At 44.1% G+C, this 288,358-nt stretch overlaps 3 protein-coding genes across 8 annotated transcripts; 2 read left to right on the forward strand and 1 right to left on the reverse strand.

The window, feature by feature from the left end:
• Window positions 1-101,717: 101,717 nt before the first annotated feature.
• On the reverse strand, window positions 101,718-189,971 carry Mettl8 (methyltransferase 8, tRNA N3-cytidine). Its single transcript, XM_059260667.1, has 10 exons — window positions 189,933-189,971; window positions 152,090-152,244; window positions 129,670-129,761; window positions 117,909-118,252; window positions 116,361-116,410; window positions 111,592-111,655; window positions 108,055-108,194; window positions 103,405-103,511; window positions 103,002-103,067; window positions 101,718-102,226 (listed from the first exon to the last, which is right to left on the reverse strand). The coding sequence occupies exons 1-10, from the start codon at window positions 189,933-189,935 to the stop codon at window positions 102,069-102,071; spliced, it is 1,179 nt and encodes a 392-aa protein (XP_059116650.1). The 5' UTR covers window positions 189,936-189,971; the 3' UTR covers window positions 101,718-102,068.
• Window positions 189,972-191,545: 1,574 nt separating this feature from the next.
• On the forward strand, window positions 191,546-221,446 carry Dcaf17 (DDB1 and CUL4 associated factor 17). Its single transcript, XM_059260668.1, has 14 exons — window positions 191,546-192,007; window positions 192,371-192,474; window positions 196,534-196,624; window positions 199,952-200,088; window positions 201,422-201,500; window positions 204,410-204,499; window positions 207,180-207,284; window positions 207,580-207,685; window positions 210,391-210,533; window positions 213,850-213,959; window positions 216,441-216,528; window positions 217,227-217,310; window positions 218,253-218,408; window positions 220,072-221,446. Exons 1-14 carry the CDS (start codon window positions 191,882-191,884, stop codon window positions 220,243-220,245), a joined length of 1,593 nt encoding a protein of 530 aa, XP_059116651.1. The 5' UTR covers window positions 191,546-191,881; the 3' UTR covers window positions 220,246-221,446.
• Window positions 221,447-238,670: 17,224 nt separating this feature from the next.
• Window positions 238,671-262,456, forward strand: LOC131909222 (plasma membrane ascorbate-dependent reductase CYBRD1). 6 transcript variants are annotated; one of them, XM_059260670.1, is made up of 5 exons: window positions 251,513-251,611; window positions 251,703-251,865; window positions 258,696-258,896; window positions 261,168-261,322; window positions 261,968-262,456. In XM_059260670.1, the coding sequence occupies exons 3-5, from the start codon at window positions 258,849-258,851 to the stop codon at window positions 262,266-262,268; spliced, it is 504 nt and encodes a 167-aa protein (XP_059116653.1). In that variant the 5' UTR covers window positions 251,513-251,611; window positions 251,703-251,865; window positions 258,696-258,848; the 3' UTR covers window positions 262,269-262,456. The 6 variants fall into 6 exon arrangements, with proteins under 6 accessions (XP_059116657.1, XP_059116652.1, XP_059116655.1 ...); XM_059260669.1 differs by lacking the exons at window positions 251,703-251,865; window positions 258,696-258,896 and adding an exon at window positions 249,848-250,072 and having other exon boundaries at window positions 251,403-251,611; XM_059260672.1 differs by lacking the exon at window positions 251,703-251,865 and having other exon boundaries at window positions 251,497-251,611.
• The last annotated feature ends 25,902 nt before the right edge of the window (window positions 262,457-288,358 follow it).

Here is a 288,358-nt window from a genome sequence, read left to right on the forward strand (position 1 = left end):
TATTTTAACATCTCTGAAACTGAGGCACAGCTTCTACAGGGATGGCCGTCAGTTTGCTGGTTTGTTTTTGAGACAAAGTCTGTGTTCCCCAGGCTTGGAGTCCTGGGTTCAATCATTCTCCCTTATCCTCCCAAGGAGCTGAGACTACACGTGTGTGAGCCTCTGTGCCCAGCCTGAGGGTTTCTTCACTGCAGTTGGTAGGGAGCTGACTTTTCATACTTGTTAGGCGGCTGACGGTCATCTTCCCATCTTAAGCTGAGGGATGTGCCTCGTTGGTATTTTCCAAGCTGAGTTTAACCCCGATTTGAAATGCCAAGGGAAATGCAGTATTGCATATACAGACAGGCAACAACACAGAACAGAGGATATGTAGATGGTATTAATGAAGCAAATCATTATCTTCAGAGGAATGTCAATGTATTTCCATAGTTTCTTTCAATGAAGCAACCAAGTGCCTCATGGGATCTGAGGACGTAGTGAGGGGCTTGTTACTGAGATGTGCATGAAAGGACTCTTATTCTACAATAAGCAACACAGCTGAAGGCAGAGAAAATGACCAAATCCATCACAATAGATAAAGCCTCTCAGCACACCGAGGCTGGGGTGGCTGGTTCTGTCGCAGCTTAAGTTGGGCTTAAGAGGGACACAAAATAACAAAGCAGATAATAGCCAATAGGATCTTATGCTGGATGGGCTATGACATGTAATTTCCTACATTTGATTAAGAAAGGAAAGTCATAGTCATATTGAAATGAAAAAAGTAAGTCTCCTGGGGACAATGGAAAGATGATGGTTTGACCAAATGCTCTAAGGCTGGCAGTACCATCTCTGTCTTTTGTCACCATGGAGATGAGACTTTAACAGCCTGTTGCTTCTAGAGCCTCATGCTGCTTATATAAATCCCCAAAGCGCAAGAACACTAGGCAGTATTTACCAGGAACATGAGACTGCTTTATGTAATGCTGAGCAATCAAACTCAAAAGAACACATTGTTTCAGGAAAAGAGATCGGTTCCCAAGAAACTAAAATCTATGTAACAGTGTGGTTGGTATAGCCCACCTGAACTCACCAAAGGTGTACCAGCGGAAATAAACATGAAAAGACGTTCAGTACCTCATTACATGACTGCAAATTAAACCAACAAACACGCCATGACACACTTACTAGGATGGCCACAGCTCAAAATACTGACAGCATTCAGTGTTGATAAGGGCATGGAGCAACTGGAAATTCGTTCACTGATGCAGAGGAGAGCAAAGGCAAGTCAGTAAGTGCTTGCCTTTTAGTTTGAAAATCTGAGTTTGTGCCTCCAGAACTGTGGCACACACTTGTAATCCTATCACTAACAGAGACAGGTGGAACTTACTGGCCAGCCAGCCTAGCCTACTTGGTGAGTTCTAGTGTAGAATATTATTTCAAGACATGTTACATTTGTTTATGCTGTGGAACATTTGTTTTAATGATGCAAAGATGTGTTGCATTATTTTATGTTGTATTTGTTTAACTCTGTGAAGCTGTGTTGCTTTGCCTGTCTAAAACACCTGATGGTCTAATAAAGAGCTGATCGGCCAATAGGGAGGCAGGAGAAAGGATTGGCAGGGCTGGCAGGCAGAGAGAATAAATAGAAGGAGAAATCTGGGAGAAAAAGAAAGAAGGAATGAGAGAGAACAAGGAGAGGAGGATGCTAGGAGCCAGCCACCCAGCCACCCAGCCAGACATGGAGTAAGAGTGAAAGTAAGATTTACAGAAGTAAGAAAGGGAAAAAGCCCAAAGGCAAAAGGTAGATGGGATAATTTAAAGTTAAGGAAAGCTGGCCAAGAAACAAGCCAAGCTAAGGCCAGGCATTTATAATTAAGAATAAGCCTCCATGTGTGATTTATTTGGGAGCTAGGTAGCAGGCCCCCCAAAAGAGCAAAAAGAACCAACAACATTCTAGGTCATCAAAAAAGAAGATGGACTGTGTCTGCCCATCACCTGGGGTTGAACTCTGGCCTCTATGTGCACGCGCACACACATGCATGTACACATGTGTAAATGGACACAGATACATACATACATACACAAGGTAGTTTGGCAGTTTCTCACAAAATTAAGCATACTCTTATTATAAAATTTTGCAATTACATTCTTTAGCATATATCCAAATGAACTGAAATTCATGCTCAAAACTCTCCACATGGATGTTTTGGGCAAGTTTATTCAGAATTATAAAAACTTGAAAACATGGGGCTGGAGAGATAGCTAAACTCTTTTTTTCTTTTCTTCTTCTTCTTCTTCTTCTTCTTCTTCTTCTTCTTCTTCTTCTTCTTCTTCTTCTTCTTCTTCTTCTTCTTCTTCTTCTTCTTCTTCTTGGTTTTTTGAGACAGGGCTTCTCTGTGTAGTTTTGGTGCCTGTCCTGTGTCTTACTCTGTAGACCAGGCTGGCCTTGAACTCACAGAGATCCGCCTGGCTCTGCCTCCCGAGTGCTGGGATTAAAGGCGTGCACCACCACCACCTGGCTTGAGATGGCTAAACCCTTAAGAGCACTGGCTGCTCTTTAGAGCACAGGGCTTCAATTTCCAGCACCCACCTGGCGCTCACAGCTATCTGTAGCTCCAGGGCCAGGGCGTCCAGTGCCCTCTTCTGGCCTCCATCAGCACTGCAGGCACACGGTGCACAGATACACACACAGGAATAACACACACACACACACACACACACACACACACACACACACAATTCAAAAAACCAAAATCAACAACAAAACTAAAGACAAAAAAACTCATCACAGCCAGACAATGCAATCGGATGCAGTGTTAAAAACAAAGGAACTGTCAAGTGTAGCTGTTTCTATACTCTTCCTGGGCTCGTCATCCAGCTCCCAAATAGATCACAGAGGCTTATTCTTACTTATTGTGGCTTGTTTCCAGCCAGCTTTTCTAACTTAAATTATCCCGTTTCTCTTTAACTATGTTTCACCTCTGGACTTTTTACCTTTTTTTATTCTATATGTCTTTTTTTCTTCTTCCTCCGTGGCTGGCTGTGTCTGGCTTGTGGCTGCATGCCTGGCATTCTCCTCTCCTTCCCCTTTTCTTGCTCCTTTCTTTTTGAGCCTAGATTTCTCTGCCTGTTTATTCTCTCTGCCTGCCAGCCCTGCCTATTTCCCTCTCTGACCTGGCTGTTGGCTGTTCATCTCTTTATTAGACCAGTTAGGTGTTTTAGGCAGGCAAAGTAACACAGCTTTACAGAGTTAAACAAATGCAACATAAAAGAATGCAGCATATCTTTGCAGCATTAAACAAATATTCCACAGTATAAATGAATGTCACATATCTTAAACTAATATTCCACAACAGTCAAGTCACGAGAAAGCATGGAGAAAACAGTCCAATGGAAAAAGACTTTATATTGAAAAAGATTCTAGCTATCTGACAACCCAGGAACAGCAAAACTATGGAAAGAGACAAGAAAAAAAAAAATCAGACTGTAGCTAGAGTTTCCTGGTCCTGCCTGGCCCATGGTCAGGACAAATTTCTCTCACCCGCCAGTCCCGCAGCCATTCAGACCCAACCAGGTGAACACACAGAGACTTATATTTCTTATAAACTGTGTGACCATGGCAGGCTTCTTGCTCACTGTTCTTATATCTTAAATCAACCCATTTCTATTAATCTATAAGTTGCCACGCGTGCCTTACCGGTATCTTAACATGTTGCTTCTCATTGTGGCGGCTGGCAGTGTCTCCTGACTCAGCCTTCCTGTTCCCAGAATTCTCTTCTCTTCTTGTCCTGCCTATACTTCCTGCCTGGCTACTGGACGATCAGCATTTTATTTACTAACCAATCAGAGCAACACATTTAACATACAGAACATCCCACAGCATCAGACCATTCAGTAAGAAGTAACGAATAGGTAAACACAGAAGGCTGCGGGGAGGGGTCTGTGGCTGAAAATGGTCTGATGCCTTAATGAACCTGGATGATATAAATAGCAGAAGCCACCCCTGATGTAGACTGTGGCTGAACATGACTTGGCAAAAATCAAGTGTGACAAGCATTCCGCTCTGGTGGCGAGCTACCAGGGGAGGTTGGGCGTATGTGGATGTGGGAGGGGCGATGCTGTAACCTCTGCTCAGTTCTTTGTGCATCCAAAATGACTCTAGAAAAGAAAGGCTATTTAAAAAGGGGCTGGGGCTGGGGAGAGCCAAGTCTGAAGGCAGACGAGGTAGGCTTGAGTTGCTATCAAAGATGTAAGTATAACTTTTGGTACTGGTAAAATTACTAAAATTCTGGGAGGTAAAGAAATTAGTATTCTTAGAACTTTTAGAGATAAAGAATGAGTATAGAGAGAATGTTTTGCCATAAGCTGAACTCATGCTGTTGTGACTTTTAGGTAGTATGTATAAATTTTATCATCGCTGCTGTGATTAAGGCATTTGAAACAGCCCTTCATTTTAAATGCACAATTCAAGGCCTGGAGAGATGGCTCAATGGTTAAGAGAGTTTGATGCTCTTGCGAAGGGCCTACGTTTGGTCCCCAGCACCCACACAGGGTGACTCATAACTCCCTGTAACTCCAGCTCCAAGGGTTTATGATGCCTCTGGACTTAGCAGGCCCCTGTACTCGTGTGTACACACACATACACGTAACTAAACATAATAGACAGAAATCTTTAAATTTACAAATAAATGCTGTTATTGAAGCGATTTTAATTACGTTTAGAATCCGATTCTCCAAGTTTTCTTAGCCCCTGAACTGCAGCATTAGTTCATGACAGAGCATGTCTCCCCATGCTCAAAGGCCAACATGTCAAAAAACTTCCCACCAGTAGAAATGACCACTTGTAAAGACACATGTATTTCTACAACAACACAATCAACTGAGAACTTTATAAAGGAAATTATTGAAATATGAACAAAGTTTAGCTAGAAGGACATTATCTTGATGTTGCTAACTGTAGTAGAAATAAAAACTACCTAAATGTTCAAACCCCAGACATCTAGTACCTACCTACAAATATCCCACCACTGACAACTTTGTGTGTGTGCACGTGTGTGTGTGTGTGTGTGTGTGTGTGTGTGTGTGTGTGTGTGTGTGTGTAGGTCAGCCTTTCTGCACCTGGAGACTGTTAGTTCAGCTCGGTTTGCTGTCTAGCAGACTCCAGGGATCCGTTGGTCTCTGCCTTCCCAGCACTGGGCTTATAAGCATGTGCCACTATGCCAACTTTTATATAGGTGCTGGGGATCCAAACTCGGGTACCCATGCTTGTGTGGCGCACGCTTTACCAACTGAGCCACCTCTCCAGCCCTTGACAAATCCCTCTGTGGGGGAGGCTGTGAAGCATTAGTAACCCTTGCGGCCAGCGGAACTGCAAAATGGCAGGACCCCTCCTCAGGGAAACCTGAGAGCGTCTATCAAAACTACAAAGGCAGTTTGACTCAGCAATCCTACTTCTTGGAATTTATCTTAGCAAAACGCCTGCAGAGGAGGAAATGACATATGCAAGTTCATTCTCTGCCCCTCAGTCTGTAAAAGCAGAAGATTAGAAAAACCTCGCGGGGGACGCGGGCTGGAATGAAAACTAGCCAGCAGACACACACGCAGCTGTATGTTTGATGGTGCGGGGAGAGGATGGGGACGCTCTCACAACCCCGACAATGCAGAAGCTGCAGAAACACACTCAGGTTTTTAAAATGGAAGGTGCTGAGCAGGGAAAATGGCAGCTTCCTTTTTGTGTAAGAAAGTGGGGAAATAAGAGTGTATATTTGCATTTGCTTTTATTTGCATAAGAAAATGCTGGAAAGATACACAAGAAACTAATAAAAGAGGTTAGTTCTGAAGACAGGGAAGGAGTTTGAAGCTTTGAAAGGTTTACCTTTCATGCTGTTTTAATTTTGAAACTGACAAATGCCTTTCCTATTCAGAAAGTGGAATTTAAAAAAAAGATAATTGTTAAGGGAATGCTTATGTATTTGTATGGTCAAACTGTCAAAAATGGAGATGTTTGTGTTTTAATCTATAGAAATATATTAAACAGCTATAATAAGCAAGAAAAGTATGTTATCATTTGAAAAATTCTTTTTATTTCTTTTTCCTATTTTTGATTTTTTTTTTTTTTTTTTTGAGCCAGGGTGTAACAGCCCTGGTTGTCCTGGAACTAGCTGGCCTCGAACTCACTGAGATCCTCCTGCCTCTGCCTCCTGAGTGCTGGGATTAAAGGCGTGCGCCACCACCTCCAGCAGTAGTAAAGTTTCTTAAAAGTGTACTAATTCACTAAGGTGTCCTTCTGTACTTCAGTCTGTTGGAGTCCTAACCTCTGGGCTCTCATAACACGACTACAATCTGAGATGAGGTCTTTAAAGAGGCAGCTCCATTGAAATGAGGTCAGAACATGGGCCCTAATCCCATGTGACAAACGCTTTTAAGGAGGGGACATTCAGACACAGGCGCCCAGCGGGAAGAGCACATGAAGACACAGGGAAAGAGGGCCACACTCAAGCAGAGGAGCCTTGTCTCTGAAGAGAACAATCCTGCTACCACCTTCCTTTCAGCTGTGAAGCCTCCAGAACTGTGATAAGAGAGATTCCTGTTGTTGAAACCATTCAGTTTGCTGGACCACTGTCTGCGCCCGATCCATACACACTCTCCAAATCCCCAGGAGTTTGGACTCACTGGAGATGTATGGGAATGCTCACTTCATTCCTTCTGCTAGCTATTATAACTAAGAGAGTCAAAATCAGGTACCACGTCTTCATTTGCATCTATTCATGTTTTCCTTATGTTAAGAGCTTATATTACTGTGTTGAATCTGAATGTCATTATGCTGCCATTAATCAGTAAACCCAACGATTCTTCTGAGTTGAATAAAGCTGTGCTGGAAAGTGGCCAGTGAGGTATGCGTTCTAGTGCCCCCCCCACCCTCCACCCCCCAAGGAGCAACAGAGTCTTAATGCCACCCACACCGTCATGATCAGTGCTGTTCCCTTTCTAGGTGACAGCCCTGACTGGATAAGCTTCCGATCCCTCCCCCAAACCCGAGGCCTGACTCTTATTGTTTTGGACTTCCAGTTTATTCTCCCTGAGACCATGCTTAGGTGATATTTTAGAATTGTCCTAAAAACAATCTCCGTCTTCAGAATGGACAACAGACCAAGCACTGTAGTTAAGAAAATAAGTCCCACTGGACAGTGGCAGCGCACGCCTTTAATCCCAGTGCCCCTGAAACAGGGGCAGGCAGATCTCTGTGAGTTCGAGGCCAGCCTGGTCTACAGAGAGAGTTCCAGGAGAGCCAAGGCTGTTACACAGAGAAACCCTGTCTCGAAAAACAAAACAAAACAAACAAACAAAAACCAAACAAGTCCCCTGTGCAAACAACCAAAGGCAAACCATACACACAGCCTAGGGAGAAGCACTCTGTAGCCTTTTCCGAGTTGCGTTTTATCTTTGCGTCTGTTCCATCTAGAAACTTTAAACTGGAATGCTTTACAGGGCAGAACTTGATGGCTGTTTAGTTGGAGCAAGGTCAGCTCACTGGGAATGCCCTGAAATGTCAAGAGGGAAGCACAGAACTGCAGAGGGGAAAGACAGTTGCCTCAGAGGCTGGGAGAGCAGTAACTGCTCCAGCAGGTAGGAGAGCAGCCACCAGCAGCCAGCCCAGAAGGCACGTCTTCACATGCAGATACATCGTCACCTAGGAGTTTTGCTGTGACACCCTCTTGGCGCACAGAAACCTCCCGTCAGGTTGATTTCTCTCCTTCTTGTCCCACGTCACATTCTTGGACACTGAAAAGTTCCCTGAAAGACAGCTCTACAGTTCCGAGAATTTGAAGTCTACCAGGCCGTCAGTGTCTATATGTCAGTTTACGTACCTGGAGCCGTTCGTGGCAGAAAGAGTTGTAGCTGTCGCTTTAACACAAGGGATATATTGATGCTTGGTTTCACTGGTTCACTTTTTGGAACAGGTTTTAGCTGTAGGAAGGCTTTGAGCTTCCACTACGAGCTATTTCAAATATTTTGTCAGGGTCGGTCTACCCCTCTTCCTTTTCCTGCATAACTAAGACCATCTAGACACAGCAGTGTGGTGTCCCTATATTTCCATGTACCAGAAATATAATAAACAAAGGATTCAGAGGTGTGCACCCCATGAATTTTTTCAATGCTGCTTTCTATGGACCACCCTCAGTAGTCTACATCATGAATCCACACAACTATACCCAGTTATACAGATGTTCGGTCTTCCTTTCCTCCCTGATTGAAAGGTCGACAAGCCTTGCCAGGATGGAACTCCAGAATTCAGTTAGTCTCTTATTCACTGAAGCAGCCCCTCAAAAGGCTGTGCCTAGAGTAAAAAGTCTTCACGACTGACTGAATGATGAAAAGAATTCAATAACTGTGAGCAACTGGAATCACGGCACGTTTATCTCGGGCTATTTTCAGCCCCTAAAATAGCCATTGGTTTTCTACTTTTGGGTTTGACCTAGTGTGTTTGTGACTACTGGGTAACTACTTTGGGAATGCAGAAACTGAACCCTAGCTCTACCAGCTCAGAGCCCAAGCATGTCCTCAGATGGCCCCGAGGCCTAGATCAGATGTCTTTGCTTTGCGCTAACCCCTCTGCCTGTTTCTACAGATGTATTTAAAAAGTGCCTTGATTTATAACTTCCTTTGTTCTGTTACTATAACCATTATCAGTTTAGAACATGGTTTGGGGGATGACCTAAATTTGTGTTCCTGGCTATGGATGCCCATATTTGGCTCCAGTAGAAACAATCAATTGAGGAGAGAGCCGTGTGTGTGTGTGTGTGTGTGTGTGTGTGTGTGTGTGTGTACATGTGTGGACCGGGAAGAGGTATTCCTGTCTCTCTGCCTCCAATCTCTACTCTGGCTTTCACTGCCTTTGTGACTTCTGAACTTGACACCCCCCAAATTCCCAACCTCTCTTCTGTTGATGTTATCGTCTTACTGGATATAAGTCCTTCATGTTTAGTCTCACTGTATCTATGTCACCTGGGTAAATAATAAACATTTTCTCCCCAAAGCCAGGAAGAGCTATCCTGCTACCCCTCCTGTATCACGGTCAGAGTAGTGTGAGGGAGACAGATCGAAAAGCCAGAGATTTCCATTCCAGCACCAGCTTCCTGTATGACTGGCTGTTGTGTCCTTGGAAAAGCAATTTCAGTCCTTTCTAGCTCAGCCTGTGGTTTCCTAACTGTAAGAAATATCATAAATCCATTTCGTCCTCATCATTTCTTACCATCAAAGAACATTTATCAAATGGCTTCCTGGTGACAGCAGCTTGCAGGGCAGGGTAGAAGGCAGAGGATCCTGTTCATCGGGGACCTCACATAGGACACTGAGCCTCGTGCAATTATTCACAGAGTGCTGCTGCTCTGTGGGAAAAACCAGAGGAAGAAGCTTTAGGAGAAAAACTCGATTTATTAAATATTTTTTTAAACCTAACCTTTATCCTAATGGTATAGCTAATATACTTTCTTTTGGTGTAAAAACGTCATTTGTTTTATGAAAGTATGGCTCCAGCAGATGTTATTTTATAAAAATTATACTTTTACCAAAACAAAAAATTTTGCTCTTTTAAAACATTTTTTTCTAAAAGCTTTTGCTAGTTGGGGCTGGAGAGATGGTCCAGTCTGGGAAATGCTTGCCATGCAGACATAAGAGAATGAGTTTGGATTCCCAAATTGCAGGTAAAAAACCAGGCATGTTGGTGTGTGCTTAAAATCCCAGTCCTGGTGATGTAGACACAGGGGAATGTTGGGAGCTTTTTGGCCAACTCGTCTTACTGAGTCGGTGAACTTCAGGCTTAGTGAGAGATCCTGCCTTGAAAAATAAGGTGGAGAGCTCTGGAGGAAGACATCTACACTGACCTCAGTAAGCAGTCTTTTTCCATGGATCCTGTATCAGTTCCTGCCTCCAGGTTCCTGCCATTAGTTCCTGCCCTGCCTTCCTTCAAGGATGAACTGTGAAGTGAAAGTTGCTTTTGGTCATGGTGTTTTATCCCAGCAGTAGACGTCCTAACTAAGACACACACATACATGCATGTGTACACACACACACACACACACACACACACACACACCCCACAGGGACTGCACAGAGCACATCTCACAGAGCCCACACAAAGGCTTGGCTAATGGGCTAACCCCAAATCCAAGCTTGAAGACACTACTGAGATATTTCTCTGTCTTTCGGAAGAGGTTTGAATCTCCCCTCTAGAGGCCATCCATCTTCCTTTTGGGCCTCTGCAGTAAGTAGTTTTAGAAAATTCTGAGCTGGTGGTCTCTAGACAAGGAAGGACCATACATCTGCCCTGCCTGCTACTGTCCATATGCTTTGGACTAGTCACTCAAACCCTCTGGACCTCATCTTCCTTATCTGTAGAATGCATTTGGATACTGTCACTAATTATTCACCTTTTCTCCTAATGGGATCCCTAAGAATGACGTGTACTCTTGAGTGGTCCTCTGCGTCCCCCTTCTGTTCTCCAGGTGCTGGTTGCATACAGCTTCACAGCCCTGTCACTCTCCCCCAGTGAACCCAGTGAAGTCCATCTGAAAGCCATCTGGCATGAACAGCAGCTATGTCTACAGTGGTGAAGAGCCCAGGCAGCTGCCCCTCACACACAGGTGCAGGCACACGGTGGAGCAAGCATTCTCTAGCCACTTCCAAGTGATGGGAACTGATAGCAAGAATGTTCAGCTCACCACATGCTGAGTTCCATGTATAGTGAGACTGTGCCTCAAAACAAGAATAATCACTTTATGTGTATTGGATTAGAATACTCCAGAGAGACAGAGCCAATGGACTCTGGATACGGACACTGGGAGGTACTTATCAGAGAAATTGGGTGACAAAATTTGAGTAGCTGAGGAGTCCTAAGGCAGGTGATCTGCAGACTGGAGATCCCAGGATGCCCATAGCAGGCTCAACACGAGTCTTAGAACCAGGGAAGCCAATGGGTAACTCACAACTCAAGACTGAATGCCCAAGAACCCTGGGGAAAGGGTAGTGTCATAAATCCTGAGTCCAAAAGGCCAGCAAACCTGGGGGTCTGATTTACAAGGCAAGAGATCATCCTAGCCTTAAGGCAAGGGGAGGGTTTGTAGAGAGTGGATGGCAATCTGCCATCTGTATTTATTCTCCACCTCTTGTGGGCTGGAGGATGAAATGGTGCCTGCCCACTTTGAGGGCTAGTCATCTCTACCTAGTCCTCTCAGATACACATAATCACCCGCCTTGGAAACACTCTTACAGACTTCTTGGTTCTTTATTCAGGTCTCTAGATGATCCTAATCTAGTTAATTTGATGCCCGAAGCTAACCACCACAGGTATTCCCTTTTTGTAGAGTTAGCTGATGTGTTCAAGGGCCTTTCCTGTTATTAATCCTGTCACTTTTACCACAGTCTCACAAGCAGTAGTAGCATCCCCATTTCACAAACGAAGAAATGGAGACATAAAAACTAATAACTTCCTCAAGGCCATTCCAATCAGTAACAAGAGATGAAAGAGGACTTAGGTCAATTCCAGTCCCAGAATTGTACACTAACCATGACATCCCACCACCAATACGACTAAGAGCTCCCTAGATTAATTAGATAAAGAATTCAAACGGCTCATTGAACCACTTAAAAATTAGAATCTATTATGGGATAAATTGTGTGCCTTTTCATCCCCTGTGAAAGCTATGTTGAAGTTCGAATCCCCAGCACCTCAGAATGCTATCTTATCTAGAAATAGGGCCTTTGAAGACATAATTCATTAGTATGAGGTCATATTGGGGTACTGGGGCCCCCAATTTGATACGACTATTGCTCATATACAACGGCCATGTGTGCTTGGTGTGGTGTATTATACCTGTAATCTTATCACTGAGGAGTCTGAAGCAGGATTGCCACAGGTTCGAGGCCAGCCTATACTACATAGTGATTTTCAGGCTAGCCTGAACTAGAGTGAAACCTTCTCTCACAATGAAAAAAATAAATGAATAAAGATGGAATTTTAGTCACTTGTCTCATTGCTATGACAAAATATACCTGACAGAAACAGCTTAAGCACAGAAGTGTTGTTTTGGGGGTTTGTTGGCTCATAGTTTGAGGGTTCAGTCTGTCATGGCAGGGAAGTTGGCCTCCGGAGTGTGAGGCAGCCGGACATTGCACCCACAGTCAAGACACAAAAAGAGATGAGTGCTGGTGTTCAGTCTGAGATCCCAGGCCATGGCATGGCACCATGCACATCGGGATTTGTCTTCCCATTTCATTTAACCTAGTCTAGACAATCTCTCACAGACATGCCTAGATGACTGTCTCCCAGGTGAACCTATAGCCTGTCAAGTTGACAACCAATCATCATTTATGGTGATGTAAAGAAAAAACAAAGGCTTTCTGTACGTTGTGCCAGCTCATAGTGGCAAGTCTGATCACAGTTAGGGCACACCCACAATCCGGGATGATGTTCCTGTTTCGGTATCCTTTATCTAATGACATCTGCAGAGATTATTTTCTTATATACATTTTCCCACAATATCACAGAGAATTAGGGCTTTCTATCTCAGAGATGGTGTTCTTTAGCGTGTCATAGACACAAGCATCCCTAATATATAGAGAAAGGCAAGATGGGCCCCAGGGAGTCACTTGCCCATAATGAGGCCTACATGTTACTAATGCAATATGGCAAAAGAAATGGCGTGTGAGTTCCCTGAGTGGTAGAGTGGGGTATGTGTTCTGCCTTGTTGACTAACCTTTCTCTGAGGGAGGTCGGCCATGACGAAGCTACTCTAGCAGCCCCATGTGGCACTAACTTGTCAGTCATGTCAGCCTGGCACTTTGTGAGTGGAACCTCAGGACTCCAGGACTACAGACACAGAACTGGTCCACAAGCCATCCATGCTTCCTCCCTACAAAACAGTGAAGACTGTGGTTTGAAGTTCTTAAGTTGGGAGGGCGATTCACGACAGTGGCATGGAATTTTGTTACCTGGAAGAAATACATGATTTTTTTTTTTTAAAGAGAATGGGTTTATTTTGGTACCTGGTTTCAGGTTTCAGGCCACGGCTAGCTGGCTCTGTTGCCCCTGGGCTGTGGCGAAACAGCACATCAGGATGGACGTTTATAGCCGAGTAAAGCTGCCATAAGTGCACGATGGCCACCAATTCATGAAGTCATCATTGGGTTAACCCACTGATGAGTCATGAACCTTCATGACCCAATAACCCCTCAATGGTTAGACCCACCATCTGGCGACCAAGCTTTCAATGAGTCTTTTGGGGAATCACTTCGCCTCCAATGGATGTCATGGTCGGAACTAGGGGAGCATAATTGTGAAGCCTGAGGACCCATTGCTTACCACTTCACTATTCAAGTGGCTGGAACATCCCCGTGACGCCACCGGGCTCCTCTCCTGAACACTCTGTAGGAAAGAGGACAGCAAATTGTTGTAGAGTTCTCTTTGAAGTACTTGTACCTCAGGGCTGGAGTGCTTGTGTAGCATGAGCAAGACCTTGGTTCAATTTCTAGCACTGCAAGCTGTTTAAAAAAAAAAAAAAAGTCCAGTGCACCATTGCCTAACAATTGAACGGATTAATTCAGTGCACTCCATAATCCAGCCCAATCTAACTCTCTAGTGTCCTTGTGCCCTTTTGGTGGTGGCTGAGACACTGTGTCACTGGACTCTGGCTGTGAAGGAGGGTACAGACCACTGGGAGGCTGGCAGCAGACGTTTGTGCTCTCCCAGTTCCAGGAGCTGGTACTGCAGCATCAACACACTGCGTGCAGACAGCTGTCTTCCCGTGTGTCTTCACGTGGCCTTTCCTCTGTGGATGGGGGGAGAAATGGAGATTATTGATCTCTGCCCCTTTTCTTCCCCCAAGGACACTCGTTCTGCCAGACTAGGGCTCCATGATAACCAGACCATTTGCCTCTAGCTACCTCTTCAAAGGCCTTAACCTTGCAGTGAGGGTTAGGGCCTCAATATAGAGTTTTGAACAGACACAGTTCAGTCTCCAGCAAACATTTGCCCCTTGCCAAATGTCCATGTACTCCATCTGACACTTCCCAGACTCCTTAGAGCCCAGCAGGATTATGGGTTCTAAGGAATATCTCTGGTTATCTTGGACCACATGGCTGTTAGCAAAAGATTTACATGACCCTTTGGCATGAACTCTGTAAAAGCTGGTGACTGACACTTCAGTTCTATTTTCCTTTCTCTTCCTGACCTACAAGCTGTGTAGATGACTCAGCAGTAAGACAACGTAGCCTCCATTAGCCTGACCCCTTGAGTGGCTATGTTGGAATGCAGCCTGGTTCATTCACACTGAACACACACCACAGATAAACCTTTCAGATTTTAGGGTAAATTTCTACCGTTTTCTTTCCTTTAAAAAAAAACTCATTTATTCATTTTATTTTTATGTGTATAAGTGTTTGGCCTGAACATATATAAGTGCAAGACATTTGTGCCTAGTGCCCGTGGAGGTCAGAGGAGGCACTGACCCCTTGGAACTGAAGTTATGGATGGTTGTGAGTCACCATGTGGGTGCTGGGGTTCAAACCCAGGTCTCTGCAAGAATAAGGAGTTCTCTTAAACCACTGAGCCATATCGCCAGCCCCTCTACAATTCTTTAAGTAACCATTAAACCTATCTTTTAATACTAGTGAACTACTAAAAAAGAAAACTCTCTCTCACCCTCTTGGAGTTGTGTTCTTAACATTGTTAATGTGGTAATGTTCTCCCACGTTGATGTATAACTACAATAAGATTCTTATTAAAGTTTCAGCTTTTCTTTTTCTTCTTTCAGAATTTGACAAAATAAACGTAAAATGTATGTGGAAATGCAAGAGATACGGAACAACCAACGTGATCTTGAGCAAATAAAGCAGCAAGATTAAGACTCCCCACTTCTCAATTTCAAAATACACTCCAAAGCTACAGTAACCAAGAGAGCATGGCACTTGACTCATTACTAGACATTTATGTTGATGGAACAGAATTGAGAATCCAGAAATAAATTTTCCCATCTACAGCCAATTGATTATCAATACTGCTTCTAGAAAATTCAATGAAGGAAAAAAATAGCCCGTGTAGTAAAAGATTCTAGAACAACTGGATGTCCACATAACAAAGAATGGCTCTTCAGCCTGTACCTCACAGCACTAAACAAATAAATAAACAAACAATGTTTTAAATTTACTCAAAATGAGCCGGGTGGTAGTGGCGCATGCCTTTGATCCCAGCACATGGGAGGCAGAGCCAGGTGGATCTCTGTGAGTTCGAGGCCAGCCTGGTCTACAGAGCAAGATCCAGGACAGGCACCAAAACTACACAGAGAAACTCTGTCTTGGAAAAAACAAAAACAAAAACAAACAAACAAACAAACAAACAAACAAAAAAACACCCTCAAAACGAGCCAGGCAAAGTGACTCATCCCTCCAATTCTAGCTTCTGGGACGGTGAGGTAGAAGGTGACTGTGAATTTGAAGCCAGCATGAGCTACAAGAGAGACTCTGCCTCAACAGACAGACAGACAAACGATTCACTCATAATGAATCAAAGTCCCAAATGTAACCCTTGGTGCAATCCATGAAAGAATAAGCAACAAAAGAAAAATAAATGAGGCATCAGGACATTAAAAACTTTTATGTTTCAACGAACACCTCTAACCACATGGAAAGCACATCTTAAGGCCAGCCTGAGCAAGTTCCAGGAAAGGCGCAAAGCTACACAGAGAAACCCTGTCTCGAAAAACAAACAAACAAACAGACAAACAAAAAAGGATCAGCAGTAGTTAAGAGTACTGGCTGCTCTTCCAGAGGACCCAAGTTCAATTCCCAGTGCCCACATAGTGGTTCATCAACATCTGTAACTCCACGTCCAGGGAATCTAATGATCTCTTCTGGCCTCTGCCAGCACAGCACACATGTGCTGCAGACATACATACTCACAAGCACACACTCATAAAATAAACAGGGGCTGGAGAGATGGCTCAGCAGTTAAGAGCCCTGGCTGCTCTTCCAGAGGACCCAAGCTTGATTCCCAGCACCCACATGGCAACTCACAACTGTCTGTAACTCCAGTTCCAGAGGATCCAACACCTTCTTCTGGCCTCTGAAGCTGCACGCAGGTGATACACAGACATACGTGCAGACAAAACACCCATATACATAAAATGAAATAATATTGAGAAATTAAAAAATCTTAAAAAAATAAGGTGGAAAGCAATAGAGAAGTCATCGGATCTCATACACACACACACACACACACACACACACACACACACACACACAGGCAAGTACATCCACAGACATTCACATACACACACACACACACAAATTAAAAAAAAGCACACTAAAATGCACAATCTCACTAATCATTAGGAAATACGAAAATAAAACCCACAGTGAGACATGACCTTATACCCATTGGGACATCTAAAAGAGAAAAAGGGGAAATGACAGGTGTTGGGGAAGGTGTGGGAAAATTGGAACCTTCCCATCCAGCTGGTAGAAACAGAAAATGGTGTTGCAGTTTAGAAAGCAGTCAGGCAACTCCCTTAAAACTCAAACATAAAGTTCACAGGACCCAGACTTCCATGCCACGGTACATAGCAAAGAGAATCGGAAACAGATATCTACCAAAAAAATTACATATGAGCATTCATATATCATTATTTATAATAGACAGAAAGTAGGAAACCCCCAGAGACCCACTGATTTAGTGAGCGGATGCACCTGTTCTTTTCCGTTCCTTACGGGGTCTCTATTCTGTGGAACAATCTTTCCACAGCCCAAGCCTAGGGACCACTATTTCTCGAGGAGCCGTTTACTATTTTATCATTGCTGAATGGAATTTAGAAACCAAGATCTAGGCGCTGGGTGTGCTCACTGCAACTGAACATTATCAGTGCGCACAACTCTATTTTCTGGTATTAGTTTAAATTGTAAAAAGAATTTTAACTCATAAAACTTACAAAACACTCACCTACCATTTCCTTAATACTCCATATTTGTGGATTATCCTTGGTAGAGCTCCAAATCCTACAGCCCCAAGGCAGCAAATTGCATGTAACTCATGGAAAGTACTGGAACACACAGTAAGATGATGTGTTACAACCACATGACCCGACCTAGTCTTGCTGTCACAGCCCGAAGCATGGGGCTGCGTACAAATAGTGGCTTTAATATAAACAGCAGGAAGTATTTGGTTATTATAAACCAGTAAGGCATCAAAAGAGCAGAAGACCAATCAGAAATTTCAAACTGGCGGAGTTTCCTAAATGGCATCTGGTTCTCAATTCTGACTTAACAAGGGGCAGTCTCTATATAACAGATACCAAAAACCCCATGAGAAACAGGGTAACAAGGGCCATGTTTTCCGTATAAAAATCACTTCATGAGAATATGAGGACTCCGTGTCGCTGTACAGATTTATGAAGGAAACAGAATTCTTAATAGCGCTTCGGGCATCTGCTCCTATCATGGAGGGTAAGCGCGTCCAAAAGCAAGAAGACAACATTTGCCTAGAATCTGCTATTATTACTCTCTGTGCATATGGCAGCTAGAAGCTCATTAGTTTTATAATTCTGGCTGAAGTTGGCAAAGCCACCTCCAGAAATATTTCCTACAAGTGAAGTGACAGATGGCATTTTCCTTTGTTATAGGATGAACTGCTCAGGGTAGTGGTCACACACACACACACACACACACATCATCATCATCATCATCATCATCATCATCCAAACGGCATGTGGCTACTCTTATGTAAGGTAATTAATTTGTTAATCTTCATGTAACTGGCCTCCTTTTCATCATCTAAGAATACATTCTTGGTCAGACTTACATAATTTCTTTCAAATAGAGTTAGAAGGCAGACATGGTGAACAACACATTTATCCCAGGACGTGAGAGTCTGAGACAAGAGGAATGTGAGGAGTCTAGGGACAGTTGGGCTATGTAGTAAAACTATGTCTCAAAACAAAACAAAACAAACAAACAAACACTTGATTTGAAACTCTATATCCAGCGGAATTAGAAATACGTTGCAGCAGCCCCTACAAAGTGGGCTCAGTCACCCCTGGATACCCATGCGAGATTGGTTCCAGAACCTTCCACTCCTCTCCACCCCATGGGAATACCAAAATATGAACGCGCAAGTCCTTTAGATGAAACTTAGCATTTGCACACAACATGTGTACATCCTTTTATGTGATGCATTTTTCTATTTTTAATTTTTGCTATGCCGGGGTTCAAATTAGCATCCTCACTAATGCCAGGCAAGCAAACTACCTCTGAGCCACACCTATCCCCTAACTTATGTTTTAAATCACATCTAGGTTATTTATAATACCTACTCAATGTGAATGCAAATATTTTCCATACTGAGTTGTTCAGGGGACAATGACAAGAAAGCTGTGCCTGTTCAGTACAGAAATAGTCATCACAAGCTACATCATCAACGCCATCATCCAAGAACAAGACTCACGTTGAGTACTGAGTGTCTGGGACAAGGCAGGAGGCTACGGCAGGGTATGTCTATATCCCTCTGCATTCACAGGGGTTCAGCTTGGTAAGTAGTAAGTACAGGGTTTGCTTCTAACAACTCTTTAAAGTCAGGTTCTTGCTACGCTGCTCAGGCTGGCCTGGAACTCCCTATATAGCTCAGGTTGGCCTCCGATTTCTATGTAATCTTCCCATCTCAGCAACATAATCGCTGGATTGCAAGTACAGGTTTATGTGGCTGGCACTTTCTAGAACTTTCCTGACTTTTTCCCAAATATTTTCCATCCACAGTTGGTGGAATCCTTAAATGCAGAACCTTATAAGGACCCCGAGGGGGTGACTGTACACTATCATTTTATAGACAAAAACCAAACCAAACCACTAGAGGGTTGAGCTGATGAGATGGCTCGGTAATTAAGGGTATTTTTCACCAAGCCTGACGATCTGAGTCCCACATGGTAGAAGGGACTCCTCAAAGATGTTGTCTGATCTCCACGTGCACTCCACGTCATGTGCATACACACCGGCATATAAGACACAAGTAACTAAATGAATAAACGTAAGACCAGCCGACCCGCGGGTAGTCTCTGTTTTAGTTTTTCTCCCACAACTTCGGGTCCTTCAGGAGGGGTTGTTGCCTTGGTATGCCTTTCTAGCCTATCACAGCCCGTCTTCCCAGAGTTCATCCCCAGCCCAGCCTCCTGCACGGCTCGTAAACCCGAAATAACTGGTTAATTAGAAAAACCTCCTCTCTTGTCCTTCATGATTGGTTGAGAGATACTCATGTGACCCATCTTGGACCAATAAAGAGTCCTCTTGTCTTGTATGAAGGCTGTCAAGCATACAAGCTCTCTAGCCAATGGATAGAAGAATGTGGAGTTCCTTCTGGAATCTTTGCTACTGCTGGAGGAAAGCATGTCTGGCTGATGTAGCCTTAAGGGGAAGGCAGGACCAAGACACGCCCATCTTCCCCACAGGAACCTGGACCCAAATCATTACGAAGCCACCAACCCCTGGGCCTTTTCAATTATACGAGTCAATACTTTTTTTTTTTTTTTCCTAGCTGATTTTCTTTTCCCTGTAGCTGTGAGATCTCTGACTAATGCAGTCTCTATTTCAGGCTAGCCAAACAACTAGAAAAATACTGCACTCCTCTCTGGTCTCATCTCTACCACTTAGTCATTGAAGCAGGAACAGAACAAATAAAATCGCTTCCAAATATAGTACAGATTCCCAAAGAATCTCTAAGCATTTGTAAACCTCAGAGAATTCGATCCTGGATTACACGAGGCCTCTTGGAAGGATACTATTGACACTTACGTAGTTTGAAATATTTACAGTTTGCAAGAATAGGCTCCACGATAGGAACCTTTCGGGGTGTTTTACTGACACCACCTTCCTTGACAGCCACAAGTCTCTCACTAAGAATTATGCCCCCTGTATAGGTGTGGGAGTTGAGGCTTAGAGACATTAACTTTTCTAAGATGACTCAGCTCCTGTGTGAATATTGCTCTGGCATTCTGGCATTCAAGTTCATGTCTTCCTTTCTCCAGAGTCTGGCTATTCTGGCCATGTTACTTCTCTCATCTGTAAACGTTAGTCTTTGAGTACAGGTCTTTGAGTCCATGAAGGGAGACTTTTTTTTTTTTTTTTTTTTTTTAGGTCCTCATTGCCTGGAAACAGAAATTGACCTGGTGGAGCTGATGACATTTACACACTTGGGAATTGGGAATTTCTACCCCGTAGTTCCTCCTCCTCCTCCTCCTCCTCCTTCCTCCTCGTCAACACCATGTGTATTAGGTAGGTAAGTGTGGGTGTGCAAAGCTCACAGTCCATTGCAGAGTGTAGAGGACAGCCTTTGTGGAGTTGGTTCTCTTTTTCCACATCTATGTGAGTTCTGAGGACTGAAATCAGGGTCCTAGGCAAGTGTCTTTACTAGCTGAGCTATCTTCCCAGACCCTAGTCCTCAGCTCTTGGCTTGAAAGGACACTTGTGACCAGAAACAATATGTCCTGATATCTTTTGTTTTTCCAATAGTTAGCTTGAGTTACCACATTTCCCCTGACAGTTCCTCTTGTGAGAATGTCCATTGAGTTTCCCGAGACTCTGGGGGTGGGGTTTCTTACAGAGGACTGACCACACCCACACTCAAAGGAAGCTGGAAATCCGAGGCACTCATTGTAGCACTATGGTGCTACTGGTCTGATCCCACTACAAGCCATGCATACGGTTCAATGCCAGACTCATGCAGGTTGACGGAGGCTAGCCCATATTCCGTAGCCCTGAGTTTAATGCTTGCTCCCATGATCTAGAGCTTTCCTGATTTTCATTCGCTTATTCTACACAATTTAGAAGAGTAGGGAGTCACCGGGAATCCAGCTGATGGAACTCTTTGTTTACTCCAGGTCACCAGTTCAAACTCCCCCTTCACTCTGGGTGCCTCTCTTCCAGAAACTGTGGTGTTTGGCCTGCACCATCTGGGGTCATCGGCCCCTGTAGTTTTGAGGTCCTTTGTTCAGTTTTCCTTTGGTTTTTAAACAGGCTCTCACTGGCCTGGAACTGCTGTGAGAACCTGGTTGGCCTTGTGATCTGCTTGCCTCTGCTGAGATTAAATGCATGCATCACCACAGCTGACTCCCTTGTTTTTTTTTTTTCTTGAGACAGGGTTTCTCTGTGTACCTTTGTGCCTTTCCTGGAAGTCACTTCGGATGCCAGGCTGGCCTCGAACTCACAGAGATTCACTTACCTCTGCCTCCCGAGTGCTGGGATTAAAGGCATGCACCACCACTGCCTGGCTGTTTTTTTTTTTAAATACAGGTAATATCTATATGTGTTTAAAAGTTCCCTGTAAGCTGAATTTGGTGGCACACAACTGTAGGAAGCTGAAACATGAGAATTGTGAGTTTGAGGCAAATGTAGGCTATATCATGAGACCAGCTAAAAGGACGTAGCCTCCAAGGTGGATGTGGTAGTAGGTTCCTTTAATCCCAGCAATTCCAAGGCAGAGGCAGGAGCATCACCATGAGTTGGATACTTTGGATACATTTGTCTTTGGGCTGCCGGCTCACCAAAAAATGACAAGAAGATTTATTATTAATTATGAAAGCTCAGCCTTAGTTTAGGCTTGTTTTTAACTAGCTCTTATAACTTAACCCATTTCTATTAATGTACAGGCTGTCACGTGGCTCATGGCTTTTACCTCTCCTCCTGCATGTCCTGCTTCCTCTGCATCAGACAACCCCGCCTTTCTTTACTTCAGAACTCTCTCCATGCAGATGTTCTGTCTAACTGCTTCTTGCCCAGCTATTGGCCATTCAGCTCTTTATTAAACCAATCAAACCAATCAGAGAGCGCCTTGGCAAAGACACATCTTCACAGTGTACAAAAAGATTATTCCACAGCAGGATATCAGCTTGGTCTGCGTAGGGAGTTCCAGGCCAGCCAGGGCTACTTAGAGAGACCTTGTCTCAAAACAAGCCAACAAACCATCAAACAAACTTAGGCTCCTACTCAAATAGTTCAATAAATATCATCCTGTAATTGTTTTCTATTTTCTCTCTTGTAGGGCATTAGTATTTGTAATTCTATGATTATACATATAGCTCATATTTATTTTGATTATGATATTAATAACTCAATTTATCAGTTCCTTCTATTGAAAAGCATTTAATCATTTTGTGCTTTGGATTCATGATAGTATCAGGATCAGCTCAATGTCCTCATATACAGTGGGAAAATTTCTTGGTTCCTCTAAGTGGAACCAACAGTTTATTTTCTCTAGTTTTACTTTCTGGAAGAGAGCAATATGGTGTAATGTTTTTCTTTCCTTTCCCTTCCCTTTCCTCCCCCTCCACTTTCCCTCTCCTCCCCTCCCCTCCCCTTCCCTTCCCTTCCTCTTGCCTCTCCCTTGCCTTCCCTTATCTCCACATCTCTGCTCTCTTTGACACAGTATCTCATGTAACCAAGGCTGGTCTCAGACTCACTATGTAGGTGAGGATGGCCTTGAACTCATGATTCCCCTGCCTCTACCATCCAAGAGCTGGAATTACAGCTATGACCTAGCACACTGTGTCTCGCCTGGCCCCCTTGGTCCAGACAAATCTCTCTCTCCCAAAGCTGCTCTGACCCAAGCAAACACACAGAGGCTTATATTATTTACAAACTGTATCTAAAGGCCGAATGGCTCAGGCTTTTCACTAGCTAGCTCTTATAGTTTAAACTAACCCATTTCTATTCATCTATGCCTTGCCACGTGTTCTGTGGCTTACCGGTCTGCTGGCATGCTGTTCCTTGGGCGGCAGGCTGGCATCTCTCCTCTCCGCTGTTCTTCTTCCTGTCTCTCTTCAATTTTTCCGCCTAGCTATAATCTGACTTGTCATAGGCCAAAATGGCTTTATTTATCAACCAATCAGAGCAACACATATTCACAGCATACGGAAAGATGTCCCACCGCATTCAGCACACAAGCTGTTGTTTTTCAAAGGCTTGCTAACCCCAGAATATAAAACAAGCCGTATACTGGTTGGGAGATGGATTTACCCATTTGTTTTTTTACTGTAATTGAATTTCTTCATTGTTTATAAGGACATCAACATTTTAAAATCGCCTCTCTAGTTAATGCTTGTCATTTCTATTCATCTGGAAAGTCACCCACTTTAGGTTCTCATGTGTTCAGAGGATCATTTGATCATGTGATCATCACATCTCAGTTTGGTAAGGTCAAAGGGTCGAATGTCCGCAGGTTCAGATGACTCAGTGGCTTCTATGACTTTATATTTTCTTCCTATCTGCTATTACAAGCCTCTTAATATCATTATTTGTGCTTCCTGTGTATCTTGGTTTGTCACCAACATATCTCTATTTTATTAGACCTTCAAAACAGAAGATTCACCTCCATTACTTCCTTGTTAAATTTTCATTCATTTCTACTCAGAGATCCACTTCTTGCTTACATCTTTAAGATGACTCTCACTCAGGATCTCACTTTCTATACTGAACACTGGGTTCCAGGGTTTCTAATGTTAAGTGGACAAATTTAATAACTGTGTCAACATTTTAATAGGTAGTATTCTCACTGTCATTTAGCTCTACATTTTTCTGTTTCTTTCTGTCTTAATTTCTTTGAAAAGGAAATTGTCCAGGATATGATTTGTTAGTTTCTATAGTAGGCTTTATTGACATCTTTTCAGGGGCTGTATTTGGGGAACCCAGGCTTTCTAGTATGCTAGACAAGCATACTATCTCCAGGCTATACTCCTGTGGTGATATATTGTGTATCCCAATAAAAGTTACCTTGAGGATCAGAGGACAGAGTCAGGCACTAGATTAGACACGGAGGCCAGACAGTGGTGGCACACACCTTTAATCCTATCACTCGGAGGCAGAGATCTATCTGGATCTCTGTGAGTTCAAGGCCCCACTGGGCTACAGGAGAGAAACAGAGCCAGGCAGTGGTGGCACACGCCTTTAATCCCAGCACTTGAGATCTCATGCCTTTGCTTGGGAAACACACATTCCTTTAATCCTAGGAAGTGATGTCAGGGCAGAGAAAGGTATATAAGGGGTGAGGAAACAGGAACTCACTCTCTTGAGACTGAGGATTTCCTAGAGGTAAGAGCTTGTGGCTGGCTTGTTCTGCTTCTCTGATCTATCAGCTTTAACCCCAATATTTGGCTTCAGGTTTTTTTAAAATTATAAGATCTTTTAAGATTTGTGTTACACACTCCAACCCACAACTCTTTTAATCGTTTATATTAAATTTTATTATATTTTGTCCAGAGAAAATATATCATTTAAAAAGTTTTGTAAAAAAAAAAAAAGTTTTGTTTTATTTTATGAACTGATATCTGACTTGGTTTTTAAATACTTTATGTCTGTTTAAAAAGAACAAGTTGCCGGGCGGTGGTGGCACACACCTTTAATCCCAGCACTTGGGAGGCAGAGTCAGGCGGATCTCTGTGAGTTCGAGGCCAGCCTGGTCTCCAAAGCAAGTTCTAGGAAAGGCGCAAAGCTACACAGAGAAACCCTGTCTCGAAAAACAAAAAACAAACAAACAAACAAAAAGAACGTGTGTGTGTGTGTGTGTGTGTTGTGTGTGTGTGTGTGTGTGTGTGTGTGTGTGTAATCTTTCCAAGGCTGTCTGTCCTTGCAAAGAGATGAGGTACACATCTGTCTTGTGTGGATTAGATCTAAATCTGTACAGATATCAGAATATGTGTGGCAGCAGACCCGATGATATTGGTAACTTGGAGGTCAGAGGTGTTCCCGTTGATTGTATTGCCCCTAATGGTCTGAATTGTTATTTGTTTATGAGACAAATAGGCTCCATTTTCCTTCTAACTGTGCTGCTTCCTGATGTGACAGTGATGATAAATGGGGTCCCGGGAGTCAGGCCTTGCCGCAGGGGCTGTGGATGGTTACCTCACTGGTTGGCAGAGGCCACTGGGATGGCACACTAGTGGCAGCGTTTGCTTTGGATGCTCCCTCTCCTTGTTCCTTCTCTCCCTTTCAGGAAACGGTAACGCCTCCTGACTGACTGTCCAGCTCCTGCTGTCCGAAGTCTGTGCCTCACCAGTTTCCCTTCTGTCAGGAACAGTTCACTTTAGTAACCAAGCTCCAATCATTCACTCAATTAACTTCCTCCTTCATCACTTCTAATCAGCTCAAGTGACTTCTCTCCTGAACCCCGCCGGTTTACAATCTGCCCTGGCCAACATGCATCTTCAAAGAGATTTTTTTTTTCTTTTCTTTTTAGATCAAAACCCTTTAAATGCTTCTTAACAGAACAGAGCCATTAAAGGTAAGTTGTACTGTGGTAAAGGTATTGGTTTAGTGTTCCATACGCATCAATTGATTTATATTCTCAAATATGGTATTATCAACGAAGGTGATGTGAGTTGAATTCAATTTTCCCCCTTTGACGCTGTAGGAAGGAGATGTAGCATTTGACTAAAGGCCTAAGACCCATGATTTAATAAATGTGAGGTGCTCATTACAGTTTAACAAGGGAGAAGCTGAAAGAAACTAAAAAGAAAATCATCCAGAGAATCCCACCTCCTAAATTACAAGTACAGAACAGCATCTTCCCTCTCCAGCCAATATCATATGTGTAATGCTGAGCAGTGTGTAGTTTTCAAAAGCATGCAATTTTATCAGCAGTTCATATGTAACCTCAATATAACAAAATATTACATATATTACATGTAACCTCAATATAACAATTTATTGCATTCATATGTGTTACATTCCTAAGTAACCTCAATGCAACAATATATTAAAAGCCCACGGGAAATCTCTCAATAGTCATCATAATGTCTTCTTGCTGGCTTGGTTTTGTAGGAAAGTCAAAATGTCCCATCATCCTTCTAATGAACCTTAGACACTGAATATATTTTTTACAGGGATTTTGACAAAGATTTGGTAAAACTTGTGGTTGGTTTTTAGGTATATGGTTCATGGGAGTTTTGCTACACTGTTCAACTTCTTTATTTTATAAGCCAGATTTATGGTCTTGAATTATAATATAATGAACATATGTGTTTGCTTTTTCTGAACTTAGAATTGCCTAAGTGACTAGAATGTCTTTTGTACTTCCTAAGAGTCCCTTTCAACATCCAGAATTGCTGTTACACAGGGTGACTCTGGTGGAAGTCTCCAGGTAGAGTCAGGATTGGGCCCAGTCACCAGAAAGCCCAAACACATGATTAGAAGATTGAAATGTCAGCCTTAATTGAGGAGAGGGAGGCTGGAGAGGGAAGCCAATCACCAGCGGCCAAATGGTGATTGATCCTGCACATGTAATGGAACTTTGGTATCAGCCCTTTGGCTGGGAGATTTCGGGAGTTTCTAGGATGGTGACACGGGCATCCTGGGTCGGTGATACCCCTAAAGATGGCACAGAAGCTCTGCACTCACCTTGCCCTGTGAAACTCCTGAATTTAGCTGTTCCTAGCTGGCGTTTTATAAACCTAGAATAAAATACAATCTCAATTAAAGTATTTTCTGAAGCTTTTTAATGTCTTCTAGAAAATCTAGCAAAAACAAGAGGAACTCATTGGAACTCTTGAATCTGCAGCCAAGTAGTACACAGGTATGAGCAGCATGGAGACCTAGGATATTTCTATGATTGACATCTGAAGTGGGGAAGGTCTTGTGGGGCTGAGTCCTTAACCTGTGGGGTCTCTGCTAATTCTGGGCAGACAGTGTCAGAACCAAATAGAATTATGGGATACCCAGTTGGTATGAAACAATTAACAATTAGTTTTGGAAAAAGGCATTTGTTGTTGGGAAAGATACCATACACGTGGGGTCAGACAAAACTACACATGGATACATAACACCTAAGGTTGGGATCCAGCTGCCCTCAGTTGCCCAGATGATGCCGCATTAAAGCCTATGTCATGCCTATGTTGAACTGATTGGTTGTGTGTCTGTGAGTCTGAGCATGGGAGTGTGAGATGATTCTTAACGTGTGTACATTCACTTTCTAGGGTAGATCTACATTCTCTAGACCTGAAACAGGAAGAAAGAGGAGACTGACCCTCCCTCTCTTCCTCCCTCCTGCCCTCCATCCCTCCCTCCTTTCCTCCCTTCCTTCCTCCCTCTCTCCCTCCCTTCTTTCCTTCCTGTTTGTTCAAGGGCCCATTAAGCAAAGTTTATTGAGAAATAAAGAACTAGCTCCCCCATAGCCAGGAGAGGACCTTAAAAATGAGTTGCCTGAGAAGAAATTTAAACACACACACACACACACACACACAAAATGAGGTATGAAGAAATCACAACAAATTACACATAAAGAACCCCCGAATACTACAGAGCCTATGGCCTGACATGTCTCTATATAATTTTTTCTTTGTGTACTTCTACACTTTGATTATGTCCCTCCTAAGAGAAAAGTCTGTCCAATCCGTTTCTGTACTGAGTACACATCACTGACTCGGCACATTGAAGGATGGATAGTGCTGGGGTGGCCAGCACTCCCTCCAGTATTGACAGAAATAACTGCACCCATACAAACTTATCCCACTCAGCTCACAATAAATGTTCCTGCTCAGATTCTCTTAGATAAATGTCCCTGCTCAGATTCTCTTAGATAAACTCCCAATGGCCATGGGGTCTCTAACACCAGCTGAGCCGTGTGAGAACTGTGAATGGGGAAATGTCTGAGTGGAAAGAGATAATAGTTACAACTACAGTTAAAATATTTTTTCTTTTCAAATTTTGCAAAAGCATAGGATAGCTTGAGCATGTGACTAGATAGAAGTGCATAAAATTGAAGGTCCTTGAAGATCAAACCTTACAGACTGTCTTAGTTAGGGTTTCTATTGCTGTGAAGAGACACCATGACCATGGCAACTCTTATAAGGGAAAACATTTAGTTGGGGCTTGCTTACAGGTCTGTTATTGTCATGGTGAGAAGCATGGTGGCATGCAGGCAGACATGATGCTGGAGACGTAGCTGAGAGTTCTACTTCTGGATTGGCAGGCAGCAGGAAGAGAGAGTGACATTGGGTCTGGCCTGAGCATCTGAAACCTCAAAGCCTGCCCCCAGTGATACACTGCCTCCAACAAGGCCACACCCCCTCCAACAAAGCCACGCCTCCCAGTAGCGCCAGTCCCTATGAGCCTAGGGAGGGGAGCCATTTTCATTCCAACCACCACATAAACATCCCACTGTAGTTTCCTCTGCCAAGTACAGGGCCAAGGGCAAAACAGGTTCTTAGAAGCTTGAAACTGTACAAAGACTAATTCAGCTGTGTGAAACTGGGGAGTAGGGCAGTAATGTTGAAGGGACTGGGAAGGAGTGGATGTGTTGAATCAATGATTACAAGTCAGGGATTGTCTATGTGCTTTCATTATAACGTGTGTTCTGGGAGGGAAATAATAGACTCCTCCAGTTAGAAACAGTTGAGTGACTAAATCTTAACAGCTCTGAAAATAGCTTTTACAGCACATACCTCATCGTCTCTCCTTGCTGCCTGGAAGCAAGGCGAGGGCTTGCAAATCCCATGGGCACTAAGGGGGACTTCCTCCTGCCTTCTGGTCTCATTTGGGAAATCCTCACAGACACTTAGTGTCAGGGCCCGGATGAGTGTCATCGTCATTGGAGACACTCTTTAACAACTCGGGTATGATGAGGCCTTTCTCATCTCCAGATCAGGCCTGAAGTTCTTAGGCTCATCAAATAAAGATGTGAGAAGGAGCTTTAAAAATGTAATTGGCACTCACACGCACCATCGGGAGGACGCCTGCACAGACTGTTTGGGGAGAACTGATACCAAAAGGGATTGACATTTCCAGAACTGGAGAGAAGAACCTTATACTGCACGTGGAGACACATTCTGTCCCAGTAGTTTGATAGCCTACCTGGAAAAGAAAAAAGAAAAAAGCCGGGCGGTGGTGGCGCACGCCTTTAATCCCAGCACTCGGGAGGCAGAGCCAGGCGGATCTCTGTGAGTTCGAGGCCAGCCTGGGCTACCAAGTGAGTTCCAGGAAAGGCGCAAAGCTACACAGAGAAACCCTGTCTCGAAAAACCAAAAAAAAAAAAAAAAGAAAAAAAAAAAAAGAAAAAAGAAAAAAAAAGCTGTTTGTTTTATCTCTTCTCTTCTGGCGTAGACGGAAGATGGGATGGCCCCAGCTGGCTAAGGGAAAAGATGTAGTTAGGTTGAGAGTTAGAAGTAGGTGTCAGGCTTGGCTAATAAGCAAGCCTAAAGGTTTAGAAACTAAAGCTAATAAAAAGATACACGAAAGATAAGGAGTCATGAGTAGGAGCACTAGAAACTTGCCCAAGACAGAGGACAATTGTTTAGAGTGTACTTTGTAGTTTCTTCAAAATTAGGTAGCTCTTCCCAATCATTTCAAAGTCCCACATGAGAAGTATTTATTCTCTCTCCCCCCACCCCCTCTTTCTCTTTCTCTCTTTCTTTCTCTACTCTCTCCTACACACACACACACACACACACACACACACACACACACTACATATATGAGACAAGGATTCACATAGCCCAGGGTATCCTTAACCTTTCTACGTAGCTGACCTTGAATTCAGGTTCCTCCTGTCTCCACCTCTGAAGTGTCGGGATCACAGGTGTACACCACCATTCTGAGTTTTCTGAGGTGCTGGAGTTCGGACCCAGGGTCTTTAGAAAGCAGCCTACCAATTGAGCAACACCCACAGCTGCAAGACAGCTGTTGCTGGATGTCTTAGCTTCTGAACTCCCTTCTTGTGCTTGGAGGCTCCTGTTTTCTGTCTTTCTGGAAACAGGGTCCTCTATTTAAAATGCCACTTTAGAAGCAGACAATGCCATATCTTCACTTCCTGGCTCTTCTGCTGGAAGCTGGTAAGTTCTATAACACGGGCAAAACCCCTTAGGAATACTTCCTGTGACTCGGACATAGCTACTGTGGAGGACACCCCCCTCCACACACACACACCAGCCACAGTTAGCCAGTTCGTTTCTGTAGTAGGAAACTCGTGACCAAATTGTAGCTTCCAATACGATGGTCACAAGTAAAAGTCTATTTTGGGGGGCTTGAAGGGCATTGAGAAATTTATGGAGTTCTCGCAAGTATTTAAATATGAATTTGTGCTCCATGTTTTTGCTTTAAAACAACATTGGCACCTGTTTTGATCATTGATCCTCAAAATAGCCTAAAACGACTGGGGATCGTATCCTACTTCACAGCACAGGACACCGAGGCCCAGAGCCTAAGTGCTCTGCTTAAGCAGCAAAACCCGTTCAGAGGCAGCGGTGGCAAAGAGGAGCTGCAGCCCTGGGACGTCCCCTTCATACATGATCATAGTGCAGACATAAGAAGCACACAGAGGAAGCCAGCTCACCAGAATGTCATCTCCAAAAGGACCAGAAAGGCACATCCAGCATGAACGCCATCTAAGGCACCCGCTGTGTCAAGGAAGCCACCAAACTCCAAGACAGGACCAGGACTTGGGAGTCCGCCAGCTTTATTGCCTGCAGCCAAGCCAAGACATCCCTCTTTCTACAAGCCAGCTTAGACTGTAAGCAACTGTGAAGGCAGCCACAAGACAAATACTTAGTGACTTTCCCCTAAGAATGGAAGCCCTCTTGCGGGATGGGAAGACTGTAATCAAAACATTTTGTATGAAAAAACAATTTTTGTTTTTGGTTTTAGTTTTTTGAGACAGGTTTCTCTGTGTATAGCCCTGGCTGTTCTGGGACTCACTCTGTAGACCAGGCTGGTTTCAAACTCAGAGATCTGTCTGCCTCTGCCTCCTGAGTGCTGGGACTAAAGGCATGTACCACCATCACCCAGCTCATATGAAAAAATCTTCAAAAAAAAAAATGCATTTTAAAAGAGTGGTCCCTGGTTGTAATCTCAGCACTATGGAGACTGAGGCGTGAGGGTTGCCAATAGTTGGAAGCTATCTTAGGATACGTGAGTTCCAGGCTAGCCTGGGTTACAGAGTGGGACCCTATCTCAAACACAAACAAACAAACAAACAAACAAACCATAAAAGACTTATGGCTTGTCGTGGCACTGGTACCAGTATTCAGGAAGCTGAGACAGGAGGATTATGGGTTTGAGGTTCGCCTGGGTTTTATACTTGGACCCCCCCGTCAAGAAAGAAAGAGCTGGGCATAGTGGCACACACCTTTAATCCTAGCACTCTGAGGCAGGCTAAAGCACAGGAGTAATAATCAGAGAAGCTTTCTGGTAAACCCCCCCAGGACATGTCCATACCAAATAACATACTCAAGACAAATGTACTCTGCAGAATCCACTCTTGCTTCCACAGAAGGCTACAGCTTCAGGTACAGACGCAGCTCTGCAGAGCAGAGTCACTGGAACAGTCATAGCTCCCAGGATATCAGCCACAAAACAGTAATGTGCATTTAATGAGAATTTCAAGGAATGTTCCTTCATTTGGAAGAGGTGTGTCTGTAGGCAGTGACTGCAGTTACTGCAGACAAACACCGAGAGTTCAGCTGTTGTGTTAAAAATAAAAGGTCGGCTTCCGTCTCAGAGCTTCTCAGAGATAGATCACACTCACAGCGACACATAACACATGCTTGGGGAGCTATCCCTCTGGGTAGACTATTCAAGTTCAGGGTTTTTTTTTTCTTTTTTTAAATCTAGATTCAGATTTTGTTATTATTTGTTTTGTTTCGTTTCATGAGACAGGATATCACTATATAGCCCAGGCTGGCTTGGAACTAAATAGTCCAAGGCAGCCTTGAATTTGAGGTCCTCCTGCCTCAACCTGCTGAGTGCTGGGATTACAGGCATGAGCTATCACGCGGGGGCTTTGATTCAGCTTACATGTCTGGCTGATAGTTTTTGTGCTGTGTTCTTCAGGACTCAGGTAATACACTTCAGACTGAGCTCAGAGCAGAAGGTAAACACTGGTTGTGGTGGACTGCCCAAGGCCGAGGACAAAGCTCAGTAAAAGGGATAGTTCATTTTCTTCTTTACAACAGACTTAAAAATCAGATTTAGACTCACAGAATTACCACGAGGTTTTCAGGGGGCTCCCATGATGCCTAACATCTTAAGTTACCTCAGGACATTTGCTGAATTAATGACAGGCATCCATCTGTTACTCACTGGGGTGAAATTCAGGTTTCCTCTTTTGTCCCTTCTCTGCTGTGGGAGCCCCCATTACGTTGAACTGTCACAGGCTTCTCCTGGTGCGACAGCTCTCTGTCATTATTTAGGATGCGCTTCTGAGGAGGAATGTTCCTCCAGTGGGAAATGCTTGATGTCTTCCACATGATTCAGCTGGGGTTGTGGGCAAGGGGCAGGAGGACCCCGGAGACAAAGCACCATTCTCTTCCAACTGTATCAAGGGCACACGGGGTAGTATAGCAGTGCAACTCACTACTATACACATTTGGGAAAGTCACTTTTCCCCTCAAATCTTAGGTATGGTCTTCCAGCCATCCATATGATCTCGATTTGCTTTCTTTTTCAATGAGCTATTATATTTTTCAAAGTGAAATTGGAGATCATATATCCAGAAGAGGACAGAGTCTTTAATGCAAGTGGGACTTCCGGTCCAGAATTCCTTCTCCTGTAAGCCCATTGCCTTCTCCTTGCTCCCCCGACAAATCGAATCCCCTCCCCCTTGTGAGACTCTTCTCATGCTGGAATACAAACCAGGTGACTACTATCAGTAAGAGACAAGAAGAATCACCAATTGTGTCAATCATATTGTCCAGTCCCTGTTTTAGAGAGCTTTAGTTTGGCTAAACGTAGTGGTAATCCGTTTCTGTTGTTAAGCACTGCATTTGGATTAGGGAAGGTACTGGGTTTGAAAATGCAGAGTCTGGGCCTCATAGCGAAGTGCTTGGATGAAAAGACTCCGAGATGTCCTCGGTCTGAGCTCAGAAAGGTGTGGTGCACTTTCCCGAGTCCCCTTTTTCAGTGAACCAATGGAGGGACCTGCTCTATCACTGTCCCGGTGTCTTGTGCCCACGTCGTTTCTGTCAGCCACAGCAGAGCTGAGCTATGACTGTGACTGCTCAGCTGTGTCTGTCTACAGTCGTGTGACGAGGAAACACACGGCTCACTCAGATGAGCAAGGCAATCTGCAGGAGAGAGACGCAAAGAATTAGACAGACCCCTTCTCTGTGAGGAGGACACTGCAGCCCTAAATCAGACAGCTTTCTGGAGGCTCTGCTTGCTGGAAGTCGTGGAAGGTAATACAGGCAAGTTTATGTAGAAAATTCTTCTCTGGCAGTTGAGGGAAAGCAGATTGGCTGTCTCGTCTCTCTGAAGATTATGGGTATGTGTCTTATGAAACAGGCCTGGGCTAACCATACCAGTCAGGCTTCTTATTTCCCAATAAGACACCAAAAAAATGGGTCACTTAGACAGAAAAGCCGTATGTATATAGAAATTGGATAGAGGGACCCACCATTTATTAGTGTGTGGCCCACAGCTAAGCATAGTTTTTAAGTAGCTGGACATTTTTGAGATGTCTATGCAATCCACATTGTAGGGCACATAATAAAATGTAGGTGCACAGCCAGACCCATTAGTGTGCATTCTGCTTGCAGTGTGTTCACGCTACTGTGGCAGAACAGAGTAGTTACAGCAAAGCCTAAGATGCTAATCAGTGTCTCATTTGGTTCAATACCATAGCCTGGGTGGCATAAGAAACAAAAACAGGCCGGGCGGTGGTGGCGCACGCCTTTAATCCCAGCACTCGGGAGGCAGAGCCAGGCGGATCTCTGTGAGTTCGAGGCCAGCCTGGACTACCAAGTGAGTTCCAGGAAAGGCGCAAAGCTACACAGAGAAACCCTGTCTCGAAAAACCAAAAAACCAAAAAAAAAAAAAAGAAACAAAAACACAGCCGGGTGGCGGTGATGCACGCCTTTAATCCCAGCACTCGGGAGGCAGAGCCAGGCGGATCTCTGTGAGTTCGAGGCCAGCCTGGTCTACAGAGCGAGATCCAGGACTGGCACCAAAAGAGCATAGAGAAACTCTGTATCGAAAAAAAAAAACACAAAAAAAAGGAAAGAAAAAAGAAACAAAAATGTGTTTTCTCACAGTTCTGAAAACAGAAAGCCCCAGATCCATGTGCATGGTTGACTTCTCCTGAGAGTTCTTTCTTTGGTTTTTTTCCTGCTGTGTTCTAATGGAGTGGAAGGACACAGCTAATTCTCTGATACCCCATAACTCATAAGGGCTCTAACTCCATCATGAGGACCCAACTTACTGACTTCATCTAACCAAGCGCCTCCCCAAAGGGTCCACCTCCAACGACCATCTCCTTGAAGGCTATGATGTTGACTTGTTAAGTTTGGAGGAGGAGGGCACACAATTTAGTTCATAGTGCTTACTACACCATTACAGAAAAGGATGGCCAGTCTTTGTTTACAAAGAGACACAAGGACTCTCTAAGACAGCGGTTCTCAACCTGTGGGTCACAATCCCTTTGTGCGACAAATAACCCTTTCACAGGAATCACCTAAGACCACTGGAAAACACAAATATTTACACTATAATTCATAACAGTAATAAATTACAGTTATGAAGTAGCAACGAAAATAATTTTATGGTTGGGGATCACCACAACATGAGGAACTGGATTAAAGGGTCACAGCGTTAGGAAGGTTGAGAATCACTGCTCTAAGAGGATAGTGTCTTGTTGCTTGGTCCCACTGAACAAACTAAAAACAAGATGCAAAATGTTCAGTATTTTCTAGTTATATAACTACGTTCTAGAACAAGGCTGAATATGGTGTATTGTCATATGAAAATATCCAGAACCCAATGGCTTAAAAATAAAAACCTACAAAAATAAATCAGTTGAAGCTGTTAAAACACACAAACACAAATACACACACACACACACACACACACACATACACACACACACACACACACAGGTACAGGTATTACTGATAAGGATACTATCGTTATTATGTCCAAGATACTTAAAAAGTTAGACATAAAAATATGTTAAATCAAATTTCTAAAGATTAAGAACTTTTAAAATCCGAGAAGATAATTACAGCAATGGGATTGATTCATGGAAAAGATTTGTGAACTTGAAGACAAGGTAATAGACGACACCTAAAAGCAAAGCCCAGAAAGAAACACTTTCCAAACAAGAAGAAAGCATACTCGTGAACTGGGTGGCGACCTCAGAGACTAGTACATATGCCACCAATGTCCTACAGGTGTGGGGAAGGACACACAAACTATTTGAAGAAAGTAAAAGTTTTAAGCTTTGTTGAGAACCATAAACAAACAGATAGAAGAAACCCAATGAATCCCAAGCACAAAAATTTCATGAAGGAAGCCCCACAAAATCATATCCCAACTAAATAGCTCAAAAATCAGTGATGAAGATAAAATATTTAAAAGCAGCCAGTAAAAACAGACAGATGTGCAGAAGAGCAAAGACAGGGATGGCCGTAGATTCTCCCAAGAAACAGCACAAGGCTAAGACAGTGGAGTGACATCTTTAAACTCTGGAAAGAACAATTCTGTCGTCTAGAGACTTAGCCCAGTGAAAACATCTCCCAAGGAGGAAGGTGAGTCAAAGGCAGTTTCTGATATAGAAAAGCTGAAAGAATACATCACTAACAGACCTAACATGCAAGAAACCTAAAGGAAAAAAAATTTCAGGCAGAAGGGAAATAACACCAGATGGAAATACAGATATAGACAAAAATGGAGACTGGCAAAAGGGGGAACTGTGGGAAAAATATGTAAGGTTGTTTTTCTTAAAATATGAATATCTTTATAACTTTAAAAGATAATTGATGGTTTAAACAAAAATAACAATGTTTTGTGGGTATCATGGTAAACGCACAAGTAAAACATTGAAACCAATAGCATTCATGCCAGGAGGAAGAAATGGAGGACATCCTTACCAGAATCTTGCACTATGTGACTAGCTGTATCCTAGGTGAATATAAATTTTATATTTATATATGAAGATACATAATTATAATTTTATATATATTATAAGCCCTCAAACACCCACTTACATAGTAGCATTCTAGGTAGTGAGTTGATAAAGGAAGTAAAATAGACTCAAAACATACATTCATACAATTAAAAAGTGACATTGGTAAGCTGTGAAAGAAAATAAAATAAAGGAAATCAGGAATATATAGGTCAAATGGAATCTGAGCATAGTGGGTTATATCTATAATCCTAGCATTTGGGAGACTGAGGCAGGAGGATTAGCACAAGTGTGAGGCCAATCTGTGCTACATAATGAGTTCCAAGATGTCCTAGTCTGTGATATAAAACCCTGTTTAAAACAAAGCACAAGGGATCAACAGGTTTATAGAAAACAAACAGCAAGATGGCTAATTAGGACCTAACCATATGAAATGTAAATGGACTAAACATTATGATTAAAAGACAGATCAGCTGGTCATGGTGGTGCATGCCTGTAATCTCAGCACTCAGAATGCTTGTGCAGCAAGATTGTGAGTTCAAGGCCAGTTTGGAGTATACACTGGTAGGTTTTAGCAGTCAACGTGACACAACCTAGATTTACTGAGGGAAAGAGGTTTTTTTTTTTTAATGGTTTTTTTGAGACAGGGTTTCTCTGTGTAGATTTAGAGCCTATCCTGGAACTCACTCTGTAGCCCAGGCTGGCCTCGAACTCATAGAGATCCGCCTGCCTCTGCCTCCCGAGTGCTGGGATTAAAGGCGTGCGCCACCACTGCCCAATGGGGAAAGAGTCTTAATGAGGCATTGTCTTGATGAGATCACCTGTGGGCCTGTCTATGGGGGATTATGTTGATGGTTATCTGAAGTGGGAAGACTGGGCCCGGAACTGTGTAAGAGTGAAGAAAGCTAGCTTAGTCCGGGTAGCAACAGGCAAGCCACATAGATGCTTTACTTTCTCTGTACGCTTTTTTAAAATTTATTTATTTTTATTAAGAATTTTTTAAAATTCATTTTACATACCAATCAAAGATCCCCCTCTTCCCTCCCCCGACCCCTCCAGCCTCGTCCCCACCATTCCCTCCTACAAGAAGATAAGGCCTCCTATGGGGAGTCAGCAGAGCCTGGTACATTCAGTAGAGGCAGGTCTAAGCCCTCCTCCTGCCTCAAGGCTGTGTAAGGTGTCCCACCATAGGTAATGGGCTCCAAAAAGCCAGCTCATGCACCAGGGATGGATTCTGATCCTATTGCCAGGGGGCCCCCGTAAGCAAATCGAGCTACACAATTGTCTCACTTATATAGAGGGCCTAGTCCAGTCCGTAGATGTTCGTCTAAATTTCATGAGTTCCTATTAGTTTGGTTTGGTTGTCTCTGTAGGTTTCCCCATCATGATCTTGATGCCCCTTACTCATAGAATCCCTCTTCTCTCTTCAACTGGACTCCTGGAGCTCAGCCCGGTGTTTGGCTATGAATATCTGCATCAGCTTCCATCAGATACTGGAGAAAGGCTCTATGATGACAGGGTATTCATCAATCTGATTACTGGGGTAAGCCAATTCAGGCACCCTCTCCACTATTGCTAGTAGTCTAAGCTGGGGTCGTCCTTGGGGATTCCTAGGAACTTCCCTAGCACCCAGTTTCTCCCTATCCTCATGATGTCTCCCTCTATCATGATATCTCTTTCATTGCTCTCCCACTCCATCCCTGTTCCAGTTCAACCACCCCGTTCCCTTATGTTCTCATCCCCACCCCCTTCTCTGTACTCTTGAATGTGGATATGGTATGACCAGCTGTCTTAGACTCCTTCTGCTGTGATGTTGCTGCAGTTATGGACTATAACCTGGAATTCTAAGCCAAATAAACTCCTTCTACTGCTAAATTGCATTTAGTTGGGGTGTTTTATTACAGTACCAGAAATTAAAGCAGAACAGACTGTCTAACAAGACTCTGTGTCTAAACAAGCAAAAATAAAATATAAAATAAAATAAAATAAAATATAAAAAATAAAATAAAATGAAATAAAAAGTATTCATGAACACATACACACACACACACACACACACCAGAGAGAGAGAGAGAGAGAGAGAGAGAGAGAGAGAGAGAGAGAGAGATTAAATAAAAATAAAACCCAAAGTAAACAGAGAAAAGAAATGATAGAGATCAGACAGAAGATCTGTAAATAGAAAACAGAAAACCAGGAGGAAAAAAATCCAAAATCCAACTAATTATTTCTGTTTTGGAAGAAGGTTTTTAGGAAGACATATGATAATGAGCTTGCATCACATATATATAATATTTAAATGAGCAAGTTCCAAAGAGGTATTTAAGATAAATAAGCACACAAAGCAACTAAGAAGATGCTTGATGCTGTTAGTCATTTGAAAAATCAAAACCAAAATCACACCTAATGGACAGTTAAAGCTAAAAAGACTGACCATGCTGGAGATGTAGCTCCATGGTGGAGTACTTGCATAGCATATGCGAGGCCCTGAATTTAACCCACACAGTAGAAAAAAACCAACCAACACTGACCATCCCAGGTGCTAGAAAGAAGGTAGAAGATCATGAATACCTAGGTTCTGCTGGTTGGAAGGGTGCAAAGATTTTGGAAAGTAATTTGTTAGATTCTTTAAAAGTGACACATTCCATTGCATTAATCAGCCATTCACTTTTAGGTATTTACCCAAGAGAACAGAAAGCACACATTTTTTACAGACTTGGACATGAATGTGTCTAATCTCTTCTTTTGTAACAGCTTCAAATTAGAAACGACCCAAATGCCCATTGATAGGCATACAAACTTATATATCCACCAGTAGATGTTTATGGGTCTCCTCACCCTTCATGGAGTTCCAGCCTGCACTCCCAGCCTACAGCAGGGTTAAAGAGAGAGCAGATTTATTTAGATGGTTTTACTTAACAATCATTCAGAAATGAAAACCCAAAGGCCCAGGGAAAGCTGCCATAAAAAGGAGCCAATTAAGCTTGGTGTGGTGGTACACACTTGTAATACCAGCACTTGGGAAGTGGAGGCAGGAGGGTCATAATTTCAAGGCCAGCCTGGGCTACATGGCTACATAGCAAGACCTTGTTGTCCCCACAACTCCCTTAAAGAAAAAAGAAAGAAAGAAAGAAAGGAAAACAAGAACAAGAGTATGTATAGTAGGAGTTCATTTATACTACAGTCTAGAAAGTGAAAATTAATCTGTAGTGACAGAAAATACATTCGTGGCTTCTGGTAGATTGGAGATGGGGAGATACAGTGGGGGGAAAATTACAAAGGAGGAGGAGGAGGAAACTGTGGGGGGTGGATGTTTCCACTCTCCTGATTGAGGTGACGATGTTATAATTACATTCTCATGTCAAAACAGATCAAACGATACATTTCAAGTATATATTATTTATTGTGTATCAATTACACAATAATAAAGATGTCAATCATGGCTATTGTTCCAAAGAATCTAGCATACCTCCACTGAGTCCTCTGGTCTTCGGGGTCTTTTCCATCTGATAATCTTTAGTCCCGAGAATGGTTTGGCTAACAAACTGGTAGGGGTGTTTTCTACTTGTTTGTTTATTTGTTTATTTTTGTAGTTTGGGAGAAGATAAAGGCCTGCTCTCTTACGGGTCTTTGCAAGAATGCAAGATGATGAGGTTCCAGGAGTCAGGGTGTTCAGTGTTCACACGTTCTCCCAGGCCTCGGGGGTTTTTCAACTTGAGCCAATCTGGGGCAGGTTTCTTCATTTTCCTTTATAGAAACATCAAGGGTGAGAGCAGGATTTCTAAACCAAGTGGGGCACTTGCAGACACTCCTGTCTCTTGGCACACGTGTCTTCTGAGAAAGGACAAAGAGATTATGTGCCTCGCTTAAGAACAATAGGCCCTGTCACCGCCTGTTAATTCCACAGCTTCCCAAGAGAAGAAAGAATTTTTACAACGAGATGTCAGAGGGTCTCCCCATGACAACCCTCCTCTGTATTTAAGCCAGTGTGCTCCACCTCCTAGGGTACCATGCCTTATCTCTAACTGTGGGATGGAAGGTTTTGTCTTATTAAAAGAATCTCAGGCATGGCAAGAATGAAAAGTATTTTGGTTGGGTGGGGTGGGGGTGGAGTGAAGTCACATGATTGCATACTTCAGTTGTGTAGGGAGGAAACTTAGAGTTATCCTAACTACTGCCAGCCAGTATGTACCAGAAGCTATTAGCTTTCCAGTGGCATTTGGTGTCTAGTGCAAGTAAACTGTAGGCAGACTACCTAAGGACCTCCAACAGCCGGTGGGTTCAGCTTTAATGGCCTTTTTCTGTGTCCGTGCATTTACAGTTTTGTGTGCTTATATTTGCATAACAAGCAGTTTCTCTATTTCCCTGTCTCCATGGTAGAAGTTCAGCTGCATCCCCCAGCTCCAAAGCCTCCCTCCCAACCGGCCACATAGAGGCTGGACCGTAATGTGATACGTGAGTTCCCACTCAACAAACTTCCCTGCTTTTTCATCAAATCTGGCCAGTGTATTGAGTGATTTTTCTCCTCAGTGTGGCAAAAATACCCGACAGAAAAAACCTAAGGGGGGGGGGGACTTCTTTTTAGTTCATTCTGTACCTCATGGTACAAAAGGAAGGCTGGAGTGACTGTGCCATCCGCAGTGGTGGGATGTGACAGCAGAAGAGGAAGCAGAGAAAACACGGACCGGAACTGGAAGTGGGTCTAACCTTCAAAGCCCTGTCTGTAGGGACCTACGTCCATCAGATAGGTCCCATGTCCCAAAGGTTTCACAGCCTATCAAGACAGCACCACCAGTTAGAAACTTGATTTTCAAACATGTGGGTCTGTGGGAGACATTTCTGACTCAAACAGGAAAGCTGTCTTTCTGGTCTTCTGCACATACGGAAGGAGGAAGTCCCCTCCATGGAGTTGTCCAGGACGGCAGTCCACATTGCTGGCCTGAAACCTGCGAGGAAAATAGCCTTTGGTCTCAGTCCTCCGGAGACCTGGGAGAACCTAGACAGTGGATGGAAGTAAAAAACGTCCTCTAGTAAGGTTGTCTTTCCTCAGAAAGGACACCGTGGAGAAGATTTCCAAGATCTGAAGAGCATGAACGTGCTACTTTTATGTCCATTACTTGGTGGCAATTGTGTTGGCTCTGGTTACCTGTTGACTTGACTGTGGTGGTTTGAATGAGAATGACATGCCCCCCCCCATAGGCTCATGTTTGAATGCTTGATTCCCAATTAATAAAATTGTTTGAGAAAGATTTGGAGGTGTGGCCTTGTTGGAAGAGGTGTGTCACTGGGGGTGGGTTTGGAGTTTCAAAAGCTCATGTCATGCCCAGTCTCTCTCTCTATCAATCTATCTATCTACACATATATGTATATATATGTATGTATTGATGGGGCAATGTTTTTCTCTATGCTGCAAATATGTGTTGCTCTGATTGGTTGATTAATCTACCCTTTCATCCTACCCTATCTATATTCTACATATATATAAAATCTGTCTTTCACTTCATCTCTATCTGTGCCTGCTGTCTGCAGACCAGGATGTAAAGCTCTCAGCTACTGCTCCAGCACCATGTCCGTCTGCTTCCCACCATGATGATCATGGACTCACCCTCTGAAACTATAAGCAAGGCACCAATTAAATACTTTCCCTTATAAGAGTTGCCATGGTCATGGTGTCTCTTCACAGCAGTAGAGGAACACTGCCTACTGTGTGACAGTGACACAATGTAGAATCTCTTGGGAACAGAGTCTCAATAAACAATGGCTTGGGTTGAGTTGGCCTGTGCATATACCCATAAGTGATCTTCTTCACTGTGTTGACTGAAGTGGAAAGACTCACCCTGAATGTGGGTGGCACCATTTCATGGGCTGGGCCCTGAACCTGATGGAAAGGAGAGAGCCGGTTAAGTGCCAGTAAGCATGCGGGCAAGCATCGGTCTCCGGCCCTGATTGTGGATGTGGCCAGCTGCTTTGACATCCCTGCAGTGATGGACTGTCACCCAGACTTTCGAGACGAACGAACTCTTTCCGTGAAAGTTGCTTTCGTCAGGATATTTTCTCAGCAACAGGAAATGGAGCCAAGACGATAACATTTGGGGCTGGAGAGATGGCTCAGTGGTTAAAAGCACTGGCTGCTTTTTCAGAGGACCCAGGTTCAATTCCCAGCACCCACATGGTAGCTAAATAATCTCCGTAACTCCAGTTCCAGAGGACCTGGCATTCTCCTCTGGCCTCCACAGGTGCTGCACGCATGAGGTGCACAGACACACGTGCAGGCAAATCACCCACACACATACAATGAACATAACTTTAAAGCCTTTTTTTGAAAGACAGCAACACTAGGCTAGTTTATTCTTTATGGCAGACCACCAGCTCCGGAAATCCTCCCAATACAAGGAAACATCAGATGTCAGTGTAGGGATGGATGGTACAGGCCCTTTTCTTATCCATCGCAAGGGACACAATCCTGCGACAAGACAGATTAACAAGGGAAAACCGAATAGACTCACTTAGCCAAAGTTTTATGTAGCACATGAACCTTCAGAAATGAAGGCCCAGGCCGGCCTGGTGGCACATTCACTCAGGAGAGCGGGCCAGGAAGGTGGTGTCAAGTCCAAGGTCAGCCTGGACTTCAGAGGCAGACCCTGTCTCAACAACAAACACAACCAAAGCCCACACCCCAACTACAGCTGTCTACGGTTGTGCTGTCTGATGAAGACGGGCTGGAGAGACGGGCACTAGGGAGGAGTGTGACCGTCCACCCCGGACCGGTGGCAGCTGAGCGCCTCACCCCCTCCTGCGAGGACTGCCCCTTCAGAGTCTTCCTGGATTTTCTGTGGAGTTTTTCATCTGCCTGGGTTCGGGGCAGGAATCTTCCGGGACGCGCCTTTTCAAAAGAGGAGAGAAGAGGGAGAGAGAGCACTCCAGGCTTTAATAGCTTCTTAGAGGAGAGGAGCTCTAGTTCTAAGACTCACCTTGGGGAGAGTAAATCTGGTTTCTTTCTTTCTTTTTAATTTTTTTTTTTTTTTTTTTTTTTTTTTTGGTTTTTCGAGACAGAGTTTCTCTGTGTAGCTTTGCGCCTTTCCTGGAACTCACTCGGTAGTCCAGGCTGGCCTCGAACTCACAGAGATCCGCCTGCCTCTGCCTCCCGAGTGCTGGGATTAAAGGCGTGCGCCGCCACCACCGCCCGGCTCTTTTTTTTTTTTTTTTTTTTTTTTTTTTAACTTTAGCTGGGCAGTGGTGGCATACTCCTGCTGTGGGATGTTCTATATGTTAAATGTGTTGCTCTGATTGGTTAATAAATAAAACACTGATTGGCCAGTAGCTAGGCAGGAAGTATAGGCGGGACAAGGAGAAAGGAGAATTCTGGGAAGTGGAAGCCTGAGTCAGAGAGACACTGCCATGACAAGCATCATGTAAAAGGTCGGAAGGCCACGAGCCCCGTGGCAACTTATAGACTAATAAAAATGGGTTAATTTAAGATAGAAGAACTAGATAACAAGAAGCTTGCCATGGACATACAGTTTATAAGTAATATAAGTCTCTGTGTTTACTCAGTTGGGTCTGAGCAGCTGCGGGACTGGCGGATGAGAGAGATTTGTCCCGACTGTGGGCCAGGCAGTACTGGAACACTCTAGCTACATACTCCTTTGATCCTAGCACTTGAAAGGCAGAGACAGGCAGATCTCGGTGAGTTCGAGGCCAGCCTGGTCTACACAGCGAGTTCCAGGACAGGCTCCAAAGCTACACAGAGAAACCCTGTCTTGAAAAACAAACAACAAACAAACAAAATGTGTATGAGTATTTTGCCTGCATGTATGTCTGTGTACCACTTGCACACCTGGTCCCCTTGGAGGCTAGAAGAGGGAGTCTGATGTCCCCGCAACTGGAGTCACAGACAGTTGTGAGCTGCCGTGTGGGTGCTGGGAATTGAACCTGGGTCCTCTAGAAGAGCAGCCAGTGCTCTTACCAGGGAGCCATCTCTCCAGCCGTCTCATGCTCCCATGTGTTTCTGATTTCATTCGCTAAGTTCAGAGGAGGCAGTGGTTTATGTCCGTGAATAAGTTACCTGTCAGTCTGTGCCTTAGGGTTTGTCTGGACAGACCGCTGCCATTCGGCCTCAATGTGTGTGCTCAAAATGGAGCACATTGTTGCTTTATAAAATGGAGGCGTTAAGGGATAGACTTAGCCTGGAAGCCAATGTTTTCTGCACGATGAAGCAACACTGAGCAAGAGCCAGCCTGAAAACTACTGTTCTGTTCCACACGGTGTATCGAATGGCAGAGCGGGTCCTGATCTCCATGCTGCGTCCGGAGCCTTGATGTTATAGAGTTGAAAAATAAGCCATATTGCTGATGCAATGCCATACAAATACAGCCCTGGCTGGCTGCCTGAGGACAGAGGCAGGAGAATCCTGACTGAGAAAACAGTGGGACCCTGCCTGAACAAAATAAAAGGCTGGGGATGCAGCTCAGTGGTAGAATTCTTGCCTAGCATGCATGAGGACCTGGGTTTGATCCCTAGTACTGTAAAAACAGAAATAAAAGATTAAAAATAATTAAACAAACTAAACCTTATAGACTAACCATAAGTGAACCCTCAGGCTTAAATTTTAACCATTCTCAAAAAAACTGCCTAGGGAATTTTTTTGAGCAAAAACTAAATCAAAATTTTGAGAATTGAATACATAAGCATGAAAATAACAGTAAAGAAAGAGGGATACAATCAAAGCACTTCCATGTCTATTCTCTGTCTCCCAGTCTCCTCCAGGAAGCAGTGTTAACAGTTCCTTAAATATTCATGCCATATACATAGCAAATACTTTAGATGGAAATATGTATAGCATACATATGTATCACGTATCCTTTTTATTATTATGGATTTCTTTGTACATACAAAGGACTATGTTGTGTAAGTGATGAACAAAGATTATGACTAATATGAATACTGCTGCATTCATCAGGGTCCTGGCAACAGATGGCATGCTGAAACTGTGAAATTGGGATAGTTTTAATAAAACAACTGTTTGCAAAGTTACAGGCAGATTCAGGGAAACCAATAAAGGAGAGTGTAGCACTCAGTAGCTTATCCAGGGTTTGTGGTATTTAAAACATACTCGATTTTGAGAATGCTATTCAAAAAAAAAGGATACAAATTGCTGATGGTAAAGTAGATACAAAAATGAATTCATCAAGAGGAAGAAAGAAAGCATAACAGATCTAAACTTATAAAACTAATATTTAAAAACATCACAAGATCTAAATGTAACTACCATATAACTACCAGGTGCGTCTCTACTGACTCCTTTCCTGCTTTGTATGAATGTGGGGTATTCCTGTGTGTGAGTGTGGGGTATGCATACGTATGAGTATGGGGCGTGCATGTGTGTGAGTATGGAGTATGCATTCATGTGAGTGGGGAGCATGTATGTGAGTTTGTGCACAGGGAGGGCAGAGGAGAGACATCAGATAGTCCGCTCTATCACTTCGCCATATATTTTTGGGACAAAGTCTCTCACTGACCCTGGAGCTAGGCTGGCACCAGGAAGTCCCAGAGAAGAATCCTCCTGTCTGTCTCCCACAGGGCTTGGCCACACTCAGGTTATCCATTGGGTGCTAGGATCCAAACTCAGACCCATGTGCTTGTTCAGAAAGTGCTCTGACCCATCCAACCGTCTCACCGGCCCACTCTTTTGTTTGTTTGCTTGATACTACTTCGCATGAGAGTGACCTTATTTTCTGTAGGAAGAAGGGAAGCTAAATTTTTCTTCTCTGTGTAGAAAAAGCTGACATCATTCCTTTTAGGGGTGCACAACTTGGACATTTCAACATGACGTTATCAACCATAAAGTTCATGCTCAAACACCGTGCAGCTGAATTACAAAAATAAATTGGAAAATAAATCACAACGTTTCAGGTAAGTTTAAGGTTTTGTGTTTGGGGCATGTTCATGGGAAATGCCTCCTGGACACTCTGTTTCAGGGTGTGTATTCTATTCAATGGGTCTATGAGTGTCTCCCAACAAGAGAAGGGCGCTGTAGTAGTGCAACTGGAAACATAGCACAGCATCTTTTTTTTTTTTTTTTTTTGTCTTTCAAAGATCAATGTATTCCACAAAGCTAAGAAAACGCCTGACTCATCTTTCATGTAGAGGACTAGTTTCATCACATCCTTATCAGCAAGCACTCAGTTTCCTGCTCACTTCAGGACAAAATTGAACCTCCTTTCTCCACAGCAAGTGAGCTTCTTCAGCCCCATCCCATCTCATCTTCTGGATTCATCCCTCATCACCTCCCACACGGGTTCTTCACAGGTTACAATGGAGTAATACCCATGTGCTGTCCTTAGTCCCCAGGCTTCACACGAGTCTCTCTCTGCTTGGAATACTCTCCCCAGATTGTCCACCTGGGAAACTGGCCTCCTGCCTTGAGTGGCAGACAAAGTCCTACCCCACTCCCCACCCCCCGCAAAGTCTTTCTCAACGGAGTGTTCAGACGTTCTTCTCTGTCACAGTCTTCTCTGATGCAATTGCTCAGCCTGCAGAGTTTCTGAAAACCATGAACTAGGACTTCTAACCCTTACACGCTGTCACCCCTGCACAGGGCCTGGCACACAAGTAGCCACGCTGTAAGTGTGTGGTTTTGTTTTGTTTAAACAAGTTCTCGCTACATAGCCCAGAATTGCCTAGAATAATGATACTCTTGACTCAGCCTCCCAAGTGCTGGAATTACAGGGATGTTCTACCACACCTGGCCAATAAAATGGGCTTTAAAGACGAGCATAAAGCAACTGCTATATGCCTAAGCTTGGACCAAAATCGTGTCTCGTTTTGTGCTGATAGCAATCAATGAAGTAGTATTATTATCCCTATCTATCTATCTACTATCTATCCATCCATCCATCCATCCATCTATTTGAGACAGAGTTTCTCTGCGTAGCTCTGGCTGTCCTGGAACTCACTAGGTAGACCAGGCTGGCCTCCAACTCAGAGATTCACCTGCCTCTGCCCCCAAGTGCTGGGACTAAAGCCATGCGTCACCACGCCAAGCCTATTACACTTACTCTGTGTGTGTGTGGGGCGGGGGTTGGTGTGGCCGTAAGTGTGTGTGTGTGTGCAGGTGCACATGTGTGGAGGATAGAGTACAACCCGAGATGCTGTTCCTCAGAAACTGCGCACCTTGTTTTTTGTATTTTGTTTGTCTGTTTGAGGCAGGGTTTCTCTGGGTAGCCCTGGCTGTCCTGGAGCTCTGAGACAGGGTCTTTCACCAGCCTGCAGTTGGCCGTAGGCTGGGCTGGCTGGCCAGTGAACCCCAAGGATCTTCATGTCTCCACCTCCCTAGCTCTGGGATTACAAGCGTGTCTCTAGTCACGGTCACATCATTCTGTAAAGCTCCCCTCATTCCAGTTAAACAATGACAGCTCCCCAAACTAAAGATATTTCATTTCCAGGACTGAAGTGACTTGTTTTTCTGCATTTGTGCCCACTTTTCTCTCCTGGCCCTCCATGATAGTGATACCATCTACAAGAGAAGTCTATGAGTGTCCTGTTGTCCCTCAGTCTATATCGCCAGCCCTGTTTCCCTAGCCACACCTCCTCAGGCCCAAAATGGCTACCCACTACAGGACACATTTCCGTCCCCTCTCTCCCTTTCTGCTCTATTACGTCCCCCCTCTAAGAGGCTCCGACTCTTGGGCTGGGGACCCCTCTGCAGATTTTTCTTGAGTAAAGCCAGTACTGTTGTTCATTTGTTTGTCTTTCCCACTCCCTGGCTTTATAGCATGCACTCATGATTATTATTTTTTTTTACGTGGTTTCTGGGGGATCAAACTCACGTCTACATACAAGGAAAGCACTTAACCAACTCTCCATCCCCAGACTGCTAATGTCCTGATCCTGGTAGAGGATTAGAATATGCTATCCCAAAATACATCACTTCAACATATGGCTTACTTTAACTTCAAAACAATGGAGAAACAACAGAGGCAAAAAGTCCCTGTGCCCTCCTCCCCATTTTCCTAAAAGCAGGACATGGATTTCCATTTGTGATTCCGTGTCCCCTGACAACCCCAAGGTAACTTCAGAATCACCAAGAGGAATCAATTTAACAAACTTCACTAAAATAGCCCTTATTTTCCTCTAGTCTCCAGCTCCCCGTGTACTTACCTCCCACAGTTTGGCCCCCCTGAAAGCCCTCTACAAATTCACTGCCTTTTGTTAATGCTGTAAAAGAGCCTCCATTCTAACCACCCCTCCCTCTAGTTACTGTCTCTGAGTTTCTCTTCTAAGCCAAGGGTACCTCGAATTTGCAAAGTCTGCCTTTTGTAAGTCAATTTCCAGCCCCCCCGCTGCAGAATCGGGGGAGAAAGGGGGTTTTTTGTTTTAAACTCCCCTACAGTTTGTAGATAAGAAACTCAATACATTTAAATAGTTTGACCACAGCTGTTTCAACCCAGTTCTGTCTGATATCAAAACTGTGTGCTGGAGCTGGGTGGTGGTGGAGGTGGCGCACACCTTTAATCCCAGCACTCGGGAGACAGAGGCAGGCAGATCTCTGAGTTTGAAGGCAGTCTGGTCTACAGATGGAGTTCCAAGACAGCCAGGGCTACACAGAGAAACCCTGTCTAAAAAAAACAAAAAACAAAACAACAACAACAACAAAAAACCAGAACAAAACCAAAAAACCGTGTGCTGTTTACTCAGCCCAGGCTCCTTTGTTCCTCTACGCAGACAAACTAGGACTTCAGCAGTGGTTAGCAGCTGCCTAAGGAAGGGTTGACCCAACTACTGAAGTAATAGAAATAACAGACGACTCCAGCTTCTCTGAGAGACCACAGCCCCTATTAAGCTTCTGTCCCAAGCACCCCCACTGACATTGCTCCTTTCAAGGTCACGGGTGCTCAGTTCTGTCAAAGCAAATGATTACTTTTATTGTGTATCGTTTTTTAACTCTCAATGGAGTCTTTTGTCGCCTCCCCTCCCCTTCCGTGCTAGCCCTGCTTTTTTTCTATCTCTAAATCCCGAACTTCCTCAGAGAAGACCTTGAGCCAGCCTCTCAGTCCACCTCTCGCCCTGGATGATCTCTCTCAGTCCTGTGAAGTTAACACACGTGCTGTTTACGGCGGCTCCCTCCGGCCTCCATGTCTGCCAACTCAGCCGCCTAAGTGACTCCATGTGGCTACTCCTTCCGGAAGTGTGTCCTCCAATTTCACGGCAACTCCTTGTTTCTTCCCCGAGAGATGTTCTTCTCCCACGGCGTCAGTTACCTCTGCTGCGTGACAACCTATTTCAAATATTAATGGTCCTGAAATCCAGACAGGGCATCAGGGGACTGACTTATTTGGACTCACATTTCAGACCTCAGCCAGGGAGAAGCTGTGGTTTGGGAGGGAAACCAGCTCCATTGGTGCATGGGACCTCTAACCTCCAGCTAGTGGTGTTTTAGAAGGCCAGAGAACCTTTGGGTGGCCGAGCCTCACTGGAAGAAGTGGGTCACTAAGGGTAGGCCTCAAGGTTTGAAAGTCTGGCTCAACTTCCTGGTTTATGCTTCCTACCCACGCATGCTCACGGTGTGACCGGTGTGACCGGCGGTCTCATGTCCCTAACGCCATGCTTTTCCCCTGCCACGACGGCCTGTAAGTCAACACAAAGCTTTCCACTCTCAAGTTGCTTCTTGTCATGTGTTCGACAGAGTTGCTAACCGGGGGGTGGGTGTGGGGTGGAGGGGTGGGGAAGTGGGGCGTGTGTGACTCCTGCAGAAGACTCGGAGATGAGGGTGACTGAACAGGGGGAGCTGGAATCACCCGGAAGGCAACTTCACCCATACACCTAGTAGTTGAAGCTGACTGCCCACCGGACCTTAGCCGGGGCTATTGACTGGAACATCTGCACGTGGTCACATGACACAGCCCAGGCTCCTTCCAAGGTGGGCATCCTCAAGGAATGTATTTCTCAGGTCAATCAAGCGAGGACTGAGCACAAAAAGTAGAGTTTGCGTGGCTTTGTATAGTCTAATTTTGGAAGACCCCGGGTCATTTCCACATTACCCTAGTGGTTGGACCGTTGTTGGAAGGTCTTAGGTCTAAGGGAGGGACAATACAGCACACCGAGGGAATAGAGGGTATAGTAAGATCTAGAGAGTCTTGCATAAAGGCTGCAAAATTAGCACAGGAAAGAAACTAGTTTCAAAGAAGAAAGACCCACACTCCCTCTACCGCCAGCTAAATACAGCCATTGGCATAGGCACAGAGACCATCCTGGGTGTCTGAAGGTGACCTATGGTTCATTATAATACTATAACGCACACCCCTAGGTGGAGATTAAATACTAATGAAACCAAAATGCATAAAGTTGTATGTAGAACTATATGTAACAGATCATGTGTGAGAAAGCCCGAGAATGACCGCCGACTCTTTACACAGCATCGCTGTTGGGATTCTAAACTTTTTTTTTCTTCTCTGGCATACATCCTCCCTTCCCCGCCTCTGACACTACCTCCTGTCTCTAATCCCCGGGTCCGGGACATAACCTCAAAGTCCTCCAGACATGCCCACTGAATCCCCAAATCAGCCAACAGCACCCCCTCCCCGGGTGGCATAAATAGTACAAGCTACTATCACTTCATATCACTTACTGGTCTCATTGCTTCCATATTTATCTCTTTCTAACACATTTTGCGTACAGCAGTCAAAAGTGATCTTGCTAAAATGAGGCTCGTCATTTTCTCTCAGGCGGCCATTTTCAGCCAGGACTTACTCTCATCTTTAAAAGCCCCCAGTAATGTCTTGGTGCTCTCGGAATTAAAGGTCGCTTTCTTGCTCCTCCACCCTCACCGAGCATCTGTTTTCCCCGGACTCAACCACACCTCACCTATGTCAGAGCATGCCTCAATTTCTGCTCCATGGCTTTGCCCGTTACCAGCTGTATCTTTCTACTGTTACTCATGGATCCCACCCCCACCCCCACCCCCACCCCCGTTCCCCAACCCAGCTTTCTCTTTTGTCTGGATGTGGCTCTGTGAGACCTGAGCACCCACTAAGATGACTCGTACATATTTTATCCACTTCCACATCGTCCCATTTATTTTCTCCAGAGTTCATTTTACCATCTAAGATATTTCTTTATATATGCACTTTCTTATGTTGGACTCTTATTAGAATGTAAACTCCAGGAGGGTCCTATTTGACGGCTTCATCCATAGCATCTATCACAGTGCCTGGCACGCAGGTGCTGAGAAAATACTTGTTTCATACAACAAAAGCAGGTAGGTGGATAAGTAAATAATCTATTTTCCCAGTGGCAGAAAAGAGGAGCCATTTCCTTCTGAGTGGCTCCTCAGACAACAAGGAGGAAATCCCTTGAGAGGTCACTGCCTTGAGAGCCAGGGGCCAGCTGCAGCCTTTCTGAGGTCCTGAACACCTCATCCATGCCGTGAAGAGACCTGGCATCTTGAATCACAGGCTGTCCCTGAAGGAGGCAAGCCTTCCAAAGCATCAGAACAAGTAAGTCACCTGCACTCCGTTAGTGACTGACTTAATCAAACCAGGCTGGCTTTGGAAGCTTGGGGAGGTCTTCCACAGGTTTCCCATGAGCCCCATCTTCTTTCAGGCAGTCATTTGCAACTGGGCCTGACCGTTGCTTTTGGATAATCATCTCTGCAATCATCCCGCAATTCCAAACATTCCAAGTCACCCACATGACGGTTTCCAAACTCTCTGGACTCATTACAACACCACACTTAGGCTTTTTAATCCCCTACCCCCATCTGTGAGCCAGAGACATCTATCCAATGATTCTAAAGAGAATCATAATGAAAATCGTAAATGAAGAGTCATAATAAAGTGACTCTGAAAGCATCCCGAGGCTTCTGCCAGCCTCTTTCGGCTTGTAAATAGCCTTAGGCATCAAAAGACCAGCCAGCCCTCTTAGTCAGCCACCTAAGGCCCCGCGACAGTCTCATTAGACTGAAGTACGCTGGCTTTACAGGCTCATTTGGCCTCATCAAGATGTTCCCTTCCTTCTTTTTTATTCACACCGTGTCTTCTGACAAGGGAATGTACCCCAGCTTCCCTCCAAGGAAGGTTCTGCACTCACTGTGTTTTACGGGACTTCGTTTTTGTATTTTACTTCTTACCGTGGGCTAGCATGCCATACTTCCTCTCCGTTTTATTCTTGAGAAGGTGTTTAGGTCCCTTATAACCTGACATCTTAATTGATATAAAAATGGAAGCTTATTTATCTCTTATCTTTTGAAACTCAAGAAGGGTTTGTCATTTATAAAAACAAAAACACAACAAGCAAGCTGTATCTACTTGGCAAAGATCCCTGTTGAGTTTGAGACACTCCCTCCCAGTGTTTTTATTTTTATTTTTTCTGAGAGTGTCAGCTTTTTGGTCCATTTCACTGGCGGCAGCGTCATATGCTTGAGGTCATAGCTCATCTTAATGGCTTGGTAGCAAGTGTGCTGTATGAGAGTCGGAGAGACCTGAGGAGTAGCTCAGAGCCCTCCACCCCAGCAGAGGCCAGCTCCCTCGTTACACCTGTTGCAACATCGGGGTGGGGTGGCTTTCTCACGAGGTTCTGGGAATAGCATGGCTTTTGAATGTGGGATCTGCTCAGCTCTCCCCATCCCCTGGGTTGCTCAGACTTTTAAATTTAACTTTTCTGATATCTAAAGAATGGTTTCATGGTTAAGAAAAAAGGGAATAAATGTTAATGAGGAACATTTTTATCCGTTCTCTAAGCCCAATTCAGATTGGAAATCCTTAGGATCCATGCCTAATAGAGCAACCTGCAGAACAATGTAACGTGGCTGTTTTTATCATCCCGAGTTCCTTCAAAGAAAGGCAAATATTTACTCCATCAGATACTCTGTCTCCAGTCAACTGAGTTTTGTAAAGACAGGTCTCTTGAGGGCTTTGTTTTCTCCTAAGCACTTTGTCAAGTTCCTGTTCTGCAGTGTTCTCCTTGCTGCTCCATCTGTTCCGGGTTTCCAGAGATTTTTTTTTTTTTTAATCTCCTCAGGAAATTCAATGGAAAAAGGTAAAGCCTGACTGCCAGTGGATTTTTGTTTCTCCTCTTTCTGGGAAAGAGCCAGTGTGTGTTTAAAAATAGACCAGAGAAATATCTACGGCTTGAGATTCATTCAATTCTCTATTTGCTGTAAAATAAAAAGCAGGATTGGTACATCTGAACTAAAATAACCCTGCAGTTTCCACCTTTTGGAGCAAACAGATCACCATTGCAGTCTTCTGGCGATGCCAGCTCCACCATAATAACCACATATTCTCATTTTTTATTTAGTCTGGCAAAGGAAAAGAGGCGATTTAGATTATTTCAACTGTTCCAGGAGAAATACTTGCCAATTGAAATATATATATGTATATATATTTCCAATAGCAGTTATTATGATCCTAACATCAGATATCCAGGGAAATAAAAATATATAGACAATTAAAAAAAAAAGAATGACTTACCTTTAAAGTGACCTTAGGGAGAAAAAGAAACCCAACATTATTGAGGTATGATTGACATATAACGAAATGTATAAAGGCTAAGTGTACAATCAGAGGATTCAGAGTAGTTGATAAACCCAAAAGTGTTTTTAAGGTTGTCTTCAGACACCCCAGAGGGCCTCTGTTAAAAACCCAATGAACCATTGGGATGGGCATGATGCTTGAATTTCTAGTGGCAAATGCTGTGGTTTGAAAGAAAATGGCTCCCATAGGGAGTGGCACTATTAAGAGGTGTGGTTTTTTTGGAGTAGGTGTGGCCTTATTGGAGGAAGTGTGTCATTGTAGGGGTGGGCTTAGAGTTATCCTATGCTCAAGCTATACCTAGTGTGGAGCACAGAGACTCCTACCTCCTGCAGATCAAGATGCAGAACTCTCAGCTCCTTCTCCAGCACCGTGTCTGCCTGCACACCTCCCTGTCCTGCCATGATGATAATGGACTAAATCTATGAAACTGTAAGCTAGCTCCAATTATATATTTTCCCTTATAAGAGTTATCATGGTCATGGTGTCTCTTCACAGCAATAGAAACTCTAACTAAGACATAAGTTAGTACCAGGAGTGGGGTATTGCTGTGATAGCCTGACCATGTTTCTCGGACTTTGGGTTAGGAAAGCAGTGGAATGCTTCAAGAGCTACTTAATGGGTCATCCTCGTAGAAGCATGGAAGATGGTGCTGAGGGTGATTTGAAATGTGTGTGGGGGGTCTGACTTAAGAGGTTTAAGAGAAGAATTTTAGTGTATTACCTAGAGATCGTTCTTGTGATATTTTAGTGAAGAATGTGGCTGCTTTTGCCCTTGTCCGAAGAGTCTGCCTAAAGCTAAAGTGAAGAGATTTGGATTAATTCCATTGGCAGAAGAAATCTCAAAACAGCCTAGTATAGACTCTTTCATGTGATTATTAGTGTTATAGTGAAAAGGAGTGAGCTGAGCAAGTAGAAATACAATTTGAGGAGAAAAGGAACACCAGGAAGTGGAATGGAGCTAAGTCTTGTGGTCAAGGAGATAAACAGATTAAGAAATGGAATAAAGGGAGTGGTGATCTCAGGGCAAGATCCCACCCAGCTAAACTTCCAACTTGTGGAAAGGAATTAAAGAAAAGCTTAGAGCTGGGTGTGGTGATACATGCTTTTAATCCCAGCACTCTGGAAGATAGAGGCAGGCAGATCTCTTAGTTTGAGGCCAGCCTGATCTACAGAGCAAGTTCCAGAACAGCCAAGCTTAAGCAGTGAAGGAAACCATCAAAACCAGAAAGCTGGTAAAGATGTAACTGAATGAGGGGACCACATTCCAGCCCCAGCAAGCAGCAGAACTTGGCAGCTTCAGCCACATGGTTCTGGCTGAAGGATAGAAGAAAGGGATTATGGAATCTTCCTCCTTGACTAAGGACAGCCGCTGATGCCAGGCATGTGTAGGGGTGTCCCTGCATGGAGGCCTAGAAAAGCCATTGTGTGAAGCTGTAAAGGTGAAGCCTGGATTGCCTTGAAGACCCCAAGATGTTGGAGATGCCAGAATCATGGGACATCTGCTGAGGTGCGCTGCTAACAGGGAGTGGAACCAGCCCAAGAGAAAGAAGTGTGTTGCAGTCAACAGAGCTGAAAGGATTTTTGACATCAGACATGAAGATGCAGAGTTTGGAGTTTGCCCAGCTGGATTCTGGTCTTGCTTTGGTCCAGTATTTCCTCACTATGCTCCCTTCCCTGCATTTTGAAATGGTAATGTATATCTTGTGCTATTATATGTTGGAAGTAGGTAATCTGCTTTTTGATTTTGATTTTACAGGGGATTACAATTAAGAGATTTTAGAATTTTAAATAAGTTTGAGACTCTATAGATTATGGGGGCTTCTGAAGTTGGACTGAATGCGTTTTTGCATTATGATATAGCTCCAAAAGCCTATGGTGGCCAGGAAGTGGAATGTGGTGGTTCAAAATAAAATGGCCCCCATAGGAATTGGCTCTATTAGGGGTTATGACTTTGCTGGAGTAGGTATCGCCTTGTTGGAGGAGTGCGTCACTGTGGGGGTGGGCTTAGAGGTATCTTATGCTCAAGCTATGCCTAGTGTGCCACTCACAGATTCCTTCTGCTGCCTGCAGATCAAGATGCAGAACTTTCAGCTCCTTCTCCAGCACCATTTCTGCCTGCACACCTCCATGTCCTGCCATGATGATAATGGACTAAGCCTCTGAACTGTAAGCAAGCCCCAATTAAATGCTTTCCTTTATAAGAGTTGCCATGGTCATGGTGTCTCTTCACAGCAATAGAAACCCTAACTAAGACAACAAATTAAAGAAGGTGATTCTCGTACATTTGTATTTTGATGTACTTTCAGGGTCATTGCCCAAGTCCTCTGAACCAGGATATCAGGATGCTTCCCTAGAGACACCATTCATCTGTGCTTCCCTAACTGACTCTGATGAACTCCCTGCCCAGAACAGTGATGGTTTTTCCTCCTAGAAAGACCTACTATCGCCGGCCGGGTGGTGGTGGCACACACCTTTAATCTCAGCACTTGGGAAGCAGAGGCAGGCAGATCTCTGTGAGTTTGAGGACAGCCTGGTCTACAGAGTGAGTTCTCTGTGTAGCTCCAAAGCTACACAGAGAAACCCTATCTCAAAAAAATAAAATAAAATAAAAAAGACCTACTATGCACAAAAGTAAGGTGAGCTTTGGGAAGAGCAGTTGATGAGGGACACTTAGAAGTACCCTCTGGTTCTGTCTCACTCACCTTTTTAAATAGCTTTCTTTTCCCTTTGTTACTTTTGATATAATTTCAAACTCAGAGAAAAATTGCCAGAATACAAGGAAGTCTGTATGTCTCCCCAAGTTCATAGAATTTTACATTCTGCCCTCATTTACATACATTTCACGCTTAAGGCTTTTTGTTTCATTTTTCTTTGTTTTCATTTCAGAAAAAAACTAGGGGCTGGAGAAGTGGCTCAGTGGAAAAAGCCACACTAGTATTAGGATTGAAGTTTGGCTTCCAAGAACCCACATAAATGCAAGTGGGTGTGGCAGCCTGCTTGTAATCCCAGCCCTCATGTAGAGGTGGAGACAGGGGATTCCAGGAGCAAGCAGGCTGGCTAGACTAGTCAAATTAGTGAGCTATGAGTTTAAGTGAGAGACCCTGCCTCATTTTTTTTTTTTTTTCCGAGACAGGGTTTCTCTGTGTAGCTTTGTGTCCTTCCTGGAACTCGCTTTGTAGACTAGGCTGGCCTTGAACTCACAAAGGTCCACCTGCCTCTGCCCCCCAAGTGCTGGGATTAAAGGCGTGCGCCACCACCGCCCGGCTCCCTGCCTCAATATTTAAGTTGGAGAAAAATGGAAGATATCCAACGTCAACATCTGATGTCAACATACACACACTTGTGGACATGTATTTGAATAAATACATTCACTCACACACATGTAAATATGTATATAAGCATGTATGCCACAAACAATGCAAATTCATTAATTGATTAATTTCTTTTGTTTTATTTTGTTTATTTGTTTGTTTGTTTGTTTGTTTGTTTTTGTTCAAGACAGGGTCTCTCTGTGTAGCCCTGGCTGTCCTGGAACTTGCTCTGTAGACCAGGCTGGCCTTGTTGTTTTTTTTGGTTTTTTTTTGTTTTTGTTTGTTTTTTTTTTTGAGACAGGGTTTCTCTGTGTAGCCCTGGCTGTGCTGAAACTTACTCTTTAGACCAGGCTAGTCTCAAACTCAGAGATTTGCCTGACTCTGCCTCCCAAGTGCTGGGATTAAAGGCATGTGCCACCATGCCTGGATAATTGGTTAATTACAAATTAGAAAGAATGAAAAATTTGATCTGATACATTCATTCCTTTATTCAATGCTTGAAATTGAATCCAGAGCCTCACATTAAGTAAGCAGCCTACTACTGAACTATTATACTCTAGCCTCTTTTTAAATTTCCTATTTCCATTTATCTCCACGTTATTGGTAGAAAAGTAGCAATTAACTTGCTGTGTTTTCCTATGCCTGTCCAGCCTACATGGAAGGAAAACAGAGTCATAGAACAGTCTGGCCAGAGCTCTGTGGCCCGACACTGCCTTTGGCCAACTTAATGAAAGATTGAATCTTCAGGTTTCGTTAGAAGTTAAGTGACCACGTGCCAGAAAGATGGCTCAGTGGTTAAGAACACTAGTTGTCCTTGCAGGGGACCCAGGTTCAAAACTCAGCACTTTCAGGGAAGCTCACAACTGTCTATAACTCCACTTCCAGGGGATCTGATGCCCACTTCTGGCCTCTGTGGGCACATGGTGCACATACATCTATGTAGGCAAAATACTCATACTAATAAAGTAAATCTAACAAAACAAGAAATTTTTTAAAGTTAAGTGTACAACCATAGAGGAAGATTCCTGATGTCCTTTGCCCTCTACATGCACACACACACACACACACACACACACACACACACACACTCCACACACACACAAGAAAGGAGGGAGGGAGGGAGAGGAGGAAAAATGCTTTCTAATGAAAGATAAAATATTTCCGTTTGTAAAATGATCAGATTATTTCCTTGTTATCACATATGCCCTTCCTTGCAAGCACCACTTTGGGCCAGTTTCCTATAAAGTCATTTGCATTTGCCCCAAGAATCTGCAGCCCTTCCCCAGGCAGAAAGCAGACTCTGGTGGACGGGCCGCTGCCACCTTGCAGTTCGTGGTAGAGGGAAAAAACAAAGGCTGAAAAGATGAGTCCAGAGTGGTTTGGGCAGAGATCAGCTACTGAGTGGAAGGATGACCTACATTTATTAACAGGAGAATGCCCAGGGTGTGTTGTTGATCCAAAAGCAAAGCCAAGATAGCGTGCATTGGGGACCATGAGGACCAAGCTGTGGGAGTCAGGTTTCTGTTTTGTCTCTTCTTCCTCCTCCTCCTTCTTTGTTTGAGGAGATAGGGTCTCACGGTGTACCTATTCTGACTGTGAACTCCCTTTGGCCTCAGTTTCCCCACTGCTGGGACTTCTGGGTGTGTGCCACCACATCTGACTTGTTTATTCTGTTTTCTTCTGGTATATTTTTATGTAGATATGTGTGTGGCATGTTCGAGTGTGTGTGTGTGTTTGTGTGCTTATGTGCTTGAGAACTCGAGCATGGTGCACACGTTTATGGTGCATGTGGGCCATCTCCCCAGCTCTTTGCACATTTTTATTTTGTGCTTTTTTTTGTAAGATACATGTCATGTTTATAAAGCTAAGGAAAATTATGCAATTAAAAAAAACAAACCCAAATGGGATTCTGAAATTTCATTGGGAATCTGGACACTCAAACTTTTCAAAATTCTCACCTCTCTTCCATGGCCAAGGATGTTCCTACATAAGGGAGAGATGTAGATTGGCTGCCCTAGAAACATCATGGGCTGGCTTCTGAGGGAGCCCAGCTAAAGAACTCTCCAGGATCCCCACACAAGCCCCAGGAATGTTGGCAACAACCTAATGGTCCAGTGTTATGGGATTTTTTAGAATAAATTATGCTACCTCTAAATAACTAGAATATTTGCAGGCATTGAAATCTCTGGTTTTAAGAATATTTAGTAACATGGGGAAATGCTTAAATCATAGCATTAATTTTTAAAAGTCACATGTGGTGTTATGTGGCTTGGAAAGGGAATTATACATGCAATTTAACTTCTCTAAGGAAACAGACACAAATGTTAATAAACATTATCACCAGATGATAAAATTACAAATAATTTTGACTTCTTTACTCCTTCCTCTATTTAAAAAAATCCCAACCATGACTTAGTTTTATAATTAGAACACCAAACATTATTGTTATAAGGGTTTTAAAAGGACGTGGCCTATGGAATGGAGACTGGCTCATGGCGTAAGTGCTGAGTACACATTCTAGGTGAAGAATTGGCTCCGACCCCCTGACAAGCCACTTGCCTCTGTGCCTCAGAGGGGGAGCAGTTGCTCAGCGGCCCGGGGTTCAGTGCTCAGCACTGCAAACTGATCACAGGATCATTGTAAGAGTAAACAAGCCAGGGTGCTGGAGAGGTGGCTCAGTGGCTTCCAGAAGACCTGAGCTCAATTCCCAGCACCCATGTCACGTGGCTCACAACTACCTGTGACGCCAGCTTCATAGGTAGTTCAGTTCTCCTCAGGCACATACATGTATGGCATATATTCACACACACACACACACACACACACACAATTAAAAACAGAATAAATCTTTTTTTAAAAGAGTAAATAATTTAATTAATACAGTTCTTAGCATATAAAAACACCCTTAGTTAAGACTATTATTATTGCAGGTTCAGAACTCTTGCTTCCTACCTGTTTATAAGCTCAGCTCCTTCAGAAAAGGGGTGTTTTCTGAATACAATCCCAGACCTCTAGAACGCAGGGGAGCCTGCGTATGACGTTTACTGTGAGCAGCTCCTGCAGCTTCCCAGTCACAGGTGTTCTTGTTGAATTCGGCAGTGGAGGTAAACACGACCACGGAGAGCCAACTTGGGTTGGTCTCAATGCTGGGGTGTGGGGAGGGTGTGACCAGTGAGTGGCCCCTGTTTACTCGGTGAATAGAAGTGTTAAAAATGCCTGACTTTTCCTTAGTAGGCTCCAAACTTAGAGTGGTATCCCGCATTTTACAGCTGGGTTCAATCCAGGATTCAAACTGGAGTGAAGAGTCTATGCAAAACCACCAGCTAGTAACGGAGAGGCGGGGGTGGGGGTGGGGGTGGGGGATGGCTGGGAGGGATGGGGAGGGGAAGGGATGGACAGACACCGCGGACCTGAGATGTGAACCTATGATTATTCGGCACCACAAATTCCTATCTGTGTTATTTTGTGTCGTTGTAATGAAAACAGTCAGATAAATGACCTGATGGGGTGAACTCAGGGAGGAAGGATTCCGTTTGGCTCACAGATTTGGAGGAATGTCAGCCTGTTACGGGAGAAGGCGATGTGGGCAGAGACACTGAGGGGCAGCTCTCCCGTGGCAGAAGCATGTGGCAGAGACACCTCACAAGCCCCAGAGCAGGGGGCTGGCCCCAGACCAAGAGCAGAAGCAGCTATAACCTTCAGAGGCCTGTCCCTCGTGACCTGTTCAGCCAGTCCTCCCCCCTCCAAAGACTCTATAGCCTCTAAAACAGCGCTTTCCACAAGCCAGGGACCGAGCATTCAGAACTCAAGTGTAGGGCCACAATTTAGACTCAAAGTTTAACCCCATTTAACCAACATCCTCTCCTGAGTCCTTCCAGCTGAAAGAACCAAGTACTTGAAGATGGCTTTACATCACCTCCAGAACTGAGACATGGGAAGAATCCACGTGTAGCTGTGTGTCCCTGCTGAGTCCCATCCATGTAAAACAAGCCAAGTTTCAGTGTGGATCCGGGTAAAGACTAACCACTAACCCAACAGACTGCAGAGCAGAATGGAAACTCTTCCTTCATAAAGGAAGTATGATCAGGCCCGAGCGCACTGTGACTAAACATCTTGAGTCCTGTGTGCCCTTACCATAGGGGGAAATCAGGGTTCTCAGTCAGGATGAGAGAGCCTTAGAGGTTTGCCAGCTCCTGCAGTCCTTAGAATCTGTACCATCAATCCCTAGCACCCGTACTCCTACCTGTCTGGTGGCAACCTCTTTTACATCTTTCTTCTTAAATACTAGGATGCCCCCATCTCTGGGAAGCCTGCTGCCACTCTCTGGGGACAGCTATCCACCCCCCAACCTCACTCCCACCCCCACCTCATCCCCCATGATAGGATTGCCACCCTTGGGGCTGACCCTCATGACACTGATTCTCTGTGTGTATAATAGTCCTTTGAGCGTCACACCTGAGTGATCAAAGACCTCCCCTTTACTTTAGTAATGGAAAAATAACTCAAGATGACGTAAGTACAGTGATCAACAGTGACTGGTATACAATAGGTGCTCAATAGATGTCTCCCACTGTCATGATTCTCTCAACCAGTAAATCCAGCCTCAGGGAAACTGCTAAAAGTTCCTGGTTCCTAAGCAGATTTTCATTGAGCAAGCAAATGAGCACACCCTGCCTCTGCCTTGCACACTGCCTCTGCCTTGCACACTCTGCCTCTGCCTTGTACACTCTGCCTCTGCCTTGCACACCCCGTCTCTGCCTTGCACACCCCGTCTCTGCCTTGCACACCCCGTCTCTGCCTTGCACATCCCGCCCCTACCTTGGACACCTCACCTCTGCCTTGCACACCCCACCTCTGCCTTGCACACCCACCTCTGCCTTGCACACCCTGCCCCTGCCTTGCACACCCCGCCTCTGCCTTGCACACCCCGCCTCTGCCTTGCACACCCCGCCTCTGCCTTGCACACCCCACCTCTGCCTTGCACACCCCGCCTCTGCCTTGCACACCCTGCCTCTGCCTTGCACACTCTGCCTCTGCCTTGGAAGAAGGTGTGGTATCCTATAGTGACTTGTGTCTCCTGGAATACTTTCTTATTTTTATTTATATCCTCTAAAATAGCTGTGACAACTGGTCACATGACTGGGTAGAGTAAATAACCTGGCTGATTTTTCTCTGCTTGCAAATGAGATTGATAGATTGAAATTTTACCTCTGGGGCAGCCACAGGAAACAGGTGTCCTGCCATCTGTTTCCTCTTGAGTAGTCTGAGGCTGCCAAGGGGCTGTACACTGAGCTATATAGAGGTCTCCAGGAGGACTTCACTTGACCCACTTGCCAAGTGCAGGGCTTCTTTCTTTTCTTGCTTGTTTTTTCCCCCCTTTGAGTGTCAACGATCAGCGTCAACCCTAAAAGAATCAGCCCCCAAAGGTAAGGATCCCGTGAAGTACAGTCTCTTGCTTTTCCGATTCTCAGCAAAGCCTGGAAGGTCTCATTTATCCCCACCCAGTCAGGGCCAACCTAGCAGCGAATGCAGACTAGGTGCTCAGAAAGTATTTCTTTGATGAATGAAGTTGCTTTTAAGGAAATGAGGAGAAAGAAATGTCTAAATTCTAAACCCTGTAACTTTGTGATGTCCATGGCTTCAAAGTCACACTGCAGAGGACAGATGAAAAAGAATTCACATATCTAGGTAAAATTATACAACTGAAAGAGTACTTTGCCCCATAGTATCGTAGGTATGCCCCATAGTGGTATTTGCATTTTAGTTAATTAATTAATTAGCATTACTTGAACCCTTATTGGAAAATAGGTGCTTTAAAGGCTATTGTCCAATTTTTTTTTTTAATCCCTTGAGATAGGGCTCATGTAGCCCAGGCTGGTCTTAAGCCTCCAATCCTGAGTGCTATGATTAAAGGTCTAATCTTTTATAAAAAAAAAAAAATTACTGTGTATTCATTGTACAAACTAACGGGCTACATTGTGACGTCATGAATACATAGCATGTTTTCATTATGCTCATTCACATTCTTCCCTTGCTCATCTTGTTTCTCCTTCCTGGTCCTTTTCTTACTCTCAGATAGTCCCCCTTCTCCCAGCATGTCTTGATTTTCTTAATCCAAACGTAAGAGAGAACATGTAATGTCTGCTATCCTGAGTCTGGCTTGTTTCATTTAACATGATGATTTCCAGTTCCATCTGTTTCCCTGCAAATTACATAGTGCTGTACTTCTTCACGGATAAAAATATTTCATTGTGTATATGTGTATATCGCACATGCCCTATCCATTTACTGGTTGATGGATACCTAGGTTGATTTGATAACTTGGCTACTGTGAACAGAGCCACAATAATAACAATGAGCAGAGAGCTCTGTTGTATGATGTGTTGTGGTCAGTCTTAACATCAAATCTTGAGATGCTACTATGATAATATTTTTTAATCCATCCTACAGATGGATAAAAGCAAGCTTAGAGGGGCTAAGTGATTTTCTTAAAGCCACAGACTAATTGTACTGGAACACACACACACACACACACACACACACACACACACAAACAAGCACGCACGTGAGCTTCAAAGACAGTTTCTCTGGCACCAAAAATAGTGTTTGGCGTACAGCAATGCTAAATAAATATTTGTTGAAGAATGAGCCAGAACTATCTGACTCCAAACCATTTCCATGACGTCACCTGCTACTCTGTAAAATGGCTTTGTAAAGTATCAGAGAAAGCAACACACCCGAGGGGCTGACACTTGGGAAGGAGCATTGGTCTACAGCTAGCAACAGTGGCCGCACCAAAACTAACACTCAAGGTTCCGGGGCCCTTGTGGTATTTTCTGTAGAGTGTGAGGCCCACTTCCTCTCCCCAGGAAAGCCGGGGCACTGGAGAGAAATAGTTAAGAAAGAGTTAAGTTCAAGACTTCTCACCTAAAACTCAAAGCAGTCAACTGGCTAGTAGAGGAGTTAAGTCCTTTGGAAGGCTAGACAATGCATGGTGACTTTCTTACTCACAGAACAGAGTCTGACGCTGAGGCAGGATTCCAGAGGGGAGGGGAGCCAGGCATCTGAAGCCTGATTGGAATTACTGCATTATGCCTTGTGTTTCTCTAGATCCTGTCATCTAAAATGACCAGGGGCCTTGAACTGTGTGTGCCTGTATGTACTTCTCTCTCTTAATCCTCCTGCGTGCGTGTGTGTGTGTGTGTGTGTGTGTGTGTGTGTGTGTGTGTGTGTGTAAAGCTGAGTACTGAACCCCAGGACCTTGCACATACTGAACACACGTTCTACACCACTGAGTCATATTCCCAGGATGACCTTGAATTTGTGAATGAAACCATCTGTGTGTTATCTAGATAGCACATATGGTTTTTGCCCAGTAGATAGATACATAGAAAGAAAGAGATAGGACCTTGTGACATATACCAGGATGCCTTTAAACTCACTGTGTGGCCCATACTGACCTGAACTTAGTGATCCTCTGGCCTTGGCCCTCAAAGTGGTGGCACATACCACCACTCCTAGCTGCATTTTATTTCTAGTATCAAAGACAATATCTATGCATATCCTACTGTTAGTAAAATGAGAACCTAGGCAACTCATATCTATTTGTTAAGTATCCAACTGGGTGTGTTTCTATGCCAGGTATATTGTAAAATGAGTAAATATATACATATGAGTATATATTGAGTACAATATTTATTCAGCATTAAGAGACCATGTAGAAATGACCAAGCACATCTCAAGCCCACAGACAACCAAAGAGGCTTACTGTCTAAAATAAGGAATAATGGTATTCTTACAGTGCCACAGACCAAGGCTCTAGACTGTTCCAAGGGCCCATCCTTCTTTTTCCATTAAAAGAAGAAAGAAGAAGAACAAAAATGAGGAGGAGGAGGAGGAGGAGGAGGAGGAGGAGGAGGAGGAGGAGGAGATGAAGAAAATCGGGGCATGGTGGTACACATCTTTAGTCTCAGCCACCAGAAAACAGAGGCAGAATCTCTGAGTTTGAGGCCAGCCTGATCTATAGAGCCAATTCCAGAACAGCCACGGCCACACAGAGAAATCCTGTCTCAAAAAACAAAACAAAAACAAACAAAAAAACAATGACAAAAACTAGGAAAAAAAAAAAAAGTGTTCTGCCCACTAATTTTTTCAAAGCATCCTTCTCGGAGTGATGATAAACCAGATGCTGTTGGGAGACATTCGGTGTAGGAACCACCAATCCTAAACTTCCAGATACAGCAGAAAAATCATATAAACCACTCCTCATCCGGAAAGAAGTCACTGACCTCATCCGAACCTCACGTGCCGACGAAGCCCCAACAAAGGAGAGTCTACAGGGCCATTGGAGGCAGGTGCATGGGCTTTTCCTGGCTGACACAACGGTCTGTCATTGCCTGGATTCCTGTGCTGTGTCCATGTTTTCCTTGGTCCTGGTGCATCATGTCAAGTCCACAGTGACTCCACTTTCCAAGGAAGAAGAGCAATCGAACCTGGGTGCCTGGGACTGCTCCTGTCACGAACAGGGTCTGTGGTTGTTTCTTGCCCATCTCTCCTCAGCACACTCCTGCTTTTCTCTAAATTTTCCATCTTGTACGTCTCGTATTGTTTTCTAAATATAGATGTTCTCAACCTCAGTGAAAAGACCATCTATAAAGAGCAGAGCGAGAGCAGGTAATGCACCCAGCAGGCATAGCACAAAACAAACAGAGGGTGTACTCGGCTCTTCTTGTTCTGCGGCATAAAAAAAACCAGAGAAGGCTCCTGGAAATATGGGTTAAGTACCAAGTCCTTTTCCTGGTACACAGCAGCTCGGCTTTGGTGATGACTGACTCCGCTCGGTAGTCACACACCGGCCCAAAAGAGGGAAAAGGGGACAAGGAGAAGGGGTCTAACTTCGACCTGCTTGTCCTTCTTCTGCACCTGCCACCACTCGAGAGCAGAATATCACGTCCCAGACGGCCACTTGTGCTGAATTCTGAGACCCCAAGGCACCCATCGCCCTTGGAATTAAAGAATTACAAATGGAATTTTTGCACCTGCAAATTGGGAAGAAAGAAAAAAATAATAATGCAAGAATTTGGAAGGGATCCCTTGAAACGTTTCCATCACCCTTGTCAGGCTGTGCTGTCTGTCCCTGGTGAAAGCCAGCCATGCTTATGAGGAAGGGCTCTTGAGGACCATTTAGCTTTTGCGCTGAAATTAATTTTGGTTCGACAGATTAACCATAAAGATGGTTACCAGCTGTAGGTGTGCCAAAGCCAGCGTTAGGAGAAAATCTAGAAAAATTTTACAGGGATGGTTAATGGCTCCTGCAAAATTAATTTAAATTGAAATAGGATAAGAACATATGGAAAGAATCAATCATTCCCCATTTTGAGTGAATATTATTTTAGCATGCATAGATTTCTGATATAATTTTCTTCCTTTCCCTCAAGGGTTGGGATGCACTAGCACACTACGTCTTTCTGCACAAAGGAGGGTTCCCTCCTGCCAAGAAAGAGGAGAAATGTGTTGTTTAAATCCTTTTCCTTCTAGTGCCTGAGATGTACATCTAGGGCTCCACACACTGATAAAAGCCCTCCCAGAAAAATACAGTTCTGCTCATGGGATAATTATGCTTTCCTGGAGTCTGGTCACTGGCTCTGGCTTCCATTTAGCATAAGATCTGGGGCCACTTATTATGCACGTCCACATGAACTGGACGGTTTATAGAATTTAAATGTACAATGAGAAGAAAACGGAACAGCAACAGGATGGAATTATAATTGTATTTTCCTAAGCGTTTGGAAAGAAATGGACTATAGTATAACAGAAACCCCACAGCCACATGTTCACACCCCTGAACTCCCATTCTGTGTGCCGAGCCTCCCCACCCCCACCACTGAGAATGGACCAGGCAGGTGTACTCATCTGAAGAGATGGGCATCGTTGAGAGGAGTGACATTAATGTGGTTTCTTCTCTAAGAAATTTTCCTGGTAATATTTATAGTTTATTCACTTACGTTCATTTATGCCTCGTCTCAGAAAAAAATTTTTTAAAGATGTTTTTATTTTGTTTTATATGTTGTGAGTGCTGTCTTGCATGTGTACAAGTTCACTACGTGCAAGCAGTGTCCACAGAGGTCAGAAAAGGGTGTCAGAATCCCAGGAACGGGAGTCACAGATGGTTGTGAGTCACAGTGTGGGTGAACCCAGGTCCTCTGTAAGAGCAGCCAGTGCTCTTAACTACTGAGCCATCTTTCCAGCCCTCTCAGAAAATATTTCAGATAACAGTGCTGGTGGAAATGCTCTTCCAGAGCTGGCGAGATGGTTCAGCATGCAAAGTGACTGCGATGAAGCCTGGTGACCTGAGTTCCAGCCCGGGAACCTGTATAAAGGAGAGCGCCAATTCCACAAAGCTGTCCTGTGATCTCCACACATACATGACGGCATGCACATGCCCCGAGCCCCATCATACACACAGTAGCAGTAACATTCTCAAGTCCTCCTCCATCTCATTCAGAGACTGACTGAGCACCTTGTAATTATTCATTTGCTATTTGACAGATGGAGATTAAGGTTTTGTTCTATGGTAGCACTGTTTTAGGCATGGACTAAGGGATGATGACCCTGCGGTGTGGGGAGAAATGGGTACATGAACCCCGACATGTAATACAATCATGTGACTTGTGCAAAAACAGTCTAGTGCTCTTTCCTCCTTTCGAAAGTATGCTTTATTATTTTCTTTTTCACATATTAGTATTTTCTTTTGAGATGGAATATCCATTAGCCCAGATCGACTTCGAACTCTCTCTCTCTCTATGAAGCCTTGACCTCTTTTTGCTTCTGTCTCCCAAGCACTGGAGCTACAGGTATGCACTACCACGCCACGCTGGGCATTGAACCCAGGACCTGGTGCGTGCTAGGCCAGCAACCTACTAGCTAAGCTCCATCCCCCGCCCCTGCCCCTCTCTTCTCACCTGAGCTTGTTGTAACATGCATTCACACCTACGATGTGTCAGGCATCAGTCTAAGAATTGCTAATACGAGTCTGGATACAAAAATCCAAAGAAGAATTTCAAAACAACATTCCACAACTCTAGGGACAACAGGAATGAAGCCGGAAGACATCTATTTGTAGTATTGGGACCAGTGGAGATGTAGCAAAGTAGTGAGAAAATTGAAAGAAGAAAAAAGCATTCCTATGTGGCTGGGAAGACACGCTAAGTTTTGTGGAGAGCAGAGGAACCAGGGTTGGGGTGTTAGTCAGTGCCGGGATGCTTTGACCTCCCTCAGGCTAAGGCTGCAATGCCCCCCCGTATCCCCAGTGCATACTGTCTGGGGAGCAAGGGCCTGCCCAGGGTGGGGGTAGGGGGTTAATTCCAGATTCCAGTCAACAGGGTTCAAACATTGACTACAAAATCTGCAAAACTGACGATGTGGAAATGGCCACGCAGGTAAGGAAAGCGGTGTAAGTGAGTCAGAAAGAAGGGTGAGTCTCTGAGAGGAGAGGAGAGCTGGAGGACACAGGGTACAAGACAGCATCAGGCAGTGCCAGGCCAGACGGGCAACGTTTTGGTCTTGCTGGCCAGAATCTCGATTATGTCCTCGGCCAATTTCTGTAACCATTAGTCTGCCTGTTCCATGGCCAAGCTAATTCCTACCAGGCTGTGGCTGTCTTCAAAGCTCTGCCCCACCCAGAACTGGACTCCAGTTAAGAATGGCTTGCATAGCTGTTAGTGAACTTAGGGAGGTAGGGACAGAAAGAAGACAAACAGCTGTGGTCTCCAAGTGTATGAGGCTTCATCTAGATCCTCCCAGTTTTCGTCGTCGCTCATCACAAAACATTTCCACATTTCTTTTTTTTTTTTTTTTTTTTTTTTTTTTTTTTTTTTTTGGTTTTTCAAGACAGGGTTTCTCTGTGTAGCTTTGTGCCTTTCCTGGAACTCACTTGGTAGCCCAGGCTGGCCTCGAACTCACAGAGATCCGCCTGTCTCTGCCTCCCGAGTGCTGGGATTAAAGGCGTGCGCCACCACCGCCCGGCCACATTTCTTTTTTGATTTCTCCTTTGACCTGCTGTTCAACTGGGAGTGTGCTGCTTAATGTCCCCAATATTTGCATTTCCTTCCCAGATTTCCCACAGAGAAAGGACAATGTTAAAATGTCTCCATTTGGGAGGCCCAAAATGAACCCGGGTTGGAGAGGACAGCAGGACACGGGGTTAGGGGAAGCCGCTTCCCAGCGAGTGCTCAGAAGGAAGTCTGTGAGGCCTTCCGCAAGCCCCTCAGAGGACAGGGGTGATTCTTCCTGTTTGTGGGAAGCCTACACATGGTCTCAGACCCGGGAAAGTGTGACATGTCGCAGAAGCAGGATTCTCCTAGGTAAAAAGCTCGATCTACATCATCATTCTGCCTTTTTTTGGGGGGCGTGGGGGGGGGGGGCTGGGAGCTCTTCAGACAGTTTCTTAATTCCCTAGGTCTCAGTCCTCACTTATAAGGATGACAGCCGCGCCTGCTGCTGTAAGAACACTGATAATTCCTAGCAGACACAGCATCACAGAAAGATTCATTTTGAGACAGGGTCTGTATTCAAGACTTCCTTCTTGTTCTGATGAGACACTTGACTAAAGTGACGTAAGCAAGGAAGGGTTTGGTGTGACTCAGTTTGACGATTCAGTCCACAGGGTGTGGGGTGTGGTAGCAGCAGCTGCCTGCTCTGGCTGTAGCAGCGAGAGCATAAGGCAGCTGGTCCCTTTGCATCTACCAAAGCAGAGAGATGGGAATGCGTGTCCTCAACTCACGGTCTCTTTATGGAGCCTGGGACCCCAGCCTATGGGATGATGCCGCCCACAGTCAGGGTGAGTCTTCTCAGCTATACCTCTCTGGAAACACTCTTATAGACAGGCCAGAAGTTGGTCTCCGAGGTGATTCTAAATCTTGTTGGCCATCAAAACGAACCTTTACCAAGTCTCACGAGGTAGCTCAGGCTGGCCTTGAACTTGTGATTATCTTGCTTCAACCCTTGAGTGCTGGGTTAGTGTGGGAAGATTTTAATAAATGTCAGCCAGGGGCCTAGGATCTGAGGCTTTTAATATCAACTTTGCTACAAACCCCCACTACTTCCTGGGTTTGAACGCTGACTCTCCCCTGGAATAATCTGGTGGCTTTGACTGCTCCCTTAATCTCTGCACATCTCTGTGCCTGCGTCTCAATGTCTTTGTCTCTCCAAGGAGAGTGAGGGCTGACGTGAGTGGATGAACTCACATAAAACTCTTCCAAATAGCCAAGTGACGCTGGTGCATGCCTTTAATCCCAGCACTCGGGAGGTAGAGCCAGGCAGATCTCTGTGAGTTCGAGGCCAGCCTGGTCTACAGAGCAAGATCCAGGACAGGCACCAAAAAACACTCTTCCAAATAGTCACATGTTCCTGCTACACTCACGAAAGATAAATTCTTGTTAGCTTTGGAGAGACGAAAACCAATAAAAAAAACAATTTATCAAAAACAGTTGTAAGTTGTGATCAATGCTAGGAAGGCAAGAAAACAAAGCTAAGGAGAACCTGGGCAAAGGTGGCTCATTCAGGAACGAGCGGGTGAAGCCTTTCCTGAGAAAGAGACGTCTGAGCTGAGGCTAAAGGGTTACAAAGAACTGAGATACACTCTGTTTTCAACTTGGGCAAAGACTGAAGGGAAAGCCTTCCTGGCGGAGGGAACAGCAGATACAACTGGCCAGAAGCGATTTCAGACAGAATTCCTCACAATACCAGCAGCAGCAGACCATGAAGGTACCATGTTTGCATGGGCATGATACAAGATGGTGAGGCACAGTGCACGTGCTAAATGCACATACCTGGACTGGCAGATGCTAGGCCAATGCTTTCCCACTGAGCTCTACGATAGGCCAGACAGAAAGAGTCTAACAGAACAGACTGATTTGGGCGTATGGTTTCAGAGGTCTCACTCAGTAGAGGTCACTTGGCTGCATTGTTTCAGGTCCTCCAGGGACACAAAGCACCTTGGTGGAGGGACATAGTGGGCATGCTGCTTGTCACATGGGAGACAGGAAGCAGAGAGAGCTGGAGTTCTTGGGGACATGACACAGCTTTCCAGGGAGTGCCCCCAGTGAACTATTTCCTTCAACTAGACCCCACCTCCTGCTTTCCATCATCCCACAACGCCATCATATTGTGAATCTATCCATTAATTGGTCAGTTGATTATATATATATATACATATATATATCTCCAATTATTTAAAACATATATATAAATTATATGTTTAAATAAATATATATTTAAATATATATATAAATTGTATGTATCTGATTATTTAAAACACAACATGTACACTCATATATGTTACATATCAAAATGTTTAAAACATGGAAACAAGCTGTACATCAACTTGTGTTGCAGGCAAATCTGGCTTTATTCGAGTGTCAAAATAGGAGTGAGTGCCGGCTGCCTCTTCTGGGCTTTGATTTTAATATCTTAAGCATGTCATTTATTAAGAAGCCTTAGGTCTGATCAATATTTTAAAAAGATCCAAGTCTATAAGTGTCTACTAACATGAATCGTAGGTATTGTGAATATTAAACAACTATAGCACACAATCAGGAGCCCTCAGGACACAACTACTTAGCAAGGATTGGGTCTACCAGCTGAGGACAGCCTTTTGGGGGGAACTTTCATTTCCAAACTATAACATTGGCATTTAGTTAACCTGGGATTCTTTTCCCTAAAGACTCACAGATAAAAAGATTGTCTTGGCTGGGCGGTGGTGGCGCACGCCTTTAATCCCAGCACTTGGGAGGCAGAGCCAGGCGGATCTCTGTGAGTTCGAGGCCAGCCTGGACTACCAAGTGAGTTCCAGGAAAGGCGCAAAGCTACACAGAGAAACCCTGTCTCGAAAAACCAAAAAAATAATAATAATAATAATAAAAAAAATAAAAAAATAAAAATAAAAAGATTGTCTTGAGTCTCAGAAGAGACTTTGGACTTTGGACTTTTGAATAATGTTAGAACTGTTAAGATTTTGGGAACTCTAAAAGCATTTTGCATTATGAGATGGATATGGGCATTTGAGGACCAGGGGTAGGCTGTTATGGTTAAAAGGAACATGGTTGGGTGTCAAGCTGACAAGGAATGGACTTGTAATGTTTATTCTTCATCGCTAATTTGATTTGGAATCACTTAGGAGACCCACCTCCAGGTGTTCTTCACACTGGGAGAATGTTTCCAGGGAGGTTTAACTGGACAGGGAAAACACACCCTGAACGTGCGTGGCACCATCCCACGGACTAAGGCCCCAGGCGTATGAAAATGGAAAAAGCAGATGACCACCGCATAGGTCTCTCTCTTCCTGGCTGCAGACACAATGTGACAAGCTCTGGCTTGCACCCTTGTTGCCTCTGTGCTCTCAAAGTGTGAGCCAAAATACGCCCTTCTTTTCCTCAGTTGCTTTCATCAGGCATTTTGTCCTAGCAACAAGAAAAGTAACTATTCCGTCTAAGATACTACCATTTTCACATGTGCTAATTATCCTCGTGTAGTCCTAATTGTCAACACGATATAGCCTGGAGTCATCTGAAAGGAAAAGCCTCAGTTGAGGAATTTCCTAGATCAGGTTGGTCTGTGGGAATGTCTATGAGAGAGGATCTTGATCATTAATTGATGTAGGAGAGTCCTGTCCACTCTGGGCAGCGCCATCCCTCAGGCTGTGGTCCTGGGCTATATAAAAAAAGCTTTTCTTCCATGGTTTCTGCTTCAAGCTCCTGCCTTGAGTTCCTGCCCTGATTTCCATCGATGTTAGAGTGTGACCTGGAAGTGTAAGCCCAAATACACCCTTTCCTCCCCGAGTCACTTTTGGTCATTATCACAGCAACAGAAATCAAACTAAAACCACCATAAAAAAAATCTATTGAGCTGGTTGGTGGCTCTTGCAGTGGCCTATGCAGGTCTATATGCTGTATTAAGGGCTAGAGATATGGTGATGGAAGGTACTATTCATACCACCATGGAGTTGGTGATCCAGCAAGAAAGAGAGGCAAGCAATCCATCACAAAACAATACAGTTGCAGTTTCAACGTGAAGTGTCCTCCATCCCGCGGATGGAGCTGTTTGGGGAGTTACGGAACCTTTAGGAGGTGGAACCTTGCTGGAAGAAGTGGGTCGCTAGGGGTGGGCCTTGAGATTTAATAGGCTGGCATGACTTCCCGGTCACCCCCTGCTTCCTGACAGAGGATAGCACGTGACCAGCTTTCCGCCCCCGTCGGTTGCCGTGCCTCCCCCGTCATGATGACTGCGTCTCCTCGAACTAAACCAAAAGAAACCTTGCTCCTTTCGGTTGGGTCTTGTAAGAAGGCATTTGCTCATTGCAAGGAGAAAAGTAACTAACATTGCGCTATGCACAAGATGTTACAGAAAGAGAGCATCTCCTGTTGATGGAGTTGAGAGCTCGTTTTCCTGATGGAACCTAACAGTGACCACTGGTTGGCTTGGTTGGCGCAGATTCCTGGTCACGGAAGTCCAGCCTTGTTTTCCTCGCCACATCCATTTTCTTTGTGTTGTTTCTGGCTAGCTACTAAAGCTTGCTGTTTTCTTTGGTGACACTCTTTGCTGTTTGTCATTTCTCTCAGACGAGTCCCATTTTTGTGTGTGTGTGTGTGTGTGTGTGTGTGTGTGTGTGTGTGTGTAATCTTGGGGATGTAAGAAACAGCATCAATGTCCCTACAGTTTGGCTCCATCCTAGGAAAATCCCACTATTCCTAGTTGGTTACGTCTATTTCTCATTTCAAAACTCAGAGTGCTTTGGAGGTAGAGGCTGAGGATCAGAAGTTCAAGGTCAGCCTTGGCTACCCAGTGAGTTTGAGGCCACCTTAGGTTTTGTGAGATCCTGTCTCCAAAGATCAAACCAACTGACCGTAAAAACAAAACAAAACAAACCAACAAACCAACCCCAAAACAACAGGAAGCCCCTACAAGATAGCTTGATACATTCTTGTTTCTGTGTCCGGAGGGCGGGTTGCTGGCTCTGTGCTTGAAGGGAAGCTATGACTTAGGTGACCCCGAACAAAGAATGAACACCTCTTTCCTGCCTCACTTAGCTTCTCTGGATACTTTCTCTCGTATTTTTGGAAGAGTTACTTGTGTCCTCAAATCCTCCAAATTTTACCTTTTTAACATAAAATGGTAACACAGGGCTTCCCAGCCTTCAGGTTGAAGGCTGTCTGCAAGGTTCCCCTAATCCACTTAGGAAGAAGTAAAGGTCCCTGCAAATCGCTTTGGGTGAGTCCCTGGCACTTAATGACTGATAGTTTGGAGTTTTTCCTTGTTTGTTTGTCTGTTTGTTGAGACAGGGTTTCTCTGTGTAGCCTTGGAACTTACTCTGTAGACCAGGCTGGCCTTGAACTCAGAGATCCACCTGCCTCTTCCTCCTGAGCGCTGGGATTAAAGGTGTGCGCCACCACCTCTGGTTACTACTGGTGGGGGTTTTTAAGGCTACACAAGCAGTGAGAGGAGAGGAAGGCAGGTAACTATTCTTAGAAGCCAGAGAAGAAGCATGGACTTAATTCAGACAAGCATTCTGGCACCCTTCTGTAAGTGGAGAATTCTGGATTTCCAGAAGGCTGGAGATCTGTGGCTCGCTGTTTCCATCCTTTGTCTACAGCCATCAGATGCTACACCCTGTAGTTGTATTTTCCTTGTCTCCTTCTTAAATCAGCCATAAATCATTTTCAGGGCTGAGATTTCCACAGAAATTCCCTGTGGTTTCTCTTCGTCTGGCACTCCAACTCTCACGTTGCGATTCCCATTGGCAATAACGTCGGCATCTGCTCTCTCTGCCCGCACTGTTTGCAAATGCTTTGAGACCAAGTCCTTGATCACTACTCCAAAGTTCAACTTCTGTTCTCTCGGAGCCAAAACACACACTGCATTATCCAGTTTAAATAGTTTCCGATCCTCATCTGGGTGGCAGGCTTCATCAGCTCCCCCTTATTGGAATTATTCTTCTCCACTGCTCCTAATCCTTTCCGTTCACTCACTGGAGGGGAGATTAACTCTGGTCTTGAACCACGCTAACAGCCATTCCGTGCCTCATTCCCTTGCAGCCACAATATTGGGCACTTAGTTTGCACACTCTCGAAGGCAAGTTATTGGAGCTCGTCTGTTTGGTTTTCCATCCTTGGACTAAGATGTGTACAAAAACCTGCCATGAAAGAGCATTTTCTGTAGGTTGGTTTCTTCCTTCTGGCTTGAAGCATGCATGGCTTTTGGTGGTTTGCATGTTTGTAATGTGCCTGTGGTTTGGTGTTAGTTTGAGATTTCTATGTGCAAGTATGCATGCCTTTGGGTTCGCTTGGTTTTGTTTATATACTCTCCTGAACCACTTAGCTGGACGCTTCCACAGTAGAGTTGGGTATGCCGTTCTGAGCACTGTCAGGCAGTGACTTTTTTTTTTTTTTTGAGACAAGGTTTCTCTCTGTAGCTTTGTGCCTTTTCCTGGAACTCGCTTTGGAGACCAGGCTGGCCTCGAACTCACAGAGATCCACCTGGCTCTGCCTCCCGAGTGCTGGGACTAAAGGCGTGCGCCACCACCGCCCAGCTGCAGTGACATTTTTACAAGTGGTCCTTTGGGCATAGACACTGTTTCTGGTCTTGTGAGAAATACATGCCCATATGCTCATATGTACATGTCAGTACACATATGAAAGACTAGTACAGAAATTAAAACCACACATAGAGAAAGATGCCTAGTCAAACCCAACAGCCCACAGGAATGTCACCTACACTGGCTGAAAAGCTCTCCTCAGGTTTTCAAAGATACATTCGCATTTGTGTGAGCAACAGAGGAAATCATAAATTCAAATGAAACTCATTAATATTCTCGTGCTACAAGTAGCAACATTTTGAAGGCGCTCCTGTATCCTTTGCTAGCCTGTTTCGAGGCAGGACTATCCTCATCCTGTTGACAGAAGAGTGCACCAGTGGTTCACTCAGGGTGTCACGTCAGATTAGGGGAAGGACCAGCGCGGGTCATATGACGACAGCGCCCAAGTCCATTTCTTCCCATTTGGGTTTTGTTGTTTTCCACATGTTTCGAGATCAAGAGTAGGAACAAAATGGAAGACACTCTTCCTGCCTTCTGGTAATGCATAATTTCTTTGATAAGTCAAAGGATCTTTGGGCTTTTGTATGTATTTGTTTTGTTTTTAATTTTACGTGTGTGGGTATTTTGTCTGAGTGCAGTGCCCTTGGAAGCTAACAGAAGACACTGGATCCCCAGGGCCTGGAGTTACAGAAGGCTGTGGGCCACTAAGTGGGTGTTGGGAATCGAACCCAAGTCTTCTGGAAGAACAGCCAGTGCAGCCACAGCCAACTCTTCAGCCCCCACCCCTCACCCCTGTCCCCAAAATCTTTGGGAGCTGGAAGAGATTTTCCTAAGTGGTACGGCTTCCTGGTTGTACAATAAACACTGAGGCAGGAAAAGATTGAGCTGCTCCAGGCACATATCAGTCAGAACTTCCAACTCCAAACGACTCCCAGTACCAGGGTGCTTTTCTTGCAGGGGACTTAGGTCCTTTGGTCCCTTTCTTGAAATGTTTCTTGTTAGTGAAAAGTGACTCTTAGGCCGATTGTACTTCCTTCTCTGCAGTAGTCACCCCCTCCCCCACCTGAAGGAAACTCTGAGCTAAAACAAGAGTCCTGCCTTACTCATATCTAGCAGTACACATTGTATTTTTGGCACTTCCAAAAATGTCAAAATATTTATAAGGAAGATGAATATTTCAATAACAATGGGAAAGCCGCTCGTCATGTTCTAGTGATGACAACAGTGGGAATTCAATTAAGACTTGATAAATCAATTGAATTTCACCTTCAAATATTTAGGAAGCTTTCTCACACTGACTACCAAAACCCTCTAAACTTCATAAAAGAAAAAACTAGTTTCTGGAATAGAAATGAGGAATATGAGCAGATATGGGAATGTTTACACAGCCGCGCAGAGGGGCTCTCCCCTTATCTGTGACCACACAGAAGAAAACCCTCACGTGCAATCCCAGGCCTGGGGAAGTTGGGGTAGGCATGAGTTCAAGGCCAGCCTGGACTGAATGACAAAGCTCAGCCCCAAAGTCACAAAGCCATAAAAAAGGATGTCCCCGGGTGGCTTCTGAGCCGTTCTACTTTGTGTGTGTATATGTGTGAGCATGCGTGGGTGCTTGGGCATCTTCTAACCATTCTCTACCTTGTTTTTGGAGATCGGGTCTTTCACTGCACCCAGAGCTCACAGGCTGGAGCGGCTGGCCAGTGAGACCCAGAATCCTCTTGTCTCTGCCTTCCCAGCACTGGATTGCTGGTGTGCTCCCCAAACTCATGTTCGCAGGCTTTCATGCCAAGCACTTTACAGACTGTAGAGGAGAAATTAGTAGAATCATTGTATCTCAGGTAAACTTGCAAATGAAATAGTTGTTTTCACTGTATCTAGGATAAACTTCAGAATGAATAGTTGTTTTCTAGAAGTATTTTGACCTTGAAGAAATCATTGTGGAAAACAATGATTATTTTCTGTGACTTACAGAGTTGTTTTTCTGAAGGAGCTTTACAGCCTTTAACATGTCTTTGGTCACAAGATGGTCCTGGCACACCTGGAGCATCTTGACTTATTGGGTACTGCAAACAGTACATAAAAAGGACTAAAGTTGTAAGGGGTGTAATGTTTTCCTTCAAAAAACATATAGATTAGATCAGGGGCTTTGGTATGAAGAACTTGTTTTACCCAAAAAACAAGTTTTGTGTAATGATCAAATATGTCTGCACACAGTTCACAGAAACTGTTCTCCCAGCTGTGAAGGAGCCCGAATTGCATCTTGTAGTGGCCCTCTTTCCCATGTCCCACGAAACACAGAACACCCGACAACAGGCTGAGCCATCTCCCCAGCCCCCAGGCTCTCTGCCCTTACCCTTCCTTTAGATTACAATAGATTCCCAGTGGGCTCCCGGACAGATGGGGAAATGCTGAAGAGCTGGACAGGGCAAACTGGTGGGTACTCCAAAGTTGCTCAGTTGAGAAGCAGGACATGAAGTCAACAAAGCTGATTAGCAGGAACTATGTAAAAGAACTCGGTGCTGAGATCACAACATTCCTAAGTGGGTGGCTTTAGCACTGTGAGTACAAGGGGACTTCCATAAAACAGCCACAGCAAAGAGCACCTTAGCTACAGCCGTGCCCAGGGGCTCTCTGCACTTCACCGTTAGCAGAGTAGGAAGCCACACCAGGTATGAGCGCTGGAGCAGGAGCCCTGCAGTCTCACGGAGTCTGGTGGGAAGCCCAGGAACACCAGTGAATAGAGGTTCAGGGAACTGCTGAGGAAACTGAAACTGAGAAAAACAAACAACAAGAGAGGACCCTTTTTATGAGATCTCACTTCTCCATGCAAACTTGTAGAGTCGTGTCGTTCTGTGTTGAGGATAAAAACTACTCACATTCCATCATTTCAGATCCCACCTTTTAAAGGGTTCCTATGAGGAGGAGAGAGGAATAAGAAACTTTTTAGATAGAAAGATAGCAGAGAGGAGACAGACAGAAACACAGGACAGCTTCGGGAGGATCTGGATCAAAACCCACTGGCCCCTTCTGTCGATTCAAAAGGGCTTTTTATAACAATGCCAATTGGTGGGGCAAAAGACCTCCCCCTTGCTAGATCAAAGCATACCGCACAGCTAAGTGCAGACCCTTCCAAATACCCAACAACCAGGTCCGTAGCCCAATCATTCCCCTATGCATCCCTGCTGGGTAAAGCAAGTTCAGATCTCACTAGGAAACCTCTGTGGGTCTCCACACATCACCCTCTGCCTTTCCCAACTCTAAGCCAGTTTATAATCCATGGAATTCTGTGATATTTTAAGTTACAATTCAGTGGCTTTTAACTCTAACTATATATCAGAAGCTCCCACATAATAACCATTGCCTAGGCTCTTCTGAATGAGTGCCTAGAATCGGCATCTAATGGTAGACCCAAGTCAGGAATGTGTTTGTAACTTCCTAGACCGTTGTATGAACAGGCGGACAAGCGAGGAGATCCAGTGTCCCACAGCAGTGAGAAGTCTTCTAAGATTCTCATTTTAATGTGTGTACAGTTACCCGGGGATCTTGTTAAAGTGCAGATATTGGTTTGGTTGTTCCCTGGGGACCCAGGTGCTGAACAGCTAACAACCTCTCCTGGTGATGCCGATGTTGCCATGTGCAAACTGCTTCTGAGTCTACAAAGACAGCAGAAAAACGAAGCTGAATAAGAAATTCTCGAGTAGAGTGGACAGAAATGAGAACAAAATAATGAATTTTTCTTCTGTCACCATAGGGGTTCACCCAGCAACTGATGGAAAAACAGATTCGGAGACTCACAGCCAAACATTAAGGCGGACCTCAGGGAATCCTGTGGAAGAGGAGGAGTAAAGATTGTAGGACCCAGTGGTGTCAAGGGCACCCCAAGAAAACCCACAGAACCAAATAACCTGGCCTAGTAGGCGCTCACAGAGACTGACCGACAACCAGGGAGCCTGCATGGGACTGACCTAGGCCCTCTGCACGTATGTGACAGTTGTGTAGCTTGGTCTTCCTGTGAGACTCCGAACAGTGGGAACAGGGACTATCTCTGACTGTGTTGCCTGCTTTTGGGACCCATTCCTCCTACTGGATTTCCTCATCCAGACTTAACAGGAGAGGAGGTGCCTAGTCTCACTGCAACTTGATATACCAAGGCTGGCTGACATCCATGGGAGGCTTACCTGTATCTGAAGAGAAACAGTGGAGGAGGAGGGGATGGGGAGAGAGGGAGCTGGGGAGAGGGGGAGCTGGAAAGAGGGGAAACTTTGATTGTGATGTAAAATTAAAAAATAAATAAATAAGCAAACAAAAAAGTTTACGACAAAAGAAGAAATAAGAACAAAATTATGAAATTTTCAATGAAAAGCACAAAACAGAAAATGTATATGGCTTTTTCTTATTAAACCTATGATCTTAGCTAGAAGGTTGAAAAGTAATGGCCTCTTTTTTTATGTGATTGAAAAAAAATCAGTGTGGGATTGCTGTGGTTTGAATGGTTGTGTACTACATACACCTCACCCACCAAAATACATACATACATACACATATATGTATGTATATATATGCTATGGTCTTTCTGCATGTGCCCAGCATCATGTGTGTGGAGTAAGGGGGATCAAATACAATACCTTGGGTTCAGGCCCTCTGTACCTGTTCGCCACCCTGACCTCGAAGGCCGTTGGAAGGGCTGAGCTGTTCCAGGTTTGCTTACTGAAGGGCCATGCTGATCCCAGAGCACGCCTGGGGTGGAGGCCTAGCTGTACTGTGGTGGTGGCAGCCTGAGCTCCTTGGTGACCCTTACTTTTCTCTCGCCGTGATAAAACACCATGACCAAAAGCAACTTGGGGAGGAAAGGGTTTATTGCAGCCTCCAATTCTCAGGTCATGCCTCATTATTGAGGGAAGTCAGGGCAGGAACTCAAGGCAGAAACTGGAAGGCAGGAGCTGAAGCAGAGGCCATGGAGGAGTGCTGCTTACAAGCTTGCTTCCCATGGCTTGCTTAACCTGCTTTCTCATACCATCCAGGACCACCAGCCTAGGGGTGGTACCACCCACAGTGGGCTGAACCCTTCCACAGCAATCATTAATCAAGAAAACATTCCACAGACTTGCTTACAGGCCAAGGTGACGGGGGCATTGTCTCGATTCTCTCTCCCCAGATATGTCTAGGTTTGTGTCAAGTTGACAGAACCAACCAGTACAGCGACAAGACTTTACACCAAGTGCCAGGCACAGTCCATGTGGGTTAGGCGGAGTGAGGAATAGTGGGAAAGAGCACTGAGGATGCAACGTGGGGAGAAAGGGCAGGAAGTTAGGTAGAAAGCACCAAGAACATGGTTGTGGAAGGCCGGGCAGAGCATGGGGGTCGGTGTGGTTTTTAATGTCAGGTCCACATTAGCATAATATCGCCCACCTTAGCTGTTCTGCAGTGTGCAGCTCAGTGGCATTCTGCGCATTCCACGGCTGTGTCATGGTTACTGTCCATCTGTAGAACTGCTCCATCTTGCAAAATAAAAACTCTGCAGTAGCCCACTTTCCATCTCATGTAAATGGAGCAATTATATATATGTGTGTGGAGGTGTGGAGTAAGGGGAATCATATATATATATATATATATATATATATATATATAAAATTTGTTTATTTTATACATCTTTAAGGTTCACCTATCTACCTTGAGTTGGATTTTTTTTTCTCTCCTCTTTCTCTCTTTCTAATGACGAGATCTCATGTAGCCTAGGCAGCCTTCCAACTTACTAGGCAGCCTAGTGTGGCCTTGAACTCTTGATTCTCTGCCTCTGCCTTTCAGTGCTGGAACTGCAGGTGTCTAATCCTTCAAGGCTGAACAATGTCTCATTGCAGCAGATGCCATCTATTATTTACTTACCTGTCTGCTGACAGTCAGTTGAGGTATTCCCACTTTGGGGCTATTATGAATAATGATACGACGAGCATGGATGTACAAGGAGCTCTTCAGAACTTTTTAAATTTTTCTTTTGAAAAATAGAGCAGAAATAGGATTGCTGGAAAGTCTATTTTTAATCTCTACAGGTACCACTGCACCATTTTCCACTCACACCAATGGTGAAAGACTTTCTAGTTTCTCCACGTCCCCCGTAACACTTCTTTCTTTCCCTCCCCCACCTCCTCTTCTCCTCCCCACTTCTTCCTCTTCCCTCTACAGGGACCTGAAGCCACGGCCACAGACCAGACAATTACTCTACCATTGGGTCATTTTCCCCTTTTAAATTATGTGTCTGTGTGTGCGTGAATCCTGTTGAGTATTCATGCCCCAGGAGGCTAGACGGCGTTGGATTCCCCTGGAGCTGGAATTGGAGAAGTGCTGAGCCAACTGTTGGAGGTGCTAGGAACCGAACTCAGGTCTGCTGTGAGAGCAGTACTTGCTCTAGACTGAACAACTGAGCCAGCTCTCTAGCCCCATTTCCCCTCCTTTTTTGTTGGTAGTCATCCTAACGGGTGTAAGGTATTATCTCATAGTGGCTTTGAATTTTATTTTCTAATAATGAGAACCCTTAACAATTTCACGTCATTGGCCAGTATTTGTACATGCCTTTTGAATACATGTTCATTCAAGTCCTTTGTCCAATTTAAATTCTTTTTCATTTCTTTTTGGAGACAGCGTCTCACTATGTAGCCCACGCTGGCTTCAAACTCAATCCTCTTGATCAGACTCCTGAGAGCGTAGATTACAGGATGTATACCATCCTGCCTGGTGCCTTTTGCTTCTTTTCCAGTCAGGTGATTTCTATTGTTGAAATGTAAGGGGTTTTTGTTTGTTTGTTTCTTATTTTTTTTTTAACATAGGGAAATTCTAGCTTCTAAACCCTTTTCGAATACATAATTTGCAAATATTTTCTTCTATTCCATGGTATAAACCACTTGAGGCACATCAGTGGCCCGGCCCCTCCCTTGAAAACCTCCAACTGCCTAGTTACAGCCACAGAACACTCTAACTGCCCAATGGCTGGACCCAGCCCACCCCCTCACCCCCTTCACCCCCCCACCCTCCCACCCCGCTCTATGTAAAACGCCCAAGCTCTGAACTTGAAATCCCACCAATCCCCACCCTGGAAAGCATCACCCTGAAAAGCTAAATCTCTTTCCCCAAAAAAACTACATAAACTCTGTCTCCTGTTCAGGCCTCTGCTGTTTCTCACCCGAGCGGAGGCGGCCACCCTTCTGGTTTTTTCCTCCCAATAAATCTCTTTTTTTTTTTTTTTTTTGGTTTTTCAAGACAGGGTTTCTCTGTGTAGCTTTGCGCCTTTCCTGGAACTCGCTTTGGAGACCAGGCTGGCCTCGAACTCACAGAAATCCGCCTGGCTCTGCCTCCTGAGTGCTGGGATTAAAGGCGTGCGCCACCACCGCCCGGCCCAATAAATCTCTTGTGTGAGGTTCGTTTTGCGGTGTGACTTTGTGGTTTTCCTTGGCTCCCAACTGCTAGGATACCTTTCCATCTGAGCTGTACCGCTTACATGTGGGGCACCTTTTACATTGCTAACTCAAGCCTGCACTGTAGTGTTGTACTCTCAAATGTGCAGATTTTAATTGTGATGTGACCCAAACTGTCTCATTTTTCTTTTGTTGTGTGCTTTTGGCCTTATTCATAAAATCATTGCCAAGCCTAACATCATATAATTTTCCTCCACTTTTTATTCTAGTCATTTTTATAGTTTTAGGTTTCAATTTACATTTTAATCTCCCTTAATATTTGCCTCTGGTATATAAGAAAGACTTAACCCCGGTGTTTTGCATGCAGATATCCGATCTTCCCAACATGATGTTGAAAAGACTGTCATTCCTTATTGAATGGGTTTTGGTCCCCTTGTCAAATTGTGTGATTCTATGTGTGCAGTCTTATTTCCGGACTTCACAAAGGCTAGTGTTTGAGTTTATTTGGGGATCAGGTGATAACTGAGAGGTCAAGGTGCACACTGGCATGAGCACCTCAGGTGAATGGCCCATGGGGTGGCGCTCTGCTGCAATCCTTCACCTACTGAGAGGGATCTCTTGCAGATCTCTTCCAAGTAGCTCAGATTCCACCTGTGACTGTTCGGATGGATGGTGAGGATGCTGAACGGGGCGGAGGTTCTGTGAGCAGAGCCCTTACATGTAGCGAGAGGTGATTCATGTGAAGCTATGGGAGGCACTACGGGAAGGCCCTTGGGTGCTAGACAGTAGGTTCTCTAGAAACGATGTTGTCAGGCTTTGGCTGGGTAGCACACGATGACATTTCTTGTGAGGCCCCCAAAAGGGTCTTAAAATAAATATAATAGTGATGGCTTAAATGATGTGCTCAAAGGCTGGTGACCACTGGAGCCAAAACTTTGAGTACGAGTCGCTAAACCCACCGGAGCCAATGGGCATCCATTCTGAGCTGTCAGTCAGCATCTAACCCACCTGAGCCAATGGGCATCCATTCTGAGCTGTCAGTCAGCATCTAACCCACCTGAGCCAATGGGCATCCATTCTGAGCTGTCAGTCAGCATCTAACCCACCTGAGCCAATGGGCATCCATTCTGAGCTGTCAGTCAGCATCTAACCCACCTGAGCCAATGGGCATCCATTCTGAGCTGTCAGCATCTAACCCACCTGAGCCAATGGGCATCCATTCTGAGCTGTCAGTCAGCATCTAACCCACCTGAGCCAATGGGCATCCATTCTGAACTGTCAGCATCTAAGAACAGGGTCTATGCATGCTCATTGCAGTATCCTCTGTGTCCAGCACAGTTTCTCACAAATAGATGCTTAATAAATATTTGTTGAGTTGACCATAAAGCAAGGAAACAGAAATGACCTTATCAACTAAGAAAGCCCCCTTTCACTGCTAGAGAAGGTTTCTTGGAATTAATAAAATATTAACAACAATAATAATTTATTATTTCAATAATTTTAATATTTAAAATAATTAATAATTATAATTAGACTATTAATTACTAATATAATTATTAACATGATAATTATTAATTATAAATAATCAATGATTTAATTTTAAATTAATAATGATTTAAAATTATTATTATTACTGTTATTCTAGTTCTTGGAATCAAACCCAGGGCCTCAAGTGTGGTATACAAGTACTGCATCACTAAACTACATTCTCACATTTTCAGCCCTAATTTATACTGTAAGATTTCATTTCTCTTCTCAAAGTAGACAAAAATCTTAATCACCATCTGTATTAGTCATGCTTCACCAGAGGCAGAACCAATATCACACACACACACACACACACACACACACACACACACACACACACACCAAATAGTAGCACACACCATGAAGGGATTCAGGATTCATCAGAGGAGTTGGCTCATGTGATTATGAAGGCAGAACACTCCCACAGCAAGCAGCCTGCAAGGTGGAGCCCCAGGGGAATGGATGACGGAACTTTCGGTCCAAGGTTGATGGCCTGAGAACTGAGGAGCTGCAGACACAAGTCCCAGAGTCCCAGTCTAGACATTCTAGAATTCTGATGGAAGAGTTCTCTCTAGAAGAAGGAGCTGGCCTTTCCTCTGCCTGTTTAATTCTGTCTGGGCCCCCAGCTGATGGAGCCTTCCCACACTGAGGGCCAATCTTCCCTATTCAGTCCACTGAGTCATGCACCAACCTCCTTCAGAAACACCCTCACCCCTACACTGAGAGACAAGGATTTGCCAGCTATCTAAATATTCCTTAGTCTAGTCGAGTTAAAACCTAGAATTAACCCTCACACCATTCTCCGTAAAAACAAAAACTCTATTCAGTCATGTAAGCCATTATATGAGCAGTTATTAAGAACTGGTCACCTCCTGGATCGTGTGTTTCGTCCTTATCCTAGTGTGCAGGCAGGCAGTGTCTTCGTGTACAGCCTCATTGACATTGCGGTCTGGAGATACTGTGTGTCTTGCTTAAGGTCACACACAGCGGCCGTGAAGCCGGGATTTCTACCTCCTGGGGCCCCACGCTTCTTCTGAGAACTCTTTTTTCTTCTTTCTACCTCAGAGTTGCCCCTTTCCCCAGCATGCTTTCCTTTTAGGGTAAATAAGCACATTTTCTCTAGTCTTTAATCATGACTCTTATAAACAAACCATTAATAATAATCTTGTATCTGTCTCTAGCTTTCCTCCCAGTTCTACAAGTTTGGCACTAACCAGCATTTAAAATATCATCTAGTGAAACACACACACATACACACACACACACACACACACACACACACACTCACATGCACACACATACATACACAAATACACACATATATGTACATGCATATACACACATACATATACACACATACACCCTCCACATACACACACTGTTGTTTTGAGACAGGCAGGTCTTGAACTCGTGATCTTCCTGCCCCAGACTGGTCTCTTAGCTCAGATAATTTGGAAAGCCCTGGTCTAGAGCCGGTCATTTGTACAGAGCTGACAGGCAAGGCAGCGCAGCCTGCTGGGGCCCTCGGCCTTTCGCTTGTCATCTTAGCAAAGGTTGTCGCACAGCGGAGTTCCCAGAATGAGCCCCTGGTTATGACTTTGGAGACCATTTTGTTTGCCGTTCTGTATTCTAACAGCCTGAGGAGTCCTCCCATCTCTAAGACACAGGGTGACAGCTGAGTGGTGACTTAGAAGTCAATGCTGCAGAGCATGGTGGTGCATCTCCCTGAGCAGACTCCTCAGCAAAAGTAAGAAGGAGGAAGAGGGGGGATGGGGTGGAGGAGAAGGAAAGGGGGAGAGGGAGAGGAGGGGGAGGGGAGAGATTAAAGGGGCGGGCTGGGAAAGGCAGAGCGAGAGCATTCTGAACTCCTCAGTGTGTGGGGGGTTGCTGGTACTTGGCATGGGGAGGGAGACTGACAGGCTGGGGTCCTGTCCTCTTCACTCCGAGGGGAGGAGGGACGCCTCGTCTAACGTGAGAACATGGGACTTGAGTCTCCCCCTCTCTTTCTCATGGAACAGTGTGCTCTGTAATTGGCTTCATATGAGTCCAGTCCTGTGACTGGCTAGCCAGGGGTCCTGATTCTGGGGTTGAGTGTTAGGAAGTATGAGCAACTGTTACCATGTATCCTAAGTAATTATTAGCAATAGCTCCGATGTTCTAGCTTGCTTTCTGTTGCTGTGGGAGAACACTGACCAAACCAACTTGGAGGAGAAAAGGGTTTTGGCTTACGTTTCTGCATCACGCTCCATCACTGAGGGAAGTCAGGGCAAGAGTTCAAGTGGGACCCTGGAGGCAGGAACTGAAGCAGAGGGAGGACGCTGCTGACAGGCTTGCTCAGCCTGCTTTCTTATCCAACCCAGGACCACCAGCCCAGGGGTGGCACCACCCACAGTGGTCTTGATCTTTCCTCATCAATCATTAATCAAGGAAATGCCCTACAGACATGCCTCAGGCCAATCTGATGGAGGCGATTCTGCAGCTGAGGTTCTTTCACTTGCATCAAGTTGACAGAAACTGACCAGCACAATCAGAAGGTGAGTCTTAGTAGGTCTCTGTGATGCGAAAAGTAGGCAGGAAACACAGACGCTAATTTCCGCTCCTCTCTGAAGACTCACCAGATGATGGGGGACCACCAAGTGGTCTTGACTATGGGTTATTCTGGGCTATTCACTTACCCTCCATTGACTTCCTTACAGAGGGATAGAAGATTTTGAGTCACTTGGCTGTTTAATTATCTCTGATTCCTAACCCATTTCCCAGGAAACAGCAACCCGGCTTTTCTCCTTCACTGGGCCTGAGGATTTTCTGGCTTGGCCAACGACTTCTTCCCATACCTCTGAATATATCTGATCTATGTCTTCCTAGACTCAGGAATCAATGACTCATGACCTTGACGTGTCATGGTGGAAAACAAACCAACCACACAAGTCTAAGAACTCTGGGATGGTAAGCTTCAGATAAAGGGAAGCCTCTATCCTATACATTACCAAGATCAAAACACCCTACTCACCATTTCTGTAGAATCATAAAATCCAGGGAAACAGAAGAAAGTGTATGCCCCTGCATGCTTCCTAACTCTGGCTCAGTTACATCTCTTTTGGTCTTTTTCAAGCTCAGGCAGGGGCATTTAAGGACAAAGTTCAGTTCCAGGAAACTCAGTTAGGAGACACGCTTGCTACAATCAATCATCCCTGACCTTGCATTTCCCTTTGGGTTACTGGAGCAACATTTAGCTGATCTGTGACCACGCCTTCTTCCCCCCCTTCCCCCCTCCCCCCACCGCTGGCATGGGCCACTTGCTTCTGCTGGTAGCTATAGTGACCTCCTTATCACTCTACTAATAGGGCATGCTTTTTCACCTAGACTTTGCCTATGCCGTAAGCTTTGCCTTTGGCTGAACTTCCCTGAATATGGTACTTATTTGCCATATACTATATACTGTAGAGCAAATCCTTAAGAAAGATACTGCCCACCATCGACAGAGTTGAGCCCTCTGATTTGCTGCTTGGTTTTCTACTTCCACCCCACTCATCACTCAACTTTCCCATCCCAAACATCTAATGTAAAAAAAAGCCTAAGTGTTAATCCGTGACTACAGGCTTCAGCACATCTCTTTGGAAAGTTACCAACACAATAACTGTTAATACATCTCCTCAAGTAGGCTGAACCAACCTTTTCTTCCTTCCTTCCTTCCTTCCTTCCTTCCTTCCTTCCTTCCTTCCTTCCTACCTTTCCTTCTTTTTTTCCTTTCTTTCTAATTATTTTTACTCCTTTTAGATTTATTTATTTTATTTTATGTGAGTGTTTCGCTTGTGTTTTTGTCTGGGCACCACATGTGCGCAAGGGGGTCAGAAGAGGAGGTCTGATCACCTGAAGCTGGAGTTAGTGGTGCTTGTGAGCCACCATGTGGGTGCTGGGAATCAAACCTGGGTCGTCTGCAAGGACAAGTGCTCTTCACCACTACGGGCCACCCCTGCCCCGAGTACTTTCTCTTCACAAGTGAACACAATTACAGAATGTCGTATGACAGGAATAAAACTCAATATAAATGGGCCACAGCGAAGGAGGTACAGATGGTTTAAAAACTTACATGAAGGAAGAAAATGTTCAGCCACACAATCAACTAGGTTTCATGACCTCAGGGACTTGGACCATGAGGCCACCCCAGTCATAGATCTTTGGTGTTCCACTTCCCACCCCAGGCCAGGCCACGGGCAGGAGCTGGAGCAGGGGTGACCCCTGTATGTGTTGGGCCAGAAGACTGCAAAGAGGTCCTGCTTTGTTCTTGGGACCCTCCTTGTGTGTATGACCAGCTTCTCACCCCCTGGCGGACAAACAGCTGTACCAAATGTGTTCTAAGGAGCTGAAGTCAGGGCAGGAAGAGCAGCATAGACACAGCACATGCTGAGTGTGCTGAAATCCGCAGCCCAAGTAGATGCCAATAATATGTTGTTACTCTGTGTCAATTAGAAATACAAATGTATACTTTTTTAAAGTCAAAACTAAATGTCTATACATCTAAACTTGGAAGAATGAGGAAAAACAAAACAAAACCCCCACAAAACAATGAGGGGAGGCTAGCTTGTTTACCCAGGGGATGCACAGAACCTAATTCTCACTTGGACACAGGGCTGCTGGGCACCGGCTCCTGGCTCTGGAGGTGGCAAACAGGTCCCCGCTGAACCACTGGAAAGGCCAGCGAGGAATGAGCAGCAGCTGGAATGAAAGTCTGTCTCCGTGGCTGGTTCTTCTCCCTCTGAAAGAGAAGATGTGCGAAGCATTTCCTTGCACTGTCTGGCAGGGTGAGCGGCACCTGGGGGGTGAGTTAGGATGAGAAGGCAGACCACAACTGGAGGGAAACAAAGCCGCTTCTAATGAAGCTTTGTCTCTTAATCTCTAGAGCCCGAGCATTCTATTAGGAAAGGTAGCTGCAGATGAGGAGAGTGGGTGATTAAGGGCACACCCATGTGAGGACGAGGAGACACACACCTTCCCGGATTCCCGAATCTTACCTTTCATTTAGACTAAGGAAGAGGAAAAAAAAAACACCTATCTTTTTGAAATTCAAAGTGGATTGTATGTATTAAAATAAATGAGGACCGTGGGAGAAGAGCTAGGAGGAACGAGGAAAGCAATTATTCTGGGAGGCAGAAATGCTTCTCCTGCCTCAGTGCTAGGCTGGCAATTTCAGCCATTTTCTCTCAGGTAATTTTCAGTACAGAGCTGCCAGTGCTGCCCAGGGAGGCTGCGGTCTGGCTCACCTGCAGGAGCTACACGCAGCTAAAGAGGGATGGAGAGGGACCATTCTGTCCGGCAGAACGGGCCTCAGGAGGGAGACACATTACTCCGAGGAGGCAGAAATCAGAGAAACGAGGCAGCAGTTGCATGGTGCTGCTTGTGCTAAGTACAGAACACTAAAAAAAAAAAAAAAATTAAAACCCACTAATACAATCAACTCAACAGCATCTCATCATTAATCCTAGGAAGTCACAGTTTAGCAGATTTCCCCAGGGAAAAAGCCTTACAAGCCTGGAGGGTGGGTGAGTACACCCTCTCACTGTGGTTTTTTTAAACAACCATACTTGATATATAAAGATTAACTGAGGAAAAATTAATTTCTTTTTTTTTTTCTTTGCAATGAACAAGGAAGTGTCCCCAAAAGGAATAGAAGGTTGAGAACATTGCCAAAAAAAAAAATTTTTTTTTTTTCAAGACAGGGTTCCTGATGTAGCCCTGGCTATCCTGGATCTCGCTCTGTAGACCAGGCTGGCCTCGAACTCAAGAGATCCATCTGTCTCTGCCTCCTGAGTGCTGGGATTAAAGGCATGTGCCACCACCGCCTGCAGCAGGGAATTTTTATAAGTATGACACAATTCACATTTTTCCTGGTGCCAGTCACATCAGCCCACATAGAAGAAAGGAGATTGGGGCTTGTTAGGGGGTGTCAAAAGCTTGTTTTCACTGGGCGGTGGTGGCACACGCCTTTAATCCTGGCACTCGGGAGGCAGAGCCATGTGGATCTCTGTGAGTTCGAGGCCAGCCTGGGCTACAGAGGGAGATCCAGGACAGCCAGGACTGTTATACAGAGAAATCCTGTCTCGAAAAACCAAAAAAATTCTTGTAACATCTGAGAGGAAAGCATTGTCCGTCCGTCTATCCGTCGTCCCCGCCCCCACTCCCCAATCCTTGCTCTGCTTAGTGGCTGCCTACTAGAGAAAATAAAAGTTAAGACACAGAACCCTGAGATACCAAGCTCAGGGACACCGCGACTGCGTCCAGTCCGGTATGGACTCCCCACCTCTTTATATAATGCTCGCGTGCCTCTAACTCAGTGAATCTCAACCTTCCCTGCGCTGCAGCCCTTTAATCCAGCTCCTCATGCTGTGCTGACCCCCAACCATGAAATTATTTTTGTTGCTACTTCATAACTGTCATTTTGCTACTGTGATGAATCATAATGTAAAGAGCTGTGTTTCCGATGGTCTTAGGTGATCGCTGTGAAAAAGGTCGGCCGTCTTCCCCAGGGGTCGCGACTCACAGGTTGAGAACCGCTGGCCTGGCTCTTCCTTGCTGGAGGTTAAGTGGTTGTGAAACCGCAGGCAACAGGGAATCAAAGGCTGTTGTTTTAAGCTCTTGGCCAAGTCGCGGCCCCCGTCGCCTGCCTCCGACAGCTCCAGCGGCAGCTGAGGGTCGGCTGCCTTTGGCCATCTGGAGGTTTTAACGTGTTCCATCCATCTCATGCCAATCTGCTTTGCCAGAGTCCCGGTCACTGCGCTGCTCGAGGCCTCTGACGTGGTGTGCGGGGAGCTGTGCTCTGTGGCCTCCCGCTTCCATCCTCCTTTGCAGGTGCACTTACGCCTTTTCCGGCGGATGCTATTTTTCTTGCCCTCTGCAGGCTCTCACCTGCAGAGCTATTATTACTTGCTTGTTGCCGCATGTTGCTGATTCATACTCATAGGAAAAGTAATTTTGTCTCCAACACCTCTTCCCTGTCATTTAAGGCATATGTTAATGAAAGGCAGATTTTGGCATCTACTCTCCTCCATAGCTGAGGCCACACTATAGATTCATTAAAAATGAAGATGCAAGTGTTATTTCACTTCTATTTATATCTGTAACCATACCGAAGCCAGCTTGCAGGATACCTTTGTGCCTTTCAAACCCCAGACCATATTCCACGAAAGGATCCACATTTCGTGTTTGAATTGGCATTAATGTGGCATTCATGTACATACAATGTTTTCAATAAAGATGTTTCAGGCATGTTTTATTACTGGCACCTCCTGATTTCACAGATTTTTAGGTTACAGTACAGCCGAATCCCTCTGAAGATGTTTTAAGGGCTTTCCCCTTCCTTGAAGCATGGAATATTTTATTTTATTTTTGTTCCTTTTAACTTAAAACTGAGGAGTATGCAAGTGATGTGCGCTCTGCTAGGAGGACTGCCAAGTGGGAGGCCCAGCCGAGCCTGCGGGGTGGGGTGGGGTGGGGGCGGGGTGGTGGGGTGGGGTTGGGGTTGGGGGCAGAGCTGAGCGGATTCAGAGAAGTAAAGAGAACCGATTGAGGCCCTTTTGCTTTGCCATTCCTCACGGGTCGTTTCCCTTCCTTCCTTTCCATTTTATAACTGCGGACAAGTGCGACCTACTTATTTCACAGAGCGACTGGATCTCCAAAGAGAAGGAACCTGGAGGGTCCTCTGAGCCAAACTCCCACCAGCCCTGCAGCGGATTCAGAAGGCCTCTTCTCCAGCATCTTTCCCAGCAGCCCGCGAGCCCACAAACGAGGTGGTTTTAGGAGTCAGGCCATTCCAGGTCTACATTCTGACTCTGCCACTCAACACCTCTCGTATTCTGGGCAAGTCCGTCACCTAGATGAGCCCCAGTCTCATCTGCTAAATGGCCCTGACAACAGCTAATTCATAGGCTCTTGGGAACCAAATAAGTACCTGCTGTATACATAATCAGCACTCAGAGCTGAATGGAGAGAAGCGGAGTGGTTCAATGGGACCTGGAACCCAAGCTTTTCTAGGAGACACTTTCCCACAGCATTGTACTGTCTTTCTCTCACAATGTCTCAAAAACCACCGAAAAGGTATCTGTTGAATGCTGCGCACGCTACCTTGTAGACTGTAAACGATGTTATTAATAACAATACCTCACACATTCAGTGCTCTGGAATTTACAGTATGCTTTCACAAGGGAGGAAAGTACCCCCGCCAACGTGTAGTCTCCTGATGACTAACGGGCAGGCGGGCGGGAGGAGGAGAGGCTTTGAAAGAGGTCTATTAGCGATGCAAATGTGAAGTCATCTGCCCTTGTGAGGAGCATAATAAACATCAGAATCAATTAGCTAACGAAGCTGATATATTCAGGTCCCCAGGAGCTGGAAAACCACAGACATGGAGGAAGCAGTTCTGGGAGAGAAGGGAACCATCGGGATGGCTCGGATGACTGTGGGTTTTGTCCCCAGGAAAGCAGTTATTTGCATATGGGTGAATTTTCACATAGCAACTAAAGTGCAGCAATGATTTACAAGCACTTCATGGTAGGAATCCGGATGTGTGCACAGTTTGGAACCCAAACAAGTGGTTAGCAGAAGTCAATGGCAACTGAGGATTTCGATGTTATAACAACAGAAACCCCAACTCGACTTCCTCTCCACCTTCCCGAGCGGAGCCTCATGGGAGAGTGTTCCCAGGCAGACAGTGTTCCAAAGTGACTTTCAGAATTGGAGAAAACAGAGCGTGCTCTTTTAATCTATTTCATTGTTTCCCTCGTGTAAGAAGACTAAGGAATACACCTTTTTCTGTTAGAGGGAAAATGGACTCTCTGAAATGCGGCTCCCTCAGAAACGGATTTTTAAATATCAGCCTCTGTTAACCACGGTCCTAGCTTTATGAATGTGAGGGGAATTAGAATTCCACGCAGTTATCAGCTATTTTAAGCTAATACTCAAACAGATACATTTGTGACACCTCATGATTTCTCGGTATCTGCAGGCCAAACTCCCCACAGCCCCTTCCTTCCCTTGGCTGTCTCTGCCTCTATCTGCTTTTCTGTCTGGCAGCAAGCCTGAAGAAGGACGCTCACGCAGGTAGGCTGAGTGGAAAAAGGACTGATCAGAACACAGAAGATGGTGGGGTGGGGCTCCTGTGGGGATGTTCACAGACGAGGAGATCTATGCTGGAGGGAGCCCAAGAAAGCCCAGTTTGTGTCTTAGAGTCCAAATTTGGTTGATGTATTTTTGAAGCTTTTAAAGGTTAACTCACATGCTGTAATACATTATAGAAAGATATGAAGCTGAATTTTACTGTGCCAGTCAAGAGGCTGGCTTGAATCTGCTATTTAGAACTGAGAGAGACAGTACAATTTACATGTGTGAGAATGTGCGAATAATTTTACCTTCTGTTGTTTTTAAAAACCACCTTGGGCCATGGTTTTTAAATGGAGACATGAGAAGATCTGTTGGGGTTCCCATAGCAACATTAACTTATCTAAACTGCCCCGTTGTATATAATACTTTCATGACTGTTTTGGCTTTTAAATGTAGACTTTAACTATGAAATACAAGCGAGTTAAGAGTCTTGGGCAAATTCTGACTCTTCCATTTACTGATGTGTGCCCATTTCAACAGAAACCTTGACAGCTGTACTTCTGAGAACTTGCCACCAAAGGCAAATGTATTCCAAAATCGGCCTGTGGTTTTCCTCACCACTGATCATTGACCTCCCCATTTTACATGCCATAGACAAGTCTTCAACAAATCTCTCTGAACATGCTTGTGAAACACCATGGCTGGAAGGAACCAGCTTGGATGGCTCCTGTCTGGAGACTAGACGCCTCATCCTCACAGCGCTGGTCTGTTCACAAGCTGCCTTGCTCCAGCTCCCAGCGCCATTCCTCATTAGTGTCCTAGACAGGCTGATCCCATTCGAACACTTTGAGAACAGAGTTAAAGATGAGCTAAGGCCCAGCTCCTCCCAGAGGCTCCATTCCTCACCCCCCCCCCTCCGCCCCCCAGATATCTCTCCTTAGAAGGGTGACCCTGCCACCTGCACTGTGTGGGATGACGATGATGATGATGACTGAGCGTTCGTGCTCAAGCCCGTTCCTTGAGGCACTTGGCCTGACTCCATGCGTTCTGGGGATACCATCAATTAAGCTCTTCTGCCACAGTCTGCTACGAGGTCAACCTGTTATCAAACTTGGGGCTACAATCTGTGCTCCAAGTTAGGTCTGGCCATCCGTCCTGGATAAGTCAATTAAAAGAGCCAAACTTACTGGGTGTGGTGGTGGCGCACGCCTTTAATCCTATCTCTAGGGAGGCAGAGGCAGGTAGATCTCTGTGAGTGTGAGGTCAGTCTGGTCTACAGAGGGAGGGCTACAGAGTATGACCCTGTCTCAAAACAAAACAAAACAAAACAAACAATCAGAAAGAAAAAAAAAAAAAAAGCCAAACTAAGGAGGAAACCGGAAAAAGATTTACTCGATATGGTCACAGCAGATGAGGGGCAGAGACACTAAGAAAGCCCATGTTGGTCTAAATCTTGCAGAATGAGACTGAAGTTTAAATACAGACCCTAGGACAGGCACATCTAAGCAGTCTCATCAAGGTGTGAGCCGCTGACACACCCTTGTCTGGACTTCAGTCTTGTCCTGTAGGGCGCTGTGATGAGTTGTTAGAACTGTGTGGAATCCCCTTCTGGCAGGTAAGTCCCCCCCTGTGGCTGATGCCTGCTGGGGGATGGTCTTTCTGTATGCTGTGAATATGTGTTGCTACCATTGGTTAATAAATAAGCTGCTTTGGTCTACGGCAAGGCAGCTTAGAGGCAGGTGGGAAATCCAAGCAGAGATACAGGGTCAGAGGAGAAGCTGAGCACTGCCGGGAGAGCAAGATGTAATGGAACACAGGTAATCATGTGGCAAAACACAGATTAACAGAAATGGGTTGAATTAAGTTGTGATAGCTAGGCAGCAATAAGCCTGAGGCCACAGACCAAACAGTTTGTAATTAATATAAGCTTCTGTGTGTTTACTTGGGACGAAGCAGCTGTGGGACACAGGAAAACTTCCTGCTACAGATGCCCTTTCCTTCAGCCCAGCATGAGATTCCTGGGGTGAGTTCCACTTCTTCAGGGTCCACTGTTTCAATGGTCTGATAGTCAGATTGAAAGACCCAAGTGCATCTTTGGAATATCTTCATTTCTGTCAGGTTACAAACCCACAATCCCAAATGGGCTCATTACATTCCTCTAGGAAACCAACTTCTAAGGGATTTCTAAAGTCTCACACCTGGAAATCTGAGCACCCTGGAGGCCAGGGCAGCAGGATCATGGCCTGTGTTGAGGCTAGCCTGGGCTACGAGTCAGATTGTTTCAAACAAGCAAACAAATAAGTAAAGAAAAACTTTTGGACCTGGAATTTTTCCAGACCACTGCTTTCAGAACTGTGCATCTCCTCTGGGTAAGTCCCTTATCTGCTCATTGTCTGGATCCGAGTTTACAGAGACCAGCCCTTGAGTGGCACAAGTACATCCTCAGCACTCTATTTAAACTTTGATCTCACTTCAGAACCCAAAGACTGGACTTGGAGAGGTCCCCTGGTTCCCTCTGTCCCTCTTCCCAATGTGTCCACATTGAGTAAGTCTCCTTTTTCTGCTTTCTACTTTACTTTGATTCTTTTGACTGGCTTCTTGAAGATGGGTAACCAGATCTGAGTTGTGGTACAAGTTGTGGCTCCAAAGTTTGATAATACAGAATGGAAACATTCAGTAAACACTGCATAATGAGGGGCTTGTTTTAGGAACTCTGTTTTTACAAAGGGCAAACAGCAAGCCAACATACTTTCTTTCTGAAGCAAGGGAACAAATACATTTCTAATTGTTAGAAGAATTTTCTTGAATATATGCCTTAGTTTCTGTGATAAAATACCCTGACCGTGGGCCTAGGGAGATGGCTCAGGGTTTAAGATCACTGGTTGCTCTTCCAGAAGATTCCCAATGGCCATATGACAGCTCTGTCATATAGTAGTTTCCTTCCAGATTGAAACATTCACATCTCAGAGTTAAGACATAGACAACTCAAGATAGCTTCAGGAAGTCCCTAAAACTGACTAGATTCACTAGGCCCCTCCCTCCCAAGAGTAAATAGTAAAGAGGAGCCAAGGTGCAAAGAAGCAAAGACCAGTGGAGCTGCCTAGAAGAGATTTCGGACAAGTGAGGCACTCTCCAATCTCAACAGCCTGCAGACTGTGCAGTGTGCTTCAGGTCCAGCTTTGTGAGCTGCTACTCATGCTGGGTGGGCTTTGGTGAACAGGTGTCCTTGAATCATTTTTACTCCTGTAAGCAACCTCTCACCCATCTTCCTATAAGTGACCCTAATAAAACTCATAGGTTCACTAAGTTGGACTTTGGTGGTATCCGTACTTTGTTCTGTCATAGGCTCCTTATCTGGGGTGAATAGACAAGTGTGTGCTGCCTCTGTCCAGAAAAAGTCTGTCATACAACAGGCTTACAACCATCTATAACTCTAGGTGCAAAGGATCCAATGCCTGTAGTGAGTCTTTCTCTGTCCTACCAGGCAGCTCCCGAATCACAACATGGAGACTTACTATTAATTATGAAAGCTTGGCCTTAGCTTAGGCTTATTCCTAACTAGTTCTATAACTTAAATTAATCCATGCCTTTTTTTTTTCTCAAGATAGGGTTTCTCTGTGTAGTTTTAGTGGCTGTCCTGGATCTCGCTCTGTAGACCAGGCTGGCCTCGAACTCACAGAGACCTGCCTGGCTCTGCCTCCCAAGAGTGCTGGGATTAAAGGCATGTGCCACCACCGCCCGGCTAACCCATGCCTTTTAATCTATGTTCTTTTATGTGGCTTGGTGTACTCTCCATCCTGCTTCCTCTCCATCTGACTGGTGACCCTGCTGTTCTTCTTCCCAGCATCCTGTATGCCTGAAAATCCTGCCTAGCTATTGGCTGTTCGGCTTTTTATTAAACCAACCAGAGTGAAACATCTTCACAGTGTACAAAAAGATTATTCCACAATATTTCCCCCCCTTTTTTGGTCTAAATAAAAAGGAAAGGGTTTAACTCTAACACAGTAAAGCTATATATAGTAACAATTATCAGGTAAGAATTACATTCACGGGCTGGAGAGATGGCTCAGAGGTTAAGAGCACTGCTTGCTCTTCCAAAGGTCCTGAGTTCAATTCCCAGCAACCACATGGTGGCTCACAACCATCTGTAATGAGATCTGGCGCCCTCTTCTGGCCTGCAGGGATATGTGCAGACAGAACACTGTATACAAAATAAATAAATAAAATCTTTAAAAAAAAAAAAAAAAAAAAAAAAAGAATTACATTCACAAAATTTCATCCATTTGTATTTGGCAATTTTGGAGAAAATATTATTTATCTTATCTTGGTAAGTTCAAAGTTCTGTACCTAATTAATCTTCTATCATAACTAAGAAAAACTATGACTATCTAGTCTTCAGCTCCATCAAAGACCTCAGGATATAATAGTACCTGAGTAAACACAAAGTGCAGAGCAAGCAACTTCCAATACTACAGAAATGACAGAGACATCTGGCTGCCTGGACAGTCACCCAAGGTTCCTCTGTAACATTGGGGCATCCATCTGCAGCTACAGGCCTAGAATATCTGACAGACTTTTCTGTGAAGCAGGAATTTTGAAGGACGTTCTACCCTGTCTTGGCATTTTGGCAGTTACTTTTCTTTGTGTCCTGCTGGTCTAGTTTGGACAGCATACTGTCAGCAGTTGAGACAAGGGCAGTTTCTTGCCCAAATGGCTAACTTTTCCCATAAAGAAAGCAAAATCCTTATGGAGGTTCTTTGATGCCTATCATCCTTTTTTTTTGAAGTAAATTGGTACTGCCAGGAGCAGACGTGTCTCACTGTCATTAAAAGCCCTATGTTAACAAAGCACTTTAAATGTCATGTTTTTGTAGGTCTTTGAAGTGTTTGAAGATCACCTTTTTATCTAAAATACATCTCTGTATGATCTTGAAAACACACCTAACATGACTCTGTTTGATAGTTATAGATGACTAGCTATTAACCTGAATTTATTATCCTAAATGGTTTTCAAAGACTAAAACTTTACATAACCGTTTAAAATGAGCTGCATAGGTACAATACCTTAAACAAAAATAGAAACATATATACATTATAACAAAAATAACATTAATTTGTATTAATATACATAAATCCACACCAATGGAAAATAGTTGAGACTAGCAGTTGTTTAAAAGTAGATTCAACAATCCACCCCTTTCTCTCATCATTTCTATACTATACCTCCCTTTTTTCCTTCAGAAAGATATTCTTGAATCTAACTTCTTTGTTTAGCTTTTTTCCTGACCAAGACCAATAACAACTTGTAACCAACCCTCCTAGATGATGACAAACATCTATAACCAATTAAATGACCCAAAGCCATCCACCCCACCTCTTGGGAATGTGGGTGTTATATTCTCTAGACTGCTTCCTATTGTCTGGGAGCACTGGCATGTTTAGGAGGCCCTAGGGAAACTGGGATAGTAGTGAAGTCCTGGGAGAGCTAGATGTATTATTTGTTGTCCAGTCTCTGTGCAACTGGAAAGTGCAAGGCTTATCTGAAGTCTAGACTGGAGTAGTCTGTGAGGCTGGACCATCTCGGCCATCAGCCTTGAAGCTGATCTGGATGCAGAACTCTGAGGAAACTGCAACAGAGGCACTCTGAGAGGCTGGATCACCTGGGCCATCTGTTTTCATTGGTATCTGGTTTTCTTGTTCTGAAAACACATAAACTTTCAAAGGTAACATACATATCTGCATTAACACAAGAATGGAATGTACAGTGTGCATAAGTCAGTTAAAGATGACTTTTTGTTTTATGTTTGAGCAAGTAAAAGGCATCTGTCAACTTTCTAAGTCCATTTGGACTGTATAATCAAATTGTAATATAAATCTCTACCCATGCCATATGAAAGGATGGCATGTAAAAATAAGTCATGAGGACTCTGTAGCCAACAAGATTTATCATGTCTCATCTCATCTCAGAGCTGTTCCCATGTCAAGGGATCAGCTTACACACACCACCTGTCCTGTAGTCTTTTTGGTTTCCTCCCCCATGTCTGTAGCCAAGATACTCGGGAGGTCTGCCCCAGTCAAATCTGATCTCTGTTAATCTGGAAGGAATCCACAGATTTTCGTTTCCTCTGGAAACAAAAGCATAACATCTCCTCCAATGCAACACATTGTCAGATTTCCATTTTGAAGTTAAGACATTCTTAAAAATATATAGGTTGGTTTAATTTAGCAGTTTTCAAGTCCAATGTCTCTCTGCAGCTATAGTTTGTTTTATCAGCAATGAGAAAAAAAAATTGAAAGACAACACAATAACATACAGGATCCAGACTCCCATCTCTATGTGGCTTATTCTTTATTTTTTAATTACTTTACTCTTTAAATACTTTATTATACTTATTTAGTTACGTATTTTTATGACTGTCTATTGTGGTGGTATTGTGTTCCCCAAAATATTGTGTACCTTAATAAACTTATCTGGGGTCAGAGAACAGAAAAGCCACAAGATACTTAGGCTAGAAAATGTTAGCACACACCTTTAATCCTAGCATTCCAGAGGTAGAAATCCCTCTGGATCTCTGTGAGTTCAAGGCCACATTGGAAACAGCCAGGCATGGTGACTCACGCCTTTAATCCCAGAAAGCAGCCTTTAATCCCAGGGAGTAGTGGTAGAAAGCAGAAAGGTTTATAAGGCGTGAGGACCAGAAACTAGCAGCATTTGGCTGGTTAAGCATTTGGCTGGTTAAGCTTTCAGGCTTTCTAGCAGCAGTTCAGCTGAGAGCCATTTGGATATGAGGACACAGAAGCTTCCAGTCTGAGGAAACAAGACCAGCAGAGAAGTTGGCCAGGTGAGGTTAGCTGTGGTTTGTTCAGTCTCTCTGACCTTCCAGTGTTCACCCCAATACCTGGCTCAGGTTTTATTTTATTAGTAAGACTCTCTAAGATTTCTGCTATAGTCTATATCCTTTTTCTTTTCTTTTTCTTAAGCCTACACACATTGTTAAACACACTGTAACCTGTTTAGACATTTTTTTCAGTTTGAACCTGCTTTACTGAGTATCGGTAACCTTTTCTGTCTGCATGAGCAAAATTTTAAACCACTGTGCAGCTTAGCTCATGGCTCACTGGCAGCTCAAGCATGTTGGCAAGTCTCTGTACCATGGCCAGCATGAGAGACAGAAGACTAGGACACTGCCTTGGCTCCATTCTTGTGTGTTTAGAACCTTTTTTTTTTTTTTTTTAAAGCTTTCCCAGGTCTTATGTGGATATACGTGATACCATGTTGGATGCCATTTGTAGTAAGTCTTTCTCTGTCTTGTCAGCCAGCTCCCAAATCATAACACAGAGACTTATTATTTATTATAAAAGCTTGGCCTTAGCTTAGGCTTGTTCCTAACTAGTTCTATAACTTAAATTAACCCGTATCTTTTAATCTACATTCTTTTATGTGGCTCAGTTACCTTTACTCTGTACTCCTCATCCTGCTTCCTCTCCTTCTGGCTGATGACTCACCCCTTTCTCTTCCCAGCCTTCTGTGTGCCTGAAAATCCTGCGTAGCTATTGGCCATTCAGATTTTTATTAAGCCAATCAGAATGACACATCTTCACAGTGTACAAAAAGATTATTCCACAATAGACATCTTTGGCAGGCAGAGATACTGATGGCCTCTGCAGGCACTGGGCATGCACATGGTATACAGACATACATTCAGGCAAAACCCATGCATATAAAATAAAAAAAAAAATATTCCAACAAAAGCCATTTAGGGGAGAATGGGTTTATTTTAGCTCACAAATCCAGATTACAGTCCACCAGGTTACAGCAGGGAAGTCAGGAACGTGAAGCAGCTGGTCACATCCACAGTCAAGACCAGAGAAGAAAGAACACAAGTATGCCAGGGCTCAGCTCATTTTGTCCATTTTTACTCGGTTCAGGATCCAAAACCCAGGGAATGGTACTGTCCACAGTAGGCAGGTCTTCCCACATCAATTAACACAGTTAAGACAAACTCACAGGCAACTGACACTCTGGAGGCTCTTCCCAGGAGAGTCCAGACTGTGTCACGATGGCAATGAAAACTAACCACCACAGCATGACTGTCTCAGCGGTGACCTGCACATCTAAGAACAGCCGGAGAATGAGTTAACAAGGGCCACACTTCCTCATTTTTGGAAAGGAAGAGAAATTAAAATTGTATTTCAGACATTAGTATGGGGAGGGGATAAAAAGGGGGGTTGGAGAAAATATAATAGAATGAAACAAAAACAATAAACCTTCATCCTGGGCTTGTAAGTTCCCCTAAAAACAAGGCACGCTGCGCCTCTGCTACTGATTGACAATGAGGGCGGTTTGACTGTTTGGGAATGCTTCACCACACCCAATAATGAAGAAGATTATCATCTCTTCCACTTCTAAAAAGCGGACAGGTTGCATTTCTCAAAACTATATGCCTTATATCAGTAATTTAACTCAAAGTCATAAGATTCAAGGGAACATGGTTAGACAAAACCAAACCAAACAAACATACATTTCAAGTTCTGAAAACAGAGGTTGGGACATTCTTTCAAGTCACTCCGTGTACTTAAACTGTCCCAAGAGCTCAGACGACAGAGCAGCAGGGCCACAGATGCTCTTCTCACTGTCTATGGACAGCAGCCTTTGAACAACATCACACCCTGGTTTCATACCTTACCGTGACATGTAGCTCAGTCAAAAAGGAGCAGAAATGCTCCTTTCAGCCCCTTTGAGTCCAGTGCAGTGGTTTCTGGAATTTTCCTTGAACCCACACTCGGTGCATCACCACCTGTTTTTTCCTGTTCACTTGCAAGCGATGATCAACCAGATTTTGCTTCTCATGTAATCCAGCCTCGCAGAACATACGGTGGACTTCCCCTTTGAGGCAAAGGTGGCAGTCAAAGACACAGCATGTGACGGGGACAGGGGAGGAAGGACCAATGGGGCGCCATGCAGGACTGTTCATCTGAGTTTCGTTTACACCAGGAAGCACTGTACAGCTAGGTGAAGGAAACCCACAAAACCAAGTGCGGCAATCTTATCTCCCCCGTTTGCGAGTGGAAACAGGTTGACAGGACAGGGCCAGCAGGACCAGGGTAGATTATCGTGAGCCAGCTATGACTAGGGCTTTCAATAGTTTGAACTGTGCCTCCTTCACGGCTCTCTGTTTTACAACTCAAGACTACATGTTATAAAAGGCTCTATTAAGTTTGGGGAGGCCCTTGGATGCAGGATTCACTTGGTATTGTCAGAAGCACTTGTTTAAGACAAGAAATTGACTAGTGAGAACTAATTTTCTTTAGACTTATAAAAATAAAATTCTTTCCTGTGGCTGTGGCATACTATCAATTTTTTTTTCATATCAAGGCTAACAGTATCTCCAAAATTACACCCTGAACCTTTACTCTAATATAAGAGTGAAACAAGTGACTCTTTCTTTAAAAGTAATTCTAACTGGAAGACGATGAAAAGGCAAAGGCTGTTTGCACACTTTTATGTGGAAGTGTTGTGAGCACCAGGGCATAAGACATCATCCGGGGCCGAATCACCACTGAGGCCTGGTGCTCACAGCGTCTGAGTGTCTCCCTGCAAATAATTACCTGAGAAGAGTTTTCACAGCTCATTATTTACCTTGGGTAATAGATCAGCATACCTTTTGTAAAGAAATAGGCTCTGGTACCATCTCCTCGGACATAAAAATTTTCAGATAAACAACGCCCTAAAAAATAAAAAAGAAAAACTTGATAGTTCCTTCATAAACAAGATAAATCAAAATAATTTGACATGAAATATTTTTATAGTCCAAAAACACATTAAAATAACTTAGAACTCAATATACTATTACCTTTTAAAAATTGTATCTTTATTTTAAATTACTTATATATGTGTCTGTATATAGGTACATGCACATGTGTGTGGGCAGACACCAGAGAGGGCATGGGATCCCCTGGAGCTGGAGCTACAGGAGGTTGTGAGCTTCCTGGTGTGGGTGCTGTAACCAAACTCCCATCTTCTTTAGAGCACTTAACCAGTAAGCCACCCTTTCAGCCCGTTACCTTTTTTAAAACGAAGCTGAGCATTATCGTATCGTCCATGATCCCGAAATAATAGCATTCCCCCAGGCTTCAGCAACCTGGAGAGTCGGTGGACAACAGCTTGCATCCTTGGAAAACAAAGTAAGCCAAAGAAATCATACATGTAACAAAAAACAAAACAACAACAAAAACACAGGAAAAAAAAAAGCATTTTGGATCCGAAGGAACCAAATTCGAAAGCTCAAGTGCAAACCACAAATCTGCAATCCCAGACCCTGAGGCAGGAGGATCGTGGATTCCAGACCAGCCTTAGTCACGTAGTGAGACCCTGTCTCACACAAACCAAACCGACAACTCACCCACCCGTCCACTTATGTTTCTTCCATTAAATACGGTAGGAAATAAAGGTAAAGGTGTGCCATTTTCTGCAGAATAAGACATGCCAGAGCCACCCCAAATTCACACAGCAAAATGGGTCATCTTTCCTCCACGTTAGTTCTTCTCCTAGCCTGCCTGCCTGCCTGCCTTTTGCGTGTGTATGTCTAGTACTCTCGAGTATGCACATACATGTTCACATACGTGTGTAAGCCCAGCTTACAGCTGACATCATGCAGGGTCTCTTGCGGAACCCAGGTTCAGCGAGTCTAACTGGCCACCTTGCTCCTGGCTCCTGTCTCTGCCTCCTGGACACAGGATTGTAGGCTGCATCCACGCTGTCTGGATTTCCCCGGGGTTCTGGGAGTCTGAATTGGGGTCCTCAATTGTGTACAGCAAGCACTTGAGCTGCGGAGTCATCTCCTCAACCCCCGACTTCTTCCTCTCAGGATGCAGGGCTCATTCTTCTTTTCTTTCACTATCCTATCCATGTGCTCAATTTTCCTCCTCCTCCTCCTCCCCCTCCCCCTCCTCCTCCTCCTCCCCCTCCTGCTCCTCCCCCTTCCCTTTGCTGTTTCCTGTAGCTAGAGTTTTCCTGCCTGGCCCACAGTCAGGACAAATCTCTGTCACCTGCCAGTCCCACAGCCGCTCAGACCCGACCAAGTAAACACAGAGACTTATATTGGTTACAAACTGTATGGCCGTGGCAGGCTTCTTGCTAGCTGTTCTTACAGCTTAAATTAATCCATTTCCATTAATCTATACCTTGCCACATGGCTCGTGGCTTACCGGCATCTTCACATGCTGTTTCTCATTGTGGCGGCTGGCAGTGTCTCTCTGACTCAGCCTTCCACTTCCCAGCTTTATTCTCCTCCTTGTCCCACCTACACTTCCTGCCTAGCCAATGGCCAATCAGTGTTTTATTTATTGACTAATTAGCAACACATTTGCCATACAGAACATCCCACAGCAGTTTCCTGTTTCCCTTGGCAGTTCCTTGGGACAGACAGTTACCTCTCCAAGCCCAGAAACAGAATCACTTCCCAATACACTACATGTCCTTCTTGTTAATTCTCTGTGGATGTTAGCAATGAGTTGTCTGACATCAAACAATGGTCCTAGAAAATCACCTCATTGTCAAAAGAATTTCATGATTTTAATCTGGAGGGCCAAGTTTTCTTTCTTACAGGGTTCTGAGGATGAATTCTTCCAATGGCGTTTCTACTGCTCTGACCAAAGCTTCTCTCCTAACCAAACACAATGGCACGATGGGCTCCGTGGCCTGTGCAGGCCTTTGTGTATATGACTTCCTCTCAAAGACAAAGCTCCTTTTTCCTTATTCTTGGCCTCTTTCGACTGTAGTCACATCTCAATTCCAGCTCAATACCAGGAGGCTTTACTCTTGTTAATTCCTTATCCTGCTTCTAGAGCATGCAATCAAATAGGACTCTTAAAGTAAATCTTGATGTGGTATTTTGGGTTCTGTGTTCATGGTCTCTGTTTTGTGGACCAGAAAGATGCAGGTCTTCTATTGATGGTGAGTGACAGGCACTGGCTGCCCACAGCGCCAATGGAGAGGGCTCATGGAGCCCACAGGGAATGACAGTCAGGGTACAGAGCTATGGCCACTGCCCGCTGTGGGAGGGAGGAGAAATGGCAGCCTACAGGGTAAGTCTTTGCGGTCTCTTTTTTGTTTGTTTATTTGATTTTGTGTTGTAAGACAGGATCTTACACCATAGCCCAAGGTGGTCTGGAACTCATTATGTAGCCCAGACTGGCCTCGAACTTGGATCAGTCCTCCTGTCTCAGTTTCCTGAGTGCTAGAGTTACATACGTAAGCCACCACACCCAGCTCGGCCTCTGCTTTACCTAAGCCACTTAAAGTTGCTGAGGCTTTCTCATTTTGAAAAGATGAGGTTAGCTCAGGTGGTTTATAAATTCCTTTCATTTAAAACAACATTCATGGCTGTCAAGATAGCTCAGCAGGTAAAAGCACTGCCACAAAAGCCTGGCAGCTTGAGCTGGAGCTCTGGAACCCATGTAAGTATGAAAGACAGACACCCACCCCTACACACACACACACACTCTCACACATGCATAATTTTAAAAAAATTTTAAAAATTACATTTAGTAGAATAGTGGGGTGAAATCCAGCTTCTGCCAAATTATAAAAAAAGCAGCCAGGCAAGTGGTGGCACACTCCTTTAATCCCAGCACTCGGGAGGCAGGGGCAGGTGGATCTCTGAGTTCGAGGCCAGCCTAGCCTGGTCAGAGCATCCAGGACAGCCAGGCCTACACAGAGAAACCCTATCTCAGGAAAACAAACAAATAAACAAACAAAAATTAAAATAAAAAAAGAGATTAAGACAGAGAAACAACAAGAACTCTCCAGTTTGCCGACTCCCCACTCTGCTTTTATTTAGTGTGTATCTTACATTTTCTTTCAATGACCAGAAAGACAGTTAGCTCCTCCTGTAGCCTCTCAGGATTATTTCCATTTAAACTGCTCTCCTCAGACTCAGGATCTAGCTGAATTACTGGCTATTTCCTTGTTTCTGCTGCCAATGAGTTACTTTTCTAGGATTTTCTTGGATGCGCATTCACAGTTACAGTCCTAAATGATCCTAAAGACACTGCTAAACTGTCTCTTTTGATCGCCTCTCTTCTATTGGCTCACCTCACCTTTATTTAGTTAAAATGACTCAAGTGGGGTTTCATTGTGCTGTCCAGGTTGGTCTCGAACACCCAGGCTCCAGAGACACTGTGTCTTAATCACCCAAGTAGCTGGGACCATGGGTGTGCACCACCACACCCAGATCATTCACCTCATTTTTAGATCATTTCCATATAGGCAAAAAAGTTGTATTGACACAAGATATTTGAATTTATTTTATAATATACAGAGTGAATATTATAAAGGTAATCATCGTAAGATATCTGTTTCCCCATTTTACTAATATTCAATTCAAATCACAATAAAATACATGATCAGAACCAATCTCAAATAGTCTTTCTGCAGTCTTATTTAGAATCTATGCATTTCCTCTTTTAAGTACGAAATAGGAAATCTTGCTCTTTATCACCTACGTCATCCTTTTAACTATCCATATACAGAAGCAAAGCCCAGAGCTGACGTTTTGACTCTTCTGCAGTAGTGCCAACAGATGAGCATATTATCAGAAAAGAAATACATTGTGGAAGTGGTGAAGGGAAAGTGGCTTAGTGGAACCTAAACTATGCATCAGGTATAACTATAACTCTCTTTTTGATTAATCTGGGAATCAAATTTTTCCCTTACTAAGTAGTAAAGTGCTCAACTTTGAATGGGAACTAAAAAGCCAGCAAAGGTCCTCGTGTGCAGGACTCACGTTTCTGTGGGAAGGGATTACACTATCAGCAAAAGGAATCTGATGCAGACCTGTTCCTCTTGTCGGGGGCTGTGAGATCTCATGAAAGCACAAGCCCTATGAGTGGGCATGGTGGTGCATGCCTGTCATCTCAGCAGTGGGGAAGTTGAGGCAAGAGGGTCACTGGGAGTTTGAGGTCAGCCTGGGCTGGATAGAGAGTTCAAGGTCAGAACAGGCTATTCAGTGAGACTCTTTCTCAAAAAAATCAAAAATGAAAACCAATATCATGTAAGCATAAAAACGTAAGTCATACTTAAGGGGTGAGGGACACTCCACAGAAGAACACATGCCGGGCATGTGCAAGATCCTAAGGTTAATTCCCAGTTACACACACACACACACACACACACACACACAATCAATCATGGCTCTCGATCCACCTTAGCCCCTATAGGTCCAAGCACGCCCACTTTGTCAAATCACTATAGCCACGACTCCTCAGCAGGCTTTTTTAAAACACAAGCCCCTCACTGGACCCGCGTGAAACCTCGCAGACTGCAGCCCACCTTTCCCCAGACACTTAAGATGAGGCTAAATCAAAGATGTTTGTTTCTGATCACCTAGTACAATCTCCCTCCTGGGAGTCTATTAGGCTGTTCTGCATGTGTAATTTCCTTGAAGCGCTGTCACTTTTAATAGGTATGTGTCTTGCCAGAATATACTCGCTTCATTCTGACAGTGACAGAAAGCTCGCTAATGAAGCATTTGACCAGTTCCTTTCTTCGAGTGTGAGGAAAGGGGAAGCCGCACTTAAAAGGCTGCATGTTAAACACAACGGAGCTCACGAGATAATCAAGTCGGGGACTGTCCCTTTTGCTTTGATAGCTCTGAGAACCACGGCTGCTAAAGGAGCTTCACACATTAGCTGCGCCCTTTAGTCTTCGTTTACCTGCCAGGGTGAATGGAGGAGAGCACAAAGACGAGGAGAATGGCGTCCAGGACCCCATCCGGAAAAGGGTAGGCGAGGCCGTCATCGCACACATCGTGAACAAAGGCAGAGCAGCGGGCCTCAGTGTAGGACGCATGTGACTGTCACGGGGAAGGAATACAGAGGGGTTAGCAGACTTCCAGGGGGGTTGTTTTCCTTATATTTTATACCTTTTTTTTTTTTTTTAAATAAAGGTCATTTTTATAAAATCCTTTCTTGGATCACTGAGATGGCCTTGGGGGAAAGGTGCTTGCTCTCTGGACCCTCATGGTAGAAGACGAGAACCGACTCCCCCAGATTGTCCTCTCATCTCCACATGAGCCCCCTGGCATGTCTATTCCCTCCCCACAAAATAAATAAATGCAATAAAAATTAGCATTTTTCTCCCAAGCGTCTTTCGTCTGTGAACTTAATAAACTTCATTTCTAGCTCAGTACTCTGTTACTGTACTTCAAGCTGTCCTAAAATAACAAAAACAAAGCCAGCAGTGGCATGTGCCTTTAATCCCAGCACTTGGGAGGCAGAGGCAGGTGGCTCTCGAGTACGAGGCCAGCCTGGTCTACAGAGTGAGTTCCAGGACAGCCAGGGCTACACCGAGAAACCCTGTCTTGAAAAACAAAAAACAACAATAACAACAACAACAACAACAACCCCCCTCCCAAACCAAACCAAACCAAACCAAACCAAACCAAACCAAAAACCAACCAACAAAAAGAAAACAGAAACTACGCCGGAAGCACTTGGACTTGAGAGCAAGCACTTCCCACTGTCTGTCAGTTTGGAAATGGAGTGCAGTGGGCTCTGGGTCTGCTGGGACTGCTGCTCAAGGCCAGCCCCGTGTTCTTTGAGAAGTGCCAAGATGGTCCTCAAGAGTACCACTGCTCTGTGTTCCATGTTTCCTTCTCCTTAAAATACAAAACATCTTCCGCTACATAGCCAAAATTAGGTAACAGTGATGGCCACACAGCTCTACTACTAAAATTCATTCTCTTGTCCACCTGAATGGGATGCAGTTCAGTAAGGCTATTTTGTCTGCGGAATCAACAGTGGAAGGAAAGATATCAAACCACCATGTCATCCTGGGAAATGTGATGACTGGAATACTTGCCTTCTTCAATATGCGGAAGTTCCTTTATTTTAGGAACTGTCTGTAACAAATACTACTATTGTCAAAAATTAACTTTCAGTATTAACTTGTTTTTCTTTTTCGAGACAGGGTTTCTCTGTGTAGCCCTGGCCGTCCTGTAACTTGCTCTGTAGACCAGGCTGGCCTCAAACTAGAGATCCACCTGCTTCTGCCTCCCAAGTACTGGGATTAAAGGTGTATGCCACCCTTGGCCCAGCCAGTGTTAACTTTTAAAAGCCTTTTTAACGTCTATGTTTAACACACCATTTTTTGGTTTGTTTGTAGTTACGTGTTTGTGTGCACAGGAACACATGCATGTGCAAGTGGACACGTGTGTACGGAGGCTGCAGAACCACCTCAGCTGTCTTTCCTCAAGTTTAGGTCATCTTAGTTTGGAGACAGGGTCTCTTCCTGGCCTGGGACTTGTCTAATAGGCTAGGGTGGCTGGCCGTGAACTCCAGGGATCCATCTGCCTCTGCCAGCCCAGGGCTGGGATCACAAGCACACATCATTATACCCAGCTTTCCCATCCAGGTTCTGAGGATCTGAATTCAGGTCCTCACGCTTGCGAGGCACGTCCTTTACTGATGGAGCCCTACACTCTTTGTTAACAGAATGCCTCTCCACTTTCCATTTGCTGTGACCATCTCTTCATTCTAACTGGCTAACTGGCATTCATGGGTTCGTACAGGATTCGTACCCCGGTTCCGGCTGCTTTCCTTACAGTTTCTTAGATTTTCTTACTTCAAAAAATTCAATTTAACGAGTGCCTACTATGTGCTAGATTGTGTGTGAGGTGTTATAGACAGACATGAATGATGGCTTCTTGTAGTTTGACTAAAACATTAAGTTTGGGGTAGGTAGTTGTTAAAATCTCGACTAATGTTATTGGTATCCTTTGGACTTCATTCATGAACATGTGTACAGTCTGAATTTGAAAAGGTTGTTATTTTTAATTGTGTATATATGTATGTGGGTTTGTGCACGAGGTGAGAAGGTGTTGGATCCCAGGAGCTAGAGGTAGAGGTGGTTGTGAGTCTATGCAAGAGTGTGCTGGGAACCAAACTCCGACCTTCTGCAGGAGCAGTGTGCTCTTAACCACTGAGCCATCCATCCAGCTGTGACACTCTCTTAAGTTCAAAACAACTTCTACTGTTTTAGGTTAAAAGCAGACATCCTGTACAGGTAATATACTTGGACATCGTTTGAAATAACTTCCAGAAATTGCAAAAACTCAGCTAAATATCATCATAGGTGCACCTGATATAGAAACATTTCAGAAGAATCAATCACTTCAAAAGCAAACAGATCATTCAAAAAACAAGATCTTTTGAAAAATTGTTTTAATTTATTTTTATGTGTATAAGCATTTTCCCTGCATGCACGTCTGTGCCTGGTGCCTTCAGAGGCCAGAACAGGATATGAGATCCTCTGAGAATGGAGTTACAGATGGCTGTAAGCCACCAGGTAGGAGCTGGGGATTGAACTTGGGTCCTCTGGAAGAGCAGCAAGTGCTCTTAAGCACTGAGAGCCATCTCTCCAGCCCCCAAATTAGACCTTTTAAATTTATCTTTTTATTCTGTGTGTATGGGTGTTTCGCCCGTGTATATGTTAATGCATCATGTGCCTGCCTGATGCTCAACTGAGTTGAGAAGCCAGTGCTAGACCCCATGGAACTGGAGTAAGAGACAGTTGTGAGCCCCATATGGGTGCTGGGGATTGAATCCAGGTCCTCTGGGAGAAAACCAGTGTTCTCAACTGCTAAGCCAATCTCTTCAGGCTTCTCAAATCAGGACTTTCAAAGCCTCTATTTATTTATTCATTTATTTAGTTTTTGGGTTTGTTTTGTTTTGTTTTAAGACAGGGTCTCACTATATAGCCCTGGCTATCCTTGAACTCACTCTGTAGACCAGGCTGGCCTAGAACTCACAGAAATCCACCTGCCTCTGACTCCCAAGTGCTGGGATTAAAGGTGTGTGCCACCACCACCTGGCTCTCTCTTTATTTTTAATTTATGTGTGTATACATGCTTGTGTATGCATGTGTGTGTTTGAGTGTTTGTGGACGTGTGTGTGTGTGTGTGTGTGTGTGTGTGTGTGTGTGTATGTGTGTGTGTGTAGGTCAGCGGTCAATACCGGCTATCCTTTTCAATTGCCCTCTACCTTGTGTTTTGAGGCAGAGTCTCTCATTGAACTTGAGCTCAGTGATTTGTCTAGGTTGGCTTTGCCTGGCTGGAATTACAGGCTCACACTGCCATGGCAACTTCTTAACAAGGGTGCTAGGGGTCTGAACTCAGGTCTTCTTGCTTGCCTGACAAGTACTTCACTGATGGTCATCTCCTCAGCCCACACCTCTCTTTATATAAGGCATACCTTTACAAGCTGCACGGCTTCAGAGGCAAAATCACAGCAATAAAGAAAGGATCCTGGAAAGTTCCTATGCAAATGGAAAAGACATTTAAATCCAGAGTCAGACATGTTCAAATCAGAGAAGGTGTGACAAGCACTTATCACTACAGTGTAACGTGGAAACTCTTGTCCTGTGTTGAAGGAGCACCTGCCTATGTCTTACCCTCCCTCCACGTGGAAATTTCTAAGCCCATCCTCCCACCTTGTTCCTCGCTCACCCCTATGCCCAGCATGCCCAGCTCTGCCTTCTCCACGCCCCTCAGAACCCTGCGCCTCTCATTCTTACATACTTGTGACTTGTTTGGCTTTGAACCTTTCCAGACAGGTGCTCTAAGGCTCCGGCAGGGCAGAAGCACATATAATTTTATCATGGCATAAACACCATTTCTAAAAGAGAAACGAACTCTAATACTCAAATTCTTGGATATCTTTTCACGTTATTGTCAAGCATTTATTGAACCTAATATATATACCAAGCATGAGAATATGAAGTTGGGAATGAAGTTACCTAATTCAAATACTGAGATTGTGGGTTTAGGAGCCAAGCGGCTTTGTTTAGGAATCCTGGATTTGCCACTTATGAATCTGATTTAACTTTTCTGAAAATCAGTTTCCTTATTTACAGTATGTTAATAAAAGAAAAAAGTTTTTTACAGAGGAATGTTTACCCCTATGAAAATCTGGACTAATTTTAATTGGCCTTCAAACTTAAACATTCTGTTTGGCCTTTATTTGAAATGCAGAAATGATGGCTGGACTCTCCATTGTTCATGGGCAGGCAGATACTACAAATTCTGTGGGCCAGTGCCCTTGGTGATCGCTCTCTATATGCCTGCATCAAACCATCTTCGTGTCATGCTGCTTAGAAAAGGTCTGAATGGCTGAAAACAGGTGAGTGTGTCACTACACAGTGACTGTAGGTACAACTACGGGTCTGGCTCTTGTGGATTTTAAATTTTGGGGTGTAGCTGGTTAGTTTCATACAACTTTTGAAGGAGCGAGAGGACCATCACCCCAAAGAGTCTAAGTATTGGAAGTTTTACAGGGACAAATTGGCATTGCTAACTGAGAATCAGCATGGCATAAGGGTTTAAGGGTAGGAATCATGCCAGTAATAAGAAGTACACCGATCTAAAGAGTCCAAACTGGCACATGGCAGGATGTTAAGGGAGGTCCGAAGCACAAACGAAGCCTCTTATTTGATTCAAGACACATTTCAGGCAAGGTGGACATCTAAGTCAATAAGGAATACAAGCAAAACTACAAATTTAGCAGCCTAGACTTAGGCTATGCTCTTAAAGGCTACTTGCTGATAAATACTATAATTCACGTATAATTCATCTATTCTGCAGCACCAGGGTTTACATTCGACTTAAGATCTGTCCAAACAAGTAGAAGTATCACAAACAGGACTTGACTGTGAAGAGTTAACCAGCACTAAATCAAAGATTGCAGCGCTTGATTTGGTTTGGCTTTTCATTTGTCTCCTATAAAAATGATGCTTTGCTGGGCATGGGAGCACATGACTCTCTACTCCAAGTACGTGGGAGGCTGAGGCAAGAAGATTCAATGTTCAAGGCCAGTTTGGGCCACAGAGTGAGCCTCTGTCTCAAAAAAAGAAAGGAAGAAATAAGTAAGTACATCTTAGTACTTTATTCTAGCATATACTTTGTAATCTTCCATGAAACCCATGTAACTGTGACCTGTAAGCTACTGAGTGCTGTGTGCCTATGAAATGTGCTCAGTTCACACTCAGACGCACGTGTGATCTGCGGCTAACGGAAGGCCTCTGGAACCAGGCTGCCCTAGGCCTGACACTTGGCTCAACCGTTACTAAGTGATGTGTCTGGAGGATGGTTTTTTAATCTGTGACTCTGTGTCTTCATCTTTAGAGATAAGTGTGATGTTTAAGGTAGTTGTGAGGGCTGAATGGATCCACATGGGAAGGTCTCTAAAAGACTCGTGGCTCAGAAAAACAAGCATTCAACAGATGTCAGCCATTATTATAGCTGTTGCTATTATTTATTTGTTTATTTATTTACGGAAATCTGCTTCTGCCTCCCAGGAACTTAAAACTTAGATGACCCTCCAAAAGTGTCTATATAATTCAGAATGTCTTTCTGGACTCTAGTCCAGCTAATGCCTATGAAAGGCCTGCTATCTACCTTTGAATAGTTACAGAACACCTACTGGACCCAGAACAGTCCAGCAGCTCAAGGAACGCATGTACCATGTGTCCTATCAAGGTGACAGCCTGACCTCTGAGATGGAATTCTGACTGCCTCAGCATCCCAAGCTGCAGCCTTGTGACCACCCAGTGACCTTCCAGAGCTTTTCCGTAAAGTCAGCTGACTGCCTTGGCTCTTCTCCCAGAAACTGTGTGCACGTCACTACTACCCCCACAACAGCAGACACTGTCCGGTGGAGGTTTAAGGAAGAAATGATCCTTGGAGAATGATCTGACCCCTCAAAATTCCAATAGTCGAATTATGGTGAAACATTCTGAAAGTGTAACACATTAATTCTCCCTTTGGAAGGCTGGTCACTGCTGGGCTTCTAAAGAGGAATTATTTCCCCAGGTTATTAAGCACACTTGTAATCCCAGTAATGGGAGACGAAGACAGAAAAATGTTGTTTGAGGCCAGCCTGATGTATGTAGCAAGACCTTGTTGGATGAGGAGGGGGGAAAAAGGAATTAAGAAGTGTGTGGGGGGGGCTGAAGGGAAGGGGTGCAGAAGAGGTAGGAACTTAGAACATTCCACTATGAGTTAACTGAAGAGAGGTAAGATTAGGCATGGTGGCACACGCCTTTAATCCCAGCACTCAGGAGGCAGAGGCAGGCCTGGTCTACAGCGTGAGGACAGCCAGGGCTATGCAGAGAGACCTTGTCTCAAAAAACAGAAAAACATAAAAAGAAAGGAAGGAAGGAAGGAAGAGAAAAGAGAAGGGAAAGTACAACTAACTAATACAAAACTAATAATCAATACCTATTGAGCTCTTACTATATCATACTGTTAGGCTACCTGGAATACACAAAATAGAGAATCAAGAAATTTAAAAATGGCATGCTTAGTAAAACCTTGAGAACAGTCACAGAGTAACAAGCACTCGCCAGTGGGGGGTCACCAGGGTGGAGGGACCTGGTCATGTGATCCAGGTGAACAAAAAATTGCATCTTAGACGCTGGGCAAGGGGAGACAAGAGAATAAACACAAAGGGTAAGAGCGTCGCCATTCGCCAGCACCCCCACTCCCAGCCACGGCAACTGCCAGTAGACAACACCAGGGAAGCCCTGTCCGTCACTGTCTGTGACGGTAGGTGTCCAAGAGCATCAACGAACAGCCTGAGCTTTGGGAGATGCTTCCTGAATCCAGAAGCTGCATGATGTTTGGCATTATGTTAATAATTGTTGAATCACGGTGGTGGGTGGGCTCATGGAAATTCATTGTACCGCTCTTTGCTTTCCAAAATGCTTTTACATAGTTGTAATTGAAAGTTAAAAAGAGGGGCAGGTTAAAAAAAAAAAAAAAAGCCGGGCGGTGGTGGTGCACGCCTTTAATCCCAGCACTCGGGAGGCAGAGGCAGGTGGATCTCTGTGAGTTTGAGGCCAGCCTGGGCTACCAAGTGAGTTCCAGGAAAGGCACAAAGCTACACAGAGAAACCCTGTCTCGAAAAAAAAAAAAAAAAAAAAAAAAGAGGGGCTGGAGAGATGGCTCAGTGGTTAAGAGCAACACTGACTGCTCTTGCAGAGGTCCTGAGTTCAATTCCCAGCACCCACATGGTGGCTCACAACCACCTGTAATGAGATCTGGTGCCCTCTTCTGGCCTGCAAGGACACATGCAGACAGAACACTGTATGCTTAATAAATAAAAATAAATCTTAAAAAGAAAAAAGCTCTTTAAAAAAAAAGTAAGTTAAAAAGATCATACTGTTAAGTTAAAAAATATGTATGCAGAATGGAAATTGCTGTGTTAGAGTGATGGGGATCCCTCACCTCCTCCTGATGGAAGCTCTGAAATGTGCTTACACTGAATTTAGTGGGGGAAATGATAGGAAAGTTATTGTGCAAACCTAAAGAAAGATTGGAGAGACCCGAGGAGGTAAAAGCTATAGAGAGTTTTGTAGGGGTGGCCTCATCACAGAAACACTGGAACACCAAGGCGAGACTGGTAGTGACCTCGAAGGGCAGGGAAGGAGGACGTCTGCGTTGTGCTCATCTAGTTCTACTTCCCTGTTTGCGGTCAGCACCATCACTCCGGATGACTCTGAGTCCAGGCACAACGATCTGCTGGGCAAAGGTTGTGTGGGGGGCGGGGGGGCGGGGGCGTTGCTCCGGCGACGCTGATGCCGTAAGATGAGGAGTGAGGTGTGTGCTGCAAACCTAGCTCTCTGTGTGAGGTGCCATCTGGTACCCAGGAAGAGCACACCATGTCTGACGCTAAGCAAAGCACAGCTTGGTGGAAGGATGGAATCTCTTGCTCTTTTCTCACTCTGCCTTCTACGTAAACACAAGTTGAAAAACTCCTTCAAACCCATGGCTGCGGAATGCTTTTTCGGAACGCTCCCGGGTTCATGTGATGTTAGTCACTAAAATCGTGTCCTTTGAAACTTGCTTTAGTCATGGTTTATATGGGAATTCAGAATTCTTGGCATAGGCATGACAAGGTATTTCCAGAATTTTTCAACACCCATAAATATGTAGATTTTGTAGGGGAAAATACTTAGAACTCACTGCAAGGTGTTCAGGATTGGAAAGACACTATTTCCAGCACCACAGCCAACCTGAAATCGAGAATAAACAAATGTGAACGCATTACATTTCACTCACAATATTGGATTTTCTCTTTAAAAAACAAACTATTACTAGAGTTCTGGGGATGGCGGAACCTGTGAAACTCAAAGGCCAGAAGAAACAGGTCCCAGGAGTAACAAGCGAAGTTTGGCTGTGGAAACCCTACAATTTGGAGTCCACCAAAGTGCCTCCCGCCTGGATTACTAAGAGCACAATGCACTGCGACAGCACAGTGGCAATGGGGTGTCTGCAGGAGCCGTAACCAAGGGCAGGACTCCTAAAGTAGACACACAAAGGGAGGGAAGGGTCAGGGCACAAATAACATGCGGGTCTCAGTGTCTGGAGAGCCAGGAGGCATACTGAGTGGTGAAAAATACAAACTACAGCCGGTAAGAGGCTCTGGAACTCCAGACCTGCAATTCTGGAAGCTCAGGAGGCCAAGGCAAGAAGACTGGGCTATAGAGTGAGTCCAAAACCAGCCTGGGCAACTTAGGGCGACCCTGTCTCAAAATGGGCTGGGTCGTAGAACTCTTGTCCACCGTGTCCAAGGCCTTTGGTTCAAACCCTTGTGCGAGTGAGCAAGAGAGAAGGCTGGTCTCGAACATGTATGATATTCTTGTTTCTGTCTCCTGAGTGCTGGGACTGTGGGCACATGTCCCCACGTCTGGTTCTATTAGTATAGCTTCTTAGAAAGCTGTTTGGAAGTCTGCTTTAAGAGCTCTAAAAGTTTCCAAATATTATAAACTAGTAAATCTAACCCAAGATGGGAAAAGGAAACGGAGGTAAACTGTACACCCAAAGACACTTGCTGAGAAAACAATGGCAGCAGTCTGACCCCAGGGAAGTAAAATTATGGTATCTCACTTGCAAAATACTGTGCAGCCATGAAAACGTTTTTAGAGAACGTGAAAGGCAGACAAGTGCCTATGACTGGATGTTAACTAGTCTCCAAGCTCACGCACAGCCTAAACCAAAGCAGAACAAGTGGTTAAATAACTTGTCCGTTATTTAACCTGTCACTGTATCTCTCTTATGTGCTCTTGCAAATTCTCTGTCTTCAACAACTATTACCTGTAGAATCAGGAAGACGGCCTTTAGGTTCAAAAATGGAAAACCACTATCTACACTATATTACAGCAAACTAAACATCTTGCTTATTTTTATTTCACCCCCAAAAAGGGTTTAAAAAAAAAAAAAAGAGCAACTATTAAGACCAAAAGTTTATCAGGACTTAAAAACTGCCTCCAAATTAGAAATTACAGCAAATTAAAAGGGAAAAAAAGGTAAACAAACGAAATTAAAGCCACAAAGTTAAAACTTGACTGATGAGAGATGCGAGTCCCCTGAGTACTGCTTATCCGTGTAAGCACTCTGAGTGTTTGATTAGGTCTGGTCTTCTACTCGGGTAATCTGGACCATTCATAAAATAGTATGGGGTGTACACTTTCACACTCCATCACCTCCTGCCCTGTCCCTCGGACACAGTACCTCCAGTATTCGGAAAGTGGCATTGCTACCAGGGAAGTGCCCCGTCTTCCCAGGCCCGTCGCTGTGTACTTCCAAGTCTGGGTTGGGAAAGTCAGGTCTTCCTTTGTTCCCAGGGGCTGGGGAGACACAGCTCTCTCCACAATGGGTTTCTGTTCCCTGCATTCTTGAGAAGTTGCTTCTGATTTGATCCCAGGATGATTCTTCCACTTTCTCTTTAGCGTTTTGATCAACTGGAAGAATTTCAGGAAATTCCCTCAACAGCCAGTTACGATTCTTGAAAAACTTATTCTTATGAGTCTGGTAAAATGTGTCCCAGTATTTGTTAGCATCACTTTCAAACTTAGCTAAAACAGAAAGGGGGAAAAATCCACTTTACTATGAATTGCATTTACTATTGGCTGCTTTTTTGGTAACTAAATACCTTTAATAATTAAATATTTAAGCCGAGTGTGGTGGTCACACCTTTAATTCCAGCACTTGGGAGGCTGAGGCAGGCAGATCTTTGAGTTTGAGGCCAGTCTGATCTACAGAGTGAGTTTCAGGACAGCCAGGGCTACATAGGGAAACCTGTCTAGAATAACCTAAAATAAAATAAAATAAAAAATATCCAGTAAAAATACTGTAAATGTATCACATATTGTAGTTTAAAAGAAACTGGCACCATAGGCTCATAGGGAGCGGCATTATTTGAAAGGATTAGGAGGTGTGGCCTTCTTGGAGTAGGTGTGGCCTTATTGAAGTGTGTCACTAGGGGTGGGCTTTGAGATTTCAGCAGCCCAAGCCAGGCCCAGTGGCTCACTCTTTCTGCTGCCTGATGATCCAGATATAGAACTCAGCTACCTCTCCAGACTGACTGCATGCTGCCATAAGAATGGACTAAACCTCTGAACTGTAAGCCAGCCCCAATGAAATGTTTTCCTTTATGAGAGTTGCCATGGTCATGGTGTCTCTTCACTCTTGCCTCAAATAAATCATGGTAGCACATATTTTTAAGCTTAGCACTTGTGATGAGGAAGGAGGTTCACAAGTTCAAACAAAAACCAAATAAATGAATGAGTAAGTTAATTAAATAAAATAACTTGCTCACTCTATCTCTTACTGAACAACAATCTCTTGACTCCGATTATGTAACAAGGTTAATCCTTAGGTTTAATCCACAGATGAAGAATTCCTTTTACCCTAGTAGACAGACTCATGACATTCTAAAAGTGCTTTCAAAGTCTGCAAAGCTTCCTAATGGGTATGTAACAATTTCCAAGGTTTAGTGTTGGAGAAAAGTAAGGCACGGGGCAGTATGCATATTATGCCATCACTAGAAGGAAGGAGGAGGAAGAAGAACACTGCATGTGTACACAAACACAGGGGCACACGCACTCACATACTTACTAGTATAGATAAAAACAGCACCGGACATGATAGCCCATGCCTGTAATCCCAGTACTGGGGAGGCCGAAGCAGAGGACTGCCATGAGTTCAAGTCCAGCCTGGCTATACTGCAACACTGCCACAAAGAAACAAACAACAAAACCAAACAAGCACATTTTAAAAACTTGTGGTTTAACTGAGGATTTTTGTTTAGTTTTGATTCATGTGAATTTACTATGGATTCCCAAATTACGCTAACCCACAAATACAGATAATGGACTACTTTCATTTGTAATTCCAAAGACACTCAACCTATGAATCATGTAGCTGCCTGTAGCCGGTCTCCTTCACTTCACGACTGTCCTGAATCCCTCACAGTTTTCCTTCATTTTTGTCCATATGGCCTTGTCCCATAGGCCTTCATGCATCCAGGCACATGCTTCCTGAGTCCGCTCTGGCAGCAGACGTAAAGACAGGCATCCCATTTGCATTTAAGGTCTGAGAAATGGCAGTGGGCCCTATAACTAAAAGGAATTGTGTGCTTTTAAGTCTAAACCATCATCTCATCTGCATTAACCAAAGGAAGCCTATTTATGGTTAGTCCAAAAGTGCATATTTATCTTGAAAATAGTTCTGTGTTCACTTTTAACAATCAAAGTGCACCTGTGTACTGTGCAAGAAAACAAAACAATGTTCTGAAAATTAGACTCAGGAGGAAATAGAAAACTTCCAGATTTCCCAAGGGTTTTCTTACGACTTCTTGTCTTCCTTTGTTTTAAGAACTCTCTTTGTAACTCACTCTGCTCAGGATAGATTTTATACCTAAGGAAAAGCAGCCCAAAGACCTACATTTAAGGCTAACAAGACCTCATTTAGTCAAATCTATAGGATTTGGTTTTCCCATATGAAGCTACTTATGAAGTGAATTTGAGATGAATCACCATTAACTAAAATTTAATACTACACCATGGCTAATCTCAAGATGAATTCCCCTAACAATTAACCAGGGTAGAGTAGGGAATTCGGGAGAGAAATGTGACAAAAATATGTGCAAAGAGTTCTATTTATTACAGGAAAGAAGTGATAACTAACTCAAAGTGCAGTCTGCAAATGAGCAAGCGAACTATGCAGGCCAAACCTGGGCAGACACATGCAGCACCTGAAACATACAGGATACAAAGAAGAAAAGCACTCATACAACAGCTAAGACATTGGTGGCAACTCTGACATCTTATTTATTTATTTGTTTGTTTGTTTGTTTGTTTGTTTGTTTTTTTCGAGACAGGGTTTCTCTGTATAGTTTTGGAATCTGTCCTGGAACTCGCTCTGTAGACCAGGCTGTCCTCGAACTCACAGAGATCCATCTGGCTCTGCCTCCTGAGTGCTGGGATTAAAGGTATGTGCCACCACCGCCCGGCCCTGACATTTATTTTATATTCACTCATAGTGGATGAAAGTTCTGAATAGGGCAGTATAACAATTATTAGCTAGCTCTATCGTTTGCAAAGCTGTTGGCAAAGATAAAGAACGGTAAGGGGGCGCTGGGGAGACGCTCTGCAAACACGAGGCCCTGAGGGCAAATCCCCAGCACCCACAGGGAAAACCTTGCACAGGTGTGCATCTCTGTAACATCAGCACGGGGGGGGGGGGGGGGGGGGTGGAAACAGGTAGATCCCAAGAACTCACCGGCTAGTGAACCAGCCTACCCAAAAAACCACAACCAACCAACCAACCAACCAAACAAGCAGGAAACAGTGGACTTCTGGTTTACTGACAATAAGGCTAAGTGTGCTAGAGGAAGACATCTAACCTCTTGCTGTAGCTTCTACATGCCCACATATGTGCATATGCATTTGCACATTTACATGCATGTAATACATACACATACACACACAATCTCATATGAATTAGTCCATTCATCTTGCTAACTTCTTTTAATGAGAATTAGCATATTTGTACAGCCTGTTTAAGCCTCCCCATATATATATGTGTGTGTATAAATATACATATATATGAATTTATGGAAAACAAGCATCACCAGTTATTAATCTGTAATGATGTGACTGTAATAAGTTACATTCAAATAAAAACACAATTGGGCACCTATATTCAACCCTAGCTAGGCATAGTGGTGCACCCCTTTAATCCCAGGCCTCAAGAGACAGAGGCAGGGGCAGTCAGGCACACCTCTGTGAGTTCCAGGCCAGGAAGGGCTTCATAGTAAGGCCCTGTTTCAAAAACCAAACCAAACCAAACCAAAAATGAAACAAACAAAAAACTCCAACAGTGACACCCAGTTTCAAGCTCTACATCAAATGCTTTTCTTAAGTGTTTCCCATTTACTCCTAACAGTATTGTTACCTAGTGTTCTGCTTACTGGCCTGGCCGAATTCCCACCTTGTCCTAATCTTGTTTATCTTTGGGAACAGGATGTCTTAAGGCCAGAAGTTCCTCTTCAGGTGGGTTAGCCAAAACCAACTGGCACTAAGATTGCTGACTGTGATTTCTGGAGGCCTGTTCTTAGAGATCTAATTTATATACTAAGTGACACCCTACAGGCTGCCTTGGGAAGAATCACCATACTCTAGAAGATGTGACAGTGCCTGGGAACTGCCATTCCCAGACACAACATAGCTATTCCTCCCTACATTGACCTATTCTTCCCATTAACTAAATGCATAAACACTGGGTTCCATTGTGACATTTTCATACATGTATATAAAGCTCTTTAATCATAGTCACCCATTAATCTTCCTTATCTTCCTCCTCCTCCTCCTTGCTCCTCTTCTTCTCCCCTTCATTTCACTTATCCCAAATCCAGGGCTTCCCTACCCACCATGGAGTGAGATCTGAGAGACCCAAACTCCCGCTTGTCTGTGTTTTGGACATTGAACAAACTTGGGTTCTTCCCATGAAGCTTCATTTTTACCTTCTGGCTTTGCCACACCAAATGAAGAAAGGAAGGAAAGAAGAGAAAAGGGAGAGGCGGGGGAGGGAGGCAGGGAGGAAGAATGGGGGGGGGAGAAGGGGGGGAAATGAATGAGAATGAGCCGACCATGGGGGAAGCCAACAATTTGGGGTTAACAATATCTTTCATATAGACAGTGTTATTCCAATTTATAGACAAGAAATTCAATGTCAAAAGGCATGAGATTTCCCCCCTCCAAGGTCACCTGGCCAGGAAGTGTCAGGACCTGGATTAAGTCAGTCAGACTCCAGAACCTGTGGTTCTTGGCCATCACACAGCACCATCTCCCTACACAAAGTTAGTATGTGCTCCCTCCAAAACATCCCTAAAGACAGTTTGTTTTTCTGACTCTTATTTTCCTCCCAATTACAAAGCACCGAGTTGAAATTAAAACCTCAGTGCAAGCTATAATAAGTGAATTGTAAAAGCAATGCTGGAGTTAGCCTTCAGGGAGAGATGAGTACAGATGATCAAGCCCAGTTCTCTGACTGAGATAGAATACAAGCTGGATGAAGTTACAGGACGAAGTCGTGATTAGCAGCGGAACCACACACTGGTCTATGGGCACAGGTTGGTTGGTCGGGCAGACACAAAGCTGGATGTCTTCCACCAATGCTGGCAAGTCCGTGGTTCCCGGGACTTCACAGAAGCACAATCAACTTCATCACAATTACAGACCTGAGACAATAAACACCTCCAGTGTCTGACTGAATTTCAGGAACTGAAAGTGTGCCTGTAATGACATGGAATAACAGGTGCCGTTCTCTAACCATGACAGGAAAACTTCAGGCTCACCCGTAACTGCCACCAGTTCAGGCCAGGACCCACAAAGAGTCTATACACTGTGGGAAAGCTGAGCTGCCCTGACATTTAACAGGTGTAGGATGACAAATTTTCCTTGGAGGAACATCTTTTTCTTTTGTTGTCCTAGGTTGCTAGCTGTCCAGAATAAACTGTTCTATGCCAATGACAACAAAAGGGTTATGATGATCTGTTTGGGCATAGCCAGATGAGGGAAGTTCTCAAGTCTTCATTTACTAAGTTCCATACGGCTGAGCAGAACAAGGGATACAGCACACTAACCACACTTACAGGTTCACCAGTCATCTGAATCGCCCTGAACATCATAACTGAAAAACCAAATTAAACCACTTATGTATCTGGCATATATGATGTGATTAATATGAATTATGAAAATTTATTCTAAGTTGCTATGTAACAAAAAGTAATTTAAAGTTATTTTTGCACATCAATTACGCAAATACCTGAACTCTCAAAGTTGGAAATTTCCACATGTCACTGAAGGAAATTCACTGTCTAATAAAAGAAAACTCTTAAAATTATAAAAATAAAAATGTAATTCTAAGGGCACTGCATGGAACTTTCAGCAGCCAACGTCTTCTTAGAGGCAGGCATACTACATTTATCAGCAGTGTGTAGAATGATTCTGGCTTTTTTTTTTCCTTCATCTAGAACATTCTCTTCAGTGGTAACACATTCACAGCACCAAAGTGTAGACTCTTGTTATCTGCCAGGTGTAGACAACTTTCCCTAGGTATGACTTTATTTACAAAGACATTTTAAAGTTGAGATGGTAGCTGCTGTTGTTATTGAGTTTTAAAAACCCATTACACATGCTATATGATCAGCTGACATACAGCACACTGGAGATCTTTTTAAGGGAATTATAAAATATAATCCTGTTAACTCAAAAAATGCTGATTATATCTTTTTTATTTCTCTGGGTTAACCCAGTTTTAAAAGAAATATGAGCTATAATAACATTGAAAAGTAATTAGGAAAAGAAAACGTGGAATTAAAAATCATTAATCTGGGCAATCTAATTGAAAGAAATATTGCTACCTAGAGCCTGGATGCTATACATTTTCATTATACAAATGAGTCCACAGCCATTCGGCAGCAAAAGGCGATCATCTGTCATGCCGAAGATCTTATTTTCAGATTGCGAGGCTGTTTTCTAACTTCTGTTTTCACCAAGGGCTCTGACAATAGGTGAGAAACGGAAGAAGAGGGAGGGACATACAGAAATCAAAAGAAATGCGACAGGGTTGGCTAGCTTGGAAGAACAGCCAGTATTTCCTGCCAGTGGCATTAATAAAGGAGATAAAATCAATAAACAGTGCGCCTCCTCTACAATACTCTGCAGATGGAACCCTTTGTGATGGCAGAGAATTGGCTCTTTCAGACACTTGGGGACTCTCTCAGATAGGAAAAGATGGCGGCTAGGTCAAAGCTTCTTTAGGGCTCTCACTAAAGGGCAGAGCCGAGGAATCTATTCCTTTGACCCACAGTCACCAGAGGCAGGCAATCACGAACAAGAAGCCTTGCCCAAGCCTTCTACGGGGTCCACAACCCCTCCAAGATTCTGCTGGGTGGCTGTCACTGGAATAGCCTGTTACTCACTGTGGTTTCCCCAGAACACAGTTTTCCTTCCTGGCCACCTTCCTGGCAGTCTTAGCTACATCTTGCTTTAAATATAAGATAGCCCCCCAAAGCATGTTTTCCTGCAGTGTGGTCCCCCAACACTCGGGGCCCAGAGCACTGAGCAGAGGCATGCAGAGGAGACTCAGAACAAATCTCTACTTCTCTGAGTTATTTTGAAATGGAATCTTTAGTTCTATATCTTTACAGTAGCCAGGAAAATACTTAGAAGACTGTCATAGTAAAAGCAAATCAAATGTCTCAAAGTGGTACCGCAGGCCTTCGAGTCCGTCTTTCCTCTTCTACAGAGAGGCCAGTCATCACCTTTCTATTTTGGTCACACTATGGTTCTGTAGGAACTGTCGTTTTCCTTTACTGCGGTTTCTGAGGCACTAAAATAACCTCATTAGCTTCACTCAAGTTCATTGTTAACACAAATAGGACAAAGTAGGCGGCCACAGAGAACTTTAACATTATCAGCCCTGCTCTATTTAAGTTCTGAACAAAATATTCAAAAGGAAGTTAAGAAAAAAATTCCTGGTTTTTCATATTATAAGGATAATGTGCAAATAGTACTATGGGTAAGTTTTAATTTCCTGGAAATGAATTAAAACAACTGATAATGTTGATCTTAGTTCAGGCTGGAGACTCTGCCACATCCAGGTGGCCACTAGCAGAAGCTTGAGTAATGTGGAAAATATGTCTGCGCTGCTGCTGGCAAAGAAGTGAGGTTATACTTCCTCAGAACAGTGACAGAGTTCCTGTGAAGGAATGTGAGGCTGGCTGACTTCAGGCAACACTGCCCTGGTATACACTCTCAAGTCCAATCCCAACACTCCTTGGCAGTCTTCCACTCCAGACTGCCCAGTTAGAGCTCATAAAAATAGAATAATTCCACTGGGGTCAGAGGCTCGTCTTTCCTGTCCAGCTAGGATCCACTGATGCTGAGGGAGAGGGCCTGGAACTAAGGAGTAAAAAGCAGTGCCAGAGGATATGATAGGTCACCAACTACTCCAGAGCAAGGGAGGCTGGCACCTTCCTTTGCCAGCTGAAGGCTGAGGGCTGTCTCATTATCTTAGTCTCTCCAGGTACCTTTGCTTCAGATTTCAGCAACCGCAGGCTAACATCATTTCAACTGTGTTTCTCTTGATTTGCACTACGTGCCTTACAAGGAAGACTGCAAACATTTTTCCCTGGGAAGTTTCTGGATAGCTGGTCAACCTAGGTCTGGAATTCCAGTGTTGGAAGAGCCGTTCTATAAAGTGTCAGATAGGTATTTAGTCTTTATGTGACATTTACAGTCTCTTTGAACCAAACAGTTCAAAAGCAACCACAGACAGTATGTCAACAAGTGGGAATGCCTGTGTTCTAATGAAACTTTATTGATAAAAACATGCTGCAGGTCGGGGAGAAGGCTCAATGGAGAAAATGCCTATGCAAGAGTTCAACTCCTCAGACCAGAGTTCAGATCTTTAGAACTCACGTAAAAGGTGTGGTAGCTGGTTGTAATCCCAACACCAGAGAGGCAGAGCATGGAGGTCCCTGGGCAAGCTTGCTAGCTAGACTAGCCAGAATCTGCAAGTTCCAACTTTAGCAAGAGACTTTTCTAATAAATAAATAAAGAAGAGAGCTACTGAGGAAGACACACAGATCAATTTCAGACCTACACACACCTGTGAGCATGCACGCGCACACAAACAAAACCTCAGTAAGCTGGGTTTGGTGCACAGGCACCACCACCACCGCCTGCTGACCCCAGTCTGCTCTGAAACGTGGATATCACCACAGGAGTGATCAAGAAAGTGCAATGAGTAGCACTCAAACAAAGCTGGCGCGGTGGGGGGAGCAGCATCTCTGAGAGGTCTGAGGGGATAGAGTAGTACAAGGAAGCGGCTATGTCCTGGTGACCTGTCTCTCCATGTCAGTGCTAACAGTGATATGAAAATCTGCAAATGATGTGAAAACTCTTGTGAATTACATAAATTTCTGTATATGTTTGTTACTTCAATAAATTATTTCTTTTTGACTTTTGAGATGGGATTTTACCAGGTAGCTCAAGCTAGCCCCAAATTCACTATGTAGCTCAGGCTTGCCTCAAGTTCATAGCAATCCTCCTATCTTGGTCTCCTAAGTGCTCAGATCACAGATGTGCACCACCATGCTTGGCTCTAATGGACTATTATTTTAAGAAAGAAAGAAATCCAGGCATCCTAAGCACTCGGAAGGCAGAGGCAGGAGGATCACTGCAAACTGGAGGCTGCTTTGGTTTACATTTTGAGTTTAGGCTAGCCAGTGCCGCACAGTGCTGAGTTAGTTCAGCTGGTAAAGGGCTGGCCCTGTAAGGAGCTCGTCCCCCTTACTCGTGGGGGACAAGCATCACTGAGCACAGTGGCAGGAGCCTGTAACTCGGTACCAGGCATGCAGGGACAGATCCTGGGAGCTGGTTTAGCAGTGACATGCTTGCTTCTCCAGCACGAGGACCTGAGCTGACCTGCAGAACCTACATAAAAATGAACAAACAATCACAACAAAGCCTGGCATGGGAGCACACATGTGTAACCCCAGCAGTGAGGAGCAGGGGTAGGTGGGGCCCTGGGGCTCCCTGGCTGCCAGCCCAGCCTCCTTGATGAAGCCTGGGCAAGTGAGAAACCCTGCCTGATCCCCTCCCCCGCAAAGGGGACCAGCACTCTAGGCGGCCCTCTGGTCTCCACATGCACATGCTCACACATGTGCACCCGTGCACATGAACATACTTACACACATATACATGCAAACACCAAAGGAGGGGAGGAAGGAGAGGTTTCAAAGAGGAAATCATTTTAAGAAAAATAAGGTAGAAGATGGTATACAGCAGTCAGGTAGAGTGACTAGGGACCCCATCATGTAGTTCCATGGACACTGACCATTTTCTTCTAAACATTGTCAGTGTGCTAATTTGGAAGGGGGGATGTTTCAAACAGGGTTTCTCCATGTAACAGCTCTAGCTATCCTGGAACTTACTTTGTAGAACCAGGTTGGCCTCGAACTCACAGAGATTCACCTGCCTCTGCCTCAATGCTAGGATTAAAGGCGTGCGCCACCACTGCCTGGCCTCAGTGTGCTATTTTTAAAAATTGTGGCTCAAGCCGGGCGGTGGTGGCGCACGCCTTTAATCCCAGCACTCGGGAGGCAGAGCCAGGCGGATCTCTGTGAGTTCGAGGCCAGCCTGGTCTCCAAAGCGAGTTCCAGGAAAGGCGCAAAGCTACACAGAGAAACCCTGTCTCGAAAAACCAAAAAAAAAAAAAAAAAAAAAAAAAAAAAAAAAAAAAAAATTGTGGCTCAAAACACATAAAATGGAGCATCTTAGCTATTCTTAAATGCATGGTCTCATAGTGTTAGGTGTGTTGACACTGTTGTGAAACAGACATCTGGAATCTATCCTAAATGCCAACTCTAACACCATTACATAGCTCCTCCTTTCCACCTACCCAGTCTTTGGCCTCACCACCATGTAGCATGTTTTATTACCTGTTTATCTGCAGTAGCCCCAGCCACCTCTGGAAAATGGCTGCTGAATCCTTGTCCCCAGAATATCTGGACATTGTTACATTATTACCCAGATATTAGCATGGCACTGTTCTTTCCTCTAAGGCTAAACTTACTTTTCATTAACTTATGAACAGGATGTTCTTTAATAGTACTGCTTGTTTTGAACACTTGTGTTTTGATTGTGTTTCTCTTTTGCTTATCATGAAGACTGCTGCCGTGAACATGCAATGCATGTATCTCTTTGAGTGTGTCCTTTGAATCTTTTGGGATATATTCTAAAAGTGAACTGATGATAGGGGAGTACTATTTTAAATCGTTAAAAAAGTTTTATTTTATTTGTGTGAGTGTTTGCCTGAGTATATGTAAGTGCTCCACATACATGCCGGGTGCCCATGGAGGTCAGAAGAAGAGAGTGTTAGTCTCCTGGAACTGGAGTTAGGCAGTCGTTAGCAGCACGTGGGTGCTGGGAACTGAACCAGGGTCCTCTGCAAGGGCAGCCAGTACAGCACTCACTCTTAACTGCTGAAGCACCTCTCCAACCTCTTTAAGTTTTGAGGAGTCTCACAACCGTTTCCACGGTGGCTGTACCATTCACATCACATGTACACAAGGGCTCCTGTTTCTCTGCATCATTTTCAACACCTGTCATTTTCTAGGAGTTTAAGAGTAGCCCACACCAAACTTCAGAAGGGATTTATGAAGTTGTCAGGGCCTTCCCTGAGTTAAACTCTGAACACAAACCCTCTCAGTGTACTTGCTTTTGATCCCCACTAAGACCTTCTCCTGGGCTGGGGAGCTGGTTCAGTCGGGGCAAGAGCTTGCTGCACAGGCAGGAAGACCCGTTAGGAAGCCAGGTGTGGTGGCATGCTTCTGTGACCTCAGAGCTGGGACTGGGGGTGGGGTGGAGACAGAGCTCACTGTCCAGCAGTCTACCCGACATAGGGAGCTCTAGGGTCAGTGACAGACCTTGTCTCAAAAAAATAGGGTGGAGAGTGAAAGAGGAAGACACTTGAAATTGACCTCTGACCCCCACCCCACACACACGAGTGAGTGCCCCCCCATGCATTCTCTCACTTTCTCTCTCCCTTATCCCAAAAGGCCACCAATATTTTGATATGATTTTTTTCTTTTTACTTCAAGTTTATGAATTTGTTAGAAGTTTCTAGCAAGTGAAATGCACAAAAAACACACTGAAGTGGCATGGCTAGAAGGAGATTTTAAAGTCATATTTTCATATCTTGCTTAAAATGCCACCCATATGTATATCTCCCACAAAAAGCAATATGACTACCAAAAGACCAATTACAGGGTGAATACATAATTTATTTCATTAATTTTGGTCCCACTCCAAGGGAAGAACTGGAGTCCCACCAGAGGGAGTAAGTGGGTCGACTGGCTGGGGTGTCAGCTGAGAACTCTCCAATGCACAGACTTGATGGGGAAGGAGCCCAGCTTTACCTTGTTCTTCTGGAGCAACTCGTGGGGCTGAGTTTTCCTCTACTTTTTTTCTGGCTTCTTCTTCTTCTTCTTTAGACCACTGCATGTGATCCCTATTAAGGGGAAAAAGACAGCAAAACACGGTTGGCAAGTAGGAAGGCAGAGCCCACGTGGCTGGGCACTCCGTCTCACATCCTAGATCAAGTCGTACAGAGTGACTCCATGTGCTAAGTGCCACCCTGCAACTCCCACAGGTTTCTGTTTAAATCTGGCTGTGGGATAAGCCAGCCACCTTTGGGAAATGACTGTGCTAGTCATGTCCTCAGAACATTCCAGTACATGACTGTCTGCAGGCTGATATGGTACGACATGTTCTTCTGAGGAGAAACCTACTGCCTTCTGTTAACTTCAGAACAGGGCAACATTCTGATACTCTACTGCCAGAAATGTGTGCAAGCATGTGAGTGCACACCTGTGTATGTATGTTTTTTTATGTGGACAAGTCAATATCAGCTGTCTCCCTCTATCACTCTATTCTGTTTTGTTTTGTTTTCTGTTTTTTTAAGATTTATTTATTTATTTTATGTAGATGATTGCTCTAGCTGCATGTATGCCTTTAAGCCAGAAGCGGGCATCAGATCCTACTATAGATGGTTGTGAGCCACCATACCATCGCTGGGAATTGAACTCAGGACCTCTGGAAGAGGAGCATGCTCTTAACCAGCCCCTCCATCCATCACTCTAGACTTTATATTTTGAGATAGAGTATCTCACTAAACCTGGCACTCATCAATTTGGCTAGAATGATTGTCTAGTCAGCCTGTCCCCGCAATATCCCCAGCTCTGAGGCTACAGATATGTCCTACCACACCCTTTCAACGTGGGCTCCAGGGACCCAAACTCAGGTCCCTATGCTGCATGACAAGCACCTTACCCACTGAGCCATTTCCTCAGCCCCAAGATACAAGTTTTAAAACATTTAGTTCTCTTCTAAATTTTTAAAGTAATTTAAGTTTCATTTTTTTATAAGCTATTTCAATTTCTGGGATAGATTAACTTATATTTAAATAAAAAGATACTTTTTGTTATTGCTGTTTTATTTGAGACAGATCTCACTGTGTAAGCCAGGCTGACCTCACACTCATGATGACTCTGCTTAAGCCTACCAACTGCTGGGATTATAAGTGTGTGCCACCATGGAGCCAAATGACGAAAGCTTGATATGGGATGTAAAAGACTCATTTTTCTTAAATCTCTCACCTGATGCATTTTACTCTCTTTGTATGAGAACATAGTATTTTGTGCTATAAAAATGTTTCTTGCTGCATACCATATATGAGGTCCTGGGTTCAAAATAAAGGAGGAGGAGGGGTGGAGGAGGAGGGAATGAGGATAGGTTTCCTGAAATGAGGCCTTTTTCTAAACAACCAAACATCCTCTAGTCAAGTTCCCCATAGCTTACTGATACTGCCTTGGTTAGGGTTTCTGTTGCTGCGATGAAACACCATGAGTAAGGCAACCTGGTGAGGGAAGAGTTTGTTTGGCTCACACTTCCAGGTGACAGTCCATCACTGAAGGAAGTCAGGAACTCAAACAGGGCAGGAACCTGGAGGCAGAGCTGATGCTGAAGCTATGGAGGGGTGCTGCTTACTGGCTTGCTCCTTGTGGCTTGCTAGGTCTGCTTTCTTATGGAACCAGAACTCTCTGTCTGGGGATGGCCCCACCCACAATGGGCTGGGCCCTCCATCAACCACTAATTAGAAAGTGCCTTACAGGCTTGCCTATAACCGGGATCTTATGGAGGCATTGTTTTTTTACATAATTTCTTTATTGATTCTTTGGGAATTTCACATCACACACGCTAATTCTGCTTACCTCCTGCCCCCCCCATATTCTCCCCCACCCCTGCAGTGCCTCCCTAAAAGAAAATTAAAACAAAACAAAGCAAGCAAACAAATAAACAACAACCATAAAACTCTCCTCATTTCTCCTTCTTTCCCCCCTCTCCAGCACTTCTTCATCCATCCTGGTGGCACTGGGAGTGGTGTGTCACACAGCATACCCTTTTGTCCAATCTACTCCTTCTATGGAGGCATTTTCTTAACTGACTGTCAGATGACTTTAACTTGTGTCAAGCTGACATAAGACTAGCACAGACAGCCACACGGAGCAGTGGGGCAGGGTGGAGGCTGAGACAGCCAGACCCCTGAGCTCGCTGGCCAGCCAGTGTAACCGAGTGAGGAGACTTCTGTCCCATAAAACAGAGTGGACAGCAACTAAAAAAGACATCCAGTGCTGAGTCCCGCCTCCATACACATACACATGTACACAGGCACCTATGAACATACATGCAAGCACAGAGACTCAGATCCTGTGATCATACCATAGTTGTAATCATCTGAACAATGAAAAGGGATAAATAAAATTCTTGGTGGCTCATGATGACCAACAAACATTAGCTGAGCCATTGGCGTGATCATAATCACCATAGAATCACTGCCACTTATTATTTATTACGTCAGACATCACACAAAACACATTTCACATATTTGTCTTATTTGATCTTTTCAAAACTTCTGTGAAAAGGTTATAATCCTGCTCATTTTATATGAGGGAATAGAAATATAGCCAGGTAGAAACTGAATTCAAACCCAGATTTGGGTCATGTACAGTTAGAATTTTCTTTGGGCTACCAACCAGCTCCCAAATAGTCACGGAGACTTATTATTAATTATGAATGCTTAGCTTAGGCTCTTTTAATTTAATTTAACCTGTTTCTCTTCATCTACATTTTGCCTCAGGGCTTTTTACCTTTCTTTCATTCTGTATGTCCTATTTTTCTGCTTCCTCTGTGGCTGGCTGCCCCTCACCCCCACCTTGGGATCTCCTTGGTGTCTCTTTTTCTTTCTTTTCATGCCTAAATTCCTCCTCCTCCTTACTCTCCTATACCTCCTCCCTCGATACTGGCTGTTCAGCTTTTTATTAGATCAATTAGGTGCCTTAGGCAGGCCAGGTAAAATAGCAACACATCTTTACATAATTAAACAAATGCAACACATCTTTGCATAGTTACACAAATATTCCGCAACAGTTATGTGTAAGACGAATTGCTAAACCATCTTATTCATAAAAAAACCTGGAGTCAGATATTGGGGTGAAAATATTGAAAGATCAGAGGAATAGGACAAGCCACAGCCAACTCTACCTTACCAACTCCTCAGCCTCCAGACAGAGCTACTTCCTGTATACTCACTCCCATATGCCTTTCTGCTCTGCCATCTCACTTCCTTTCTCTGCCCAGCTACATCACTTCCTGTCTGTCTGTACAGACCTCCAGACCTCTATAGTTAGTGCTGGGAATTAAAGGCGTGTGCCACCACAACTGGCTCTGTTCCTGCTGTGGCCTTGAACTCACAGGGATCTGGATGGATCTCTGCCTCCTGAATATTAGTATTAAGAGTGTGTGCTACCACTGCCTGACCTCTATGTTTAATATAGTGGCTGGCTTTTTCCTCTGACCCCCAGATAAGCTTTATTGGTGTGCACAAATAAAGTATCACCACAGTCATGTCAAAGTCCAGTTTCCCCCCTTAGTTCATTAGTTTCTATCGAGGTAGCTGGGGGTACTGGGGGTTTTATGGACTCCTTGTCCATCGAGGGCATGGATTTTCTTACTGCACAGAGAAAAGGGAATGATGCAGTGGTATCAGAGGGTCAGCACTGATGGGTAGAAATGGGAGCGCAGCCAGTCAACACTATCTGGGAAAACAGGAAGAACAGAAAGGTAGGTTTGAGTTTGGGTTGGAGGAAAGGTGGGGGTGGGAATGGGGTGGGGGGATGGGGGTGGGGGGGTAACTACTCTTCCCAGCAAGAGGCTGGCAGTACAGACAGGGCATGTAGAGAGCAGTGAGAAATGTCCACTTTGACTGCTTCTCTTCGGCAGCTGCAGGTGAAGTTGGGAGCTGGGTAAAGGGGATTTCAGTGAGTACCATGCAAGGCCATGAGTGGGAGGAGCTGCAGGGAGGTCAGTTAGACTCCTTGGTCCAGGGGTGATGAACCCTATACCAAGGTGGGGAAATGGGAAACCAGAGGAAAGAGCACAGGAAGACACTGAGAAATCTGTTGTCGTGACCTAGACACGAACTACACACCCGGGAAGAGTCGGCCATGACTGTAAAGACATAACCATGAATGTCTAGGAAAGCAGGGTGAAATGACAGAATAAGGAGTCACCTTGGGTGGCATGGTGAGAAGCCTGGTTCTATTCTAAGTGGTGTTTATGCAATCAGATATGTGAGCACATTCCGGTGACCTAGTTACCTAGCTATAAACACCCCCATTGAAAGGTGAGAAACTGGTTCATTCTTTCCTCTCCCCTCCCCCCCACTACCTTTAAAAAAAAAAGAAGGTAAAGAAAAACACAGTATCTTGCTTTGAAGCCCAGGCAGGCTCTAACTTGTAGTAATCCTCCAGCCTCAGTCTCCAGAATGTTGGGATTACAGAATCAAACCACCAACTCTGTTCTTTTAAAAAAAGATGGTGGGGTCTGTAGGAAAAGTAACTGAAAATATAAAAGGATTTCACACAAGAAATTTAACCACAAGTATTTTTTAAAAACCCAGTCACAACCCAAACTATCACTAAGCATCTTCGTCATTTGTTTCAAAGAATGAAATCTGAATAGACTTTTGTTTTTACTTACTATAGAAAGGTGATCACAAGCTGGGCAGTGGTGGCGCACGCCTTTAATCCCAGCACTCAGGAGGCAGAGCCAGGCGGATCTCTGTGAGTTCGAGGCCAGCCTGGGCTACCAAGTGAGTTCCAGGAAAGGCGCAAAGCTACACAGAGAAACCCTGTCTCGAAAAACCAAAAAAAAAAAAAAAAGAAAACAAGAAAGGTGATCACATATAAACTAAGGCTTCCAACTGTACTTTATGTACTATTTCTATGCTCATATATATAACTTTTGATATGACAGATATAACACTAAAATCAACAAGTCAGTCTCTTAAAAATTATTATTACTAAGGCTAGGGATGAGTTATCTACAAATTATCTACAAATTTTTACAACATATACAAAAGAAAATAGAACAATTGTGATAGAATGGTGCCAGTAGCCCCATTCAGAAGACTGACATGGGAGAATTACTTGAGTCCAGGAGCCAGTCAACAGCCTGGTGAGATCCCATGACCTAAAGAGCAACATCACAGCAATAAAAAGACAGGAGGGCCAGAACTTCAAGGCCAGCCTCAGCTACATAGTGAGTCTGAGGCCAACTTGGGCTACATCGAGAGAGCCTGTTTCCAAAAACAAACCTTCATTTACAGAATCAAGTCCTGAAACAATGAGAGCATGTGTGGTCTTTAAAACACTTGTCTTAGACTCGAGTTTCACTTCCTACTTCTTGAGTAGTTAATAGATTTGGTTATTTATTCAATTGATCTTAACTTCCTAACACTGTTCTTTCTGTTGCTTCATTTTCTTAAAACTGTGAAGTGAGGAGAGGACCACACACTGTGCTCTGAGGAACAGACTCCCCACTGTCCAGCTCCCCACAGCAACTACAGATGTCCCTGCTGTACTTACAGGGACTCTCTGCAGCTCCTGCTAGCAGAAATTGGACTCCTCTGCAGGAAAACCCAATGGCCAGCAGTAAGGATTATTCAAGTTTTATAAGTAACAAACACAACCATAGAATTCAGGCCAGTGACGAACTAGCAAACCAAAGCACGAGGCATTTAACAACCAATGGGAAAGTAGTTTCCACCCATTGCTCATAAATTGCACACCTTGAAATTGATTATAATAAAGTATCTCAAAAGAACAGTGAATTTTTGTGCAGGAAAATATCTGTACAAAGATGTTTAGGGAACACTAATTATAACAGCAAGAACATGGAGGGATCTTAGTGGTTAAGTTCAAGTTAAGTTCAAAGTCTCAAAGAAAGACACTGCCATCCCAATTAACGTGTCTCCAGAAACTGTGCATCTGATCAGAAGGGTGTGCTGCTTGACTGAGTCTTTTCCTATTGGCTGAGATCCCACCTCACAGCCTTCTTCAAATGGCTAGTTCTGAGAATGCAGCAAGACTTTATGTTAACAAAACTTTTACCTGGTGGGAGGGATGAAACATTGTATAATAGTTTTGCAAGGTGAGGGATATAAAAATTTTGAGTACAAAATTTTATTTAACAGAAAACACTATATTTAATTATAGGAGAATCAACATTTATGGTAGCTCAAAGGGATATTATGCAAACACTTAAAATACTTAACCAGTAGGCAATTGTTTATTTATTTATTTGTTTGTTTATTTTAGGCAAATTCTTACTATGTAGCCCTAGTGGGCCTCCAACTCACAGAATTCTGCCTCTCACATGCTGGGATTGAAGACATGGGTGCTCCCATACCTGGTCAAGCATGTCTGTATATAAGTAAAGTTTTAAAAAATTTATCTCATGTTGAAGCAGTTTTACAATATTAAAGAAAATTTAAAAGTTTCCTAACCCTGTATTCTAACATAATTATTATTCCACAATTCAGAATCTTTATTCAATGTGTATACAATAGTTTACACTAACATAATTATTCCATAATTTAGAATCTTTAATGTGTATAATAATTTTAAAAAGATGTAATTATAAGCACATAATTTTAGAAACTTTTTTTTTTCTTTTTGGCTGGATGTGGCAGCACATATATTTAATCCTACCATTAGGGAAGGAGAGAGGAGAGACAGGCAGAGCTCTGTGAGTTCAATGACAGCCTGGTCTACACAGTAAGGTTCAGTCCAGCCAGGACTGCATAGTGAGACCCTGTCTAAAAGCATATAAATAAATCTGCTTTTTAACCTCATATTATTTAATAACTCTTTCATATTCTTTCTGAATACTGGGATTATAGGTGTGTGCGATCATGTCCACATACAATTTAACAAATGTATAAGGTGATTAGAAAGTTAAAAAAAAATCTTATGGTTAAAGAAGGAAATAGTTTACTAGTTTCAGCCTAAAACTATTTCAATAATTCTTAATTTCACAACAAGGTTATTTTCTATATGGCTACAAGACTTTCATTATAAATATAAATTAAATTAGCTGTATAAGACTTGATTTTGTCTACAATATAGAGTCTCCTGCTATAAAAAATGACTATGCTGGACAAATATCTGAAGTAAATGTTTTTAGGCACTGGACTATATAGTGTAGGACTACAACCCTTAAGGGATGAGAAATACAAGAGGTAAGTCCTCATGGTCACCCAGGCGTCCCATCTGAAGAAACATTTCTCTGCAGTGGGGTAGAGGTGGGGCCCAAGCAGAGTAGCTAGGTCTCACCGAACAGCAAGAGATCAGAGCTGCTGAGCAGGGAAAGGCTTGTGCAGCAGAATACTCAAGAAGCTGCTGGGTAGAGGCCAGGACACCTACAGCCTGCAGAAAGCTTTTCCAGGTCTCTGTGCTAGTTTTGTGTGCTGGGCCACAGGGGGAAGCTCCAGAGACGCTAGCAGGAAGAGAGGGTTCTGGGGGGAGGGTGGAGGAAAGAGGACTGAGCAGAGAAAGGTGGTAGCACTGGTGTGTGCAGACACTGGAGCTCCAGCGTGGAGCAGGCTCAGCACCTCAGGTAGCTGGTTAAGGCCACGTACTAGAGACGGAATGAAGAACTGAACTAGACAGCAGAGAGCGTGAAGACAGCTCACCTAACAACACTTAAAAGAAAGGCTTAGGGCCTGGGGATGCATGCCTGTGATTTTAGCACTTCAAACACTGAGGCAGGAGAATTCCATGTTTGAGGCAGCCTGAGTTACTTAGCAAGAAAACAATGCAAAAATAAAAACAAAACAACTTGAACCTGACCCAAGCAGCATCTGGTGGGAACTTGGCAAACAATAACTCATCTTTGAAGGAGATAACACTATCCAGACTCCATGCAGGATATCACTCATGATAGCCATCCCACAATAAAACATGGTTAGACATGTCAATAAAGTTACAAAGCAGACAATAAATAAAGACAGGGAAAATCTGTTATCAGAATAGGAACGTGTATACAGTGACTTTAAAACAGCTTTAAAATGTGAAAACTTACAGAATGTTCCAGCACTGTCTTGTGAGAAACCCTAACCCATTCCACAGTACTCTCTCTTTCTCTCTTAATGCCTGTGCTTAATTCTAATTAAAACTTTAAAAAAATCCAACTTTGCTATATTGAAAAAGCAAAACCAAACAACAGCCAAGCAAGGAGCCAGGAATATAGCTCAGCTGGTAAACAGTGTACCTACCGTGCAGGAAACTCTGGGTTTGACCCCTAAGGGCGGCATAAGCCAGGCATGGCAGTGCATGCCTGTAATCTTGGTGCTCAGGAGGTAAGGCAGGAGGATCAGCAGCTCAAGGGGACTTGTGGCTGCACAGTGAGTGCTAGGCCCGCCTGAGTTACCGAGGCCACCTGGGCAAACAGATTTAAAGAAAAAGACCGTCAAAATGAATGGGCAGGGAAATTTCCACCAAGAAATGGAAGCAATTCTTTTGAAAAGGGGAGTCTATAATAAACCCACACATGATAACTGAAATTTAAAATTCACCAATATACTTGAAAGATGATGAATGCTGTAGAAGAGTGCAGAAGTTAGTTCAAGAGAGGAACACGTAAAAGACTGAAACAGGAATGTTTGGGATGATACTGCTATGGTACGAGTGTAGTTTGTCTCCCAAGGGTTCATGTGTTGGAGGCTTGCCCTCCATCTGGAGATGTTGGGGGTGGTGACTTTTAAAAAGGTGAGGTCTATGGGGAGGTTCACAGGCCCTCAGGAGGGAGTAAGGTGGGACCTAGGAGCTCAGTGGTGACTTGCTTGTCCAATGTGCACAAAGCCTAGGTTTGATCTCCAGATATACAAATGTAAATTTTATTTTACTTGTATTATTCATTTACTTATTTATTTAGCTGAGACAGAGTTTCTCTGTGTATCCCTGGCTGTCTGAGAACTCACTACATAGATCAGGCTGTCTTGAACTCACAGAGATCCACCTGCTTCTGTCTCGAGTCCTGAGATTAAAGGTGTATACCACCACGTCTGGCCCAATAAATACATTTTAAAATAAAATCATTGACCCTCGGAAACATTTTTTCATATTTGATGTCACAAAGAAGGCCTCATATACAGACCGTTCCTCACACTGCTGTGTGATGACCTGAGGAAGTGCTGGAGTGCTCACAATGCACAGGGGTACTGTAGTGTGTGCTCACACTGCAGAGGGGAAGTGCTGGAGTGTGTGTGCTCACACTGCAGAGGGGTACTGTAGTGTGTGCTCACACTGCAGAGAGGAAGTGCTGTGTGTGTGCTCACACTGCAGAGGGGAAGTGCTGTGTGTGTGCTCACACTGCAGAGGGGAAGTGCTGGAGTGTGTGTGCTCACACTGCAGAGGGGTACTGTAGTGTGTGCTCACACTGCAGAAGGGAAGTGCTAGTGTGTGCTCACACTGCAGAGGGGAAGTGCTGGTGTGTGCTCACACTGCAGAGGGGAAGTGCTGGTGTGAGTGTGCTCACACTGCAGAGGGGAAGTGCTGGTGTGAGTGTGCTCACACTGCAGAGGGGAAGTGCTGGAGTGTGTGCTCACACTGCAGAGGGGAAGTGCTGGAGTGTGTGTGCTCACACTGTAGAGGGGTACTATAGTGTGTGCTCACACTGCAGAGGGGAAGTGCTGGAGTGTGTGTGCTCACACTCCACAAGGGAAGTGCTGGAGTGTGCTCACACGGCAGAGGGAAGTGCTGGTGTGCGCTGTACAGATCCAGCTGCTTTCCTGTGTGTCTGAGTGCTGAGGCAGACTTAACTTTTTTATAGGATGCTATTTTTACTTGAAAGAACAACTACAAATAAAACTATAGTTATCTGGGTATTTGGAATATGTTTTCTCAAAGGAAAATAAAAATGAGGCTATCACTTCAAGAAAACAAATGCCAGCATTTGTTGCCAACAATAAATCTGGAGCTTCGAGTAAAAATTAGAATTTTTGAAAATTTGTGTCTACCACCATGATTCTGATAGCTTCCCAATACAGAGTTTTCTGATGAGACTGGTGGTGATATTCATGAGTGTGACTTTTAAATATTGTACAATGAAGTGTGTTAACATTTGGGAATTTTACATAATGCAGAAAACCAATCTCATTCAATTCATCCACGCTCCATGTTATGAAATGACGAACAGGTAAAGACTCCATCCAAAGTCCACAGTGCACCAACAGGTTCTAACATCACAGAACATCATATAGCTTACAACCCATACTATAACTAAGAAACTGCCACTGATATCCAGCAGAATACCAAGAAGAAATCTGAGTGGGCCCGGTGGCACAGGCCTGTGGTCCTCGGTAGCTGGGAAGCTGAGGAGGGCAATTTCAAGCCTTCCTTTGGCTAAAGACCAATTCAAGGCCAGCCTGGGCAGCTCGAAATACAAAGTATAAGAAGGGCTGTAGGGTAGCTCAGTAGCAGAGTATTGTCTGGCATAGTCAAGGCCCAACCCCTATTACCAAAGTAAATAAATTAACAAATACAAATTGTTCTGAAAAGGCTATCAAGTATATCCTACTTTTAAGTACACGTCGGTGTGAGGACAAATTTCCTTCAATACAATTCAACCTAAACAACATGTTACAAAATTTGAATGCAGGAGCAGATGTAGGACTCCATCTTCCTTGGCTAAACAAGATGCTAAGAGACATGCAAAATCTTAGGGCAGCAACAATCTTTGCACTATATTTCTGAGAATTTATAGATATTTTCTTTAACACATGTAATTTTAATTAATATATAATGGTTTCATTATTGTTTTGAAATGAACAAACACATATATACATGCACACACACATGTAACATATATAGAAACATACACACATATTATTTGGGGGAGTTGGTTTTTAGTTTTTGAGACAGAGTCTCCTATGTAGCTCTGGCTAGCCTGGAACTCACTATGTAGACCAGGCTAGACTCACAGAGATCCACTTGCCTCTGCCTCCTAAGTTCTGTAATTAAAGGTATGCATCCCTAGCTTGAACATTTTAATGTCCCTTTTAATTTCTACTATGAAAAATATCAACATACATAATTCACATAAATAAAATGTCTTTATGGTCCTCTGGTTCAACTTTCTATATCCACTGCCCATTTATCCATGTATCAAAGGATTTTATTGCTTTTCTAACAGGGTAACAAATACTCTGTATATAAATCCTGATGTATGTGTCTCTCTGCTTTATATTAATCAGGGAAGACTAATACTTCTCAAAACAGTATTCAAATTAAGTACCTGAAATTATAATTATTCTATTTCATCAAACTAAGATGCTATTATTTTCTGTACCTGTAAGAAAAAAAGCATTCTCCAATTACAACTGTAAGATGTCATCGGCTGTAAGAAGTGTCATGATTTCAGAGACGCTAATTAGTTCAGGAGTGTGATTCCCAGAATGGATGAGCTGCAACTGTTACAGGTGTATCAGCTAATAAGTGAACTAGTTTCAATTAAATCTTCTTTTCCACTATTTATGCTAATTTATATTACTGACTCCCGGATGCCCAATTCTCTTTTTAGCCATATAAATATCCTAGTTGATTACTGTTATTAGTAAGTCAGTTTCTTACTTAGGACTCAATGACTCACAGACATAACATGGAAAAAACTGAAGCCTCCAAATTCAACGGGATGCGAGGCAGCTTGAGGTAGCCAGCAGTCTTGACCTCTCTAATTAAATATTTATTTGGAATCCTATTACATATTAGATTGTGACCTGTGAATCATTAATGAAGATGATGGGGTAAAACCCAAAATTGTTGAGGGGTTCTAATCTGTACTAAAGCATATATAATGGACCAGGCAGATAAGGAAGTGCCAATAGGCAAGAGGCAGTCTTTCCTTAAAATTAAAATTCAACTAATGCTATACATATAAAATGTAACTTGTGCACGCTACCATCTCTAGAATGGGGGGAATGACGTAGAAGTGAGAGTTTGAGGCCAGCCTGGGCTACATAATGAGATCATATCTCAAATAAATACAACCTGAAAAACAAAGCAAAATTCCTCCGTCTGCCTCCCTCCCCTCTCACCAGGTCACTCCACCCTCAACAGCACTCACTGATCTGCCATGTATCTCTACAAACTCATTTCTGCTTCCTAGAATAGTACTCCGCACTTCAGGGAACAAAATTCAAACACACAGGTTTGAATTGCAACTAACCACACATAACTAAAACCGGATGGGGGGAGACTACCACATTCTCCATCCATAAAGCCTTTTACTCATTACAGGAATTTAAAGTTCATACATGTTGTGTCTATCTTTTTATTTTTAAAGATTTTTATTCATGTGTATGTATGTTTGCCACATGTGTGCAAATACCTATGGAGGCAGAAGAGGGTGTCGTATCCTCTGGGGCTGGAGTTACATATGGTTATGAGCTGTTCGGTATGGTGCTGGGAACTGAACTCAGGTTCTCTAGAGAGCAGCAAATGCTCTTGGCCCTGCGCCATGTCCCCAGCCTCATGTCTGTGTATCAACAGCAGGTACACATTTAACTCTTCAAGAAACTGCCATGCTATATTCCAAAGTGGCTGTGTCACCTTATATAAGCGTCAGCAGTGTGGCAGGTTCGAGTCCACCACAGTCTCACCGACACTTGGGATGGCTGGTATTTTGAGCTTTGACTATTCTAACGAGCATGAAGCTGTACTTCATTGTGACTCTCGTTTGCATTTCTCTAATGAGTAGTTAGACTGAGCATCTTTCCATGAGCGTATTTCCTGTCAGGGTATCTTCTTTGGTAAAGTGATAACATCTTTGTTTATTTTTATTGGCTTGATTTTTATTATTAAACTTCAAAAACTTTAAAAATTTCTGACTATGAGATCATCAATAAAAAGGAACAAACTATTGATACGTTGAACAACGTGGAGCAACTTCCAAACAGTCATGCTGAGGAAGGCCAGGCGTGTATGACTCCTTAGAGAAAACACTAGAAGGTGTAAATACCCCACAAGGCATTTTGCTTTCTTCTCTCTCCTCTTTTCCTCGTTCTGAAGGTAAAATTTCCTAGACACTGTACTTTTTCCAAAGACCTTCTCATCCCTCCTTATAGGCTCCATTTAGAGGCTAGGCACTGAGGCTTTTCTCCCTGTTCTGTGGCCTGAGGAGGAGTGAGGAGTGGGTTGGGGAGGACTTCCGGCCGACGTCACTGAGCAGCAGCAGGGCTCTTTCGGGGCTGCAGTCTGCTTTCTTCCTTGTTTGGTCAAGTGGTCTTTATTGAAGTGCTTTCCTCTGGAGCTCAGCAGCTGAGCATTCCAGTGCAGCACCCTTGATGTCATCCATGAGGTCATGAGGCAGCAACACTGAACTCTGCAGCCCGACAACGGGCAATCCCTAGGATGTCTTTAACAGTTCCAGGGCGTTCTCTAGATAAAATCTGTCGGGCAAGGCCGACAATCTCATTAAAAGTGCTTTCCCCACTCTGCTCAACAATTTTTTTTTTCTGTTTTCATTGCCTCTGAGTAGTTTTTTTGAGGGCTTTGGTGATCAGGGCAGAGGCAGAAGGTGCCACCTCAATCCGGGACTGCCTGTCCTAAATGGTCACCTCCACTCTGATGCTTAGACTTCTCTGCTTGTTAGCCATCTTTGTGATGCTATCATCAACTTGTGTGTGTGTGTGTGTGTGTGTGTGTGTGTGTGTGTGTGTGTGTGGTGTGTGTGTGGGGGAGGTGTGTGTGTGTGTGTGTGTGTGTGTGTGTGTGTGAGGTGTGGGGGGGGGAGGTGTGTGTGTGTGTGTGTGTGTGTGTGTGTGTGTGTGTGAGGTGTGGCAACACCTGGAGCCTGAGCAGAGGAGGCAACGCCTTCCACTGGTACATCTCCACCACCCACTTTGACATCTTTGGGGGTGACTTGGACGGCACAGCAAAGGCAGCCGGTGTAAGACACCCCTGTCAGTGTAACACACGAGGAGAACTGCATCTTGGCCTTCTCCACTCTGAAATCTGAACAGCCATCGTGCTGTTAGTTTTTAAAGGTCATGCAGGTCCTGTGCTATGCTTCCTTACCTGGTCAGGGTATATGATATGATCCATTTCTGAAGAAGCATCTTCTGAGCTTTGGACCACTCAGTTCAGCACAGAGCCCTGAAAATGATGGGCTTTGCTGAGGCCACGAATTCCCCTTCAATAAGTTTAAGAGCATTTCTTTTCAAGGATTTATCCAACCTCTGCCATTGCCTGCTGAGTATCAGGAAAAAGTCTTATAGTCTGTCAGTTGACTGTCCTACCCAGGACAGCTTCTCAGGGGTGTAGGTGGGTCAGAAGCCACTGAGTCACAGAAGAATTGATTATTTATAACTTCCTCAGCCACTAGTCTTCCGTGTGTATGGCCTCTGTGGATTGCTGGTGTACAGTTCTGCTTGATTTTCACTACTTCTCACTGTGTTTGTTGAAGAAGGCAGCCTTTATTTTTCTTTCACATCATCTTCTTTACCTGGAAGGCCCTTGTGTATCTGTGAAATAGACTAGCACAGTGAGTATATCCTCTTGGCTGTTCCTAGTCCAGAGTTGAGCACAGATCCGGACACAAACAATGGTCAGGATAAAGTATATCCCCTGTGTCACAATGGTTAACTCTTAAATACCTGAAAAAGAGCCAAAGTAATTTTCCTAACTATTTCCTCCTCTTCTTTCCTATGTTGCTGGGGATTGAATCCAGGCACCAAGTTTACTAGGAGGCAGGATTCAACCAGAGTCACTCAATACTTCTTTCATTACATCATCCTGCTCAGTGTATAAAACCTCTCATCCAACTAAGAGGTCTATTTGAGTGCTTCAGAGAATGGTCTAGGGGGCTGGCGAGATGTCTCAGTGGTTAAGAAACACTGGTAGCTCCTCCAGAGGACCTGAGTTCAGTTCCCAGCACCTACATGAGGGCTCACAAACATCTGTTAACTCCAGTTCCTGAAGATCCAACATCCTCTTCTAGCATCCATGGACATCAGACATGTGGTATATAGATATACACAAAGGCAAACACTCATACACATAAAATAAAACTAAATCTTAAAAAAAAAAAAAAAAAAAAAGAAAGGGAAAAAAGAAAGAAATGTCTACATAAACATATCCAGACACTCCTCATCCTTCAAGGTCAGGCCAAAGTCTACCTGCTCATATAGTTGCGGGTCTCCAAGGTGTTAGTCACCATGGTAGTGCACATTCCTCTGTGTTGTTTAGTAATAAGTGTGCATCTCAATTTTCCACCTGACAGTGATAAGAAGAACGCCTTTAGTGAGCTCTAAGCTGAGCTTGAATGATTTCCCTTAAATAGAGGAGTCCCATGAATGAACCTGTTCGTGTAGCTGGAGAGCCATATACGCCTGGTATGAATTAAGATCTCCTAGACTCTGAAGCCCGTTTGATAGGGATGGACATGGCATGGAAATTTAGATCTCTTGGACTCTGAAGCCTACCTTCAGCCACTATATTAAGTTTTAGCCTGGTTATAAACTTCTGGTAGACAGGAACTGGATCTTCCAATTTTACACCAATTTACTACTAAGACATAGCTATTGGGCAGCATTACATAGGGATTACAACTATAAAACAGAGCTGCCTAAGTTCACTGTAAAATCATGCAGGCTAATAATGACCATGGAAACAGTTGTATAAATAAAGTGTACCGGGCTGGAGAGATGGATCAGCCATTAAAGGCTAATATCATAACCAAAAATATATGTAAAATGTCCATAGATTATAATACTAATAAGATAGCTAATTCTTAGGTGGTATATTGCTTATTTGCTATATACATATATTTTACATTATATATAATCATTTAATTCTTACAATACCTGGTAGGTAGTTATTACTATTTGGTAAGTTTTGAATCCCTGGTTATTGGATATCATCTGCTACCTATGTAATAAGCCAGTCAAACTGAATTGACAAATCCAGGTTTAATGAACAAAGCAAATTAACTCCTAAGTCAAGAGGACAGGAGAGGAATCATGTGGCAAATATGGCTACCAGGTCTTATACAGCCTGTAGGTGAGGTCTTGAGCAGCCCCAGGGAGGGCTGACTTTTGGTGGGCTTTCTCAGGGGCGGGGTTTAGAATGGGAGGGGTGAGATCAGAGCATGGAATGGGGCCCCTAGCTGGAGATCCCCAACCATATTATTATTCCATCTCACAGTTGAAGAAACTGAGCCTTGGATAGATAAAGCGGCTTCTAAAAGTTAGGTAACTATTGAGTCTGTGCACTCATGTCTAGACAGTGTCTTTTGTGGTACGTCATGCTAAAGGAAGCTAAAGGAAATATTTATTGATTAACCGTATTAAAGATCTAAGGCTACACCAGGGTATGGACTCAGAGAGTAAATACAATGATTCCATAAGGAAGATTACGTAATGAAGAACTCCTGCCATCTGTACCTCTTCTGATCCTGGAAATGGTCCATTATTTCCATGATTTATGTAACAGGTCATGTTGCAACATCCAGGTCTTACCTTGAGTCTCCAGAGAATGGTTTAGCTTGGTGTTTTCTTAACTAAAAAGGTCATAACCCTCTGGGGAGTCATGAAATCAATTCTGCTAGTCTGAATAACATTTAGAAATAGAAACAAGAAAAAGAAAAACAGAAAACATGGGTGCACAGCTCACATGGTAAAACTAACCATTCGACTTTCAGTCTATTTTTATATGCGCATATAATGTCTATACATGCTGATCCATGCAGCAAACTGCACTTTTCTAGAAACATCTTTTTAAAAATCAAACATGTCAAAACAAGAAACACATTCTTAAAGAAGACAAGGAGGAAAATGAGAGATTTTGGATAGAACTGTGGACTTGGAGGAAAAAGAGGATAAACTTACAAATCTTCTGAAAAGCCAAAACCAAGCTGAGTGTGCTGGTGCTAATCAGTCTGTAATTCAGCACTCAGGATGCTGAAGCAGAAGGTGAGCACTTGAAGCCAGGCTGTGCTACACAGTGAGACCTTGTCTCAAAAGGGCCAAAATAACAGTAACAATAATAAACATTGAAAGTCGTGTGTGTGTGTGTGTGTGTGTGTGTGTGTGTGTGTGTGTGTGTGTGTGATGAGTGGTATAAAGCAGTCGGAGGACGGCCTGCAGAAGTCGGTTCTCTCCTTCTACCATATGGGGCTCGGTAATCAATCAACTTAGGTTCCCAGGCTTGGTGGAACGTGTCTTCACCCACTGAGTCATCTTACTGGCCCAATAATGAATTTTAAAAATAAAAGGGGAACGGGAGCTGGAGAGATGGTTCAGCTATTAAGAGCATTGGCAGCTCTTCCAGAGGTCCTGAGTTCAATTCCCAACAACCACATGGTGGCTCACATCCTTCTATGATGGGACTGGATACCCTCTTTGATACATACAGGTGTACAAGTTCTAGGTCTCTGCTTGGTTCAAAGTGGGCCTGCTATTACATCTATCCATCCACTCATTCACCTTGGTGTTTTTGAGATAAGGTTTTGCTACATAGCCCAGGCTGGCATTTAACTCACAGCAACCCACCTGCCTCGGCTTCCCATGCACTGGGATTATGGGTGTGCACCACCATGCCTGTGTCTTCATCTTTGAAATACTGAGATTTCATGTTAAAATATCACTTGAATAAGGTATTCTTACTGGAGGAAAGTCTTCTAGCCATGGTTTCATGGCTCTACCTGAGAGAAACAGTAACTCTCCTGTCCCGCAAAGCCACGAGCCCTCCAGGACCAAAGGCTGCCGGATTCTCAAGGGTCCATGACGAGACAGAATGTAAAAGTCAGCAAGCAAGGGTCCCAGGCTACATGGACAGCGGCAGCAGGTGGAGAAGAGGCAGATGCTTAGAGAATGGTTGGAAACTTAGGAAAACCACGTGCTCGTTGGCAGGAGTCCCTCCGGAGCTCTCTCTCATTGCCTGGGAAAGCACCATGTTCTCTCACAGCCTACAATATCAGACACTGGGAATGACAGTCAGGGTGGTTTAACGTGCCTTTTGTAAACTGTAAAGAAATGTAACATGAGCCACACATAGAATTTCAAGTTTTCTACTTAACTTTTTTCTTTTTAAGGCATGTGTATGGCTCAGACCTATAATCTTGTTACTCAGAAGGCTCATGTGAGTTTGAGGCCAGCCTGGGCTACTAGTAAGTTCTAGGACAGCCTGAGCTATGATTTGAGATCCTGATAATGTGAAAACCTATCACAATCTCCTCAATAAAGTTAACAAACAACAAACAATTGCAAGTGAGAAGAAGCCTCTAACTCCAGCTCTGGGAAGGCTGAGGCAGAGGGATTGGGAGTTTGAGGCCAACGGGAGTCACATAATGGGACCCTGTCTTAGAAAAACAGAGCAAACCAAAATAAAACAGGTAAAAAGTTTATTTCATAAACCTTTTCATTTAACTCAAAAAACCCAACATGTCAGTCATTTTAACACGAAATTCAATATAAAATTTGAGATAATTTACTTTTCATTTTGTGCTAACTTTTCAAACTCTTACAACACATCTGTGTGTGTGTGTGTGTGTGTGTGTGTGTGTGTGTGTGTGTACATGCACATGTGGAGGCCCAGGACAAACTCAGCTGTCACTTCTAAGAGGTCATTCATCTTGCTTTTGAGACAGGGTCCCTCAGCAACTGGAGAACCCTGGGGCTCATCGATTCAGCTATGCTGGTTGGCCAGTGAGCCAGGAACCTGCCTGTCTCTGCCTCTTCAGCTCTGGGATTACAAGCATGTGACACCAGGTCCAATTTTGTTTGGTTTTTCCCAGGTGTATCCTGGGGATGGAACTCAGGTCCTCAGGGCGTGGAGTAGACTTTACGAACTCAGTCATCTTCCCAGGCCTTCCAGCACGTCTAAACTTGGACTAGCCAATGTCAAGTGCTCTGAAACCACAGTGGTCAGTGGCTATCACAATTGCCCAACACAGAACTAATCAACAAACGCTTGTATTCCTAAGACCCCCAAACTGTTTTTCCATCTCTACAGACCCTGCTCCTTAGGCTAGGCCTAAGGAAAAAGAAAAAGAGGGCAAAGAAAGACTTTGTAGGACGGAGCAGGAGAGCCTCTCACCCTGGGACCTGGCTTAAGTCTCTTGAGCAGAACTTCCAAACCACCTGCAAAGGACTATAATCTCTTTTCTAAAAAAATCTTCTAAGCAAAATTATGAACCGTATTTATAGTAAAAACATATGCCTTTATCTGCTGTGGATTATGGATAAGAAGAATGCTTTCAACCTTTAAAAACGTTACTATGTTTGCAAAGTTATTTTTAAGTTGTGCTTTGCACTCTCACGTGTGTGCAGTGCATGTGAGGAGGTCAAAGGACAACTGTGACAGTCAGCTCTCTCTGCCCACCATGTGGGTCCCAGGACTGAACTCAGGTCGCAGGCTTGGCACAGCCCCTTCGCCAACCCATCTCTCCAGCCTCCTATGTTTCCCAATGTACCTCATAAAGCACCTTAAAATCTCATTTACTAAAGAAAAGTTCCTTAGGTAAGTAAGTGTAACAAAAAATAACTTAAAAAGAAGCAACAGAAAAAGTAAGTGTAACAAAACAAGATGGTTTAATCTTCAAACCCCCTGAACAATGTAACTCTAAAGGCCATCAAAACCATGTGTGTATGTAATGTATGTTATATGTATGTATGTTATATATATGTATGTATGTATGTTGTATGTATGTATGTATGTATGTACGTATGTCTTGTCACTTCGGGTTTGTACAACCACCTCTTCTTGAGGCTGGGGCATTCTTTCAAACCTCTTCCTGTTCTCTCCCTCTAAATCACTTAAATTTCAACATGTATTTTATTTATTTTGAGATCGAGTCTTGATATGTAGCTCAGGCTGGCCTCAAACTCACAGAGACCTGGCTGCCTCTGCTTGTTAAGTTCTAGGATGAAAGGCTTGTGCCACTATACCCACCCCTAGCATGTACTATTTTTGTTCTTCATAAATCTCATCCTTTACTTAATAAACACTGACTTTGCTTCATACTAACTGGTCCTGAAATTATTTCCTGTAATGTGAGTCAGGCCCAGGAGCTCCCCTCAGCAGGGCTCTCTAAAGAGAACTCAGCTGTGCAGCAGGCAGTACTAGTGAGCTGAGCCTCCCTTGGCAGCCTCTTTGGATACTCCTCGGCCCTGTCACACACTTCTTCTTCCCAGCAGTGGGATCTGTATCCAGGCATTTTGGTCACTTCTCAGCTCTTGGCTGTGATCCAGCATGGTATTTGGACATTTGAAGCTGAATGTCTTCTCAAAGCTTATCTAAACTATCTACATAATCTTCTTCCCAAAATAAACTATGAGTCTACCTATTTTTATCAGTGACCTAAGTTCAAAACCCCCAAATCAAATTCTTCCATTTCCTTTATTCTGCCAGTTCCTCTTTATTCCTCCTCCACAGTCTTCCTCACTGGCTGTTTCCTGCTGCTCATCTGTCCAGCATACTATCAGCAAATATAGGATCTAGTGTCGTCCCTCCCCAGTGACTCCGTGAATGTCAGCCTGAATGTCAGCTCTGAATCCAGCACCACAGGCAACCTTGCTCCTACTCCACCTCTGTCCTACTTCATTCAACCTTATTGGAGATAAGAATCTGGGGGTCAGATTCATTGATCTCCTGGAAGAGCCTTAAAAAAAAAAGAAAAGCAGCCGGGCGGTGGTGGCGCACGCCTTTAATCCCAGCACTCGGGAGGCAGAGCCAGGCGGATCTCTGTGAGTTCGAGGCCAGCCTGGGCTACCAAGTGAGTTCCAGGAAAGGCGCAAAGCTACACAGAGAAACCCTGTCTCGAAAAACCAAAAAAAAAGAAAAAAAAAAGAAAAAAAAAAGAAAAGCAGACAATCTTATTTAGCATCTCCTGAAAATGCCCTATGCATCCTCATCTGTGTTTTATATTTCTACCCAGCCAGGATGCCCTTACTCCAGCTATACCATATATATCAAAAACTACTTTGGGGTGTGTGTGGAAATAGTCTCATTCCATAGCTCTAGATGGCCTGCTACTTGCTAAATAGATACTTGCCTCAGAGATCCGCCTGCCTCTACCCCCTCAGTGCTGGGATTAAAGACCTGCACCACAACATTCAGCTCTCAACAAATACTTTTGTGTTAGGCACTGCCCCAAGTACTGAATAATACTAGTAAATAATCCTAATTTCAAGTTTTCCCAATTTGAGAAATCTTCCTAGCTGGGCATGGTAGCTTACCCTGTAATCCCAACACTTGGGAGGTGGGAGCAAGAAAGTCAAGGGGTCAAAGTCACATCCTCCTCTGCATTAGAGTGAGCCCAGGGCCTGCCTGAGATATATGAAACTATCTCAAAACAATAAAAAAAAAAAGTCCCTTTCCTATGTCCATACAGAAGCAGTTTCTCATTACTAAGTTGTTTCTTTTTTTACAGTTTGATTAATTTACTTATTTTACATCCAGACTGCAGTTTCCTCTCCCCCTCTTCTCCCATCCCCTTCCCTCAAGCTGTTTCCTACAAGGCAGTCTATAACACTCAGTGCTTAGAACCTGAAGCATTGTGGTGCAATTATAGCCTTTTCATAAACACCCATCTTCCCAAACAACACGGTTTTCTTCAAAGCATGAAGCAGGGTCATGCTGAGAAGCAAAGGGTCCTGAATGTGCACTTGACAAGTACCTGTGAAGAGGGAACTATGTAAAGAGGGAAGGGCCTATGGGACACCAGGAGCTCTGACCCAGTGGCTGAGGCCTATAATATAAGCCACTACAGAGGCTGAGGGAGAAGGGCGGTAAGTTCAGCCACCGGGGCCACAGAGAAGAGGGTCCCACTTAGAAAAGGGCCTCTTCCCCTGGCCCCATCAGCAGACTGGCCAGGCAGGGTCAGAGGTCTGCAAGGATGCTAAGGCTGCTGGATGTACTAGGGAACTTCCATGGTCCATTTGCAAAGAAGTTCAGAATCAGCAACATGTGACCCAGGCTTTTGGATTTCTACAACCTACATTAGATTATCAACTTAAAAAAAAATCCTTCCTCGACGAGTGTGGTGATGCATGCCTGTAGTCTAAGCTCTCAGAAGGCAGAGGCAGGTGGATCTCTGAGTTTGAGGCCAGCATGATCTACATAGAGAGTTCCAGGGCTACAAAGAGGGACTCCAACTCAGAAAACAAAAAACATACAATAAAATCCTTCCTTTGTCATAATGAGAAAAATACATCTAACAAACATATACAGTATCAAATTTAAAAGTAAAAATTGGGCCAGCGATAAGGTTCAGTGGGTGGAGGTTCTTGCCGCTAAGCCTGATCCGAGTTGGATCCTCAGAACCTACATGGTGGATGAGGAGAAAGGATCCCTGAAAGTTGTCCTCTGGCCTCCATCTGTACTCTACGGCGCACATGCTTCCCAAATAAATAAATAAATGTTGGGGAAAAAAACTCACCACATGTTGTGCTCAAAAACTTTGGCTGGATCAGTTAAAATCCTTGACCCCAGGGGGGCCACTGGGTGGGCACCACTCTGGCATCTGTGTGGCACCTTCCCTTGCCTCAGATGACAAACATAATTTCTCCAAATCATATTCATCCTAAACAGGACCTGCAAAGTGACAAGCAGTTAACTAATTAGTCAACAGGATTAAAACAGTTTGCCAAACCAAGCAAAGACATAACAGAAAAAGAAAGCTACAGATGAACAGATGAACTTCTTTGACGGACAGAGATGTAAAAATTCTCAACAAAATAGTTGCAAACCAAATTTAGGGAAGCAATAAGAAGATTATACATCAAGACCAAGTGGGCTTCATCCCAAAAAGGCAAATTTGGTTCAACATATGTAAAACAATAAATGTAATACAGCATATAAATAAACTTAAGGACAGAAACCACATAATTCTTCCAATTGATGCTGAAAAGGCAATTGACAAATTCCAACATGTGCTCATGAGAAAAATTCTGGAGATTTCAGGAATAGAAGAACATGACCAAAGTAATAAAGGCTCTCTATAGCCAACATTAGGGTAAATGGAGACAAGCTGAGAGCATTTCCTCCAAAGTCAGGGACAGGACAAGGGTGACCACTCTCCCCCTCTAATTTGATAGAGTGCTTGAAGTCTTTCTTAGCTGTAGCAATTCCACAAGACAAAGGCATACAACAGATAAAAACAGGAAAGGAAGAAGTCAAACTACCCCTATTAGCAGACAACATGGTTCTTTACTTAAAAGACCCTATTGAGTCCCCTAGAAAACTTCTAGACCTAATAAACACCTTCAATAAAGTTACAGGATACAAAAATCAATATTTTTAAAAAAAAAATAGATTTGACATATCACAAAAATGTACTCAGAGAAAGAAACTAGGAAAATATCCCATTAAAAATTCCCCCCAGATTAAGTATATATCTAACTCAAAAAAGAAAAGATCTGCTGCAGATCTACTTCTGAAAAAGAAAGTCACAGAGATACTATATGACAGAAGAACCTCCCATGCTCCTCTATCGGCAGCTAATACGTGTCTACTTTTAAGAATGGTCAATAATACTGTTGCAAATACATTTCCCCATACAACACACGTGTTTCAATTCTAGCTCAAGAGATGAATCATTAGTTGAAGCTGATGTTGATAATTTAAGTTTTAAAGGCTATGCCATCGCACGTATATTCTGGTGAGCACGTCACTCTCACGTTTATAGAAAAGTGTTCAAAAGACACCTCAGTGCACAGTGTGCACAGTGTTTGACAGTTCAGCTGCTCCTCACAGCACTCAGCCTACTGCTGTGACCAGTCCATAGAAACAGCACTAGGTAACATGTATGTAACAGGAACCAAGGCGATCAGAGGTGCCATTAGACATAAAACCACAATGCAGTGAACACCCTCTCTACCCTGCTGAAAATGAACTTCGGAATGTCAAAAACATCTCACTATACTTTCACGACAGTTTTCAAGGGTTCTCCTGTTGGGGTGTCGTCAGGCAGTAAGAGGCTGGCCGGCTCCAGAGAGCAGCAGCCAGTGCTGGCCCCAGCTCTTGGCTTGTTTCCCTACCACACACCGCTCCGCCTTGACCCTCACGAGTCTTTGTTCTCCAGCACTCCACACAACACCAACACAACTCTACCTACAAAACTACCTTTAGACCTTTCCACATTGAATATATTCATAAAATAATGTTCTGTATGCCAAAGAGCAGAAACTGATGACACCCACCAAGACAGGTAACTCATGCTCTAAAGTGCAAAATGATACAAAGTACGCTTCCCACCCAGGAAAGCCGAGTCTAAATGTGACCCTCAACCCTTCCAATGATCATGTGACACTAACCGCTGTTCAGAAAAGGCAAAGGCAAAGTTTCCCTCACTGCAAATGACCACACGCAAAAAGACACAACCAGACTGGCTATGAGCAAAATGTCAGGAGTGTGTGCCTTGCAGGCTGCTGGCTGGCGGATGGAGCTTCGCATGGCCAGGGCCTGAGCATGTGGCACTTTCCTTGTTTAGGCAGCTGCTTCTTTAATTAATCACACAGACATCCAGTTCTTTCATTTCTTTATCATATTTAATAGCCACATCTGGTGTTACACTGCTATTTATCTTCTAAATGAAAAATATCTAATAAATCTAACAGAAACATAAAAATATTTTAAATACATAATTTTAATGTATTTAAACTCCTCAACCTAAGTTGCTAGCTTCTAGAAGCAGAGCCCTGCTATTTGTGGATTGTTCGACTGAATGCATAAAAATGGTACTTATTTGACATGAAGGAATGAAAAAACCTCATAGATACTGAAAAACTAAATGGATATTATAGACAATTCTTTACTCATTTATTTATGGGATAAATAACTTTGAAAAACAACTCACCTATAATAAGTTTCTAACACATCACAAATAAAAAAAAAACTTAAGCAGGCCTAAACGTATGAAATGAGTCTATAATTTAAATAAGAACAAGATCAAGATGACTAACACACACACACACACACACACACACACACACACACACATACACACACACACACACACATGCACATATATGTAAAGAATAAATCAGAAAATGCAAGTGTTGGCAAGGATATGAGGAACCTGGAAACCTTACACACTGCTGATAGGATGTAAAATGATGCAGCTGCTATGGAAACAGTAGAGTGAACTTCCCAAAAATTAGACCCAGAGCCAGGGATTCCATTTTTGGGTATATATGCAGAAGGAATGAAAGCAGAGAGGGACCTGAAAAGATGTCTGTATGCTCAGATTCACGGTGGCACTGCAGACAGACAGCCAAGTGGCCTGAAGTGGTCTCTGAAGGAGAATAAGAAACACCCGCACTGTATTTTGACCCAGGCTACACTACGGTCGGATCTTAAAGACAATTAAGGGAAACAGGACAGTCACAAAGCACACTGTGCCTCTTAGAGAAGGTTCCCAGAGCAGGCAGACCCACAGTGACGGAGCAGAGTAGTGCTTGCAGAGGGGAGGCTAGGGAGTTCAAATGTCTAATGGGCACAGGTCAGAAAAATGGAAAACGACGTGATGCCAGGGAGAGCGTTCAGTTGTATGTAGGAGGAGCAAATCTAGAGAGCTAATGCACAACATGGATTTTTAAAAGCATGTGTTCTTTCCATGTATAGAGATGACATGATGAAATTCAATACTTTCTATGCTAACCTAAAATTCAGTTTTAAAAAGTACATGTTCACACATACATACACACACTCACACAAAGGGTAACGGAGATTTCACTACATATGTGCAGCGATATGAAAATGTCTTACTGCACACCTTAAAGATATACAATTTTCAAAGGAAGCCAGTCAGATATGGTGGCACATGCCTAGAATCCCAGCACTTGGGAAGCTGATGTAAGAGTAGCAAAGGTTTATGGAAAGCCCGGTGAAACTCTGTCTCAAAAAGCAAAGTAAAACAAAACCCACATCCCCAACAGACAAACATACAGAAATCAAGAACAGAACAAGCTCGACTGAGAAACCAGTGCAGTTTCCACTGGGGAAGACGAAAAGTCCTAGAGATGGGTGCTGGTAATACTTGCACAACATGAATGCCTAATGCCTGTAAACCACACTCTTAAGAAGGATTAAAATGGTAAATCTTCTTTTAGGTATATTTTCCCACAATAAAAAACAAACAGCTTTCCTACAAAGAGAGCTGAAGGCCCACACATCCTCACTAGTGAACACTAAACATTTAAGAAAAAAACAAAACAAAAAAACAGTACCAACAGCACAAAACCCTACAGCAGATGAGAACACTTCTCAGCTCCTCTTTTGAGACGAACATCGCTGGGAGAATTAAAATGAGTCTGTATGAAAAAAAGGCTTGAACATGGCCACATCATTATGGTACAATTTTCCCACTGATGGTGCTTCCCATTAGATTTTCAGGTTACAAAGAATTTGCTAGGAATAAAATTTGAGGATATCTAAGAGGGAAAGTCTAGGCGAGCGCTTTCTGAGCATTTCTTATTATACTTTAATTGCTGAGGCTGATATAGTCATGAGCTGCATAGCAATATGCTGGTTAAGGACAAATTGCATATAGTAGTTTCTCTAAGATTACAGTGGAAAAAAAGATTACAATGGAAAAAAAAAATCCCCACCACCTAGCATTTTACCACACCTTTCCTATGTGCAGATAGACAGACTGTGGCATTACAGTGGTCATGGGAGTGGTGCAGGAACATTGTTCACAGGTTTATTATCTAGCAGGATCGGCTACAACATACAGCTTAGGTATAAAGGGAGGCTATAGCATCTACACTGGTAGCACTCTGTCATGTGCACATAATAAATTATCTACCGACATGTTTCTCAGAAGGTATCCTCATCGTTAATGAACTGTATTTAGTTGGTGACACTCCAGAGCAGAGAAATAAAGCAACAAGACCTCCACACAGCCTGGTTACCTATTTTGAGCTCTGTTTACTTTTGCAGCTGGAAATGTGGTTGCAACCCTTCACTTAGCTCAAACACATGTGTCACATCAAATTCTAGCCCATATCACCAAGTGGCATTTCTTTTCCTTCTTCTGTCCCATTTTCCGCTCAGCATCCTGCAGCTGAAAATGGGCTGAAGCAGCCATTAAGGATCAGAAACCCATGAGGGCGAGAATGCTCACACAAGCATCAGATTGACAGTGTCACCACCAATAGCATTGATTACGCTACCAAGATCACAGAGGTGTACCGTGATTAGCCAACAGGTTCCTGACAGCGCTAGGTGTAGGCAGGTGTGGTAGTTTGAATGAGAATGGCCCCTACAGGTTCATATATTTGAATGCTTCGTCACTGGAAAGAGGCACTATTTGACAGGATTAGGAGGTGTGGCTGTATTGGAGGAAGTATGTCACTGGGGGTGGACTTTGAGGGTTCAAAAGCCCATGCCAAGCCCAGAGTCTCTCTCTTCCTGCTGCCTGTACATCTGGATGTAGAACTCCCAGCTACCTCTCCAGCACCATATCTGCCTGCATGCTGCCACACCCCACCATGATGATATGGACTAACCTTCTGAAACTGCAAGCAAGCCCCAAATTAAATGTTTTCCTTTATAAGAGTCATAATGTCTCTTCATAGCAACAGAACACTAAGACAGTAAGTATCTGCCTACTTTAGAATTTGAGAGGGGGAAAACCAATACATGAAATGGCTTGGGTCCAGTAAAGAGTATGACAAGCTGAGGACAAGATGGTTTTGATACCCACTGGCCAGTGGCCAGCCGCTGGGCCAACCACCACCATCGCCACATTGAACTTAGGTACAGAAGCAGCAGCCCTGACTGGAAAGGGTAGCTTGCGAGAAACAGCTTGCTCCAACTCACAGCTTCTGCCAAATGTCTTGCCCTCTGCTAAAATGTATCCCCCTTTTCAGTAATCCATACAACTGCAGACGCATACCAACTACAACACAGTCTACTGGAATTAAAATGTACATAATACACATAAAAATGCTTCCCATGCCGTGTGTGTGTGTGTGTGTGTGTGTGTGTGTGTGTGTGTGAGAGAGAGAGAGAGAGAGAGAGATAGAGAGAGAGAGAGAGAGAGAGAGAGAGAGAGAGAGAGAGAGAGAGAGAGAGTGAGTGTGTGTTTTACTGGGGATTAAATCCAAGGTGTTAAACAAGGACTTTACCACTGTAGTCCCAACCACAAAAAGAAAAGCTCTTCTGAAATAACTGTAAACTTTATGCTTGTCAAACAATAGTTTATGTACTTTTTTTTTTTTTTTACTAAAAAAGGAAGGTTTTAGTTAAAGGAAATAGTCCATTATATATTTTGCAAATTGGAAAAAAAAGGAATTAAAGCACCAATTCCAATTCATCTTTCATGCGAGTCTCAATTAAAGAAAAAGTTAAGTGTGTCCGACGTTAAGGGACCGCTCCTTGATGCCCATGTAAGACCCCAGGACAAACTCTACGAATGCTCCAGTCTTTCACACAAAACAGGAGTGTTCATGGGAAAGCTGTGCACACCCTCCCTCTAAGTTTTAGTTCGGTTTACTTTTTTCTTTGGTGCATGTATGTCCATGTACGCGTGTGTTTGTGTGACTGTGTGTGTGTGTGTGTGTGTGTCTGTGTGCACACGTGCGTGCTGCCCCCCCCCCCCCCCCCGTGTCCATGCACACTCACACAAAGGATAGGGGAGAACAATGGGTGTCTCTATCATTCTCGAGACGGCTTCTCAAACCTAAAGCTCACTCCTGGTTTGCTGGCTGCCCAGCGGACTTCTGGAATCCCTGTCTCTCTCAGCAATGGAGCTCCAGGCACACATGGCAGGCTTGGCTTTTCATGTGGGGCTGGAGGACTCACACAGATCTTTAAGCTCGCACTGCAAGTGCTCCTACCCACTCGGCCACCTCTCTCCCCCACAATTGTTCTTTGAGGCAAGGTCTCTGTCAGGCCAGTGAATCCCAGCGATCTGCACACTGCACCCTCTGCACACTGGGATGAGAAGCACAAGCCACCACGCCCAGGTCTCTTTGACATGAATGCTTAGAATGAACTCAGATCCTCACACTTAGGTGACAAGCATTGTAGTGACAGAGCCACCCTCCCCACCCACTTTATTTACTTTTTAGTTTTTCGAGACAGGGTTTCTCTGTGTAACAGTCCCGGCTGTCCTGGAACTCACTCTGCAGACCAGGCTGGCCTTGAACTCACAGAGATCCGCCTGCCTCTGCCTCCTGAGTGCTGAGGTTAAAGGCGTGCACCACCACTGCCCGGCTCCAGCTTTATTTTTGTTGTGCTAAGGACACTGGGTACAAAGCGGAAAGCCAGGGCCTAAGCCCTTCCTCCACTGCATTTCCTCTAGATTGTTTATAATACTGAATACACTAGACAACCCAGGGAATAACGATAAGTAAGTAGTCTATATGTGTTTAGCGCAGATACAGCCCCCATCCAAAATGTGTTTGTTTTGTTTTTTGGTGTGGTGTTAGAGATTGAACCAAGGGCCTCACACATTCTAGGCAATTGCTCTACTACTGAATCTTAGCCCTTCCCGATCCCCACCACCCTTTGAAAACTCTTTCTGAGAGGCCCCAATAGGTTACTCAGGCTGGACTTAAAACCAGTCTGTAGTCCAGGCAATCCTTAAACTCCAAATCCTCCATGAACTTCCTGGACTACCGACTACCAGGCCAAGCTCCAAATATTTTTAAAGACTTATTTATTATGTATACAGTGTTCTGCCTGCATGTATGCCTGTACACCAGAAGAGGGCACCAGATCTCATCATAGATGGTTGTGAACCACCATGTCATTGCTGGGAATTGAACCCAGGTCCTCTGGAAGAACAGCCAGTGCTCTTAACCCCTGAGCCATCTCTCCAGCCTAGCTCAACATATTTTTAATCACAATTAGTTGTAACCTCCATTTCCATCAAAGAGTATTATTTGGGGGGGGGGGGGAATCAATGAAGGACAAAGGAAACTCATCCTCTGACCTGGAGTAACAAATTAAATATAGTCATGTGTGCTGACTAGGAACCGATGAAATCTTGATTCCAATGCAAGCAGTCTAACTATAGAAGCCATGTTCTAACCTTTCTCTCTCCCTCCCCTCTCCCTGCTCTGTCCCTTTGTGTTGGGACAGCCTTGATATCCCTATCTATCTATCTATCTATCTATCTATCTATCTATAGCTATATATTTGCGTGTGTCTACATATATGTATATGTAGACACACACACACATATATATATACACATACATAGAGAGAAAGAGACACTCCCATTGCCTACTACTTTTTGAACCCACATATACCAAAGGTACCCCAGAAGTGATTCTTGAGTTTTCACCCAGTTACTAATCGTTCGTAACTGACTTAAGAAGGACCTTCTCTCCCTCCCCCTCTCATCTCTGTAGCTTCTCCTGGGCCTTCATCAAACAGCTAACAAAGAATGCAGCTGGGAGTCCCCAGCCCCAGGCCAGGAGAGTTTTGGTTTTTTGTTGGTTTTTTTGTTTGTTTGTTTGTTTGTTTGTTTTCAGTGCTCAAACCTCAAGAGACTCGCATCACGGAAAGAAAGGACCATTTTACCACAGGTTCTTCCACGGAGCGAGCAGCCCAGCTGGGGAGTGGAGGAAGGAAGAGGTGTTAACTTCCCTGCTTTTTAAGCTTGATCCTGACTTAGGGAGACTTCAGTGCTGAGAGGAACTCCAAGGAAACAGAGCAAGAAATCCTGTCTGTGGGAAATTAAGAATTACCCCCGAAGCACCGTGCTGGCTCCAGGCCAAACCTATTTGTAAGACTCCTCAAGAATGATTCCCAGTTGTCTCAGCTCCCTGAAACCCGGGAGAGAATCCTGCTCATCACATGCTAAATGTCTGCCCACCACTTAAAAGTTAACTCGCCTTCAGAGTTGCCTGGGTTCCAAACCTCTTTTAAACAAACAGATTACCTCTGTAACTGTTTGGCTTTCTTCTCAGGGGGAAGACGGTAGAACAGCTTCATTCAGAGGCGCAAACGTCATCTAGACAGAGCTGCACTGAACTTCACCTGAGAGTTAATGAGAGGAATTAAAGTGCTATTGTCGCACTATTTGGAGAGAAAAGCGTCAGGTAAGAAACACTTAAATATCGACTACACTAAGGCGAAAACTGAAGCTTCAATTAACCCTGGCAATTTCCGAGAACTCCAAGGGTGACCACGGAAGGCAACCGGCTCCGCAACTTACACATCTTGTTTTCATCTTTCTTTGCATGATTATAATTTCGGGGTATAAATAAGGTTATTAGCAAGAACAGAACAACAACAATAATTACAGTAAGTGCTTGCAGAGCACTTTGATCGTGCTATGACGTCAGTCACCCTGCAGCTTCAAAATGGGAATCTCATGGTTAGTGTTTGCTCTCCAGGGCTGTCCTGGGAGGTGGCATGCCTTTTCCCACAAAAAGGGAAGCTGCTAAGAACTCGGGAATAAGAGAATAAATTAGGGATTTCAGGAAAGCCCACCAATCCAAAATATCTGAAGGAGTTACTATTTCAATCACTCTGGGAGTGCCATTATAACACATTGTGCTGGCTCAGAATAAAGCTGGTTTAAACTCATCCAACTGCCATTTTACATGTCTATGCTACAGGAACATTTGGAAGTATTAGCCAGTTAGGTGGGCTGATAAATGGTCCTAAGGCACAAGCATGCTCATCTATTAGCAGCCATTACAAGTGTGATAAAAGCTCCCGTGGATAAGATCCTGAAGCCCCCGCCCTGCTTTCCCATCCCCTGTAGAGGTTTCTGTCTTTAGGGATACTAGATAGCAGGAGACATTTGTATCCATATGCACGATTTACTTGGTCATGTCTGGGCTGCCCTTATCAGTAAGACTGTCCTAGCTGAGAATAGAATATTATAAAATTTCCAGCCATAAATGCATATTAGATCTAAAAAAACTTGAGCTATATCCTCAATGAATAAAAATGTCCAAATGGATGTCTTTCTACAAATTTAAAGTAAGACGAGATTTACACAGGCAGCAGCTCTAACACTGTGACAGTTCTATTTTAAAGGATACAGTTGCTGGGGGGGGGGGGGCTCACATTCAGAATCCCAGCACTTAGAAGGCAGGAGGATTTCAAGTTTGAGAACAGCCTGAGCAACACAAGTTCCAGGGCAGCCTGGGCTATACAAAGGGAGACCCCATCAAAACAAAGCAGAATGCTATATAATTTAGACAATAGTGTAGGAGAAGCAAGTGTAATACAGTACTAGAGCACAGGAGCCGGGCGGTGGTGGCGCATGCCTTTAATACCAGCATGCAGGAGGCAGAGGCAGGCGGATCTCTGTGAGTTCGAGGCCAGCCTGGTCTACAAAGTGAGTTCCAGGAAAAAGGTGCAAAGCTGCACAGAGAAACCCTGTCTCGAAAAACCAAAATAAATAAATAAATAAATAAATAAATAAATAAATAAACAAACAAACAAACAGTACTAGAGCACAGAAGAATGAGTGAGTTGGGTAACTGCCTGTGTCTCAGAGGACTGCCGGATACTTCTGGTATTTGTGTTAAGCAAGGAAGAACAAGTAGGGGGTGGACAAGATGGCTCTGTGGTTAAAATACCTGCTGTGCAGGCATGAGGACAGGCGTTCAGATGCCCAGAACCCAGAGTGAAAGCAGCAGCTTCTCTAGAACTCCAGCCTCAGAAGGTGGAGCTGTATTAGCCTATTTGTTTTCCGTACTCATAACTGCCTTAAGCTTGACTCTATACTATGCTCTGTTAAGGCCAAGCCCATTCATATAGAACATGAGTGGTCTCTTAGCATTCTACTTCCCAGTAGAGGCCTGACCCCTCTGAAATCTCGTGAGCAGTCTGGCCACATTTCTGTCGGCATTCCAAACTCCCAGAGCAAGCTCTACTGAGACTAAACATATTGGTGAGCTCTGAGTTTGACTGAGAGACCCTTCCTCATTGAATAAGGTGAAAACCTAATTCGGATTGGTTCCTGACATCAACCTCTTGCCTCTACGTGCATGTGTATGCACATGTGCTCACACATATGCAAGCATGCATACACACATGTGTATCACATATACACACACATGTAAAAATAGAAAATAAAAGTAAGGGATAGCCAGGGAGATGAAGCTAAAAGTCAAGGCATTTCAGGTAAGGATTGGCATGCAAAAAGCAGGAAGACAGGAAGAAAAGAAGGAAGGAAGGAGAAAAAGGAAAAGATGGCTGGTGAAACCAGATCAGTAGATGAAGGCACCTACCACCAAGCCTGAACACCTGTGTTCAATCCCTGGGCCCTACATGGTGGAAGAAGAGAACTAACTCCTGTAAGTGGTCCTCTGATCTCCACACACAGGGACCTGGCCTATGTATGCCCCCCTAATAAATACACAAAAGTGTAACGTAAACAGTGGTAACTGGATGTCTGAAAAGAAAGTTGAGGAAGTATAGCAGAAAGTAGTCCCATTTTAAAAAACCACAAACTCTTTTTTAAAAAGAAAGAATGAGAAGAAAGGAGTTGTGAAGGCTTATGGAATATTAGGGGAATTAAAGAGTCACTGGGAAAACGGTGCTAAGTGGAGGGACTCTGGATGAGTAGAAACTGCAGGACTATAGACAACAGGCAATACAGCTCTCGGTGTGGTAGCTGAGAAAGCTCACCAGCCCTGAAAGCATCACAGACAAACTGGGATCCAGCAGCTGACGACCAGATGGTAAATGGCAGAAACCAAGCTTCTCTCACTGGAGTGGGAGGTCAGAGACAAGGAAGGGGAGAAGGTGCCCTGCTTCCAACAGTCCCAGATTAGAACAGAGGTCATCACCACGAGGTCCTGTTTAGTTTAATATAAACAGATGTAAATACAAATAAGACATCTGTAGATGTTTGCACACGTCACTGTCCGTCTTCATTGTCAACTGGACTGCATTTGGAATCATCTACGAGACACACCTCTGGACATGCTGTCAGTGAGGGTGTCTCCAAAGCAGCTTAAGCGAGGACAGAAGACCCACCCTGGGTGTGAGTGGCACCGCTCTGCTGACTGGACACCAGACTGAGTAAAGGGGAAGAAGAGCAGCATGATGGGCAGTGGCACTACTCTCTGCTTCTAGACTACAGACGCAATGTCACCCACTAACTCAAGTTCCCATCACCATGCTTTCGCCACCCGGATAGACTGCAACCCTCAAGCCACATGTCTGAATAAACTGTTTCTTAAATTGCCTGAGTCAGGTATTTTGCATATCAACAGGCAAAAGTAACGAATACAGAAAACTGTTATCAAGTGGGATATCACCGTGATGAAGCCGACCATGTGGTTAAGAGGCTTTGGAACTGGTCTGAAGGAAGAATGTGAAGCTAGACAAGTCCTAGAGTCTCGTAAGCAGAATTTAACAGGTATGCTGCGCGAGTTTGGAAGAGCAACAGTAAAGAATGTGCTCATGAGGTTTCAGAGGGGTCAGGACTCTATTGGGAACTAGAATGACAAGAGATCACTCCAGCTCTACACAAATGGGCTTGGCCTTAGCACAGCACGATATACATTCAAGCTGAAGGCAAGTACGAGTAAGGAAAACTAATACGGTGATAAGGAGCTATGTCCCATGGTTACGGAGCTGGATTGCCCCTTGAACCAATCCCACCTCTTATCTCCCCACACCCCCACCTCCCCGTGCTGGCTAGTCTTACGTCAACTTGACACAATCTAGAGTTATCTGAAAAGAGGGAACCTCAATTGAGAAAATACCTCCATAAGATCCAACTCTAAGGTATTTCCCCCCAACTGGTTTTTTTAGGCAGGGTTTCTCTGTGTAGCCCTGGCTGTCCTGGAACCCACTCTGTAGACCTGGTTGGCCTTGAATTCAGAGATCCGCCTACCTCTGCCTCCTGAGTGCTGGGATTAAAGGCATGTGCCACCACCACCCAGTGAAAAATATTTTTTCTTTTTTTTTAATCTTTTTTTTTTTTTTTAAGATTTATTTATTTACTATGTATACAGTGTTCTGCCTACATGTATGCTTGCAGGTCAGAAGAGGGCACCAGATCTCATTATGGATGGTTGTGAGCCACCATGTGGTTACTGGGAATTGAACTCAGGACCTCTGGAAGAACAGCCAGTGCTCTTAACCGCTGAGCCATCTCTCCAGCCTGAAAGAGTATTTTCTTAATTAGCAATTGATGGGGGGTGGGACAGCCCATTATGGGTGGTGCCACCCTTGGGCTGGTAGTCCTGGGTTCTATAAGAAAGCAGACTGAGCAAGTCATAGGAAGTAAGCCAATAAGCAGCATTCCTCCATGGCCTCTGCACCAGTTCCTGCCTCCAGTTTCCTGCCCTGCTTGAGTTCCTGTCCTTCTTTAGATGATGAACAGCAATACGGAAATATAAAGCAAATAAACCCTTTCCTCCCCAGCTTGCTTTTTGGTCATGGTGTTTCAACGCTGCAATAGAAACTCTAAGTCATCTCCTTTATTGAGCCAAGAAATTCCCATAATCATTTAAATCAGTTTGAGTTTTCTGTCATCTGTCACTAAATTTAGCCATTCTTTCTTTTCCTCACTTGAAACAACGTCTCAGGCTGGCCTGAAGTCCTGACCCTCTGTCTCAACCTCTGAAAGCTAGTAGTTCATCAGTGGGACATTAACCCAGCATGTACAAGGTCAAAGTCATTTCCCAGTAAATAAATAAGCAATAAACAAATAAATGGAAGGGCCAACGAAGAATTAGGTGGGTTGATGGACTTGATGTGGTTGCAGCCCAGGTATAATAGAGACAAGGGAGCAGGGAACAGACAGGTGGAAGGGTTAGTAATTAAGCCCTCTGAATTGGCCTCCCTGTGTCGCCTAGTAACAAAAACAGTAACACTGTAACAACCAGAAAAACATGCTGTTTTGAGTGAGAGATTCTTACAACATGGCTAAGACCACAAAGCCACAAACATCTATGAAAAGGAAACACTTGGGCATTGGAAAAGCTCAAACCCGGACTCCCAGTCACCACCTTATTGCAGTCTTCTGAAAGGCAGTCGGAAAAGTTCCCCCATGGGCACATCTTCTCAAGGAGGCTTTGTCAAACAAACGGCCCATGATAATTTCACTGGGTTTTTATTATGATGATAATCTAAAAGCGAAATCAACAGGAGCACACGTGTAACCGCTGCTTCGTCTCAACGCCTGTGTTTGCATTTATGATCTTGTTGGCAACAGCAGCACAGATGTAATATGTAAATGATGCATCTGAGTATACAGCCCACTGTAAAAAGATTCCGCAGCATTCTGAATAGAGAAAGGCGGGGAGGGAATTGAGCAGACACACAGCACACAACAGCACAGATGGGCTGAAGTCAAAAGAACCTGTGTGGTGATGGCCACTGCCTTGTTTATAATGAGAGCTGCAATTGAGCTCCTGTAGAAACCAGCAGCCGCGCTATAATGCTGTTAGTTTGAGTTTTATTGGGTTTGCCGTAGTGCTTGTACTTCTTCTGATTTTATGGTTGAATGAATAGGCACTCTGTGCACAAAGAGCACATACCTAGATTTGTGTTCACAGACAATATAGTAAACACGTTTTACGTCAACCCAGGAGTCTTTGAATGTTTTTCCTTGAAACAGTCCCGTATTTCTCAACATTGAGAACTACAGTGTTAGGAAATTCTGTTCCAGAAGATTCTACTCTTATTTCTCCTTAGTAGTAGAAATAAATACTCCAAGTTTCAGGTGTGGTGAACTGCATCCAGGGTTTGTCACTGATGTCTTAGCTTGACAACTTCCAGCATGATACTTGGATCATTTTAGTATCATCATGTCATCAATAAAGTGTGGCCAATATTATGAGTTCAAAAAACCTGAGGCTTCCAGGAGGTATGGGCACAGTGCTGGTTCAGGGTTAGCTTCTGATGCTGGTCAGGGTTAGCAGTGTTGGCATTAGTTTGGCTCTCCCTAAGATGTCCACAGGCTCTAGGGATAGAGGACCAAGCTTTCCGTCAGGAGGCTTCTTGATGTAAAGAGCTCTAATTAGTCCCAGCTTCCCAAGGACCAAAAACCAAAGACCAAAGGCCAAGCTATCCAAGGGGGCTGGGAAAGAGCACTAAGCTGACGGCAGGATCAGCCCCTAGTTCAATCCCCTGTTTGGTCACCAGCTACCCCCAATTTTTGGAAGAGCTACTTTGCTTAAACCTATAGGTTCATGTGTAAAATGGAGTTAATTCTTTTAAACAAGATTTTGTTTTTATTTATTTATTTGTGTGTGTGTGTGTGTGTGTGTGTGTGTGTGTGTGTATACCTTGTGCACTTGGAAGATAGAAGGAAACTTGTAGAAGTTGGTTCTCTCCCACCATGTGGGTTCCAGTTCTAGGAAATGAACCAAGATCATTAGGTTTGGTCCAAAGTACCCCTTCCTTGGAGTCACCTCACTGGTCCTCCATAACATTTTTAAAGGATACCGCTTAAAGTTTGAAGAGGAGAAAGAAATACAATAAGTTTTAATGAATAATGAATCCCTCCCAACACTGAGAGTAATTAGGTGTTTAAGGGCTCAGTTGGGACAAGTCAAGCTGACAGAATACCAAGGCTCTCGCCGCAGCCGTGCTGTGCAGAAACAGACAGAGGAGGCAGCTGCCAAGTGTTCCCTTTCCCTTCAGGAACAGCCCAGGGGCAAGATCAGGTGGATCAAGCATAGAGGAGAAAGAGTTAAGAAGCCTGGAAAAATAAAGGCCTATTACAGACCTCTGAAGCCGGGGGATGGGGAATTGAAAAATACAGAAGAGGAAGCATCTTGGAAGACATCCCTGGAGAGTCTTGTGAATGGAGGCCCCGAGCTGGGAATGCAGCTGTAAATATGAACATGGCTAGGATCTCCCTGAACACTTGTAACAATCTAAGTGAGGAGGCAACATCTTCCCAGACGCCTTCCAGGCAAAGCTCCACAATCGCTTATGTTTCATCCTGAAAGGTCACATTTGGGAAGTGGTCAGAGGGCCCATGAGCCAAGGAAAAGAATATAGGCGTTTACTGCTTGACACACAAGAAACCATATAAGCAAAAGTGACAACCCAGTACATCCGGGACTAGCTTAGGACTGGGGCCCTATAACTCAGTCGGTGGAATACCACCTAGCACAGTGGGCCTTGGCTTAATCTCTAGTACTTTAAATAAAAAAGTCTAGAGAGGCCCATGAATTATAATACCATGACAGATAATGAGACTATTAATTACATTTTCATCTCATATACAGAGAAGCCTTAGCAATCTCCAGTCTATGAATGGTCTTATTCTTAAAATCATTTGTAAGACAATGGTAAGGTCTCAGAGCATATTTTCTCTTTTTCCTCCCTCAGACAAGGTCTCCTAGCTGAGGCTGGCCTGAAACTCCATGTAGCCAAGGATGACCCTGGACTTTATCTTCCTGCTTCCACCTCCTGAGTGCTGGGGTTACAGGACTGAGCCACCATTCCCACTTTCAAGTGGTGTTGGGGATCGAACCCAGAGCCTCATGCATGCTAAGCAAGCGCTATAGCAACGCAGCTACATCCCACTCTAAGCACATTCTCTATAGAAACATTTTAAGTGGTAATTAAGATACCAGGCTAGTTCACACATGCTTTTTAAATCCATAATGTGGATGAAAAGAAATGTGTTTGTTTATTTCAAATGGCCTTAGAAAGCTGGCAAATTCCATTTTCCCAGATAGCTGAAACACTGCCAATCCATACTGCCTGGGGCAACTTGAATCTTATTTAACACAAAAACAATCTGATTAAATGATGATTCTTTTAAAACAACAATAACAACAACAAAACATAAGACCTGTCAGCCATCACCCTGCTGCTGCCTGACAACACAATGGGTGTGCAGGAGGTAACACTGTTTAACTGTATCTGTGATCAAAACAAGGTCCCTCTGAAGAAGTCACAGTAAGAGATCACTGTGTCCCTCAATAACAACGGAATCGCTTTGAAATCACATTTCCGGAGCTGCTCCCAGCAGCCCATTCCTCTCTTCCACAGCTCTTGGCACTAGGACAATGTCCTTTGTTTTCTGAGAAAGTTGCTGTTCTTTTGCTACAAATGTATAATTTCCCAAAGTAACCAGCTCCAGAGATCAGATTCATTAAGGTAACAGTTTCTGGTATGCTCTGCTTCCTTAAACAGTCTTCAACAGTACAGCTCATAAATCCAGCTCATAGCACGCACTGTAACACCACAAATGACACAGTCCTCAGTGTACACTCTGCTTGAACAAGCCAAAGCATTCTGGAGATAGGAACTGAGTGTTTTTAAAAAATGTTCTTAAAAAAAGGGGACACACACACACACACACACACACACACACACACACACACACGGCAGGCTGGGCAAGATCTCTATACAAATGCCACCAAGAAATGGCACACAGGACTGGTAGGAAGAAAGCTGTTACTCTGTAGAACAGAGTGAATAATGACTTTAATGAAAAGACGGTATGTGAGCTTCTGAAGGTAAAGACTCATGACTAAAATAAAAGAAAAAGTCAATTTTCTTCAAAAATCATCTGTAAAGTTAAAATAATTGTCCCACTGGAAGCTCTGCCTCAGCCCGCTTCCTCTCTCTCCAAACCCTGCCCCTTTCAGAAAGCCGCTTGACGGGAACTGCTCAAGACCTCGCCTACAGGGTATTTAAGCTCTGGTCCATAGACCTGCGACGTGATTTCTACTCTTCCCACGAGGTCACCTGGGAGTGCTTTGCTCAGATTAAACCTAGCTCGATTTGGCTTATTGCGACGGTGAGAAACCTAATACCAGGGATTCAAAATACTTATCATTTGATGCCAAGTCTGGATAGAGTTGGTCCTCCCTCAACAGTCACCAGCCAGCCATGTGGGTGCATTCCCCACTGGTCCCCTAGCAACATGGGAAGCCATTCTCCCTTCCACCCCACCTCTACCACACCGGACCAACTTTTGCTTGGTGAGTCACCCATTTCCAAACCAAAAGCCTATAAGGGATCCAGGATCTCTTCCGAGTTTTTTGGCCCCTTCTGAGTCAAAGGCTTCCAGGTTATCTGCCAGGTCGCTGCAGCACCAGGTAACTCTGGCCTACTTCAGGAGCAGAGACAGTCCCTGCCCCTTGGGGTTCCCCTGTTCAGGAGACACTCTGCACAGAGGCAATCCCCACACCATCCTGGTCACAGGTTTATAGAACTGGACATGATTCTATACCCTTCAATCTCTGGAAAAAGGCATGTGAATGGGTACTGGTGGGTCCAAGTTCGATTTCCAGAAACCCTCGGGGTGTCTCTGACAAAATTTATCCAAACTGAGGCTGTCTCACACCATACGCTGGTTTGAGCCCCCTCATCCAGGGTTATAAGCTTTGCATTCCCATCCCTTCCCTTTTCACTGTCTGTCTGTGTCTCCACCCCCATGTCCGTCTGCCTACCTGCTTCTCATGCCTTCGCTCCAAGATGACTTTCACTCGATCACTCCCCCAGTTTCCCAGTGCACTAACTCTACTGTTCCTGCTCTTTTCTCTTCCTGGAACACCTCGGCAGGGCCCACCCAGAGGGTGCCCACTTTGACTTTGCTCACCAGGCTTCCTGGTGTTTGGTCTGGCCACGCTGGGATTCTTCCCACACTAGATCTGTTCTCTCTGTTCCTGCCTGCTCTCCCACCCTAAACGTCTCATTCTTCCGTTTGTTACAACATGTAAATGAAAGCTGGAGACACGGCTGCTTCATGCCAGCACGTGGCTATTCACTTCCCTCCCCCAACAGTCTAGGAGACCCACAGTTTAAACTCCAGCTGGCTGTATTCTCCACGTGGCTCTCGCTCTTTGGTCTGCAGACCCACATCCCAGGGTCTCTATGGCTCTACTTTCTCACTCCTAATGTCTTTTATTCTACGGTTTCTTACATGCTGCTTTATACTGTAAACTCTTATTTCAGGATTTTCAAGCTGGTCATCTGACATAGTTTCCTGCAAAAAGTTGTGTTTCTCTTTCTATGAAAAAGGTCTTGTCTATTTTATATTTATGGATGGAAATGTGTCCACTGAAAGCTTGTTTCTGACTGGTCTTGGATGCCTGAGTGTATGTGTTCAGTGTGTCAGTCGCTGCTATTAAAAAAAAAAAAAATTAGCCAGACGGTGGTGGCGCACGCCTTTAATCCCAGCACTCGGGAGGCAGAGCCAGGTGAATCTCTGTGAGTTCGAGGCCAGCCTGGACTACCAAGTGAGTTCCAGGAAAGGCGCAAAGCTACACAGAGAAACCCTGTCTCGAAAAACAAAAACAAAAACAAACAAAAAAAATTAACTTAAAACTGGTAACTCCAAATTGGAACTGCTCTGGAAAACACCACATGGTCTGCCACCACCTTAATTAAGTACAACACATGGGCGGTCACCATTTTGATGGAGAAGAGGGAGGTCATATGACTTCGCGGCCATCTTAAATAAAGGTGACCACATGGAGTGGTCCCACTAAGGAGACATTAGGTATTTTACCTTAGGATGGATTTCTGTATGTCAATTCATGTCCTGTCCTAAAAACAAGATTTATAAAAGATAGGAATTAAAACAATGCTGGTTTACTGAGGTATTAAAGCTGCACCTTCATGCATTCATGTACTGGGACATATCTTGCTGACAGCCAGATTTTGTAACATAAGAGTAATCCCCTTGGTATTGATTTTTAGAAACACTAAATTGTTTACACTGTGAAAACTGAGTTTTGGCTCCTAGAGATACTAAACTGCTTATACCTAACAGATAATGATCCCCTGATCCTCAAACACTTCAGAGATCTGAGAATATGGCATTTAATAAAAAAAGCTTCTCACGACAGAGACATGCTAGCTCCTAGCAGCATCCTGTATCTCCTCCAAGTAAGATGGATGGCCACAGAAGAACTTCCACTTGGAGCTTGCTTTAAATGTAGCAAAGCCAGCCACAGAGCAGAAAACTACTTTGCCCCTTAACTGCCGCTAAGACCCTGTCCAGACTGTGGACGAGCAGGTCACTGGGGAAAAGACAAGGTAGGCCAGTTTCCCCAAATTCCTACTCCACAGGAAAGTCTGTCAGATCTTCTGGGCTTGGCAGCTGAAGACTGATAACTGCCTTGGGACCTCTGTCCCCAGTGACAACAGAGAAACCTGGGATGGCTGTCTAGGTAGTGGACAGCTGTCTCACTTCTGATTAGTCAGGTGAAATTTTTCCTTCTCAGATCCAATGGTGTTTGATGACTAGGGTACTGATAGATTTACCAGTTTAACAGCCCCCCTCCTCTGACCTCCCAAGGATACCACCACTTTGGCAGCTCATTAGTTCATTGGTTAAGTTTCCTGTTAAAAACACAGAAAGGTTTGCCTTGTTCACAGGCTTCATAGTAAAAGGATAAACAGGCTTCATAATTTTAGCATTGAAAAATGCAGTTTTTATAAACTGATAGGGCACTGACTACAAATAGTTTTCAGAAGTTCTTAAATTTCTGTGGACTTTACTGGTCCCAGCTTTTAGGACTACATAGAGGCTTTTTCAGCCTTGCTGTATTGTCTCCAGTCACATATGGCAAAACTCTGCAGAAATGCCAACTCCTCCCCCTCTGAAACGGGTTAGCATTAAGGAGGGTATGGAAGCCTGCAGGTATGTTCAACTCTGTTCCTCCTCCCCTGCTCCTCAGCCTCCTCCCCTCCCCCTCTTTCACTCGCTCAACCTCTTTTGTTCAGTAAATTTCCTCTGGTTGTCTTCTAAGTATAGACTTAAAGGTATGTTTATTGAGCTAAAACCAGGCCCTAGGAAAAATGTTTTAACCCAAAGGTACAGCCTTTGCTATGACACCAAGGTATTAATCTGTTCCAGATGTTTTACAGGCACCTGCAGGTACCTGGGGAAAAAGTTCTGCTACTGTATCTAGGAATCTGGCCTGGTGGAAACTATTATCAGTCTCTAGACAGGTTCACTCCTCCTGCCAGACTTGTGCCAAGGCCAACCCGCAAGGAGCTATCCAGATAAGCCAGCCCCTGCACCAGCTCCAAGGACACCAATCAGGCAAGTACTGGCAGGCTGACTTCACCCACATGTCCACTCATAAAAAGCTCCATTATCTCTTAACTCTTATTGACACCTTTACGGGATAGATAGAGGCATTCCCCACCTCCAGGGAAACAGCAGATATGATGGCTCAGGTACTCCTGGAACACATTTGCAATTGGGCATGCCATCCCCACACGCTCCTGGGACATCAGTGCTGGTACCACCTCTCCAGACTCAAGTGGGCACCTATCCAGGATAAATGAGCACACCTCCATTCCATTCCTTCTGGCAGTCTTCATTCTTCCCGTGGCTAGCCCCATTCATAGGGCCGGTGTTTATAATCTATTTTTTCTCCTAGCAACTTGTCTTCTTACTTCCTCAAGAAATAGACCCCTGAGGTCTCTATAATGGCAGTTAACCGAATGTTTCTTCACCCACACCTCCCGCTGAGCATGAGCCCACCAATTCTTGACTCTTCCTCCCCACGTAGTCCCATGCCAACAGTAGCCAGACTTGAACCAGCGACCATATATCCAAGAAGGTTGGGATGTTCTGTTGGAAACTCCGACTCAGCACCCCCCCCCCCCCAACACACACACACACAAACTCTGCTCCTTTCAGCTCACCCAGAGATGCTCAAGACCAGCCTACAGGATATTTACAGGGTATTTAAGCTCCAGTCCATAGACCTGTTATGTGATTTCTCCCCACCCCCACCCCACCCCTGAGGTCACCCAGGAATGCTTTGCTCAGATTAAACCTGGTCCGTTACTTTTAATTCAGCTCGACTTGGCTTATTATGTTGGAGGATAAACCTAATACCAGGGATTCAAAAAATACTTATCAGTAATTCCAATCAAAATTTTAAAAGTGTTTTGGGGGGAACTTGAACAAGTAATTTAAGGGTTCATTTGGAAAAATAAGCATACAGGAAGCGCCAGAAAAACAGAGAGAAAACGGATGATGGAGCTAGATTGGGCTGGGCTTCCGGGCAGCGCAATGGAAGTGGGCTTGTCAGCCAGACCTTGGAGCACCTATAAAAAAAGTAAATCCTGGCCATGTATCTAATGTCAGGATAGAGCCACAGCAAATGCAACAGGTTAGGAAGTCCAGAAACTGATCAAAATAGATATTAAAAGGTCTGTCTGTAATAGCTAGTGTTTTGAATCAGTGGCTTAAGAGAGCAATGGCTTATTCAAAGGAGTACATTAAGAAAATGGGCTACCTGCCATTTGGGGGAAATACTATTTCTCTGTTCCACATCGAACTTGAAGACTGCAGAAAAATTACACTTTGAACATAAAGCAATCACATCTTAAGCCAGTAAGATGGCTGGGCAAGTAAACAATCTGAGTTCCACCCCTGGGACCCGCATGGTAGGTCCTGCAAGTTGTCCTCTGACCTCCATGCATGTGCCGGGGCACATGGGCACACCCCTCCAGCAATAAGAAAAAAATGTAATTGCAAAAAATTTAAAGTTACATCTTCTAAGCTTAGAAAATAATAAATATTTCTAAAAAGTGGGGAGAAAAAAACCTTTTAAACATGATATCAAACTATAAAAATAAAAAGAAATCAATTGATGGGGCTGGGGGTACGTTTCAGTGGTAAGAATGCTTGCTTTGCAAGCACAAAAACCTGATTCAAACCCCATATAAAAAGCCAGACATAGCTGTGTGGGCCTGTAATCCCAGGGAGGAGACAAGCAGATGCCAACTGTTGGGGAATATTATTTTAAGGTGTGTTACTTTTGTTTATGTTGCATTTGTTTATCTCTGCGAACCTGTGTTACTTTGCCTGTCTAAAACACCTGACTGGTCTAATAAAGAACTGAACGGCCAATAGCAAGGCAGGAGAAAGGATAGGCAGAGCTGGCAGGCAGAGATAAATAGAAGGAGAAATCTTGGAGAAGAAGAAAGGGAAGTAGCCAGAGAAGGAGGAGGACTCCAGGGGCCAGCCACCCAGCTACACAGCAAGCCACGGAGTGAGAGTAAGATTTACAGAAGAATGGGAAAAGCCTAGAGGCAAAAGGCAGACAGGATAATTTAAGTTAAGGAAAGCTGGCTAGAAACTAAGCAAGCTAAGGCCAGGCATTCATAATTAAGAATAAGCCTCCATGTATAATTTATTTGGGAGCTGGGTGGCAGTCCCCCAAAAAGAGCCAAAAAACTAACAACACCCAACATTTTACCGGCCAGTCAGTCTAGAGGAAAGTTTCAGGTTCAGTGAGAGACCCTGTCTCAAGGCAATAAAAGGGGAAAGCAAGAGAGGAAGACTTCTGACTGACACGTGCACACACAGGTGTGCACCTGCACACTCACACGTATGCACCATACACACACAAAAAGCATGAGAAAAGATTTTGGAAATGTTATAAAAGATGGTGGGATATTTGTAAGCTATTAGGATGTTTTATTACCATCCATAAGAAATGCTTAGAAAACAAGTAGAAATGACCTCAGTAGAAAATACGCTAATGCCATTCACAAAAATAAATGCAAACACCGCCACTCAGAAATGTTTACCACCAATGATGTCTTTGGAGACTCTTTTATCTTTATCCTAGGGCTGAGAATCCTGTAGCTGGTTACAAAATGGCTGCGCCAGTTTCAGATACCACACTGACAGGACACCCTCCAGAGAAAGAAAAGGACCACATCTTCCTTCAGTCTCTTTTTAGGAATGAGGAAACTTCTCACAAGCTCCCCAAAGACCCACTCTCAAATGTCACAAGAACTGAGTCACAAATTATCCCCCAGCTAATGTCAGGTGAAAGAATGGGTTGCTATGAGCCACTGAGAATTCAGCTTCTCGGTTGGTCCACAGAGGCCCCCAAGTTCCCATCAAGGATCGTCAGAGGTCAGAACTGTTTCCACGATCATATTAATACGTTATTGACCTTTTGCTCACTGCCACAGCTCACCGACGGTGTTAGCCCACCGACGACGACGTGTAGACAGGATGGACGCAGCAACAGCAGGCTGGTCCAATGCAAAGCAGAGGTAACAAACCATGCTGACACTGTCGTCTTCACTAACCGGACTCTCAGGACGGCCCCCACCCTCACACACCTCTACAATGAAGCCATAAAAAGCGTCTTCACGGAGCACAACTTCTCCTGTGTCATTTCCTCAGAAATAAAGTATGCCTGTTAGGAAAACAACAGACACCATGTACTGCCCTTGATACAATTTGAGCTTTTAGGCAAAATTTAAAATTCTAGTGAATGTGTGTCCACCACTGTGAGGAAGCAGCTTTCCAATACTTGTGCACTGCTGTACTAAGGGTAAGATTTATTTATGACACAAGGAAATGTGTCAACATTTGGAGGACTCACTACAATGGATGAACTAATATTTTCCATAATACCAAGACATGTTACAAAAGCACACACAGAGGGTGAAAGCTTTGTCCCACCTACAAAACAGACCAATGAACGCCTGTCAGATTGATTCTCTACGGAGCCCAGGCTGGCCTGGAACTCTCTATGTCGACCAGGCTAGCCTTGAGCTCACAGAGATCTGCTTAGACTTCTACCTCTGTCTCCCTAATGCTGGAATTAAAAGTATGCATCACCATAAGAAAACATGATGGAAAATTCCATTTTTAGAAAGATGTTCTGTAAAGTAATCAGAATATATTAAGAATTTGTCACAGCACTGATTGTACATATGCTGAAAAAGTATAGTTATTTTTATAGTACTGGCTAAATTATTAAATGCATATCCATAGAGAGGAAAAACTAGTATCTGCAAAATATTGTCAAACTTTTAAACTTATTAATACAGAACAAAGTCCTCTGGGAGGTAGAGGAGGAAAGCAGAACAAAGTCTTCCGAATGGCCCCTTTTCGGGACCTGCACACCCGCACAAGCACACATGCGCAGACGTGCTCTAGGAAGATGCTTCTAACTCAGACTCACAGGTGGTCTCAGCGAATCTTAAAATGTTTTTTTCCTAGTTGGTTGGCTGGTTGGTTGGTTGGTGTTTGTTTGTTTGTAGACAGGGTCTCAGGTAACCCAGGCTGGCCTTAAAATGCAATGTAACAAAGCTGGTTCTAAACTCCTTATCCTCAAAGTACCTTTGTACTTACAAAACAATTGTTTTTAAAGTTAGGAAGTACACAAGTTCCCCATAATATCCACATGTAGAGACAGGAGGGAAAGACGCTGGCCTGGGTACTGGGTGGCATTCCCACTAGAAAGGTTTCATAAGCCCCCATTAGGATGTCAAATTCCAGTCATCTAGAAACTTCCTATTCACCAACTACAGCAGGCGCTTGCTACCTTGACTTTTGTTTTTCCTTCAAAATTACGCACATATAACGATATTTATCACATCATTGTGCAGGGGAACCGCTGAATGGCTCTTCTAGTTCTTTATAACATATGCTAAGTGGTTGTAGCTACAGCCACTATACCGAGAGCAGAATGGCAGTTGACTCCATTTTTTGAACCAGGTATGGACACCTCCTGGCACCCCTTTCCCCCCTCCCCTTCCCGTCCTCTGGTGACCACAGTTCTCCACTGCCATGTGGCATTATGGCTGCTTTCTCTCCTCATTTAGCAACGGTGGCTCTGATGCACCACGATCTTGTCATTTACAGTACTTGTTAATCATCAGACAGCAAACACACATGGCCCCAGGCAGGTCTGCCCAGCCCCGGGAAAGCTCGTGCGCCCTCTGGTGGGCGTCTCCAGAGAGACAACTTCCCAATCACAGGCATTTTATTTGCCTTTCGGTTTCCAGCAACTGCTTGCTCAAAGAGACAACTCCTGACTAAAACATTGCTTCTTTCTTCACACCAAAGAGAAGCATCAAATTGTTCTGAAAATATATTCCATCGAAAGCATTGTGGGGCTCTGTATACTGAGCCTCTGTCTCAAACAGTTAAAGAAAGAAAGGGCTGACAAGATGGTTCAATAGTAAAGGCTGCCTGCCTCACATGCCCAGCAACCTGAGTTCCAGCTCACACCTGCACTGGGTGGCCAAGTCAGGAAGCAAGTTCAAGGCCAGTCTGGCTACAAAAGGTGTGTTTCAGACCAGTCAGTGCTACATACCTGAGAACGTATGTCAAAAACCCAAACAAAAACCAGGATGGCTTAATCAGAAATCTGCTGAAGACCAAAAAAGCTAACTTCAGAATCTCAATGCAGGGCGTCTATCCTCATAGGCAGAAGGCGCTGCCAGGCTCGGTGGCTTTGGTATCGACTCAGTCATGCCTCACACAAAGCAGGAAACTAAGGTTAAGAATTCTTAGTGGTGAGGGGCACTTGCAGAGGACATAAGTTCAACTCCCAACACCCACGTGGTGGCTTACAACAATTCATAACTCCAGTCCAGGGGGTCCAACACCCTCTTGTCACCAGCCTGGGCACTAGGTGTGCACATGGTACATAGACATACATGCAGGCAAAACACTCCTATACATTAAAAAAAAAAAAAAAAAAGGAATTCTCAAGTTCTGGCCTTGGTTTCTCTTGAATCTTTACAATCTTGATGCTTTCTCCTTTAAGAATGCAGCATTAAGGATACAGTTCTGTTGGCATGCCAACCCCAAAATCAGTATGTAGAAGAGGAGCAATGCAGTGAAATTCAGCTGTAACCACAAAAATGCCCCAAACTAAAGAGCAAAGTGGTGAAGATAAACAGAGTTAATACATATTGCCACACATTCCTCTAAATCCTCTCCATGTATCATCTCAGACCGCTGAAGAATTTATTTAATAGAAGACAGTGGAGGCTGGAGACATCTCTCCAGTGGTTAAGAGCATTTGCTTCTGCAAAGGACTCAGATTTGGCTCCCATCACCCACATTAGGGGGTCTGTAACCACCTGGAACTCCAGTTCCAGGGGATCCGACACTCTTTTCTGGCCCCTGCAGGCACCTGCACACACATGCATATATTCACTCACAGACACATAGACACATATCCATAAATAAAAATAAATCTTACGGGGGAAACAAGACATGGTGATGGAGACAGGAGATGTGACATCATTTTGGTTATTAGAGTGACCAATGAGGCTAAGAAGGGAACCTCAGCAGCCTAGCATGTGGCTCATCTTTTCGTTTTGGTTTTTTGAGACAGGGTAGTCCTCTATGTAGTCCTGGCTATCCTGGAGCCTGCTCTGTAGACCAGGTTGGCTCTGAAAGCACAGAAGTCCTCCTGCCTCTGCCTCCTGAATGATGGAATTAAAGGCGAGCGCTTGGGTTCATCTTAACCACTAAGCCCTGCAGCTTCTCTGCAGAGGCATTCACCACATTCAAGAACAGTTTAAGTTTCTGGACAGTTCTAGGTTGATTGCTAAGTTAAGGATCTACTGAGTTCCCGAATATCTGACATAGCTTCTCCCATGCAGTTCTTGTATAAATTTGGTGCATTTGTTACCATTGACAACAGCAGAAAAACATTATTACAAACTTAAGTCCATAGTTCATACTTCATCTGCGCTGCCTTCATTTCCCCTGGTGTCCTCTTCTCTCCCAGAATCCCCGCCAGGATACCACGTTACAATTGGCTGCCATATCTTCTGATCCTGTTTCTCAAAGTAAGACTTTTCCTGTATTTCAAGGATCCCGTGTTTTGAGGAGTGGGTATTTTGTAGAATGTCTTTGGCTGATATTTACCACATTTTTCTTTTTCTTTTTTTCTTTTTTTTTTTGGTTTTTCGAGACAGGGTTTCTCTGTGTAGCTTTGTGCCTTTCCTGGAACTCACTCGGTAGCCCAGGCTGGCCTCGAACTCAGAGATCCGCCTGCCTCTGCCTCCCGAGTGCTGGGATTAAAGGCGTGCACCACCACCGCCCGGCCCACATTTTTCTTAGGACTATAGTAAGGACGAGGTTTGCTTGGGTTTAGTTTCGGGGCTGGGGAGGAAACCAAGGCCTTAACACATGCTAGGCAAGCACTCTACCACTGAGCTACACCTCCAGCCCAAGGTGATGGCTTTCATGGAGGGATGTCCCAAAGGAGACTGCAGACCCTTAGCTGGTCAAGGTACTGAGAATAAATGACTGCCGAATGTCCAGTCACAAGAGGGACATCGAGGGCTGGTGAGGTGGCTCGGCAGGTAAAGGCACTAGCTGTGAAAGCCTGGTGACATGGTCCCTGGAACCCACACAAAGGTGGAAAAAGAGACCAGACTCCCAGTTGTTTTCTGACCTCCAGGCTCCTTCCAGTCTACTAATCAATATATTCTTAAGTTGGGGAGCTCTATCACCCCTGCTCCAAGGCTCGGGACACACTGCAGAAGAAGGGGAGGAAAGACTGTAAAAGAGTCTTAAGTGATTGGGAATGGTGTGGAATGCTGAGTGTAGGCACAGCGTGGCTACTGCATTCTTGAACTCAGAGCAGCTGTGATTACCTGCACAAGATGCACACAAAATCAGGCTGGTCACACTGTGTCGTGGGGGGGGGGGGCTCATGGGACCCCACACGGTTCTTTGAGTATTTATATACAGATAATGGTTGGTGGGAGAGAGAGAGACTTTTTTTTCAGTGGTATACAACTGGTGAGGTACCCACACTCTTGTAACAACCCTAATAAAACTCACTGGGTCAAAACAAAAACCATGGAAGTAGAAGGCAGGGTGTGTGTGTGTGTGTGTGTGTGTGTGCGCGCGCGGCGCGCGCGCGCGCGCGCGCACATTTGTTGGGAAGAGGAAAGTGATTAGCAGAAGTGGCGGGGGGACAAAAGGGAGTAATGGGGTACCTGTATGAAAGTGGCTCAATGAAACTCATTAATATGTATAATAACGCGTGCTATTTAAAGACGAGAGAGAGAGAGAGAGAGAGAGAGAGAGAGAGAGAAGAAAAGGAACAGGGAAAAGGCACACTGGGATATTAGAATATACTCTTCAAACAAAACATACAAATTTAAAAACAAAAAAGAAGTGGGGAGTTGGAGGCTGAGGAGGTGCATCAGTGGGCGAAGCCACCTGCTCTGAAGGCATGAGGGTCTGGGCTTGCGTCTCTAGCACCTACCCAAAATGTAGGTGCAGCTGCGCATGCCTACAGCCCCAGAGCTTGGTAGGCAGACAGAGGTGGACCCTGGGGACTTGCTGGCCGGCCAGCCTAGCCAAAACAGCAAGTGACAAATTCAGACAGAAACCTGTCTCAAAACAGAGAGTGATAGAGGACACTCTGGCTAGTTTTGTGTCAATGACAAAAGCTAGAGTCATTTTGAAAGAGGGAACCTCAGTTGAAAAATGCCCTCACTAGCTGGCCTTCAGACAAACCTGTGGTGCGTTTTTTTTTTTTTTTTTTTCTCGTGACTGAGGGTTGGTGTGTGAGGACCCAGTTCACTGTGGATGGTGCTCCTCTGGGCTGGTGGTCCTGGATGCTATAAGAAAGCAGACTGAGCAAGCCATGGGAACATAGCCTCTGTTTCGGGTTCCTGCCTTCAGTTCCTGCCCTGACTTCTCTCAGCAACAGACTGTGACCCGAGTCATAAGCTGAAACAAACCCTCTCCTCTCCAAGTCCCTCTTGGTCATGGTGTTTTATCACAGCAAGAGAAACCCTAACCAAGACAGAGCCCACCAAAGCCCTCAAAGTCAACACACGGCCTTCACGAGCACAGGCATATATTCCTTAGATACGCCATTATCTATCATTATGCTTTTGTTTTTACCACTTTATACTTTCTGGTACTGCAGGATGCTACAAGCTCATCTTGTTTATTCCTGATCCAACACCCCAACCAGCTATTTCTTCCGAGCCTTTGCTCCTTTTATTAGAGTCTGGGCACCGAGAATGCTCTTTGCTACTATGTTGTCTTTGCTTCGGTACCCCTGGTGGACAAAGCAAGCAAATATATGTGTATAACCAACCAACCGATTCCCGCAGTGTGGCTCTACGTGTTTACAGATGCACACATCTGCATCTACATGGAACTAGAGGTCCAATCGGCTAGATCAGGAGCTGCAGCCTCACAGGTCAGGCCACGGCCCCTAAGTCTCTCCTCTTAGGATGGGACAAGCAAGCTGTTTCTCCCTCGCTGCCTCCCCCTCCCCCTCCTCTTCCTCCTTTCCTTCCTCTCCTCTCTCTCTGGACTGTAAACTCCTAGTTTCAGCAAATGTACACCATCATGTATAGTTGTACATAAAATAGTTTCTCACCCTAAAAAGAACAGTCTTCAGTGTACCATACTAAACCCTCTGCATTCCTACTATATATATATATATAAATAATATATATATACTATATATATAAATATATATATACTATATATATATACTATATATATATAAAAAAATATATATATATATAAATATATATATATATTTTTTTTTTTCCGAGACAGGGTTTCTCTGTGAAAAGCTTTGCACCTTTCCTGAAACTCACTCTGTAGCCCAGGCTGGCCTCAAACTCACAGAGATTCTCCTGCCTCTGCCTCCCAAGTGCTGGGATAAAGGCGTACACCACCACCGCCTGGCTCTTGCTGTATTCTTCCTAACAGAGAATGCACCGGGTGTCATATTTACGTCCCAGGCTTTGCCCTTACATGATGCTTGTATCTGTAAGCATATGTAATCTCACTTCAGTCCTAAAAGTATCCACTCAGCAGATGACTGAATAAACCCAGAGAGAGGAGGTGGCTTGTTCAAGATCCCAGTAAGTGCTGCTCCTGTGGCTACAGCATGACCTTGACTCTTGCTATGACACTCTTCCCACTACACAACCCTTCTCTGCAGCCGTAAGTGGGATTAGTTGTGCAGTGTTGAGGGGTGCTGGGGCCATTTAGACTCTATTCTATGCTGACTAAAGCTTTAATGGTTAAAATATATATATATATATATATATATATGAGGAAATGGAATCTAGTTCTGACAATTTGGTGAACTTGATACTTCAGAAGCCTTTCTGCTATGCAACACCCCAAAATGCTGGGTAAACAAACAAAAAATACAGATTATTTTAACAACATACATCACTGAGCCAGCAAGCTAGAAAGATCTTTCCAGAAACCAAAATTCCAGATCTGACTGAGCACTGGAGCCAGCAGCAACCCAAAGCCCGCAATGCACAAAAACAAAATATGTCACCCCATTTATCTAAATGGATCCATTTAGTCTACCCAGTGTATCTATGTACTTTACCACATTATCAAACTGGAGGGAAAAAATCATAGATCACAGCAGCAAATATACAGAAAGCACTGACAAAATTCAATGTCTAGTTGATCAAATAAACAAAACTTTTAGCCAATATGGAACAGGAGAGAATTTTATTAACCTGATAAAGAACCATCATCAGCGACCTGCAATGCCAAGGGTCTAGGAGTTCGATTCCCTAGCAGGCAGACAAGATAGGAGATCTGGAAAGATGAGACATGTCTACACAACGGCTGTGAGTCATTAGCCATCCTGTCTTTCTTCAAAAACGACCAACAATAAGTCAGAGGGGGAAGAGGAGACTGGATTTCTCCACGTTCTGAGTTGTCCTTCCGAGTGGTAGTGGGGTGGGGGTGGTCGGGGTGGGGGCTTCTTCTCTGTGTGTCTGCCGCATGAGTGTTTCCTCACCCCCAGTACAAGCCTCCCTTCAACTGCTGATTCTGACTGATTCTGTTGGTGTGTTCGAGATTTCTCCACTGCTCCCTGCGGCCCTCTTCCTGCCTTTCACCTTTAGGCGGCAGAGAAAACGAACCCGTCAAGACCCCTGGTTGGTAGCAACGTCACCCTCAGTAGCAGCTACTCCCTTTATAAATACTAGAGTGAGCTGTCAGTGTTGTCACCTGAGGAGGAACTCGACCGCACACTCGGGTCAACACAGCAGAAAAGGAGATAGAAATAAAAGATAAGGGGCAGAAAAATAACAAAAGGGTCACAATTTCCTGAAGGATTATCAACACTGAAAAAACTCCTGAAGCCCACAAGTGATGATTATTATAATTAAAGAGGAAGCCTGGCAAGAGTTCTCGACCTACCGAAGACATATGCATGTTAATCTACTCGAAACAAGAGTTAACATTAAAAAATCCAATTGGGCCAGCCAGGTGGCTCAGCATGTAAAGGCATTTGCCACAAGCCTGATGGTCAGAGTGTGATCCCTGGGACCCACATAGTGGAAGGAGAGAACACACACCAGGGAGCTGTCCATTGTCCCCACATATGTACCATGGCAAGCACATGCCCCACCCCAGAGTAGATACATTATGTAATAAATTTAAAACTAGAATTTTAGCCAGGCATGGCAGTGCAGGCCTGTAATACCAACATGGGGGAGGCTTTGGCTGGAAGATTAAATTTGTGGCCCAGGAGCCTCATAATGAGTCCCTGTTTTAAGAAAGCAAAAAAAAAAAATATATGCGTACATATATCATTTACAACATTTATTAAAAATTATATTCTTAAGACAATGCAAAATATTTTAGGAATAATTTTTAGGGTAATATTTCCTTTTAGGAAAATTACCAAACTTCAAAGAAACTAAAGAAGATCTAAGGAAATCAGGAAAGACTGTTTCTATAGACTAATTTCAAATGGGTAGGTTGCTGATGCTCTTCAACTTGATATAATATCATCCATCCCAATCAAAATCCCAAAGGGAGCTGGAGAGATGGCTCAGCAGTTAAGAGCACTGGCTGCTCTTGCAGAGGACCTGTATCAGTTTCTAGAGCACACACGGCAGCTCACAACTGTCTATAATCCTGTCCTAGGGGATCCAATGCCCTCATCTTACGTCAATGGGCACCAGGCATGCATGTGGTGCACGTACATACACGCAGGCAAAACACTCATACACATAAAATAAAATAAAAACATATCTATTTTTTTTTATTCTAGTGAGGTTTTCTGTGGAACTTAAGGTATTTTAAAACAAAAAGTACAAACAGAAAAGAAAAAAATTCTGAAGAGATGGAATAAGGTGTAAGCCTTACCCTGACAGCTGTCAAGCTTTGTTAGAAAACTGACTGTAATAATTAGTCAGCTCAGAGAGAGGAAAACAGGACAGACCAGAGACTAGAAACAGACCCAACGATGTGCCGCGGCTTACATGTGGTTCAGATGTGTCCCCCAAAGGCTCATGCACGGGAAATTGGTCCCCAGTGGAAAGGTGGCAGACCTTCAAGAACAGGGCCCAGTGACGGTTAGTGGACTGCTGGAGGCGCTGTTCAGGACAAGGAGTAACACAGTCCCCACCAGACCTCGGTCAGTTCCTGGTTCCTGTCAACATATGATCTCTCGTTCTGACCCATGTTCCCACCACGATGCCATCGACCATGATGTGATACAGCCAAGGAAGGAGACACACAAATTCAGCCTCTGGATCTTAACTTTCAGCCTCCAGAAGTAGGAAATTAAACACTTCTTGATTAAGTGCCCAGCCGCGGGTATTTTGTTATAGCAGCAGAAGACAGATAAAGCCACCACATATGAAATTTGATGAACAGTAGCGCTAACACTGCAGCTCTACATAGAAATGAGGACCAATCAATAAATGGTTCTGGACAAGTGGCTAGTCACATATGAAAAATAATAAAATGGATCACTCATTTACATCATTCCCACATTAAATTAAAGACTCAATGGAAAAGACACATTCTTAAAGGAATTTTAGAGGAAAAAAAGGGCGGGCATTTTGTGATATCAAGTTAAGGGCTTCTTAAACAAGGATCACAAAGTTTTAACCCTATAGAGAAATTCTAAATAATTTTTACCTGATTTAAATTGACAGCTGCTTTTCTGTATATATATCCCCAACACTCACATAGAAAAATGTGTGTTGGTGTATATCTGTACCCCAGCAGAGTGGAAGCAGAGATGGACAGGCTGTCATAGGTAATTGGTGAGCACAGGGCTCACCGAGAGGCCCTGCCTCAAAGGCAAGGCAGAAAGAAATCAAGGAAGACACCAGCATCAACGTCTGGCCACCACATGCATGTATACACACACACACACACACACACACACACACATACATGCATGTACAGCGTAGCATACACATGTACCCATGCACAAGCTACACATATAAATAAGTAAGAAAGAATTAAATCTTGGCTGAGTGTTTGATATCATAAGATGTAGAATATCTTCGAAGTTTTTTCAGAGCGGATATAGATTTTATAATAATAAATGCTGAGAATACATACTACTTTGTATAAATACCTAGGATAAACTGGCAGGAAGCATGTTTAGGACCCTTTCAGATATTGTTGGAAATTCTGTCCTAATCAGAAGCCAAAATTCATTTCACAATTTATTTATGAAACTGAAGACTGCAACCCAAACAGAAAATTTCAAATCAAACATTCTAACATGGCATGGTCTAATGATATAATAATTTGGTCCTCACATGCTGAGGAATGATGGTAGGGAAATATGGACAGTCTTTGTTTTCCATATTTAAATCATGATTCTGCAGGAACAGAAGAGCTTGTATAGACAGCACCAATACTGCAATTCATAGCCTACAATGGCCTTGAGTCTGCACTAATGCCTTTCAGGAAGTGTGCTGTGTAAAGTGTGGCCACTGTGTGCTCAGAACTGAGGCTGCAACACTGCCAGAAGCCCACCAGATTCACCACACACTTCAGTTTTGAATTAATTCTTGGTTGTACATTCAGAAACCTTCTACTGTTGCCAAATGTCTCATGGTCCCCACATTCAGACATGTGATCCCATAATGGCTGGAATCCAGTTTAAGAAGCTGGGCCCACCAGTACATTCTGACAAATGTTATTAAAACAAACTAGATCATGCTACTCCCCTCCTCTAAGCCTCTCGTGGCTTTCTGTCATGACAGAATAAATTCAAACTCCTTCCTTCAGCCTGAAAGGCTGGTCATGATTTGATCCCTGCCTACTGCTCTGAGTTTATCTCCCTCCTGGATACAAGAGAGCCACACCAGACTTCTGGACAGTGTAGAAAAAAACAACTTTGTCGTTACAAGCCTTGAGGACCCTGTGGCTGAGCTTGCCTTTGTTTGAGAAAGGGTCTCACACTGCAATTCTGTAGCCCAGGCTAGCTTCAAACTCACATGGACTGGTCTGCCTCAACCTCTTGAGTTCTGGGATTACAAACATAAGCCACCACGTCGTCTTTTTCCTGAGACCTCTGTAGAGCAGTCCTCCTCATCACTGAAGGCTCAGCTTGAGAGTCCCCCCCTTTAGAGAGGTCTTCTCCGTCCACTCTGGCTCAAGTGGGGCTCCCAGTCTTTTCCTTACAGTGATCCCAGTACTGAAAATCTGTTTTCAACCACTGATGATTAGATGCAACACTGAGTACTATCTAGCTGGTCCTTCTATCACAGTCACTGCTATACCCTGCCACACAGGTCCCAGCCCCGGCAGAGGACAACTGTTGAACAATGGCCTCCAAGGGCCTTGCTTCAAATTTTGTTTCAAATACTCAAAAGCCTGAGAGCTTAAATATTTAGCTAAAACACCTTTCTTAAAGCAAATCATATAAGCAGATATTTTGCTAACATAAAACAAAGAATGGGGGAGTGGTAAAAAAAGAACCAGTATTTATTTTACCATCCCCCCAAACTAGAGAACCTGTAATCATAAGCTGCATCTGTTATCAATCAATGCTATTATGAAAAACACCCACTTTTTTTTTTTTTTTTTTTTTTTTTTGGTTTTTCGAGACAGGGTTTCTCTGTGTAGCTTTGCGCCTTTCCTGGAACTCGCTTTGGAGACCAGGCTGGCCTCCAACTCACAGAGATCCACCTGCCTCTGCCTCCTGAGTGCTGGGATTAAAGGCGTGCACCACCACCGCCCGGCCCCACTTTCTTTTTTTAAGACAAGTTCTCACTATGTAGTCTTAGCTGTCTGGGAACTCCCTATTTAGACCAGGCTGGCTTTCCATTCTTAAGAGATCCATCTGCCTCTGCCTCCCAGGGGCTAGAACTAAAAGTGTGCAGCACCATGACCGGCTGAAAAATACAAACTTTAAAAGTACACTTCACAGGGATTTGTATTTCTCATTTCTGTTGTGGCTTCCTATGGATTTAAAGAGTAAGAGCAGACAAAATCTGCATTGGTGCCAAAAGCACTTAGTTGCTGATAAGTTCTACATATTGGTTTTGTAGGCCATTCATTCATTCATTCATTCAATATATGCATGCATTAACCACATTTTAAGTAGTGTGCTAAAGAGGCAGAACAATATCACAGCTCCTTTTCCTGCCCAGGTTAGCTCAATACAGTGCCACAAGTATATGCAGAGTAACATGGGGTCACACTCAAGGCTGCTTAGCTAGAGGGGGTCGAGGAAAGGGTTCAGGCAGAGCTGTGCCATCCGGGGAGAGTCTTGAGCCTAACAGCTAAGAGAAAGGAAGAAAGGGAGCACTAAAGAAAACCAAGTAGAAAGGCTTGAGCAAGTGGACACACATCCGCACAGGGACAGACATGAAGGACGGTCAAGGGATGAGGCTGAGCTGTAGCCATATCCTTTATGGGACACTCAGGGGTTCTGATGGACCCTCTATGGACCCTTGGGGATCGACGCATGTGTCCTCCAGACTGTTAGCCTGATCAAGAAACCCTTATTTTCAACTTGATTTAAAAAAAAAAAATCTTCAAAAAAGAAAAAAGAACCTTAACAAAAGGATAGTCAGGATGATGACTATCTAGATGCTCTAGATGGCATCGTTCACCCGAGTGCTGTCCAGTTTCGGGTCCCACATTGGGGTTTAGGGGTGCACTCCTCAACAAGCTGTGCATTTGCCATGAGTGCAAAGTAATGAAAGAGTCTGGCTAGTTTTACGTCAACTTGACTCAAACTAAAATCACCTGACAGGGGTAAACCTCAATTGAGAAAAATGGCTCCATAACGGTGGTTCTCAACCTGTGGGTCAGGACCCCTTAGGGGGTTGATGATCCTTTCACAGGGTTCTCTAAGACCATCAGAAATATATCTTTACATTACGAGTCAAAACAGTAACAAAATGACAGTTATGAAGCAGCAACGAAAATAATTTTATGGTTGGGGGTCAGCACAACATGAAGAACCGTACTAAAGGGTTGCAGCATTTGCAAGGCTGAGAACCACTGCTCCATATGATCAGGCTGTAGGCAGGCAGGCCTGTAGGGCATCTTCTTAATTAGTTATTGATGGGTTCATTGTGGTGGAGTCACACCTGGGCAGGTGGTCCTGGGTTCTATAAGAAAACATGTTAAGCACAGCCCTGAGGAGTAAGCTGGTAAGCAGCACTCCTCCAGGGCCTCTACGGAGCCCCTGCCAGGGCTGGAGCCCCTGCCTTGGCTTCCCTCAGTGGACTGTGATTCAGGATTTATAAGATAAATAAGCCCTTTCCTGCCCAGGTTTCTTTTGGTCTTGGTGCTGCACTACAGCAGCAGAAAAGTGAACAAGACACCGATGTACAGAAATGATGTTATCCAGTGAGGGTCAAATAAAGTGCAGGCACACTGACCAAGGAAGGTTTAGGGTGGTTTAAATAAAGACTGGGGCACTGAGTAATCCATAACACTAGAAAAATACGTATAGGTCTCAATGTACAAACAGTATGCATGAAGGACAGGACAGACTGATGATTGGCTTTCTGAATTTTTAAGGTCTAGCAAAACAGTACCAATGATCACAATGAGTAAGCATTTGTTCATTTAATTAACAAATGCCTGGTTATTAGAGTTGCATAAAAGATACATAGGACTTTATATAGTTTTATATTTACATACGTCTAACATACTAAAAATACTTTAACAATGGAAGATCCTGGGTTGGATTCTGGTTTGAAACACTCTGCAGTGGGTGACTAGGAGCCACTAAGAAGGATGTGACAGCTCTGTGCATTAGTAAAGGCACTCTACAAAAACTGTGGCAGGTTGGGATCGAAAATATCCAAGCAGAGGCAGGAAGAACAATCAGAAGGCTAATTAATAACATGATAAAAGTGGGAAGGCACTAAACTACTCAGAAGAAAAGACCGGACAGAAATAGAATCAAAAGGACTTGGTTGTGGGAGAGGCAAAGACAGTCTACTGACTTTCTTTGGGGAGATTGGTGGTAAGATAAATACCACAGGAAGGGAACAGGTAAGAAAGAGTATAGGCTGTCCAAGCTGTGGACACTTGTGCAGCCCCTTCTTGCTCCCCCACAGCTCCAGCCTGCTCACTGGCTGTCAAAAATGGTGAAAGAAAGCCAAGCGGTGGTGGCGCACGCCTTTAATGCCAGCATTCAGGAGGCAGAGCCAGGCAGATCTCTGTGAGTTCGAGGCCAGCCTGGTCTACAGAGTGAGATCCAGAACAGGCACCAAAACTACACAGAAACCCTGTCTCAAAAAACCAAATAATAATAATAATAATAATAATAATAATAATAATAATAATAATGAAAAAAGAAAAGAAAATGGTGAAAGGAACCACTTACCATGATGATTTAGGGGTCAAGCTTGATGCCTCAGGAAGAGGTGACTGGCCTTGAAGTATCACCCTGGTAAGAGTGCAAGATGAAGGGGGAACATGTAAACAGACTTCTCAAGCTTACAGAGTCCCCAGAGGACAAGCAGTTGGATCTGTTAGAACCGGAGGACTTTGATCCAAACCAGGAAAGGCAGCACCATTATAATGGAGCAGCAAATGAGGATGATGCCCAGCATGTCTGAGGGGTGGGTCTGTGTCCAGCCAGAGTAACTCAGTGCTGGCACTTTATATGCAGAAGTGAATGTGTGGAGGGTAGAATCACATGTCCACCACTTGCTACTGTTTTTGTTGTAATATTCAACTATAATGGTGCTTTTAAAGTTATGTGAACGATAAGCACAGATACACAAGCTCGGCCATGGTGGGAGAGCACAGAAAGACAAGAGCTGCAGAAAGAAAGAGATGATGAGTGCAATTCAGCAATGATTTGCATTTCGCTTCAGCCAAAGAAAATCCAGATATGTTTTTCTGGGTTCCAGTTTTCTCAGTGACAGCTGCATTCATGAATGACCAAATTAACTATTGTAGAGCTTTCTAAAAATACACAAAGCACTCCACCCTATGCTATCAGCAAGTCATGAAATATCAGCAAGAAAAGGCCAGACCCCAAAGAAAATGCATCAAGGGTAAAAAGACAGTTTTTCCTTTCCTTCCCCCCCCCCCCCCAACAAAACAAAACAAAAACCCTAAGCGCCAAATTGCGACCCAGCACAAAACACATTTGGTATTGTACTTCTATGCTGTCAATCAGAAAGCTGGGGCGATTACTGAGTTTTTCTTTAAGCACCTAAGATCAGGAGTGACAAACGAAGTCTATGTTGGAGATGCAGTCGCCTCACTAAAGGGGTTTACAAGGAATGAATGATGGCGTGTGGTATACAGTTAAGGAAATTTTAGTGTGCTGGGAATTTTGGACACGCAGGCATAGCTAGTTAACAGAGAATGTTAATTTTTACTAGGGACGTCAACCTGGATTATCTTGGGCAATCCAATAGGAATGCAAGCATTTCATATTTTATTCCCTATATGGGAAAAAAAAAAAAATGGAAGCAAGGAGGAGGGAAACCGCAATTATCACAAAACCAGCCAGGGTCCCCGCTGGCCACACTAGGGCCTCTGAGAAGGAGAAATTTAACCTTAACTTTGGTGGGAAAACCGGCATCTTTCACCACTAATTACAATTCGAAAGCGTAAGTGTTTATACAACCAAATGCTTAAGTCAACCTCATCCACAACGTCCCAAGGGCGGCTGAGGCAAAGCCGCAGGGCGTACCTTTGGAGGGTCCCACTGGACACAACACCCCTCCGAACACGTGGCCAGAGCCTCGCGGGGCCAAAGTAGGGCGTCCCGCCACCAGGGCGGAAAGGGATTGCTCCCTAGATGCAGGGCACACGGAAAAGACGCCACCAGGAGGCGGCCGCACAGCGGCCCCAAAGGCCTCCCATGCTCGTGCAGCCGGAAGACGACCCGACCCACCGCGCAGCCCTACGGCGCAGCCTATCAGGGCTGGGAGAGGAGGGCTGAAGGCAGGGTGGGGCGGGGCCGGACCAGCCCTCGCTCTGCCTGATGGGAATTGTAGTTTTCGAAAAAGAAATCAGTAGGGGCGGGGGGAGGGGAGGCCATGGGAACTACATTTCCGGGAGAGGGAGTGTCTACGGCGGGCCGCGAGGTGCAGCGGCAATCCCGAGAGTTGAAGGAAAGGCCATGCGGGGGCCGTTGGGTCTCTTCCTTTGCACCCAACCCGAGTGGTGCTAAGTCTTGCTCTCTGTCCCCGAGTGCCCAGTGCGGGGCTCCAGCGTCCGCCTTCCCTTGAGGCTCGCAGGTGGCGGCTGCCACCCCTCGCGGAAGTGAGGGGCGCGCCCCTTCACGGCCCTGCGGACGGACCCCCAGCCTCCATGGGCCGGACCCCGAAGACCAATGTGTGCCGCCGGCTGAGTCGCCGGGCTCTAGGCTTCTTCGCACGCGACGCCGGCGTGGTGCAGAGGACGAACCTGGGCATCCTGCGGGCGCTGGTGTGCCAGGTGACGCCCGCTGTAGTCGGGGTGCCTGAGGTCCATCCTCCTCCTCCCAGCGTGCAGTTTTTTACACGCTCGGATTTCCTTTGAGGGTTATAAGTGGGGAGGGGCATCCGTGTCCCGTAACTAGGATGTTAGTAAATAGGTGCTTATAGGTCCGCATCATGGCTTTAGTTTTTAAAAGCTTTTGCCTTCCTGCAAACGGTCGATCTAAAAGTTGGGCGTCCAATTAAACCAACACGTGTAGGCAGAGGGAGGAAGAATAAAAAAGCAATGTACTTGAAAGTAGATGTAAACTACCCACTTAAAAATGGTTCCATAGCAGGTAGCTGAGTTTTTTCCTAAACTGAAATTCTTTGTATCTTTCAGGAGAGTACTAAATTTAAGAATGTTTGGACAACTCATTCCAAGTCACCTATAGCCTATGAGAGAGGAAGAATATATTTTGACAATTATCGGTGCTGTGTTAGCAGGTAAATCTTGGTGATGTTTTTTTTTTTTTTTTTTGCTGTAATTCACCTGACTGTAGTTTTTATAGAACCACGTGCCTTCTTTAGTGCTTAGTGAAATAGGAAGATGGAAAAATGAATCCATAATAAAACTAGGAGGAAAATGCATGCGATTTTAAAACCTCGTTAAATCTAAAGTTGTAGGTTTCATCTTCGTAAATACTTATTTCACACAAAATTATAGCATAGGCAAAATAATACATTGCTCAGCACAATTTGCTGTTTTATAACATTAAAAGATCAGAGTCAAGAAACAGGTTATGAAGTAATTAGATGCTGCTTGAGAGACGGGTGGGTATTCATATTTTGTTTTAGAAGTGCTTACTTTTTTTCCCCCAAGAGAAAGTATTCAAACAAAAGCATAGGATTTATAGATGCATAATATTTAACAGCCTCATCCACAGCCATTCAAGGTCAGGCTACAGGGAAAGCCACAGTGAGTTGATGCTTCCATGACAGTTACCTAGACTAAGAATTATCGATTTGCCTCTCTTTTCTTTCATTTCTTTTATTTTTTTTAACTTTTGAGACAGGGTTTCTCTGTGTAGCCCTGACTGTCCTGGAACTCGACCTGTAGAACAGGCTGGTCTCAAGTTCAGAGATCCCTCTGCCTCTGTCTCCCAAGTGGTGGGATTAAAGGGGTATGTCACCACTGCCTGGCCCTTTATCGTGATGGTAAATCTTTTGAAGCATATTCTAAACACATCCTTCACTTTGCATCTCTAAAAAAAAATATGGGCATTTCCGTTCTGTGTCTACTGAGGCAATAGGTCAGTCTTCAATGCCATTCCTTGGGAGCCATCCACCTTATTGTTGAGACAGGGTCTTATTTCACTGGACCAGGAAACTAGGTTTCCAGTAGATGGTCTGGCCAGCAAGCCCTGTGAATTTGCCTGTCTCCACCTCCCCAGCTCTGGGATTACAAATGGCAGAAACCATGAGAGGTGGGGATTTAACGCAGGTCCCCTTGCTTGCATGGTGAGCATTTTACCAACTGAGCTATCTCGGAGGTGATAACATCTAAGTTGTTTTCTTATTGGATTAGAAACTAGAAGTCAGAGAGACTAGTGATTTTGGAGGTTTGCCTTGACTCTAGTCCAGTGGTTCTCAACCTTCCTAATGTTGTGACCCTTATGCTGTGGTGACCCCAACCATAAAATTGTTTTGTTGTTACTCCATAACTGTAATTTTGCTACTGTTATGAATCGTAACATAAATATCTGATGTGCAGGGTATCTGATATGTAACATCGAAGGGGTCGTGACCCACTGTTGAGAATCACTACTCTTATAGTTATCCTTTTTGGTTCTTTGGCAAATCAGCTAACCTACAATTTAGCCTTTAGTGCTAATGAATTACCCATGACCCTCTATTTGGCTTCCAATGATTTACAGAGTGCACATATGCTTGAACTCCTCCACATCTGTTGCAAATAAAGTCAGTTTTATTGGAAAGAACTATGGGCTATCTGTTTTGGAACTGCTTCTCTGCCCAGGCAGTCTTCAAGCCAACTCTGTGGGGCTGGTCACCGGAGTTGATGGAGTGACTCCCTTAGTGGAAGAAGCAGAACAGGTCAGGTGGGTGGAACACTCAGCTTAGGGAAGTAAGGTAAAGCCAGTCTGGACCTTACAAAGAAAGAGAAGTAATGTCAGAGTCCTGTTATTCTACACTGTAGTGTACCCAAGTAGAGCCTCCCTGGGGCCTGGGCAGAAGAGGTCCTAACTTTCAGCTTCACTAACATAGGACTCAGCCTCAGCAACACATGACTGGGGCTGGATGAAAATGGTGTCACTCTGCCCGTTCTTGGGAGAGTGCCTTCTGAGTCAAAGCAGCAGGGGGAAGGATCCTAGAAGTCTCGGCCATAAAAGTTTTGAGCTATGAATGATACCATCTTCCTGAGCTGGAAGAAGAAGGAAATGTGCTTGGTGCAGACATTGTGGCCTCCCACTATCCTTACTGAATTCCAGAAGGTTCTCTTGAATAACTGCTTCTTTGTGTGCTTTTATAAGAACAACCAGAGGCTTAAGTGGTTGGCCCTTTAATCATTTCCTTCAGATTTTTTTGAAAACGGTGTCTGTTTTAAGGCTCTGATTCTAGCGTTGGAAATCCGGACATTCTCTTCTATGTTTGTGATACTCATCACCATGCCTTGTAGTATTAACACTGACCCTTAGGTATTGTTTAGTACCCAGCTCATCAGTTTCCCAAGTCAGGCGGTTGTTTTGATTTTTAAAAGTTCAAAGTAAATGCCCTTGATTAGTGTCGGGTGTTCTTCACCATGCTGTTAAGGAGTGTTGCACCCACAGGCAGAATCACAGGAGATTGCTTTTGCTCCTGTGACGTTCTGTTGGATTTAAACCTTCGAGTCACTGAGAGAATATCAGAGGCAAATAAAATGTCATTCTAAAGATTGTTTCTTTTCACAGTAGTTGAACTTTAAAGTTCTTCAGTTAAGAGAACATCTATGACCACATCTCAGTAGTTCTCAGAGAAGTAGAGACTAGCTGAGGGAGGTGGCAGGCTGTAGCCCCAGCCCAGGGAAGCTGAGGCGAGAAGGATTGCTTCAGGACAGTCTGGGCATGGTAGCAAGACTGTTTCAAAAGTAAGCACCAAGGATACAATGTTCACTTTTTCGGTAGGGAGGGGGTGGATGTAGTCCTGGACAGTCTGGGGCCTGGCAAGCACCTTAAATGTTACCGAAGTCTAGCCTTGAAGTTGCTGGAAGATACAATGTTCAGTGATAATGGGGTAAGCCACATGTAATACTTCTGAAAGAAATAAAATATACATAGAAAGTGTTTGCTTTTGTATCCACAAATGCTTATTCAAACTAGTGTGTCTTAGAATTACTATTGATGAAACAGCATGATCAAAGAAACTTGGGGAGGAAAGGCTTTATTTGGCTTATGCTTCCACAATACTACTGTTCATTCCTGAAGAAAGTCAGGACAGTAATTCAAACAGGACAGGAACCTGAAGGCTGGAGCTGATGCAGAGGAGTGCTGCTTACTGGCTTGCTCCCTCTGGCTTGCTCAGCCTGCTTTCTCATAGAACCCAGGACCACCATGGGTACCACCCACAGTGTCAGTATGTAAGAAAATACTCTACAGGCTTACCTACAGCCTGATCTGATCTTACAGACATTTTCTTTCTTTTTTAAAATTATTTATATTTTATGTATGAGTGCTCTGCATGCCAGAAGAGGGCACCAGATCCTGTTACAGATGGTTGTGAGCCACCATGTGGTTGCTAGGAATTGAACTCAGAACCTCTGGAAGAGCAGCCATTGTCCTTAACCACTAAGCCATCTCTCTAGCCCACAGACATTTTCTTGAGGTTCCCTCCTCTCTGATGACTCTACCTTGTGTGAAGTTGACATAAAACTAGCCAACACATAATGGGAACTTTTTAATCTGTACATTATCATTTTTAAGTATCAAAGCAATAGAATGAACTCAGTGGATTCAACAGACATTTACAGTAAATGTTTAAGGATAAAAGAATTCAGTATAATGCTATATTGTAAAACAATGTCTAAGTAGCTCCATTTACATAAGGAACATCTGGAAGAGGAACCGAAATGTGTGTGTTTTAGGTGGTTTTATTGTAGTACAAACTATCTAATTTTAGTTATGTGTTTACATGTGCACGTGCATGCGTGTATGTGAAGGTACTTGCAGAAACCAGATGCATAGGATCCCCTGGAGCTGGAATTATAGTTGTAAGCTGCCTGATGTGGGTGCTGGGAACCAAATGAATCCTCTGGAAGAACAGCAAGTGATCTTAACTCCTGTGCCATCTCTCCAGACCCTATTATAAACTATTTTAATCTTGACTTTTTTTTTTCTTTACATTTTTTTCCTGTGTTTGTGTATTTTGAATTTGTGATAAAAAAAAAAAAAGCAGAACAGTTAAGGAAAACAAGTTGTTATTTGGGGCTACAGACGTGAAAGAAATGTCTCAAATCTGAACAAAGACCACCTCAGTTTAAAATTAATAATGCTTATTTTCTTTTTTTCTTAGTGTTGCATCAGAGCCAAGAAAAATTTATGAAATGCCAAAATGTTCCAAGGCAGAAAAAATTGAGGATGCTTTATTATGGGAATGCCCAGTGGTGAGATTTCTTTCTAGAGCATTGTTTTTTTTAAAGCTCCCCCAGCTCTTAAATGTTTTGTTTATTTATTTACTTCATTTTTTAAAATCTTATACATGAGTACTGTGTTCACATCATTTCTACCCCACCCTCTCTCCATTTCAGTTCCTTCCATGTTCCCTTATACACACACTCCCTTACAACGTCATGACACACACACACACACACACAGACAGACACACACACACACACACACACACACACACACACACACACACCCCTGCTGAGCCCATCTCCTGTTGCTCAGATGTGTATGTGTTTAGGGCTGACCCCTTCAGATTGGATAACCTGTCAGGAGGCTAATCTCTGACAAAGACTGATTCTCCCTCTCGGCAGCCATTAACTGCCTGTAGCTCTTCATTTAGGGATGGGGCCTCATGAGATTTCCCTATCCACGTTCGAATGTCAGCTGGTGGTGGTGGTGTGCAGGCCTTCTATAGGCAGCAGTATTGTTGAGATTTCCTGGGTGCAACTCCCTGCCATAGATAGAAAACACAACCTCGTAGCAGATGTGCCGGTCATCTGGCTTTGCAACGTTTCTGACCCTCTTCCATGATGTTCTTTAAAGCATTTTTGTTTAGAAGGACTAGTCATTGTTAGTGTATTTTTTAAAAGATAAAACTTAAAAATCTCTGTGACTCCCAAATCTTTAGAATAACCAAGAAGAGAATGTGTTTTTTTCCAGTATCAATACAAAGTTTTCTTAAAAAATTATTATTACAGGCTGGAAAGATAGCCCAGCAGGTAATGGTGCTTCCTGCCAAGTCTGCTGAACTGAATTCAGTCACCAGGACTCACACAGAGAAAGGGAGAACCAAGTTCCAAAACTTGTCTACTGATCTCCCACATGCACACACACGCACACACACACACACAAATGTAATATTTTTTTTAAAATCAGCAGTTGGAATTCACTTATTTGTTTTGAACAGGCTCATGTATGAGCCCAGGCTAGCTTAAGACATGATGTAGCTGAGGATGAGTTTGAACCTTGGACTCCACCCACCCCTGAGTGCTGGGATTATAGGTATGCACCACTGTGTTCAGTTCATTATGAAAAAAAAGTCTAAATTAGAGATAATTTATAAATCTTAAAAAGTTAGAAACTGATTAAAAGTTTTATAACAATGTAAGGTAGTTTAAGTCATTCTTGTGAGCAACTGTTATGTAGATCTTTGAAAGTAAGTTCTTATAAATTCTATCTATGAATGTAGTTAGGTAATAATAGGATAAATGAAAGCTACAGGAGTATAAGTTATCCCATTAGGCCAGCAGTGCCCTGGGTGTGCACTTTTCAGGACACTGTTCCATGGGATGTGAGCATTCAGATTACCAGGGAAGCTAGGAGGAAGCGGTCTGGGGGGGAAAAAATGGAACATGGAAAGTTCCAAAGATTAAACAAGGAAATTTGTCAAATTCCTCCTCCGTCTTTAATACTACCGCCTCTAATAATGCTCGCATGCACAGTGAATGTCAGACCATCTTGCCAAACGCTTTAATCACAGCCCTTTTTTAAGGACAGTTCTTCCATTTTGAGTTTTCCATAGCATCATTTCTAGGAAATCCTCTTAGGACACACTGCAGCAAATTAATCATGTCTGTGAGTCTGGTTGGTTGCTTTTTAAGAGAACTCCCAGTCTGTGACCAAAAGTACTATCTAAGCCATGGGCAGTAATATTCTGAATGTAATGTTCAATTTTTTCCAGGCTGTTGTTTTTCCATAAAGCTGTAATTTTGTTAAACTGTCATTGCCCCTGTAATTAACTCGCTTTTCATAGAGGTCTCCTTTTTAAAAATTAGAAAGTTGGAAGCCTGTTTTCTTCCTCTGTAATTGAAAGCTGAGAAGAATTGTGTCTTAAACAATTTAAAGCCTTTTAATCTATTTTCTTGAGGGGGATTAGAGAGATGATGGGTTTCTTAATTGAGAAAGTTTGAATACACCAATTCAAACACCCAAACTATAGAGCAGTCCTGGAAAAATAAAGTTAGCCTAATTCTTAGTCTCATTCCATAAACATTTCAGTGATTTTGTTTTTATTTGTGGTGACATAAGATTTTCTATGAAGAACTCAAAGGAACACTGTATTGTTAATATATGGATGCAAAACTACTTTTAAATTAGTACTCTCTTATTTTGTTTGTGAGATAATGTATGAAATGCCATTTTTGGCTTAAGAAAATAGTTCAAATCCATACTATGTACGTGTTCCAAATGTCTCTACAGGACTAAGTAGGGTAGTAGATATTTGAAAACTTGAAGGTCTACATGAGATGCTACATAAGGCGTTGTAGTGTAAATGCATTCGTATTGTTGCCCGAATACAACATTACAACGTCAGCGTGGATGTAGGCCGACCAGTTCACAGTCTGCGCTACACACGGGCTGCCTAAGAAACAGCAAAAATAAATCACACAAAGCAAACGGCTGTTTCCCTGGAATTTGAGAGGCTGTGGCCTCTTCTTTTCTGTTTGTGTTTTACCCAAGCAAATGCCACATTAATTTCAGCTTCTCGATTCATCCCTTTCCTGAGGGAAAATGACCACGTTTGCTCCTCTTCCCTTCTGCCTCAGACCTGTACGTTGTCAACACAGTGACCCCCTAAGAGCTCAGTGGTCACTGCTTTCACAGCAGCAGCATTGCTAATGCTCCTGTTGCTGTTGCTTAAGTCTGGGGGATACTTGTAAGTGATGCTGAGTGAATGCTTTATGTTCATCTGGGTATGTGGATGAATACACTCATCTAACAAGTTCAAAGACTAACGAGACGGCTCAGTGGCTGTAAAGGCGCTTGCTTCCCAGGGATGTAAGCCTGACAACCTGAGTTTGAGACTCAGAACCCACAGGAAGGCAGAAGGACAGACAGCTGATGATGGTGGTCCACACCTTTAATCCCGGCACTCAGGAGGCAGAGGCAAGTGGATCCCTGAGTCTGAGGCCATTGTGGTCTACAGAGCAGGTTCCAGGACAGCTTGAGCGACACAGAGAAACCTTGTCTCAGAGAAACAAGGGAAAGGAGAAACCGATCCACCTGGTAGTCCTCTGACTACACTGTGGCTTGTGCACCCATATGCACACAATAATGATGATAAGTTTTAAAAGCATTAAAAAATAAGTAATGGTTAAAGTGACAACCCACAGTCTAGTCTTCCCTTGCCTTCTTCCTGTGTGCAGTTAGTAACTCTCTGGTTGACTTATTTGAACTGGTAACTAGCCATTTTCTTTGGACACAGTACTGCAGATTGTTCATAGCCAAGCAGTTTGTTTTTATACCTCTTTTTCTTTTTCCAGGGAGAAATACTTCCTAACCCATCGGATTATAAGTCCTCACTCATAGCACTGACTGCTCACAATTGGCTGCTTCGTATATCAGCAACTACAGGGGAAGTCCTGGAGAAAATATACCTTGCTTCCTATTGCAAGTTCAGGTATCCAGTGTGAGGCTGTTAGAGTTGTTTTGAGACCTGTGGCCCAGGAAATCTTAGGCCCCTCTTCAGTCCTGCCCTCTGTCCCAGTTTTTCCCCCGTGTACTTTAGGATCCCCGACTCTGAACTAACTCTTATTTTAGGATCCCCGACTCTGAACTAACTCTTATTTTAGGATCCCCGACTCTGAACTAACTCTTATTTTAGGATCCCCGACTCTGAACTAACTCTTATTTTAGGATCCCCGACTCTGAACTAACTCTTTTTGTTCCTTTGCTTTGTTCTGTTTGAAGATCTGAGGCTAGTGAACTACACTATTTGCTTTGTGTTCCTAATTAAGTAATTATCCTATACACAGTAGTCAGAGGTAGATGACTGATGAGTTCTCCATTCTAGTATAATCCAAGAAATGCAATTTTAACGACTAGTTTATAATTAGATGTAAATTTTATAATGACTGTGAGTATGGAATTTATAAAAGTAATATCTTTAATATTTTTTATACCTCCCATTTAAAATTGGAAATGGCACACGCCTTTAATCCCAGCACTAGGGAGGCAGAGCCAGGCAGATCTCTGTGAGTTCGAGGCCAGCCTGGGCTACCAAGTGAGTTCCAGGAAAGGCGCAAAGCTACACAGAGAAACCCTGTCTCGAAAAACCGAAGAAAGAAAGAAAGAAAGAAAGAAAGAAAGAAAGAAAGAAAGAAAGAAAGAAAGAAAGAAAGAGAGAGAAAGTTTTTAACTGGCATGGCAGCAGATGCTCTTAATCTCCCAATACTTAGAAGGCTGAGCCAGGAAGATCAGGCTTTCAAAGTTATCCACAGTGACATATCAAGTTCAAGAACTGCCTGGATCACATGAGGCTTTTCTCAAAAAAAAAAATTTTTTTTTTAATTAGAAGAGAATTATTTAAGAAAATAATACAGAGAAACCCTTTATTGAAAAAAAAAAAAAACCAAAATTTATGTTTTAAGTAGAGGTTGTATCAATATAAGGATCTAGAGGAAATTATTAAAGCTATTTGTTTTTAAAATAGATTACCTTGCTTTTATAATTTAAGTTATATTTAAAAAACAAAAACAAAAACATGAAATACCAAGCCAACATGGTAATTTATGCCTGCCATCTCAGCAGGAGAGATGCCCAGCTACTGCAGGCAGGTAGGACAACAGGTTCAAGGTCAGCCTGGGCTACCTAAAGAGTCCTAGGCCAGATTTTATCACCCCCAAAAAAATGTAAAATAAAAATAGGTAGGTAGGTAAATAAAGTCTAATGTTTTGATTTTACATGTAAGGGGACTGATTCAATCACTAAGTTCCTCTGTGTTCTTTCCAAAGGTACTTGAGCTGGGACACTCCTCAAGAGGTCATTGCGGTCAAGTCAGCTCAGAACAAAGGCTCAGCAGTGGCCCGGCAGGTCTGCAGCCCTTGTTAAAGCTCCCACAGGGCCTTCAGGATTGAAGAGTGCTGTTACATTGGAAGATAATTTTCCTCCCAAAGCAGACCATTCAAATGGGTGTCTCTCTGTTTTATTTCTGGTTTTTTTTTGAGGGCACTGGGAATTGAACCTAGAGCCTCATGCATGCTGGTCAAGGGCTCTAGTGCTGAACTACATCCCTCAGCTGTTGTCTTTAAAGAATCACCTAGAACTGGTCAGGCATGGTGGTGCAAGCCCTTAATCTCAGCAGAGGCAGAGGATCTCTTGAGTTCCAGGCCAGTCAGGGCTACAGGGTGAGACCCTGTTCTTTCCCCCACCCCCCAAAAAGCATCACCCAGAATTTACTAGACCTTTATAAAGCCTAGATCTATCAGGAAACTTATTTCTGTTGGTAACTGATAAGGAAATACTTAGAAAATATTTATTGAGCATTTTTATGAAGTACAGTTTTGTTTTTTTTCTCATAGAGGTTTTCTGTTCTTATCTCAAGACAGGATATATAAAAAACAACTCCAATAAGAATTATTTTCTGTTTGCTTTTGGCAAGATCTGTATTTGAATTCCTCCTTGTATTTAATGTAAAAACATAGCCTCCTAAAAAAATTTCTGTAACCTTAACTGTCAGGTAATTTACTTAGAATTCTAGGGTGCCTTTTTGTGTGGGGTGTTTTGTTTTGTTGTTGTTGTTGTTTTTGAGAGAGTCTGACTGTGCAGCTTAGTCTGTCTTCAAACAGATCCTCCTGCCTCAGCCTGCCAAGTGCTGGGATTGCCAGTGTGTGCTACCGTACCTGACTTAGAACCTTTTAACAAATTAAATAGTTCCTCTGCTTTCACCTTATTTAAATAACCACATCAGGTGTTCCCTTATCAACTCCAGCGCATTCCTTCATACTCTGTTTTTCATTCCTCTCTTTCCTGCCTTCTCTGGCTTTGTGTACCCCACTGAACCAAATAAGCTATTGATTAACTTTTTAAATTCATCTAAAAGCTTTTCATGGGCGGTGGTGGCGCACACCTTTGATCCCAGCACTTGGGAGGCAGAGGCAGGTGGATCTCAGTGAGTTCGAGGTCAGCCTGGTCTACAGAGTGAGATCCAGGAAAGGCGCAAAGCTACACAGAGAAACACTGTCTCGGAAAAAAAGAGAAAAAAAAAAAAAAGAAAAGAAAAAAAATTTTTTTTATTACACTAATTTATTTCTGTGTGTAATGTAATATTTATGTATATTTCCATGTCACAGCATACAGGTAGAGGAGTACAGAGGACAGCCTGCAGGGGTCAGTTCTCTTCTGCCTTTGAGTTCCAGGGATCAAACACCTCACCACTGAGCATTTAACCAGATCTAAACTCACTTTTTTTTTGTTTGTTTGTTTGTTTGTTTGTTTCTCTGTGTAGTTTTGGTGCCTGTCCTGGATCTTACTCTGTAGACCAGGCTGGCCTTGAACTCTCAGAGATTCACCTGGCTCCGCCTCCCAGTGCTGGGTTTAAAGGTGTATGCCACCACCGCCCGGCTCTAAACTTACTTTTAATGATGGTTATTTATAAATATTTCCTATATCTTGCCCAGTCATATTAATAGCATAACTACATACCTTTCATTGGGGTCTCCTTGGCCTTTGAGGTGGCTGGCCTGAGAGAGGGTTACTGTCTATCATTGCTGCTTTTCATACTCATTGTGTAGCTCTCTGCTCTGGTAAAGGAAAATTTATAAAAGTTAAATACTGTAACAAAGTAACACAGCATTTCATGAGAATTCTAGAAGCACCTGGTCTAATATGCCTCTGAGAAGTTTGTTTTTTTTTAAAGATTTATTTATTTATTATGTATACAGTGAGTGTTCTGTCTGCAGGCCAGAAGAGGGAGCCAGATCTCATTGTAGATGGTTGTGAGCCACCATGTGGTTGCTGGGAATTGAACTCAGGACCTCTGGAAGAGCAGCCAGTGCTCTTAACCTCTGAGCCATCTCTCCAGCCCCTACCTCTGAGAATTTAAACACCAGAAGAACCAGGACTTCAGTCTAACTCTGCACAATATTGTGGATTGAGGTTTTTATTTATCACCTGATAATATTATTAAAAGTCTCGTAAGCATTTCTGCATTTGAGACCATGTTCCCACAATATATAAATACACCTGCCTTTAGGTTTGGGGAACAAAGATCTTAGTAAAAGTGTGTTTCTTTGAAAGGGATGTTTCTCTGGGCTTTAAACATCACACTCCGCTTCTGTGTTTGTTTGTGCTTTAACTTTTATTTCCCGTGGCTTTGATTGATAGTCTTGGTGCTCAAACCCTATTTCTGCTCAAGCAGAAGTCGCTGTGATGGGCCGACAGCTGTGCTGTCCCTAAATTGAAGATACTCCCTTGAATTCTGTACTAGAGAAGTAAATAGATTATTTTGCATATCGTAATGGAAATAATTGTTGGGAACTTGTTTTTCAAGATAAAGGAGCTCTCTTCTCCAAGTTGATAGATCATTCAAGCCTTTATTGATGTGTTGTTTGTCTTTAGTACAGTCATACTAATACAGGTACTTTCAGTGATACAACCATAGTAACACCATGCTCTTGGTTAGGCTCATTGTTAGAACTCCAATTTACAACACACATCCACAAGATCGTAATGGTAAGAAATGCTTATGTTATGTTTCCTTTTGTAGAGTTTTATGTTTATGTACTTGCATGTGTGAGGAGCTGGAGGATTAGTGAACATTTTAAGTGTTTGCTTTATTGGTCAAATAACTTTTCATTCTAAATAGATGGATAGTCTCAACTCATGAAAATTTTAGTATACTTGAAATTATACAAGGACAGAGGGATATTTTGAACTTGTGAAGATAATCGTCTTCTGAAGTACTTTGGAGAGCTCCCTATAATTTTATTCTTTTCTTCTAGGCAGGCACTCAGCAACCTGTTTTGATGTACCTTGCAGTATTCCGGGTTCTGCCCTTTTCCCTTGTGGGGATTCTGGAGATCAACAAAAAGGTAAGAAAACTAACATCTTCCTTCTTTTTTTTTTAATGCAGGATCTCACTATGTAGCCCTAGATAACCTGGAACTCACTATGTAGACCAGGCTAGCTTTGAGCTCAGAGATCCACCAGCTTTTGCCTCCCAAGTGCTGGAATTAAAGGTATGCAGCACCACACTGCAATTACTTAAGTGCAATATTTTATTGACAATTAAGTGTAATATCTTCATTTATTTATTAGATGTTTTGAATGGGAATGTTCTATCTATAAAATGTTTACTGATCTGTCTTTTTGCATATCAAAATGTAAACATTTGACTTGGGAAGAAGCCTAAACTTCCTGAGTGTTTTTATGCCTCTCAGATGGTTAGTGTTATTAGTGTTGGAAACCTGTGGTCATTTACAAACTGCTATTTTATAAAATTATGAAATGTCTAAAGAATTTTTTTCAAAGGGAGTAATATGTCAAAGCTTATTAAAATGATCATGAAGCTTCAACAAAATGTCTCATTTTAATTACAAGGTAAAGGTCTAAAACTTGCTTTATAGTATATAAACAAGACTTATAATGGAATACATGAATCTTCTAACTCACGCAGTTTGGGTTTTTATTGTGTTCCCATTTGTCATGATTTGTGGAATACATGGGAAGAAAGAAGAGCCAAACTTCAACTGAGTAAGAGTCTACTTTCTTTTTAAAAGTTTTCACTTTGTGGAAAGTTATCTTGGGAGTTCTACTAGTGTTTAAACACTGAAAATATTGTAGGAGTCAAGATCTTGAGAATCTATTAGTATTCACTAGCAATCAATATAAATCTATTTAAACATTTCCTATTATGTTAGCTTATACTAAATTGCATAAGCTAAAGAGTAATATTAGTTATCACGTATAGTTTATTTTGCGCTAGTCACTTTTAAGTATTTTAAGACTTTGTGACAGTGTATTTCTATTAGAAGTTGAGCGGTTATTTACTAATTTAAAAGTATTTGAATTACCCAAGTACTTCTTTTCAAAGTGTGGAACCAGGAGGAGGGAACTGAAAAGCTAAGAGCTATCCAACTCAAAGCAAACCATAATTATCTTTCTAAGAAAATGACAAAAGCCCAGCTTGTCACTTCATTGTTTTCCTTGTGCTTGTGGATTAAGTAATTGTATGTGTATTCATTCTGTGGCAGGAACACACAAAAAGACTAGCAAAGTCAAAGTTGTTCCTGCTTATTTTTAATGTATTCCGTGTAATCACTTGAGGGATTTGGTCTTGACTATTGTAACTGCACATCTTTCTCTTATTATAGGTATTAAAATTATACAGGGGTGAGGCTCTTGAGCAGTCGTACTTAAGCTACTTATTACCATGGTACATCTGCACTGAATAGTCTTCCTTGAGTAAAAGTCAAAACGGATTTTCAGTTCCTCTATACTGCTTTTAGTACTGTAAATATTTGCCTACCTTGCTTTTTGTTGAATATAAACAAGGCACAGAATTGTGTCCTTCCTCAGAGCTGTAGAGAAAGTCATCCTAAAATTCAGGAATAGAATTTTTAGGGAACAATAAGCCAAAACTTACTCTCGATAAATGTCTGTAGGGGTTTGATCTTTATGGTTTTGCTTTTTAAGCAGTTGAGAAATCAACCCTTGGTAGAAATTAAACATCATAATGATGATAAACATCTGGAGTTGGGAACTAGGGAGATGACTTGGTAGGTAAGAGTACTTGCTATGTAATCATAAGAGCGTGAGTTTGGATGCCCAGCATGGCCATGTGTAGCTGCAACCCTAACACTGCACAGGAGAGCTTTCCCAGGCCTTGCTGGGCAGCTAGCCTAACTGTCACAGTGGAAAGCTCTGGATTCAGTGAGAGAGAGCCTGTCTGAAGGGGATAAAGTGGGGAGTTATAGAACAGGACACCCAGTGTCATGCTCTTGTACTGCATACAGGAGCATGGGTTTATGTCCCTGCACACACACATGCACTGTACCCACAGCACGCAAACGCACATGGATCCACACACATGCACTGTACCCACAGCACACAAACGCACATGGATCCACACACATGCCACTGTACCCGCAGCACACAAACACACATGGATCCACACGCATGCACTGTACCTGCAGCACACAAACGCACATGGATCCACACACATGCACTGTACCCACAGCACACAAACACACATGAATCCACACGCATGCACTGTACCCGCAGCACACAAACGCACATGGATCCACAGCTGGCCATTTCTCTTGTAATTACTTTCTAAGGTCCAATCATTTTGCCTTTAAGCAGCTATAAATATTTGTCTTTATGAAGAACATCTTAGTGTAAATACTGAGTCTCTATTGGATATACCTGATAAATACTACTTTAGAATTACATGGCCTTACTTTTTATCACTGTTCCACGGAAAGTCCAATTTTTAATTACTTGGTATTGACAAAGCTGTACAGCAGATGGATGCTGACACATCATTCTGGGCCCTGTGTGCAGCATCCCTTTTGCTGCTCCGGCTTGAGGATCGAGTGGCTGCTGCTTGTCTCTAATAAGACTCTAGCTTCAAGCTGCTACATTTTAATTGAGCTTTAATGTGAGGCAGCCACAATGACCTGAATATAAAGCAGGAAATGCAAACATTTTGAAGACTCAAAGGATTGGCCTTTTGGTCTTTCCTTAGGTGACATCTGCCTTTCCCCTTAGGTTTTCGCGAATGTCACAGATGCTACGTTGTCACATGGGATACTGATTGTGATGTACAGCTCGGGACTGATCAGACTGTATAGCTTCCAAGCCATCATCGAACAGGTAGAGAAAACTACAGTTGGACATTTCACACTCAGTATGAGGTGTGGACTGAAGTTTTTTGTCATTGTTTGTTTTGTGGTTATTGTTATCGTTTTTGACAAGTCAGGCACTCATACAGTTTTAAATTATAACAGTTATTATAAAAATGTGAAAAGATACATAATCTTTGCAAGAGGGATGGGGAGAGTAAACAGAAAGGCCCTTGAATGAAGACATTTCTCTGTCTTGTGCATGTAAATTTTGTTTTCCTTAAACAGGCTCTAAAGCCACTGTTTTCGCTTTGTTTTGTTTTTAGTTCATGCAACAGAAACTTGACTTGGGGTGTGCATGCAGTCAGGGCGGGACTCCGGGGACGGTGGGAGAGGCTCCTCTTGGCATCCCCTGTAATGTTAAGATCACAGGTATGGCTGCGTACGGAATCTTTCCAACTCAAGAAAGTAAGTGCTCATATGACTCGTCCTGCTCTGAAAGCACACTCTTTTCTCTCTGACTGTATCCTGACTCCTTTGACTTCCATACAGCATGTGTATCCTTTACTGTTGAGTAAATGTCAGCACAATTCTGTCCACTGTGCCCTGGAATGAAGGCCTGAGGATACTGAGCCTTTTGTACTTTTTACCTTTCTGATCCTTGATTTCCTTGTCTGGAAAATGGTAGTTCTGGCGATTCATACTACCCTAGCTTCCTTATAACTTAAGGTTTTTTAATTTTGTTAAGTCTACCCATTTCTAAGGATCGTGTTTTCCAAGGAAATATTAATGCTATGCCCACTAAAGATAGACAGATCCCAGACCTAGGGAGAATAAAAAAGAAAGTTTTACATGATTCTATGAAGACAGTTTAAAAAAAAATTCTGTATTTAACTCACTCACTGAGCCAAGTATGGTATATCCCTAGAATCCCAGCACCTGGGAGGCAGAGGCAGGAGGGTCAGAAGTTCAAGGTCATCCTTGGCTATATAGTGAGTTTGAGGCCAGCCTGAGCTACATCAGACTTTCTCAAAAACAAACAAGCAAACAAAAACCACCCCAACTTATTAAATTCTGCAACTTAGTAAAAAGCCATCAATTGAAGGCCAGCCTGAGCTACATGAGATCCTGTCTCAAAAAAAGAAAAAAGCTAAAATAATAATGTTCAAAAACATAGTCTTTGAAATTATTTTCTATTATAGAACAATATAATTGAATGCTTTGGGGGGGTCATCTGCCTGAGGGAATTAGCAAATTATATAGGGTGTTTGAGTGTCTGTTGCACACTGTGGAGATGGCAGCCCTCTGTCCAGACCTCTTCTCAGGCATCCAAGGACAGCCTGAGGATTATCGTCCAGTTAAAAGAGGCAGTTAGCTAGATGGCGTTATCCTAGTATTTTGTTTCTATTCTGAATTCATTAAGAGTCACTCACTATGATACAGAGAACATTTGCATCTATTTCTAACCAATAAACACTATGGTTTTTTTTAGGTGAAATTTCAAAAGTTTCTCTAATATAGCCAGGATAAAACAGGAATTTTTAAAAAATCGTCATTTACCATTGTGTCATCAACAAATAGTCAAGACACAGAAATGAAAGATGCAAGAAAGGAAAAGAATGTTCTGTTTAGTGGCAAATGGCAATTATATAAACTATGAAAAGTACCCAGTATAACCAATTCAGCTATCTATGAAGTCCAAAATAAGTGTTTTAAAAATGATTCATTTTTAAGTGAATTAGGCAGTTTTATAAAAAAGTTAGCAATACCTCCTACCTCAGAAATGCCTCCTGCATTTAATACAAACATGCTCATAAAGCTCTTTTAAGAATTTTGTATGTCTGCTGTATGTAAGTCACTGTTTGGAGCCAGCAGAGGCCAGAGGAGGGTGCTGGATCCCCTGGAACTTGAGTTGAAGATAATTATGATGAGAGTGCTGGGGACCGAACCTGAGTTTATTCTCACATGGCATTTGAATCTTTTTCATGATTTACTGACACATGCCCTTTGGCTGTTATTATATTTGGATATTAATATTTTTTCTTATTACCTGAAAAGACCTTGTTTATTTAAGATATTTCCTTTTAAAAGCTTTTAAGTACTTTAAATATCTTTGATATATCTATACCTGTTCTTTCTTTCTCCTCAAAATTGCTTGTAAGCTGCTTTTCCTTGCTTGTTTTTCTCCTGTGTACAGCTCTCAGAAGTAAGAAGAACCCTAACAAAGCACACATTTCCATTCTAACATGTAACTCTTACATGAATGATCTGAGAATAACCCCTTGAAGACAAGTGGTTTTATAAACCAGATATTTTCCAGGTAGAAGCACAAATCAGGAGGCTATAGATGAGCAGTCTGACCTATAGCCACAAAAAGAGACTGTGACCTCCCTGCAATACCTTCTCCTTACAGTGTTTAGAGTGGATCTATTATGTTATAATTAAAACAGTGATCAAAGAGGAAGAGAAAAAAACGCCAACAAAATTGTCTTTGATGTCCATCCCCAAGAGACTGATTCGATATGTCTGTAAAAATGAACTTGTTTGATGATAATACTGGTAGTGATGTCTGCTCTTTAATAAAGTCTCATTGTGGCCTAAATTGGTTGCATTCATTCAGACTGACGTTGCTTCTATACAAGAAACTAACACAGGTCAGCTTTTGTAAAATTTGCTGGTATGTATTTTTAGACTATAATATGGAAGGTCTCCTTGCCTTTGGAAGGTTTAGTAGACCTGATTACGTTCCTCGATTGTTCAGGGAGTTGACATTGTGGCTAACCCAGAGTCTTACACATAGACCCTCAGGGTGGCTGCAGTTTTTGTGATATATTTACCTCCCTCACCCCCGTGATAAGCACCTTCAGCCCTTTTTTTCCCCACATGTAGGCCATGTATTCCCACCAAAACACATGCTAGAAGGTTAACTAATAGCTTCACTTTGTTTTCTACCAGCTTTCTGTTCTCTTAGCAACAAACTTTTCTTCTGACTGCATTTTATTCCCTTGAACATAGTAATTTTTCATTAATGAGACTTCATAAAGTATGTATATACACCAAGAACTGTTGAACTTAATGAGTGGTACAAGTCCACCCAAAATGAGAAGCCAATAAATTTCTCTTGCTCATCTTTACAGACTCACCATCTCCACTCTTTGAAGTTTCATCCCTGGAGAATGCTTTTCAGATAGGAGGCCATCCTTGGCACTACATCATCACACCTAATAAGAAGAAACAGAAAGGAGTTTTCCATATTTGTGCCCTAAAAGATAATTCCTTGGTAATTCATGAGTACTCAACTTTTTAATAGTAAATTTATATTACAAATTTTGATTCTCTACTCCTCTAATAGCGCTGTATGCCCAGGAATTACCTTCTCATTTAGACCGTGTCTCTATGTAGCAGTGGCTGGCCTGGAACTCAGAGATCTTCCTGCCTCTGTTACCCCAGTGTTGGGATTAAAGATGTGTGCCATCACACCTGGCATTTGGGGACAATTTAAAATGCAGAGAACATAGGAAATAGTGTTTTGTCACCTAGATTTTTTAAAACACAAATTTTTGAACGGTCTTAAAGCACCAAGGATTCTCGTTTTCTCTCTTTCTCTCTCCCTCCCTCTCCCTCCTCCTCCCTCCCTCTCCCTCTTCCTCCCTCTCTCTCCTTCTCCCTCTCCCTCCTCCTCCCTCCCTCTCCCTCCCTCTCCCTCCTCCTCCCTCCCTCTCCCTCCCTCTCCCTCCTCCTCCCTCCCTCTCCCTCCTCCTCCCTCCCTCTCCCTCCTCCTCCCTCCCTCTCCCTCCTCCTCCCTCTCTCCCCTCCTCCCTCTCAACCTCTCCCTCCCTCCCTTTCCCTCTCCCTTCCTCTCCCTCCCTCCCTCCCTCCCTCCATCCCTCCACCCCTCTCCCAGACACTCATGTAACCCAGGCTGACCTCCAGCTCACTCCACAGGCAAGACTGGCCTTGAACGTCTGATACTCCCAAGTGCTGTGAGTGTAGTTACGTGTCCCCATACATAGCGAAGGGTTTTGTTCTAACGGTTTTGCTGCAGGCTTCTCATGGAAAATATCTCTCAGATGCTTCCGTGGGAACTGTTGCTAGAATATATTCAGGCCGCCTCTGAAATTGCTGTGGAATGTGTTGTTGATTTTTGAAGCGAGCAGAACCAGATGGAGTTCTGGAGCTCACAGTGTTGGCGCTGAAATGGAGTATTTTCAAGGGTTTCCTCAAGTTGCCTCTGGCACCACAGGAAGAAATGGCTCATGGCAAACAGTAAAAGTTTAACCCATTAAGTCCATCTTAATTTTCTTTCAAAATATGACTTTTTTTTCTTGAGTTTCCATTTAATCATTTGAGGTCTAGCATGGTCTGACATGGCTAGGGATACATTTTCCTCCTTGCTTAAATTCTCCCAGGATTCTTTCCCTGTTGATGTGTCACTGGGCCTGCCCAGAGAGCCCCTTTACCCCCTGACCCATGCTGTGGCTCGCTTCTTTCCTGTATTGCTGACTCAATGTGGTTTCTATCAGATAAGTTTGCTTTTTATGAGGTGGATTGAGTTTATTCCAAACCCAGGTCTTCCAGGACCCTTGCGCAGCCAGGCACTTTTGGCTCCGGTAGCTTTTAGAGTCACAGGTCCCCACCTTCCGCCACGTTGAAGGTCGGCATAGCCTTGGGTCCTGGTGTCTCCTTCTGATGTCATAGGGTCGCTGTGTCTAGTGTCTTCTAGTTAATTTGTGAGAACCCTTTTCCCTCCATTTTCTCACTTCTTGGTCACAGGTAACAGCCCCGTAGCCCCCCTCCCTTCTGTCACGTTTTTACAGAGGATTTTCCTGCCATTGCAAGCCCTGATGTGACTGTTCACCTCTCAGCCAGGACTCTTCAGCCACCAGTACCTGGTATTCTCTGTTCCTTTGCATCGAACCTTACACAGTGTATTTCCTATACATTTACTGTATGTTTTTATATAAGAACTGATTCAATGTGTTCTTTCATAAAGAAACAAGTGATCTTTAAGCATACCTATCTCATACTCTCTAATAACAACAGCATTTGGTCAGGCCTATATTTCAGCAATTATAAATAATTGCCAAAAACAGAAGTTAATGGATGTACACTGCTCTTAGCTCCTGGTGCTGCTGGGTATGGTAGAAGGTAAAACATGAGTCCCCATGCATCATTTGTCATACAGTGCCTACCCTGTAGCTAGAGTTTTCCTGCCTGGCCCACAGTCAGGGCAAATCTCTTTCACCTGCCAGTCCCACAGCCTCTCAGACCCGACCAAGTAAACACAGAGACTTATATTGGTTACAAACTGTATGGCCATGGCAGGCTTCTTGCTAACTGTTCTTACAGCTTAAATTAATCCATTTCCATTCATCTATACCTTGCCACAAGGCTCATGGCTTACCGGCATCTTCACATGCTATTTCTCATCGTGGTGGCTGGCAGTGTCTCTCTGACTCAGCCTTCCACTTCCCAGCTTTATTCTCCTCCTTGTCCCGCCTACACTTCCTGCCTAGCCAATGGCCAATCAGTGTTTTATTTATTATCAGCAACACATGTGACATACAGAACATCCCACAGCACTACCCCCTACCCCTTTTCCTGAGACAGGATCTTACTATGTACTGCTGGCTGTCCTGGGATTCACTATGTAGACCAGGCTTGAACTCATAGACCTCCGCTTGCTTTTGCCTCCCAAGTAGGATTAAAGGTGTGCAGTACCACACTTGGCTTTTTTCTTTATTTTAATGTCTAAGAATGCCTACATAGTTTAGAATAAGACTAGTCTTGTCGTAAATGCTCATCAGTGTTAGACTCTTTTCTCAGATATGAGAGTTTAATATTTGACTTAATCAAAGAGACTATGTGACCTGAGTCAGAGACTCTTGCTTTGGTTACGTGTTTATGTGAGTGTACCTACTCTTCTGATTGACAGGTAGCTGTGCATAGGGGTGGGAGGAGGAAGTTGTAGGAATCTGCATGTATATAGTCATGGAAAGTTCGTGGACTTTGGAGTCAGATCTAGTGTTTAATGGGTTCAAAACAATGGACAAATATCTGTTCTCTCTGTGTGTCAGTCTCTTAGCCATAAAATGCGGCTGATATTTGCTTTGAGGGTTATTAAAATTCAGCGCAGCAGTGATGAAGCATCCCCACAACCCCCAATGCACATGCTTGAGTGAAGGTAGCTTGGGTTACTGTTACCTGAGGTATATTGCATGGCACAGGATAAGTCTATGGAGTTTCTGACTTTATTTATTTTTTTAAAGATTTATTTATTTATTATGCAGGCCAGAAGAGGGCACCAGATCTCATTACAGATGGTTGTGAGCCACCATGTGGTTGCTGGGAATTGAACTCGGGACCTCTGGAAGAGCAGTCAGTGCTCTTAACCTCTGAGCCATCTCTCCAGCCCGAGTTTCTGACTTTCACTGTTGTGAATTTCTCAACTTTGTATGCTCCCATTTGACCCTCACACAAGTCCCCCTTCAGCTGCTTTATATTGTCTTTCCTGTACCTGTGAGTTACCGAAAGGGTTTGATTTGAAAATTTGTTTACCCTTCTAATCCTTGTCTTATTTTTTTTTCCAACTTCAGGCAAGAAATGGAATCCAAGAAATGGAGTGTTGTTCACTAGAATCTGACTGGATCTATTTCCACCCTGATGCTTCTGGAAGAATCATACATGTTGGCCCAAATCAAGTCAAGTGAGTAATTTTGTTAGTACTTTAAAATTAAAAGCAATTTTTGTAGCATTTATTGGCATTTTTTATTTTGCTTGTAACCATTGTAATTTTATGAAAAAGTTTGCTTGTGTGGAGTATTTCCTGAGAGACTGTTGTGTGTACAATCTGGTTTTATTCTTCAGCTTTCCCATGACTGTCTGTAAGTATTACATACAAGTTCCTTGATAGATGAAATGTGAGTGAATGAAGAGAATTAGGGATTATCCTGCCATCATTCAGTTTTGTTTACTTTGTTTTAAGACAGGCTCTTAGGGGTTTGCTGTGTAGCTCATACTTGCTACAAGTGTCTAGCCCAGCCTTACCTTGAACTCATAGTCTTTCTGCCTCTGTACCCCAACTCGTGGGATTATAGGAGTGTGCCACACACCTAAATGGATCTTCATGTTCTAGGACTGATGAGAAGGAAAGAAGATAGCTGAGCCAGGTGGCGCAGGCCTGAAATCCCAGCTGCCCAAAAGGCCAAGGCAGGAAGATCACAAGTTCAAGGCCAGCCTGAGCAACTTTGTGAAACCCTATCTCTAAAAAAAAGGAGGAGTGGGGAGGGGGTGCTGGAGATGTAGTTCATCAGGAGAGCACTTCCCTGTTGTGAGTGAAGTCCTGGTCCAGGTGCCCTCAGAGAAAGATGTAGTTCATCAGGAGAGCATTTGCCTGTTGTGAGGTCCTGGTCCAGGTGCCCTCAGAGAAAGGTGGTGATTGGCCTTTGTTCTGAGCTTGTGGACTGGTGTTTGTTTACTGTTCTCTTTCAAGTCGACCTTCTTCCTTCAGATGGTCTTCGTTTGGCTTCCTTGACAGTAAACTGTTTTCTCCTCCTTCTCAGCCTTCTTTATTATATCTTTCATGGTTTTGATCTTCTACCCAGACTTCTGCTAACTGTTGCTTAGCCTCAGTGTTTGGGTCTTCTCTGCTCACTCAGGATTTTCTACCTATTTGATTCTAGTTATTCCCTTGATTTAAAAAACTGGAAGTGTACTCTCATTCCCAACCCCACTCTGGTTATATACTAAAAACTGGAAATCTACTGTCCTTCCCAACCCCCACCCCAGTTATATACTAAAAACTGGAAGTATACTGTCCTTCCCAACCCCCACCCCAGTTACATACTAAAAACTGGAAGTATACTGTCCTTCCCAACCCCCACCCTGGTTATATACTAAAAACTGGAAGTCTACTCTCCTTCCCAACCCCCACCCCAGTTACATACTAAAAACTGAAAGTCTACTCTCCTTCCCAACCCCCACCCCAGTTACATACTAAAAACTGGAAGTCTACTCTCCTTCCCAACCCCCACCCCAGTTATATACTAGAAACTGGAAGTATACTGTCCTTCCCAACCCCACTCCGGTTATATACTAAAAACTGGAAGTCTACTCTCCTTCCCAACCCCACTCCGGTTATATACTAAAAACTGGAAGTATACTCTCCTTCCCCAACCCCCACCCCAATTATATACTAAAAACTGGAAGTATACTCTCCTTCCCGACCCCCACCCTGGTTATATACTAACCCAGACTTTTCTGTCTCATGCCAAAAACTTTTTTTTTGACAAGGTCTATCTATGTTGTAGTGGAACTTGCAATGTAGACCAGGCTGGCCTTGAACTTAGAGATTCACCTGCCTCTGCCTCCCTAATACTGGGATAAAAGACGTACATCACCAAGCCTGGCTTCTCCCCAGCTCTTAAAAGATAAGCCCCTTTGAATATTACCACTAATTGACTCAGCTATCGGTTGAAAAACCATTATCTGATTTCTTTGTCGTTGTCAATGTGACGTGTCCAGTTATCCCCGCCACAGTGGCTTCTCTTTGCTGTTTTCTTTGTAAATGGGACTGTAGAGCTTTGAGAACATGGTGATTTTGAAGCTTTTTAATGATGTGAACAGATTTCTGTGGGTGGTTATTTTCTCTTGATTAATCAGCTTGACCTATAAGATCATTTATAGTCTGCAAATCCAAATCTTTAAGTAGAATCCTGAAAAAATGGTATTGTTGAGGTTTTTTTTACTCTTTTTGAAAAGTTCTGTTAGTTGCTGGTCCTGTCTCAGTCACTGTTAGCTCTAGGTGAATTCTTAGCTCTGTAGTCTACAGAAACAACAGTGCCACTATCTACTCTAACGTTAGGGGTGAGACACACAGGACCTGCTGCAGGAAGAGTGAGGTCTGCATGGTGGTGTCATTGAACTTGTTGGGAAATGGTTTAGGTCTGAGCAAGCCACTGCGTTACCTATTCAGTGGCACTCGTCACACACAGCTGTGCTTTTCTGTTTCACAAATAGGAGTGTGAAGAAGGTTACGGATTTGGTGTGAGACTAGTATTACAGACTGGTCAATGGAGGAGAAGTGAGTTGCTGCAGTTTTCATTTGCTGAGTTTCAGTTGAGGTCAGCTTGGGTGGTTTGATGGTGTTTTGCAATCTTGAGTTCTTAGAATTCTTTTTCCTTTTCAGAGTCTTGAAGCTAAGTGAGGTAGAAAATGATAGTTCTCAGCATCAGATCTCTGAGGATTTTGTCATCTGGGCCAATAGAGAAGACAGGGTAAGTCAGAAATATTTTATATTCTTTCTCTAGAACCATCTAGGTAACTTGTAATCTGCATGTTTTCCTGCTAGGCTGCAGACAGGACCACTGTGCAGAATCTGCTCATCTTGTCTGCGTGAGTAGCTGGTCTAAGCCTCACTCACGGAGAAGATTTGAAGACAGTTGATTATACTGAGTTTATCTTGCCTGTTTCTTTTTTCTTTTCTTTCTTTTTTTTTTTTTTTTTTGTCTTCAAATTTTTTTAACGATGAATTGTCAATTTTTGGTTCTAAATAGTTGTACAAACTTAGGGCTGGGTGTGGTATAGGTCTTTTAAAACCAGATGCATGGACTGTAGCTGTTACTTTCTTGTAGTGTATAAGCTGAGACCCTTGAAGAGGGGAGCTTCTGAAAGCAGGGCCACCTTAAGTTGTCTGTGTTGTGTTAAAGGCAAAAGTCAGAAGGAAAAATGAAGAGCAAGTCTATAACCTTTAATTAATTAGCTTTTGCTTATTCTAACATTTTATCCATTTAAAACCTTTATTAAAATAAAGTATTTTCCACTGAGTGAAGGACTGAAAATTATATTGAAATTAAATTTGGAATTGAAGGATTGTGGGTATTGGAAAGGACCAGCTGATTTGACCACATTTCTGAGGACAGTTTCTTTGATTGATGTAATGGAGCATGTCCTGATTTTCCTTTCCCCCTGATAGAATGAAAACTTAATCACTGTTACAGCTTCTGGACGTGTGGTGAAAAGAAATTTCAACCTTCTGGATGATGACCCCGAACAAGAGGTATTCTTTAGTCAAAATCACCATCCAAGCCTGTAGCCATTCCCATGCAACTGAATGCTTCAGGGCCTGGGGCGGATACTGGAGGAAGGGTCCCTGCAGGTGGGGTGGTATGTGTGGTTTCAGTCGGTGTCACCCCACCTTCTCCTTCTTATTGGAATCTGCTGCGCAATCTGTAGGAAAGTGTCCAGGGCTAAAGTCATTTGAAAACATGATTAGCTTACTGTTTTTGTGAGGTATGCACTCCGTCAGTGGCTAGCCGTCGAGATGGTTCTGCAGGTAGGAGCACTGTGTCCAAGCTGGTGCAGGCTGGACGACCTGAGCTCAACCCTTCGATCCTTCAAGGTAGCAGGAGAGAACTCTCTTCCAAGAGTTGTCCTCTGACCTCCACATGCACACATGCGTGCACACACACACACACACTTTTTTTTAGATAAAGAGTTTTTAAAAAGCAAATTCTTCAGGGTGAGTGATGAATATAGTTCAACAGTGGATTGCCTGAATAGCATGCATGAGCCCCTAGGTTCCGTCCCTGTAGAATGGATAACAACACTCAGCAGCCATAAAGTTGAGGTTGTCCTGGCAGTACTCTCGGGGGACTCAGCAGTCAAGAGCACTTGCTGCTCAGTCATAAGGACGAGTTCGGGTCGCAGCACCCGGGGAACAAATGGGCATCCTGCAAAGACCTGTAACTCCAACTCCAAGGGATCCAGTATTCTTTCTGGTTCTGTTTGACAAAGTCTGCAGGATACTGCTTGATACCTGAAAATCTGGGGAATGACCCATGTTTTACAGGTATATACATAGAGATACATTTCTACTGAGTCTCTCACCCATTCGTTCTTCCTGCTGCTGTATCATAAGGGATAGAATAATTAAATTTAAAATGTAGGACTATTCCTAGCTCATTAACTGGAATTGACCCTACTTTTATCTGTCTCCAAGACTTTCAAAATTGTGGACTATGAAGATGAGTTGGACTTGCTATCTGTAGTAGCTGTCACTCAAATAGATGCGGAAGGCAAAGCTCACCTGGATTTCCACTGTAATGAGTACGGAACCTTACTCAAGAGCATCCCACTAGTGGAGTCATGGGATGTGGTACGTATAACCGTTGAATACTAAGTTGGAAAAGTTTTCTTTACAGGTGCCATTTATTAGAACGTGTTCATATCAGTCCAGACTCACCTGTGCCATGACCACATGAAAGAAGTTATTGGCCAACAGGCAAGACAAAATGAGTACTTCCTAAGCCTTCTTTTTCTTAGCATTAGGATTACCTTCTTACCAGTACCCCGAAGATAAAACTTTGTGTTACTTGAGACATGTTATTTCCTTACCATAGTCTTGTTTTCCTCCCAATTTTAAGTTTGGTAACATCTTTTTAAATGAAATTATAATTATCCCCCACAGCTAGTTAATCAGAGGCAATATCTGAGCAAGTCAGGTTTCCAGCACTTGGAAATAATTGTTTCCAAATATTCATAAACTGGACATGTACTGGGAATATGGCTCATTCATAAACTGGACATGTTCTGGGAATATGGCTCATTGAGTAGAGTATCAGCCTAGCGTACAGAGACCCTGGGTTCAGTCACAGCACCACCTAAAATGAGTTGGTTTCAAGGGGACTGGGGAGATGGTTCAGTGGCTGTGCAGATGTGAGAACTTCAAGTTGGGATCCCCAGCACCCACATAAATGCTGCCAGGTGCGACAGCCCCTGACATGCAGGTGAAGACAAAAATCTCTGAGGCAAGATGGCTAGATCAGCCAAATTACTGAGCTCTGGACCCGATGACTAAGGTGGAGAGTGATTGAGGAAGACATCCGGCATCTTCCTCTAGTCTACACACACACAGACCTCCACACACAGGCCTACACACACAAACACACACAGGCCTACACACATACACATACACGGCCTACACACACACACACACAGGCCTACACACACATACACACACACACACACACACACACAGACCTCCACACACAGGCCTACACACACACACACACACACACACACACACACAGGCCTACACACATACACATACACGGCCTACACACACACACACACACAGGCCTACACACATACACATACACGGCCTACACACACACACACACACACACACACACAGGCCTACACACATACACATACACGGCCTACACACACACACACACACACACACAGGCCTACACATATACACATACACGGCCTACACACACACACACACACACACACACACACAGGCCTACACACACATACACACACACAGGCCTCCACACACACACATACACACACACACATACATACACACATACACAGGCCTACACACACATGTGAGCATGCACTGACATCTCCCTCTGGCCTCCACACACATACACACACACACAGGTGTCCACACACATGTGAGCATGCACACATTCCACAGCACATACAAAAATAAAAGTTACAAGGACATCTTCCCTCTGCCTAGGCCTTTTTCTGTCAGTGAGGAACTTGAGCATATGAAATGCGTGTGCGTGCTCGTGCAGTCAGTCAGTGTGCAGTGCTGACAGTGAACTGTTTCTCTGCCTCCTCACCCAGCTCTTCCCATTCTCTAAAGTTTCTATTATCAATAATAAAAAATCCATTTCTGGCAGCTCTGCCACGTCTGTGTAGATACGAAGGTTCCTAGGGTAGGTGCTATGATATTTTGGTGACATAGCAGTGACTATGATTCTGTGAAAAGCAGATCCCACGTGACTGTGTTTTTGTTGCAGACATATAGCCATGAAGTCTACTTTGACAGAGACTTGGTGCTACACATCGAACAGAAACCCAATCGGGTCTTCAGCTGCTATGTTTACCAGATGGTCTGTGACCCTGGGGAAGAAGAAGAAGAAGAAGACGAAGAAGAAGAAGAAGAAGAAGAAATTGTCAACAGAAGTGATTAAGACAGTGAAATCATTGTAACTTGAGACATTGGTGAAGCACCTATCAGCTGTGTCCAGTCCTCCTTATTGTCTGCATGGAACATTCTGCAGTATTTTCCAGAACAGGTCTTGTGCTAGCTTCAAAGGACTAGGTCAGACTCTTGCCACGTGAGGTAGTAAGGACTCCATTTTATATAAATGATCTCTAGGATGCTGTCCCCAGACGCCCAGCGTTTTGAAACTTTTAGATGAGGTGCTAATGTGAATATAAAATGCTAGGGAATGGAGGACAGTTAAACTTAGGTGTCCAGGAGACATCATCGATGCAGGGATAATTAGCATGATTCTTAAAGACTACTATAATGTTTTAATTGGTAAGGCTAGGAGAGAGAAACAGATATAAAAATATGAAACATAGAAGCCAGAAGTGGTGGAGGAAAACTGTAATCCCCAGTACACAGCACGTCATCAAGCGAAAAGATCAGTTCACAGCCAGTGTTGGCTGTATAACAAATTCAGGGCCAGCTTTACATGAGACCTGGTCTCAATATGACAACCAAAAGATAAATCCTATATGCTCTAGACAAGCTTTGATTAAGGATTAGAAATAGGAGTTGTAATGTAAAATCATACTTTTGAGCCAAAAATCACCACAGCTTCTTTGTAAAAAATAATATATATGTAGTTTTTTTGTGTGTTTCTATACAATATCAAGAATTGATTCTAGTTTTCAAATGACCATTTCTTATATGGTGTAATTCCCATGGCCTGATGTTCTCATTGGCTGTATTTGGTGTGTGTGTATCTTAATAGCAGTGCACTTGGGTGTGTTTATGAGGATATATATGCATGTTCATGTGTGTGCAGGTGTGCCTGCATGTGCGCATGTGCATTTGGAGGCCTGAAGTCGGCCAGTGGGGGTGTTCTCAAGAGCCATCTACGTCGTGTTTTGAGATGGGGTCTCACTAGGATCTGGGGCTCACTGATTATGCTAGTCTGGTTGGCTAGTCAGGGGTTCTCCTGTCTGCTTCCCCAGCACAGGGATTAAAGGCATACCATCAAGCCCAGATATTTCCATGGGGCAGGCACTGTCCAGACTGAGCTGTCTCCCCGCACTGGGTATTTGTGTTATAAAAGACTCCAAGCAACACTGAAGTGAAACCTTTTTCTGATTTGTAGCCTGTTTCGCTCCTAATACATCTGAAGATGTTGGTCTATTTTCCATTCTGTTGACTGACTGAGTCTGTTTCATCTAGTGATTTTCATATCTAGGGGAGAACATAAAGGGGCCTCTGTTAGGCCACTTCTGTGCACTGCTGGCCCCTGGTGGCCTCTTCTTCAGAGCGCAGTTGAAACCCCGGAGTTCTTTCCTGGCTGAGAATCACCTGGTTAGCCAGAGGAAGATTTTGATTGTTCATGGAAGGAGTGTTTTTTCTTCTTAGAACAGATTTAAGCATGACACTTGAATTTCAGTAATCACTTTCCAGAATGTTAGACAAAGATAACCTACGTATAGGGAGAAACTGGTACTTACATTCCCTGTTTGAGAAATCCAGTTGCTCAGAATGCACATGTTCATCTCATTTTCCCAATTCAGCTTCAAAAAAATAACTGTAAGACAAGAAAAGATCAGTCAGGGCAGGTAGCTCACACCTGTAATCCAAGCACTCAGGGAACTGCAACAGGATTGCTACAAGTTTAAAGCCAACGCAAATCATCATCATCATCATCATCGTTGTCCCAAAGGCAGAAGCAGGACAATCAAGAGTTCAGTGTCAGCTTGGCCAGTAGTGAGTTCAGAGCCAGCCTGGGCTACATGAGACCCTGTCTCAATAAAGCATAAAAGAACAGCAATAAACCATTTTTTAATTCAAGTTTAACATTAAAATATGGAATTTTAGCTTGGAAAATTTGTATAAAAATCTTTCCATTTTGTCCTGACCACATGTTAAGGACGGTGTGGGTTCTGTCCAGTTGGCCACTGAAAGTCTGCAAAGATGTTTCTAGTTGATTATGATCAGCAGCACTAAGGAGAAAGGTGTTGGCTGTTTAAAAATCGAAGAGTTAGTAGCAGGGTCTATACAATCAAGAAATAAAGGAAACAAATCTAAAATCATCTTTTTGTGCATAGACAGTTACAGGTTGAATATTCCTTATCCAAGATGCTTAGGACCAAAATTGTTTTGTAATTCAATTTTTCCCTTGATTTTAGAATGTTTGCAGGTATGTTATAAAATCTTGGTGATGGGTTCAAGGTTGAAGCATGAAATCTTTTTGTCTGTTTAATACATATCTTGTGGCCAGACGGTGGTGGCTCACACCTTTAATCTCAGCACTCAAAGGCAGAGGCAGGAGAATCTCTGAGTTGGAGGCCAGCCTGGTCTACAGAGTGAGTTTCAGGACAGCCAGGCCTACACAGTGAACCCTGTCTTGAAAAACAAAAACAAAAAACAAACACAAAAACTATGTATCTTGTGTACATGACCTAAAGGCACTTTTATGCACTATTTTAAGTGTGCCCATCTGTGTTTTAACTGTGACCCAACACATAAGGTCAGGTGTTGAATTTTGTACTCATGACATCATGTCAACACTAAAAAAGTTTCAGTTTTTAGAGCATTTTGAATTTCCAGATTATGGATATTAGTATGCATTGACATCATAGAATAAGGCAGAATGTATGTAAGGTAAAAAGAAATCTTTCTGGAGGTGATCCTATGTAGAATTGCCATCTGAGAATGTAGAGATAATTACTTCATGGGCAAGGTAGTAACATGTTAAAGTCTAATACTTAAATCTACTGTTTGAAAAAATTCAGTCTCATTTATACTTAACAGCTAGCTCTATTTAGTGTCTCAGAAGTGCCGAGAGCATTTTAGAGACAGCATTGTAATTACAGAGCAGTTAACAGGTGCATGCCCAGCCCTGCCTAGCGTAGTCACACCTTGCTGTTTTGTTTTTGCTTTGTTGTTTGGGTGGGGGAGGTTGTTTGTTTGGGCTTGGGTTTTTTGTTTGTTTGTTTTGTTTGTTTGTTTTGTTTTTTGTGCATGCATGCTCGTGGGGCCAGGGGTGGGTATTTTTTTAGACAAGGTCTCACTATGTAGCTCTGACTGCCTTGCTACACTATGTAGTCCAGGCTAGCCTCAAACTCGCAGCAATCTGCCTGCCTCCACCTTTCAAGTGCTAGAATGCACCCCACACCTGACCCACAAGTTTACACATTGAAAAAGAAATCTAATGAGGAGAGCACAGCAGAGAGAAGAAAGGACCGTGCTGTCGAGGCTCCACGGGACAGTGCATTTGCTTTGCGTTTTGAGAGCATTTGGAGCGAGCAGTGCCTTTAGACTTCAGTCCTGGCGGGGTCTTTGGCGGTCATTGAGTTTCTTCTTTAAATCATTGCTGTGTGTATGGGTGTGCGATAGTAGAAAGAAACCCATGTATTTGAAAGGCAGTTGAGACATGTCTGAGATCCGTGGTGAGAAGGGATGGATTACTTCTAGTCTCAGCGTGGCATGACCACTAAGAGACTCCTAGTGTGAGCCGAGCCTGGTGGTTCATACCTGTGAAACAGGAGGGTTGCCACAAGCTGGAGGCTAGCCTGGGATCCACGGTTACAGGCCATCCTGGGCTACACAGCCTCGGGTAACTCCAGCTCCAGGGGATCTAACATAAATAAAAAATGAGTGTGTGTGTGTGTGTGCACACCAGAAAGCTGTGTCCAGCTAACGGGATTAGCTACAGCTGTTTAGTTTTGGCCAGTTGACACAGTTTATGGGAATGTAGGCTGCATGACTGGTAATGGGATGGTTGATAAAAAGATGCCAAAAGATACTGGAGATAGAAAAGAATGGAGGAAATTTAAATACCACTCATACCAAGAAGTTGCGCTGGGGAGCGAGCTCAGTGGTGGAGCACTTGGCTGTTGTGCATGAGGCCGTGGGATCAGTTCGCAGTGCTGAAGTAGCAGTAACAACCAGAGCAGTGCGTGCAGCCCCAGGTACGGGCCTGCAGTGTCTGCGCTGCTCACTGAGGCAGGGGCGCTTCTTGGCAAGTGCAGATGTTACTGTGTTCCCGAGTGACACAGCACGCTTACTGTTCTTGGACTATCCCAGGATTTATCGCAACTCTGGGAGAAACAAAACAAATCCTGTCACTGTTGCTATTGAACTAACAAGTGAGGAGATGATTTTGTTCTGTTTAAATTAAGATAGTCCATAGTTTCCCAACGTTTGAGTATTTTATTAAACCTTACATATACTTTTTTTTTAAACCAACGGTGGGAAAAACATGTTTTCTCTCTCTCCCTTGCCTCCACCTCCACTCCCCAGAATTTACTGTGTAGTCAAGGCTGTCCTTAACCCTGTGATGAGCCTCCACGCCCAGCTGTGTATACTGGACGGTTTCTGTCTGCCACTGATCTTGATGGATGTAAAGTGTCCTGTTGAAGTAACCCTCTTCAGGTATAAGCCATTGTTTCCCCCTTTGTACAAGAAGGGAAGTGAGGCTTGTGCAGAATGACAGTAAGGGCCTGGGAGGTGTTTACTGAGTGTGAGGTGGGATTTGTTTGTTTTATGTGGCCTGCGCTCCCACCCCAGTGCTGAAGATAGAAGAACCCAGTCCTCTGTGCACGCTAAGCAATGCTTTTACTACAACCCAGCTCCTGGTAAGTGTGTGAGTGAGACAACTGAATTTCCATTTTGGGACTAAATTTGGATAAGACAGAGTTTATGCACAAATTGACATAAAATTGCTCTTTGTTCAACAATTGGAAGTACTTCAGAAATGATAATTCGTAACGACAGTAAACACCAGTATTACTGACTACTCGTACCATAATTTAGCTTCAGTTCAATAATTTTTTAGTGTTGGCTATACACTTGAGAAGCAGGAGTATTGCCACAAGCTCCAGGCCAGCCTGGGCTGCTTAGTGAATAAGCTCCAGGCCAGCCTGGGCTACTTAGCACCAAGCTAGTAAAGAATATAAAACAAGATCCTATCAGAAAAAGATGATGATTTTTACAGTTTCTTCTCTTTCTTACCATGTTTGTGAACATTAAACATTTAGAACCTAAACAAAACTCAGGAGCTAATTTCTGGGCCCTCTGTTGCTGTGTGATCTCTGGCTCCTACGGGGAACAGTGTATTTCAAGCAGGGTCTGTATTAGATGAGAGTCAGAACTTTCCTCATTGTGTTGGGAAGATTTTAAACCATACAGTGAAGTTTATATAACTTTATTGTGTGTTACCAAACACCAACCACGTAGGTTCCATTCTCTTTTATTACCTAGCTTTTCAGTGCATTTCAAAAGAAATCACAAATGTCAGATTATTCCCCCAGTACATTAGACGCATATAATAAATTTATTATTCATTTAGATTTTACCTTTTTATTTCATATTTACATGTAATGAAATGCACAGACATTGTATTAATTTGCTGAGATTTTGTGTTCGTGTAATCCAAATCCTTTTCAAAGTTTAAAGTGTTGAAGTCCTCCCTTCCCAGGCCACCCTCACATCACCTGACTCTAACTCCATCACATCCCAGGGCGAACTACTCGGCACAATGACTGTGAAATTCATTAATGTTGGAGCATCACTTCTCTTTATTCCTTTTAATTCCTGAATATTTTATATGAATACATCAGTCTGTTCTTCTGTGTCTGTTGATGGGCACCTGAGCTGTTTCTGCTATTGTTTTCTTACTGTTATGAATAAAGCTGCTGTGTTCACATTTGTGTGTATGTTTGTGTGTGTGTGTGTGTGTGTGTAGGCATAGTGTCTTTTGACATGATTGTGCACTCACTGAATTGCAAAACGTAGGGAGAGCAAATGCCTCTCACACAGCTCCCCTGTTATCTACTATTATGAACAGTTTGGAAAACACGGACACAGTACAACAGCCAAGCCCACAGACCTGACCCGGGTCTCACCAGTTTCCAAGTCTTTTCTCTGTGTATGTGCAGTCTACCACATTTCTTCATGTAGAGAGAACCATACAACCCAATCACAGTCGAGATGGAGAAGTGTCCATCACAACGGAGCGCCCTGTAGCTAGAGTTTTCCTGCCTGGCCCACAGTCAGGACAAATCTCTCTCACCTGCCAGTCCCATAGCCTCTCAGACCCAACCAAGTAAACACAGAGACTTATATTGGTTACAAACTGTATGGCCATGGCAGGCTTCTTGCTAACTGTTCTTACAGCTTAAATTAATCCATTTCCATAAATCTATACCTTGCCACATGGCTCGTGGCTTACCGGCATCTTCACATGCTGATTGTCATCGTGGCGGCTGGCAGTGTCTCTTTGACTCAGCCTTCCACTTCCCAGCTTTATTCTCCTCCTTGTCCCGCCTACACTTCCTGCCTAGCCAATGGCCAATCAGTGTTTTATTTATTGACTAATTAGCAACACATTTGCCATACAGAACATCCCACAGCACTTCCCCCTTTTTTTTTTCAAAAAGGAAGGTTTTAACCTTAACAAAGTAAAATTATATATAATTTGGGAATTTGGGCATAGCTTCTCTTACTACTTCCTGCTGGAGGGGGGCGCTGTATCTTATGGGGACACAGAAAATTTTAGAATTGTGGAATAGTCCATGAGGCTGTATTGTCTGAGCCAGTTGCCTTCAAACCATTCTGGATGTTGGATCATCTGGGCCATGGTGTCATCGGAGACCTTTCAGGGGGTCTTGGCTGGTCAAACCTGATGTATCTTAATCTGGAACAAATCCATAGCCTTTGGCTTTCTGTGGGAACAAAAGCAGAGACTCTTTTCCAAAGCAACATATCCTTATATTCAAATTTTGAAGTCAAGGTATCTTTAAAGTATACATATTGGTTTAACTCAGCTTCCTTTACAATCAAATATCTCTCTGCAGTTAAGAATCCCAAAGACAACACAATCCAGATTCTCTGTGTAATATCCATTTTTACGTGGCTTATTTTTTATACTACCTTTACTGTCTCTTTAAAGACTTTATTTTTTTAAACTATGTATTTGTTTATATAACTGTATATATCACCTTTTTTGTCTCTTTCAAGCCTACATATATTTTACACACATTGTAAGCTATTACATCTGAATCTGTCTTATTATGAATCTATTGCTTTAACCTGCAGCAGCTGTGGCTGCTGGCTCCGCCCACCTCAGCTTCCCAACATGGCTACGTTTACCACCAGCTCTGGGAGCTATCATGGGTCTATGCTTTTATCCAAGCAGCGTGTAGCCCAGAAACCTCTTCTGCTTTGTACTAGCAAAGGCTAAATCCACCACGCAGCTTAATGTGCCACTTGCAGAGGCCTCATTCCTGTCATACTGCAGGTCAAGCACACACACCAGAAACCCACCAGTAGCTCAAACCGGCAGCTGCTGCTCATTTGAGAGAGACAATTAGGAATTATTTTTAGCTCCATTTTAGAATCTTTTCTCAGTTTTTAGGTGGAAACTCTTGCCACCACGTTGGACACCATTTGTAGCTTGAGTTTTCCTGCCTGGCCCACAGTCAGGACAAATCTCTCTCACCTGCCAGTCCCACAGCCTCTCAAACCCAACCAAGTAAACACAGAGACTTATATTGATTACAAACTGTATGGCTATGGCAGGCTTCTTGCTAACTGTTCTTATAGCTTAAATTAATCCACTTCTATAAATCTATACCTTGCCACGTGACTCGTGGCTTACCGGCATCTTCACATGCTGTTTCTCATCGTGGCGGCTGGCAGTGTCTCTTTGACTCAGCCTTCCACTTCCCAGCTTTATTCTCCTCCTTGTCCCGCCTACACTTCCTGCCTAGCCAATGGCCAATCAGTGTTTTATTTATTGACTAATTAGCAACACATTTGCCATACAGAACATCCCACAGCAGCGCCCTGTCTTCCTTCAGGGCCACATGCTGCCATCTTCCTGCACACGCTTGCTGACTCTGACCAGCTCTTGGTCATAGTGTATATCTCTGTAAGAATGTTATACAAATCGATCATAAAACCCTTGACGTCTTCGCTGGCCTTTCCCACTCATCTTTATGGCCCCCTTTAAACTGCTGCACGTGGCAACGATTTGTGTCTTTCGTTACTGGGCAGTATTCCCTTGTATGGATGGACCGCAGTTTTCAGTCACTCCTGTTGAAGGAGATTTCCGTTATTTCCAAATAAATATATATATATATATATATATATATATATATATATATATATATATACAAATAGCTCTTGTATTCCTACACTTCTACTGAACCAGCATATTCAACTTTTGCTGAAGCAAATTCAAACCATGCTTCATAACAGTCACTGGCCTCATGAGAAAAGCAGTTTTTTCTTAATGTTTTGCTTGCTTTGAGGCAGGATCTTTTGTAGCCCACTGGCCTTGAATTTGCTTATGTATGTAGCGTAGCTAAGGCTGGCCTTGAACTCCTGATCCTTCTTCCTCTATTCCAAAGTGTTAGGACTACAGGGGTGTACCCCCCCTGCCTGGCTCTTTTAGCTTTTGTAAGGTGGGTACTGTCGTGTACATGGTTTAGGTGAGTCTTGGGAGGTGTAGAACCTAAGAGGCTGGGCCTCCAGGGGGCAGTTAAATCACAGAGGGTGCTGCTCATGTACAAAAATTGCTGTAGTTTTCATGAGACCCTGGTTAGCTATCACAACGAAGTTGTGGTTACAGAGTGTGGTGCTTTGAATGAGACTGTCCTTCATAGGCTCAAATGTTTGAATACTTGGTCCCTTGTTGGCAGCACTGTTTGGGTAGACTTAGGAGGTGTGGCCTTGCTGAGGAAGTGTGTCACATGGGGCACATTCTGAGGTTTAAAAGCCACATGCCATTCTCAGTGTTCTGCTTTGAGCCTTCAGCTCCTGCTCCAGGTGCCAGGCCTGCTGCCTCTGCTCTGGCATCGTGGACTCTCTCAACCTCTGGAACAGTAAGCCCATGGAAGCTCTTCCGTAGGTTGCCTTGGTCACGGTGTTCTATCACAGCAACAGAAAAGTGACTGGTACACAGAGCAGATGTAGTCCCTGCCCAGCCTCACTGTACCATGCCATCTCTCCCTCTTGCTCACGGATCTGCCCACAATGATAAAACCTAGCCAGATGCCCCTGGTGAGAGCATCCACAGCACGCTGTTTATACGGTCAGCCTCCGAGACTGAACTGCAGGAACATTTTCTTGTCCCTTCCCTCAGTTGGAGTACTGGGATCCAACCCAGCTACCAAACACTGCCACTGCATTCTCTCAGACCAAACTCTCTTCAAGTCCCACGGAAGGAACGGGCTTGTGTTTCTACCACTAAAGGAACTCTGACTAGGGCAGAGTGGTGAGAGTCAGAAGGGGGCTTGCCATTGGGCAGAGGCAGTGTAAAGAAAAGTCAGAAGAAAACTGCTCACCAGCCTCTAACAGTCATTTCAGGATTTTCAAAAGCCCTCGAGCTGGGTACGTACTTATAGTGCCAGTACTTGGAAAACAAAGGCAGGAGGATCTCAGGAGTCCAAGGGCAGCCTTGGCTACAGGAAACCACCTCAAACAAACACACACAACAGAACAGCATCAACAAAAACCCCCCTCGTAAGACTCATCGGAACAGGTGGTAGTTCCGGTTTCCTGTTCCTTTTAACTCAACAGTAGTCCCTCTCTCCCTCTTACTTCCTTGCCATGAGTTACTTTTGTTAAATGGATGATAGTTTAAACAAAACTATGTTTGACACTAGCTCAGTGTTGCACAGGCCTGATACTAAGTGTATCAATCAAAGACAGAACACAGGTGAGATGTCCCTTGTTGACAGCATGCACAGGCTCCACTCTGGGTGGCCCCACCACCTTCTTGAACTCACAACAGCTGTTGGGAAGCAGCTTCAGTTTGGCTCCTTCAGGGGCTAACCTCGAAAACAAGGACTGGTAACTTTCAAGACACAGAGAAACTCTGAACTTCCTTCCCTGGTGTGGTAATTGTAGGCTGTGGGGATGCGGAGGAAAGCGCCCTGGACTCTAGACTTCCAGACTTGGCCTCATGCTGGAGGCAGGAAGATAAGACATTCGCTGTTTATTGTTTTAAATCTACTGCCACTTTATCGATTGCCCTGGCTCTGGTGGTTCTTTCCTTTCCTTTTCTTTTACTTACTTTCTTTCTTTCTTTCTTTCTTTTTTTTTTTTAAGACATGGTACCATGTAGCCCAGACTGACTTCAAACTCAAAAAAAAAAAAAAAAAAATGTGGAGCCAGCCGTTTGTGGAGTGAAACTCTGAGACCGTGAGCCGACGTAAATACCTTCTCCTTTTAAACTGTTTCCCCTATATATGTTTCACAGTGACAAAAAGCTAACACATGAAATGAGATATCATGTTATGTCCTGCTGGGAACCATGGGCTTGGCTTGGCCTAGGTGCCTTGAGAGGCAGCATCAGGTTAGAGTCTGTGACTCCTCGGGCACCAAGTACCTTCCAGTTCCTGAGAAACAGAGGCAACTCCCTCAGGCAGTGGAGTGTTCAGGCCACTTTGTGTTTCTCTGTATTTTCCCTCAGAAGTCACAGAAGCGTGGAGACTCGACAGGACAACTGGTCTTAGATAGTGATCTCATGTTCCCTGTAAAGCTGGCCAGCATCCTTGTATCCTGGGCAACTACAGTGTATTGATCCTGGCCATTGCCACTGTGTTCTGTTTCTGGTAAGGGTATAAAAAGTCTGAGTGCTCTTAAGAAAGTTGTCACAGCCTCAGTCTTGCTGTGGCCCCTCCAACCCCAGCCTGGTTTAATTTCTCGATGGCCTTATCAGGTGACCTTGTGCAGGTGCTTACACCATCCATCAGCTTACCAAACAGCTTTAAAATAGAGACCAGTAACACTGTATTGGGCATAGTGTGAAGGACCACCATGATACAGTTATTGTAAAATCGCAACGATCTTTTATGAGACAGTTTATTTGATTAAAATATTTTAATCTAGCAATTTCAATTTAAAAATTTGCCTCAAAAGCATCCAGAAATATATAAAGATGTTTATGAAGGCAATTTTAGAATAGTGAAAGTCTACAGAAGCACAATGTTGATGTCAACAAATAAGGAATTCATTAAATAAATCATCAGGATAGCAGTGTCTATATAAGTGAGGTCTCTATCCAAACTACTCAAGTTTGATTCACAACCCCATTATTTTCTTGCTGTACACTGTCTTCCTTGTGGTCTGGTTTCCTCATCTGTAAAATGAGATTGCTGTAGGCATTAAATTGGTGGAAACATATACCTGATATGTTCTAAGTGATGAATAAGCATTCGTAATTTTCATGACTGAATCAACACAGATCACCAATGCTCCACATAAGAGCCAAGCGATCACTCTGTTTTAGAACAGAGTGACAGAGGAGAAGGAGAATCTCATCATGGGGCTTTGGCAGAAGGTAAGTCTGAGTGTTGGGGCAAGGAGGTGTCAGAAAAGTTCTCAACAGAAGGAAAGCTAGAGCAAAATCAAGGTACCCACAACAAAGAGCCCGCCTGCGGCTCTGGCCAGGCCAGGCTGTGCCAACAGAACATCAGTCAGACTGTCCATAAATAAAAACGAAGCAATCCAGAGGTGGACCTTTTCTTCCTTCGGGAGTGTGAGTCAGGAGAACTCAGATTCCACAGCCTTGCTGGGTTAAGAAGACACAAGGCTTTTCTAGGCTGATTTCTAAAATAACTATCAAATCATTCAAATGCTGTTGTTTACACTCCTATCACGTCAGGATGGTAACTGGACTTTGTAGGATGTGAATCTGATTTAGTTGGTTGCCTTCCCTTGATTGGCAGGTCCAGCTGTTCACTTTATAGATTTAAAAGCAGAAATAAACCTTAGACGTTTTGCCCAGGGGCCCTCAACTGTTTGTGTGACATGGACTCCTTTGGCAAGCCAATAAGGCCTCTCCCTCAGAATATTGTCTTTAAGTGCATTAAAAGTCCCAAACCCAAAGTTATAGGAAACTAATCAACGGAGTTACTAACACTTTGAAGAGAAAAATAAATTTGTGATGTCATAAAGTATCTGTTGGCATTGATTCAATGATAATATCTAATTGCAATTCTCAGTAGAAACTAGTGTTACGTTGAAAGAAAAAGGCTGAGTTCAGAGGATACCTGTGAAAATTCTATGACATAAAATCATCAATTGTAGTTAGGTGATAGTACTGCAAATACAAGTGTCATCCACCCACATAGTTAAAGACGTTGCTCAATTTCACTCAGTAGTTAATGAAAATAAAAATGCTGTTTTCCCATCTGTGTTTTGTTCCCATCCACCTGGTTAAGACTCTAAATAATACTAAAGCTATTCTGTCACTGGTTAGCAAATTATAGCCCGGTGTTTGGTCGCTGCACATGTCACAGCAGGCTAGCAGCAAACTCAAGTGCCTCCTCATTCCACCTGCCTCCAAACTGCTGCCTGCCGTCTGCCTGAAGCCTCAAGGGCCTAGGCTCGGCTAGAAAGAACACGTTAACGACAGGAGCCAAGTTAGCTTGGGACAAAAGTAAGCTTTGGAGGACCAGGAGAGAGCACCGTCAGTAAAACACCAGCCACACAAACACGAAGGCCTGCTCAGTACCCAGCACCCACAGAAAAAAGGCCCAAAGCAGACGTCAAACTAGTGGCACACACGTTTAATACCCAGCATCTTCAAGACATATGCTGGTAGATCTCTGAGAGTTCAAGGCTAGCCTGATCTACATAGCCAGTTCCAGGCCAGCCAGAGCTAAACCATGAGACCCTGTCTCAAGAAATAAAAGAACAAGCCGGGCGGTGGTGGCACACGCCTTTAATCCCAGCACTCGGGAGGCAGAGCCAGGCGGATCTCTGTGAGTTCGAGGCCAGCCTGGACTACCAAGTGAGTTCCAGGAAAGGCGCAAAGCTACACAGAGAAACCCTGTCTCGAAAAACCAAAAATAAATAAATAAATAAATAAATAAATAAATAAATAAATAAATAAATAAATAAAAGAACACATCAAAGATGTTGGCACATGCTTGTAATTCCAGTCCTGGGGAGGCAGAGACAGGCAGGTCTGGGAGGCTCACAAGAAAGCCAGCACCACCTAATCAGAGTTCCAGTGAGCGACTGTCTCAGAACAAACAAACAAACAAACAGAGACAAAAACAGGGGTTGCTCTGAAGAACAAGTGAAAATTGGACTGAGACCAGTTTTCTCTTTAAAAAGACATTCACCTGTTAACAAAGATACAATTAAGCCTTCCCAAGATCTAGTAAGATACATTTAAACTATTTGCCTGTAAATTTTATTTAGAAAATATCTAGTATCTCTCTGGAGACAGCAAGATGGTTCATTGGGTAAAGGACCAACCCTGATGATCCTGATGAGTCCTAACTCTCAGGAGGCACATGGTAGAGGAGAGGACTGACTCCCACAAGGTGTCCTCTGATATCTCTCCCTCCCTCCCTCCCACCTCCCCCCCTCTCTTACACACACACACACACACACACACACACACACACACACACACACACACACATTCACTCATTCACTCACTCACTCACAAACAAAATACATTTTTTGAAAGGGAAAGACTGAGACTCTCTCTTCTAGTCAGAGTTCTTTTTCATGCTTACGTGATCCTTTCATACCTCACTAAGGCCCTGAGGTCTATGAGTGTGAGGTCAAATTCTGGAAACCTATTTCTGAGGTGTGCTGCCTGTGAAAGCCCTTTGAAAACTGCATCTGTGACGGGAGGATTATCATTAGAATAGCTGTTTCTGTTATTGTAAAGCCGACCAGAAAGCCCCAGTAAAAACTCCAAAGGTAGAGCTATGGTTCAGAGTCCTCATTAATTGCATAGCCCAGGTCCTTACGCGGTACAATGCCCCACTCACACAGTACTTATAAAACTTGGTTTGTGTGTGGGACCTCGATTATGAGAAACATGTTTCAGGGCATTCCATTCACTTGCTAACTCCTAGCTTTATCTGAGGCTCTAACCCCCTCAGTCTGTCAGCATGAATGTGTTTTTAAATACTCTCTGTCAACAACGGTTCCAAGCTGTGTTTGTTATATTTTCTTATTTTCAGTATTAGTCATCTCTGGTATTTGGTGTACCCAGGGAGTCACCCCTCCCAGTGTAAATTAATTCCTGGAGATAACCTACCTGCCTGTCTTTGATAATGCCTCCCATGATGAAAGCATATTCACCCCATCCGACTTTAAAACACTAATCCTTCTATTTTATTAAGGAACCTTTGACCACTTCTAGGGCTTGGCTTCCATCATGAATTGCAATCTCAGCTGTGAGTCACTTGACCTTGGACAAGTGACTGGGACTTTTTTTTTTTTCCTTTCAGCACTGGAGACCAGAACCCCCAGGTCCTCATGAATTCTAGGCAGGTCCTCGACTTCTGAGCAGTATAACTTTCTGATCCCCAAACCTCTTGTCTAGGAAAAAGGAGGGAAGAAACTGTGATTGCATCTTTGATTTTTGTCTCACTGAACGTACCCATCCATTCACAATGAGACAGAATGTGAGCTGTCCGTTCCCGGTGGAACACTAAGGAGACCAGCTTGAAGGAGGAGTAGTACTGGCTCTCAGTTCTTTATCCAGCTTCTCAGATGGTTTTACATTTTTATTTACTTATCTCTGTGTGCATGGGGGCTAGGGGTGCGCAGGGGTCACGTGAAGATATGGAGGTCAGAGAAGAGCTGCAGAGAGCCTGCTCTCCATTTCCATCAAGTGGGTTACAGGGATTGAAGGTGCCTGCCTGGGGCGAGACTAGGGTCACAGTACGACCAGATCAGTATTTTATATTAGTCAGAATCCGTCAGGAAACACTAAGTTCACACAAAGGATTTATTTTGAGAAGGTGGAATAGGTTGAGTATTTTCAGAGGCGTAAACAGACTGAGGCATCAACATAGCAAGGCAGATGGGAAGCAGGGACAAGCCACTGTGGGAGGTGAAAGCCTGGGGAGGCGAGGGGGCCTGGTAGTGCCGTCAATCTCCCCTGAGAACCACAGTTGTGGAAGAGAGTATATCAGAAAATACCAACAGAAAGAAAAATGAAGAAAAAAATGGCCCGACATGGAGACACCGTGGGACTAATAGGTGAACTCACATCTCCCCTTCCCTTAGCCTGTGAGCAGTATCCATCCACCAAACTCGACTGGAAGCCACAGGACAAGAAAGGCTGTAGACCAACGGTTCTCAGCCTGTGGGTCTTGACCCCTTCGGGAGACGAATGGCCCTTTCACAGGGGTCCCTAAGACCATCGGGAAACAGATATTTACATTACGATTCGTAACAGTAGCAAAATGTCAGTTATGAAGTAGCAACGAAAATAATTTTATGGTTGGGGGTCAGCACAGCATGAGGAACTGGATTAAAGGGTCGCAACGTTAGGAAGGTTGAGAACCTCTCTGCAGACTGAAGCCTCCTGGACACAGGTGAGGCCAAGGGTAGAGGACAGAGAAGCAGATAGAGCAATCCACACAGTCAACGGATGGAAACGTAAAAATATGGTCTACTTATGCCAAAAGTAAAGCACCACGTTTAACTTTTTGGGTTGAGAATAACGAACGTCTTATACACGTGCCTTCATGCTTGGCCCTGCTGCACTCGGCTCTGCGCCCTGGGGTGCTGACCTGCAAGAGCTACAGTCTCCCCGTCCCCTCCTGGTGTCTGATGAGGTTCTGCTTAACCACTGGAGGACCTCTCCAGGAGATGGACAGGGAGGGTAACAGTGGAATAGTTACCTCCCGTCAGGTCTTTTCCTTTGAGAGTCCCTGTAGGATGGTTGCACCTCTCACACAAGGTTGCCCCACCCCACCCCACCCCACCCCACCCCACCCCACCCCACCCCACCCCCAGAAGGAGTTTTTTCTCTGGACTCCAGTAAACCTCTCTGTTGTAGGCTTGGGACAGTGTGAAACCCTTGTGGTTTCCCACATCCTGTTCACAAATGTAAAAAGTCCTGTTTGTTACCACATTGCTCAGTTTGAATATGCTGTCCATTCTCCGTCAAGACCCTGATAGACACATTCATCTCCTAACAAATGTTTACTGAGTAAAAGAAGTATACCCAAAGATATAAGGGCCGTCTGGAGAGCGGAGACAGCCACGGGGATATGATATCACATCTTTGTAAGTGGTGTAGAGGCAGTGGATGGAGTTGTGGCTGGGAGGAACATAGTCTGGGGGCTGAAAGGATTGGAGGGTTTCTTGGAAGGTGCAGGTCAGGTAAATGTAGAGGAAAAGAGGTCGCTAGGGAGTGCTCGGGCAGCTCTGAGAGACGTTTACAGTCAGCCACAACCAGGATCAGTCAGACTGTGGTAAGTGAGAAGAATGAAGGGTTAAGGCTGAGCCAGATCATAGGAAGCCTTGAACTGAGGACGTATCTCTTCTCCTTCCATTTGCTTAATCTCCCTTTACCAAGGGAAAAATAACCACACAGCTACAGACCAGCGTCTCAAACTCGCACCCATTAATCCAGCCCTATTACCAGGGCATTGACACTCCACTTCCTTGTTCTAAAACCTTTATTTTTTTAAAAAAAGTCATACAATATTTGAGTAGCTGAAGAGTTGGCTCAGCTGTTAAGCACACTGGTTGCTTTTCCAGAGGACCGGGGTTCAGTTCCCAGCACCAACATGAGCGCTCACAACTATCTGTAACTACAGTCCAAGGGAATCCAATGCCCTCTTCTGGCCTCTGTGGGCATTGCATGCATGTGGTACACAGACCTATGCAGGCAAAACTCTCATACATATAAAAATAAATAAATCCAAATAAGCAAACCTTTAAGATAATTTTTATATTTTCTTATTATTTTAAAAACAATTGAAAACGTCTATTTGGTGTGTGTGTGTGTGTCTGTGTGTGTGTGTCTGTGTGTGTGTGTGTGTGTGTGTTCTGTGACAGCACAGCATGGATGTGCAGGTCAGAGGACAACTTGCAGAAGCAGGTTTTCTCCTTTTTACCCTATAGGTTCCAGGATCACACTCAGGCCATCAGGCTTGCTGACAAGTGCCTTTACCCACTGAGATGTCTCACTAGCCCTTAAAACCTGTCTTTGGAAAATCATTCCTGGATGTGCAAGCCCACATGCACATGCATGTGCTCACATACACACATGTACACACACACACACACACACACACACACACACACACACACACTTCCTGCACTTTTTAAGGTTTCCGGGGCCTAGAGTGAGCCTTTCCAACTGCCTTTTATGAGCCTCAGCATCCAGAACCCTTTGCCCCTGATAGTAATGCACAATGCTAACAATGTTCTTATCCCGCCCAGAAGGGCAGGGTGCCAGCACCTCTTCACCGAGGTAAGTCACAAGGGGAGGTTTAAGGTTTGGGCAGGCAGACATCTTTTAAACCCATTTTACCACACTCTAGGCAAGTCAGGGCAGCATCTACCTGTGCGGGTTGCAGGTGACTTATTTTCTGTTTCTCTCTCTCTCTCTCTCTCTCTCTCTCTCTCTCTCTCTCTCTCTCTCTCTCTCTCATTATTATTCTTACTATGGAGATCTGGAAGCATGTATCTCAGGCTGACTTCAAACTCTCCTTGTAACTGGGGATGATATTAAACCTCTGACGCTCCTGCCTCTACTTTCCCAGTGGTAAGATTACAGTTGTGCACCACCACAATCCGGTTTATTCGGGTCTAAGAACTGTCCCCAAGTCTTCGTGCATGCTAGGCAAACTTTCCACCAACTCGCTCTTTCAGCCTTCTCTTTTCTCTCTTCTCTGTTTGGATTTGGAGGCAGGGTCTCTGTAGCCAGGCTGCTCTGGGACTCACTAATGTAGCCTAGACCGGTTTTACATTTGTGGCTGTCCTCCTGCCTCAGCCTTCTGAGTATTGGGATCACACGCGAACTCGCTACCAGTCTCTGCAGGTGCGTCTTTACTCGGTAAGGCCAAGTCCACTGCTACCCACACAGGCTACCCAAGTTCTTTCTCTCCATCCTCTGAGAGTCGGGAATCTTCATTAACTGAAACCGTAGGCATCCACCGCATCCAATGGATCTCTCCCACTCTGGTAACCAAGAGCAGGCGCCACTGCCCTCCCCACGAATAAGGAAGCGCGGCGCGAAGAGTTCAAGGACAGCTCTAGGCTTGAGCTCCCCTGCGCTCTCCTGGTTAGGCACGGACCAAGACCTGACTCACACCCTGGGAGGTCGGGTGCTTAGCCAGGCAACGGCCACCATACAGCCAGAGCTCAGCTGCCGCGTGATCAGGGTGTGTGTGTGCGTGTGTGTGTGTGTGTGTGTGTGTGTGTGTGTGTGTGTGTGTGTGTGTTTGGGCAGGGGTGACCGTCTCGGAGCTCGCAGCACCCTCGGGAGGCCCCACAGCCTGTTACCCCGAGAAAGCTCCTCCCCTCGGGCGGAGACGGTGCCGAGGAGGAGTCGCCGCCCCGGCCCCGCCGCCGGCCAGTACCCCGAGGCTGCCGCCGCCGCCGCCGCGCAGAGTTCTCCCGCAGTCTGTGGCGGAGCATGGGGTGCTGATGGCCATGGAGGGCTACCGGGGCTTCCTGGGGCTGCTGGTGTCGGCGCTGCTCGTGGGCTTCCTGTCGGTGATCTTCGTGCTCGTCTGGGTCCTGCACTACCGAGAAGGGCTTGGCTGGGACGGCGGCGCACTCGAGTTTAACTGGCACCCGGTGCTCGCGGTGACCGGCTTCGTCTTCATCCAGGGCATCGGTACTGGGGCCCTCGAGGGGGTGGCGGGGTCACTGCGCGGTGGGGACCGGGACGCCATGGAGGATTCCGAGGGATCCACGGAACTAGGGAAAGTTACTCCCGTAGGCAGGGAGGGCCTGCGCAGTCAGGTGCTCGTTACCCTGCTTCGGGGAGGCCAGCTCTTGAACTCCTTCAGGGTTCAGAGGCCGAGAGGAAGGCGGGGAGCTCGGGTGCCTGCGCAGCATCCTCAGCGGGAGCCAAAGGAGTCCTCTGCTCCACCTTTTCCTCTTGTCCTTTCCTCTCGAGCACTCACGGGATGCTGCCTGGCTTCGCTCCACTTGTCGATGTGGCAAAAGTTTCCAAAGTTTCTTTTGGGTGGGAGATGCGGCCAGGTCATGGCCCCAGAGATGGCTGGCTGCCCTGGGTCCGGTTTGCTGGCTGCACTAGGGCAGTATGGGACCGTCGGGGTGTGTGTGTGTGTGTGTGTGTGTGTGTGTGTGTGTGTGTGTGTGTGTGTGTGTTGCCACGCCATGCCGCTTGACTGTCAACCTTCAGCCAATGTGGTGCAGCACCATTTCACGTTTCCAAAAGGTGGTGACATTGAGAATGCATTCAGAAAAGCAAAGCCGTTATGCTGAGGTTGGTTCACAGAAACTATTCAAGAGGCTCCGAACGGGTCCCAGCCGGCTGGAACCTCCAGCCTGGCCTCTGAACAAACCGCCTCTTCACCAATATCAAAGTACCACAAACAAGCAAACACAGAGGTGTTGGCTTTGTTCCTAAAGCAAAATGTTTTCTGTCTGTGTGGCCAACCTTCTGAACTACGGAAATGTGAGTGAAGGTATTACTAACGCTCAGCCTACGGAGGCTTCTCGGGTGTGAGGTGAGCATCCAAGCCATTTTGTCACACAGTTCCAAGCTGTTTGACCACTACCCTAAGTTCCAAAGTTCCAGTCACCAGAAGCACTCTTTCCTTCCTGGTGGAGCCCTTCAGTTTGGTCAGAGCTGTTAATACCCTCTGTTTAATCAAGCGGTCCCAAACATCTCTTGATGGCTTCCATCCACCCAGAACAGCTCCGGATACCATGGAACCCTTCAGTGGTTTGGACTGTGTCCTGTAGTTGAGGGTAAGGAAAACGCAGATCGTAGCACGTGTTACTTGGCGTACCCAAGAGAAGACAGTCACAAAGGTACTAACATAACTGAGCATTTTCTGTGTCTCCACTCCATTCTATAAGAATAAACAGACGTGGAGGCGTTGACGTCCCCAGGAAATAGAAGTTCTTTCAGCACCTTATTTACAACGACTTCCGCTCAATGCTTTTCACTTAGTGTGCTTTTATGGCAATGTGCCCAGTTCCTGAAAAGTGGTCGTTTAGGAAGCCAAAATTTCATCTAAAATATGCTTGGAGACTCTCCACTCATGTTGGAATCCGTTTTGCTCCTTTCCTAAAAGGATTTCTATTTTTTGTAAACTTTGGACTTAATCTGTTTACTTACTTTGGGACAAAAACATGTATATGGAGGTCCTGGAAATTTTCATCCACTGCTCTTGGACAGAGTTCTTCTGAGCTTAGTCGGTCTATTTGTGCTGATGTACCACTATTTGTCCGTCAACATTACCAATCCTGTTTACAAGGATCCCAGGTTCGTGACCCACTCTAATCACATAATGCAGTTGATGAACGAAAACTAGCCTTTTCATACATGTAGACACATGCAGAATTCTTACTAGTTCTTCCACACCTTGGCCCACAAATGCCCCTCAGCCCAAGAGTGGGAAGCCTGCCGTGGAAGGGACAGACACTGCTGCTCTTCTGTTTAGAATGGTCTTGGATCCCCAGTAAATCCATCGGAAGTTGCAAGTTGAGCATGCCTTTACTACACCTAACTCGTGCCTTAGCAACTGCACACTGCAGAGCGTTGCTGTTTATATCCCTGCCACTGAGTGCCTGGCTCTTTGCCATTGCCCACATCAGAATCAAATTAGATAGATCAAAACTTAAAGTACAGTATCTACGGGGTCCACAGGGCTTTCCTGCCACTGTAAAGTCAGAGAAATTGTTGAACCATCCTAAATCCTCTAGAGACATCTGAAGTTGACTTTAGAGGCTGTGAGAAAAACATGGGTCAGAGACCAGTTTGTCACAGGGCATTTTACTGCCTTGGGGATGGATATTTTTATGCTATGAGATGTTATATTTCTAGTAGAGAATGTGATAAGAGCTTTTCTGTAATACACGGGCATTCGGAGATGATGCAGGGATGGCTAATACACAGCCACTGCTCTAAGTTTAAAATACTTTAAATACGTATCAAGCAAACAGTAAATAGTATTTGAAACTGTTCAAAATAGGGATGGGTCCTCTGGGACCTTTATGAATGGAGTAAGCTGAAGAAAGAAGCCACAGAGATGGGACTGGAGAGATGGCTCAGCTGTGAAGAGCACTGGCTGCTTTTCCAAAAGATCAGGGTTCAATTCCCAACACATGATAACTCTTAATCTTCTGTGACTCCAGTTACAGGAGATCCTAACTCTCTTCTAACCTCTGTGGGCTCCAGGCATGCATATGGTACACATACATACATGCAAGCAAAATAGACATAAAATTAAAAAAATTTAAAAGCCACAGGATCAATCTCTCCCCTCTGTCCACATACCAGATATACTTTGGGAAATGTATGCATTCCTAAAGTATAACAAATTATGGGAGGTCTGAAACAAAAAAAAAAAAAAAACACTGGTTATGGTGTCCAGACTGGACTTGAGTTTCTGTGCTCAAGGGATCTTTTTGTTAGAGCATTGCAAGTCCTGGGATTACAGGTGTGTGCCACCGACCACAGGTGTGTGCCACTGACTACAGGTGGGTGCCACCAACTACAGATGTGTGCCACTGACCACAGGTGTGTGCCACTGACCACAGGTGTGTGCCACCGACCACAGGTGTGTGCCACTGCTCTCTTGCTAAATAAAATCTCCAACTAATGGGAAATCTAGTCACACTCTGCCATGGATGAGGAAGCGTTTAGAAGAGGCTTTGTGCTTCTCTAAAACAAATGCTTCCTATGAAATAAATACTGCAGGGAAATCAGAGAAACGGCCATTGTAAAGAAGGCCGCAGAGCCAAACAGTTGAAAGTACTCCAAGTGGCCGCCGACCTTTCTAAAGGTTCAGCATGCTGGAATGGAGTCTTTAGTGAAAAGTGGAAAATTCAGGCGTCTGCATTGGTGAACAGAAGTCTTGGCAATTCTACACTCCTTCCTTTCTGTATGTGCAACTGCTTTTGTGACAGAAGCTGAAGGGAGAGAAATTAAATAGCACAATGAGCTCAGGCTGGTTTTGTGAGAGAACTTAACTACATTTAAGTGGCATTTAAAAGACTAACCAGAAGAAAGAGCAGTTATTAACGGCAGTTGGAATATCCTCCTAATGCAGCTATAAGTGACCAAATTCCAAGATCACTTAACTATATTTGAAAAGGCTCATGGACTAAACCCTAGCAAAGAAGAAAATGGAGAAAGTCCCCAGATGACTTCCCCAAGAGCCTCGAAGAAGAAACCTTTATAACAAGTCTCCCAGCTTCTGGGAACTGGGGTTTTTACCGAGCATGAAGGGACAGTCCAAAATACCTCAAAATATGTTTTTGTTACGAAAACCACAGGTGAATCACTTAATAATGGAACCGATAGAGTACTTTAAATACAATTATTTTGCTCCTGCTGGATCCTTAGTACCTAGAAGCACATGATAGGTCAGTAATTTTTTCCTTCCTGATATTTCCCCCCTGTGGTGTTAGAGTGAAGCCAGGGTCTTGCACATGCTGGGCAAATGCTCTACTACCGAGCTGCATTCCAAGCCTCTGCCTCTGTTTAGTAGAACTATCTGTTTTCTGTGCTGGGAACAAATCCAGGCCTTTCTACATGCCATTCAAGTGCTTTGCCACTGAGCTCTACACCTGGCAATAAATAACTGCCGTATGAGTTATTTCTGCCTCGTCATTAAATTGTTAGTAACCAAATGCAGTTTTACAGCCACTCATTTGTAATGGTAATAATAATAACAGCATCCAAGGTAAAAGCACCATTCCCGTCCCTAGTCATTGTTCAGCAGTTTAGAAACACCACTTAGCCAAACCCAGGGAAGAAAGGAGTCCTGTCCTAATGGAGAAGCATCTCTGTTCCCAGACTTCTCGGCTGATAGCCTGTGACTGCCTGAGTACTTCCTGTGCCTCCTCACCCCTTGCCTACACAACTGTCCAGAGCTTTACATCAACCTGTCCACTCCACATTGCTAATGTCTTCCCCCACTGGCTTAGTGCCAATAATTTATATCTGTCATCTTTTAAAAACCCATACCCTTGGGGGCTGGCTGGCTGGTTCAGTGGTTAGGAGCATCTATTGCTCTTACAGAGGACCTGGTTCAGTTCCCAGCACCCACATGTTGATTCACAACTACCTGTAACTCCAGTAACACCCTGTTCTGGCCTCTGAGGGGACCAGGCACAAAGGTAGTACACATACATACATATATGCAGGCAAAACACTCGTACACATAAAATAAATAAACCCTAAACACAAAACATCGGCACCCTTGACTCTCTATTCCCTTCTGGAAACTGCCTCACCTTTCTGGGTATCCTTCCGAAGAACTTGAAATGTGTGTCAGTACGGCGGTCTATGGTTCCTTTCCCCCCTCCTCTTTCTAGAACCTTCTCCAGTCAAACTTTTCATCCTTCTGCTACACAAGAGCGCTCTAGAGCCACCACTACAGGGAACCAGCAAGCTCAGCGGGACATAGGGCAGGAACTAGAGATTACAGCGCTTCTCAATAGGCACCCCAGTCCACGTAGCTATCCACAGCCATCATTAGTCACCCCCACACTCCTTTTCCCAGCGGACAGCTCAGATACCAGAGGATCATACCTGTGCTGGAGGGTCAGGTCTTCAACACCTCACACCCCACAGGAATCCGCATCTTCCATGATGCCGTATAGACCTGGATCCCAGGATCCCTGCAAGGGCCTTATGGTGGTTGAAAACTGGCTTCCAAAAGATAAATCCTCAACCTAGTCCCAGGTACTGAGAATGTGCCCTCATTTGAAAACAAGTGTTTGCAGATGTAATAATGAAAGCCTGCAAGTGAGATCAGCCTTGGCCGAGGATGGCTACACATCCAGTTCCTGGCTTCCCTGTTAGAGGAAGGGGAAGGAGGTTAGAGACAAAGTCTCAGAGGGAAGGCCATGGGAGGATGGGGCAGAGATCAGCATGGTGTGTCTGCAAGCTGAGGAGCACAGGAACCCATGGGCAGCCTGCTAAGAGACAAGCTGCTAAGAGAAAATGAGAAAATGATGGAATGCACTCTCTCCCTGGTCCTCCAGAGGGACCAACCTGCTCAACACCTTGATTGTGAATTCCTGCCCTTCAGGTCTGAGAAAAGAAAACATGTTTTAAATTACATTTATTATTTATTTGTATGTGTGCATGTGCATGCGTGTGTGTGTGTGTGTGTGTGTGTGTGTGTGTGTGTGTGTGCGCGCGCGCACATGTTCGCTCGAGAGTGCAGAGGTCAGAGGACATCTTATGGGAGTTGGTTCTTTCCTTCCACCATGTGGGTCTCAGGAATTGAACTCATGTGGTCCGCCTTGATTGATTGATTGATTGATTGATTGATTTTGTGTGGGGGGAGTTTTGCATGCATATATGTGTGTGTCCCATACATATATGTGTTCCACATGCATGCTTGGTGCCTGAGAAGGTCAGAAGAGGGCATCATACCCCGTGAAACTGGAATTACTGACAGCTATGAGCTGTCATGTGGGTTCTGGGAACTGAACCCAGATCCTCTGTGAGAGTAGAAAGTACTCTTAACCACTAAGCCATTTCTGAAGACCCCAAATTTTGGTTTTTTTAAACTGCTTCTTTTAAACTGCTAAGCTTGTGGTAATTTGCCTCCGGAAACAAACACAAGATATAATAATTACCACTACTCTCTGGGAAACCCAAGGTATTACCATTCTCATCAAGAATTTATGGGGTTTTCATTGTTCCTCCAAGTATAGACAAGGATCGCCAGCCAGAGGTTTTTATTTAAGTGAGTGGCGTTGCCCAATACCACTGGTAACAAGCAGCTCTTTTATGAGGACAAGTAACACCAGGTTACAGCCTCACGCAGCTAAATACGGGAATGCATGGAGGGGTCAGGACTGGCATACAGAAACCTGGCAAAACAGGAGCTCCCTCTTAGCAGCAGCAGAGTGTGGCTGCGTGGGGATGCCCGTCCACAGCCGCCAGATTCTCCCATTTTCCCAAGACAGCACAGATATTTAAACACTGGTTCAAGGGGGGCTGGAAAGAGCTGGACAGTTAAGAGGACCTGAGTTTGGTTCCCAGCAATCTATCTCATCAGGTTAAATCAGGTCCAGTACTTTAATATAGCCAATTTTCTAACAACCTAAAACTCCTGGATAGGGGCTGAAGAAATAGCTCAGTAGTTAAGAAAACAGTTTGCTCTTCCAGAGGACTGGGGTTCAGTTCCCAGCACCCATGCAGTGGTTCACAGCTGTCTGTCTATAGCTCTAGTTCCAGAGGATCCAACACCCTCTCTGGTCTCCTCAGGCACTTCCTGCATGTGGCACACAGACATTCATGCAGACAAACTACCCGTACACATAAAATAATGGTAAGTAAAATATAAAAAGAAAAACACTCCTCAGTATTAAAAATATCTAGCCAGTTGATTAATTCTTCCTGCCCTGATCCTTTTCAGACATATATTTGCTAGTAAGCATTTGCCTTCGTGATGATTTCAGTCACCTCACAGCCAGAACGCTGAGCCAATCCCCAGTTGTCCACACCATTCTCTTCTTCAGTTCAGTCAGTTTCTTGGTATTCGGGTGTGTTGCAAACTTTTGGTTTATAGCCAACTACAGGATTTTAAAGAGATTAAAGGCTCTTTGCTTTTCCATTTAGGATAGGACCTCTGGATAGGACCTGGTAAACTGGGTACACAGGGAAGTGAGTTCCAGGGATGGATGATGCTGTTGTGAACATCCCGTCAGAAGGGAAAATAATGCTTTATTCTAAGAGAGAAGGGAAGTGTAAAGGCCCGCCATGTTTAAGGAGACTTCGTAAGTGATTTCAAATTCCCGAGTACTTCAAACTCAACGGCTTACTCTTAGTTTTAAATTCCCTTCGTGCTGTTAAGTGGGCCCAAGAGCAAAATGCTTTTTAATTATTTGAAAGCCACATTTGATCTTATATAAACTAGCATTTGCGTCTGTAGTGCGGATTGTCTTGAGATTTTGATTTCTTCATTTTATTTATGTGTGTGTGTGTGTGTGTGTGATATGTGGTGTATATATATGTGCATGTATGTATGTATGTGTTGGAGCACTTGCGAGTGCATGTGCATGTATGGCTAGAGGTCAACTTCAAATGTCTTTCTGTCATTCCCCACCTTATTTTGTGAGACAAAGTCTCTCACTGACCTGGGAACTCACTGATTAGTATACGCTGGCTGCACAGCAAGCCCCTGGGACCTGTCTCCAACCCTAGTGCCCAAACCCAAGTCCTCATGATTACACATGAAGCATTTTACCCTCCAAGACATTCTTCCAGCTCCCAATTTGTATTTTTAAAAGAGGATTTGGGCTGGCGATATGGCTCAGTGTGCAGAGGTGATTGCATCCAGGCTTGACAACCTGATCCCCAAATCCCATATGGTAGCAGAACTGACTTCTGAGAGTTGTCCTATAGCTTCCACATGTGGACAGCAGTGCGCATGTGCATGCGTACACACACATGCACACAAATAAGTAAATATTAGATGAGGACCTGTTGCAACAGAACTGATATATCAGCTAGTTTAATCTAACCATCTCATCATACATTACAAAAGATCACATTGTGTGGCCTAAATATATTCAGATGTTCAAACATATCTGACTTGGTTTTGGGATAGGGTCTCAGTGTAGCTCAGTTTGGCCTGGAACTCACTCTGTATCCCAGGCTAGTCTAGAACCTCTCAGTGCTAGGAATATAGGTAGGAGCCATCGTATCCAGTTATATCTTACTTTTCAAACCTAAAATTGAAAGAGACAGGTGGTGGTGGCGCACACCTTTAGTCCTAGCACTTGGGAGGCAGAAGCAGAAGGATCTCTCTGAGTTCAAGGCCAACCTGGTCTACAGAGTCAGTTCCAGGACAGCCAGGACTACACAGGGAAACCCTGTCTCAAAAAACCAAAAGTAAACAAACAAACAAACAAATAAAATTGAAAAACAAAACAAGCACGAGAATCTACTTATGTGCTGAGAATACAGAATTAATTGCTTCTTTGTTAAAAAAAAAATTTCATAGATACTTTGTGACTTCCCAATATGTGACAGGCACAAGATGTTTATAGACATGCTTCTTCCTTCATGAGTCACAAGGTTTAAGCATAGAAGAACTATGATCAGGTGTTTCCTATATCTGGGGACATATCTGCCGCCTAAGTCCTCACCTTGACCTGATCTCCGTTTGACAGACTCAGTCTTTACGTGTGACACACACTTGCATACGCAGATGGGAAGAAAGCTGGCGTCAAGCCAGAGATCACCTCCTAGAGAATGTATATTTTCTTGTATCCCTGAATTTTGATTATGCAACTGGGCTCTAATAAATGTTCTAATCATTTGACTCTATTTCCATCTTGATAGACTTGAGAAAAATAAACGTGCAGTTGTGAGCTCCCCCCACAGCCCGCTTCTTCTTAACGTTCTTACAGTAGCGTGTTCCACCACTCACTGCTTCCCCTCTGAAGGCACTGACAGTGTCTTCCTCACACGTTTCATGTTTCCCCTCATCTCCTGGAGGGAATGCTCCTTCGGTCAGAGCCCCCAGCAGAACTGTTGTTCTCCTCACACACTCCTGCTCTCTCCTTCCTTCTACCGAACCGCGGGAACAGAGTCTAGGCTGGCGAGGAGAGCAGGAGCGGGTACTCTCTGCTCTAGGCAGTTTTACAGCTGCCAGGAGTAGCTTCTTGTTGAAGAAAAAAATGTGGTCTGATTTGTTAACCTACCCAGTTTTCCTTAAACACATAGTGTTTTGGATATTTATATGTCTGGGGAAATATGTAAACAGCATTTGAAAATACACTATTTCCAGCCACCCTTCCCTTGTCCAGAGGGCCTTCTGAACACACTCAGGCATGCAGCAGAGCTTCTGGACTGCCTGGAAAGATGTGGAAAACCCCTGGAGTACTTTACAGGAAGGCTTCACATCACCACAGCCCCTGGGAAGAGTGGGGCCTAACTGGCTACTGGGTTCACAAGCTTATAAAAACACATGTTTTACTGTCAAAACAATAAGGAATCCTTTTACCCACACAGAAGATAACGCAAAAAAAGTCCCTGTGCCCTGACCACACAGATAATATATGTTAAGATTAGGGACAACATAAAGAAAACTAAGCTAGAACTTAGAGCCAATGAGAATCCTAACCTGAGAGGAAGCAATAGAAGGAATAGAAAAGTGCCACAAAGACTCTAAAATTATCATTGTCAGGGTCCATTTGGGTAAGTGGCAAAGCACAGATCCCACTTCAGAACCTGCCTCCTGGCCTTCCTCAGGAAAATAACCAGAGCTTTGCGGATGCCACAGCCATCAGTGAAGGTTAAATATGCTCGGTCGCTGCCACTGCTGGAGAAAGAGCATTCGTGTGCGGCCAGCCTAAAACTGCTGCCACCCGAGAGCTGAGGTAGGAGCATCCCTTGAGGTCAGGAGTTCAAGAGCAGCCTGGGTCATAATGGTGAGATCCTGCTCTAAACAAAATAATAACCCACAAAACAAACACACTTTTGCACGAATGCACATGGCTTAAAACTCGGGCTTTGAGCCAGGCAGTGGGAGCACGCGGTCGGTTTCGGTTTTCTGTGACGGTTGGCGCATTCCTCTGTGTTGCCTGTAGTACTGGCTTCACTGGAAGTTCAGTTGTCTTTGGATGTTTGTGTGTGTGTGTGTGTGTGTGTGTGTGTGTGTGTGTGTGTGTGTGTGAAATGACATTAAACCAGGGAATGAAAGTGTAATTCTCCTCCCCCCCCCCCCATCTCTGTTACTGGAAATAAAATCCGGGGCCTTGTACCAGCTAGGCCCTGATAACTCCACCACTGACTTATATCTCCAGTTATTTTATGTCTTTCTATATTGTACATTTTCATGTTGTTTGTTTTTGCCCTTTTGGGAGGCCCACCACCCAGCTCCCAAACAAATCACACATGGAGACTTATTTTTTATTATAAATGCCCAGCCTTAGCTTGGCTTGTTTCTAGCCAGTTTTTCTTAAATTATCCCTTATACCTTTTGCCTCTGGGCTTTTTCCTTTTCTTACTTCTGTAATCTTACTTTCACTCTTACTTTGTGGCTGGATGTGTAGCTACCCCTGATGTCCTCTTCCTTCTCTGGCTACTTTTTCTCTCCTCCCAGATTTCTCCTTCTATATATTCCCTCTGCCTGCCAGCCCTGTCTATCCTTTCTCCTGCCTTGCTATTGACCATTCAACTCTTTACTAGACCATCAGGTATTTTAGACAGGCACAGTAACACAGCTTCACAGAGTTAAACAAATGCAACATAAACAAAAGTAACACACCCTAAAATGATATCTTACAACATTTTCACTTTACTAATTTTACTATTCTCAGATCACACAGATTGTAAAAGACCTCATGTTGTAGATTAAAAGTCATTTAGTCATGTCATAGGGAGAGGCATCTACTCTCCATGATTATATGAGGTGTGCCCCTAAATCCTTGAAGGAGAAAAAGCATGAGGAGAATAAACTGGTGTTTGAGTTGACACTAATTGGTTTCTAGACATTGGTTTGTCTGCTGAAAGAGCTTTGTGTTCATTTATTTTCAAAAATGTTGTGGCTCACCCTCACAAGTAAGCAGAGCTGGAGCAGCCTGAGTCAGGGCAGTAAGTCACGCTGATGTCAGTTTCCTGTTTGTGATGTCATAGGTCAGAAGGTGTCTGAAGAGCGTGGCGGGAGAACGTTGAGAGCTTTCTGTATGAGCTCTCACAGTTACATTAGGAACTACAACTAGCTCAAAACAAGACTTCAGAGAACATTCATGGACCTCCATACTGTGAGGCTGTGTTAGGCCCTAAGACACAAGGGAGAAATAGAAAGACCGATATGCTGAGATGAAGTGCCTTGAGCTACCTGTTAAAATCTAAGGTACTGTGATAACTGGCTTGAAGAGATTCACTGAGTCTAGAAATGATTAGCCAACGGGTCTCCATGTCCTAATATGATCAATCAGCAAGAGACATGTTTTTATTACATTTATTTAGTCTCTGTGTGTGTGTATGTGTATGTGTGCCAGGGCACAACTGACCAGATTAGAGGACAATTTGTAGGTTCTTGGGGATCGAACTCAGGTCATCAGGCTTGGTGGAATGCTTTGCCCTGCTGAGCCATTTGACTGGCCTTCAGTCAGCATTTTTATGAAGTACCCACATAATACATTGACTAGTAAGCAATGATTCCTTGGAGTTTGGGTTAAGTAAAAGAAATACTGTCCTCTTGGTGGGAGCTGTCGGGTGTTGGAATGGGACCACAGGGCAGGACTCATGGTCTCTTACAATGAGAACTTTAACAAGGTCACATTCACATCTATCTTTGTAGTTTTAATTTTCTCCTCTCATATGTTTTTATGGTCTTAAGGCCTGTAAATGATTTAGAGTTATTTGTGTGTGTGAGTGTTTGCCTGTATGTATGTATGTGGACCATGTGCGTGACTGTTACTTCTGACCCCGAGGAGGTCAGAAGAAGGGTGTCAGACCCACTAAAATGTGTATCACAGATGGTTGCGAGCTACCATGTGGGTGCTGGGAACTGAACCTGAGTCCTCTGCAAGAACAATAAAGACTCTTAACCATGAGCCATCTCTCCAACCTAAGAAATTTTAATATATCCAAATTATGTTGGTTTTTGATAGTGTTAGGCTCCTTTTCTTTACTTCCCGGAAGTAAGAAAGTACATGGCCTGTGACTGGTGGGGTGGAGCCCATCTTCCAAGGAAGTGTTCTTCAGAATTTTCAACCTGTCACACATTTCCAAATAGTCAGAATTTTCCCGACATGGATCAGATAGGTGGAGAGGGGCACACTGTTGTCTTCGTGACAAATTAACAAAAAGTTCATCGTATGCTGGTTAATGTGGGCACTTCAAATATTTTAAGGCTATTTATTGACTTTTAGTATATATGCTGAAAAGTGCACATAAAGTGCATCCACTGTCTTCAGTGGATGTTATTCTGTAGTGTGCCTCTCTTACTATCCCGCGTATTGATGATAGACATTTGGGCTTCTGTAAATGATGGGCTAACAGTGGTGTGTGCCGGTGAACGTATGTATCTATGTCTTTGGGGCATACACTCAGGAGTGAAGTGGCAGCATGGGAGGCTGGGAGAAGCCGAAGCCAAGGGGAAAGCCCCTCAGAAGAAGCTGTTCAGTGGGTCCGATGGTTTACGTGGTGTCGATTTTTAAAACACGTTGTTTCCTTAGCCATCATCGCATACAGATTGCCATGGACTTGGAAGTGCAGCAAGTTTCTAATGAAATCCATCCATGCGGGCTTAAACGCCGTGGCTGCCGTCCTCGCCATCATCTCCATAGTGGCCGTGTTTGATTACCATAATGTCCGCAGCATCCCTCATATGTACAGTCTGCACAGCTGGGTCGGACTGACGGTCGTCATACTCTACGTTCAACAGGTCAGTGTCTCGCTGTGTGTGTGAACAAAGAGCAAGACAGCCCAGTGCTGAGGGTGTGCTCTGAACTTACTCTTTCATTTGTGTCCACAAGATCTCTTACCCCAAGGAGGCAATGAACCTCAGAGTTCCCAGGCTAGGAACTCGGATGTGTGATTTATCGTTTTCACACCTGTAGTAGAGGGAAGCTGCCGTCTCCTCACATCTAACCAGCATTGCCCAGACTTCAATCCCGTGTTCTGAATCAGCTAGCCTAGGTGGGAGCTCTGTGTTTCTTTATCACCTCCTCTGTTGCATTTTTAGGTCACCCTTTTCTAAGTGATAACGCTGATTTTCTTTTTTAACCTTTTGCAAGATTTCAAAGGTATAGTGATTCTTTTACTTACTCTTTGCATGTATTGTTAAAGGCATGTATTCTGAAAACACCGTACTGAAACGAAATTTAATGGCATGGGACACTTAGCAGTTTTATGTCACAAGAGTAAAAGCTGATGTTCTGAATGTTTTGGTCTTGGCCACTTCATTGAGAGATCTTGGCAAACGGTATTGATTCATTGTCCTTCCTGTTAGTGCGGTGTATATTCACCTTCCTGGTTGGGGTATCGTTTTGAACTTTATTTTTCTATAGTTACAGAGTTAGACACTAGAATGGGTACACACCACCTCAAAGCTTACCCTAAGATAAATGGCCCCTTTAAAAAGCAGGCTGTTTTACCATATATCGACCATTTTTCTTCTAAATGAATATATATAATAATAATTTAAAACCTTGAATCATGATGTGTTTTCATTAAATAGTGGTTATTCTCTTGAGACACTCTTGGTTAGTTAGATCTATTAGCCGTCCTGGATGTATGGGTTGGGAATGGAAAGGAGCCAGGCGAGAGGAAGATCCAGAAAAAAACTTGGCACCACTGTGGTCTTCCCAATCAATAAGGAAAATAACTCTAGCTGAATAGCAGACCCAGATCACTGGGTCTGGCTTGAGCTTCTGAGACCTCAAATCCTACCCCCAGTGACACACTTACCTCCAACAAGGCCACACCTGCTCCAACAAAGGCCATACCTCACAATAGTGCCACTCCCTATCAGCTGAGGGGGCCATTTTCATTCAAACCACCACAAACATACTAGAGAGAAATACCATGATACTGAAAGAGAAAAAATAATATAGAAATATCTTTCCCTCTTCAATTAATATCTATGCTTCACATAATTTTCAATGTAAACTTAGTGGGAATCGTAAAAATTGTTATGCAGAAGAATAACTATCCAAAATAACCAAGAAACTCTTAAAGAAATGAAGGCACACCTTCCTTGTTTCAAATGAGTTATCAGCAAACAAAACAAATACAGGAAGGACCGGAGAGGCTAGAAAAGTCCAAGTATGTGTAAGAACTTGTTCATGTTAGAATAACACTTACTTAACAGATTCTGTGCATTTAAGAAAACCATATATACTATATCACATAACAGGAGGAAGACCTAGATTAAGGGCCTAAATGTAAAAACCAAAGACAAGGAAAAGAGAAAAAAAATGTGTATAATCTGTGTGGTGTGAAATAGGGGAGGCAGGAAGGTTGGTTAAAAAAAAAAATAAAAATCTAAAAGCCATATGGGGGGAAATGTATATTTACTACATAGTTTTTTAAAAATGTATGTGACATAAGACATCAGAGTAAGCAAAAAAACCTCAAGAGCTGTGGGAATAGTTATGTGCCATGTGTCAATGGGTGAGCAACCCTGAACACTAAAATAAAAAATCAACAACATAGAGAAGACTTGGGGCTGTTGAGACAGCTGGGCAGGTGAGGATGCTTGTTGCCAAGCTCAACAAGCAGGGTTGGATCCCTTGGGCGCACACGCCAGAGAGAACTGACTCCTGCGGGCTGTCCTCAGACCTCCACGTGAGCATCATGGCACATGCTTGCCCATGTGCTTCAGCTTGCTTGAGAGAACGCACCTCGGTTTATCACGATTGAACCGACCCATTCCGTAGTGTTCCTAGGAGAGCGGGAGCCTGGTGGTAAAGGGCCACCGGAAGGCTAAGGCTCTTCAGGTAACTGGGGCAGGGGAAAGCGCTTCTGAGACCAGAATGTGGAAAGCCAGAATCTAAGTTGTATTCTGAGGTCCAGCGAAGGGAAGGGACTGTGCTCAGAGCAGAACTGTGTCTACATTTCACCACCAGAAGGGTGTCATGGCTTGAAGAGCTTACCAGAAGAGTGGAAGAGGCCAACTCATCAGGAAAGGAAGCAAAGCAAAGCAAAGCAAAGCAAACAAACAAACAAAAACAAAAAACTGAGCAAGGGCCTGTAAATCCCACACACGCAGGAGGCCGAGGAAAGGGGATCACTAGTTCAAAGCCGGTTCCGGTAACTTAGTAAGACATTGTTTCAAAAGGAAAAGGAAAAGAAGGCTGGGGATACCTCTCAGTGGTAGATCATTAGCCTGGTATGTGTGAGGTCTCTAGGTTAAATCCTCAGTAATGAGGAATCAGTTTTCATTTCCCAGCGAAGACAGCGTCGTCACCGTGAATGCTGGTCCTTTCGGCCACCGCTTTTGGGAGGAGGACAGGACGCCTCAGTCTCCAAGAGCCACATTGCTGCTCACTTCCGCCGCAGGGTCCGCCTCCTGCACCGTGTTACCTCAGTTTAGGAGTTCAGTTTGTGCTCCTCCAGCTCTGTACAAGGAACAGCGCTAGCTCGGAGGCTGAAGAGGAGGAGAGATGTTAAGATTAAATGTTCTGCAGGGCTGGAGCTCACCCCTGTAAAGCCAGGGTCTGCCTGCCAAAGAGTCGGCGTCTGGGTTGTTTAACAAACTAGAACCTGGAGGCAGGGATTGAAGAAACTATCGTGCTCTACTGATTACTGTTTTCTCTCCTTGGCTTACTCAGCTCTCTTTTTGTAAAAATTTAGTTGACATATTTTTATTTTACATTCACTGGTGTTTTGGCTGAATGTGTGTCTGTGTAAGAGATCATCTGGAACTGGAGTTACAGACAGTTGTGAGCTGCCACGTGGGTGCTGGGAATTGAACTCTGGTCCTCAGGAAGAGCAACCAGTGCTCTTAAGCACTGAACCAGCCTCCTTAGCTTGCTTGCTTGCTTATATCATCCAAGATATCCTATCCTGCCCAGGGGTGGTATAAATACAGTGGGCTGGGCCTTCCCACATCAATCATTCATCAAGAAAATGGCCCTGAGACTTGTCTGTAGGCAGTCTGCGGGCAGCAACTCCTCAAGTGAGGCTTTGTCTTTCCAGATGACTCTAATTCTGTCATGAGAACTAACCAACTCACTAGGCAAGCACTCTACCAACCCAGCCGTCTCCAGCCCCGTTATAACCTCCAGTTGTTGGAGACAGGCTGGTCTCAGACTCACAACCCTCCCTGCCTCCTCTTCAAACTCTTAATTTCTAACAAACCAGTGGGTATAAAAAGATGTCTTCAGGCTGGTGAGACTGCTCAGTGGATAAAGGCACGTTCTGCTAAGACTAATAACTGAGGTTGATTCCAAGGATCCACAAGGTGGAAGGGGAGAACTGACCTCCACACCCCACACCAAGGCACATCTACACACACACACACACACACACACACACACACACACACACCATACTTTAGATGTTAAATAAATAAAAGATGTCTTTTTTTGTGGTTCTAATACTTATTTCATTCATTTTCTAATACCTGTTTGTTTCTTTTGTCCATAAAAAAACAGGTTTGTATGTCTTTTCTTTAAAGACTGACAGGGATTCTGAATCAGCTTCCTTTTTACTGAGATGTGTTACTTTATTTTCTGCCAATTTGAATCTTGCATTTTTCTTATCTCTCTCTCTTTTTGGTAAGCAGAAATTCTTGGTTGCAATGCAGCCAAGTGAATCATTTTCCATCTAGGGTTATAGTTTTTCAATTTTGTTTTCTTTCTATGACTTTATTATGAAGTCCCCGCCTTCCCTAACTTACACCAACACATTCTCCTTCCTTCCTTTCTCTGGTTTTGTTTGTTTCGTTTTCTGAGAGAATCTTCCTGTATAGCCCAGGTTGGTCTTGAACTCAATCAAGTGACTGCCCCAGCCGCCAAGTGCCCAGTTTCTGCCGTGCACCGCCCCTCCGTTCTTTCTGATGTGAATACCGCCCAAGTTCCTCTGGATGTACTGTGTGTGCTGTGATTTTGTGCCCCCTTCGTTTTTCTCCATCGGGATTATTTCCACAGCATCTTTTCCTGACTCGTCCCTGCTCTGGCCGTCTATCTGCAATGGCAGCTCTGTCACATGGTCCTGCCTAGACAGTAGAAGCTGGGGAATGTTCTGGAAGGATGTAGAAGTGTGTGGGATAACAGATAAGAATCCGCCAGGCGGTGGTGGCGCACGCCCTTAATCCTAGCACTGGGGAGGCAGAGCCAGGCGGATCTCTGTGAGTTCGAGGCCAGCCTGGGCTACAGAGCGAGATCCAGGACAGGCACCAAAACTACACAGAGAAACCCTATCTTGAAAAACCGAGAGAGAGAGAGAGAGAGAGAGAGAGAGAGAGAGAGAGAGAGAGAGAGAGAGGAGAGAGAATCCTTGACACACTGCTTTGGAAAGGATGTTTCTGACAGTTGACTGTGGAGTACTCTTGCTTTCCATCTCCTATTGCCGTTTTGGGATCTTTCGTTACTCTTTGACTATCAGGAGTGAATCTTGAGTTTTATTGCATGTTTTTTTCTCTGTTGAGATAAACATGATTTCTTTAATCCATCAATATGAATCAATGACATCAGTAGATTAAAATTTTGAACAGTGAACTAAAGATGTATTTGATCATCTGGACTTCTCTGTGCTCTGAAATATCTTGATTCTTAGTTCTCTTTTTCCTCTGTGTTCTCCGGACTTCTCAGAAACTTGATTTCGCAACACTTCTTGGTTTTGTTTGGGGCAAGGGGCACTGGCTGGTAGCTTCTTCCTGGCTCACATACAGAGGACATACAATTTACAAGCACAGGCTTTGCAGTTAGGGAGACCTCTGTTTGTTTGTCTGTTGCTCTCTTGTTTGGTTGTTTTGTTTTGTTTTTTATCATTTATTTGGGTTTTAGTTTTTTTAGACAGGGTCTCATTGTGTAGCCCTGGCTGGCCTGGAACTCCCTATATAGACTGGGCTAACTCATAGAGATCCGCCTGCCTCTGCCTCTCAAATGCTGGGACTAAATACAAACGCCACTACATAGGCGAGACCCATTTGACATGGTCCCTATGTTTCACAGGTGGCGACCTTGAGTTATTTTAACTTCTCACCTACAGCAGTAAGGCTAATGATCCTTCACAAAATCACAGGAATCAAAACCAAATTGTGCTTGAAAAGGCTCAAGCCTGGGTGGAGCACATTGAGATGATACGTCAGCTGTTGTCACTGGAGTATAAATGTGTGGTAGGCTCCTTTGTGATCTGACAATGGTAGCTTTCATTGTTACTGGGGGTCATGGTATCTTCATGGTCAAGAACATGGATTTTATGTCAGTAAAATTCATTTATTTAGCAAAGTTAAGTATCTGCTACAGTCAAGTACCTTCCTAAGCAGGGACATACATCATTCCACAAGACAAACTTGGGATCGGGGAGACATTTCCTCTGCCTTTGTGATGTTTGCAGAGAGAGACAGGTACCTGGGTATTTGGTAGATAGTGAGTTCCGAGTGTCCTGGGAGAGTGCTCTGATGATAAAGGCCTGAGCCACAGTCCTGAGGTTGAAAGCTCAGAGTGTCTTCCAGCCCGTGGGAAGAGCTCGCTGTATTTAAGAGGAAGGAGGCAAGGCTGCCAATGGATATGGAACATGAACGGGCCGATGTCAAGACGTCAGTATAGGAAGTCTAGTGGAAGGTGTTCTGAGGTCCAGAGGAGAGATCCAATGGCATAGTGGGGTGGTAGTAGCAGTGAAAGACTGTGGATAGATCCCAGTTATTTAGGAGGTGGAATTTAGAGAGTAGATTTGGGAAGAAAGTGGTTGAAAGAATGAGAGCCAGTGGGCAAAACTTGAGGGATGTCTAGTGCTCTAGGAAGATCTGCAGACATGATTTAGAAAAATGCCTATCAGGATTGGTGGTGGGAAGTCAGTGATGACCTTGGAGGGCAGAAGCAAGGTTGTAGTGGATTGAAGAGGAAGCAGAAAAGCTCTGGCGGGCCCTTTGGGCGAGTGGAGTAGGAAGAATGTGGGCAGCGTGGGCAGTCACTGAGCAGGGAGGACTATGAGCTGAAGTTGGTATTTGGAGACTTGGGGAATATTTGTGTGGGGTTTTTTTTCCCCTTCTGCTTTTCATTAGAGAAGTTTAGGCATGTAAAAATACCGACAGGAGGCCACCAGAAAAGGAGAGTATGTGGGGACTGGAAAGACACAATTAGCTAAAAGCAGATCTGCAGGAGGCAGGTTGTAGACCAGCTAGAAACTCAGAGACGCAACACCAACTTCACTGTCACTGAAGACAGGGAGGAGTCCTTGGATTGGGACACTTTGTTTGGTGTGCTGGCAGCATACCAAAGCTCTTCTCAGAAGCAGCTCCTGGTTTGCCAAGAGGAAATGATCATTGAGGATAGCGTGACGGAGCTCTGGTTGGTGAGGTTGACAACAGGGCTGAGCCCTTCTCCACCAGGAGTACCCATTGATGCGGCCTCCCTGGGCATCATCACTCCATTGCACCTAGCAGCCAGGGTTAGTCATGACAAGGGCTGAGCCAGGCTGAGATGTTGTCAGGGGCACGTGATGGAAAGATGGTGTAGCAGGGAGATGTAGGATATCAGCCAGAGGTGGAGCCACCATTTCAGTGACCATAATTTTCTTTATCGACATTTACGGGCATGTTCTTCACATGTTGGTTAGCATTTTTAACTTTGTTTTTTTTTTTTTTTTTTTTTTTTTTTTTTGGTTTTTCGAGACAGGGTTTCTCTGTGTAGCTTTGCGCCTTTTCCTGGAACTCACTTGGTAGCCCAGGCTGGCCTCGAACTCACAGAGATCCGCCTGGCTCTGCCTCCCGAGTGCTGGGATTAAAGGCGTGCGCCACCAACGCCCGGCTGCATTTTTAACTTTGAAAGTGAAGTGTCACTGTGTTCTTGCATGTGGAGAACATAACTTGGGTATGAAGACAGCAGCAGCAGCATCTCCAGGGAAATGAGAAACATGGGTTCTCAGCTTCCATCCAGATCAACTCAATTAGAAACCATAGGATTGGGGAACAAAATCTGCTATACAACGACTCTACCAGGCCATTTGGGTGTATGCTCAGGTTTGAGAACAATCAACAAAAAAAAGCTGTAACACACAAGGTTAGACATGACAGTAAGATTTTAAAGAAAGATTCATTTATTTTTAGTTTTTATATGAGTTCTTGCCTGCATGTCTGTATGTATACCACATGCAGGCCTATTGGCCCTGGAGCCAGAAGAGGGTGTCAGATCCCTAGTACCTGGAATTAGAGGGTTTTGTGAGCTGCCATGTAAGTGCTAGGGAACTAACCTGGGTCCTCTACAAGATCACCAAATGCTCTCAGCCACTGAGCCACCTCTCCAGCACACACACACACACACACACACACACACACACACACACACACACACTGCCCCCTGTTTGAAAGATGAAGTCTTATGATGGAGCTCAGGCTATCCTGGAAACTTGTGATTCTCCTGCCTTGGCTTCCCAAGTGCTGGGATTCCAGGCATGTGCCGCCATCCCTGGTTATGATAGTGAGCCCCACACAAGTGTGGTGAGTACCAGGAGTGCAGGAAGCTGGTTCATCTTGTGGAGCAGACCAGGCACAAAGACGGCTTCCAGTTCCTAACAAAGGTTTCAAAATGTATGGAAATTGATGGCAGGAGAAGTCATGCACCTGAACTGAAGCCTGGAGGGGAGGGGTGATGATGTGTCCACCACAAGCTGGGTTTGTGCCCAAGTGTGGTCAAAAGCAGAGCACTTGGGCAGGGTCTTGGGGTGCTGGCAGCTTCAGGGGAGGAGCTGCTGCAGCCCCAAGAATGTGGAACTGAGCTCTTTGGTGCCTTTTCTTTGTTCAAAGCTTCTCTGAGTGGACCTGGTTGAGAGAGAGAGAGAGAGAGAGAGAGAGAGAGAGAGAGAGAGAGAGAGAGAGAGAGAGAGAGAGAGAGAGGAGAGAGAGGAGAGAGAGAGAGAGGAGAGGAGAGAGAGAGAGAGAGAGGAGAGAGAGGAGAGAGAGGGAGAGAGAGGGAGAGAGAGGGAGAGAGAGGAATAGAGCTTTCCAGATCGAGCAGGAGTGAGCTGGAGGTTCCAGCCCAACAACTGCTTTAAGAGCATCCCTCGGGCACTTGAGTCTTAAGTGTTCCTGGTCACTTTGGAAACTCCTGGCTTTGGGATAGGAGATCTTGAGCTTTTGAGTCCACTAGGTTATAAATTGCTGTCTTCACTTGTAAGGTAGTAAGAATGAGATGGTTAAAAGGAAATCGAGTATTGTAAATTATCACAAATTATAAAGTTTGCATCATTACATCTTGAAACACTTTCAACAAAGTCAAACTTTCCATAATGCTCCCCTTTTCCTTTGAAAAGTATTTGAGGAAAAAGGTGCCTTTAAATTCAATAAATTCAATAATCTGATAGCAACTACATCATCTTTCATTTCTCGAAGAGAGAATACTTACTGGGCAGAACCAGGGGCCAAAATAACAGAAGTGTGGGGCCAGAACAGACTTCAGCGCCTGCAAGGATCTTCCTGGCCTCTGTAAAGAAGCATGCTACCGCAGACATCATTACTGAGGAAATGAACTCGGGCCGCATTTGGCTCTTCCTTGTGAAATGCATTGTCAGTTTCTTTCTGGTTTTGAGACAAGGTCTCTCTCTATAGCCCTAGCTGTCCTGGAATTTGCCTGGACTCAGAGAGGTTTGACAGCCTCTGTCTCCAGGGGCTGGGATCATGGCACCAAGCTGGCATCTGTTCCTATCCACATAGCTTTGTAGGCTGGCCAGACTGAACTATGTATCCTGTGTTTGGTTTTAGGGAGAAGAAAAAAAAAACATATTTCCCTTCATACTTAGTAAATAAATTGCTATATCCTAAAACTAGAGTACTAACTATTAAACAAATTAAACTAGACAAATAGGTTAAAATGAAAGCATCTGCCCATCTCCAAGATCCACTGTTAAGAAAAACAAGTGAGGTAACCCATGTGTACATGTAAAAACATCAGTTGTGTAAACTGGACACACTCAGTCCTAGCACTTGGGAAGTTGAGATTGAGACAAGAGGATTGCAAGTTTGAGGCCAGCCTGGGGAGACTCTGTCTCAAACACAGACACAGACAGACAGACAGACAGACACACACACACACACACACACACACACACACACACACACACACACATTTTCTAGAAGGATATTTGAGACAGAGATTATTCTAGATGTTACCTTTGGATGTTGGAACTGTGCACAGAGAAATTTACTGTTCATTTTATGCCCCTTGGTTCTGCCTCTGCCTCTTGAGTGCTGGGATTGAAGGCATGTGCCATCCCACCCAGCTAGAAGAATAATTTAAAACTGAAGTTAAATGATAACATTGTGTTCTGCTGTTCAGCTTATCCTAGGTTTTTTCATCTTTCTGCTGCCATGGGCTCCTCTTTCTCTCCGGGCGGTCATCATGCCCATACATGTGTATTCTGGACTCCTCCTCTTTGCGACTGTGATTGCGACGGTCCTTATGGGAGTGACGGAGAAGCTGTTTTTTGTCCTGTAAGTTTGTCACCTTCTTTCTCCTAATACTGAAGTTAGAAAACATGAAATACTTATTCACTGGGGAATATAATATAAATAGCTATTTTAAAAGATTTATTTCTGTTTTTATATGTATGAGTGTCTGGGTACTATATGCATGCTGCGCCCTCTGAGGCCAGAAGAGGGCATTAGATCCCTTGGAACTGGAGTTGCTGGCAGTTGTAAGGGGCTGTGTGGGGGCTGGGAAACAAATGGGTCTTCTAGAAGAACAGCAATGCTCTTAACTGTTGGGCCATCTCTCTAGCTCCATAAGTAGCCATCTTATTATCAAAATTTTAAGTTTATCATCCCATACATATCAATCATATAATATTACTAAAAACATAGAATTTTGGGGGCTATGAGTTGTACATTCATCTTCTGGGGGTGCATTTTATGCTAATCGTAACTATAGTATGTATACATTTTTGTTTGTATCTTTTTCCAGTTTTCAAATGACATGAGGTATCCCAAATGCTGTATTCTTTCCTTACATGGAATTTTAAAGTATTCTACAGTGTGAATCACAGTATACCCTGAAGCTGTACCATGGTTCACTCTGAGCAGGCAGATTCAGTATATGTTGTGTGCTTGTAACTGGGTCCACTTTCTCTCTCTTCACAGGAAAAACCCTTCTTACCATTCATTCCCGCCAGAGGGTGTTTTTACAAATGCCCTGGGCCTTCTGATTCTGATATTTGGGGCTCTCATCTTCTGGATTGTTACCAGACCACAATGGAAACGTCCCACAGAACCAGGGTCTACCCTTCTTCAGCCAAATGGAGGCGCAGATGGAATGGAAGGCGCCATAGCAATAAGCTCCGGTCCCAGCCCAGATGCAGCAGATACAGAATTAAGCAGCGAGGGAACAGCCAGAAAAAGAACTCTCGGCCTTGATGATGCTGGCCAGAGATCCACCATGTGAAATGTAGATGCAGCCACGTAAATTCTCTTCCAAAGTCAGCCGTACAGTTCAGCTTCTCCTGCCTAGTCATAGGTGACTTGGGTTCATAGTGTCGAGGTATACTGTGGTCACCAGGGAGGATTTCCTGAGACCGATTGTATCGTAAGGCCTGTGAACTTACCAAATGTAAAAGGACATGATCAATATGAGTTGTGATTGTTTGCTCTTTATTCTCGAGGACCCAAGCATTGGATGTGCACCCTTGGCCTCTCGCTGGGCCCCATAAATTCTGGGAGCCCGGTGATTTCAGAACAAGGTAGAACCAGCCCTAACTTTTAAAATAAGATCACAAATACCTGGACCAGTGTTTGGACCCTGACACCACACAGCTGTTGTGAGTAAAAACATGTTGTGGGGAGCGGCCCTTTAGAAAAAGAACCAGTTCCCTTTCCCCATGGTGGCCTTCTCTTCCCTCTCCAGCTACTTTGGGCTCACCTGGGGCCCTGGACGTGAGAGTATTCATGAAGGTGTTTTGGAGCAGTTGCTGGGTCAAAGTCAGCTAAAGAGATCTCTGGTTAGAGCTGGAAGATTTCTTACACTCAGCCCAGTGCCTAGACTCCCAGGAGCTGGTTCACAGTTCAGCTTCTGAACCTCTCGCAGTGCAAACGCGCCTGAGCTCAAGCTGCATAAACCGCTCTGCATCCACACACCGTGACGAGCACATTCCCTCAAGTTTCTGTTTTATTTTCCAAAGTGCTTGCCTGGCTCTCACTATGTGCCAGCCACTCTCCTACTAGGCACTTTCCAAATATTAGCTCCTTCAGTTTCCAGACAGACATCGTGAGACAGGTATTGTTACTAGCCCCATTTTTAGGTGAAAGATCTGAAGCTTGGAAAGGTTAGTAACTTGGCCCGACATCACATAACTCTTAAGTTGATGGAACTGACATTCAAACCTGGCAGTCTGGCTCCTCTGCCCATGAGCCTACATTTCACTGGACTCCTTTCCCCATTTTATACCACTTGGCAGGACGGCCGTCCACCCCTGAATAAAGTTGCCGAGTGGAGCCTAATGGAGTTGTTACAGGATGCTGCTTTACCCTTGGTCCTCTTCCAAGGGGACCCTTCAGAGGGTGGGAAAGGCGCCATAAGGTCTTAGACGTAGATCTTGGGGCCTCAGCCACTGCCAACAAGCCAGAGCCTGCCTCCATGTTCTTTTAATCTTAATAGGGCATTTGCCTTGCAGACAGGAAGACCTGGGCTGGGGTACTCACAGCCGTCAAAATTAAGTCATTACAGTGCTTATTCTCCATGATCTTAGCTGCTGAACGACTTTTGATTTGGGGAGACTTGTATCCTGGGCTGTCTGTCCTTCCCTGGGGCCATAGGCAGGTTCTTTCCTGATTTTTGTGGAATTGGGAGTTCTTTGTAGAGAACCGAGGTTCAAAGGTGATAGTGTTCACATAGCCAGACTTCTGTCTCAGCTCCGAGGGAAATCTGCGGTAGGAACTGCAGAAAGGATGCCTGACGGAGATTGGTTGATTTCACTGTATTTTCTGATTGTGATACTTGGGCACAAATGTGTGAGCCTATAGTTCCAGCTGCTTGAGAAGCTGGTGTCTGAGGCTCAGTTCAAAGCCAGCCTGGGTAACATAGTGAAACCTTCTCTTGGTTTTTGTTTTTTGTTTTTGTTTTTGTTTTTTTTTTTTTTGGTTTTTCGAGATAGTGTTTCTCTGTGTAGCTTTGCGCCTTTCCTGGAACTCACTTGGTAGCCCAGGCTGGCCTTGAACTCACAGAGATCCACCTGGCTCTGCCTCCCGAGTGCTGGGATTAAAGGCGTGTGCCACCACCACCACCACCACCACCACCACCACCACCACCACCACCACCGGGCTTCTCTTGGGTTTTTGACAGAGTCTCTAGTAACCCAAGTTGACCTCACTCTTGTAACTGAAGGTGACCTTGAACATGTGGCCTTCCTTGCCTTCACTTCCCAAATGCTGGTTTACAGGCATGTGCCACTAGCCACCATGTCTAGGCACAGCTCTGTTTTTTAAATAAAAAATAAACATAAAACAAAACACAAGAATTTTAATGTGGAGAAAAAACTTGTAGTTTACAACAAAATATACTCAATATGTTTGGTGTGTAGTGAAAATCCTTTAGGTAATATGATTATTTTCATAGCCTGGTGTGGTGGCACACATTTTTAGTTCCAGCACTCAGGAGGCAGAGGCAGGAGGACCCCTGTGAGTTCAAGGCCAGCCTGGTCTACAGATCGAGTTCCAGCACAGCCAGGGCTGTTACACAGAGCAACCTTGTCTTGAAAAAAACAAAACAAAAATATGATTATTTCCAAAGCCTAAATACAACTTAGAGTCTATCAGAGCTCTTAAACTTCATAACAAGTTACAATTCCCTCAATACATCATTGCTTTCTTCTTATTTAATAAATTCTGTTTCCAAAATTGGTTAACAGCATCAGAAGGACCATGAGCGACCGACCCAAGGTCACTCTTCAGCTAGATAGAGAGTTCAGGGCCAGCCTGGGATACATGATACCTATCTCAGAAGTCCAATAAATAAATAAAGTTGGTATGTGTGTTAAGTAGGAGTAATTACATGGTTACACCAAACAGTTTGCTAAATGATGACTTATCATAAAGAGCTGGGTCAAATCCTGGGGTTATTTTGGGGGGGAGAATTGGAGGCTCGTAACTGAGCCCCAAGAATCATGGCTGCCTTTCCTTTCCACACAGGCCCACAGTGGCTCTCAGTGCAACGCTAATTATGTGGCGCTAGAGTAGCTCCGTTGCAAAGCATTTGAGCACCCCTCATTTTAGCCCATTATTTTCTCTCAGGTGGGCTAATGTGAGGGTAATATTATAGGCATTTCTTTTCTTTCTTCTCCAGCGTCTATGAAAGGGTGCATAGCACAATATATCGAAAAGATCTTTCTATTTGAGACTCTTCTTTTAATGGGCTCTTTATTCCGATGATAATTATACCTTTATCTTTCAAAAGCTGATGTTTCCTACCTAAAGCATCTCCCCCCTCCCCAAAATATCACATTAAAAAGTCTGCAAAGAATAGGGGAGAAGAAAAGCTTAGGTATCAATTCCAAACAGTGATTGAAACCTCCCAAAATAATTATAGTTTATATCCTCTACAGAGATTATCTGGCTTGGCTTACCCCATAATCTAATTTCAGGAAAGAAAGCTTTATTTCAACACTGATCTACGTCAACATGAAAGCCTCCTCTTTCCCAGGGCTTGGCGAGAAATCGAAATGAATATACTTTATTGAATTAATGTCATCAAAAGCTTCCCTGTGCCCGTGTCAAACAGAGCCCACCCTCCACGACCTTTCTTCCCGTTAGCAATGTGGTTTTCTTTGAATCCGTGCACTTAGAAATAGCGTCTGGAACCTTAGAATGGAATGATAGATTAAGGCGAGCATACATTTTAAGAACGGGTGACAAGTCGTTTCTGTTTTCTAAAGGACAACAACGTAAATTGTATGTCTCATTTTAATTAGGCTTTCTTCCCCGTGGAGCTGGAAGCCCCGGTACATTCATTCGTTGACCATGGCTGCACGGGGAAAATACAGAGGAGGAAGTCGTGCATTATGCCCATTTTAGTTGTCATGGGATGGACTATTTAGCTTTAGATGTCCATCTTTTTGTTTTTTTCAGATAATTCCAACAGGAAACTATTATAACTTCTAGGTCTAACAGGCATGTAGAGGAGAAAATGGCTGTTCTTCGTTTATGAGCTGCTGGAGCACTTAAAGCGGGAAATCATTCTATCTATAAATTTGTCTTTTTATCTCAGTATATTGATGAAAAAGTATTATCTTGACTATTTTATAATTTTGTAGGGAATATATGTATCTATTTTTCTTGGCTTTTAATATAGCAATAAAAAGCTACTTCTAAGCTTTTCGTGTGTGTTATCTGTTTGTCCTGGGGTAATGGGAATAATCATTTTTCTCATAATTATTTTTAGTTGTTTTTCAGTTGAGTTACTTTTTTTCGGTTCTGTTATTGAAAATACTGTGAGCTTTTTCTATATACTCTGAGTACCAGTCTTTCTGTGATGCCAGGCATATTGAGACTGTCAAACCCATGGCATTCCCTTCCACACAGGATCTGAGTTGGAGCCCATGGCAAGGTGGAAGGGTGCTGCAGATCATGCAGATAAACTGGGGGAAAAAAAAAATCACAAACAAGTCTATCCAATGTACTGCCTGTCAAGTAACGGCTCAGAGTAACTTTTAAATATATATTTATTTTGCTGGGCTGTGGTGGCACACGCCTTTAATCCCAGCACTTAGGAGGCAGAGGCAGGTGGATCTCAGTGAGTTTGAGGCCAGCCTGGTCTACAGAGTGAGTTCCAGGACAGCCAGGGCTGTTACACAGAGAAACCCTGTCTTGAAAAACCAATAAAATAAAATAAACCTATTTTTAACTATGTGTCTGTGTGGGGTATGCGCTATTATAATTCTTGGCACTAGCGAATAAAATTTAGAATGCCCAAGATGAGAAGAAAATCTGTTGAACTTCATTCCATGTCTTTGCTCTTGCCGCTCGCTCTCCCTCCTTTCTGATGTTCCAAGGTCTCTTGACGTTTCCTGTCTGTCTGGGGACTTCGTGTTTACTATTTACTTCCAGGAGGGGTCTTCTGCAGGAGCCGGATGTGCGGATGTGCGCTTAGTGGCTGAGCTCTCTCCAGCTCCATCAGTGCCTGGATCATTTCAAAGTGGATTCCTGCCGATTGCCTCTTCACTTGCTAATGGGCTGGCTGCATAGAGCTATTCCTTAGTTTGCCTACCGGTTCATCTTGCATTTCGAACCTCGTGACTAGAGAACCTTGAAAAGATTCTAGGCTCAGAGGTTAAGAGCACTGCTTGCTCTTCCAAAGGTCCTGAGTTCAATTCCCAGCAACCACATGGTGGCTCACAACCATCTGTAGTGAAATCTGGTGCCCTCTTCTGGCCTGCAGGGATATGTGCAGACAGAACACTGTATACATAATAAATAAATAAATCTTTAAAAAAAGAAAAAAAAAAAAAGAAAAGATTCTAGGCTCTGTTACCTGCCTCTAAAGCACTGGTTCTCAACCTGTGGGTCACGACCCCGTTGAGGTCCCATATCAAATATTTACGTTACAGTTCATAACAGTAGCAAAACTACAGTTCCGAAGTAGCAGCGAAATAATTTTATGGTTGAGGGTCACCACAACATGAGGAACTGGATTCAAGGGTGGAACCATTAGGAAGGTTGAGAAGCACCGCTCTGAAGAGTCTACACCGCTTTAATAGGCAGTTCGTAAACCACGGGGAACTCTTATTTTAGCTTTGGATGGGTTGCTTGGAGTTTCTCTCACGTATATGATGTATAAGGGCCAAGTGGAGTTTACGTGCAGAATTTAAAGTTGTTCTTGTGATGTCAATCCTGGTTTGTCAGTTTGACTGCATTGAGAGATGCCTCAGAAGCTGGCAAAACACGTTTCTGGGCGCGTCTGCAAGGACATTGCCAGAAATGACGCATGCACGGGCCTGTGGGCCAGGGAACCGAAAGGGGAAGACTCGGTTTGAATAGGACTGGCACCCTCCAGTTGGCCAGGGACCCTGGATGAGACAGAAAGCGGATGACAGAGAGTTTGCTCATGCGCACACATGGGAGCATCCTGGAGTGGGTGCGTCACTCACTCCCAGCACAGCCCAGACCGAGACTCGTCAGCTTTTGAATGTGAGTTTGCACCAACAACTCCTCCGCCAGCATCCAGGTGCCCAGCTTCAGGTCCAGCGGCTTCCCTGCTCTCTCTAGTTCTGAGGCGTCTTTCATTTTCCGACTGAGCAGGGATCGGTCCCTCCAGCTCTCCAGTCCCAAGGGGGGACAATCCAGGCCCTGGTTGTGTCAGCCGCTCTTATAAATGCCATCCCAACTAAATGTGCATTCTGTGACCCCTCATGTGCCCCCTCAGATACAGTCTTTGCAGAGTCTGGCCGCGCTTCCAAGCTGCTGTGATCAAGTAGGAGTTTACTCTTGGATTCTTTAAGCCCGGAGAAGCATTTCCTATGGTTTTTAACTTCCCTGCTCACTTTCCAGTCTTCAGGGAGGGTTTGTTGTTGTTGTTTTGTTGTTTTCTTGTTTGGTTTGGCTTTCATTATTACTGTTTAAGACAGTCTGTGTAGCCCAGATGGTCCTTGAACTTAAAATTCTCCTATCTCAACCTTCCAAGTACTGGGATTACAGCATGGAGTTTTATATAAATAAATATGCTTATTTATTTATATATAAATGTGTGTGTGTGTGTGTGTGTGTGTGTGTGTGTGTGTGTGTGTGTAGTGACGTCACAGTGGGTAAAGGCACTTGCTGCCAAGTCTGACGACCTGAGTTTGATACCCAAGACCAACATGGCGGAAGGTGATAACCAACTCCAGAAAGTTGTTCTCTGGCCAGGACAAATAAGGTGGCATGTGTACACCTCCCTCCTCCCTTCTCACATAAGTGTAAATTTTTTTAAATGTCGATAGTGTTTGGCTGTTACCTGTGGGACAGTAGAAGTCATGCATGCCTCCATTATGAAAAACCAGAACTGTCCGGCACTTTTAATTACCACTGATTACACAAATTACATTTGTGTGTGTGTGTGTGTGTGTGTGTGTGTGTGTGTGTGTAGGTTTGTGCACATGAATGCAAGAGGCCAGAAGCATTGGATCCCCTGGATCTGGAGTTACAGAAAATTGTGAGCTTCCTGATGTGGGTGCTGGGGCCTGAACTCAGGTCCTCTGCCAGAGCAGTGCTCACTAAATTGCTGAGTCATCTTCCCAGCCCAGAGAGCGTTTTTTTGTTTTAATAGCTCAAGAATTAGTTGTTTTGCTTGGAGAAAAGCTAGTCCAAACAGCATTGCTCAGGCTGACCTTCAACTTGTAGCCGAGCTGAAGACCTGGTTTATTACCCAGTTAAATTTAGTTCTCCTCCACCCAGATGCTGCAGAGAGCGTGGCTGCTTCAGACATCTTGCAGGATCAGGTGAGAGTCTGACTTCCATTGTAAGGTAGAAACAGGCAGGGGATGCCAAGCAACGGTAGCCTAGGCTTACGGATGTCAGCACACTTGGGTTTCGATCGCTGGACAAGAGACAATTCTGCATGGAAGACTGGGTCCCGTCAGCTTGACACTTCGGTGCAGAACACGGACAAAGGCACTTCACAGAAAAACAGGAGCACAGAACACAATACCTCACTATGAGGTGAGGGCATTTTTAACATAGACTTTAAGAAGTTTATTTCTGGTCAGCTTGGTACTTGATTTCAAGGAAGCGATCCATTTACATTTTCTCAACTTTTTATTTTAAACTTTAAAACTATAGAACAAGTAGACAGCCTGGTGTGGGGAACACATACTGTCTGTCAGATTCAGCAATTGCTTACATTTGCGGTTGTTGCATTTATTCCTCTCCTTTTCTTTCCCTAGCCCGGACCCCATGCTTTGAAGGCCAGTCGACCTGCCCCCCATGCTTTGAAGGCCAGTTGACCTGCCCCCCATGCTTTGAAGGCCAGTCGACCTGCTCCCCATGCTTTGAAGGCCAGTTGCAGACACAACATAATTTCACCCAGAGACGTCAGCATGCACCTCTTAGGAATAAACAGCTGCATGGTGTTAGCTCATAGCCAATTGAGGAAAACATGCAGATCTTGTCCCAGATGCTATCTTGAGACCTGCTGGTTTTTGATTTCACTCCCTTTCGAAAGGAAAGGTGGAGAAATAGAAGGAAAAAGAGGCAGAAAGACACTGTGGTGATTTGGATAAGGACGGCCCCCAGAAGCTCAGATATTTATTTTTCCCCCCAATATAATATTTTTATTGATTATTTGGGATTTCATACAATGCACCCCATCACACCTTCCAGGTCTATACTTCCACCCTTTCCCCTCTGGACATTCCCCTCCCTTTATTTTTTTTGTGGTGGTGGGAGAGGGGAGGAGAAGATGTTAGCACAGAAATCAATGTCTCTCATTCTCAGTCATGAGTCTGCACTCACAGACACCACTACAAAAGAAACTTCCCTGCCCATGGCAGCAGTCAGCAGCATGGATCACGGACATCAACATGGTTTCCAGCCACAGCATGGATCACGGAAGTCTTTCGAGGAGATTTAATCCAAAAAATGAACCTTTCTTCTCATCTCAGATGTCTTGTTGTTGCTCAGAGTCAGGGTGATCCTGCCGCTGGGCAGCATGTCCAGATGCAGGACCTGCATGAGCCCCAGGCTGCTGGACATCATCTTGCTCTTGGTGCTGGCTGCACTGGCCACGCCCACACGTGCTCTTCCTCCCAGCAAGGGAAGCAGCAGCAACAGTTGGACCTGTAGGCCAAGCGGTAGCATCAGCCTAGTGGGTGATGACTGGGTGAGGCAGGCCCAGTGGAAGTCTGAGGATCAGCTCTGCTTGGCAACAACGTGATCCTTTGCTGCGCTCACGATCCCTTACCTGTTGTAATGCCACAGCTTTAGTTCTGCTTCTGTCTGCCATGTGTATTGCTCTGTTCCACCATCTTTTTTCTCTCCTGTCTAAGCTCACATATTTGAATGGTTAGTCATCAGAGAGTGGCACTATTTGAAAGGATTAGGAGGTGTGGCCTTATTGGAAGAAGTGTGTCACTCTGGCTGGGCTTTGAGGTTTCAAAAGCCTGTGCGAGACTCAGGCTCATTCTCTCTGCCTATGAATCCAGATGTAGAACTCTCAGCTACTTCTCCAGCACCATGTCTGCCATGCTTCCCACCATGATGATAATGAACTAAACCTCCAAAACTGTAAGCAAGCCCCAATTAAATGCTTTCTTTTATAAAAATTGCCTTGGTCACAATGTCTCTTCACAGTGACTAAAACAGATAAGAAAAAGATTCTGTGAAACTAATGTTGTTATTACTTCAGAAAGGACACATATGACCTAAAGCAGTAATGTGTATCATACAGTTTTAGCATGTCATGTTGATTGGCAGAGCAAATTATTCTTTTTTTCTTATGTGTATGCATGTGTGTGATGTGTGTGCATATGCGTGTATGTGCAGGTGCACACACATGATACTTGGGGGGGGTTCAGGGGAGGATGTCAATGGTGAGGAGTCTTACCTACTAGGCCATGGCATGGCAAACAGAATATTCTAAGTTCTGGTCCATGTCAGGCTTAGGACCAGTCTCTGCCTTCAAATATTGTAATTTTAATCAGGTCAGAATTTGGTTAAGATGTACTCAAATATCCCACCCCACTCTATCTTGCCAAGGCCAGCTTACCCTCTGACACGGGGATCCATGGACATCCTCCAGGAAAAGCTTTCTGTGGCTCTGCCTCTCCTTTGCTCTGGGTGAAGTGCTGTTCCTCAGGCTCACAGAACCCAGGCCCCACCGTTAGTTATCCAGTCTCACCAGGGTAGATTTATCGGCTCCTTGTTTTTCCTCCCCTGACTTCTACACTTGCTAAGATTTGAACTTGCAGACTTACTCTGGGGCCAGCTATGTATTTGTTGAATGTTCATGAACCATTAACCAAGATAAGCAGACTAGCCTAGCAAGAGAGACAGGAAGTCGGTGAGGGAGAGAGATTGGTGTGGGGCAGCCAGAGCCGCTCTGGAACGGGTAGCAAGCTGTGGGGGTGGCCCGAAAGTTAACTACATCCTCTGCCCATGTCACAGTGTCTTCCCCTAGTCTCCTGACCCTCTCTCCTGTCTCTGTGTCCCAGCCCTACTATTTCCCCTACTGAAGATCACCCTATTTAAGGTGATTGTAGAGCAAGATGGGGTCTGGGAAGGACCTCAACATGGAGATCTCGCTCTCTCATACACACATACACAATTAGCAGTGAAATATAACAAATAATAATGAACAACCGTAATCTTTGGGGCAGAGTAAGAAAATGGAAATTTTAAATGCCCCTATTAACATCTACATTTTCTATAATTAACATTTATTACTGTTTGGTTTCGAGACGGAGTCTCACTGTATAGCCTAAGCTTGCCTCAAACTCCGGACCCTCCTGAATGCTGGGTTACAGGTGCACACTGCGACATCTTAATTTATTGATTGCTTGTATGCTACAAAAATATCTACAAGTACTTTACAGTATGTGTTTTCAGACACTCATCGGCCTAACTGACATGACCCCAGTCCTTGTCTACTCTAATCTTACAAGACAGTGAGGAGGATATTTTTGCAAACAAAAGCAATGCTTTCTTAACATCAGGAAAGAGGAATTAAAACACCTCACTGGGTCGGACCCCAGCCTAGCCCCAGGGACAGCCTGCTTTGCAGATGTGCTAGCTGCCAGGTCCCCAGAGGCATAAACATTCATAATCTCCCAAAGCTGATGCCAAATACTGAAACCTGGAAGGCATACCACTATGAGAATGGGCCAAGCAGGAAGATCGGATTCTTGTAAGGATGCTAGGACGGTCTAGAAGTGTAACCCTGACAAGTCACTCTACCTCCGTCCTCCACAAAACCAAGTCCTTCTTTATCCTTTAGCAGTTAGTTCTTGAGGCTCTCTCGTGTGCACAGGCCAGCTCACAGTCACTCAACGAGGCTCATGCTAGAATACCAAAGTCCCACTTGACTGACCACTGCAGCCAATTTATTCCCCCCATTTCCTTCCTTAAACACAGAATGATCTGGGGTTCTCACGGAGTGGGTCTTATGAAGGCTGATGAGAGAGGCGATAATAGAATAACGGAGAAGCTTTAGTCAGGTGGGGGGGGGCATGGTCTCCGGGATCTCAGTGGCAAGAGGATTGACACTAGTGTGAGATCAGCCTGTGCAAGAGAGTGAGACCCTGTCTCAGCCCTCTTACTCCTGCAAAGAGGAAGAAACAAACTAAGTAGTTCATCAAAGACGGATCAGAGCAGGGAATGGAGAGACGGCCCAGCTGTCAAAAGCATGTACTTGCTCCTGCAGAGGGCCCGAGTTCGATTCCGGTACCCTGGTCGGGCAGCTCACAATGCTTGTAGCTCCAGCTCCAGGGGATCGGACACCTCCAGCCTCTGAGGCACCTGCACACATGTGCACACCCCCTACACAGACATTTGTGCATATGCATCCCTAAAGAGAATACAAATACACCTGCTTTATAAAGAAAAGATGAACCAGAAAAGACACAACTTGGCCCTGAACAGCTTGGAGGAAGGGGGTGAAGGGAGGAACTCTGAGCGAAAGCGTGGGAGAGAACCACAGTTCCAGGTGGCGAATTCCTGATAGGCTGTCCGAACACTCAGTCCTCTGAGCATACATGCATCATTCTTCAGTCCAAACTAAGTAATATTTATGAGTTTGCAATCTCTGCTACTGAGGGAGAGGGCACACTGAGTGACTCTTTTCCTGAAGACTTGGTGCTGTGCGCAATGGCTGAGTCACAAGCTCTGACAGGTGGGGAACGTGAGCCAGGATCTACAGAGGCTGGTGCTTGTCTCCATGGGGGAAGCGGCGCAAGTTAAACACGGACATAAAGGATACAATAGTGCCAGGGGAAGTTATTTTTATGTTTCTCAGAAGATATTTCTGTACTTTGCTAGGCACAATGGTTTGCTCTGTTCTGTTTCCGGAATGTTCTAATTTGATTGTGCTTCCTGATTGCACAATGACAATTTTGTGACATCAGTTTCTGTCCCTCATCGTATGACAAAGCGCTCGCCAAGGTGATTCAAGGGCTTTTGGCGACACTCAACTGGAAGATAAACCAGTAGAGCACATGCTCACCTAAGGCTGTGACCTCATCACTCATGTGTGAACATGCCTGCGTGCAGTGTGATGAGGGGTATCCAAGGAACATGACACATTCACTAAGGAAAACAGATCTACTGATGTAGAAACATATTAATAATTACCATCCCCAGACCCCTTTGCTTGCTTGATGAGCACTCCCTCTTTGTGAGAAATCAAAGAACGCAGTGTCATCATACGCCAAAGAGATCCCCTGAAGTTGTCCCAGGCAAATACAGGACCAGTCAGGTGAAAGGTCACTGTGTATGGACAGGAATACACATATTTTCACGGAGATCCAAAGTCAGATGTTCCTGGCCATTTTGACAGTTTGATTTACACAAATACTTAGAGCAAAATAAATTCATGCTTCACTATATAAAAATAAATAAAATGCCTGATGTCGTCTCTTCTTATATCAAAAAAAGAATGCTCAGTTGAGATCATAAATAATGTATCATAGCATTGCAGTGCTTTAGAGATATATATTACATATTCTGCAATTAAATATTTACAGCGCAATCACTCTACAGTTCCAAGCCTGATTTCATCTCCTGATGTGAAAACTTCAGGGGTCTCTCTCCAGGTACAACTTCTTTATCTGTAAGATGGAGCTGAGGCCACGGAAGCCTTGGGTTTGTGGCTTTATCTCCTCAAAACCTAAGAACTGGCGAGGGAAATGGATTTGTTTACTGTTTGGGCCGAATCTGGAGAGAAAGACATTCTGCCTGTCTCCGCCTTGCCCACAGCCATGTCATGATTTGTGGAAAAGATGAAACAGAAGCCTGGAGATTTGCAGACACAAGTTAGCCATGACCAAATTATCAGGATGAAGGTCCGTCTTTCTTCCCCAAAGACCAATCCCTCCTCTGGCTCCAGGGACCCTGTGGCTAGCCTGTCCTCACCCACAACACAGAATTTTCTGGAAAAGTTATAATCCTAAGGGTCCTATTGCAAGACTACCTTATGAAATGGAGCCAGCCCAGATGCCCATCAACAGATGAATGGGTAATGGAAATGTGGCAATATGGAAAATGAGTATTAATCAGGTATAAAGATGAAATTTGTAGGAAATGAGTGGACTTGAAAAATACATTAAGCAAGGTGATACAAACTCACAAAGAGAAAAAAACCCCGCATGTTCTCCTTCATATGCTGACCTTAGCTTATAATGTGCACACGTACATGTGTAAACAGGTGTAATTGTGGGTATGGTATGAAGTTTAGACAGAAGACCAAAGGACAGTGGAGTAGATGATCGGAAAGGGTGGAATGTAGGCAGAAGGACACACGAGTCCTCAAAGAAGCTATAAAGTTAGTTTTTTATGGTTTCAACTCCATCATAGTTTTTTCAGGTAGATATACGGATTTCATTGTTTTGGGTATTAAAGTAGAACTATTTTTGCATTCTATGAGAGTCTAGAGTGGTTGGGGCTGAAGAGATGGCTCAGCAATTAAGAGCATCTGTTGCTCTTGCAGAGGACCCAGGTTTGACTCCTGACACCCACATAGTAGTTTACAGCCATCTGTAATTCCAGTCCCGGGGGATCCAACACCTTCTTTTGACCCCCTCAGGCACCAGACACGCATGTAGCACACATTTATATCTAAGGACGGAGGAAGCCTTGAGTGTGTGAGGTCCTGAGTGGATGTATGTTGCTGACATGAGCATGGTCATGCCAAGGAACCTAGCCTCAGACATGGAGGAGCAAGGCAAAGCTTTCCCTTCTGGTCCATGTGTGGATGCTGACAGTGGGTGCAAATCATGTCCACCATAGCTTACTCCCCAAATGTTTATGACCTGAAGACAGCGCCCCAACAGAGACTGCTCCTGCCGAGATTACTAAATCTGCCCCCTTAATCCAGCTCCATACCACAAACCCTGCTTCTACCAATGTGTTTAGAGACCGGTTGTGTCTAATTCATATTCCATCGACCATCAGTGCGATATGAATTAGACATGACTTGTCTCTGAATACATTTGTCACATGATTCATTTTAAAAAAGTGAATTTTTTTAAATTTGTTTTTGGGAAGGGACTTTATAATCAGAAAGATTTTCATTATTTCCTTTTGTTTAAAACTATATTAAGTTAGACAATGCTGGCATATGCCTTTAATCCCAGCACTCAGGAGGCAGAGGCAGGCGGATCTCTGAGTTTGAGGCCAGCCTGGGCTACAGAGTGAGTTCCAGGACAGCCAGGGCTACACAGTGAAACCCTGTCTTGAAAAACAAGTAAACAAACAAAAACTATATTAAATCACAATCACTCTATTATAATGCTACTTAATGGTATTGTTATATATAATCTAAAATATGGTTGTTAAAAATAACCAGCAGGACTACCTTATTATTGATGTTTTCAAAACGGGCCTTCGAATCCGTTGGCACTTGTCCCATCAAGAACTGAGGTTTAATTTCTCTCCCCTTAAGGGTGGGCCGAACTCAGCAGTTCACTTGTAAAGGAGGAGGGCCACAGATCAAGTACTGTGTGTGCTGGTTAGTTTTAAGTCTCCATTTGACACAGTCGAGAATCCAGAATTCCCTGGAAAGGGCGTCTCAATGAATTATCTAGACCAGCAGTTCTCAACCTACGGTCGAGACCCCTTGGGGGTCAGACAACCCGTTCACAGGGTCACACCGCGGATATCTTGCATAGCAGACATTTACGTCACCATCCATAACCATAGCACAATGACAGTTGTGAAGCAGCAGAGAAATAATGCTGTGGTCGGGGTCGCCACAGCGTGAGGGGCTGGGTTAGGGTCGCAGGGTCGGGAAGTTGAGAACCACTGGCTTAGATAAGCTAACCTGTGGAATGACACACATGGGATCTTCTTAATCGTGTCAACCGAGGTGGACAGGCACACCCAAGTGAGAATGACACCATTCCATGGGCGAGGCCTCGATTCAATGAAAAGGAGAGCGTGATCCGAGCACTGGCTCACACGCACTGCAGACTGAGCACTAGCACTCATGCACTGCTGACTGAGCACTAGCACTCGTGCACAGCTGACTGAGCACTAGCACTCATGCACTGACTGAGCACTAGCACTCGTGCACTGCTGACTGAGCACTGGCACTCATGCACTGACTGAGCACTAGCACTCATGCACTAACTGAGCACTAGCACTCATGCACTGACTGAGCACTAGCACTCATGCACTGACTGAGCACTAGCACTCATGCATGGCTGGCTGTTCTTAAATCGTGCACGTGATACAGCCCTCCGGCTCCTGCCGTTGTGACCTCCGTGGACGGACAGTGTGAACTAAAGTCAACCCTTTGTCCCTCACCGGGGTCTTTTATCTCAGCAACAGGGAAGTCAGCCAAGACCCTGTGCGACTTCCTGGTGCTGACATTGTTTCAGGTTCGTGAGGGAGTCCAGGCGAGTCTCGAACTCAGACTCAGGACACTCCTCCAGCCTGTCTCGAAAGTGCTGGGATTACAGGTGCCCACCACCAAATCTATAAATGCTGCACTAATCTGGGGTCCTCTTTTGGGGTGCTGGTTCTGGGAACACACTAGTCCATCATTTGGTGAAGCCAGATTGAACAGCAGCCGCACGGAGCAGTCCCAGGCTGCGGTCCAACAGCAGCTCCTGATGAGTCCCCAGACCACTGCTGGCGTCGTCCTGTCCCTGATGGTCTCAGCTAACGCTCCGTAGAACAGGAGGGAGCCCCTTCAAATTCTTCCCAACCTGTAGATTCACACGCAGATAGATGTGGCTGTTCTGAATTATTTTAACCATAACAAAAACTGAAAATATAGCAGTGGCTTCAGGACTGGCTGGGAGGTACAACTTGGAAGGTTTTCAAGAAAATTTAGGGAAAGTACCATTCTCTTTATTATTATTGTTGTTCTTGTTGTTGTTGTATATTTATTGTGTGTGTACTTAAGTGTACATGTGTATCATGTGTGTGCAGTACCCACAGAAGCCAGAAGAGGGAGTCAGATTCCCTGGAACTGAAGAACAGGCCACCATGAGCCACTTGTTGTGGGTGCTGGGAACTGAACTCCGGTCCTCTGGAAGAGCAACCAGTGGTCTTAACTGCTGAGCCAACTCTCCAGTCTTGTTCTCGACTTAGTAGTGAGGGATCCTGCAGGAAAATGTTACTGGGACGTGAACAGAGGAGCACAGGTTTGGCAACTTGTCACCTATGGTCACAAGGAGAATAAAATGACGTCTACCTGAGGGGATTGTTTCCGGAATGGGATGGAAGGTACTGCCTAGTTTTCCACAGTGCCTGTGATTTAAAAAACAAACAAACAAACAAACAAACAAAAAAAACCCAGGGGGAGGGAAATAAACAGAAGAGGAACTGTTTACTACAGCACATGAAACAGCATCCAGAGGATGAAATCCAAAGTGTGGCCAGGTCATTCCAAAGGCAAAATCAGGGCTTAACCTTATAACTATTGACGGCCCAGGGTGTTTAAGGGGTGGCTTCTTAGACCTTTCAAGCAGACAACAGGCTTGCAAGCCTTAAGAAAGTCCCATGGAGCTTTCGGGGGTTTTGAGAGAAGGAGGGGGTGTGCATTCTGCCCAGCAGAATTGGTTAGAAATCAATCCATATGGTTTAAGTTTTCTAATGAATCATGATCAGCTAGGACTGAAAGGAACACTCAGCCTTTTGAATCTCAAATAGCTAAGAGCAGGATACCATCTAAGGAAACTCTTGTGAAAGGATAAATGAGCCCACCCTAAATGCTGTCCTTTGGCACCTTTCTGTTACTTGTTCAGAAGGCCTCCAGATACAACATGGCTCTGAAGAGCTCGTCTTTTGTGGAAGGAATTCTACACCTGCCTATGATCATAAACAGCAAATGTAGACAGAGGCTTCTCTTCTCCAATCCTCCAACGTTTTGTCTGGAAAAGAGAGATGGGGTGTGATGCCATTGCCGGCTGTTGCCTGGGAGACCCCACCTTCATCACAGGGCATCTCTTGTCCCTCCTCAGCCTCCCAGAGCCTGTGACACCTCTGTTCCTCCCAGAAGTCCCAATTCCTTTGTTTAGATAGACAAAGCTCAATTATTTGGCCCGTCTCTGAGTCAGCAGTACCCATGGAGCCTCTGCTATCTCTAGACTTGATTCCCATATCAAGGTCATGGACCTCAAGCCTGATTCTAATGCTGCAGGAGACACTCTGTTTAAAGGGCTTAAGGTGGGTAGTGAGTACATTTTGCAGGTAGAGGAGAATGTAAAGAACTTATGGTCTATGGGATAATTTTAATGGTCTTAAAATATAGCTGAGGATTCTATAATGAGTCTTCCCAACAGAAGGCAGATCCAGCTGCATTCCCTGGAACACTGTGGCCTCTGTGACTTACTTTCAACAGACTGACCATGGGAGAAGTGATACTGTATATCCTGGCGAGTTTTAAGTCAACTTGACAAAAGCTGGAGTTACCTTAAAGAAGAGAACCCCAACTGAGAAAATGCCTTCATAAGATCCCGCTGGAGGGCATTTTCTTTATTATTGAATGATGAAAGAGGGCCCAGCCCATTGTGGATGGTGCCACCCCTGCGCTGATGGTCCTGAGTTCTGTAAGAAAGCAGGCTAAACAAGCCATGGCAAGCAAGCCAGTAAGCAGCACCCCTCCATGGCCTCTGCATCAGCTCCTGCCTCCAGGTTCCTGTCCTGTCTGCGTTCCTGTCTGGACTTTTGATGATAAACAGTGCTGTGGAAGTGTAAGCCAAATAAACTCTTTCCTCCTCAACTTGTTTTTTGGTCATTGTCTTAGTCACTGTTCTATTGCTGTGAAGAGATACCATGACCACAGTGACTCTCATAAAGGAAAAACATTTGATTGGGGTGGTTTACATTTTCAGAGGTTCAGTCCATTATCATTATGGTGCAACATTGTGGTGGGCAGGCAGACATGGTGCTGGAGCTGAGAGTCCTACATCTTGATAGGCAGGCAACAGGAAGTGGTCTGAGATACTAGGCATGGCTTGAGCATATATGAGACCTCAAAGCCTGCCTCCACCGTGACACACTTCCTCCAACAAGACCACACCTACTCCAACAAGGCCACACCTCCTAATAGTGCCACTCCCTTTGAGGTCCATCTTCTTTCAAACCACCAGTCATGGTGTTTAATCACAGCAATGGAAACCGTAACTAAGACACTACATGACTTCTCAAACAGGGTCACAGAAGGGGACATAGGTTTGCTTTCTTCTCTCTGCCATTAGGATGTCAGCCTTTGGAACTAGCCACTGCTGTGTAAGGATGCCAGGAAGCTATAGAGAAAAGACCTATGGATGTGTCTCTCAACCATAATGATAACTGAGGAGAAAATCAAGTTACAATAAGAGATGCAAGAGTTGGGTGTGTAGCTCCATTGACAGAATGCCTATACATAAAGTCCTGGGTTCAAACCCCAGTACAGCATAAATCAGGCCCTGGCGGTGCACACCTGTAGTCCCAGTACTCAGGAAGTGGAGACAGAAGACCGGAAGTTCTGGGTCATCTTTAGCTACATAATGAGTTGTAGGCCAGTCAGGGCTATACGAAACTTTGGAAAGAGACAGAGACAGATGGGGGCGGGGGAGGCAGATGAACAGACAGACTCTATGTAAACAAAGATTTAAAAACACGAAACCCGTGTTTTGTACATTGTAAAAGCAATGTTTTTAATAATAAAAGTATTAATACACAGCTCATACCCATGCCCACATGGGCGGCCCAGTTAAACCCCGTGGGCCACAAAGCAAAAACTAGACATGGCGATGGAACAGGGACTCGGTGACAGAAGGAGGGGGCTGGTGGGGGTGAGAGAGGACAAGATGGGAGGACACGTGACCAGAGTACATCATATACATGTATGACATTGTCAAGGAACAAAACTCATTTGTTAAAAAAATCAATGAATAAAGCTGATGTCTTATACTGTGTGTGGATGCATATATATTAATAAAAGTGTGATACATATATATTAATAAAAGTGCAAAGAAGTTAATAAGAATGGCGAACATGAAATCCAGGGGAATGGACACCAGAGGAGTGGTCTATTCTGTAATAACGGAATCAAAACTAACTTTGAAAAAGGAGAAATTAAAAAGACGGCAAGGAAGGGTAGTCTCACCCTGATGGAGGTATGACCTTTGGAATGTCAGTCGGAGGGGGTGATTTGGTGCATATGTAACTCCTGCATTTGATGAGCAGATGAAAAATCATTCCGTTAACATTCAGCATTCTGATGCATTTATAAATAATTCCAATAGTAACCTTTTCCATTGGGAAACACCTGTACGGTGCCAACTCTGATTACTCCCTGTGGATATTGCTTAGCTCAAAATTAATATATCATACTTTCAAGAATGACAGACTGTGGGCTGGAATAGGAGAAAACAGTAATTTATAAGATGGAGTAATTACTGGAGGATCCAGGTACTATTTACTGACTTTCTTCTTTGTTCTCAAGCCAACAAAATTATCGAGTCCACATTCCAGAGTCCTTTATTAGCCTTAATCTCAGGTTGTCTATCAAAAACAATACTGTTGTGGATTAATAAACACCACAAACCCATAATAAACCGTGCAGGCTCTTGGTCTTCCCAGGTAATAAGTGAGCTCAGCTGGAGCATTATCAAAGTGACTGACTGGGGGTCCCTTTGCTGCGGCAGCTCACTCCGGCTGGGACGGCCACACTGGCTGCGCTACCAGGAATGTCCACCAGGTGACAGCAAACCCACGACTGCCAACCACAGCGGCCTTGGAGGGCGGCAGAGGCCACTCTGGCTTCTCAGCCACCAGGAAGGCTTGTTCAGAACTAGGTTTGGTTGTTTCTTTGAGAGATGGGATTTGGGGAAATATCGTGATAATTTTCAATTAAAAACTACTGATGCCAATCACAACTAAAATACAGCAATAATTTGATGTATTGCAAAGAAAGCCCACCCCCTCTCTTCTCTTTGTATACCTGATGGTAAAATTTTATTTGGAAAATATGACCAGGCAGAAATATGGGGAATATAAAAGATTGTCAGGGGTTGAAGATACTGTGATACGTAACACAGAGAACTTTAGGGCAAAGGAAGTCTGTGTGTGTGTGTGTGTGTGTGTGTGTGTGTGCGCATGAACTCGTGCATGTACACACATACTCCTAATCCATGAACTGTGCACCACCAAGGTAAACTGTGGTCTTAGGTGATAATGATATATTAATGTGACACTTAGTGTAAGTTCATCCGTTATAACAAATGTGATGTTGATCATAGAGACTAAACGTGTGGGGGACAGGGACGCAGAGACTCTTGGCACATCCACTCAGTGTCACTATGGGCCCAAACATGCTCTAAAAAAAATAAAGCATATTAAAAAAAATCCAAAGGAGCATTAGGCATGTGAACATTTTCAGATAACACATGTTAAGGAAAGTCTGCGTTTAGAATATCCAAAGGCAAGCTCTGGGTTAAATGGCAGCATATTTGGGGTAAGTTACTGCTGGCTGCAGGTGGCTCCTCTCGTGGGTTTTAAGCTGAAATCCGAGCAGCTCAGAAGACCCTCTGATTCCTCGGGAACCCGGGCTTCTCGGAGGACCATGGTCTTCAGACTCTTCTCAGCCGTATTTTCAAAGTAAAGGGAGACTCGCCCCCTGCGTGTGAGCACTCTGAACAGGCCTGGGGTGTGCTAAGAACAAGGCGTGGGAGGCTGTGTAGTTAGCAGAAAGCTCTGGCTTTGAAGCCCAAGGACTCGGTCTCTGGCTGGAGCCTTCCCCAGAGGCCTTGTTCCTGGAATGGACTTAAAAATGCCTCGTCTGCTGAAGTCTCAGGGCACCGTGAGACTCACAGGAGATAACCTAACAGATACTCAAGAAAGGTTGGCAAAATATCACTGTGAAAGCAAAACCGGAGGGCTTGAAAAAGAACCCAAAGCACATCACCGAAGCCTCTAATTTATGTCTTCAGGATACTGTCTCTAGTTCTGGCATAGTGCTGACTGGGGGCTTCGAGGGAGTGAGGGAAGGACAGACACACGGACACATGTACGGGAGCTGGCATCAGATGGGGTCTGCTACAGCTCCAACCAGGAGCCTCCATCTGTTTACGTCTGCAGTAGCCTTTATTGGGTGAGCGGTCTCGGTGGTAATCATCCAGGAGGCGACTGTGGTTGCTAGTCTCTACACACTGGTCACACACCTATAAACACTTACCCTCCGGCACCTGAGCAGAGCTTTGCCACACCTCCTGAGGCTCACTGGGGGAAGGCTTGGCCACTTCCATGGGACTGAGGCACTGGAGTCCTCAACAAGGCCATTCCTATGTCAACAATAACACATTCACCTCAGGACTTCACCCACTCAGAGCTTCCTCTACCCCCTACAGCATAAATTCTTAAAATCCTTGGGATTTCCTTAGTAATGGGGGTGAGAGGAACCACTTTTGTTTTTCCGAATAGGCTCCCAAATCAGAACTGGCAAGCCCATCCACTCTAGGCCTCTGGGGAAGCAACTGAAGTCAATAACCGTGAACCAATGTTTTAGTCAATCACAACCCGAACCCCAGAAGATGAAGTGAGAGGGAACTTCCGATCGGTGGACTATCCATGTACCAGGAGGGTGGCACCCCGAGCCTCCTCGAGGACAAGGTCCCTCGGCTTTGAGCCTTCCCCTCAGGCTATTTAGTCGCACTCCTTATGACAGTTTTATTACAGGCCAGCAAGCGAAGCGTTTCTGAGTTCTAGTGCTGCTGGAGAAAATAGACAGGAGGAGGAGCTGGTCTCTGGGACGCGATGCAGGGTGTAGGGCCGCCACCACACACACCTACACTCTGGTTAACACAGGCAACGTGGAACAAATTCATTGACACAGGACGATGGCTACTTTTATTTTTTTTTATTTTTTTTTATTTTATTTTATTTGGTTTTTCGAGACAGGGTTTCTCTGTGTAGCTTTGCACCTTTTCCTGGAACTCACTTGGTAGCCCAGGTTGGCCTCGAACTCACAGAGATCCGCCTGGCTCTGCCTCCCGAGTGCTGGGATTAAAGGCGTGCGCCACCACCGCCCGGCTGGATGGCTACTTTTAAATTTGGATTTGATGAATCCCGGATTGGTGTGTAGAATTCGATGGGACCCGGTAGTCACAGAGAGGGAACGCCAGCAAGGCTGGGCTGCTCGGGTAGCTTCATGGACACATAGTGAGGATAAGCACCTATTACAAGGCTGAACACATCTGTGCCTCATCTTAGACGTCCCGATTTATCAAACACAACGGTTCCCACCAGTGAGAGACAGGGATGAGCTGAACACATGCTTTCAATGATGCTCATTCAAGCCAGTCCACTCGGCCCCTCTTTCTTGTTCAGCACTTCATTCTTAGCTTGCTCTCTGCTCTCCAGGTGGCCACAGGCGGCTTCCCCTCTGGATTAGTAATTACGCACATGAAAAATCCAAGGGGGTGGGTGGGTTTTGTTGTTTTTTTGAGACCGAGTCTTATTACATGACTGAGGCTGGTCTTGAACTCCTGTGCTCAAGGGATCCTCCCAATCAGCCTCACCTGGTGTCACCTGGGCTTCCAGGTGTCTGTCATTGCACCCAGGTATGGTTTTGTGGTTGGAGTTGGTGCCATACCATGATCCCCAGAGCAAACAAAGCAGAACTCCCCATCCATCAACTTTTTACTTCCGTGGGTGACCTATTTTGGAAATCTGAAACATAACTGTCTTGTTTCCTGAGAAGCACAGCTTTAAAAAACTTTGGCCAGATGAACTAAATGTTATTTCTCAGTTTGTGTTTCAACAGGTAATATAACCTACTATCCACTTTGAATGTTAATATGTGACATTTAAATATCTTTTTAATTAAAAGACAACATCAAAATTACATTTGTCAATCTCACATGTTTTTGAAACGTGGATACATACTAAATTTTCTAACTTAATGAAATTAACATATTACTCCACTAACTTTGGGGGAAGTAGAAACTCTCTTTCTCTCCCCTCATTCAATAAGATCTTACCATGTAGCTCAGGCTGGCCTCAAGCGTATGCTCCTCTTCCTCCTGCCTCAGCCTCCCAAGCGCTCGGGATTAGAAGTATTCGCCACCAGGCTAGGTGGGAAGATGTTAAGAAAACATCTCAGCAGTCTCCAGGAATGCAGTCCTGTGTCCCCCCAGTGCTGTACAGTGGAGCTTAGTTCTCCTGAGTAACTGACAGTGTGTATGTTTTGGTGTGGGTCAGAGAACAGCCTTGGGCGTCGGTTTTAGCCTTCCGCCTCGTCAGGACAGGGGCTCTCTTGTTTCTGGTGCTATGCTTTGTACTCCAGGCTAGCTGGCCTGCAAGTGTTCTAGCCATTCTCCTGTCTACACCTGTTGTCTCAACATAGGAATGCTGGGGTTCCAGATGTGCGTTGCTGCGGCCCACTTTCTATGTGCAGCTGGTGTTTTTATCCACGGAGCCTTTCCCCTGGTCCACATTCTGTGTATTTTAACCATCATCTCTTCATTTCCTCTCAGCCCACTATGCACCCCACCAGCCTTTGGGGACTTTTTGGGGGGGACTCCACCTATAAGTAAGACAATGTGGAGTTTTTTCTGTGCTTGGTTTATGTCACTTAAAATAATGTCCTCCAGGCTCCCTCATGTTGTCGTTTGTGGGAGCGTTTGGTGCATGTTCACAATGCTGCAGGAAATATAGACACATTTAAAAAGTGCTCGGAAATCCCAGATTACCATTGTTAATAATCTACTGCAAACACCCCCAGCTACTCAGCAAGCAAGGGAAGCCTTATTTCCCTTCATCCAATCTCATACCGCATTTCTAATTTTCATCCACTTCTTGTCCAGTGTTGCTCCTTATCCTTGGAAGGGGAAATATTAGTCAGGGTTCTCTAGCAGAGCAGGACTGACAGAGTGAATCTATATTAAAAGGGGGTCTGTTACGTAGGCGGACATAATACGACCTGGGTAGTCCAGCCAGGCTGTCTTCACGGGAGAGAAGCTGAGAAGCAACCAGTGCCCGGTCTCTGAGGCTGGAGGCCTCAGCAGTCATGATCTGCTCTGGACTTAGAGGACTCTGGGAAAGCCACTGATTTTTGGTCCACATTGGAAGCCTGAAGAAGGCTCTGATATCAGTGAAGGGACACAGCAGCAGCATTAACAAGAGTGTAGATGAACTTGCCAGTGAGACTTCAAAGGCAATGGAGCAAAAAGCATTTCCCTGGGACTTTCTTTTATCTGGGTTGCTATTGGAAGGTGCCACTCACATTCAGGGTGGCTCTTCCACGTCGGTGAATAGAATCATGAAAACCTATTTTAGGTGTGTCCGGCAGCTGATGATGGAGTCCAGCCAAATTGACGAGATTAACCTCGGCAGGAGGCAGAGTGCGCGGGGCACTGTCTCGAGAGCGTTCGTCTCCCACCCTTGCTCAGGCATGCTCAGTGTTCTACTCGGAAGAAGCCATAGACCCTCTAACTTCATATTTGTTTTCTTAGGGAAACGGTTCTACCAGTTCTCGAGATGTAATTGTTGGATGATTTCTGTTACTTCCCAACATCAGCCCAGCAGCCCTTCATTGGTGAGTCTAAGACTCACACTATAACACAATCATTAAGTACATTTAACCCCTTCACGTCAGCTCACACGGTGTTCAACCCATTACAATACCGTAGGCCGCCGGAAAAACCACTGCATCCGTATAGACAGTTAATATTTGCTTCATTGTGCTGTCTCCGTGGCAACCCTGAAATGTCAGTTTCATCTGTGCTGTGACAAAACTGAAGTTCAAAGTTGTGAGATGATTTTACTAAACATCTTATGTGCTCAGAGTGGAAGAGTAGACTTTAAAAACGATTTCTAGCATGGGCTAAATTTTGTAGAAAATTTCCTATTAAAATGGTCAGAATTTCTGAAAAGCTTTGTATAAAAAGAAAATACATTCAAGAACACTGAACTACTTTATTTTTTATGAATCTAAAAGTATTAGCAAAACAAAAATCTATTTAAAGTATAAAAAGGGACATGTGATCTTACAAAATTATATACATTCACTATGTTAAAATATCTTTTCTAAGGGGGTGAGGAGATAGGCCAGTCAACAAAGAGCCTGTCACTGGAGGACTTGAGTTTGGATCCCAGGACCCATATAAAGTTGTGCACAGTGGTGTCTGTCTTTAATCCAAGTGCAGAGGAGACGGGGGCTAGCAGATCCCTGAGGCTCATTGGTCAGCTAGCTAGTCTGCCCCAGTTGGGGAACTCCAGGTTCCATGAGGGACTCTGTCTCAAAAATAAGGTGATCTCTAACTTCGGTTTCTGTTGCTGGGATAAAACACTGCCCCAAATCAACTCGGGCGAGGAAAGGGTTTATTTGGTTACAGTTCGTGATTCAAGGGAAGCCAGGGCAGGAACCTGGAAGCTGCAACTAATGCACAGGCCGCGGAGGAAAGCTACTTAGTGATCTGCTCAGCCTGCTTCCTATACAATCTTGGACCACCTGCCCAGGGTGGCACACTGCCCGTCGTGGGCTGGGCCCTCCCACACATCAATCATCCGTCAAGAGAGCGCTGCATAGACATGTGCACAAGCCAATCTGCTGGAGGTGACTCCTAGGTGACCTTAGTTGGTCAAAGTGACAAAAACTAGCTAGCACCTGTGAGTGATGATAGAGGCAGACCTGAGATTGACTTCTGGCTTCCGTGAGCACTGCACTGATATACGCACACATGTGAACATGTACACAGACACACAGCACACACAGAGACATGCAAATAAGATAAAATCTATTCTGATATATTTTATATCAGGAGTCCTTTTCTGCTCTCCATGCCTGTCTCCACTGTTCTTAAAATCTTGTGATGGTAGCCACAGACTTTGGGTCCATCATGGTATTGGAAACCAGGAGGTAACACCAAGCTGTTGCAAGGGAAAAAAATGTATTTACAGCCGGGCAAAACTTTCAGTCTCTCATAGTAGAAGGACAAAGCAGCCCAGATTCAAGGCAGAGCAGTCTCTGTCTACCAGACGAGCAAGTGATTACAAAGTGGAATTTTGCACTTATTTTAATCATCATGGGAAAGGTACATACTATGCGTTTATGGTCAGATAGTTATAGGAATATACCATGAAACATGTTATCATTAGTCAACTCTTGAAACATATGAAACAATGAAAACTATGATGTGTAAATAGCAAGTTTAAAGAGCAAGAACAAGTCAGAAAAATAAGTTGACCTCCAGCTTGGGACATGATTAGAAACTAACATTATGGTCAGCTAGGCAGAGGAAGAAAAACACGGAGTCAGCTGGCCCTTAACAGTCCACCAGCTATGGAACCACATCCTCAGTCACGCCGAGTCTCCGTGCACTGACGTGTCTCCTCCAGTTTGGCCAAAGTTCTGTCTCTCTGCTCTAC

The sequence above is a fragment of the Peromyscus eremicus genome, chromosome 4 (genome assembly GCF_949786415.1).
Source record: "Peromyscus eremicus chromosome 4, PerEre_H2_v1, whole genome shotgun sequence".
Classification (NCBI taxonomy): domain Eukaryota; kingdom Metazoa; phylum Chordata; class Mammalia; order Rodentia; family Cricetidae; genus Peromyscus; species Peromyscus eremicus.

Coding starts and splice junctions, on each gene's coding strand:
- Mettl8 (XM_059260667.1), bottom strand. Junction 118,253..129,669: donor AGTTGCTCCAGAAGAACAAG/GTAAAGCTGGGC, acceptor TTTCTGTTTTAG/CTAAGTTTGAAAGTGATGCT. Junction 103,068..103,404: donor TCAGCTTCGTTTTAAAAAAG/GTAACGGGCTGA, acceptor TTTATTTTTTAG/GGCGTTGTTTATCTGAAAAT.
- Dcaf17 (XM_059260668.1), top strand. CDS start 191,882: ATGGGCCGGACCCCGAAGACCAATGTGTGCCGCCGGCTGAGTCGCCGG. Junction 204,500..207,179: donor TTCTGGAGATCAACAAAAAG/GTAAGAAAACTA, acceptor CTTTCCCCTTAG/GTTTTCGCGAATGTCACAGA. Junction 216,529..217,226: donor GGGCCAATAGAGAAGACAGG/GTAAGTCAGAAA, acceptor TCCCCCTGATAG/AATGAAAACTTAATCACTGT.
- LOC131909222 (XM_059260674.1), top strand. CDS start 238,686: ATGGCCATGGAGGGCTACCGGGGCTTCCTGGGGCTGCTGGTGTCGGCG. Junction 238,879..261,167: donor CGTCTTCATCCAGGGCATCG/GTACTGGGGCCC, acceptor TCTGCTGTTCAG/CTTATCCTAGGTTTTTTCAT. Junction 261,323..261,967: donor GAGAAGCTGTTTTTTGTCCT/GTAAGTTTGTCA, acceptor CTCTCTTCACAG/GAAAAACCCTTCTTACCATT.